General features: G+C 42.9%; 4 protein-coding genes and 3 long non-coding RNA genes across 16 annotated transcripts; 3 read left to right on the top strand and 4 right to left on the bottom strand.

Moving 5' to 3' along the window:
- Positions 1 to 17,902: 17,902 nt before the first annotated feature.
- Positions 17,903 to 32,263, top strand: LOC110530965 (peroxiredoxin-like 2A). 4 transcript variants are annotated; one of them, XM_021614251.2, is made up of 7 exons: positions 17,911 to 18,049; positions 25,845 to 26,069; positions 26,390 to 26,569; positions 27,044 to 27,135; positions 27,335 to 27,475; positions 30,343 to 30,507; positions 31,353 to 32,263. In XM_021614251.2, the coding sequence occupies exons 2-7, from the start codon at positions 25,850 to 25,852 to the stop codon at positions 31,446 to 31,448; spliced, it is 894 nt and encodes a 297-aa protein (XP_021469926.2). In that variant the 5' UTR covers positions 17,911 to 18,049; positions 25,845 to 25,849; the 3' UTR covers positions 31,449 to 32,263. The 4 variants fall into 4 exon arrangements, with proteins under 4 accessions (XP_021469951.2, XP_021469926.2, XP_021469939.2 ...); XM_021614264.2 differs by lacking the exon at positions 31,353 to 32,263 and adding an exon at positions 31,015 to 31,346; XM_021614271.2 differs by lacking the exon at positions 31,353 to 32,263 and adding an exon at positions 31,018 to 31,346.
- A 276-nt stretch (positions 32,264 to 32,539) lies between these two features.
- Positions 32,540 to 45,584, bottom strand: LOC110530947 (sideroflexin-1). 2 transcript variants are annotated; one of them, XR_002474617.2, is made up of 12 exons: positions 45,224 to 45,584; positions 41,576 to 41,762; positions 40,592 to 40,762; positions 39,211 to 39,309; positions 37,983 to 38,058; positions 37,793 to 37,878; positions 37,452 to 37,579; positions 37,099 to 37,148; positions 36,663 to 36,712; positions 36,387 to 36,434; positions 32,887 to 36,238; positions 32,540 to 32,839 (listed from the first exon to the last, which is right to left on the bottom strand). XR_002474617.2 is itself a non-coding variant. In XM_021614242.2 (11 exons), exons 2-11 carry the CDS (start codon positions 41,737 to 41,739, stop codon positions 36,142 to 36,144), a joined length of 969 nt encoding a protein of 322 aa, XP_021469917.1. In that variant the 5' UTR covers positions 41,740 to 41,762; positions 45,224 to 45,584; the 3' UTR covers positions 32,542 to 36,141. The 2 variants fall into 2 exon arrangements, 1 of the variants encoding a protein (XP_021469917.1); XM_021614242.2 differs by having other exon boundaries at positions 32,542 to 36,238.
- LOC110531002 lies at positions 43,321 to 46,998 on the top strand. Its single transcript, XR_005053181.1, has 4 exons — positions 43,321 to 43,433; positions 45,866 to 45,939; positions 46,026 to 46,116; positions 46,947 to 46,998. It is a non-coding gene; the product is annotated as an uncharacterized LOC110531002 (long non-coding RNA).
- A 10,605-nt stretch (positions 46,999 to 57,603) lies between these two features.
- On the bottom strand, positions 57,604 to 61,745 carry LOC110531009. The gene is made up of 4 exons (XR_005053182.1): positions 61,676 to 61,745; positions 60,974 to 61,070; positions 58,010 to 58,170; positions 57,604 to 57,796 (listed from the first exon to the last, which is right to left on the bottom strand). It is a non-coding gene; the product is annotated as an uncharacterized LOC110531009 (long non-coding RNA).
- A 6,822-nt stretch (positions 61,746 to 68,567) lies between these two features.
- LOC110531025 lies at positions 68,568 to 87,040 on the top strand. 3 transcript variants are annotated; one of them, XR_005053186.1, is made up of 6 exons: positions 68,568 to 71,357; positions 71,706 to 71,799; positions 74,353 to 74,490; positions 79,607 to 79,781; positions 80,102 to 80,253; positions 86,231 to 87,040. It is a non-coding gene; the product is annotated as an uncharacterized LOC110531025 (long non-coding RNA). The 3 variants fall into 3 exon arrangements; XR_005053183.1 differs by lacking the exon at positions 80,102 to 80,253; XR_005053185.1 differs by lacking the exons at positions 74,353 to 74,490; positions 80,102 to 80,253.
- Positions 87,041 to 92,441: 5,401 nt separating this feature from the next.
- Positions 92,442 to 191,862, bottom strand: LOC110531033 (leucine zipper putative tumor suppressor 2 homolog). 4 transcript variants are annotated; one of them, XM_036987419.1, is made up of 10 exons: positions 191,454 to 191,862; positions 146,981 to 147,107; positions 105,369 to 105,608; positions 104,579 to 104,993; positions 98,387 to 99,133; positions 97,299 to 97,421; positions 96,270 to 96,416; positions 95,620 to 96,150; positions 94,972 to 95,295; positions 92,442 to 94,851 (listed from the first exon to the last, which is right to left on the bottom strand). In XM_036987419.1, the coding sequence occupies exons 3-9, from the start codon at positions 105,569 to 105,571 to the stop codon at positions 95,008 to 95,010; spliced, it is 2,454 nt and encodes an 817-aa protein (XP_036843314.1). In that variant the 5' UTR covers positions 105,572 to 105,608; positions 146,981 to 147,107; positions 191,454 to 191,862; the 3' UTR covers positions 92,442 to 94,851; positions 94,972 to 95,007. The 4 variants fall into 4 exon arrangements, with proteins under 4 accessions (XP_036843314.1, XP_036843309.1, XP_021469992.2 ...); XM_036987414.1 differs by adding an exon at positions 152,542 to 152,592 and having other exon boundaries at positions 92,442 to 95,295; positions 191,454 to 191,861; XM_021614317.2 differs by having other exon boundaries at positions 92,442 to 95,295; positions 191,454 to 191,861.
- A 35,343-nt stretch (positions 191,863 to 227,205) lies between these two features.
- LOC110532813 (semaphorin-4G) lies at positions 227,206 to 266,613 on the bottom strand. Its single transcript, XM_036989962.1, has 16 exons — positions 266,453 to 266,613; positions 264,725 to 265,227; positions 252,901 to 253,049; positions 251,387 to 251,449; positions 250,773 to 250,871; positions 250,450 to 250,543; positions 250,102 to 250,215; positions 249,670 to 249,824; positions 248,464 to 248,639; positions 242,740 to 242,884; positions 239,957 to 240,179; positions 239,665 to 239,780; positions 239,339 to 239,493; positions 238,848 to 238,897; positions 234,654 to 237,096; positions 227,206 to 228,377 (listed from the first exon to the last, which is right to left on the bottom strand). The coding sequence occupies exons 2-15, from the start codon at positions 264,852 to 264,854 to the stop codon at positions 235,961 to 235,963; spliced, it is 2,805 nt and encodes a 934-aa protein (XP_036845857.1). The 5' UTR covers positions 264,855 to 265,227; positions 266,453 to 266,613; the 3' UTR covers positions 227,206 to 228,377; positions 234,654 to 235,960.
- Positions 266,614 to 288,358: the final 21,745 nt, after the last annotated feature.

The following is a 288,358-nucleotide window of genomic DNA, read 5'->3' on the forward strand; positions in this document are numbered from 1 at the left end:
GTAGGATAGATATAGGTCTGTAGCAGTTTGGGTCAAGAGTGCCCCCCCTTTGAAGAGGGGGATGACCGCAGCTGCTTTCCAATCTTTGGGAATCTCAGACGACACGAAAGAGAGGTTGAACAGGCTAGTAATAGGGGTGGCAACAATTTCGGCAGATAATTTTAGAAAGAAAGGGTCCAGATTGTCTAGCCCGGCTGATTTATAGGGGTCCAGATTTTGCAGCTCTTTCAGAACATCAGCTGAATGGATTTGGGAGAAGGAGAAATGGGGAAGGCTTGGGCGAGTTGCTGTTGGGGGTGCAGTGCTGTTGACAGGGGTAGGAGTAGCCAGGTGGAAAGCATGGCCAGCAGTAGAAAAATGCTTATTGAAATGTTCAATTATGGTGGAATTATCAGTGGTGACAGTGTTTCCTATCTTCAGTGCAGTGGGCAGCTGGGAGGAGGTGTTCTTATTCTCCATGGACTTTACAGTGTCCCAGAACTTTTTTGAGTTAGTGTTGCAAGAAGCAAATTTCTGCTTGAAAAAGCTAGCCTTGGCTTTTCTAACTGCCTGTGTGTAATGGTTTCTAGCTTCCCTGAACAACTGCATATCACGGGGGCTGTTCGATGCTAATGCGGAACGCCATAGGATGTTTTTGTGTTGGTTAAGGGCAGTCAGGTCTGGGGAGAACCAAGGGCTATATCTGTTCCTGGTTCTAAATTTCTTGAATGGGGCATGTTTATTTAAGATGGTTAGGAAGGCATTTAAAAAAAATATCCAGGCATCCTCTACTGACGGGATGAGGTCAATATCCTTCCAGGATACCCCGGCCAGGTCGATTAGAAAGGTCTGCTCACTGAAGTGTTTCAGGGAGCGTTTTACAGTGATGAGAGGAGGTCGTTTGACCGCTGACCCATTACGGATGCAGGCAATGAGGCAGTGATCGCTGAGATCTTGGTTGAAGACAGCAGAGGTGTATTTAGAGGGGAAGTTGGTTAGGATGATATCTATGAGGGTGCCCGTGTTTAAGGCTTTGGGGAGGTACCTGGTAGGTTCATTGATAATTTGTGTGAGATTGAGGGCATCAAGTTTAGATTGTAGGATGGCTGGGGTGTTAAGCATGTTCCAGTTTAGGTCGCCTAGCAGCACGAGCTCTGAAGATAGATGGGGGGCAATCAGTTCACATATGGTGTCCAGAGCACAGCTGGGGGCAGAGGGTGGTCTATAGCAGGCGGCAACGGTGAGAGACTTGTTTTTAGAGAGGTGGATTTTTAAAAGTAGAAGTTCAAATTGTTTGGGTACAGACCTGGATAGTAGGACAGAACTCTGCAGGCTATCTTTGCAGTAGATTGCAACACCGCCCCCTTTGGCAGTTCTATCTTGTCTGAAAATGTTGTAGTTTGGAATTAAAATGTCAGAATTTTTGGTGGTCTTCCTAAGCCAGGATTCAGACACAGCTAGAACATCCGGGTTGGCAGAGTGTGCTAAAGCAGTGAATAGAACAAACTTAGGGAGGAGGCTTCTAATGTTAACATGCATGAAACCAAGGCTATTACGGTTACAGAAGTCGTCAAAAGAGAGCGCCTGGGGAATAGGAGTGGAGCTAGGCACTGCAGGGCCGGGATTCACCTCTACATCGCCAGAGGAACATAGGAGGAGTAGAATAAGGGTGCGGCTAAAAGCAATAAGAATTGGTCGTCTAGAACGTCTGGAACAGAGAGTAAAAGGAGGTTTCTGGGGGCGATAAAATAGCATCAAGGTATAATGTACAGACAAAGGTAAGGTAGGATGTGAATACAGTGGAGGTAAACCTAGGTATTGAGTGATGAAGAGAGAGATACTGTCTCTAGAAACATCATTGAAACCAGGAGATGTCATTGCATGTGTGGGTGGTGGAACTAATAGGTTGGATAAGGTATAGTGAGCAGGACTAGAGGCTCTACAGTGAAATAAGCCAATAAACACTAACCAGAACAGCAATGGACAAGACATATTGACATTAAGGAGAGGCATGCTTAGTCAAGTGATCAAAAGGGTCCAGTGAGTGGAGAGGTTGGTTGAGGGTCACGGCGATTTAGACAGCTAGCCAGGCCATCGGTAGCAAGCTAGCATAGGATGGAGGTATGTTGTTAGCCACCTCTTGCGTTCGGTCAGTAGATTAGTGGGGTTCCGTGTGGTAGAGGGGATTAATCCAAATCACACAACAACAACAAAAATAAGAACAATAGATATAGTTATAGAGGCCCGAGAAGAAAACATAATAATAATAAAAATAAATAAATTGTCCGATTGTCTATTCAGATAGCAGCCGGTAAGACAGCTAACGGTTAGCGGGCCGCAGATGGGCGTTCAGGTAACGTCGCGACGGAGGAGCCAGCCGGATCTCCTTCAGGTAGATAACGTCGGCAGTCCAGTTGTGAAGGCCCGGTGGGGCTCCGCGTAGGCAGTAAAACGGGTCCGGATAGGTGACTGCAGCCCAGGAGTGAATGATGGAACTCAGGAGTGATTGACGGAGCTGGCTAGCACCGGAATAATTGATGTTTGCTCCGGAATCGACGAAAGCCGATTGTCACACGGATAGCAGCTAGCTAGCTGTGAGATCCGGGTATGAATGTCCAGAGAGCAGTTGAAATCCAGGGACATGGAGAGAAAAATTGGTCCGGTATGTTCCGTTCCGAGCCGCGCTGCGCCGTACAAAACTGCCGATAGATTTTCGATAGATTTTCGAGCTAAAGGATAGCTGATGACCACAAACCGTGGTTAGCCGAATACTAACGATTTGCCAGTAAAGAAGCTAACTAGCTTCTGATTAGCTTCTGGATTAGCTTCTGGGCTAGCTCCTGGCTAGCTTCTGGCTAGTTTCTGGCTAGCTTCTTGGAGTTTCTGGCTAGCTTCTTGGAGGATTACAGATCTGAGGTAAATAATACTTTTTCACATTTTGTGATAGCTTGCCTATCAGTATAAACAATTTTTCTAGTTTTACACAGTAATTATACGTTTGTAAAAGCTATGTCAGTGTATTTGTCTAACTTGGGAGATTCCCAGATACAGACTAAGGAGAACGCTTTTTCATTCCTCTGGAGTCATGAAAGCTGTAGAGAGTTGAAAACGTCTTTAAACTGCAAAATGGTCGATTGCCTCTAGGAGTCCGTGACTTCTTGCCAATAAATAGGGCTTTATGACTGATCAGTGGCCAAGCAAGCAGACCCCCTCAAGACATTGAGCGGATTGAGGATTTTTGAATTTGTTGTATATCCTCTATAAATGGGATATGCTGCAATTAGTTTAGCTACATTAGCTACATCCTCTCAGGAGGAGTCAAAGGTGAGGTTAGAGTTGTGTGTGTACAGTTACAGTAACAACTATCACCATAATTAATTTGTTTAATATTTAGGGGGGTGCCCATGTCAATACACAACATACAGCACATACAGGGGTGACCCAAATCTCTATAGGAATGCCCAGGTCCCTCTGAGAACTCCTGTGACTTGACCCCTGACCTCTGTCCTATTTGAAAAGCCTGCTGAGCCAGTCACAGAGGTTAAGACCCTGACATAAATGTTATTAATTTGCTTTTCAGGAAGAAGATTTCTGAATATTCCAAATAAAGGCAGTTCAATTGACAATCTCTACACCCATGCAACACCACTATAATGTCAGTGTCTATCCAAAGGCAATAGAAAACAGCACATCCTAATGTAATGTCATTGAATAGAAGATAATTTCAGATCCTCACATAAAAACAGAGAGGAATTAGCCTGGGCCCTGATCTGTTGTCTTGGTGTGACAATGGCCATAAGAGTTGGCAAGACAGCACAAACTGGGACCAGGCTAGCGAGGAATGGGATGAGTCAACAACAATGGCGGCATCCTGATTGGCATTTAGGCAACTGTGGGCGGTGAAGCATGTGTCGCTCCAGTAAGTGTCCAATATTTTAGTCTCTGGGTCGTACTCAGTTGTCATCAAACTGAAGAAACGGATTGAAATACCTGTAGGGAGGTACTATCTGAACTTATCCTATAAGAAATGCTCAATTTCATTTTCCATAGCACAACATTTTGAAAAAGGTTGCTACAGTGTACCCTAATGAATACAACCCTGTAGTACCCCATAACAAGGGGCCAAATCAAATCACATGTTATGTGTCACATGCGCCGAAACAACAGGTGTAGTAGACCTTATTGTGAAATGCCTACTTACAAGCCATTAACCAACAATGCAGTTAAGAAAAATAAGAGTTAAGAAAATATTTACTAAACGAAGTAAAGTTTTTTTTTTTTAAAGTAACACGATAAAATAACAATAACTAGGCTATATTCAGGGGGTACCGGTACTGAGTCAATGTGCGGGGGTGTCGGATCTTGATCTTTCACCTGTCTTGTGCTTGTCTCTACACCCCACCAGGTGTCTCCCATTTGTCCCAATTATCTCCTGGTTTGTTTATACCTGCGTTATCTGTTTGTCTTGTCCCACCGGCTTGGTTTTCTCATTTTCGAGTTTCTATAGTTGCTGTTTTCTAGTCCTCCCGGTTTTGACCATTTTGCATGACCTGACCCTGACTGCCGTTCTTTACCTTTCTGACACTGCCCTGGATTACTGACCTCTGCCTGCCATGACCCTGAGCCTGCCTGCCGTTCTTTACCTTACTGACACTGCCCTGGATTACTGACCTCTGCCTGCCGTTCTTTACCTTACTGACACTGCCCTGGATTACTGACCTCTGCCTGCCGTTCTTTACCTTACTGACACTGCCCTGGATTACTGACCTCTGCCTGCCCTTGACTTGTCGTTTTCTTTTCCCCTATTTTGTACATAGACATCTGAGATTCAAAATGTCTGCATCTGGGTCTTATCCTGAGTCCTGATAGCGGGTACACGTTAGTCTAGGTAATTGAGGTAATTTGTACATGTAGGTAGGGGTAAAGTGACTATGCATATATAATAAACAGTGAGTATCAGTAGCTTAAAAAAAAGGGGGGGGGGGGGGGGGGGGGGGTCAATGCAAATAGTCCAGGTAGCCATTTGATTAACTGTTCAGTAGTCTTATGGCTTGGGGGTAGAAGCTGTTTAGAAGCCTCTTGGACCTAGACGTGGCGCTCCGGTACAGCTTGCCATGCGGTAGCAGAGAGTACAGTCTATGACTAGGGTGGCTGGAGTCTTTGACAATTTTTAGGGCCTTCCTCTGACACCGCCTGGTATGGAGGTCCTGGATGGCAGGAAGCTTGATCCCAGTGATGTACTGGGCCGTATGCACTACCAACCGTTGTGTTGTCGGCAAACTTAATAATGGTGTTGGAGTCATGCTTGACCACGCAGTCGTGGGTAAACAGAAACTAGGTACGCACACCTGAGGGGCCCCCGTGTAGAGGATCAGCGTGTCAGACGTGTTGTTCGCTACCCTTACCACCTGGGGGCAGCCCATCAGGAAGTCCAGGATCAAGTTGCAGAGGGACGGAGGTGTTTAGTCCCAGGGTCCTTAGCTTAGTGATGAGCTTTGAGGGCACTATGGTGTTGAGCGCTGAGCTGTAGTTAAGGGTGTGAAAGGAAGCCCCGGAAAATTGTTAAAGACTCCAGCCACCCAAACCATAGACTGTTCGCTCTGCTTCTGCACGACAAGCTGTACATGTGCATCAAGTCTGACATCAACAGGCTCCTGAACAGCTTCTATCCCCAAGTCACAAGACTGCTAAATAGCTAACAAAATGTCCACAGGGACTATCTGAGTAGTAAAATAGTAAGAATAGTAAAAATAAAGAAAAACCCTTGAATGAGTAGGTGTGTCCAAAATGTTGACAGGTACTGCATATAAAACACAACAAATTACATTTTTGACTGCACTGGGCCTTTAATAAATTAATTGGTTGTGTTTTCACTTCATCCTTTTGATGAGAGTTATGTCTAATTCTATGGGCCATGATCTAGTTCTCCAGAGGGTATATATATAAAAACACTGCTTGAAAACCAAAGGGCACTGGGCAGACAAAACACCTTAGAATCAACATGGGTAGTAGAAAAGTTAGTCTACACCAGAACCATAGACACACAATGTTCTAGAGAGGGACAATATTCCACTTGTTGCAACAAAGTCATATCGACTGAAGCTGATAGGAAAAGGCCTACCACAGCGGAGAGAGTGTTTGTTTTTAAACCAGCACTAGAGCCAGACCGGTCTAGTTTGGTCATTGGGTTCAATGTTCACCTGAGGCTATGGGCTGTGTGGTGAGGAAGGTTAGTAGGCTAAATTCTAGAAATGTCGAATTATCAAGCTTTCTACCAATAACAGATTTTTTTTTACATGTATTTTAAAACTATAGTAGACATTATGCTCCATGTCTCAAATATAATAAAAACGTACTATTTATTCACTGGCCACGTTTTAGGGCTTAGGATAATGGTGTAACATCGTTTCTATGGAGATGGATGACGAGGCCACATTCAGTCATTTTTGACAAATTATTTTGTAAACCCCATGCATGGATTCAGATTTTTTTTTTTTAATCCGTGGGAGGGAATGCTGTCGGTCGAGCAACCTGTTAACCTCATCGATTACTTAGCCCGCAAATGTTTTGCTACCTAGATAAGTTAATAACGTCGTTAGCTGTTGTTGTTGTAACGTTATTGACATGGGCTGTTGATTTTATTTATTTTATTTTACCTTTATTTAACCAGGTAGGCAAGTTGAGAACAAGTTCTCATTTACAATTGCGACCTGGCCAAGATAAAGCAAAGCAGTTCGACAGATACAACGACACAGAGTTACACATGGAGTAAAACAAACATACAGTCAATAATACAGTATAAACAAGTCTATATACAATGTGAGCAAATGAGGTGAGAAGGGAGGTAAAGGCAAAAAAGGCCATGGTGGCAAGGTAAATACAATATAGCAAGTAAAACACTGGAATGGTAGTTTTGCAATGGAAGAATGTGCAAAGTAGAAATAAAAATAATGGGGTGCAAAGGAGCAAAATAAATAAATAAATTAAATACAGTTGGGAAAGAGGTAGTTGTTTGGGCTAAATTATAGGTGGGCTATGTACAGGTGCAGTAATCTGTGAGCTGCTCTGACAGTTGGTGCTTAAAGTTAGTGAGGGAGATAAGTGTTTCCAGTTTCAGAGATTTTTGTAGTTCGTTCCAGTCATTGGCAGCAGAGAACTGGAAAGAGAGGCGGCCAAAGAAAGAATTGGTTTTGGGGGTGACTAGAGAGATATACCTGCTGGAGCGTGTGCTACAGGTGGGAGATGCTATGGTGACCAGCGAGCTGAGATAAGGGGGGACTTTACCTAGCAGGGTCTTGTAGATGACATGGAGCCAGTGGGTTTGGCGACGAGTATGAAGCGAGGGCCAGCCAACGAGAGCGTACAGGTCGCAATGGTGGGTAGTATATGGGGCTTTGGTGACAAAACGTATTGCACTGTGATAGACTGCATCCAATTTGTTGAGTAGGGTATTGGAGGCTATTTTGTAAATGACATCGCCAAAGTCGAGGATTGGTAGGATGGTCAGTTTTACAAGGGTATGTTTGGCAGCATGAGTGAAGGATGCTTTGTTGCGAAATAGGAAGCCAATTCTAGATTTAACTTTGGATTGGAGATGTTTGATAAGGGTCTGGAAGGAGAGTTTACAGTCTAACCAGACACCTAAGTATTTGCAGTTGTCCACGTATTCTAAGTCAGAGCCGTCCAGAGTAGTGATGTTGGACAGGCGGGTAGGTGCAGGTAGCGATCGGTTGAAGAGCATGCATTTAGTTTTACTTGTATTTAAGAGCAATTGGAGGCCACGGAAGGAGAGTTGTATGGCATTGAAGCTTGCCTGGAGGGTTGTTAACACAGTGTCCAAAGAAGGGCCGGAAGTATACAGAATGGTGTCGTCTGCGTAGAGGTGGATCAGAGAATCACCAGCAGCAAGAGCGACCTCATTGATGTATACAGAGAAGAGAGTCGGTCCAAGAATTGAACCCTGTGGCACCCCCATAGAGACTGCCAGAGGTCCGGACAACAGACCCTCCGATTTGACACACTGAACTCTATCAGAGAAGTAGTTGGTGAACCAGGCGAGGCAATCATTTGAGAAACCAAGGCTGTTGAGTCTGCCGATGAGGATGTGGTGATTGACAGAGTCGAAAGCCTTGGCCAGATCAATGAATACGGCTGCACAGTAATGTTTCTTATCGATGGCGGTTAAGATATCGTTTAGGACCTTGAGCGTGGCTGAGGTGCACCCATGACCAGCTCTGAAACCAGATTGCATAGCAGAGAAGGTATGGTGAGATTCGAAATGGTCGGTAATCTGTTTGTTGACTTGGCTTTCGAAGACCTTAGAAAGGCATGGTAGGATAGATATAGGTCTGTAGCAGTTTGGGTCAAGAGTGTCCCCCCTTTGAAGAGGGGGATGACCGCAGCTGCTTTCCAATCTTTGGGAATCTCAGACGACACGAAAGAGAGGTTGAACAGGCTAGTAATAGGGGTGGCAACAATTTCGGCAGATAATTTTAGAAAGAAAGGGTCCAGATTGTCTAGCCCGGCTGATTTATAGGGGTCCAGATTTTGCAGCTCTTTCAGAACATCAGCTGAATGGATTTGGGAGAAGGAGAAATGGGGAAGGCTTGGGCGAGTTGCTGTTGGGGGTGCAGTGCTGTTGACAGGGGTAGGAGTAGCCAGGTGGAAAGCATGGCCAGCAGTAGAAAAATGCTTATTGAAATGTTCAATTATGGTGGAATTATCAGTGGTGACAGTGTTTCCTATCTTCAGTGCAGTGGGCAGCTGGGAGGAGGTGTTCTTATTCTCCATGGACTTTACAGTGTCCCAGAACTTTTTTGAGTTAGTGTTGCAAGAAGCAAATTTCTGCTTGAAAAAGCTAGCCTTGGCTTTTCTAACTGCCTGTGTGTAATGGTTTCTAGCTTCCCTGAACAACTGCATATCACGGGGGCTGTTCGATGCTAATGCGGAACGCCATAGGATGTTTTTGTGTTGGTTAAGGGCAGTCAGGTCTGGGGAGAACCAAGGACTATATCTGTTCCTGGTTCTAAATTTCTTGAATGGGGCATGTTTATTTAAGATGGTTAGGAAGGCATTTAAAAAAAATATCCAGGCATCCTCTACTGACGGGATGAGGTCAATATCCTTCCAGGATACCCCGGCCAGGTCGATTAGAAAGGTCTGCTCGCTGAAGTGTTTCAGGGAGCGTTTTACAGTGATGAGAGGAGGTCGTTTGACCGCTGACCCATTACGGATGCAGGCAATGAGGCAGTGATCGCTGAGATCTTGGTTGAAGACAGCAGAGGTGTATTTAGAGGGGAAGTTGGTTAGGATGATATCTATGAGGGTGCCCGTGTTTAAGGCTTTGGGGAGGTACCTGGTAGGTTCATTGATAATTTGTGTGAGATTGAGGGCATCAAGTTTAGATTGTAGGATGGCTGGGGTGTTAAGCATGTTCCAGTTTAGGTCGCCTAGCAGCACGAGCTCTGAAGATAGATGGGGGGCAATCAGTTCACATATGGTGTCCAGAGCACAGCTGGGGGCAGAGGGTGGTCTATAGCAGGCGGCAACGGTGAGAGACTTGTTTTTAGAGAGGTGGATTTTTAAAAGTAGAAGTTCAAATTGTTTGGGTACAGACCTGGATAGTAGGACAGAACTCTGCAGGCTATCTTTGCAGTAGATTGCAACACCGCCCCCTTTGGCAGTTCTATCTTGTCTGAAAATGTTGTAGTTTGGAATTAAAATGTCAGAATTTTTGGTGGTCTTCCTAAGCCAGGATTCAGACACAGCTAGAACATCCGGGTTGGCAGAGTGTGCTAAAGCAGTGAATAGAACAAACTTAGGGAGGAGGCTTCTAATGTTAACATGCATGAAACCAAGGCTATTACGGTTACAGAAGTCGTCAAAAGAGAGCGCCTGGGGAATAGGAGTGGAGCTAGGCACTGCAGGGCCGGGATTCACCTCTACATCGCCAGAGGAACATAGGAGGAGTAGAATAAGGGTGCGGCTAAAAGCAATAAGAATTGGTCGTCTAGAACGTCTGGAACAGAGAGTAAAAGGAGGTTTCTGGGGGCGATAAAATAGCATCAAGGTATAATGTACAGACAAAGGTAAGGTAGGATGTGAATACAGTGGAGGTAAACCTAGGTATTGAGTGATGAAGAGAGAGATACTGTCTCTAGAAACATCATTGAAACCAGGAGATGTCATTGCATGTGTGGGTGGTGGAACTAATAGGTTGGATAAGGTATAGTGAGCAGGACTAGAGGCTCTACAGTGAAATAAGCCAATAAACACTAACCAGAACAGCAATGGACAAGACATATTGACATTAAGGAGAGGCATGCTTAGTCAAGTGATCAAAAGGGTCCAGTGAGTGGAGAGGTTGGTTGAGGGTCACGGCGATTTAGACAGCTAGCCAGGCCATCGGTAGCAAGCTAGCATAGGATGGAGGTATGTTGTTAGCCACCTCTTGCGTTCGGTCAGTAGATTAGTGGGGTTCCGTGTGGTAGAGGGGATTAATCCAAATCACACAATAACAACAAAAATAAGAACAATAGATATAGTTATAGAGGCCCGAGAAGAAAACATAATAATAATAAAAATAAATAAATTGTCCGATTGTCTATTCAGATAGCAGCCGGTAAGACAGCTAACGGTTAGCGGGCCGCAGATGGGCGTTCAGGTAACGTCGCGACGGAGGAGCCAGCCGGATCTCCTTCAGGTAGATAACGTCGGCAGTCCAGTTGTGAAGGCCCGGTGGGGCTCCGCGTAGGCAGTAAAACGGGTCCGGATAGGTGACTGCAGCCCAGGAGTGAATGATGGAACTCAGGAGTGATTGACGGAGCTGGCTAGCACCGGAATAATTGATGTTTGCTCCGGAATCGACGAAAGCCGATTGTCACACGGATAGCAGCTAGCTAGCTGTGAGATCCGGGTATGAATGTCCAGAGAGCAGTTGAAATCCAGGGACATGGAGAGAAAAATTGGTCCGGTATGTTCCGTTCCGAGCCGCGCTGCGCCGTACAAAACTGCCGATAGATTTTCGATAGATTTTCGAGCTAAAGGATAGCTGATGACCACAAACCGTGGTTAGCCGAATACTAACGATTTGCCAGTAAAGAAGCTAACTAGCTTCTGATTAGCTTCTGGATTAGCTTCTGGGCTAGCTCCTGGCTAGCTTCTGGCTAGTTTCTGGCTAGCTTCTTGGAGTTTCTGGCTAGCTTCTTGGAGGATTACAGATCTGAGGTAAATAATACTTTTTCACATTTTGTGATAGCTTGCCTATCAGTATAAACAATTTTTCTAGTTTTACACAGTAATTATACGTTTGTAAAAGCTATGTCAGTGTATTTGTCTAACTTGGGAGATTCCCAGATACAGACTAAGGAGAACGCTTTTTCATTCCTCTGGAGTCATGAAAGCTGTAGAGAGTTGAAAACGTCTTTAAACTGCAAAATGGTCGATTGCCTCTAGGAGTCCGTGACTTCTTGCCAATAAATAGGGCTTTATGACTGATCAGTGGCCAAGCAAGCAGACCCCCTCAAGACATTGAGCGGATTGAGGATTTTTGAATTTGTTGTATATCCTCTATAAATGGGATATGCTGCAATTAGTTTAGCTACATTAGCTACATCCTCTCAGGAGGAGTCAAAGGTGAGGTTAGAGTTGTGTGTGTACAGTTACAGTAACAACTATCACCATAATTAATTTGTTTAATATTTAGGGGGGTGCCCATGTCAATACACAACATACAGCACATACAGGGGTGACCCAAATCTCTATAGGAATGCCCAGGTCCCTCTGAGAACTCCTGTGACTTGACCCCTGACCTCTGTCCTATTTGAAAAGCCTGCTGAGCCAGTCACAGAGGTTAAGACCCTGACATAAATGTTATTAATTTGCTTTTCAGGAAGAAGATTTCTGAATATTCCAAATAAAGGCAGTTCAATTGACAATCTCTACACCCATGCAACACCACTATAATGTCAGTGTCTATCCAAAGGCAATAGAAAACAGCACATCCTAATGTAATGTCATTGAATAGAAGATAATTTCAGATCCTCACATAAAAACAGAGAGGAATTAGCCTGGGCCCTGATCTGTTGTCTTGGTGTGACAATGGCCATAAGAGTTGGCAAGACAGCACAAACTGGGACCAGGCTAGCGAGGAATGGGATGAGTCAACAACAATGGCGGCATCCTGATTGGCATTTAGGCAACTGTGGGCGGTGAAGCATGTGTCGCTCCAGTAAGTGTCCAATATTTTAGTCTCTGGGTCGTACTCAGTTGTCATCAAACTGAAGAAACGGATTGAAATACCTGTAGGGAGGTACTATCTGAACTTATCCTATAAGAAATGCTCAATTTCATTTTCCATAGCACAACATTTTGAAAAAGGTTGCTACAGTGTACCCTAATGAATACAACCCTGTAGTACCCCATAACAAGGGGCCAAATCAAATCACATGTTATGTGTCACATGCGCCGAAACAACAGGTGTAGTAGACCTTATTGTGAAATGCCTACTTACAAGCCATTAACCAACAATGCAGTTAAGAAAAATAAGAGTTAAGAAAATATTTACTAAACGAAGTAAAGTTTTTTTTTTTTAAAGTAACACGATAAAATAACAATAACTAGGCTATATTCAGGGGGTACCGGTACTGAGTCAATGTGCGGGGGTGTCGGATCTTGATCTTTCACCTGTCTTGTGCTTGTCTCTACACCCCACCAGGTGTCTCCCATTTGTCCCAATTATCTCCTGGTTTGTTTATACCTGCGTTATCTGTTTGTCTTGTCCCACCGGCTTGGTTTTCTCATTTTCGAGTTTCTATAGTTGCTGTTTTCTAGTCCTCCCGGTTTTGACCATTTTGCATGACCTGACCCTGACTGCCGTTCTTTACCTTTCTGACACTGCCCTGGATTACTGACCTCTGCCTGCCATGACCCTGAGCCTGCCTGCCGTTCTTTACCTTACTGACACTGCCCTGGATTACTGACCTCTGCCTGCCGTTCTTTACCTTACTGACACTGCCCTGGATTACTGACCTCTGCCTGCCGTTCTTTACCTTACTGACACTGCCCTGGATTACTGACCTCTGCCTGCCCTTGACTTGTCGTTTTCTTTTCCCCTATTTTGTACATAGACATCTGAGATTCAAAATGTCTGCATCTGGGTCTTATCCTGAGTCCTGATAGCGGGTACACGTTAGTCTAGGTAATTGAGGTAATTTGTACATGTAGGTAGGGGTAAAGTGACTATGCATATATAATAAACAGTGAGTATCAGTAGCTTAAAAAAAAGGGGGGGGGGGGGGGGGGGGGGGTCAATGCAAATAGTCCAGGTAGCCATTTGATTAACTGTTCAGTAGTCTTATGGCTTGGGGGTAGAAGCTGTTTAGAAGCCTCTTGGACCTAGACGTGGCGCTCCGGTACAGCTTGCCATGCGGTAGCAGAGAGTACAGTCTATGACTAGGGTGGCTGGAGTCTTTGACAATTTTTAGGGCCTTCCTCTGACACCGCCTGGTATGGAGGTCCTGGATGGCAGGAAGCTTGATCCCAGTGATGTACTGGGCCGTATGCACTACCAACCGTTGTGTTGTCGGCAAACTTAATAATGGTGTTGGAGTCATGCTTGACCACGCAGTCGTGGGTAAACAGAAACTAGGTACGCACACCTGAGGGGCCCCCGTGTAGAGGATCAGCGTGTCAGACGTGTTGTTCGCTACCCTTACCACCTGGGGGCAGCCCATCAGGAAGTCCAGGATCAAGTTGCAGAGGGACGGAGGTGTTTAGTCCCAGGGTCCTTAGCTTAGTGATGAGCTTTGAGGGCACTATGGTGTTGAGCGCTGAGCTGTAGTTAAGGGTGTGAAAGGAAGCCCCGGAAAATTGTTAAAGACTCCAGCCACCCAAACCATAGACTGTTCGCTCTGCTTCTGCACGACAAGCTGTACATGTGCATCAAGTCTGACATCAACAGGCTCCTGAACAGCTTCTATCCCCAAGTCACAAGACTGCTAAATAGCTAACAAAATGTCCACAGGGACTATCTGAGTTGACCCTTGAATTTGTATTTTTGCACTGTCTCTATGCACACTCACAGGGCCCTACTTCATCCCCATATTATTACTTACCCTTTTGCTCTTTTGCACCCCAGTATCTCTACTTGCACATCATCATCTGCACATCTATCACTCCAGTATTAATGCTAAATTGTAATTATTTTCACCTCTAGGGCCTATTTATTGCCTACCTCCCTACTCTTCTACATTTGCACACACTGTACATAGATCTTTATTTTTTTCTTTAGTTTTGTGTTATTGACTGTACGTTTGTTTATGTGTAACTCTGTGTTGTTGTTTTTGTCGCACTGCTTTGCTTTATCTTGGCCAGGTCGCAGTTGTAAATGAGAACTTGTTCTCTCAACTGGCCTACCTGGTTAAATAAAGGTGAAATAAAAATAAATAAAACTCACAGGGCCCTACGCACACGGACACTCCAATACCAGAGTATGTGACCTGGAGCTGGAGCGGAGCTGGAGCGGAGCGCGCCCAATTTGACTGGAGCTCTGAGCAAGATTCCCAAAGGCTGGAGTGTTGGCAAGTGTGTTGGTGTAGTGTCCACAACTAAAGAATCATTGTGAAATCTGAAAAGACACATCCCGAAAGCATGATGGTGTACTTACTAGATGGAATTGCTAAAAGAAAGGAACGAGGTGGGTAGATAACTAAGTGTGTCATTGTAGCGAAGTATTTATAAACAAAAAATCTGATCTCTTAAAAAAGTTTTGTTCATTTTTGTTCTATTTATACAATAGGCCATAATTGATTTTGGCTCAATAGGCCTGGCATAGTCCCACTTTCTAGGAGCTTTCCATTTTGATTGGGTTATCTTGTCTAAAAACCTTTAGGCCTACCTATAATAATGGCTAGATGGCGCATGTAGCTGGAAGTACACACATGACCAAAAGTATGTGGACACCTGCTCATTCCAAAATCATGAGCATTAATATGGAGTTGGTCCCTCCTTTGCTGCTATAACAACCTCCACTCTTCTGGGAAGGCTTTCCACTAGATGTTGGAACATTGCTGCGGGGACTTGCTTCCATTCAGCCACAAGAGCATTAGTGAGGTCGGCACCGATATTGGCCGATTAGACCTGGCTCGCAGTCGGAGTTCCAATTCATCCCAGTACATCACTGGGGCCAGTCAATCTCTCTTCTGAGCCTAATTATCTACTCCCATCACTAGAGTAACTCATCAACACCAAAAATAACATTAGCATGTAACCAAGCTCAGGTGTAGGCCTACCTTGGTAGTAAGATTTGTTATCAGACTTATTGAGAAGTGTGTGTCTGTGTTAGGCTATGTGTGTGTATGGGCCATGTGGTGTGTATGCAGAGGGCACAGGGTTGGGTGTTTATCTGTCACTCTAGGCCTAATCGGTTAGTCTACTGAAAACATAACTGTGATATATTGTTAGGGTTGCGTCAATTCGAATCTGGAATCAGGATAAATATGACATTAAGTCACCGATTGTATACTATGTATTTTTTATTAGCTAAGCAATGGTGGTAAATGGTAAATGCCATTTTCGTATATACGGGCTCTCTGTCCCACCTCGCAGGGCAAAACAGAGAACTGACTTGTTCCTGACAAAGAAATTATAATATACTCTTGACAGAATTAATTCCTGCTTCCGAGCCGGCCTGTCAGAGTAAAGACTGGGCGTGGTTTAGACTCACCCAGCCTATCGTTGATTGTTGGCGCAGAGCTGGTCCCAGCCCCCGGGCGCTCCAGTGGTCAGTCGTTGTAGTTGTGTCGAATATACAGTTATCAGGCACCTGGCTCCTGTTATCTAACAAAATACAGTGCCTTGCGAAAGTATTCGTCCCCCTTGAACTTTGCAACCTATTTCCACATTTCAGGCTTCAAACATAAAGATATAAAACTGTATTTTTTTGTGAAGAATCAACAACAAGTGGGACACAATCATGAAGTGGAACGACATTTATTGGATATTTCAAACTTTTTTAACAGATCAAAAACTGACAAATTGGGCGTGCAAAATTATTCAGCCCCCTTAAGTTAATACTTTGTAGCGCCACCTTTTGCTGCGATTACAGCTGTAAGTCGCTTGGGGTATGTCTCTATCAGTTTTGCACATCGAAAGACTGAAATTTTTCCCCATTCCTCCTTGCAAAACAGCTCGAGCTCAGTGAGGTTGGATGGAGAGCATTTGTGAACAGCAGTTTTCAGTTCTTTCCACAGATTCTCGATTGGATTCAGGTCTGGACTTTGACTTGGCCATTCTAACACCTGGATATGTTTATTTTTGAACCATTCCATTGTAGATTTTGCTTTATGTTTTGGATCATTGTCTTGTTGGAAGACAAATCTCCGTCCCAGTCTCAGGTCTTTTGCAGACTCCATCAGGTTTTCTTCCAGAATGGTCCTGTATTTGGCTCCATCCATCTTCTCATCAATTTTAACCATCTTCCCTGTCCTTGCTGAAGAAAAGCAGGCCCAAACCATGATGCTGCCACCACCATGTTTGACAGTGGGGATGGTGTGTTCAGCTGTGTTGCTTTTACGCCAAACATAACGTTTTGCATTGTTGCCAAAAAGTTCAATTTTGGTTTCATCTGACCAGAGCACCTTCTTCCACATGTTTGGTGTGTCTCCCAGGTGGCTTGTGGCAAACTTTAAACAACACTTTTTATAGATATCTTTAAGAAATGGCTTTCTTCTTGCCACTCTTCCATAAAGGCCAGATTTGTGCAATATACGACTGATTGTTGTCCTATGGACAGAGTCTCCCACCTCAGCTGTAGATCTCTGCAGTTCATCCAGAGTGATCATGGGCCTCTTGGCTGCATCTCTGATCAGTCTTCTCCTTGTATGAGCTGAAAGTTTAGAGGGACGGCCAGGTCTTGGTAGATTTGCAGTGGTCTGATACTCCTTCCATTTCAATATTATCGCTTGCACAGTGCTCCTTGGGATGTTTAAAGCTTGGGAAATCTTTTTGTATCCAAATCCGGCTTTAAACTTCTTCACAACAGTATCTCGGACCTGCCTGGTGTGTTACTTGTTCTTCATGATGCTCTCTGCGCTTTTGACGGACCTCTGAGACTATCACAGTGCAGGTGCATTTATACGGAGACTTGATTACACACAGGTGGATTGTATTTATCATCATTAGTCATTTAGGTCAACATTGGATCATTCAGAGATCCTCACTGAACTTCTGGAGAGAGTTTGCTGCACTGAAAGTAAAGGGGCTGAATAATTTTGCACGCCCAATTTTTCAGTTTTTGATTTGTTAAAACAGTTTGAAATATCCAATAAATGTCGTTCCACTTCATGATTGTGTCCCACTTGTTGTTGATTCTTCACAAAAAAAATACAGTTTTATATCTTTATGTTTGAAGCCTGAAATGTGGCAAAAGGTCGCAAAGTTCAAGGGGGCCGAATACTTTCGCAAGGCACTGTACCATTTGTTCTCGCAACACTACGTTCTGAATGTGCCCCCCCCAACTCATTGCACAGTTCCTGTCTTCATGTTATTCTGTATTTTTCCATCATGAATGAGAAAGGCCCATGTCCCTGAAACTATTAACAATGTCTCAAGTCAGCTATGTTGCATAACACAAACATCCACACAAGCCAACAGCAGATAATATTCAATCACATATGTGGTAATGAGCTATAGTGCATAACACAGAATCCTCACAATATACAGCCAAACTGTTACTAATTGGTAAATAGTAACCCTGCTTTTTGTCCATGAACATGTCATTCTAATTACTCTGTTACCAGAATTTACTACCTCTGGTGTGTGTGTGTGTCGACACACATTCTCGGTACATTACTCCTCAGTGTATAATTTTTTTCCTCAACAATTAATCTGTCAATCTGTTTTTATTGTACAAAAATAAACTTCATTTGTGTCCAAGGTCCGTGTTATCTTGTGCGATTAGTTTCCCTGCAATGACTAATCCATTTATCTTGATCAACTGATACACCTACGCCAAATTTAGATATTTTGAACGGAGACGTCAACTGCACTCTTCTCCTTCAACACAATATTTGTGAGTATCATTCCTTTATACATTATTTTAAATATTGTTAAACATTTTGTTGCGAGCATTATTTCAATCAGCAAGCTAACGTCATCATGCAGTTAGCTACCGTTAACCTAGATAGCCAGCTAGCCCAAATGTGAAGTCTACAAAGTGAACAAGCTAACGTTGTGTCATTGTTACTACTAATTTATACTTGGCCTATTTAATGCATTAATCAAAGAATGCCAACATAGATTTAGCTAGCTAGTAAAGTTGACTTTATAATGCCACTTACCAGTCAACATGATTGTCTGTCTTTTAGTGGGTCTTAAGGTTAAGGTTACTTATCAAATAGTTGTAGCTAGCTAGTTAGCGGGGTGCGCGTCACTCGCTCTGAGTAGTAGTTGTTCCCCTTGCTCTGTCGCGATGGGTAACGATGCTTCGTGGGTGTCTGTTGTCGATGTGTGCTGAGGTTTCCTGGTTCGAGCCCAGGTTGGGGCGAGGAGAGGGACGGAAGCTATACTGTTACATAGGCAAGCTATCTATGTCAAATTGCATGGCAGTTGAACGCTGCAAAATTGTCTTGATAGGGTTTGCATGGGAAGCCACATGTAATAATTTGTGTCACTCAATTTGAAATAAGCGCTCTAAGATAAGGAATAAGAAGTTGCAGAATTCAGTTAATATTCAGATCTGTAACTAGCATACTCTCCATTTAATCTTTGTCACGATAATCGATCCTATGTTCTCACATTTTCGTTGTCAATAATAACAGTCCGTTCCTCAACTCATTGTCAATGTGTAAATCAGTATAGCTAAGCTTACAATGTAAACATTCCTTTCCACTATCTATCTATATGGAATCTAGTCAATCAGTTCATGTGCGGCTGCCAGGTAGTCTATTGGTTGTTGTTCTCATTAGGGTTCAGGCCTTTGTCCTCACTCTTGGAAGGGAAAGTCACACTGCAGTAGTTAGTCAAGACTTGTCAAGTCACAGTGAAGTGCAGAACAGAGTATTTGGGACTGAATGAGCTGAACTTGAGGGAAATGAGTGCACACCTTCAGTGGGTGATTGTTTGATAAATGAATCGATGTTTGAAAATGGAATTTTAGTATTTTTTAGAATGACCATACGTGTAGGTTTGTGTTCAGTTTGGTTTCACATATATTTCATGCATGTAGGCCTAAGCATTTGGTGGACCATTCAGACTGTCTTGTTCAGAGAAAATGGAAAATACCCGAATGATTCATATCTTGAAAAATCCACATCTAAGTAAGCCCTGACAATACAGTAACAGTATTTTGTTCATGTTCATATAGACTAATAATAATTATCCTCAATTGACTATACTGATGATTCACTGTGTACTGTCTAACATTGTATGTTAAGGCCCCTCTTGCTTATACAAGGGGAAGAAGGATTAGCCATGTAAGCTATCGTCTGAGACATTAGGGTGTGTGCGCTCAAGCTTGTGTGTGTGTGTGTGCTCAAGTGTGTGTCACACCCATAACTTTATAACCACAGTACAGTTTGACGGTCGAAAGATAAGTTACAACAAACAGAGCAGTTCATATGTTTGTTACTTAGTCACACCCATCAGTTTCCTGAGGAAATGTAATGTAGACAAACAGGTTTGCTGTAATTCATTAAACAATGCCTAAGGTCATTTCCAAAAGGACCCATGAGCACCAACATGTGAAGTTCATATGAGAATGTTAAATCTGTTGACAAATGAAAGCTAAGAGATTATATATTTGATAAATAAAAAAATTCTACCATTTTCTATCCTAAATATAAAGAATAAGCAACGGCTTTCATTTCTGGCCAAACGGATAGAAAATAAGTTAGAAAACATATACCAGAAAAAGTCTTAAAATGTTTTGGAAATAGACAGGTTGGTTGTTTAGCAACAAAACCCAACACGTGCGCAACTATGGGGCAAAACAGACTGGGTTGGTTAGATTTTTTGCAACATGTAAATTATATTTAGTCTACAATGTTTTTTGAAAACAAATACATTTGCACAATGATCCACTTGTTGTCACTCAAATACATTGTTAGTTGTTGGTAGCTAGATTCTTTTGTTGTTGCCATATTAGCATTGACATAAAATCGTTCAAAACACCTAAAAACAAGACATGGTATCAAGAACAAGCTGAAAGGAGTTACTATTCCCCACATGGGGGAATAGTAATGTAAGTAAACAACAGCTTAAATGACAGGCATGGCATTTTGTCATTGTTGCTAGCTGTCTGACCGTCCAGAACCACAACAACGCACAGACTTCTGCCCCATTGAAGCGTGATGTTGTCAGCTTACCCATCTCTGTACATCAATATGTTGAAGTAAAGACCCCTGCCAACTAATATCAACACTTATATTTCGTTTGGATAAATTATTTGCATTGTGTAAGTTTAAGAAACATTGCCCTGTGCCTTGATATTCCGTTACCAAAAACCCACTCATATTTGATATTTTCTCATTTCTCTCCCTCATGAGGGTCAATAATGAAGGTTAACAGAAATAACAAGTGAAGGTAGACCTATCAATTAGTGTTTTTACTGATATCTATTTGGTTTAACCAAATTTTTAACAGAATTAAAAAAAACAACTAATGGAATTACTGCAATTGAATTGCTACAATGAGAAATCATAGTTGTCACATAGTTGGGTCACCTGCTTACAGCCCTTCCTTCCACTGGCATACTGTTACAGTGGGGCAAAACAAGTATTTAGTCAGTCACCAATTGTGCAAGTTCTCCCACTTAAAAATATGAAAGAGGCCTGTAATTTTCATCATAGGTACACTTCAACTATGACAGACAAAATGAGAAAAAAAATCTAGAAAATCACATTGTAGGATTTTTTATGAATTTATTTGCAAATTATGGTGGAAAATAAGTATATGGTCACCTACAAGCAAGCAAGATTTCTGGCTCTCACAGACCTGTAACTTCTTCTTTAAGAGGCTCCTCTGTCCTCCACTTGTTACCTGTATTAATGGCACCTGTTTGAACTTGTTATCAGTATAAAAGACACCTGTCCACAACCTCAAACAGTCACACTCCAAACTCCACTATGGCCAAGACCAAAGAGCTGTCAAAGGACACCAGAAACAAAATTGTAGACCTGCACCAGGCTGGGAAGACTGAATCTGCAATAGGTAAGCAGCTTGGTTTGAAGAAATCAACTGTGGGAGCAATTATTAGGAAATGGAAGACATACAAGACCACTGATAATCTCCCTCGATCTGGGGCTCCACACAAGATCTCACCCCGTGGGGTCAAAATGATCACAAGAACGGTGAGCAAAATCCCAGAACCACACGGGGGGACCTAGTGAATGACCTGAGAGCTGGGACCAAAGTAACAAAGCCTACCATCAGTAACACACTACGCCGCCAGGGACTCAAATCCTGCAGTGCCAGACGTGTCCCCCTGCTTAAGCCAGTACATGTCCAGGCCCGTCTGAAGTTTGCTAGAGAGTATTTGGATGATCCAGAAGAAGATTGGGAGAATATCAGATGAAACCAAAATATAACTATTTGGTAAAAACTCAACTCGGACAAAGAATGCTGAGTTGCATCCAAAGAACACCATACCTACTGTGAAGCATGGGGGTGGCTGGGTCTTTCAGCATGACAATGATCCCAAACACACCGCCCGGGCAACGAAGGAGTGGCTTCGTAAGAAGCATTTCAAGGTCCTGGAGTGGCCTAGCCAGTTTCCAGATCTCAACCCCATAGAAAATCTTTGGAGGGAGTTGAAAGTACGTGTTGCCCAGCAACAGCCCCAAAACATCACTGCTCTAGAGGAGATCTGCATGGAGGAATGGGCCAAAATACCAGCAACAGTGTGTGAAAATGTTTGACCTCTGTCATTGCCAATAAAGGGTATATAACAAAGTATTGAGAAACTTTTGTTATTGACCAAATACTTATTTTCCACCATAATTTGCAAATACATTAATTAAAAATCCTACAATGAGATTTTCTGGATTTTTCTTCTTCTCATTTTGTCTGTCATAGTTGAAGTGTACCAATGATGAAAATTACAGGCCTCTCATCTTTTTAAGTGGGAGAACTTGCACAATTGGTGGCTGACTAAATACTTTTTTGCCCCACTGTATATTCAACTCATAACTGTGTTTTTTTTTTTCTCAATCTTTCTGTTGTGTGGTGGTCAAAGTAAGATTGAAAACAGCCTGGACAACCCAGCCCTCTCTCTCTGCCTCTCTAGTTAATGTCACCTCTCTCATCTCTTACTGACATCTACCCAAGAGCCCCCTCTCTTTCCATTTACTGTAACCAGCATCCGTACCGACCGACATCCATGGACGTTGAAATATGGTCAGTCTGCCCTGGCCTTGGCTTCAACGTCCACATAAGTTGTTTTTGGTCCAGACCGGACCAAATTTGAAGCAATCGTAGACGTCTATGTTTCACAAGTGTGGATGGCACAGTACAGTAAAAAAGTTGAGTACAGTCCTGAACTGTGCAGAAGAATAGAGTAGAGTTTAGTACAATACACAGTACAGCACACTAGAGTTGAGTAACATATAATGTATTGAACTATAATATACTTTACTGTACTGAACTGACCCACCCAGACAATACTGACCAGAGTGAAAGTTTTACACACAGTGAAAGTGTAGTTCTTTCTTTTCTTAGTCAACAGCCCACTGTACACATTTAAACTACATGCCCCAGGCTTAGGACTGTGACAGTCATTGAATTTTGGATGACGGTAAAAGATGAGGTAAAGAGGTTAATGGAATTCGACCAGAACATCGGAAATGCCATGGAAACGCGTGTGGGAAAGATCCCGACTCCTCATTTAAGCTATTGTTTATATGTGTATTTCACACTATGTTGAGGTAAAAATCAGAGGATAATGCTTGTATGGATGTCAACTAGAGGTCGACCGATTAATCGGAATGGCCGATTAATTAGGGCTGATTTCAAGTTTTCATAACAATCGGAAATCTGTATTTTTGGACACTGATTTGGCCGATTTAAAAAAAAATGTTTTTTTGTTATTTATAATTTTTTACACCTTTAGTTACCTAGGCAAGTCAGTTAATTAAGAACACATTCTTATTTTCAATGACTGCCTAGGAACGGTGGGCCTTGTTCAGGGGCAGAATGACAGATTTTTACCTTGTCAGCTCAGGGATTCAATCTTGCAACCTTACAGTGAACTAGTCCAACGCTCTAACCACCTGCCTCTCATTGCACTCCACGAGGAGCCTGCCTGTTACACGAATGCATTAAGAAGCCAAGGTAAGTTGCTAGCTAGCAATAAACTTATCTTATAAAAAAAACAATCAATCAATCAATCATAATCACTAGTTGGTTGATGATATTACTGGTTTATCTAGCGTGTCCTTAGTTGCATATAATCGATGCAGTGCGCATTTGCGAAAAAGGACTGTCGTTGCTCCAACGTGTACCTAACCATAAACATCAATGCCTTTTCTTAAAATCAATACACAGAAGTATATATTTTTAAACCTGCATATTTAGCTAAAAGAAATCCAGGTTAGCAGGCAATATTAAGCAGATGAAATTGTGTCACGTCTCTTGTGTTCATTGCACGCAGAGTCAGGGTATATGCAACAGTTTGGGCAGCCTGGCTCGTTGCGAACTAATTTGCCAGAATTTTACGTAATTATGACATAACATTGAAGGTTGTACAATGTAACAGCAATATTTAGACTGATGGATGCCACCCGTTAGATAAAATACAGAACAGTTCCTTATTTCACTGAAAGAATAAACATTTGTTTTCAAAATTATAGTTTCCGGGTTCGACCATATTAATGACCAAAGGCTCTGTGTGTTATTATGTTATAGTTATATGTGCTTCAAGCATTGCGCTGTTTATGACTTCAAGCCTATCAACTCCCGAGATTAGGCTGGTGTAACGAATGTGAAATGGCTAGCTAGTTAGCGGGGTGTGCGATAATAGTGTTTCAAACGTCACTCGCTCTGAGACCTGGAGTAGTTGTTCCCCTTGCTCTGCAAGGGCTGCGGCTTTTGTGGAGGGATGGGTAACGATGCTTTGAGGGTGGCTGTTGTCGATGTGTTCCTGGTTCGAGCCCAGGTAGGGGTGAGGAGAGGGACGGAAGCTATGTTGTTACACTGGCAATACTAAAGTGCCTATAAGAACATCCAATAGTCAAAGGTTAATGAAATACAAATGGTATAGAGAGAAATAGTCCTATAAATACTATATTAACTACAACCTAAAACCTCTTACCTTGAAATATTAGTCTCATGTTTAAAGGAACCACCAACTTTCATATGTTCTCATGTTCTGAGCAAGGAACTTAAACGTTAGCTTTCTTACATGGCACATATTGCACTTTTACTTTCTTCTCCAACGCTTTGTTTTTGCATTATTTAAACCAAATTGAACATGTTTCATTATTGATTTTATTGATGTATTAAATTAAAATAAGTGTTCATTCAGTATTGTTGTAATTGTCATTATTACAAATACATTTTAAAATTCTTTTTAAATTGTCCGATTTAATCAGTATCGACTTTTTTTTGGTCCTCCAATAATCGGTCAATCTCTAATGTCAACCCCAATACACGTTCATGTCACCGTCACCAATTACCTGCATTACAGTTTAAAAAAAACGAATATCCACTTTGCTAGATCAGAATTGTTGAATGTGCGCCAATCCAGCATCCTTCTATCCCCGAGGCCTGCGGTCCATTGACCTCTTTACAGCATAACCGTTCAATTAGCAAAATAAAAAAGGATGCATGTTTTTCTCTGCTCCTGTCTGCACGTGCAGCCATAGAAATATAATGGGCAACCCCATTCAAGTCGTTGGCTGTGTTGGAGAGGATCAAAATCAGAATGTATCATGGTTAAATTGTGACTGACTGACTGATCTACAAATAATAATGAGTAGTTCATTATGATGCAAGGTTCTTTGTAGATCCGTAAGGCAGCAGTTATCTGTACCTTCGGCTGCAATGTCGAACAAGCCAAATGATGGCATAATGGGTGGACTGGTGGCCATTGCGAGGCGCAAAGCAGGAAGTAGAAGTTGGAATTTGTGCTGTGATTTGTTGATTCAACTTAACTGGCATTACCATAAATAAATTCCATTGCACGAGCCACATCAGTTAAAGGTGAACTCAGCAATATGATGTAGATCCAGAAAGTAAACAGCATAGTGGGTCAATTTCCGCTACAACTAAGAGGGTTGAAGCGCGAGGCTCAACTTCTCCCCCGTTTTGGTGCCCTGGCGTTCACGCTGTGACAGCGTGACGCGAACATGTGCACATGCGCAGAAACTGTGTGTGACTGTGAGAGAGCGAAGTCTTGCATCTCACTCATCTCAATATCTGCAGTGCTGCTCATGGCAATATCATTTCGCAGAGTCAACCTTTAACATTCTATATTAACATGTCAATTATTGCATCACAATACCACACAGCCATTAAGTGTACCCATCAGTTTACCATTCAACATGTCACACTTTTCAGTCAGCTGTTTGTATTTTTATAGATTTTTTGGGGGGTTAGGAAGGTTAATTTATTTTCACGATGGTCTTCATCCATAACTCACGGTTATATGGTAATTGTGCCAGCCCTACCTAGGCTGTCTCTGAAAAGATAAACAAAAACATTGTTTTTAGCCTACTGTTTGAACATCGGTCACTACTTCCTAACAGTAGTTGCATGTGCCCATGCCATCTTTCAAACGCCAGTGATTTCACGCTCACGATAAAGGCTTTTGTTTTTCTTGTCTCTTCAGAGAAAGTCTGTTTTATAAGTTCTGATGGGTTGTGTTTATACAGTCACCATGGCCCTGGCACTGGTCCAGTCCCTCTCCAGACACTCCGCTAAAGCCCTAAGGGCCAGATGGAGGCTATCTCAGACTCTGCACATCTCTTACCTGCCTCTGGGGGGTGCCATTCACAACAGCCAGCCCTCTACCAACCCTACAGCCAGACTTCCTTGTCTAAAAGCCTTTCACCTCAGCACAGCGTCATCCAGCCCTGACCCTAACAAGCCCAAATCAGGCAAGGAGCATTACATTATCTCGCTCTAGTGACACATTGCATGGAGTTTGTTATAGGCTAGTTCACTTTACTTATCTTATGGCCTATATCAGTGACCCTGACCTTTCCACCCCCTAACCCATGCCTAAGAATGTTGCCTCTCGCTAACAGTAAGGTTCCGTTATCTAACAGTACCAGAAATCATTAGACATGTACGTGTGGCATGACCGAGTAAGAAGATCGGCCCTCTTCTCTAGGCTCTGGTTCCTCTTAAAGTTTCTCCTTCCCTAAGAACAATAAATCACTCTGATAATCATGTTTGTCTATTTTTTTGGCTGCAGTGTTGTCCTCCAGCCTCGAGGTGGAGCTGTTTGAGATGGGGATGTGGTCTCTGGGTCTGGGGACCTTAGGAGTTGCCATTGTTGGAATCTTCCTGGCCAACACTGACTTGTGTCTGACCAAGGCTGCCCAGGCCTCGCTGGAGTACCTGGAGGACGCAGACCTCCGCTCCACTGGAGACGGTACGAGGGCCCTGGTTCACCTACTGGGCATGGCCGGAAAGTGCAGAAAACTGTCTATCATATTGGCACCAAACGTTCTACAGTATGACAATGACATTCTGTTTTACATTCATACTAGAATGTAGCAAGGTTAGAGCCTTTGGTGCCAACATGGCAGCTATTAAGATTTGAAATCTCAAACAGAGTTTACAGAACTCTATCTTTTGCATAGCTCTGAGCAAGGCATTTTGTGATCCATAATATGCTAATGAATATCTGCTTGCTTTTTTTCTGCGACACTCTGAAACAACGGTAGAGCGAAGCCTAATTATTATCTGGGTGATAAAAAAAAATGGTCTAGGCACACTGGTGCTCCAAGAATAGTTTTTATCCAAGTCGAACAGCAAAATATTTAGGCGCATATGCAACCAAAATTGTCACACTGCAGAGCCCAGGTACCAATGCATGACCTGTGTATATGTGTGTGTCCTGCAGATGAGAACACCATAAAGGCCAAAGCTCTGTGGGAGAAGACGGGAGCAGTAGTCATGGCTGTACGACGGCCCGGATGATTTTTGTGCAGAGAGGTGAAGTGATGTCACTGATACTATACAGTATAGTCAGCTTTTTTACTTACAGGGAAAGTTAATCCGAAATGGTCTTAATTCAAGTCTATATTCCACACCATATATTGTTGTTGTGTAGATTCCGCTGTATGCATCAGGAGAATAAACAAGACCCCACCCATCCTATTAATGAAATTGTACTAATTGTGTGTGTGTGTAGGAAGCTTCCGAGCTGTCCTCTCTGAAGACCCAGCTTGAGGATCTCGGGGTCCCTCTAGTTGCCGTGGTGAAGGAGAACATCGGCACGGAGATCCAGGACTTCCGATCACACTTCGCTGGGGACATCTATGTAGACGAGAAGGTGAGGCCCTGGGTGTTTCTCAGTATGCATACTACCGTGCTCCACACTATCATGCTACAAGTGCACCATGTTCTCTTGAGTATGTTCTTGTGAGGACGAGAATGTGGAGAATGCATAAAACGATACATTTGAGAAGCACTGGTACATTCCTACTGTATTATCTCACGCTGAATCTCCTCATTCACTGGGACCTTCTTCCAGGTCAGGACAATGGCAACAATAGGCAAAACAAGATCCACACAAAGAAAATGTTTTCCTTCACAACTATCAGCTAGGTATAAGTGAATCTGAATAATCTAGCTATCCAGCTAGTTAAACAGACAAAAATGACCGAAAACTAATGTTATGCAAGGTAGATGTAAATTTTTTTGTGGGTAGCTACCAATTCTTTGTGGCTAGCTAGCCAGTTAGCCCTATGGACTTACCCATTCAATGTACCATCTTCCAGCCAGGACAACAATGGCAAAAGTGACCAAACAAGATATACACAAAGCAACCGTTTACCTCATAAATATCAGCTATCTATATGTGCTTCGTAATAATGTAGCTAACCAGATAATGACCTAAAACAAATATTATGTTAATTCTTCGTGATTAGCTTGCCAGTTAGCCCTATGACTTATTATGGGCTTGTGATCTCTGGTACGTAGGCAGGTAAACATGCCAAAATTTAACACCGCATGTATTTATTAACGTATTAAGATAAAGTATGTTGCCTGACTACAATACTTTATGAGATGTGAATAGGCAACATTTCATTCCAAAGTCGAAGTGTATTTTCTCTCGCTTCAGCTCAAATAATGGCCACCATTGATTTCAACAAATGTTGTGTAATTTTGTTGTTGCGTCATATTTCTTTGCATACTTTCCGTTGAAGCATCGATGCACGCTTTAAAATATGTACAGTTGAAGTCGGAAGTTTACATACACTTAGGTTGGAGTCATTAAATCTCATTTTTCAACCACTCCACAAATTTCTTGTTAACAAACTGTAGTTTTGGCAAGTTGGTTAGGACATCTACTTTGTGCATGACACAATTAATTTTTCCAACAATTGTTTCCAGACAAGATTATTTCACTTATAATTCAATGTATCACAGTTCCAGTTGTGCCTTTAAACAACTTGGAAAATTCCAGAAAATGATGTCATGGCTTTAGAAGCTTCTGATAGGCTAATTGACATCATTTGAGTCAATTGGAGGTGTACCTGTGGATGAAGTTCAAGGCCTACCTTCAAATTCAGTGCCTCTTTGCTTGACATCATTGGAAAATCAAAAGAAATCAGCCAAAATTGTGGACCTCCACAAGTCTGGGTCATCCTTGGGAGCCATTTCCAAATGCCTGAAGGTACCACGTTCATCTGTACAAACAATAGTACGCAAGTATAAACACCATGGGACCACGCAGCCGTCATACCGCTCAGGAAGGAGACGTGTTCTGTCTCCTAGAGATGAACGTACTTTGGTGTGAAAAGTGCAAATCGATCCCAGAACAACAGCAAAGGACCTTGTGAAGATGCTGGAGGAAACAGGTACAAAAGTATCTATATCCACATTAAAACAAGTCCTATATCGACATAACCTGAAAGGCCACTCAGCAAGGAAGAAGCCACTGCTCCAAAAACGCCATAAAAAAGCCAGACTACGGTTTGCAACTGCACATGGAGAAATGTCCTCTGGATTGATGAAACAAACAGAACTGTTTGGCCATAATGACCATCGTTATGTTTGGAGGAAAAAGGTGGGGCTTGCAAGCCAAAGAACACCACCCCAACCGTGAAGCACAGGGGTGGCAGCATCATGTTGTGGGGGTGCTTTGCTGCAGGAGGGATTGGTGCACTAAACAAAATAAATGGCATCATGAGGAAGGGACATTATGTGGATATATTGAAGCAACATGTCAAGACATCAGTCAGGAAGTTAAAGCTTGGTCACAAATGGGTCTTCCAAATGGACAATAACCCCAAGCATACTTCCAAAGTTGTGGCAAAATGGCTTAAGGACAAGTCAAGGTATTGGAGTGGCCATCACAAAGCCCTGACTTCAATCCTGTTGAAATTTTGTGGGAAGAACTGAAAAAGTGTGTGTGAGCAAGGAGGCCCACAAACCTGACTCAGTTACACCAGCTCTGTCAGGAGGAATGGGCCAAAATTCACCCAACTTATTGTGGGAAGCTTGTGGAAGGCTACCCAAAATATTTGACCCAAGTTAAACAATTTAAAGGCAATGCTACCAAATACTAATTGAGTGTATGTAAACTTCTGACCCACTGGGAATGTGATGACAGAAATACAAGCTGAAATAAATCACTCTACTATTATTTTGACATTTCACATTCTTAAAATAAAGTGGTGATCCTAATTGACCTAATACAGGGAATCTTTACTAGGATTAAATGTCAGGAATTGTGAAAAACTGAGACATTTAAATGTATTTGGCTAATGTGTATGTAAACATCCGACTTCAACTGTACAAATGGAGTACGCATTAGAGAAGTGTCCGCCATGTTCCGTTTCGCATACTTTGATTTTGACTCCGACCTTCCATACTCCTATATGCGTGCTCGGAGCATGGTAGTATGCATTTTGAGAAACACCCCCTGACTCTCTATGGGTGCATCTCAATAGTCTATAGAAGGTGAGACGGACTTGACTATGGGTACATCTCAATAGTTTAACAAAGGCTCTCCTCTCCTAGTCTCCGTTCCTTCAACTGCACTGGCTTAAATGAACTGTGAACATGTTTGAATCGATTTCTACACAGGCCTGCTATGAAGGAGAGGAGCTGAACCATGTGTAGATATAGTATGCCTGTTGTCTGTGCCTGAGTTTTATTTTCTCTTGATTGATTGGTTTGTGTTCTTTGCAGCACCACTTCTATGGCCCACTACAGAGGAAGATGGGGGGGCTGGGCTTCATCCGTCTGGGGGTGTGGCAGAACTTTATGCGGGCCTGGAAGGCCGGTTACCATGGCAACATGTTGGGGGAGGGCTTCGTCCTGGGAGGCGTGTTTGTCATCGGCGCGGGGAACCAGGTACCCCACACACAGGGCTGTGCATCAATGGATTACGCTCAGCCACAGCTGGGAATCATTAACTGGAGCTGTTAAGGTGTCCGCATGCTTCTCAGCCGAAACAGTAACTGTTTGTGCATATACTGTGACGTTTTTGTTAATTTTTGACTTCAGCAAGGGTTTTTTCGGCTGTTCGGGCACACAATTTTTTGAGGCAAGCCAAAGCCTACTCCCCTTCGTCTGTGATTGGTCAACAGTAGGGATTCTTCAATAAAGTCTTTGTCATTCAACGAGAGACGACTCGTTTTCATTCATTTTTTTGTTGAAATACTGCACCTAAGATGTTAGGTGCGCAATTTTACATTTAACTAAGATCTCCTCTGCAATTTAAAAAAAAAATGAATGACAAGAAATCTGAGTTATCTTAGATTAATTCTGACTATTTTGAGGAACTGTAATGTATACTGGCTACGGCGTCTCAAAATTGATAAATAGTACTATTGCTGCTTTTTTTTCTCGTTTTTCAAGCAGAGGTCTATTAAAGGAGTATGCGAGCACTCTGCTGGGTGCCAGCCGAACTGAAGCATGCTGACACCTTTAGACTCCAACCGCCGACACATGTATGAGGGGAGAGACTCAACCATGATGGATCCAGTGCTGCAGATGAGACACACACACTATCTGTTATCAACTCAGTAATCAGTGGCCATGAGCAGAGACGAGGGAAGGAAGTCCTCTAGGACAATATTGATACAAACACGGTTTAACCGAAATGTATAGACCAAGAGCAGCAGCATTGTTACATTGTGTTGTGAGGTTGTCTGGTATTACGTAGGTCCCTTTTTTAAATTGTATTTTTTCCTCAGGGAATTCTTCTGGAGCACAGGGAGGAGGAGTTTGGCAACAAAGTGGAGAACCAAGATGTTTTGCAGGCTGTCAAGAGAATTGTTCCAGTGCAATAATGGTTAGTTTTGTGTTCACGAACTTAGTAGCATTAGACCAACGCTGATAGAGGCCTCTGTTTCATTCACAACATAACTTTATCCCAACAAGTGTTTGTGAGTTGTGTATGACATTTTAAACTTGAAAGGGGCATTTTTCATATCTGTAGTTCTCCTGCACCAACCTTATATGATTTATATTATTGCTAGCTCCGCCCATCAGAACAATGTGAATGCTCAGGTAAATGAGCTCCACTGCTTATAATATCCTGACCTCTTAACTCCCTGCACTCATAAGCCCATTGGAAGACGAGGTGGACCTATTTTTTTCTCTAGATGTGGAAACTCCCAAGTTGTACCAACTAGACAGTGTTCTGTAGGCTTAAGGTCTTGGTCAGGTTGTTATTGTAAAATGTGTTCTCATGACTTACCTGGTTAAATGAAGGTATTGTCAACCAGGGACCTTACTGCTTGCACTTGAACTGAGAACACTTGAACATTACTCATCTCTTGGGAGAGCGGTATATCTACAACTAGTGTGTTTACACTTTTATTGAAGTCAAACTCAACTCGAGGAATGCACGGTTCTCTGCATCTGGATTTTGTACGTAAAGTCAGTCTTGTAACGTTGCTATGTGTTATATTATATTATACCTGTGAATGAGTGTGTGTGGTCGATGTGTGTTTATTAATGAAGACCTGACTGTAAACTCGGTGACGAGGGGAGCAGGTTTGATATCCAAACACACACTGCCTCATACTCACCATGGCCAGGTTGGCAGGAAGCAGGTGTGTGAGAGACAGGGTGCAAAGCACAATAAACCCATCACACCATCCTCCTCTCTTTTCTCTGGACTTGACATTCTAGAATACATTCTGAACATTTGAACCCTTTCATAAGATGTTTGTTTCCATTACATAGTCACAACTTCAGCTACGTAGCTGTGCACCGCAATCTGCTACTTATTGTATTTGTAAACATTGAGCAATGCGGCATGAGTGACACACCCTCAAATGGGTACGTTCAGCAGCGCACAATGGTGTGGAACGTTCACTTTGTCTTGATTTTGTTCCTGAACAGTACAGTAGGTCTGTGGCCTGAGAAAGAAAACTCACATTTCAATCACTTTATTCTATAGCTTAGTAAATGTCTTACATAGTCCAGGTGTGACAGAACATATTCCAACTCAAAATGGAGGGGAAAAACAAGTAGTGAGCACCAATACTGACAACTACATGGGTACTGGACATGGACACACATTAACATGAAAACATTCATGGAGTGTAGCGACATCATAGATTGTCTTCAGTGTTGTGCCTTTAATGTGCTGCCAAGACCAAATTCAATGACATGCCTAAGCTAACCTAGAGATATTTAATATATATAAACACAATGACATGCCTAAGCTAACCTAGAGATATTTAATATATATAAACACAATGACATGCCTAAACTAACCTAGAGATATTTCATATGAAAGTTATTGCATGAAAATATCTTGATAGAGGATCGTCATATAAAGCTGAAGCCGATGACAAACGCTAAAGACCACTGCTTTTTCTACTTCTTCAATTCCAAGCCTTGCATGTTTCTGTCAGCACATAAAAAGGCTGGGCTATAGGTTCATTTGTTCTAGTCACATTTCCTTGCCCTCCCCACCAAAAGGATCAGAAAACAACTAAATGACGATGATAAAATAAAGCTAGCTACTGCTGGATAACTTTAAGATCATAGTAAATTGTGACTTGGTTTATATCATACACATTATAGAAACAGTACAAACATTTCCAATACATGTTTTTTTTTTTTAAAGAAAGGTGGTACCCCCACCCTTTACATTGGTTATTACACAGCACCCAATTCCAGGCCAGACTCCAAGATGCGCAATGGTGCCAACTTGCTCATGAAATATGGTATTTTATTCAATTATGGACACACAAATATTGTGACTAGTGGAATAACCATTTACTATGTGTGCGTAGGTACAGTACAGATGAACCAGTATCTACTGGAATTGGGGTTAAGTCCATTTCAATTCAGTCGATTGAGAAGGAACTGACTCCAACCCTGGTATTTACAGTTGAAAGCCATGGTATAATGTAATAGTGTTTACTGTATGGCCATAACACTGTGCTGCAGTGCATCTGATCGTCTATAGACATACATTTGCAATAAAATGTATGAGGAGCCCAGCCTGGTTCCATATCTGTGATATCCAAATCCTATGGCCAGTCACCCTAAACAAGACCACAGAACTGGGACCAGGCTATGTGGATACATTACAAAAAAAACAAAAGTTTCATATCAGTCTGAGGAGGAGATTCATGTCTTCATTGCATAAATATCCACTGATTTCATTCAGAGGGAACTACCAACTAGAGTGGTTTGGTAGACATGCAATACTGACTGAGGAAAAGGTGACCTATAGCCTGGCAAGACCGCACAAACAGATCTGGGACCAACATGGCGAAGCCATATTAAAGTCAGCCGGGACAATATTGAATGGTGGTTTTGACAACTATATTCACTCTCTGACACAAACACACTGAAAATGTGTAATAGTTGTTCTAACTTCTAGCTGAATAAATGTTGCCACCTGGTGGAGAAATGGAACAGTGCACCCTGAAGTTAAATCTAATACCTCACCACCATTTATTTGTTAAATATATCCTCTGTTACGTCATCTTAATCCCGCAAAAATATACCCGTTGTACATACTATATTTCCACCAAATTTACTCAGTTGATACGGTACTATGAAATTGTCTAGACTACTAAACAACCATATTACTACACTTGACATCTAGCTGGATATTCAACAACATTAATATACTGTATTATAGCCCAGGTTTGATCAGGAATGCTCTAACTAAGCCCAGATTTTCCACACAGGAATTAAAGATCCAAGCATTTCTTCCAACTGTCCTACAATCTAATCAATGATTTCCTTTTACACAAGGTTAAAGGGATACTGACAGATTCTAGCAATGCTAGCGTACATGTAGACTACCAATCATTGTGCTAACACTAGTTAGCCTTGGCCCGCAGAAATATCTAACTTCCTTCACACTGCATGTAGAGACATACCACGAGTTAATCAGAATCTGGGCAAGTGGAAAATGCCAGAATCTCACTGTATCCCTTCATGACCATGGGCTGCATTTACTAAAGACAACCACAGGCCACATTAAATCAGCTTGGGAGACACATTTGGTCAGCGGGCCTGTAGTTTAAGACCCCTGGTTCTCACAACTTTGTTTTATGACAATAAAACTATATTTGGTACACATCACCACAACACAATTCATCTAAAGCTAACAGACTGGGATTCATATTTATGCCCTTGCCTCTTATTGCAGAAGTTGGCCCCACCACACATCTAGGTCACCACTGCAAGTTAACTCTTCTCTGTAACAGACAAATGACTAAAGAGACAATAAGTGTCACAAACTGACAGGAGGCCTGTGGCAGGGTGGTTAGGACAAAACATAGATACAATTCCTTTAACATTTAGACAATACAGTACATTCCCCTTCAATGGCAATAGTGATACACGGCACAAATTTCACCAGCAATCATTCATGAGTTCCGTTGAAACTGCACAGACACGATCCACATTCATCCATAGTGTTTCCAAATCAAGAGAGGCCTTGATGAGGCTTAAACATTAAGCCTTTGATCCTGTCCTATAGAAACCTTTATTCTGCCTTATCATTGTCATCAGTGCTATTGGGGATGTGCTTACTGAAATCTAATTTAGGAATGCTCATGCAGTGTCATTGCACCTCTAAAGGTTTTCTTGATAACACAAACACACAGGGTTCCCAGTGCACTAGGCTGAGAGCGGTTGAGGTGGGACAGGGTGTGTGCAAGTACACTAGGCTGAGAGCGATTGAGGTGGGACAGGGTGTGTGCAAGTACACTTCCAAGGGAGATAGAAACTGTGCTCGTCCTGTTCATTGGGGCACACTCACTGGAGCAAAACATTTTGCAACAGAAAACAAAACCCTGGTAGACCCAAAAAGCAATTCATTAGCATGTCAGTCTAATGTGCTCATAAACCAACTGTTATCCTTCACTACCTGTACTAGACTACAGTTAAGGCAATTTGAGGGAGTGGATTTCTAGCAGATTACATTTGACTATTTTCTCATTTTAAGTCATGAATGGGTTTCAGTGCACACAGCTCAAAAGGGTACGATCTCAAACACAAGGGCAATAAATAACAAAACACACTTTGGGGAGGAAAAAATAACAAAAAAAACTCTGGGGTCAAATACAAGAGGTGACATGTATGTAGTTAGTGGTGATGGAAGTAAATTTTGTCATTCTGTGACATTCACAGCAGCCAGTAACTAAACATCCACAACCCCAGGAAGGATAAATACACCAGACTAAACCCAAATTAAACCATAGTCTGTTTGGCTGTCACGCTACTCTCACCTCAGGTGCATCTCATTACTCTGAAGTGGCTTCCTCGTCTCCTTTCCTTCATCTACAATGATGACAAAAGCCTGACAGGTAGGCTCCCCCTTATTCAATCCTTTCAGACACACCCCTCACCATTATCAAATCCTAAAGCCTTTAACAAACATTATAGTAAACAAACAGGTAAATACAAAAATAAGCATAAATATAATATTCTCTTTGCCCGCTGAGCTGTACTAGCAGGGTTCAGCCAGCAGAGGGGGCTGGTCGGTGTGTGTGTGTGGTCCTACAGGCCTTTGTTGAAAAAGACGGTAGTAGTGTGGGGACTGTTCTGTCGTATCCTCTCCTGCAGATCTGGCTCCAGGCTGCTCACAGTCATAGAACTATATAGGGAGGGAGAGTTAGAGAGAGAAAGAGGGGATGAGAGAGTGAAAGGGAGGGAGAAAGAGAAAATGATTGATTAGACAGTTGTGTAGGAAAAGCAGGTCCACGGTCTATATCTAAGGTATGTACCAGATGGCCATAACGTACCTCTTCTGTGGGAACAGGGCGCAGCACAGAGGAGTAGCAAACACCAGACTGAAAGAGAGATGGGAGGTTTTGTCAAACCAGAGTTTAAGTAAACCGTGCAATACACATGGTTTGCAATGGCGACGTTCAGTATTCAGAGCTCCAGTCCATTTAAAATGTTATAGTTAGTTTGCGTACAGTGCATGCCATTGCGAGAGGATTTATAACTGATAACATGGATGAAACGTGTACCAAACAAACAGTTTACAGTAACATTAACTATAGATAGATACTTACCACAGACCCACCAGTCCCACCTGTACTGGAGCATTTAGGACTGGGAACCGCTGAGGAGAGAACACAGTGAGAGAGAGAAAGTGAGACTCCAACCAGAAGCAGTTTTTCATAAAATCAAACGGTATACAGACATTACACTGACAGTATTGTGGAGATTTACAGGCGTGGTCCAGATCTGTTTGTGCCATCTGGCTTATTCATACAGTCATTGGCAAAACAGCACAAACAGATCTGGGACCAGGCTAGAGTTTTACTGGATATCAGACAGACAGAGCACAGATTTCCAACAAAAATTGCATTGCATGTTTAACACGGCTGAACCATCCAGATTGGTTTGAACTCCAAATAGAGGGTAGACCTAGTGCAACAGTGGCTACATGCCACACTCTCCCTACTGACTGTAGAACCAGCATGCCCATGGCTGTTGTAACATTACCTTCATAAAGGCTTTCTTCTCCAGGGCGTTCATGATCACAGGGGGGATAGCTGTAGACAGAAAACAATGAGTATTTTCAATAGCAACATTTGTTATTTCACAACACGTTGCTGATTCTGATCGTCATCTACAGTTAAGGGGGCTTTGCTAAATCATCTTTCCCAGAAGTACTGGTGTGAGGACAGTGAGTTTCAGACCAAATTACACATGACCAATTGATCTGGATTGAAACTACATGGTAACTCCTTACCCAGTGGTTCCCAAACTGTTTTGCGTTGTGAAATATTGTGTCGCACCAGATAAAAAAAAACGAAACAATGTTCAATCCATCATGTGTGAAACACAGTGCTTACCCATAGCTGGCACGGCCATGCCAATCCTGGACACCACCACCTGAATGATGCCCGACTTGGCAGCGGTGACTGACTCCCCTAACCGGTTTCCATTTTCATCGGTCACTGGGATGCCGTACTTCAACTCCCTAAGGAGAGGGACATAAGGAGAGGATGGAATTCAACCAAACCTGTCATAGTCATGTTAATCAATTTGTATAACTTTTAATTTTTACAAATACATTTGAAACAAAGTGTTTGACAGCAACTCAGTCCTAACCCCTCACAGAGCTGACCAAAAAGACAGCGCTAAGGAAAACCTTTGTCCCTAGTTAGGAGGTGTGGTCTAAACTCTAGCTCACCTCTGCCTCATGAAGGGGATGTTGATACAGTTGGCAGCAGCTACAGCAAAGAAGGGGACGAACCGGCTCATGACGGCTGGAAGGCGCTGGGGAGGGAGTTTGTTTCAATGTAGAGTTTTCACAGCGCAAAAAAAAAAAAGCAAAGCAAATGCGCAAATCCACTAGAACTAAGATGATCCAGAGACAGTACCTTGGCTAGAGACTTGAGTCCCAGGGCTGTGACTACGGCTCCGGTGGTCGCACTGACGTACGCTGCAGCCAGCTGACTGAGAGAACATCACACAAAGACATTTACACCTCAATTTACTGAGCCTCAATACGGTTCCTGTTCCATTTACCAGAGTCGATCTGATACACAGACAGAATGATCCTAAATACAGAGGTCTCAGGTCACAACACATACGGAATGTAGTTAAGGCGGTCAAGTCAAAAGCCACATTCATTGAACACCGAAACATGACAAGCCAGGCAGACAAGATGCACCAATAATGATTGAAATGGCCCCCCAGTCTACATGCTCGTTCCATGATAGTTTCAATCTGCATATGAACTGAGGAGCACCAGCATTGCTGGCTCCTATTCCTCGTGTGTCCTGGTTAGAGTGGGTGCATCGCAATAGTCTAAAGTGGAATCCTTTCCTTGTATCCTTCCCTTCATCTGCACTGATTTGAAGGAACTGGACAGGTGACATCTGATAGCAACAGTGTAAACCTTTCACCGGTCATGTGTTTTCAATTTGGTACAGACGTAAGAGGACGCCCCTTTAAACTGTTGAGATACATCCCTGGTTTGTACAGCCTCTCCACCAGGAGCTGTATGTATCAAAAGCCTCAAGAGTAGGAGTGCTAATCTACGATCAGTTCTCCCTTTTAGATCACGATGCATGAGATTACATGCATGGGGGGGGGGGGGTGACATGATCCTAGATCAGCACTCTTACTCTGAAACATATGGTCCCAGACCAGAAAGATATACACAAATGCCTTGCTTCCTCTACCAGCTGCAGACATGGAGGAAGGGCTAAAGCTACAACCGTTCAGTTGGAATGGAGGAGCATGCTGGACTAAACAGTGGGGTGTAATACCGCTGTAAGGGGAGGAGTGTAGTGGACTGGGGTTCCACTGGCTAGCCTCTGCAGGCCTCCATACAGAGCTAGGGGTGCATCGCAATAGTCTACTATGGTCTTCTCTCCTTGCCTCTTTTCCTTTGTCTGCACCGATAAGAAAATAGAAGACAGGTGAAAGCAACATAGGGGAAGTGTTATGGGGATTTGCTCCCACCTAGCCATGTCCTTTCAGATCAGTACTGATGAAGGAAAGCAAGTGAGGAGAGGAAGCTAGCTAAGGCTATGAGATGCACCCTAGTACAGGTACAGCAGGGCTGGTTTAGTATGTGGCATTAGTGTTCCCAGTCCCTACTTGGTGGTGAGGGCAGCGTCTCCACTGCGGTTGGTGTAGTTGACCACAGCGTTGAAGGACTGGTTCACCCACTGCCAGAACACCACCGCTGGAGTCGTCCTGGAGGAGATGATGAAAACCAGGGAGAGAAGGGTGGGGAAAGGATAGAAAGGGAGACAAAGTGTGTGAACAAGCATTAATAATTTCAGATATTTAATTCAGAGACAGAATGCTTGAATTAATCATTCAAACAAAGGCAAATCATGACTTGTAAAAAGGTACAAATGTCACTTTCCACGTTTGTGCACAGTTTACATGACTTTGTGTTTTTATTTAATTTAACTAGGCAAGTCAGTTAAGAACAAATTCTTATTTAGAATGACGGCCTACCCCAGGCCAAACCCTAACCTGGACAACGCTGGGCCAATTGCCCTATGGGACACCCAGTCATGGGCGGTTGTGATAAAGCCTGAATTCGAACCAGGGTCTGTAGTGAAGCTTCTAGCACTGAGATGCAGTGCCTCAGACCGCTGCGCCACTCTGGAGCCCAGTGTGACTGATTGTATGCCCTTTACTCTTCAGACACACAACAATAGCTGCAGTGTGCTACTCTGGTCTTGCCCTCTGAGCAGCAATGTAAAAGGCACAGTGGAAGGTATGCAGAGAGAACATGAAAACCATCCAAGGCATCCACACGCTGCAAGGCCAATAGCGGTGTCCTGACCCTCATTAAACAGCTTAGGAATCTTCCTTTTCGATGCCCACAAAATAAAACATTTGTTTTACATTGTAGCAGACGCTCTTATCCAGAGCAATTAGGGTTAAGTGCCTTGCTTAAGGGCCCAGCAGATTATTCACATAGTTGGCTTTGAGATTCTAAAACAGCAACCTTTCGATTACTGGCCCAACGCTCTTAGCCACTATGCTACCTGCTTCCCGAATACACAGAACACTGCCATCGAACCCAGTCTTCAGTTGAAAGAGAAGAGACTACACCGATTGGGAAAGTCAACTGCATAGGTTGTTTATGCCATTAGGTGACAAGTTCTAACATGCTGCATTTATTCTACACACTTTTTGTCCTGGCATAACTTACTAATAAGCAAGAGAGAAGAGCATGAGCGGCCCATATGGTGTATGTGTTAAGCCAGCCAGCAACAGCGCGCACCAGCCACAGCGTGGGTGGAGATTTAGTCCTCGTGAAGAATGTTGAAATATCCCTGCTGTGCGGTTAGTTGCCGCATCTGACATGTGCCTCTACATTTCAATCTGCAACATTCACCTCATCAGATCTTCCTCTTCCAGTACGAAGCTCTGTGTGTTTTTAATGTAGGTGTTTTATGCCACACACAAATTGCATTTAACATGTATTGAATTGAAAAGTCATCCACCCCAGTGGTACCTGTAGAATGTGAGCATACAGCCGGTGATGGTCATGTTCATGGGGACCTGGGCAGACATGCGTCCCACCACCACCATCTTCTCTCCGGTGTCAGGGTGGAAGGCAGAGTCATAGATGTACTTGGCTCTCCACAGCTCATCTTCTGTCAGACCTGGCCTCACCACTCCTAACCTGGACACAAGCACATCCTCTAAACAATGAGTAGAGGCACATCAATTCTTAGCATCGGGGCAACTTATTGCAATGTTTAATTTACAGAAACACGGGCTAAAATAAATATAGGCTAAAGCTTCACCTACTTACAATGTTTTAACAAATCAAATTGTATATCGGACATGTTTTGCAGATGTTAGCACAGGTGCAGCAAAATGCTTATGTTTCTAGCGCCAACAGTGTAGTAATACCTAACAATACACACAAATCCCGCAAATATTTCTGCAGTTCTTTATAACAAAGACAATCTTAGACATTTATTTAGGTGTTTTCAGTTCACCTCTGATGTAAGAGACAAACCGGTATGACAGATGTTCCAACCTACAAGCCTAATTAGTGGCCTGTGTCTAAAGATGTTTGTTTGTTTCTCTTATTACACAGTGGGGGGCAAGAGAGATATCAGGTTAAGGTAACTGCTAGCTAGCTCCTTGAACTCCTCAGTTTAGACTAGAGACAATGTTGAGAGTCCATGCTCATTCATAAATGCATTAATGGAAATTGATTCCTACCCAGGGGCCAGGGTAACTTCCAAATTACCATTCACATTTTAGGCCACAGTAAACCACCCCTCTAACATAACCCAATGTCAACTCCACTACCACCCCTACATTCCTCTTATCCCATTAATCTCTCACTCTACCCCCTTTCAATACCTGTAGATCTCTACAGAGGCCGGTGTGTTCTCCAGCATCTCAGAGGACTTTAGGATGTTCCTGGGATCAACCACCCTCCTCCTCCTTCCCTAGGTGTCCTCCCCCCTCCCCTCCGTACCTGTAGTTCTCCACAGTGACCCGTGCGTCCTCCAGTGTCTTAGAGGACTTGAGGATGTTCCTGGGGTCGGTGACGAAAAAGAAGTGCTGGGCGCGGCCCATGAATGTGCTCTGGTCCCATCGCGGCTCCTTGATGTTAATGTCCAGGGACAGATCTCCAGACATCCTTGAGTTTACTATGAGACCACCTGACAACAGAAACAAGTTAGTTAGAAATGTGATTATTCTCTGCACATAGGGAGGATATCCTCCCCAAATCATAATAAAAAGGACAAGGAGGCTATCATCAGGGCTGTTTCTATTTGAGCCAACTGGTCATTGTAGGAAGGTAACGGTGTTGTTAAATACAGAAAGTCTGGTCTTAACCAAATTCTCTGACTATGGAGCTTGCGCCAAACTGCATCAGCATTATTGAAGTGAATTACATTGCAATCCTGAATCTTCTTCCAGCATTTTACGCCCAAATTCAACCTGAATGACGAGCAGTCCAGCACCCAGTTTGAGAATAGGCCTACTGGCTGTCTTTTACATGCATATCTAGGCTATGAATCATCTGACCAAAGCTATATCAGAGCCTGGCAGTACAACAATAAACAAACTGAGGCATGAAAAGTCTAGCTTCCAACCACTGGAGTTATCATGATGTTTGGTTTCCTAGGTAATGAGGTGATAAACAGTTCTTTCAAGCTGAAGGTTACCAAAGTAAGTTCATTGCATTGTGGCTCAAAACATGATTACCGCTACTTCAATTTAATGTGGTTTCTAGCTGCCTGAAACATATCAAGGAACATGTTTAGGCTATGTGCAATGAGAGGATCAGCGGTGACACGTCATTTTAGCAAAAAACTATATGTCACATATCAGTTTGCAATCAATGTAAAAAATATATATAATTGAGTTAAGAAAGCCGCACACAAACACGGTCTCTTTTTTTGTTTTCTTGAGTAAGGCAGCTAGCTCCAAAATGCAGGTTAGCGCAGTGCCTTCTCTAAAATGCAGCCTAGCTCAGTGCTTTCTGTGGTCGTAGGGCAAGCCAGCAGAAAATACGTAGCACCGTTATTGGCTAAGTGTTTGGTCACTCATGGGGACACTACATCACAGCCAAGTCTAAAGGCAGAGCTAGAAAATTCAAGCCCCTTGGGTGCTGCCATAGAGTTACATTAGAAGTGCCAATCTAAGAATGCTCAAGGTCATTGGCCACAGATAAAATGACATCAAACCACACTAGATCTACAGTAGTTTTCAAAATCTTAGCTAGTAGTCATTGTCATGAATCAAGTCAACAATGTACTGGCAAATCCTTTAATCCTTGTCATATGAAGAGAAATTATAGATAAAATGTATCGGTGCTAATTGGACACAAACATTACACAACAAGCCGGAAATTGTAAATTCAACAATGAGGGGTTTGGAAGGAATCAGTGGCTAACAGCAAGCATTGCAAAGCAATCATTAGCCTGGCTGTATGGTCCCAAGTCTAAGATTAAGGGTCTCTTTACCTAGTTTAAAATGATAAACATTCAATATTAGCCATGCTGTCAATAAAGCATGATTTGTGCCCCGCTCAAAACAACTTAATTCAGGAACTGCCAAATCTGACTTTAGTGAGTTCAAGACAACTGGTATCTCGGGAAAAACAAGCTGTGGCTGGGAAAATACATTTTGAACTTTCATCCAACTCGGAATTGTAAATCGGGAATCTTTCTAGAGCTACAACCTCATGATTCAACCTTTTTGTTTTGTTCCCAGTTGTCTTGAAAATAACCATAAATCAAGAGAATGACAGACCTTGATGACAAAATTTGCCCACGAAGGACAGCCGTGCTACCTTCCTGTTCAAGTGAGCACAGCACAACAAGGTAAGTCCAAAAAATGTATTGTATGCTGCTGCATAAATTATGTAATATGCCAGGGAGACATGTATACTGTAGCTAAGAAACTAATACTAAGAGTATGTTGTGTAGTAAGCTGTTAGTAGGCCATGTGCTTCACCCTAATAATTTGGTCCATTCCCCCCTCATATCTTAGCCTACTGTTCTAACTTGGTGGTGCACATGTAGCCTATAACCTGTTTTTGAGAAATGTAATTGAATATTGTAAGAGCTTTAATTGTCTGCATATATGCCCCCTTTATCCTACGGTTCTGACTTAGTGTACATGGAGAACACTAAGAAAGGCCCATGATTAAAGGATTTGCCTTATATATATATATATATATATATATGTTATTTTTACTGCTGCTCTTTAATTACTTGTTACTTTTATCTTCTCTTATTTCTAATCCTTTTTTTAACTGCACTGTTGGTTAGGGGCTCGTAAGTAAGCATTTCACTGTTGTATTTGGCGCATGTGACAAATACAATTTGATGGTCTGAATTCAGTTGCTGTACATTTCAAAAGTGCTGAACAAATAGTTATATTGACTACATCCGTCCTAGCTCACTCATTAATGTCTTAATCAAAATTACAGATTGCCTCTTATCCGCTTGTCTTCCCCTTATGCCTTAGCTTGTACATCTCAAGTGTCAGAAGAATCCACATTTGTTTAAGTCAGCCATGTAAATGAGGCTGAATGAAGTGCTTCGCTGCCAGACAAGGCACCGCTGATAGCCAGGTGTAGCAGTGGTATAGTGCAATTACTGTATTGTTTAGTGTTGTGGCATGCATCCCATCCCCAATTATTTATTTTTTGCCCCACTAAGATTTACATGCAAAAATCGCCACTGGAGAGGATAGTGGATATGCATTGACCTATATTTTGTTATGCAAATCAAGGTGTAAGCCTAAACACATCCAAAATAATTTGCAGTTGTTTTCACATGATAGTAAACCAATTGCTATGTCTATACAATAACCACTTGTGTAGACGTCATTGCGACATGGTATGAATTGACAAATTCTGTACTTAAACCACCTGGACAACAAAGCTGACCATCAAATACATTGTAACATCTTCCTTCTCTTTGTCAACATATTGCAGTAAGACAACGTGGGAAAATAAGTAATGTTAGCTATTGTAATCAACAAAGTGAACCTTAATGAACCCAAGCTGTATAGCAATAAGGTACGTGACCGGTGCAGAAGATGACAGATGGGCCGTCACACTACATTTCTGGCATTACTATAGGCAGTATCGCTCAATGCGTGACACTCACGAAAAGTAAAGGAGAAAACAAGCCCAAAACAGAAATTGTGCCTAGGTACAAATTGTTAATATTACTTGAATATAACGTTAGGTGACTAGAAATCAACCTGCACTTTGCATCACGCTATTGACAAGTCATTGATTCAGCGATGTGACATTTAGTGAGTGCAGTTGACATTAGCTAGCTAGCTAACGTTACTTAGCTAGCTAAAGTTAGCATGCTCACTTTTAGTTAACCAGCTACTTTTCTCAGTTTGCTTGTCAAATATTGAAGCAGTAGAATGGGAGTCTGACAGACACGGTCTTGGTATGAATTACTATATTGTGAACGAACATGGTAACTTTTTAGTTAGCTAGTTATATGGCTAACCTATAGCTAGTACGTCACCACGTTGTAAAAAAGGAGGAAACGACCGAACGTGAGCATCTTCGTGTTAGCTCGCGCTAGCTATACATTTACTAAATGCACAAACCCTGCCAACAAAAGCACCAAAACATACATACCTTGGTTCAATGTCCACCAGCTGTGTTCACTATATAATTGCAGAGAGCTGTAAAACTGTGACCTCTCAGTGATATCACCGAATTGCTTGATGTACACGGTGCCAGTCTCTCTACCTTGAAAGCTGAGGCGAAAAGACGGGTTCGTCCTTTGTTACCACAACCACAAAGTCATAACTATGACTAAACCCCGCCTATTTCTACAATTGATCTTCTTAAAATCTTAAACCTTAACCTTAAACTTTACAACTTAGCTAACCGTATGCATAGCCCTAGCATTAAATTAAGACCAAAAAGCAAATGTTTGTTTTCATGAATGTTTATGATATAGCCCATTTTGACTTTGTGGCTGTGATTACTAGCTAGTGACAACCGGAAAAGGGCGGTGTAGAACTACAGCATGTTTGTAATTTGTTCCATAGCGATGGGAAGTTGGCTAGAATCACTGGGCGTTGGTTGCAAACGTAAAATGATTGGTTTATTGTATCTGCCCAGCTAAAAACTTTCAAAAACAAACTTCTAAAATAGTAAAATATATGTATTTCAATAAGATTGACCTGGATAAATCAAGATTATATAAGAGATACATCGTTTTTTTCCCCGGACATAAATACATATTTTAAATAATGTTTTTCTATTTCTCAGTCTATCAACGTTGCTACATTTTGGTGCAAGACCTTCCTCAAGCCTTCAAATGTTCCTGTGTCCCTCAACTGAAGGTGAACAAAACAGTGTTTTCCAATCCCACCAGAGCCCAACTATGCATGCACATCCCAGTGGAAACTAACTGTGTGACTCACCACAGTGATCCCGTGACTCACCAGAGGTTCTTTCCCACCCACCATTTGAGAAACAGTTTGAACTGAGCAAAGTCTTGAGAGAGGGAAGTATAAGAAGTATGTTTTGCATCACAATGTGTGTGTGTGTGTGTGTGTATGCAGCAACATATGATTCATCATATGATTAATGATTGATTCACTGACAATCTATATTTAATAATAAACTGAAGATATTTTCAGTCATAACTGAGTTTATAAACTACAGTAGACTACTGGCCTACATTTCCTTCATTATCAGGGATTTTATACTACTACCATGATATGGCATTACTCAGACAGAAGATTGTAGCATAACATCTCTCACTGTCACCCAGGAACACTAGCCATGTATTCTTGTCAATTACAATAAGTACTAGCTTTAATACCTCAAATATTTGTAATTGTGCTCCTAAATTTCCCAACTTTGGCGCTCTGCCCTTTGCCTACTTTGTGAACCATGTAATGTAATTACAGAGGGATAGACACAAGCTATAGTATGGGAGTAGTTAAGACACTAGCTATAGTATGGGAGTAGTTAAGACACTAGCTATAGTATGGGAGTAGTTAAGACACTAGCTATAGTATGGGAGTAGTTAAGACACTAGCTATAGTATGGGAGTAGTTAAGACACTAGCTATAGTATGGGAGTAGTTAAGACACTAGCTATATATATATTATATTATATCCTTCCTGTTTGGCCCTGTCCGGGGGTGTCCTCGGAGTGGGCCACAGTGTCTCCTGACCCCTCCTGTCTCAGCCTCCAGTATTTATGCTGCAGTAGTTTATGTGTCGGGGGGCTAGGGTCAGTTTGTTATATCTGGAGTACTTCTCCTGTCCTATTCGGTGTCCTGTGTGAATCTAAGTGTGCGTTCTCTAATTCTCTCCTTCTCTCTTTCTCTCTCTCGGAGGACCTGAGCCCTAGGACCATGCCCCAGGACTACCTGACATGATGACTCCTTGCTGTCCCCAGTCCACCTGACTGTGCTGCTGCTCCAGTTTCAACTATTCTGCCTTATTATTATTCGACCATGCTGGTCATTTATGAACATTTGAACATCTTGACCATGTTTTGTTATAATCTCCACCCGGCACAGCCAGAAGAGGACTGGCCACCCCACATAGCCTGGTTCCTCTCTAGGTTTCTTCCTAGGTTTTGGCCTTTCTAGGGAGTTTTTCCTAGCCACCGTGCTTCTTCACCTGCATTGCTTGCTGTTTGGGGTTTTAGGCTGGGTTTCTGTACAGCACTTTGAGATATCAGCTGATGTACGAAGGGCTATATAAAATAAATTTGATTGATTGATTGAGCTATAGTATGGGAGTAGTTAAGTAGTATTCTTATACCTCCCAAGACAATTGTCACTGTCCAGAGCAAATGAGATGGTGCTAATGTGTCCTAAGCCATCCACAGGTGTCCAATGGTAGGGCAGATGGGCGTGCTGTGTATCTCTGTGGGCGGAGTTGATTATGCTGAGCAGTGGGGCACCGGTCTATGGCCTGTAACATGAACGGGCAAAGCGGTGAGGGAGGAGCACTCTTCCCAAATGGAACAGTAATCTGCACCGTTTGGTGATGTTGTCAACAAGGCAGCATGGTGCATTGTCCAGAAACATACAAGATCTCTTTTCCATAAAATATGCACTACCGTTCCAAAGTTTGAGGTCACTTAGAAATGTCCTTGCCTAGAATGCCAGCATCCCGGAGTCACCTCTTCACGCTGATGTTGAGACTGGTGTTTTGTGGGTACTACTAATGAAGCTGCCAGTTGAGGACTTGTGGGGCATCTGTTTCTCAAACTAGACACACTAATGTACGTTTCCCTTGCTCAGTTGTGCACCGGGGCCTCCCACTCATCTTTCTTTTCTGGTTAGAGCCAGTTTGCGCTGTTCTGTGAAAGGAGTAGTACACAGCCTTGTACGAGATCTTCAGTTTCTTGGCAATTTCTCGCATGGAATAGCCTTCATTTCTCAGAACAAGAATAGATTGACGAGTTTCAGAAGAAAGGTCTTTGTTTCTGGCCATTTTGAGCCTGTAATCGAACCTACAAATGCTGACGTTCCAAATACTCAACTAATCTAAAGAAGGCCAGTTTTATTGCTTCTTTAATCAGAACTACAGTTTTCAGCTGTGTTATCATAATTGCAAAAGGGTTTTCTAATGATCAATTATCTTTTTAAATGTATAAACTTGGATTAGCTAACAGAACGTGCCATTGGAACACAGGAGTGATGGTTGCTGATAATGGGCCTCTGTATGCCTATGTAGATATTCCATAAAAAAATCAGACGTTTCCAGTTACAATAGTCATTTACAACATTAACAATGTCTACACTGTGTATTTCTGATCGATTTGATGTTATTTTAATGGACAAAAAACATGCTTAAAAAAAAAAAAAAAAGGAAATTTCTAAGTGACCCCAAACATTTGAACGGTTTCCCCTCATGTCTTTGTCAGAGATTGTTTTATGTCAGTGTTGTTTATGTTTGTACAGGTGCGCGACGGGTCCTCGTACCCATGTTTATTATGTATGTACATTTAGTGTTTGGAGCATGTTTTGTGGACATATATTAAAAGGACTCCATTACACTCGTTTTACACTCCTGCGCCTGACTTCCCTGCCACCGATACACACGACTGACACATTAACTTTTTCCAGATTTTGTTGTGCTACAAAGTGGGATAAAAATGTATTGAATTGTCTTTTTTTTTTGTCAACGATCTACACAAACTCCTCTATTTTATAAATTAAACACTAATATATCTTCATTAGATAAACCCCATGAGTCAATACATGTTAGATTCACCTTTGGCAGCGATTACAGCTGTGAGTCTTTCTGGGTAAGTCTTTAAGAGCTTTCCACACCTGGATTGTGCAACATTTTCCTATTATTTTCAAAATTCTTCAAGCTCTGTCAAATTGGCTGTTTATCATTGCTAGACAACCATTTTCGGGTCTTGCTATAGATTTTCAAACAGATTTAAGTCAAAACTGTAACTCGGCCACTGACTTCTTGGTCAGAAACTAAAACCGTAAACGCCCGTGCTCAGGTCTATTCAACGCTGGTCTGACAAATCGGATTCCACACTTCAAGATTGCTTCGATCACGTGGACTGGGATATGTTCCGGATAGCCTCAGACAACAACATTGATGTATATGCTGATTCAGTGTGCGAGTTTATTACCAAGTGTATCGGTGATGTTGTACCCACGGTGACTAAAACCTTCCCCAACCAGAAACTGTGGATTGATGGCAGCATTCGTGCAAAACTGAAAGTGCAAACCACTGCTTTTAATCATGGCAAGGCGACCGAAAACATGACCGACTACAGTGTAGCTATTCCCTCCGTGAGGGAATCAAACAAGCTAAGCATCAGTACAGATACAAAGTAAAGTCTCAATTCAACGGCTCAGACACGAGACGTATGTGGCAGAGTATACAGACAATCACGGATTACAAAAGGAAAACCAGACCCGTCGCGGACACCGACGTCTTGCTCCCAGACAAATTAAACAACTTATTTGCTTTGCTTTGAGAACAATACAGTGCCACTGACACGGCCCACTACCAAAACCTGCAGGCTCTCACCGCGGCCAACGCGAGTAAAACATTTAAACGTGTTAACCCTCGCAAGGCTGCCTGCCCAGACGGCGTCCTCAGATCATGCGCAGACCAGCTGGCTGGTGTGTTTACCGAGATATTCAATCAATCCCTATCCCAGTCTGCTGTTCCCACATGCTTCAAGAGGGCCACCATTGTTCCCTTTCCCAAGAAAGCTAAGGTAACTGAACTAAATGACTATCGCCCCGTAGCACTCACTTCCGTCATCATGAAGTGCTTTGAGAGACTAGTCAAAGATCATATCAACTCCACCCTACCTGACACCCTAGACCCACTCCAATTTGCATACCTCCCCAATAGGTCCACAGACCATGCAATCGCTATCACACTGCCCTAACCCATCTGGACAAGAGGAATATCTATGTAAGAATTCTGTTCATCAATTAAAGCTCAGCATTTAATACCATAGTACCCTTCAAACTCGTCATTAAGCTCGAGACCCCGCCCTGGTCTGGACTTTCTGACGGGCTGCCCCCAGGTGGTGAGGGTAGGAAACATCTCCACCCCGCTGATCCTCAACATTGGGGCCCCACAAGGGTGCGTTCTCAGCCCTGTTCACCCACGACTGCATGGCCATGCACGCCTCCAATTCAATCATCAAGTTTGCAGACGACACTACAGTGGTAGGCTTGATTACCAACAACGACGAGACAGCCTACAGGGAGGAGGTGAGGGCCCTCGGAGTGTGGTGTCAGGAAAATAACCTCACACTCAATGTCAACAAAACAAAGGAGATGATCGTGGACTTCAGGCAACAGCAGAGGGAGCAGCCCCCTATCCACATCGACGGGACAGTAGTGGAGAAGCTGGAAAGTTTTAAGTTCCTCGACATACACATCACGGACAAACTGAAATGGTCCACCCACACAGACAGCGTGATGAAGAAGGCGCAGCAGCGCCTCTTCAACCTCAGGAGCCTGAAGAAATGCGGCTTATCACCGAAAACACTCACAAACTTTTACAGATGCACAATCGAGAGCATCCTGTTGGGGTGAATCACGCCTAGTACGGCAACTGCTCCACCCACAACCGTAAGGCTATCCAGAGGGTAGTGAGGTCTGCACAACGCATCACCGGGAGCGAACTACCTGCCCTCCAGGACACCTACACCACCCGATGTCACAGGAAGGCCAAAAAGATCATCAAGGACAACATCCACCCGAGCCACTGCCTGTTCACCCCGCTATCATCCAGAAGGTGAGGTCAGTACAGGTGCATCAAAGCAGGGACCGAGAGACTGAAAAACAGCTTCTATCTCAAGGCCATCAGACTGTTAAACAGCCACCACTAACATTGAGTGGCTGCTGCCAACACACTGACTCAACTCCAGCCACTTTAATAATAAAAAAATGGGACTAGTCACTTTAATCAATGCCACTTTATTTCATGTTTACTTACCCTACATTACTCATCTCATATGTATATACTCTATTCTATACCATCTGCTCTTTGCTCTTCTTGCATATGCGACACGACCATCGCTCATCCATATATTTATATGTACATATTCTTATTCATTCCTTTACACTTGTGTGTATAAGGTAGTTGTTGTGAAATTGTTAGATTACTTAGATATTACTGCATTGTCGGAACTAGAAGCACAAGCATTTCGCTACACTCGCATTAACATGTGCTAACCATGTGTATTTGACCAATACAATTGGATTTGATTTGACGTTATTTGAAGCAACTCCAGTGTTGTTTTTTAGGTTATTGTTCTGCTAAAATGTGAATTAATCTCCCAATGTTTGGTGGGAAGCAGACTGAACCAGGTTTTCCTCTAGGATTTTGCCTGTGCTTAGCTCCATTCCTTTTCTTTTTTATCCTGAAAACCTCTGCATTCCTTAACGATTACAAGCAGACCCATAACACGATGCAGCCACCACTATGCTTTAAAATATGGAGAGTGGTACTCAGTAATGTGTTGTATTGGATTTGCCCCAAACATAACACACGTTTAAAGTAACGCGCCGGCCACATCACTTCAACTAAATCCTCTGCTGTGTTCATTACAGTCCCCATATCTTATCCTCTGCTTTTTGCTTAATATGAGTGGGTCTGGAAATAGCCCCAGAGTAGTGCTGTGTGCCCAGATACAGAGCAGCAGTCTGGGTCACGGCTTGTTACGGCAGATGGGTGACTGGATGGGTCTGAGTCCCAAATGGCATCATATTCCCTACTCAGTGCACTTTTGACCAGGGTTCATAGGGCTCTGGTCAAAAGTAGTGCACTATATAGGGAATAGGGTGCCATTTGGGATATACTGTGGGTGTATTTAGGTTACTGGGATCTGAGAATACTGAGCCATTTATGGGATTTATATGATTGTTCCTGATGATTCATGTAGTTGAATTGATCCTCTGTCCCTCTGTACTGTAGTTAAAGCCAGTGGGATAAGCTGAGACTGAGTTCAGCCAGATGTCTGTCTGTACCAACTACCAAGACTAATGTGAGAAATGTGATTCGTGTTATGCATACTGAATGAAAATATAAACGCAACATGTAAAATGTTGGTCCCATGTTTCATGAGCTGAAATAAAAGATCCCATAAGTTTTCCATACACACAAAATGCTTATTTATCTCAAGTTTTGTTTACAAATGTGTTTACGTCCCTGTTAGTGAGCATTTCTCCTTTGCCAAGATAATCCTGACAGGTGTGGCATATCAAGAAGCTGATTAATCAGCATGATCATAACAAAGGTGCACCTTGTGCTGGGGACAATAAAAGGCCACTCTAAAATGTGCAGTTTTGTCACCCAACATAACAAAACCTCACGGAAGGCTGGTTGCAACAGAAACCAGCTGGAAATTAAAGTCCACAGCCTCTGATCTGTAAGGTATCCATAGGCATAAGAAAACAGAGGCCACAAAGCTACAGATTTCAAAGTATCAGAAATGGGAAATGCATCCCTCCCTCCTGTTTTTTGATACATTAATTAATTTCTATATCTAATCCTAACCCAGAGCGGCTATTCCCTTCACCACACTAGAGTTTACTCAGAGTTCAGTTTAGTGCCTCTGGCTGTGGGTGCCTCTGGATAACGAGATATGCCCTCGGAGCTTTAGGGAGATCCCCTGAGCTGTAGTCTGTTGATCTGCACACGACCCCACTGGTCCTCCCTCTCACTAAGAAATAAACAAAAACAACAACACTTTACTGTTTTCACCCGCTTCCTCTCCATCATCTGCACTGAACTGAAAAGAAAGAATAGGTGAAAACAATATGGTGGGGATACCTGAAGTTACACGTATTTGATTTCACTCAATTGCAGTTTTCACAGATAAGGGAAAGGAGACCAAGAAAGACACTTCAGACTATTGAGATGCACCCCATGAATCACACTTTATTTATGTTAGTCTGAGGACTGAGGCAGATCTCTCAATACACCAGAGAATGTAACCATCTGTCTACAACACATCAATATTAGAGTGTTGTCTAGTAATGATTACTGGAGAGAACAGAGAATGTGACTGGATGAGGGATGACCAGTCTTTAACCGTGTAGTGAAGAATGAGTTTCATCCACTTTTATTGGCCAGCATGAGCATGGAGCCAAATTAACTATGTGTGGTATCCCAGTAGGCCTACCCCGGGGGATGGTAATAGAGGGGAGGGACCTGATGAGACGTTGGCTCCCTCTGCTGGGAATACGTGAGCTTGGCACCCCGACCCGGATAGCTCAAGGTGGAGGTAATTAGGGGAAAGTGCCAACCAGCCATGGAGGCCAAATAAAAGGAGAACGGGGAGAAACCGACACAGAGCAAAAGCAGAGAAGAAGGACCGAGTGAAACCTACGTGATGGTCTTTGTTATGTTTATTTTCTGTCCTAGTAAAGTTGTTTTTGTGGACTAAAACCTCCTTGTCTCTGTGTTGATCTCTGCATGCTCAACCCAACACCCCACAGTTTACCACATATGCTTTGAAATAACACACACATACAATTATTTTTGTCATTTTTCTCTGTAAACCTCAATCTGGCAAAGCTACATACACAAGCAAGGCATTTCTAACAAAGACCCGAAAGTTACAAATCAAATTTAAATGACTTGTTAGTCATCACGTAAGGATAGAAAAACAGTAGCAGCAGCTTATGTGATTAATCAAAGTTTGTGCAAAAAGGATCAACGCAGATAGTCTGGGTAGCTATTTGGTTAACTATTTAGCAGTATTCAGGTTCAGGTTCTTGTTGGTTCCAGACATGGTACTGCTTGCTGTGCGGTAGCAGAGAGAACAGTCTATGACTTGGGTGGCTGGAGACAATTTTTAGGGCCTTCCTCTGACACTGCCTGGTATAGAGGTCATAGATGGCAGGGAGCTCTATCCCCTTAGCGCCTTGCGGTTTAATGCAAAGCCCTTCAATACCAAGCAGTTATACAGCCAGTAAAGATGTTCTCAATTGTGCAGCTGTATAACTTTTTGAGGCTCTGAGGACCCATGCCAAATCTTTTCAGCCTCCTGAGGGGGAAGAGGTGTTGTGCCCTTTTCACAACTGTAGATATGTGTGGACCATGACAGTTCTTTAGTGATGTGGACACCGAGGAACTTGAATCTCTCGACCTGCTCTACAAGAGCCCTGTTGATGTGGAAGGTGGCGAGCTCGGCCCTCCATTTCTTGTAGTCCACAACCAGCTCCTTTATCTTGTTGACATTGAGGAAGAGGTTATTGCCCTGGCACCGCACTGCCAGGTCTCTGACCTCCTCCCTGTTGGCCGTCTCATTGGCATCGGTGATCAGGCATACCACCGTTGTGTCATCAGCAAACGTAATGATGATATTGGAGTTGTGCACTACCACACAGTCATGGGTGAACAGGGAGTACAAGATGGGACTAAGCCTGCACCCGATGGGCCCCTGTGTTGATGGTCAGTGTGGCGGATGTGTTGTTGCCTACCCTTGGTCCAGGATCCAGTTGCAGAGGGAGGTGTTCAGTCCCAGGGTCCTTAGCTTAGAGATGAGCTTGGAGGGCACTATGGTGTTGAACTCTGAGCTTTTCAATGAACAGCATTCTGACATAGGTGGTCCTCTTGTCCAGGTGGGAGAAGGCAGTGTGGCCTGCAGTAGAGATTGCTGTCATGCAGAGCAGTGGAATGACTCTTCGGCTGTGAAAAGCTGCCTTGTCTCATTAAGGCTCTCTACTCCCTCTGAAAGCTGTTGACCCTCACCTGCACATCTTTGGAGTTCCATTCATGAAGTGTTTAGTGTCTTTGGCTATCCCGGATTAAGTGATATGACATGCTATTCTATAAAATCCTTTCTCTGTAATTAATATTAAGTGATTGAGCTAATCATGTAAATGTAATTAACTAGAAAGTCGGGTCACCACGAAATAATATTTATAGAGCAGTTATCTTCCGAATGAACTAGTAATATTTTCCATCAACAGCAGTCAATATTGATCGTCACCTTATTTCAGTCTCATCTGAAAGTTGTAAATTCTTGGTTATCTTCATGAACTCTGGCTAACAAGTTGAATCAGCAATACAAAAATTGGGTTTAATTATTTATTTACTAAATACCTAACTGATCACACAGAATTACATATACACAGAATTAATCATACCTTGATTACAAATGATGTCATAAAGGAAAACGTCCCTAGCGGACGGAATAGATATGACAGCTGGTTACACAAAGAAAAGGGGGGTTGGGTTTTGAATGAAAGAGCAGGAAGACTGAAGAACAAAGGGAGAAGCAATGTCTCTATTGGGCCGTAGGCAGCTACTCTATTGTAAATACAGAATCTTATCCATTCTAAATTACCGCCCATTTGGAAAAGGAAAATGCAATAAATATTTACTCTGAGCTGCGCTTCGGTAGGTTGGTGGTAGATGGAAGGCTGTGTTGCCCAACAGAGTCCTTCGTCCTTTGAAGAATGTCTCTGCTGGTAAATTGGATGCATTGTAGTAACTTCTTTGTGTGGCAGACGGGATACTCTGTCTGTTCTTTCCTAGCCCGCGTTCACTTCTGTAGTGAATAAGAGTTCAAAGTTCATACCATTTGCAACCAAAGCTCACGCTGAGGTTGGCTTCTTTCTGTAGTTATTATCTGAACCATTCTGACATGTCTCAGATGACAACCGAACTGACATCATATTCATTAAGTACCACCGCATATGTTCAATTGTTCGGATTCCCAGAATGTGGTTCATTTCCCCCCACCTTCTGATGTTCCCAGAATCTCTATGTTAATGAAAGGATTTTCAAATGTCACATCAGTAGGGTAGAGAGAGGAAAAAGGGGGAGAGGTATTTATGACTGTCATAAACCTACCCCCAGGCCAACGTCATGACAAGTGCTTTGCAGTTGAACCTGCAGGAGAGCTCAGAATCAGGGAAATTTTTCACAAACATGCGAACCACTTGTTGAATTATATTTTCCATCCTCCCACCCTGTCTACGTAAACCCTTATCGGCTTGATCTGCTGCTTTGTTGAGCCTGATCCAGTAGTTGATTAGGTTCTTCTTTAGCTTGGGTCTGGGACTGTAGAAGTCTTCAAGAGGCAGACAGGATGACATGTCACTGAAGTACTGCAGGAGAATGTGATAGTATGACATCCACTCACTCGCCAATCTTCACGACATCCCTTGCTTTTCCCATCAACCTGTTCATGATCTCTTCCGCCTAATCAGTCACATCACATCTTTGTTTTTCCAGATAAGCTTTTGTGATGTCGACCCACTCTTGAACTGTGGATCTGTCAGAGCTGTCACCTCTGAACGCTTTGGGTTCTCTCTCGGACTTGACATGGACTGTCACTTCTGGAACTTCCGGTCTCACTGAATCAGCGGCTGCTGTGACTCTTGGCGGTGTACTGTGGTGCTCGCCACTCACATCAATGGCTCCAGCTGACATTAGTTACTATGGAGCAGTGGTGGGAAAACTACCAAATCGTCATACTTAATTAAAAGTAAAGATACCTTAATAGAAAATGACTGAAGAAGTAGTAAGTCACCCAGTAAAATACTACTTGAGTGAAAGTCTAAAAGTATTTGGTTTAAAATATACTTAAGTATCAAAAGTAAATGGAATAGCTAAAATATATGTAAGTATCAAACGTAAAAGTATAAATAATTTCAAATTCCTTATAATAAGCAAAGCAAACGACACCATTTTCTTGTTTCAAAAAATTACGGATAGCCAGGGGCACACTCCAACACTCAGACATTATTTACAAACAATGCATTTGTGTTTAGTGAGTCCACCAGACCATAGGCAGTAGGGATAACCATGTGTTCTGTTGATAAGTGTGTGAATTTCACAATTTTCCTGTCCTGCTAATGATTCAAAATGTAACGAGTACTTTAGGTTGTCAGGGAAAATGTATGGAGTAAAAAGTACAATATTTTCTTTAGGAATGTAGTGAAATAAAAGTAAAAGTTGTCAAAAATATAAATAGTAAAGTACAGATACCCCCCAAAACAACTTAAGTAGAACTTTAAAGTATGTTTACTTACAGTGGGAAGACAAAGTATGTGAACCCTTTAGAATTACCAGGATTTCTGCATAAATTGGTCAGAAAATTGTATCTGATCTTCATCTAAGTCACAACACCAGACAAACAGTCTGCTTAAACTAATAACACACAAACAATGATCATTTTTCATGTCTTTATTGAACACACTGTGTAAACGTTCACAGTGCAGGTTGGGAAAAGTATGTGAACCCTTGGATTTAATAACAAGTTGACCCTCCTTTGGCAGCAATAACCTCAACCAATATATAATATTTTGCCAGATGTGCTGTGGAACATCCAGGTGATCTTTTGCGAACTTCAGATGTGCAGCAATGTTTTTGTTGGACAGCAGTGGCTTCTTCCGTGCTGTCCTCCCATGAACACCATTCTTGTTTAGTATTTTACGAATTGTAGACTCGTCAACAGAGATGTTAGCATCTTACAGAGATTTCTGTAAGTCTTTAGCTGAGGAAAAAGGAAACCGCACACTGCTCTTGATAGTATCACCGATATTTAATAAGCTTACGTATCGGCCACATGGCCTTCGTCAGAGCTTTTGTGATTTTTTAAAATGTGCACCCTTATGTAGACCTGGCCCCACCCACATCCGTTCTACGCATCGAAGGGGGTTGGAGGCAAAATACAGAGACCCTTTTTCCTTCATCTTGTTCAATTGTTGCCATGCACCTGCAAATAAGATTGCTCAGATGTGCGAGTGCCTTTTGAATTTTGTATAACTATTTTTCAATCCACACTCTGGAATCTTGAAAGTATACACAAAAGTAAAAGACGTACCAAGTACACAATGGATCCACTACGAGAGTTAAACTCACTTACCACACATTGTGCGAGTACCCTTTCATTCACACAAGAAGACGCCAATAAGATTATTTTTCCTACCTCCAACATAGGCAACCCAGTTCCACGCTCGACTGTCAAACTCAAAATCCAACTCCAGAGACTCCGAGAGAAAGAAACACATTTGTTCCTGCATGGCACCACTCTTAGCGAGTTTTGGCGCAACAAGCGCATTCCAAGAGGACTGAGAATACAGAAGGAGCCTAGAATAGGGAAAAACGACAAAACTTTTGTTCAGCAATGGGGTGAAATACTCAACAAATGCTCATTAGATTTAATGCTATTAATCGTTGAACATGTGTCGAAGGAAGTGAAAGAAGTTAAAGTTAAGATTAGCGAACATGAGGCTATAATGAAGGAGGTTCTAGGCCCTAATTTTACAGCCATAGACGACACGATCAAGCAGTCCATTGGGAAACACAGAGACTCTCTACAAGCAACAAAGATCAAGAAATACCAGCGAGACACAGAGGACTACCAGCTCAACGGAGAGGCTGACGAAGGGGACGCACCGCTGATCGGAGGATACAGATACGCAGCACCGGGAGGACATGGAAACTTGGACACAGAGGCATCCACTAATCTGGAGCCCTATTAAACAACCTTATCTCAAAACCTGAATATGAATATCTTTGCTGCAAATGTGCCATACGTCCATGCTTATACATTTTACAGAAATTACACAAACCTAAAACACAACAAGGCAACTATCCAGGCAGACCAGTGGTTGCAGGAATAGGCTCAATGCTAGACCCATTGTCGAACTTTGTAGATTATTTTATTAAATCTCATGTGCAATCATTGCCATCATATGTAAAAATACTCTATAGACTTCATAAACAAGATATCACCAATAACGGGTTTAAAAGAAGACTGTATTTTGGTCACATTAGATGTCGACAGTCAATATATCAGCATTCCCCATGTGGGGGGAGGGGGGCTGGCAGCACTAGCACACTATTTGAGAGACAGAGATACTAACGAATAGCCACCAACAAACTTTATTCTAGAGCTGAATATGTTTTGACGTACAGCTATTTCAGGTTTGATGATGAATACCACCTACAAACGAATGGAACGTCGATGGGCTTCACATTCGCTCCGAGACATGCTAACCTTTATGTGGGTCTTTTTGAAGAACGTTTTGTTAATAATGAAAACAAAAATCAATTTTTGAATAAAGTCCTGAAGTGGTATCGATATATTGACAGCATGTTTTTGCATATGAGGAGGAATGGAAAAAGAGCTGTCAGACTTTATGGCATTACTCAATGATATTGACCCCAATCTCAAATTCACTATTGAATGTGACACTAAACGTGTTCATTACCTCGATATGTGGATTGAGAAATGAAATGGAACCCTGTTTACCACTCTGTATAGAACAGAAACGGACAGAAATGATATAGTACAGGGGGACAGTTTCCAACCTGAGCCATTAAAAAGAGGACTTCCAAGAAGCCAGTTTTTCAGACTGTGCAGTAAACACCACTCCACAGAGGATTATCTAGAAAAAGCAGCAGAGATGCGTGATAGGTTTCCAAGAAGAGGCTACTCTCCACAATGTGTGGATGAAGCTCTTCATTTGGCATTGGGGAAAACACGAGATGAACTGCTACAAAAAGACCCACTAGAGCTAAATAACATTCTGGAATGTTCACCAACACATACACTTTGAACTCGTAAAAAATGGTTGATGCTGTCAAGAAATGTTTTATCATCGGACCCAGCTTTTCCAGCTGAATTTAAGAATCCACCACTTATTGTATATTGGAGAGGTCGCAATTTACGAGATAAATTGGTCCATGCCAACTACCAGCCACAAAGAAAATTCGCCAGGCTCTTTTTCGCCCTCTACCGAATGGTTGCTATAAATGCAGAGGTTGCGCACAGTGCAACAATATGTTGAAGTGTGAATATTTCTGTCACCACCATATAGAACTGAAGAAGAACTGTCAGATTTTATGGCACTACTCAATGACATTGACCCTAATCTCAAATTCACTATTGAATTTGACACTCAACGTGTTCATTATCTCGATTTGTGGATTGAGAAATCAAATGGAAGCCTGTTTACAACTCTGTATAGAAAAGAAACGGACAGAAATACTCTATTACAGGGTGACAGCTTCTACCCTTAGCCATTAAAAAGAGGACTTCCAAGAATACATTTTTTTAGACTGCGCCGTATATGCCACTCCACAGAGGATTATCTAGAAAAAGCAGCGGAGATGCGCATGAGGTTTCTAAGAGGCTACTCGTCACAATGTGTGGATGAGGCTCTTAATTTGGCATTGGAAAAAACACGAGATGAACTGCTACAAAAAAGACCAGCTAAAGCCAAAGAACACTCCGTAATGTTCAAAAGAACATATACTTTGAATTCGCGAGAAGTGTGAGGTGTGGTCAAGAAACACTGGCATATTTTATCATCGGACCCAGTTTTGCCGGCTGAATTTAAATATCCACCACGTATTGTGTATAGGAGAGGTCGCAATTTACGCGATAAATTGGTTCATGCCAACTGCCAGCCACAAAAGAAAACTAGCCAAGCTCTTTTACGCCCTCTGCCAAATGGTAGCTATGCAGATGATGCGCACAGTGCAACAATATGATGAAGTGTAAATATTTCTGCCACCCACACACAGGAAAACGGAAATGGGGGAAGGTATCATGAGGGGATATGATGGAGGAAATATTACTATGATGGGTGATTCATCAATAAACACAGATGTTTATAATCTGAATAAAAATAAAACTCCTGGGAAGGAGGGGTCTAAACTGGCAACCCAGAGTAACCATACCTACAATCTAAGTCAGTCATGACAAAAAACGTAACTCTTGACAGACACTGATAGCCTTTGAGTATAGAGACAATGTCCGGTTTCAAAAGGAAACGCCTTACTGATGAGTAGGTACAATAGATATTTTGTCATTCTGAAGAACCTGTGTATGAGAGTGACAATGGTGCCCTGCCAAACATTGCAGGCAATGATCATCCCTCACCTTCCCAAGATGCTGGTGCTACTGCCAATCTTGTAGGCTGTAAGGGAGAAGAGGTCGAAGTTGAGGAGGTCGCGCCCTGCTGCTGGAGATCCTGTCACTTCAAACAATCAGAGATAGACTTCAATGACACCCTGTCTGGCATACAAAGCACCCTGCCTACCTCCTCAGAGGCAGAGTGTTTTAAACTGTTCCTTGAGGAATTGGTGGAGAGTGTGGTGCAGGAAACCAACAGGTATGCCCATAATCATATTACAGAAAACCCCAAGGCTCTTTTCAAATGTATCAACATTCATAATGTCTTTAGCCTACTGAATGTGCATAATTTGTTTGCAAGTATTCTCATGAACTGAAAGAAAATACTGTCTCTGGCATAAAAAGAGCCTCACATGGCTTGGAAAGGGAGGCTTACATTCTGCCAATTACATCCCATCAAAGCGTCACAGATTTGGAGTCAAGTTCTCTTTACGTGGCTCTCTGACAGGATATGTACAGGACCTGATCATCTACACCGATGCCACCACAGGTATAAGGCATTTTGAGGGTCTTGGCATATCTGGGTCAGTGGTGATCACCGTACTGCAGCCTTAATTATTAAAATATATATATATATATTTAACTAGGCAAGTCAGTTAAGAACACATGTTTATTTACAATGACAGCCTATGAACGGCCTTGTTCGGGAGAAGAACGACAGATGTTTACCTTGTCAGCTTGGGGATTCTATCTTGCAACCTTTCGGGCCCTAGTCACTATAGTATCTGGTCAATATAACGGATCATCTGTGAAATAGTCAAAACCGAATTGCACGACGGGAGAATAACGTCACGTTCGTCTGTAGCTGTACCCCAACTAGCCACAACCACCTGACGAGGTTGCTACTTAAAAATTCCACTCCGGCGCATGCTGCTGTTAGCTAGCAGGCGGTTTTAAGAAATAACGCTGAACAGATCTGTGAAGTCATCTTTTTGTGTCTCGATTTTCTTTAAACACAATGCAGGCCAAGGGATTTGCTGTAGTCCGCCACCAGTAAAGGTAACCTTACGTTATTTTAGGTAGGTAGCCTAGTAGCAAACTTAACGCTAGCTAGCTATGTTATGGACAACTAGCTAGCTTGCTAACGATTGGTTAGCAGTTGCTAACCGCATTAACCTAGTTAGCAAAACACAATAAAAAGTTACATCTAAATAGCTAACGTTAGATACATCGCCAAATACGATTTAGGCGTTTGTTGTCATTTAGCTAGCTATCTAGCTAGCTCGTTAGCTAGCTATGAAGTTGGCTGGCTAGCTTGGTCAGATCAGTTGAATGGTAATTTGTATAGCCCATGTATGTATTGGAAAGACACGGGTAGTCGCAAATTGGTGAATTATATTTTTTTTAGCAGCGAGTCTGATTCCCGGGTGGGTTTGAAATAGAACTTACAGTATTTATCAATATTAAATAAATGACTAATTGCTGCTGGTGACTGGTTGTACCGTAAAGTGACGTTGGCTTTCCTTTTTTAAATAAGTTGTTCTGTCAGATATCTAACAATCGACTTTTTTCAGTTTAGAGATTGTCATCAGGGCTTTTTGATGAGTTTGTTTTTGTAGTTTATTGGTGCAAAATGGATGTTAAGATAGAGGACGATGAAGCAGAGAGATCCCAAGTAACCATTTGGTCTGATTCAATTAATGCCTGTATAGATTACCCACATTCTCCAGTGTCAGGAAACACAGAAACAAGTTATCTGGAAACCAAAACCGATTCAACATATGAACATGACTATACAGTGATCCAAACTACCAACAATTTATCAGACAGTTATTTTCTTTCTGAGATTGATGTAAAGCTAGAGGAGAATGACATGGGAATATCCCCAACTGTCCCATGGTCTTCGTGTTCCTATGTGGGTTTACCAAAAGAGCATTCACATGTACCTTCCATCAGTTCCCAAACAACAAGTCAAGGGCAGATTTTACGTCTTTTCCCTGAAAAGACAGGCCCAAGTGATGGGGAGAATAATGCTGTCAAAGTGGTTTATTTCTGTAATGCCCAAGATCCCGTTAGCACATCTGAAGGGCATTTTCTCAAAGAGGAGTCATGGCATGGATCACCGTCCAGTGATATTCCCATAGCAAATGCATTCACCCTCTGTGGTTCATTTGAAGCTCAAATCAACCCATCTTCACAGGTGTTTAGCGTAAACCAAACCCAGACCAATAATGAATTGCCATTGCCTGCTGACAATGTTCATCTAGCAAGATATAGTTCTGACACTCCTTCTGTGCTAACCTCGCCTGCTACAGAAAGCGGCTGCAATTTAGCTGTATCTACTAGATTGAGGCCTATTCTTTCCGATTGTGAGCCATTCAACTTTCCTTCAGATGAAGACGAAGACTACAATGGCGATGAAAGACGAAGACTGCAATGCCAAAAAACGATAGAGGATGAGTATATACGGCAGTGTCGTGACCATTACTCAAGAAAAACCCCAAGACAGTTTGGAAGGTTTTGGAAAGCTCCATACCCGAAGTGCAAAGAACTGGGTGTAGATTTCAGTGTTGGATCTGGAGCGAAACAGAAACTTGATCGTCATTTACTGACAAATGGTGTAATGGTTGAGGTGTCTCAATATGCTAAAGAGATTAATAGAGCTCACCAGCATGTTATCTATGATATTCTAGAATACAACTTTGATCTTGGTGTTGGTAATGTACGATATGAATTTTCCGCCCGGACTTTGTTCAAACTAAAAGAAATGAAAAAGAATCACAGGAGGACACAACCTGAGTGGTTAGCAGAAGTGTTTGAACTTCCTGATCCAAAGACACTCAAAGCAAGCAAGTCCTCTCTTAAACGGGCAAGATCCAATTTGCATAGCAGCATCTCAGAAAATCGAACACCCTTTGACGTCTGTATAAAGGAGGAGTCTGTTGTGGACTTGATATCTCCTCCGCATGTGAAGACTGAAAGCCTCTTTACTGAGACAGTTTTAACACGGTGTGCGGATGAGACTGCACTCCTTGGCCCTGAAAAGGGACCTAATGAAATATGCACAAAGGATGGGGCTGATCTGGATGTGATCTATCCTCAACATGTCCAGACAGAAACCATCTTCACTCAGACAGACATAACAATGAAGCAATCCTTAATGATGCCCACGCTAGAAGAAGCATTGGAGTACCTCTACCCTCTCTGTAAGGAAAAAGGACTTGACCTGGATGTGAAGTCTAAATGTGTGAAAATTGATAAACTTGACTTGCATCTATTGACCAGAGATGTCATGTTAGAATTGGCTGATTTTGCCTCAGATGTGTGTGGAACTTACAGGCAGGTTGTCTGTGATGTTCTAGAACAAAATTTTGATCTGGATTTACGAAGTGGGAAAACTCAGCTCGCTCAAGATATTATGTATACGCTACACACTTTGTTGAGTATGACAGATATACAAAAGCGAAGGAGATGTGGATATGACAAGGATACTTTCATGAAAAAACGACCCAAACATAAGAATCCCGAGATTTTCCGTAGACTGAATTTCACTACAGCATCACTTGTGCCGAAATACCGAAGACTGAAAGAAATAACAAAAAGGAGGAGGTTGGATTTAATGAGAAAAAAAAGAGAAATGGACATGTTAATAGCCAGGGTGTCGAAGGGAGGCAATTTGCTAGAAGTCAGACAAGTAGAACCTCATTGGGTCAAGCTAGAGAGCATCTCTGATAAGATTGACCTTGCTCTTTGTGCTGATGAAACAAAGCAAAATGTTACCAACTTAGAACATTCAAATGTGACGTTTAACACTAAAGAACTGGTGAAAGACTGCTACCCACTCTGTCATGAAATAGGTCTGGGCCTTGATGTTGCATCCAAACCTGCATTCACTCACTGTGGTTCATTTGAAGCTCAAATCAACCCATCTTCACAGGTGTTTAGCGTAAACCAAACCCAGACTAATAATGAATTGCCATTGCCTGCTGACAATGTTTATCTAGCAAGATATAGTACTGACACTCCTTCTGTGCTAACCTCACTTGCTACAGAAAGCAGATGTAATTTAGCTGTATCTACTAGACCGAGGCCTATTCTTTCCGATTATTGTGAGCCATTCAACTTTCCTTCTGATGAAGACGAAGACTACAATGGCGATGAAAGACGAAGACTGCAATGCCAAAAAACGATAGATGAGTATATACGGCAGTGTCGTGACCATTACTCAAGAAAAACCCCAAGACAGTTTGGAAGGTTTTGGAAAGCTCCATACCCGAAGTGCAAAGAACTGGGTGTAGATTTCAATGTTGGATCTGGAGCGAAACAGAAACTTGATCGTCATTTACTGACAAATGGTGTAATGGTTGAGGTGTCTCAATATGCTAAAGAGATTAATAGAGCTCACCAGCATGTTATCTCTGATATTCTAGAATACAACTTTGATCTTGGTATTGGTGATGAAGTACGATATGATTTTTCCGCCCGGACTTTGTTAAAACTAAAAGACATGAAAAAGAATCACAGGAGGACACAACCTGAGTGGTTAGCAGAAGTGTTTGAACTTCCTGATCCAAAGACAATCAAAGCAAGAGACTCCTCTCTTAAATGGGCAAGGTCCAATTTGCATAGCAACGTCTCAGAAAATCGAAAACCCTTTGACGTCTGTATAAAGGAGGAGTCTGTTGTGGACTTGATATCTCCTCCGCATGTGAAGACTGAAAGCCTCTTTACTGAGACAGTTTTAACACGGTATGCGGATGAGACTGCACTCCTTGGCCCTGAAAAGGGACCTAATGAAATATGCACAAAGGATGAGGCTGATCTGGATGTGATCTATCCTCAACATGTCCAGACAGAAACCACAATAGAAGAAGCATTGGAGTACCTCTACCCTCTCTGTAAAGAAAAAGGACTTGACCTGGATGTGAAATCTAAATTTGTGAAAAAGGATAAACTTGACTTGCATCTATTGACCAGAGATGTCATGTTAGAATTGGCTGATTTTGCCTCAGATGTGTGTGGAACTTACAGGCAGGTTGTCTGTGATGTTCTAGAACAAAATTTTTATCTGGATTTACAAAGTGGGAGAACTGAGCTGGCTCATGAGATTATGGATGTGTTAGGATCAGTTTTGAGGAGAAGGACACAGTTACAAGGTCAAAGGAGATGTGAATTTTACAAGGATACTTTCATGAAAAAACGTCGCAAACAAAGGAATTCTGCAGAGATTTCCAATAACCAGAAGGCCACTACAGCAACACTTGAGCCGAAATACCAAAGGCTGAAAGAAGTAACAAAAAGGAGGAGGTTGGCTTTAATGAAGAAAAAAAAAGAAATGGACCTGTTAATAGCCAGGGCGTCGAAGGGAGGCAATTTGCTGGAAGTCAAGCTAGAGCGCATCTCTGATTAAGATTGACCTTGCTCTTTGTGCTGATGAAACGAAGCAAAATGTTACCAACTTAGACCAATCATATGTGACGTTTAACACTAAAGAACTGGTGAAAGACTGCTACCCACTCTGTCATGAAATAGGTCTGGGCCTTGATGTTGCATCCAAACCTGCACAAACGAAACTGGAATTGAATTTACTGACTAACAGTGTTGTTATCGAGGTTCATACATACTTGCGTAAGAATCGTTGAGGTAAGATTGGATTGGAAAAGATGGGTGTGTATTTTGTTTGCTCTCTGATATTCTAGAATACAATTTTGATCATAGTTTGCAAAACGTTATCAATTTCTATTATGGATTTCGAGTAAAGTGACGGTTCGGAAACACAAACCTGAGCTCTTGGGAAAGGGTGAAATGTCGAAAGAAGTGTTCATAATACCAAGTGTGATTTCAAAGCAGTGCAACAAAAAACAAACCCAGTGCTTTCAGATCATTTTCCTAAAAGAATGTCAAAGAAATCTCAGGGGGAAATAAAATGGAACAAGATGCAAGACTGGTATATCCCAATCATGGCCAACACTATCGCCACGAAGAGCATTTAATCAAAGATTGTTCATGGAATGGCTCAACGCCCATTGATATTCTGACAGGAAATGTATTCAGCCTCCCAGAATTGTCACTACGCATTGCAGAAAAGGGTTATTTTGAAAGTCAAGTCAACCCAACTTCAGATATTTAGCTAAACACCAACTGAACGACAACATCAGGCCAACAATCTCCCATAACATGGTACTGCCATACCTTTTGTGCTATCCTCATCTGCTACAGCAATCGGCTGTAATGTAGAACTACCTACTAGTCCTCCTCTTCCAGCCAATTGTAAATCATTTGAACTTTCCCTCTGAAGTCTACAATGTCAAAAATTCAGAGGATGAGTATGAACTCAGCAGAAAAAGAAACGTCCTCTCAATGTCGACTGCATTTATTTTCAGCAAACTTAACATGTGTAAATATTTGTATGAACATAACAAGATTCAACAACTGAGACATAAACTGAACAAGTTCCACAGACATCTGACTAACCGTAATGGAATAATGTGTCCCTGAACAAGGGGGTCAAAAGTAAGTCAGTATCTGGTGTGGCCACCAGCTGCATTAAGTACTGCAGTAAATCTCATCATGGACTGCACCAGATTTGCCAGTTCTTGCTGTAAGATACCCCACTCTTCCACCAAGGCACCTGCAAGTTTACAGACATTTCTGAGGGGATTGGCCCTAACCCTTATCCTCTGATCCTTCAGGTCCCAGACATGCTCAATGGGATTGAGATCCGGGCTCTTTGCTGGCCATGGCAAAACACTTACATCCATGTGTTGCAGGAAATCACGCACAGAACGAGCAGTATGGCTGGTGGCATTGTCATGCTGGAGGGTCATGTCAGGATGAGCCCGCAGGAAGGGTACCACATGAGGGAGGAGGATGTCTTCCATGTAACGCACAACTTTGAGATGGCCTGCAATGACAACAAACTCAGTCCGATGATGCTGTGACACACTGCCCCAGACCATGACGAACCCTCCACCTCCAAATCGATCCCGCACTAGGGTACAGGCCTCGGTGTAATGCTCATTCCTTCGACGATAAATGCGAATCTGGGGTTTGTGCCCAACATTGTTGCACAAACCCCAAACCCAACAACTGGGTTTGTGCCCAACATTGTTGCTGGTGATGTCTGTTTAGGACCTGCCTTACAACAGGCAAAGTCCTCAGTCCAGTCTCTCTGTCTATTGCGGATAGTTTGAGCTCTGATGGAGGGATTGTGCGTTCCTGGTGTAACTCGGGCAGTTGTTGTTGCCATCCTGTACCTGTCCCGCAGGTGTAATGTTCGGATGTACCGATCCTGTGCAGGTGTTGTTACACGTGGTCTGCCACTGTGAGGACGATCAGCTGTCCGTCCTGTCTCCCTGTAGCGCTGTCTTAGGCATCTCACAGTACGGACATTACAATTTATTGCCCTGGCCACATCTCCAGTCCTCATGCCTCCTTGCAGCATGCCTAAGGTACGTCCACGCAGATGAGCAGGGACCATGGGCATTTTCTTTTGGTGATTTTCAGAGTCAGTAGAACGGTGTCTTTAGTGTCCTAAGTTTTTATAACTGTGACCTTAATTGTCTACAGTCTTTACGCTGTTAGTGTCTTAATTACCGTTCCACAGCTGCATGTTCATTAATTGTTTATGGTTCATTGTGCAAGCATGGGAAACTGTGTTTAAACCCTTTACAATGAAGATCTGTGAAGTTATTTGGATTTTTACGATTTATCTTTGAAAGACGGGGTCCTGAAAAGGGGACATTTTCTTTCTTTTCTGAGTTTATTTGTCAGTGTTGTCAGTTGCTCAACCTTTCCCAAAATGGGCTGGAAGATATTTGAAAGTGCCAAGAAATAGGCTTAGAATTAATTGAATGTTGGAACTGGAGCAAAATATAATCTTGATTTGCATTTTTACTGACTAATGCCGTAATGGTTGAGGTTTCGGATTTAAGTAAGTGGATTAGTAGAGCTTGCCAACATGTCTGAGATATTGTAGAGTACAACTTTGATCTTCTTTTGCAAAATGCGTAACGATATTACTTTAAAAATGGACAGAAGCAAGATGCATTACAAGAGAAGAACCTGGGTGGTTAACATAATTGTTTGAACTTCCTGATCCAAAGACAATGAAAGCAGGACAATACTCTCTTACATGGGCAAAAAGCTATTTGCACACAGTGCCTTTGGAAAGTTTTCAGACCCCTTGACTTTTTCCACATTTTGTTAAGTTACAGCCTTTTTGTCAAATTGATTAAATTAAACAATGTCCTTAGCAATCGGCGTGCAAAAGTGCTACCCACGCTGCAAGGAAATAGGCCTGGACCTCGACGTTGCATCCAAACCTGAAAAAAACAAAACGCAAATTTCAGTTACTGGTAATGGTGTAAATATTTAATAATAGAATGTAAAAAGGCTAAAGGATATGCGTCTTTTCTCTATGATAGTCTAGAATACATTTTTTGATCTTAAAGTGGAACTGATAGCGTTTTAGCAATATGCAATCTTAGATCTGTTCATATACATCCCAGGAAGATTATATATATATATATTTTTTTAACGGTTTCTGACACGTGATCACTTTTAGATATGGTAATTTTTATAAATTCATTGAATGTTTGAGATTGAAGTATAGTTAGGCATTTGTGAAAATTCTATAAGAATATTGTCAGAGGACAGACCCAGTTTTTGAAATTATTTTTATTGACTGTTCAACTCAATCTGATCTTAGACAGTTTTTTAGTTTACCAGTGATTTTGTGTGGCCTACCACTTCGCGGCTGAGCCGTTGTTGCTCCTAGACGTTTCCACTTCAAAATACCACTTACAGTTGACCGGAGCAGAAATTTGACAAACTGACTTATTGGAAAGGTGTCATCCTATGACGGTGCCATGTTGAAAGTCACTGAGCTCTACAGTAAAGCCATTCTACTGCCAATGATTGTCTATGAAGATTTTATACACCTGTTAGCAACGGGTGTGACTGAAATAGCCAAACCCACTTATTTGAAGGTGTCCAAATACTTTTGTGTTAACGGTTAAGTCTTTGAATAGTGGATTTTACAGATTCCCTTGGCCTCCTGTTGGTTCACTTTTGTTCTTGCTGTGGTTTATTTCTAGACTTCTTTTTACTTTCAACGACATGTTCATTGACGAGCCTAACTTTTCTACCTTAGAAAGCCCATGTTGATTAACCTTCTGATCTTTCTTTTTTGATGTAAATAAGGCGAACAATGATATTTTTTCTAATTTAAGAGTTGGCCTAGGCATTGGTAAAAAACCTATGGATCATGTTTTTATTTTTTAAGTTTGTTTTTCAGCCATTTTTGGAGTGACTTATCTGTGGGCTAGTTCTTTTTTTTCTTTTTTTGAGGAGGAGAGATTAAGAAAACACTGCTTCAAGACTTGCTTTGCAGTTACCCATACTTTTCTCTTATAAGGTCAACTATGAAGTGAAAGTATTTTTAAGGACACTTTCATTGACATTCTTAGGTGTACCTCTGACACCTGTTGCATCACAAGGTATGCAAGTAAATGTGTGACAGATGCGCATTGCAACTTTTTCTACTGCTTGCCATTCAAACTTTAAAACATGCAAACCGGTCTGGAATGGTGTGCTTGTATACAGTGTTTTGATACCAGTTACTCTAGAGCCCGACGGATATGGGATTTTTGTATCCGATTTTAGAGGGGAAATATTCACAGATAATCGATATTGGGCCTATATTTTTATGATTTTAGCTGGAATGAAACATTTAAATGTTTTCTGTATGGATTGTGATTAAAAAGATACTCAAAGAACGTTTAATGTAAGCACCACAGAACATTTAGGAGCACCAGAAAGATGCAGGAAAAAAAGTTAATAAAAAATGTACTGTAGTGAAAGGAAGATATACCACCCCGATTCCAGGAAACAACATGAGCCTCTGAAGACTGAGCGGCCCCGTGCCAGAATGAGGCTAGCATTCCATTTGTAGGGCTGTAGCCACTGGTAGTTGTCACTTGCAAGATACAATATAATTCACAACATTTTACGCTGGCACTGTGCTGCCTCTCGCCCCTAAGTGTTGCTTCAGTGAATGGTCCTTGCTATCCGGAGAGACATCGCTACCTCATAGTTTTGAAACACCATGTAAACACTGAGAATGTAAAGCAACTTTTTTTTTTTGTCTACCTGGCATTTTCTTTGTTGGACTTTTTGTCACCTTTTTTAGACAAATGATTTAATTGTCTTTGTTTATATTTTAATGTTTTATTATTTTTTTTTGTCATTTTGACTCTTATCCAAGTGTTTACAGTTTCGTGGATGTTTTTGTGATATTTTTCTGGGGATTAACACATTTTTTTGAAGAAGTCTTCATACTTCTCCCATTTGTGGACTGCCTCAAAGGAGTTTCTTTCTGGCATACTTTGGAGTGTCTTTGGAACAAAGGGTATGTAGCTTTTATGCTTCCTTTCTGTTAATGTTAACTGTTAATTAGCCTAACCAAGACTTTGCTATTTCAGGTTTCATCTTGTGTTATCATGTAGTGTTGTAAATATATATTTCTTAATTTCCACTCTTGAATGTATTTTGTAATCACTTGGGCCCTCCCTTGAAGAGACCACTAGCCCCCAACCCCTAGAATTAGAATGTATTTGACATGTGGTAATAGCTCCAGCATGCCTTCTGATGGACTTTCAGCATTTTAGCCATATTCTTTTCATATCTAAGTGTAAGGGTTAGTAGTGTTTGCTGGATCCTGCCCTGTTCTGGTAACTGCATACACATTTCTTCCCAGGTGCTGCGTCTCTGTGTCAACCGGCTGAGCATGCGTCCCAAAAGCAGAATGGTCTTTCTGTCCTTTCTACCATGTTTGACGGAACTCTACAGAAGTGAGTAGCCTACCTCAAAGCCCTGAAGGGGTGTTAGTCAGAGATTCAACTGGCAGCTTTATTTACTTTATTTTTTTAAAGTATTTTATTTCACCTTTTATTTAACCAGGGAGGCCAGTTGAGAACAAGTTCTCATTTACAACTGTGACCTGGCCAAGATAAAGCATAGCAGTGTGAACAGACAACACAGAGTTGTTTTAAGAATGTAAAATGTCAGAATAATAGTAGAGTGATTTATTTCAGCTTTTATTTCTTTCATCACATTCCCAGTTGGTTAGAAGTTTACATACACTCAATTCGTATTTGGTAGCATTGTCTTTAAATTGTTTAACTTTGGTCAAAAGTTTTGGGTAGCCTTCCACTAGCTTCCCACAATAAGTTTGGCCCATTCCTCCTGACAGAGCTGGTGTAACTGAGTCATGTCTTTAGGCCTCCTTGCTCGCCCACGCTTTTTCAGTTCTGCCCACAAATGTTCTATAGGGTTGAGGTCAGGGTTTTGTGATGGCCACTCCAATAGCTTGACTTTGTTGTCCTTAAGCCATTTTGCCACAACTTTTGAAGTATGCTTGGGGTCATTGTCCATTTGGAAGACCCATTTGTGACCAAGCTTTAACTTCCTGACTGATGTCTTGAGATGTTGTTTCAATATATCCACATAATTTTCCAACCTCATGATGCCATCTATTTTGTGAAGTGCACCAGTCCCCCATGCAGCAATGCACCCTCACAACATGCTTCACGGGTTGGGATGGTGTTCTTAGGCTTGCAGGCCTCCCCCCTTTTCCTCCAAACTTAATGATGGTCATTATGGCCAAACTATTTTTGTTTCATCAGACCAGAGGACATTTCTCCAAAAAGTACGATGTTTGTCCCCGTGGGAAGTTACAAACTGTAGTCTGGCTTTTTTATGGCGGTTTTGGAGCAGTGGCTTCTTTCTTGCTGAGCGGCCTTTTAGGTTATGTTGATGTAGGACTCGTTTTACTGTGGATATAGATACTTTTGTACCTGTTTCCTCCAGCGAGGTCACAAAGTTAAATCTAGAATTGGCTTCCTATTTTGCAACAAAGCATCCTTCACTCATGCTGCCAAACATACCCTTGTAAAACTGACCATCCTACCAATCCTCGACTTCGGCGATGTCATTTACAAAATAGCCTCCAATACCCTACTCAACAAATTGGATGCAGTCTATCACAGTGCAATCCGTTTTGTCACCAAAGCCCCATATACTACCCACCATTGCGACCTGTACGCTCTCGTTGGCTGGCCTTCGCTTCATACTCGTCGCCAAACCCACTGGCTCCATGTCATCTACAAGACCCTGCTAGGTAAAGTCCCCCCTTATCTCAGCTCGCTGGTCACCATAGCATCACCCACCTGTAGCACGCGCTCCAGCAGGTATATCTCTCTGGTCACCCCCAAAACGAATTCTTTCTTTGGCCGCCTCTCCTTCCAGTTCTCTGCTGCTGGAAACACTTATCTCCCTCACTAGCTTTAAGCACCAACTGTCAGAGCAGCTCACAGATTACTGCACCTGTACATAGCCCACCTATAATTTTGCCCAAACAACTACCTCTTTCCCTACTGTATTTATTTTATGTATTTATTTATTTTGCTCCTTTGCACCCCATTATTTTTATTTCTACTTTGCACATTCTTCCAATGCAAATCTACCATTCCAGTGTTTTACTTGCTATATTGTATTTACTTTGCCACCATGGCCTTTTTTTTGCCTTTACCTCCCATCTCACCTCATTTGCTCACATCGTATATAGACTTTTTTTATACTGTATTATTGACTGTATTGTTTGTTTTACTCCATGTGTAACTCTGTGTCGTTGTGTGTCGAACTGCTTTGCTTTATCTTGGCCAGGTCGCAATTGCAAATGAGAACTTGTTCTCAACTAGCCTACCTGGTTAAATAAAGGTGAAATAAAAATATAATAAAATAAAAAGTTCCTTTAGATTTAACTTCCTGACTGATGTCTTGAGATGTTGCTTCAATATAACCACATCATTTTCATACCTCATGATGCCATCTATTTTGTGAAGTGCACCAGTCCCTTCTGCAGCAAAGCACCCACACAACATGATGCTTCCACCACCATGCTTCACGGTTGGGATGGTGTTCTTCAGCTTGCAAGCATCCCCCTTTTTCCACCAAACATAACGATGGTCGTTATGGCCAAAGAGTTCTATTTTTGTTTCATAAGACCAGAGGACATTTCTCCAAAAAGTACGATCTTTGTCCCCATGTGCAGTTGCCAACCATAGTCTGGCTTTTTTGTGGCAATTTAGGAGCAGAGGCTTCTACCTTGCTGAGTGGCCTTTCAGGTTATGTCGATATAGGACTTGTTTTACTGTGGAAATAGATACTTTTGTACCTGTTTCCTCCATCTTCACAAGGTCCTTTGCTGTTGTTCTGGGATTGATTTGCACTTTTCGCACCATTTGTATGTTCATCTCTAGGAGACAGAACGCGTCTCCTTCCTGAGCGGTATGATGGCTGCGTGGTCCCATGGTGTTTATACTTGTGTACTATTGTTTGTACAGATGAACGTGGTACCTGCAGGCGTTTGGAAATTGCTCCCAAGGATGAACCAGACTTGTGGAGGTCTACACTTTTTTTTTTCTTGGCTGATTTCTTTTGATTTTCCCATGATGTCAAGCGAAGAGGCACTGAGTTTGAAGGTAGGCCTTGAAATACATCCACAGGTACACCTCCAATTGACTAAAATTATGTCAGTTAACCTATCAGAAGCTTCTAAAGCCATGCCATCATTTTCTGGATTTTTCCAAGCTGTTTAAAGGCACAGTGAACTTAGTGTATGTAAACTTCTGACCCACTGGAATTGTGATACAGATAAGTGAAATAATCTCTCTGTAAACAATTGTTGGAAAAATGACTTGTGTCATGTACAAAGATGTCCTAACCGACTTGCCAAAACTATAGTTTGATAACAAGAAATTTGTGGATTGGTTGAAAAACGAGTTTTAATGACTCCAACCTAAGTGTATGTAAACTTCCGACTTCAACTATATACAGTCGGGCAAAAAAGTATTTAGTCAGCCACCAATTGTGCAAGTTCTCCCACTTAAAAGATGACAGAGGCCTGTAATTTTCATCATAGGTACACTTTGATAGGTATCACATTGTAGGATTTGTGTTTTGTGTTCATGTTTTGGGGCTGTTGCTGGGCAACACGGACTTTCAACTCCCTCCAAAGATTTTCTATGGGGTTGAGATCTGGAGACTGGCTAGGCCACTCCAGGACCTTGAAATGCTTCTTACGAAGCCACTCCTTCGTTGCCCGGGCGGTGTGTTTGGGATCATTGTCATGCTGAAAGACCCAGCCACGTTTCATCTTCAATGCCCTTGCTGATGGAAGGAGGTTTTCACTCTCAATCTCACGATACATGGCCCCATTCATTCTTTCCTTTACACGGATCAGTCGTCCTGTTTCCTTTGCAGAAAAACAGCCCCAAAGCATGATGTTTCCACCCCCATGCTTCACAGTAGGTATGGTGTTCTTTGGATGCAACTCAGCATTCTTTGTCCTCCAAACACGACGAGTTGAGTTTTTACCAAAAAGTTATATTTTGGTTTCATCTGACCATATGACATTCTCCCAATCTTCTTCTGGATCATCCAAATGCTCTCTAGCAAACTTCAGACGGGCCTGGACATGTACTGGCTTAAGCAGGGGGACACGTCTGGCACTGCAGGATTTGAGTCCCTGGTGGCGTAGTGTGTTACTCTGCAGGTCATTCACTAGGTCCCCCCGTGTGGTTCTGGGATTTTTCTCACCGTTCTTGTGATCATTTTGACCCCACGGGGTGAGATCTTGCGTGGAGCCTCAGTGGTCTTGTATGTCTTCCATTTCCTAATAATTGCTCCCACAGTTGATTTCTTCAAACCAAGCTGCTTACCTATTGCAGATTCAGTCTTCCCAGCCTGGTGCAGGTCTACAATTTTGTTTCTGGTGTCCTTTGACAGCTCTTTGGTCTTGGCCATAGTGGAGTTTGGAGTGTGACTGTTTGAGGTTGTGGACAGGTGTCTTTTATACTGATAACAAGTTCAAACAGGTGCCATTAATACAGGTAACGAGTGGAGGACAGAGGAGACTCTTAAAGAAGAATTTACAGGTCTGTGAGAGCCAGAAATCTTGCTTGTTTGTAGGTGACCAAATACTTATTTTCCACCATAATTTGCAAATAAATTCATAAAAAATCCTACAATGTGATTTTCTGGATTTTTTTTTCTCATTTTGTCTGTCATAGTTGAAGTGTACCTATGATGAAAATTACAGGCCTCATCTTTTTAAGTGGGAGAGCTTGCACAATTGTTGGCTGACTAAATACTGTTTTGCCCCACTGTGTATATATATACACAGTGGGGAGAACGAGTATTTGATACACTGCTGATTTTGCATGTCTTCCTACTTACAAAGCATGTAGAGGTCTATAATTTATCATCGGTACACTTCAGCTGTGAGAAGTTATCTAAAACAAAAATCCAGAAAAATCACATTGTATGATTTTTATATAATTAATTTGCATTTTATTGCATGACATATGCTTTTCTGATGTATCAAATACTTAACTTAATATTTGGTACAGAAACCTTTTTTTGCAATTACAGAGATCATACGTTTCATGTAGTTCTTGACCAGGTTTGCACACACTGCAGCAGGGATTTTGGCCCACTCCTCCATACAGACCTTCTCCAGATCCTTCAGGTTTCAAGGCTGTCGCTGGGCAATATGGACTTTCAGCTCCCTCGCAAGATTTTCTATTGGGTTCAGGTCTGGAGACTGGCTAGGCCACTCCAGGACCTTGAGATGCTTCTTACGGAGCCACTCCTTAGTTGTCATGCTGGAAGACCCAGCCACGACCCATCTTCAATGCTCTTACTGAGGGAAGGAGGTTGTTGGCCAAGATCTTGCGATACATGGCCACATCCAACCTTCCCTCAATTCGGTGCAGTTGTCCTGTCCCCTTTGCAGAAAAGCATCCCCAAAGAATGTTTCCATCTCCATGCTTCACGGTTGGGATGGTGTTCTTGGGGTTGTACTCATCCTTCTTCTTCCTCCAAACACGGCGAGTGCAGTTTAAACCAAAAAGCTCTATTTTTGTCTCATCAGACCACATGACCGTCTCCCATTCCTCCTCTGGATCATCCAGATGGTCATTTGCAAACTTCAGACGGGCCTGGACATGCGCTGGCTTGAGCAGGGGGACCTTGCGTGGTCTGCAGGATTTTAATCCATGACGGCGTAGTGGGTTACTAATGGTTTTCTTTGAGACTGTGGTCCCAGCTCTCTTCAGGTCATTGACCAGGTCCTGCCGTGTAGTTCTGGGCTGATCCCTCCCCTTCCTCATGATCATTGATGCCCCATGAGGTGAGAACTTGCATGGAGCCCCAGACCGAGGGTGAGTGTCCGTCATCTTGAACTTCTTCGACTTTCTAATAATTGCGCCAACAGTTGTTGCCTTCTCACCAGGCTGCTTGCCTATTGTCCTGTAGCCCATCCCAGCCTTGTGCAGGTCTACAATTTTATCCCTGATGTCCTTACACAGCTCTCTGGTCTTGGCCGTTGTAGAGAGGTTGGTGTCGGTTTGATTGTGTGTGGACAGGTGTCTTTTATACAGGTAACGAGTGGAGAACAGGAGGGCTTCTTAAATAAAAACTAACAGGTCTGTGAGAGCCGGAATTCTTACTGGTTGGTAGGTTATCAAATACTTATGTCATGCAATAAAATGCAAATTAATTACTTAAATCCAGAAAATCACATTGTATGATTTGTTTTAGATTCTGTCTCTCACAGTTGAAGTGTACCTATGATAAAAATTACAAACCTCTACATGCTTTGTAAGTAGGAAAACCTGCAAAATCAGCAGTGTATCAAATACAGTGCCTTGCGAAAGTATTCGGCCCCCTTGAACTTTGCGTCCTTTTGCCACATTTCAGGCTTCAAACATAAAGATATAAAACTGTATTTTTTTGTAAAGAATCAACAACAAGTGGGACACAATCATGAAGTGGAACGACATTTATTGGATATTTCAAACCTTTTTAACAAATCAAAAACTGAAAAATTGGGCGTGCAAAATTATTCAGCCCCCTTAAGTTAATACTTTGTAGCGCCACCTTTTGCTGCGATTACAGCTGTAATTTGCTTGGGGTATGTCTCTATCAGTTTTGCACATCGAGAGACTGAAATTTTTTCCCATTCCTCCTTGCAAAACAGCTCGAGCTCAGTGAGGTTGGATGGAGAGCATTTGTGAACAGCAGTTTTCAGTTCTTTCCACATATTCTCGATTGGATTCAGGTCTGGACTTTGACTTGGCCATTCTAACACCTGGATATGTTTATTTTTGAACCATTCCATTGTAGATTTTGCTTAATGTTTTGGATCATTGTCTTGTTGTAAGACAAATCTCCGTCCCAGTCTCAGGTCTTTTGCAGACTCCATCAGGTTCTCTTCCAGAATGGTCCTGTATTTGGCTCCATCCATCTTCCCATCAATTTTAACCATCTTCCCTGTCCCTGCTGAAGAAAAGCAGGCCCAAACCATGATGCTGCCACCACCATGTTTGACAGTGGGGATGGTGTGTTGCTTTTACGCCAAACATAACGTTTTGCATTGTTGCCAAAAAGTTCAATTTTAGTTTCATCTGACCAGAGCACCTTCTTCCACATGTTTGGTGTGTCTCCCAGGTGGCTTGTGGCAAACTTTAAACGACACTTTTTATGGATATCTTTAAGAAATGGCATTCTTCTTGCCACTCTTCCATAAAGGCCAGATTTGTGCAATATACGACTGATTGTTGTCCTATGGACAGAGTCTCCCACCTCAGCTGTAGATCTCTGCAGTTCATCCAGAGTGATCATGGGCCTCTTGGCTGCATCTCTGATCAGTCTTCTCCTTGTATGAGCTGAAAGTTTAGAGGGACGGCCAGGTCTTGGTAGATTTGCAGTGGTCTGATACTCCTTCCATTTCAATATTATCGCTTGCACAGTGCTCCTTGGGATGTTTAAAGCTTAGGAAATCTTTTTGTATCCAAATCCGGCTTTAAACTTCTTCACAACAGTATCTCGGACCTGCCTGGTGTGTTCCTTGTTCTTCATGATGCTCTCTGCGCTTTTGACGGACCTCTGAGACTATCACAGTGCAGGTGCATTTATACGGAGACTTGATTACACACAGGTGGATTGTATTTATCATCATTAGTCATTTAGGTCAACATTGGATCATTCAGAGATCCTCACTGAACTTCTGGAGAGAGTTTGCTGCACTGAAAGTAAAGGGGCTGAATACTTTTGCACGCCCAATTTTTCAGTTTTTGATTTGTTAAAAAAGTTTGAAATATCCAATAAATGTCGTTCCACTTCATGATTGTGTCCCACTTGTTGTTGATTCTTCACAAAAAAAATACAGTTTTATATCTTTATGTTTGAAGCCTGAAATGTGGCAAAAAGTAAAATAATGTTTATTTTCATGTTTATTTTTCTTTTGTCAGAATGATTCAAATCAAAATATTACTTATGTTACTGAGCAGGTGGGTGTGATGAATTCCGATATACATGCTGATGGTTCCTGGGGTGAATGGACTCCATTTTTTGTTTACTGACGCAAGTGAACTCTCACGCATTGTCACTGTCAAACACAGGGTTGACCAGGGATGGGAGGGTGTAAAACTATAGTACAATACTGTTGGTCTACCGGGGTTAAAGGACTGAGTCTGTGTCTGTCTTTGCATGTGTCTGCTAATATGTATGATGTCATGTATATCTTCTCTCCAGACTACCATGGTGGTTTCCATCTTCAGCCAGACTGGGACAGACGGGGAGGGGGAAACAAGTGAACAGATATTCACTAGGACAATCGCAGAATGGTCACCATGGAAACATACCACCTGTACCAGTTCAGGACATGAGATCGCCACGTTGACCATCTTTAAGACGAAACAGTCTCTGGGTGAGTATGCCCATCAGTCAGCCGCCCACTAATCAGTAGCCTAGTACCCCGACCCACCAGTAGAGGTCAGTGCATCACCTGCTTATTGTTATTAATGGCCCAGTCTGAAAAAGACCCTTAGTAAGGCTATTTACCGTGTCTCTTTAGTCTACAGCAACAGTTGGTCATCTTCCCATGTAGATGCAGGATTTCAATCTTGCCAAAGATCAGTATCACAACTGATTCAACTAAGTCTTGTACTAAATACTATGGTTTTTAGTTGATTGGCAAAAGCCAACACCTACACTGGCACTCTGTGGAGAAATTCCCTGTCTCTACAGGTATCAGTATCTCAGGTGGGATGGAGAATGAGATGATGTTTCCAGGAGGAGCTGCCTCTACCAGTGACGTTCTGATGGTTAGCTTCTTTAGGAGCTCACTGTAATATTCCGGCAGCTCATGCTTTAATCCACGCTGAGCCATATAATACAAGGTGATGTGTTTAGCGGAATGTATTGTTCTGTGACGTTTGTAAACAACACTCAACTTTGGCCTGGGCTCAGAACTCTGAGTCTACAATACCTGAATGAAAAGACTTTGCTGGTGTGTGTGCCTGTGTTGGTGTGTCTGGCTTTTGTCTGACTGACAGTCTTATGAGTGGTAGAATGAGAGCGAAGGGGTGGAGAGAGGAAACCATTTTAAGACGCCTGTATGCTTCCCATCCAGAACAGTTTGCGTATACGCTACATGACCAAAAGTATGTGGACACCAGCTTGTCAAACATCTCTATCCAAAATCCTGGGCATTAATATGGCGTTGGTTCCCCCTATTGCTGCTAAAACAGCCTCTGTTCTTCTGGGAAGAATTTCCACTTGGTGTTGGAACACTGCTGCGGGTACTTTATTTAAATATTTTTCAACCTTTTATTTAACTAGGCAAGTCCGTTAAGAACACATTCTTATTGACAATGACGGTCTACCCTGGCCAAACCCTAACCGCCCTATGGGACTCCCAATCACGGCCGGTTGTGATACAGCCTGGAATCGAACCAGGGTCTGTAGTGACGCCTCAGGCACTGATATGTAGTGCCTTAGACCGCTGCTCCGCTCGGGATTGTTCAATAACTTGCTTCCATTCAGCCACAAGCATTCGTGAGGTTGGGCACTAATGATTGCAGTCGGCGTTCCAATTCATCCCAAAGGTGTTCAATGGGGTTGAGGTCAGGGCCCTGTGCAGGCCAGTCAAGTTCTTCCACACCAATCTCGACAAACCATTTCTGTATGGACCTCGCTTTGTGCACAGGGGCATTGTCATGCTGAAACAGGAATGGGCCTTCCCCAAATTGTTGCCACAAAGTTGGAAGCACAGAATTGTCTAGAATGTCATTAACATTCTTTAACATTTTCCTTCACTGGAACTAAGGGGCTCAAACCATGAACAGCCCCAGACCATTATTCCTTCTCCACCAAACTTTACAGTTGACGCTATGTATTGGGGCAGGTAGCGTTCTCTTGGCATTCGTCAGTCGGACTTCCAGATAGTGACGTTTGATTCATCACTCCAGAGAATGTGTTTCATCTGAGTCCAATTGCGGCGAGCAGCCGATGCTTTGGATTGCGCATGGTGATCTTAGGCGTGTGAGCGGCTGCTCGACCATGGAAAGCCATTTATTTATTTTTATATATTTATTTAGATTTTACCCCCTTTTTCTCCCCAATTTCGTGGTATCCAATTGTTACTAGTTACTATCTTGTCTCATCGCTACAACTCCCGTACGGGATCAGGAGAGACGAAGGTCGAAAGTCATGCGTCCTCCGAAACACAACCCAACCAAGCCGCACTGCTTCTTAACACAGCGCACATCCAACCCGGAAGCCAGCCGCACCAATGTGTCGGAGGAAACACAGTGTACCTGGCAACCTTGGTTAGCGCGCACTGCGCCCTGCCCGCCACGGGAGTCGCTGGAGCGCGATGAGACAAGGATATCCCTACCGGCCAAACCCTCCCTAACCCAGACAACACTAGGCCAAATTGTGCGTTGGTCGGCCCACGGACCTCCCGGTCGCGGCCGGTTACGACAGAGCCTGGGCGTGAACCCAGAGTCTCTGGTGGCACAGCTAGACCACTGCGCCACCCATTTCATGAAGCTCCCGACAAACAGCTCTTATGCTGGCGTTGCTTCTAGAGGCCGTTTGGAACTAGTGAGTGTTGTAACCGAGGACAGACGATTCTACTGCAAATGTTTGTCTATGGAGATTGCAATGCTTTGTGCTCGAAGGAACAGGTGTGGCAGAAAAATCTGAATCCACTAATTTGAAGGGGTGTCCACATACTTTTGTATTTATGTTTTGTGATGTTTTTGTTCGTTTTGGTCATCAAAGGGTTTTTTCAGCTGTTCTTGCACACTTGTGTTTCTCTCTCCTTGAGGTGCATGGACTAAGTTCAGTGCCGAAGTCTTCGCCCCTTAGTTGGTTATTGGTCAACAGTAGGGTTTGTCATTCAATGATAGCCGACTTGTTTTCATGCACATTTTTTCACTTGAAAAATACTGCACCAAGCATCTTAGTTAGATATAAAGTTGAGGGACAAAGATATCCTTGGCAAAAACAGCAAAATTAATTACAGGTTTCTTGAGTTACTTTACATAAATGTGGACTATTTTGAGGAAGTGTATATTGACAACGGTGTCTGAAGATAGACAAACAGTACTATTTTCAAGGGAGTATGTGAGTACAATCGTTCCGTTCGCCTCGTCGAGTTCGGATGGGCACCAGCTGACCTAAAAATGCGGAAGTCACCTTGCTCACAGCTCTGTGAGAATAGGAGAATAGTTAACAATAGCTGAGTGTGAGTGTGCGTCTCCTGTAATATGTAGGGTGTCCACCCACTCTACCCAGAGTTTTCCCACACTCTACCCAGAGTTTTCCCACACTCTACCCAGAGTTTTCCCACACCTCTACCCAGAGTTTTCCCACACCTCTACCCAGAGTTTTCCCACACCTCTACCCAGAGTTTTCCCACACCTCTACCCAGAGTTTTCCCACACCTCTACCCAGAGTTTTCCCACACCTCTACCCAGAGTTTTCCCACACCTCTACCCAGAGTTTTCCCACACCTCTACCCAGAGTTTTCCCACACCTCTACCCAGAGTGGGGGAAAACATGCTTTGGTGATGACGTTTCACTTTCTTATGTTATCAAATACATTTGACCAAGACAAATATGATTCTTAATGTTCTGAATCGTTCAGTGGGGTCGTTCTCTGACATCATTAATATTATATCCTAGAAGTCATATTTCATAACCTAATACATCTGATAAAAAGCACTGAGCTCTGTTGACAGAGTGGTGCAGACTCATCGGATTTCACGTCTTCAAAGTTGTTTCCGTGGGTCGCAAATAGCTAAATTAGCATGACACGAGCTGAATGAAATGTAAAAGGCTTTGAAAATAAAAAGCTTGTGGTACGCTCAGTGGTCCGTTAACATTTCACAGAGATACGCCTGTTTTTGTTCATATTAAAATGAACAGCATAGAATTAAATATGAAAATACAAAAAGTAATGTCTCAACATTTGATATCTAATTTTGACCGTCCTACAAGGGTAAAAACTCCAATTACCTTTCAACGGATTACGATGGAGACCATGGGGTTTCTTACAGGAGTATCTACACAACATATTATTTTACACATTGGTCAAAATGTTTTTGATTGTACACCCTATAATATCTTAGCCAGAGTGTATTACCATAAAGAAAGATCCTGGATGATGCAGGGGGATCAGGGGGATCAGGTCAGAGGTTACAGTGAGGTGAGAGGGGGGTGAAGAGATACTAGGTCACAGCTTCATTTATTGGTCACGTAGAGTTTTGCAGATGTTATCGCAGGTGCAGCGAAATGCTTATGTTTCTAGCTCCAGTAGTGCAGTAATATCGTGTGTGTGTGTGTTGCTGCCGTGAACCTGGTGACGTCACTTCCCAGGTCCGATTAGTGTCATACACTCTGGGGATCCGGTGTCGGCTAAGCCATTCAGTTTCTAAGAACTTCCCCTTCCACCTTTTCTCACACTCATTACATTATTATTATTATTTTTTAAATCAGTTATTTTACCAGGTAAATTAACTGAGAACACGTTCTCATTTGCAGCAACGACCTGGGGAATAGTTACAGGGGAGAGGAGGGAGGATGAATGAGCCAGTTGTAAACTGGGGATTATTAGGTGACCGTGATGATATGAGGGCCAGATCGAGAATTTAGCCAGGATACCGGGGTTAACACCCTTACTCTTATGAGTGCCATGGGATCTTTAATGACCTCAGAGAGTCAGGACACCCGTTTAACTTCCCATCCGAAAGACGGCACCCTACACAGGGCAGTGCCCCCAATAACTTGGGCATTGGGATATTTTTTTTAGACCAGTGGAAAGAGTGCCTCCTACTGGCCCTCCAACACCACTTCCAGCAGCATCTGGTCTCCCATCCAGGAACTGACCTGGACCAACCCTGCTTAGCTTCAGAAGCAAGCCAGCAGTGGTATGCATACGCATGCGTCGGAGACCTTTGAGAAGGAGGGAAAGGACACGGAGGGCGAGAAATGGTTGGGAGAGAGGGAAACAGAGAGACATGGTTGGAAGAGAGAGGGAAACAGAGACATGGTTGGAAGAGAGAGGGAAACAGAGAGACATGGTTGGAAGAGAGAGGGAAACAGAGAGACATGGTTGGAAGAGAGAGGGAAACAGAGAGACATGGTTGGAAGAGAGAGGGAAACAGAGACATGGTTGGAAGAGAGAGGGAAACAGAGAGACATGGTTGGAAGAGAGAGGGAAACAGACATGGTTGGAAGAGAGAGGGAAACAGAGACATGGTTGGAAGAGAGAGGGAAACAGAGACATGGTTGGAAGAGAGAGGGAAACAGAGACATGGTTGGAAGAGAGAGGGAAACAGAGACATGGTTGGGAGAGAGAGGGAAACAGAGAGACATGGTTGGTTGATTTACTCTGACCCCCCCCCCCCATCTCCTGTTTCTTAACTCAGCCTCACCTCTCTGGCATGGCCTGATAGCTGGTCCTTATCTGGTGTGTCTGCTGGCTGTCTCCCACACACTGAGACCAAATAGTCCCTGTCTGGTGTCTCTCTGCTGGCTGTCTCCCACACACTGAGACCAAATAGACAACTACAGCAGGCTTTCCTGTCCCCCTGTTCCTGTCTGAAAACACCATATCTTTTAGCTAGCCACCAGGTGTGTGTGTCTGTCTCTTTCTGTGTGTGTGTGTGTTTCTCTCTTGTGTCTCTCTCTTTCTCTGTGTGTGGGTGTCTGTCTCTCTCCTTTTCATCTGTGCTGTTAGCTGAGTAAGGTCACTGTGTAGTCAACAGCACCAGGATTATACTATTTACCCTGTCCTAGAGTTTTGGTGTTGCTGTCTCCAGACATATGACCTGAAGTCTGGACAGTGATCCACTACCTACTAGGAGCAATGCCCATCTAACTAATGTTAAACACACTTACATGTGGATGATGCCTATTGGCTAGACATGGACAGGGTGAGAGAGAAAGGCCCAAAAAGAGCATCCATAAATGTTTACCTAAGAGGATGAATGAGATTGTCTAATATTCAAAATGACTTTGCACTTTAATCTGCTTTTTAGTTAAATGGATTGAAGTATTTTGGTGCTGGTGTCAAATCAAATGTATTTATAAAGCCCTTCGTACATCAGCTGATATCTCAAAGTGCTGTACAGAAACCCAGCCTAAAACCCCAAACAGCAAGCAATACAGGTGTAGAAGCACGGTGGCTAGGAAAAACTCCCTAGAAAGGCCAAAACCTAGGAAGAAACCTAGAGAGGAACCAGGCTCTGAGGGGTGGCAGGTCTTCTTCTGGCTGTGCCGGGTGGAGATTATAACAGAACATGGCCAAGATGTTCAAATGTTCACAAATGACCAGCATGGTCGAAGAATAATAATAATAATAATAAGGCAGAACAGTTGAAACTGGAGCAGCAGCACGGCCAGGTGGACTGTGGACAGCAAGGAGTCACGGAAGGGAAGGCAGCAATGTTTTGGGTTAACCAATGCTAGGGGAGATGTATTTTCAGTTCAAACAGGGCCCTGGTTTGGGGAAAATCGAGAAGAGACCTTGTAATGTCACATACCTCTGGCCTTGTGATTTTGTGTGTGACCCTTCATTGGGGCTGTCAGCCAGGTGCATCCTCAGTGAGCCCTGATGACATCACAGGAAGTTCCTCTCCTCAGGGTTCTAGAACTCTTCCTGCATTAAACAATGCATTGTGTGTTTTGTGTTTTCAACATAACCTTCTGCTGAGGCTGAGTGTGTGTGTGTGTGTGTGAGCGAGTGAGAGAATATGGTAATGAATGTACTGGGATGGAGAGCAGTAGATGCTGAGTGGGAGCCCAGGTCACTGCACAGTGTTGGCGTCTGCATCACCTTTAACCTGTCTTTGTGTGTGTCTCCAGGCGTGGTATGAGCTGGTTTCAGTGGACGGTGAGTCTCTGCAGCGTGTGACCCATCAGCATGCAGTGTTCAGCAACAAGGCCAAAGACCCCGTGGTGTTTGTCAAGATCCTCAAGGGACCAGCTGACTTGCATCAGAGGAGTCCACTGTCAGGCTTACACAAGTACTACACACAGTATTTTTATTGAATCTTTATTGAACTAGGCAAGTCCATTTTAAGAACAAATTCTTATTTACAATGACGGCCTACACCGGCCAAACCCGGACGACGCTGGGCCAATTGTGCGCCGTCCTATGGGGACTCAATATCACAACCATATGTGATGCATTCTGGATTCGAACCAGAGACTGTAGTGACGCCTCTTGCACTGAGATGTAGTGCCTTAGACTGCTGCGCCACTCGAGAGCTCAGTACTGCTGGCCTGTCTACAAGAATGCTCTGAGGTGCAGTTCACCCATCCACTGGAAATGGAAATGATTTGAAATGGTGGTGTTCAAACCAGAACGCATGTCGACTTAAAGAGGAGGAGGATTCCCCTGACGCAGATGGTTCCCTCCAGCTAGGCTGCAATGGAAGGGAATGGTCTATTCTCAGAGGAGAGGAACATGGGTACCTCGGGACCAATAAGCATGGGTACCTTACCTGGGACCAATAAGCTTGCTTCTCCTCTAGGGCAAAAAGGATAATGGTTGTTTGCATAGCAAACAGGAACTACTGCAAAATTAAAATGTTTTTTTTTACACATGTGGGACTACTGTGCTTGCTTTGTGTATAACAATAATGTGATAAATACTATTTATCAAAGATGAACTTGATTATATGTATCCTTTTTCTTATATGAACTTAACATTTTGGAGAAAACACCCCTAAGAATAAAAAGGTTATCTAGCATTGTCAGGAGTCAGCAGCTAGCTATCCATATTAGCATATGTATCATCAAGGGACGGGAACTTTGTGAAAGCAGAGAACAAAAAACACACACACTTAACCACACACACACACACCGTTCCAGGAAGCATCTCAGTCCATGGACGTCCTGCCAGAGAGGGCCTTATGAGAGGTATAGTCCAGATTAAGCCTCTGTTTTATGTCAAAGGTCATCGTTGTAGTTTAATAGATGTCTAGGGCATCTGTTTTAAAGTAGTATTTCTGGCCTGTTTTAAAACTGTTTCTGGACAACAGAGTCCATGTTTCTGGGTCAGGTGTGATGACAGCTTTGTGGACTGAGCCTGTGAAGACGTAGGTTCTCCAACTCCTACATGTTAAATGCAGGATATGAGGACCAGTGGCATGGCTTAAACTAAGGCTGGGGTGAGAGAAGTTGGGGGTAGAGGGAAGATAGGAGAAAGGGGCAAGGACTGGTGAGAGAGGGACTAAATGGATCTGGGGCAGGGAGAGGGGCTAAGGCTGGGAAAGATTGGCTAGAGCTGGGATATAGGGTGGGAGACCGAGACTGCATGGGTATGGGAAGGGTTGATGCCAGGTCAAAGGCTAAGTTTAGGTTCCTAACTCAAAAGAATCACCAGTGTAGTACATTATGCATAGTGCCTTTTACATTTATGAGACAAAGGGCCTGAGTGATGCTTACATACGACTTGCTGGAGTGTCTGGCTGGTGACAAATGCTGCTGTGTAATCAATGGCAGTATGGTCAGATAAGCTTATATTATATACATTTAGTTGATGCATAATACGCACGTAACTTGCATTTAATAAGTTGCATCCATAATGCCCTTTGATCATCATACAAATTGATCACAAATGTTCATTTTATTTCCACTTCACACAGTCTTCCTGTCTCTGGATTGTGTAATGTCGTTAATGGAAGTAGTTCAGTTATCGACTGATAAATGTGAATCCTAACTTCCACTTAAGTCACATTTTTACTAAGGCCAGGATTCGTTCAAAGGCGCATTGTGCACTGCACAGCGCTCCATCTCGCCTTTTATATAAATCCCAGCTCTAGTCGTGCATTAATATCAATGGCAGAGAGTGAAAATGTGTTCGGATTCGCCCCGAAAAGCCTTCTTCACTTCAGCCAGTTGCAACAAAAATATACAGTGGGGAGAACAAGTATTTGATACACTACTGATTTTGCAGGTTTTCCTACTTACAAAGCATCTTCTTCAAAGTTCTTTCTTTAAGAAGCTCTCCTGTTCATGAGCTCCACTCATTACCTGTATTAACTGCACTTGTTTGAACTCGTCACCTGTATAAAAGACACCTGTCCACACACTCAATCAAACAGACTCCAACCTCTCTACAACGGCCAAGACCAGAGAGCTGTGTAAGGAAATCAGGGATAAAATTGTAGACCTGCACAAGGCTGGGATGGGCTACAGGACAATAGGCAAGCAGCTTGGTGAGAAGGCAACAACTGTTGGCGCAATTATTAGAAAATGGAAGAAGTTCAAGATGACTGTGTGTGTGTGTATATACAAAAAAGTATTTAGTCAGCCACCAATTGTGCAAGTTCTCCAACTTAAAAAAATGAGACAAACAAAATGAGAAGAAAAATCCAGAAAATCACATTGTAGGATTTTTAATGAATTTATTTGCAAATTATGGTGGAAAATAAGTATTTGGTCAATAACAAAAGTTTATCTCAATACTTTGCTATATACCCTTTGTTGGCAATGACAGAGGTCAAGCGTTTTCTGTAAGTCTTCACAAGGTTTTCACACACTGTTGCTGGTATTTTGGCCCATTCCTCCATGCAGATATCCTCTAGAGCAGTGATGTTTTAGGGCTGTTGCTGGGCAACACGGACTCTCAACTCCCTCCAAAGATTTTCTATGGGGTTGAGATCTGGAGACTGGCTAGGCCACTCCAGGACCTTGAAATGCTTTTTACGAAGCCACTCCTTCGTTGCCCGGGCGGTGTGTTTGGGATCATTGTCATGCTGAAAGACCCAGCCACGTATCATCTCCAATGCCCTTGCTGATGGTAGGCTTTGTTACTTTGGTCCCAGCTCTCTGCAGGTCATTCACTAGGTCCCCCCGTGTGGTTCTGAGATTTTTGCTCACCGTTCTTGTGATCATTTTGACCCCACAGGGTGAGATCTTGCGTGGAGCCCCAGATCGAGGGAGATTATCAGTGGTCTTGTATGTCTTCCATATCCTAATAATTGCGCTCACAGTTGATTTCTTCAAACCAAGCTGCTTACCTATTGCAGATTCAGTCTTCCCAGCCTGGTGCAGGTCTACAATTTTGTTTCTGGTGTCCTTTGACAGCTCTTTGGTCTTGGCCATAGTGGAGTTTGGAGTGTGACTGTTTGAGGTTGTGGACAGGTGTCTTTTATCCTGATAACAAGTTCAAACATTTGCCATTAATACAGGTAACAAGTGGAGGACAGAGGAGCCTCTTAAAGAAGAAGTCTGTGAGAGCCAGAAATCTTGCTTGTTTGTAGGTGACCAAATACTTATTTTCCACCATAGTTTGCATATGAATTCATTTAAAATCCTACAATGTGACAATTTTGTCTGTCATAGTTGAAGTGTGCCTATGATGAAAATTACAGGCCTATCTCGTCTTTTTAAGTGGAAGAACTTGCACAATTGGTGGCTGACTAAATACTTTTTTGCCCCACTGTATGTGTGTGTATATATGTATATGTGTACCAATGTACCACAGAGGGAATTCCAATAACCATGGGGACATTGTGTATCTTTTAATAAAAAGTAATTTTGACGAAGAAATTTACAGCATGAAAATATACATGAATGACTAACACCACAGATTAATAAACACAACACTATAAATACACAAATATATAATTGTATATTTATGCACACTACGGAAGAAAACAAACAAGACTAATAAACAAACGCGTTGCTTTGGTCTAGACGCAGTGGCTACATTTGAAATATATATTTTGTCTGCGTAAAGGACTAGAATGTCGTTCGTTGTTAGACATTTACACAGAAAATGGTTATTATGGGATTCTGAAAAACAGTGAGATGTGAAAAGGGGTTCACTACACCTGTGCTACTTATTCCACTTTAATGTGTTAAAAATCATGCTACAGAGGATATGATGGAGGTATCTGTTTCTATGTGATGAACACATATGAAATATTATTTGGATTAAATGCTTTGTGTTAATACATGTAGTCTGAAGATGCCAAACACAACAAATGATATGTGACATGAATGATGATGATGACAGCTAAATGAAAGATCAATCGCATTGAACAATGATGATCATTAAACCTGTTGCGACTCTAGGGGCAGTGTTTTTCATTTTTTGAAAAAAAAACGTTCCCGTTTTAAACGGGATATTTTGTCAGGACAAGATGCTAGAATATGCATATAATTGACAGCTTTGGATAGAAAACACTCTAAAGTTTCCAAAACTGTAAAGATATTGTCTGTGAGTATAACAGAACTGATGTTGCAGGCGAAATCCTGAGAAAAATCCAATCCGGAAGTGCCCCATATTTTGAAAGCGCTGGGTTCCAATGAGTCCCTATTGAGCTGTGAATGTGCTATCAACCAACTTACGCTTTCTACGTATTCCCCAAGGTGTCTACAGCATTGTGACGTAGTTTTACGCATTTATGTTGAAGAATAGCCGTAGGCGGCTACATTGCGTAAGTGGTCACCTGATGGCTCCCAGGGTGACTCTCGCGTAAAATACAGAGGTAGCCATTACTCCAATCGGTCCTACTGAAAAACGAATTGTCCCGACGGATATATTATCGAATAGATATGTGAAAAACACCTTGAGGATTGATTATAAACAACTTTTGCCATGTTTCTGTTGATATTATTGAGCTAATTTGGAATATTCTTCGCCGTTTTCGTGACTGCAATTTCCGGTCGATTTCTCAGCCAAACGTGAAGAACAAACGGGAGCTATTTCGCCTACAAAAATAATATTTTGGGAAAAAAGGAACATTTGCTATCTAACTGGGAGTCTCCTGAGTGGAAACATCCAAAGTTCTTCAAAGGTAAAGGATTTAATTTGATTGCTTTTCTGATTTCTGTGACAAGGTTGCCTGCTGCTAACAAGGCATAATGCTATGCTAGGCTATCGATAAACTTACACAAATGCTTGTCTAGCGTTGGCTGTAATGCATATTTTGAAAATCTGAGATGACAGTGTGATTAACAAAAGGCTAAGCTGTGTCTCAATATATTTCATTTGTGATTTTCAAGAATAGGAATATTTTCAAGGGATATATTATGTCCGTTGCGTTATGCTAATTAGTGTCAGGCGATGATTACGCTCCCGCATGCGGGATGGGGAGTCAGTAGAGGTTCGTGCTGACCAATGTAAACCTTGGCTAAAAGCTGGATATTTCCCAAATGTTAGTATATACACTGAACAAAAATATAAATGGAACATGTAAAGTGTTGGTCCCCCCCCAAAATCACAAATTTTCCATATGCACAAAAAGCTTATTTCTCAAATTTGTTTACATCCCTGTTAGTGAGCATTTCTCCTTTGCTAAAATAATCCAACCACTTTACAGGTATGGCATAAAAAGAAGCTGATTAAACATGATTATTACACAGGTGCACCTTGTGCTGGGGACAATAAAAGGCTACTTTAAAATGTGAAGTTTTGTCACACAACACAATGCCACAGATGTGTCAGGTTTTGAGGGAGAGTGCAATTGGCAGCTGACTGCAGGAATATCCACCAGAGCTGTTGCCAGAAAATTAAATGTTAATTCGTCTACCATAAGCCACCTCCCACATCGTTTTAGAGAATTTGGCAGTACGTCCAACTGGTCTCAGAACCGCAGACCACGTGTAACCACGCCAGCCCAGGACCTCCACAGCCGGCTTCTTCACCTGAAATTGTCTGGGGGGTATTTATGTCATTAAGAAAGCTCTTTTGCAGGGAAAACATTGTCTGGGCCTGGCTCCCCAGTGGGTGGGCCTATGCCCTCCAAGGCCCACCCATGGCTGCACCTGTGCCCAATCATGTGAAGTCCATAGATTAAGCCTAATGAATTTATTTCAATTGACTGATTTCCTTGTATGAACAGTAACTCAGTAAAATCTTTGAAATTATTGCATGTTGCGTTAATATTTTTGTCTGTTTGCATGTTGCGTTTATATTACAGTATGTTTAATCAAAATGCAGCTTGTTCAACAAAAAATTATGGAGTATGTAAATTAATTATTTTAATGCATGCAATAGATCACTCCACTCTTTCTAGACCTTTTCCAATTCTGATTGATCATCTCATTGGGATATGTGTGGTGCTGCAAAGATATATATAAATCTTTATTATACTTTGTATATTAAACCCACAATGGTACCGGTGTTACCACAAAATATCTTCAGGCGCTATATAAAAAATATACACATCATCATCATAGATCATATTGATTTTTATTTATCTGTTTAAGAATCTTTTTTATATACTTTGTTTTACTCTGTAATACAAAAGATCACACCTCTAGTTGAATCCATTCTTATGAGAAAGCACAGCTGAAGACTGCCTTATTTATTCAGGAACCAGCATAGACATAGAATTACATTATAGTAATTATATTTCTATGGTTCCTAGTGGCTGCCAATATGTTGACCAGAGATTTCAGTCCAATCCCCCTTGGATCTCCCAAGGCAACAATATAACCAGTGTAACAGTTCCATAATGACCGGGGTGTCATGCTTTAGGCTAATCTATCATGCAATGTCCAGCACAAACCCCTACATTATCTGGACCGACTCTGACAGACAGGGAAAGACATGCAATCATGCCATCCACATTATCTACATGTCAGTGAGGGAGTCTCACAGTCAGGGACAGGAAGACTAGGAAGTGTTATTTGGCTTTTTTGAGTGACGGAGGGAGAGGGGGGTGGGTCTAGTAATACTCGGAAGAGTATTCACAGTCCAGAGTGTGTGAGAGAGGACAAGGGAGGGAGGCCTACAGTACAGTTTGACAATGATGTTTTGTTGCTTTCACTGTGATACCATCAGGGAAAGTGCCACCAAAGGCTTCCTGATCCACGACCCCTGACCTCATGGATCCAAGAAGGCTCCATAACAGTCCCAGCAGCCGATGCAGCATCAATATCTTTGACGGGCAGCTTTAGGTTTAACCAATAAATGTTTGTTTCTTCTTTTGATATGAAAGTCTGTGCTAGTTAACAGGAAAGAGACAGAGATTTGTTTCTTCCTTTCATATGAGAGTGAGATCTCCCAAGCTGCACTCCCTCTTATTGCTACATGCTTCTATCTCTTCTGTGTCCATACAAAGGGGTCAACTACATGAGAAAGACAGAACAGTCACGTCCAGAACTGAAAAGAGCATTATGAGTTTTTGTGCAAAATTATCCCATGTATTCTCTTGGTGTAGCCTAGTTTGTGTCTTAGCCGGTGTTGATAACTGAATGGTTGCACTTGCTATGTGCCAAGAATCGTTATACACTCCATTAAAATACTCCAGTGTTTCTGTAACTCAAAAAAGACCAGGCTGTCGCTTAAAATTGCTACTTCTAGATGAGTTGATGATCCATTGAATACTGTATATATAACATGAGAACACATTGTAAAAGTGGAACATTTGCTCTGAGTCCTGTGGACAAATGTAAACACAGTCGAGGGGTGATGCCATCTTTATTGTGATGTCATAATTATGTGCTGGTCGTCAGGTAGTCACCCCTGTGTGCTATATACAGAGATGATTTCACTTGACTTGATCTGAGATTTGTGCCCTTTATCTGAGACTCCCATTGCTTTCAATGCCCTGATTTGAGCAAGGTTTGAGTGATGCCTGCTTGTTTCTCAAGTCAAAAGTCATAGTATACATCCCATAGAGTGCTGGTACTATAGCTGGGCAATCAAACCCATGTGAGAAGGCAAGGAGGATGTGTTGGTCTGAGGGTGAATCTCAATCTGGAAAGGAAACCACTTTAAACTGTTGAGATACACCCTAAACTTCTTTCAAGTCCGAATGGCGAAGTGATGGAGTCCTTTCTGACTGCAGGTAGTCAGTCAGCTGTTCCTGTGAGGCCCTAGAGGAGGGTGCATCCCAGTGTCTAGTGGAGTAACTCAACCCTGAGACAGAGATGCTCCCTGTCCATGACAGCATACACACTTAGAGAAAAGGGTTCCAAAACTATACTTTGGCTGTCCCCATGGGGGAACCCTTTTTGGTTTGAGCTTCTGCATGGAACCTAAAGGGTTCTATCTGGAACCAAAACTAGTTATTCAAAGGGTTATCCTATGGGAACAGATGAGAACCCTTTTAGGTTCTAGATAGCACATCTTTTCCTAAGAGTGTAGAGAAGTAAAGAGTGCTGGTACTGTGGTTAGGGGAGTAAGTCCAGGTACACCCTCTGTAGTCTGGATGCAAATTTAAAACGGTAACCTGTTCTCTAGCCAAAATAAGTGCACTACATAGCGAATAGGGTTCCATTTGGATGCAGACCTCTCAGTAGCAGTGATGGGGAAATCAGATCAAATCAGGGTGCTGGTACTAATTGTCATGGGAGCGAGTGGACACTGGGGTTATACAACTCCCTATCTGGTCTCTAAATTTCACTGGGGTATGACAAATCCCTGTCTGGTCTCTAAATCTCACTGGGGTTAGGCAACGCCCCTGTCTGGTCTCTAAATCTCACTGGGGTTAGACAACGCCCCTGTCTGGTCTCTAAATCTCACTGGGGTTAGGCAACGCCCCTGTCTGGTCTCTAAATCTCACTGGGGTTAGGCAACGCCCCTGTCTGGTCTCTAAATCTCACTGGGGTTAGACAACGCCCCTGTCTGGTCTCTAAATCTCACTGGGGCGAGAGGACACCCTTGTATGGTCCCTTTAGATCTCAGTAGCGGCGATCTCCTCGAAGTGGATGTCGTTGCTGCCGCTGTGGACGTCGTAGTCCTCTACATCTCTGTTCTCCAGCTCTAGACTGAGCTCTCTCATCACCCTCTCCAGATCTCTGTTCCTCCTGTACATCTGGATGTAGTTCTGCTGCAGCTGCTTCTGGTAGCGGATCACCTTTTCCTTCTCCTCCTGCCAGACCCTCCTCTCCTCCTCAAATCCTCCCAGCTGCTCCTCACTGCTCCTCCTCTCATACATCAGCTCTGCCCTCAGCCTCTCCACCTGACACACAACACATGGATTGATTGGTTGATTAACTGATTAGTGGAATTTATTTGATCATTTCAAAATCCACAATGTTAAAACAATACACAACAGAGCAGTATAAAAAATAAGTATTATTCAAGCACTATTCTCCAATGAAAATGGTTAAAAATGGATTGGTCGGTCATTGTTTTTCCAAGTGTGTGGTTTTAACATGCATTACAGTGCAGGTTTTACTGTCTGAACACCAATAGAGAAACCACAGAAACTAGTGCAATGGTGTGAGGGATGGGGGTTCATATGAAACTGAAAGAAAGTATAAACATCGTTGTTGGAGCTCACCTGTTGCCTGAGTCCCAGCACAGCTTCAGCACTCTGCCTCTGAGCCTTGGTCTCATCACTCTCCCCTCCCCAACCCAGCCTCCCCTCCTCCGCCTCTCGGTACCCCACAGAGGGGCAGAGGCCCCCCCTTCCACCCCTCACACCCCCACGCCCCTGGGGGAGGGGCAGGCTCATACATTGGCCCTTAGTGGCTGGTGCCTGGCCTCCAGGAATATAACCTCCTCCCTGATTGGCCAGGGCATCTCGGAGGTGCGCCAACTCTTCCTCCAAGCGTCCAACTTTCTCGCGGAGCAGCTCGGCTTCGCTCTTCCTGCGCTGGAGCTCATTCTCGCAGACCTCCAGCTCCAGGGAGCGTGTTCGTAGTGCCGACCCAGCCTCCTGGGTCGTAGCCTGGCAGTTCTGGAGATCGGACCTGACCTCTCTCAACTGGGACTTCAGGACCACCAGCTCCCCGCCCTTCTGGCTCAGCTCTGACTGGCTCTCCTTCAGTTGCTGTTTCAAAAGGGAGATCTCACCTGATTTCTGACACACCTGGGGAGGGAGGGAGGGAAGGAAGGAGGAAATGAGGGAGAATAAATATTTTGTGAATATTGAGATCACTTACCTTGAAATGGTGTACATGAATCAACCTTAACGCCTGACCCACCCACCTCCCACTTGGTCTCTTCTAGGCGTGGTCCCAGCTGGGTCTGCTCTCTCTGTATAGAGGCACACCTCCTCTCCAACTCTTCCCTGTCCTGCAGCAGAGAGGAGAAGTCCTCCTGGAGCTTCTTCTTCTCCTGCTGCAGTTGGAACACCTGACATAAAGACACAGTTACATGCTGACCACACCGCTCGTGTCACATGTGTGAGCATTGCAAAATAAATTGTAACATACATGTTATTCAATTATTGCACCCCCACTGCTCGCGTGCGCCATTGAGCGTCTGTGTTGCCAAGCACTAATATAGAAGTCAGTTCTCTTTGTGACGCTGAACGGAGTGCAAGTCCTGCCTCTCCCATCTTCTCATTGGTGCAGATACCCACGTGCCATCTCCTCATTGGTTATGCCCACATGGGTGATTGAAAAAATAACTGAGTTCGGTCTGTCGCCATGGTAACTATGGAAGTTAGATGCCAATCGCCATATAAAGTCCAAAGAAGAAAAAGCCTGGAAGGAGGAGAGATGACTAGAAACGATTCGGTTGACCATTTTAAGTGTGGATTAATTGTCGGGAGTAGAGGACCTTGTGCATTTCAGGTAAAATAACAACTCAACGTTTATATCCCAGGACAAATTAGCTAGCAACAGCAAGCTAGCTAAATAGGACAAATTAACTAGCAACTGCAAGCTAGCTAGCTAAATTGCCATAAATGTTTAATGCTTTTCAACCTGTCCCCAAATTAATATAATTGGTTCAGAGTTTTTTTTATATTTTAACCTGCGTGTCAGGATCGTGTTTGGTGTGGGGGGACAAAATCAATATGCGCACGTGCACAGACGGTTTGGGTACTGTGTTAGGGTGACATTTTGACAGAAAATTAAGAAATGAAGAAACGCTACCAAAACAGAAGCAACATATAATACAGTAATAAACAATAATAATAATAGCTTTTTATGTAACTTGCAACAATACCTGTCACACAAAGAAGGGCCCTGCTTCCCAAACTAAGTTGACTGAAGTATCTCTGTCTGTTACCTGTAGCTGTAAGGCCTGTTGTACTCTCTGGGCCTTCTGTGAAGCCTGTTTCATCTCAGAGGAACAGCTCTGTCTCAGCTCTTCCAGCTCTCTCTCACAGCGAAGCTGCTTCTCCTCGTATACCTACAGGACAGGAGGTCAGGGGTTAGACGTCACAGTTTAGAGGTTACATACAGATACCACATCCAGAGGTCAAACTGTAAACCAGCACTAGTACGGCACAAAAGTTTACACTGAACAAAAATATAAATGTAACATGTTGGTGCCATGTTTCATGAGCTGGAATAAAAATGTCCATCTGCACAAAAAGATTATTTTTCGCAAATCCTGTGCACAAATTTGTTTACATCCCTGTGATTGAGCATTTCTCCTTTGCCAAGTTAATCCATCCATTTGACAGGTGTGGCATATCAAGAAGCTGAATAAATAACATGATCATTACACAGGTTACACATTCCTTGTGCTGGGGACAATAAAAAGCCACTCTGAAATTTTGTCACACAACACAATGCCACAGAGTCTCAAGTTTTGAGGGAGCGTGTAATTGGCATGCTGATTGCAGAAATGTCCACCAGAGCTGTTGCCAAAGAATTGAATGTTCATAAGCTACCTCTCACGTCGTTTTAGAGAATTTGGCAGTACGTCCAACATGCCTCACAACCGCAGACCATGTGTAACCACGCCAGCCCAGGACCTCCACATACAACTTCTTCACCTGCGGGATCATCTGAAACCAGCCACCCAGACAGCTAATGAAACTGAGGAGTATTTCTGTCTGTAATAAAGCCCTTTTGTGGGAAAAACAAATTCTGATTGGCTGGGCCTGGCTCCCAGGTGGGTGGGCCTAGGCCCTCCCAGGCCCATCCATGGCTGCGCCCCTGCCCAGTCATGTGAAATCCATAGATTAATTAATTAATTTAAATATCAACTTCATCATTGAAATTGTAGCATGTTTAATTTATATTTTTGTTCAGTATATATGGAATAATTGAGCTTAGTAATAGAACCAGCAGAAATGACAGAAACAAACATTTTAATCATATTGCTCCTCGAGGCAACACTTCAGTTCTGCTTAAATCCCCTTTCACCTGACAGATGGCGGCCTCGTTCTCGTCCAGGTTCTCTCTGAGTTGCTGCAGCTCCAGGTCTCTCTCCCTCAACTTCTCCTCCAGCTCCCTCACCACCCCCTCATAACCCTCCAGGGTCGGGGGCGAGCGCCCACATGACCCGCTGTCCGACAGGGGCTGGCCTCGCCCACTCAGCGACCCTGTGCTCTTACTGGTCGACGACCGCCCGCTGTCCGAGTTTGAGTGACCGTGGGAGGTAGAGTGGGCGTGACCTCCGTTGATCCCCGACCCTCCATTTGTGGTGGTGGTTCTCCCAGGATCCGGGCCCACCCTGGACCCCCCAGACCCTGAACCCGACCCGGAGGCCTCGCTATTGGCCAGGCTGTAGCCATTGCTGCTGTGGGTGGGCAGGCTGGACAGGGAGTTACGGCCAGAGTCTGACATGGAGCAGGAATGGCTGTTGCGAGCATTGCGTCCTCCGCTGTATGAGTTCCTCTTGCTATCTGAGGAAGAAGACGAGCCGACCAGAGGTACAACGTTCCCGTAGCTCCCAGTGCCATTGACCACGTTATTGAACACGGTATTCACGTTATTGACCACTGTATTTCCATTATTCCCATTGATCGACAGGGGCAAGAGGAGGTTGAGGCTGCCTTGGCTCTCAGAGAGGTTGCCCCCTGGTCTCGGGGAGAGGTATTGTACTGAGTGGCGGTTCTTCGGGACCACCGGTTTGAACGCGGTGGGACGGATCAGAATCTTCTCCATGTTCTGCAATGGAAGACAGTATTTGTTAATGAAGACAGTATTTGTTAATGAAGACAGTATTTGTTAATGAAGACAGTATTTGTTAATGAAGACAGTATTTGTTAATGAAGACAGTATGTGTTAATGAAGACAGTATTTGTTAATGAAGACAGTATTTGTTAATGAAGACAGTATTTGTTAATGAAGACAGTATTTGTTAATGAAGACAGTATTTGTTAATGAAGACAGTATTTGTTAATGAAGACAGTATTTGTTAATGGAAGACAGTATTTGTTAATGGAAGACAGTATGTGTTAATGAAGACAGTATTTGTTAATGGAAGACAGTATGTGTTAATGAAGACAGTATTTGTTAATGGAAGACAGTATTTGTTAATGAAGACAGTATTTGTTAATGAAGACAGTATTTGTTAATGAAGACAGTATTTGTTAATGAAGACAGTATGTGTTAATGAAGACAGTATTTGTTAATGGAAGACAGTATTTGTTAATGAAGACAGTATTTGTTAATGAAGACAGTATTTGTTAATGAAGACAGTATTTGTTAATGAAGACAGTATGTGTTAATGAAGACAGTATTTGTTAATGAAGACAGTATTTGTTAATGAAGACAGTATTTGTTAATGAAGACAGTATGTGTTAATGAAGACAGTATTTGTTAATGAAGACAGTATTTGTTAATGAAGACAGTATTTGTTAATGAAGACAGTATTTGTTAATGAAGACAGTATGTGTTAATGAAGACAGTATTTGTTAATGGAAGACAGTATTTGTTAATGGAAGACAGTATGTGTTAATGAAGACAGTATTTGTTAATGGAAGACAGTATTTGTTAATGAAGACAGTATTTGTTATTGAAGACAGTATTTGTTAATGAAGACAGTATTTGTTAATGAAGACAGTATGTGTTAATGAAGACAGTATTTGTTAATGGAAGACAGTATTTGTTAATGAAGACAGTATTTGTTAATGAAGACAGTATTTGTTAATGAAGACAGTATTTGTTAATGAAGACAGTATGTGTTAATGAAGACAGTATTTGTTAATGAAGATAGTATTTGTTAATGAAGACAGTATTTGTTAATGAAGACAGTATTTGTTAATGGAAGACAGTATTTGTTAATGGAAGACAGTATGTGTTAATGAAGACATTATTTGTTAACCTCTCTAGCAGGTGTGGGATGGTAGCGTCCCACACCTGGCCAACATCCACCTGGCCAACATCCAGTGAAATTGCAGAGCGCCAAATTCAAAAACAGAAATACTCATTATAAAAATTCATAAAACATACAAGTGTTATACATCGGTTTAAAGATAAACTTCTTGTTAATCCAACCACAGTGTCAGATTTCAAAAATACTTTACCGCGAAAGCATACCATGCAATTATCTGAGAACAGCACCCAGCAGAGAAATCATTAAACAGTTACCAGCCAAGTAGAGAAGTTACAAAAGTCAGAAATAGCAATAAAATGAATCACTTACCTTTGATGATCTTCATATGGTTGCACTCACAGTATTTGTTAATGAAGACAGTATTTGTTAATGAAGACAGTATTTGTTAATGAAGACAGTATTTGTTAATGGAAGACAGTATTTGTTAATGGAAGACAGTATGTGTTAATGAAGACAGTATTTGTTAATGGAAGACAGTATGTGTTAATGAAGACAGTATTTGTTAATGGAAGACAGTATTTGTTAATGAAGACAGTATTTGTTAATGAAGACAGTATTTGTTAATGAAGACAGTATTTGTTAATGAAGACAGTATGTGTTAATGAAGACAGTATTTGTTAATGGAAGACAGTATTTGTTAATGAAGACAGTATTTGTTAATGAAGACAGTATTTGTTAATGAAGACAGTATTTGTTAATGAAGACAGTATGTGTTAATGAAGACAGTATTTGTTAATGAAGACAGTATTTGTTAATGAAGACAGTATTTGTTAATGAAGACAGTATGTGTTAATGAAGACAGTATTTGTTAATGAAGACAGTATTTGTTAATGAAGACAGTATTTGTTAATGAAGACAGTATTTGTTAATGAAGACAGTATGTGTTAATGAAGACAGTATTTGTTAATGGAAGACAGTATTTGTTAATGGAAGACAGTATGTGTTAATGAAGACAGTATTTGTTAATGGAAGACAGTATTTGTTAATGAAGACAGTATTTGTTAATGAAGACAGTATTTGTTAATGAAGACAGTATTTGTTAATGAAGACAGTATGTGTTAATGAAGACAGTATTTGTTAATGGAAGACAGTATTTGTTAATGAAGACAGTATTTGTTAATGAAGACAGTATTTGTTAATGAAGACAGTATTTGTTAATGAAGACAGTATGTGTTAATGAAGACAGTATTTGTTAATGAAGATAGTATTTGTTAATGAAGACAGTATTTGTTAATGAAGACAGTATTTGTTAATGGAAGACAGTATTTGTTAATGGAAGACAGTATGTGTTAATGAAGACATTATTTGTTAACCTCTCTAGCAGGTGTGGGATGGTAGCGTCCCACACCTGGCCAACATCCACCTGGCCAACATCCAGTGAAATTGCAGAGCGCCAAATTCAAAAACAGAAATACTCATTATAAAAATTCATAAAACATACAAGTGTTATACATCGGTTTAAAGATAAACTTCTTGTTAATCCAACCACAGTGTCAGATTTCAAAAATACTTTACCGCGAAAGCATACCATGCAATTATCTGAGAACAGCACCCAGCAGAGAAATCATTAAACAGTTACCAGCCAAGTAGAGAAGTTACAAAAGTCAGAAATAGCAATAAAATGAATCACTTACCTTTGATGATCTTCATATGGTTGCACTCACAAGACTCCCATTTACTCAATAAATGTTTGTTTTGTTCGATAAAGTCCCTCTTTATATCCAAAAACCTCAGTTTTGTTTGCGCGTTTTGTTCAGTAATCCGCGGTCACAACAGGCAGACAAAAAATCTGAAAAGTATCAGTAAAGTTTGTAGAAACATATCAAACGATGTTTATAATCAATCCTTAGGTTGTTTTTAGTCATAATAATCAATAATATTTCAACCGGACAAAAGCTTCGTCAATGAAAAACCTCTGGGACACTGCAGTGTCCACTCATTCAGAGTGGTCTTACTCCCTAATTTTTCAGAATACAAGCCTGAAACAATTTCTAAAGACTGTTGACATCTATTGGAAGCCATAGGAAGTGCAATTTGAGTCCTAAGTCAATGGATACTGTAACGGCATTCAATAGAAAATTACAAACATAAAAAAATCCCATTTCCTGGATGGATTTTTCTCAGGTTTTTGCCTGCCATATCAGTTCTGTTATACTCACATACATTATTTTACCAGTTTTGGAAACGTTAGAGTGTTTTCTATCCAAATCTACCAATTATATGCATATCCTAGCTTCTGGGCCTGAGTAGCAGGCAGTTTACTTTGGGCACGCTATTCATCCGGAGGTGAAAATAGTGCCCCCTACCCTAGTGAAGTTAATGAAGACAGTATTTTTTTAACGGAAGATAATATTTGTTAATTGTTCCTGTTGTTCATACAGTGGGGCAAAAAAGTATTTAGTCAGCCATTTAGTCAGCCACCAAAGTTTTTAGTCAGCCACCAATTGTGCAAGTTCTCCCACTTAAAAAGATGAGAGAGGCCTGTAATTTTCATCATAGGTACACTTCAACTATGACAGACAAAATGAGAATAAAACATCCAGGATTTTTAATGAATTTATTTGCAAATTATGGTGGAAAATAAGTATTTGGTCAATAACAAAAGTGTATCTCAATACTTTGTTATATACCCTTTGTTGGCAATGACAGAGGTCAAACGTTTTCTGTAAGTCTTCACAAGGTTTTCACACACTGTTGCTGGTATTTTGGCCCATTCCTCCCTGCAGATCTCCTCTAGAGCAGTGATGTTTTAGGGCTGTTGCTGGGCAACACGGACTTTCAACTCCCTCCAAAGATTTTCTATGGGGTTGAGATCTGGAGACTGGCTAGGCCACTCCAGGACTGCTTCTTCTTACGAAGCCACTCCTTCGTTGCCCGAGCAGTGTGTTTGGGATCATTGTCATGCTGAAAGACCCAGCCACGTTTCATCTTCAATGCCCTTGCTGATGTTTTTTTTTTTGTTATTGACCAAATACTTATTTTCCACCATAATTTGCAAATAAATTCATTAAAAATCCTACAATGTGATTTTCTGGATTTTTTTTTCTCATTTTGTCTGTCATAGTTGAAGTGTACCTATGATGAAAATTACTCTCATCTTTTTAAGTGGGAGAACTTGCACAATTGGTGGCTGACTAAATACTTTTTTGCCCCACTGTATCAAGTGCATTTCCAGACAACTCACTTTACTACATCTTAACATTGTTGTATTTAATGATAAATAATGAATTATTATCATGTTCATGATTTTCCTTATTCCCTGATATCAAAATCAATTGAATCAAGACAAGGCCCTCTCAATCCTATAGTATCATAGCTCCGACCAACACTTTACTGGCATTTCCTTGTTAAATAAAGGGAAAGAAATATAAAAGAAACTGACATTGGTGATTTATACCAGCAGTGTTAATTAGAAATGCCTGGTCTCCTCCCGTTGAAGACAGGCACACTGATAGGACGGAAGGTCATTCTGAATGCTCTGATTGGCTTCATTAATATTCATAGGTTTCCAGTAAGCAGCTTTTCTAATGATTTTGAGTATGTCACGACATAAGAGAGAGGGGGAGAGAGAGAGAGAGACAGGGGGGAGGAGAGGGTGGAGAGAGGAAGAGAAAGTTGTAGGGATGGAGAGAGAGAGATAGGGACGGATCAAGAGAAGGAGGAGAGAGAGAGACAGAGAAAGACAGCTCTCTACACTGGTTCGGTAAGCGGTTTTCTTAATGGTTTCCCTCAGCCCTCATTAAGTGCGTCAGAGAATATGAGATAGCTCTGACATTGATTATATAGACGCGAGGTGACTGACTGTTAAAAGATCTATAGCTAGCATTGTCTGAGCTGTGATCATGGTTCCCGCTCTATAAATAGAAATGAATAGCCAATCAGAGAGCAGAGAGGATCTAAGGTAAAACATGTCGCATAGTAGCACCTCAACACCGGTGCTGTTAATTAGCTGGGAGTAGTTGGTTAATAGTGAGGTGATGAAATGTTCACTTCACCATTATATAGAAGTATTATTAGTTAGCTAGACTCTATGTTCTGTATATGAGCTTAGTGAGGATTTTACAAGTGAAACTTACAATTGAGAAAAAATAAAGAAAAAAAAGTATACTAATGATAGGCTTAATAAACACAATGACAATGCATGGGCATTACCACCAGGAAGCTGGGATGGTCTTTTCTTGACTATATAGTTAATATAGGACTTATTAGGGGTACCCAGATACCACAAGCTCGGAAACCACTTGACATTTTGGGAATCCCCCTCCGAAACTCACCTTCTCCAGTTTTCCCGACACAGGGATGAGTTTGGGCGGCGGCCCGCTGATATTCCCGTTGAGACCTCGGTTATTCCTCTGCTCCTCCGAGTCGCTACACGGACTCCCCACCGTCACCACATGGTTATCATTCTGGTCTCCTACAGTCACTACCTCCTCCCTCACAAACCCATAGTTCCCATTCCCTCCACTACCACCACCACCTCCAGCCACACACCCAGCCCCCCCAGCAGAGTTACCCGCCCGAGGCTGCTTCTTTGTGGGCAGTGGCGGCGGCTGGAGCTTGGTGGGCTGGAGCTGGGTCTGGTTGTTGATGATCAGTAGTTGTTCCAGGGAGCTCCCGCTGGGCAGGGTGTTGCTATCACCCTGGAGCTTGAAACAATTGGTAGTTGGGTTGTTACGGCGTGGCTTAGTGCTGAAATAAAAATAATTATCATTTAGAATAATCATTGATAAGAATTACAGTATACAACACTTTTCCAGTAGCTCTTTTCCATAGTAAGGGAAGAATCACTAGCCTGGCCCCAGGTCTGTTTGTGCTCTTATTTGGTATGATAATCCCATAAGGAGTTGTCAATAGAGCAGAAACAAGGCAAAAGACTGGCATCCAGGCTAGAAAATCACCTTGTCCACAACCAATTTGGTCTGAGTGCCAGATCTGTTTGTGCTACCATGCCAACTACTTGTCACTTATTCTCAAGCCGTGTTTGTCTTGACCAGGACAGCAATAGAGTGGGCAAGGGCATGAACAGACTGGCACCCGGGCTACGACCGATGAGTAGCACCCTACCTGAACTCTCTGGCAGCCCGGCAGTGTCGCTGCTCCTGATGGGTCCGGCCAGAGATGAGGCTGCTGACGGAGCCCATGGTGGCTCCGGGGACAAAGGGGTCACAGGGCCCTCCGACGACAGGGGAGAGGGTGACGATATGGAGGCTTGTGGGAGGCTTGGGGTGGTCAGTCACAGACACAGGCAGGGTCTGAACCAGAGCCATGTTACCTGGACAACACCAGACATACACCCAACACACTCTGCAGAGAGAGAGAGAGAGAGAGAGAGAGAGAGAGAGAGAGAGAGAGAGAGAGAGAGAGAGAGAGAGAGAGAGAGAGAGAGAGAGAGAGAGAGAGAGAGAGAGAGAGAGAGAGAGAGAGAGAGAGAGAGAGAGAGAGAGAGAGAGAGAGAGAGAGAGAGAGAGAGAGAGAGAGAGAGAGAGAGAGAGAGAGAGAGAGAGAGAGAGAGAGAGAGAGAGAGAGAGAGAGAGAGAGAGAGAGAGAGAGAGAGAGAGAGAGAGAGAGAGAGAGAGAGAGAGAGAGAGAGAGAGAGAGAGAGAGAGAGAGAGAGAGACGCAGTAACACAATTAGACCCAACCCAATTAGACCCAACCCAATTAAGAGAAAATAAGAATATATTTACACATTGCAAAGAATGAACACAGAAACTGAGCTCAGTAAGCATAGCCTTGCTATTGAGAAAGGCCACTGTAGACAGACCTGGCTCTCAAGAGAAGACAGGCTATGTGCACACTGCCCACAAAATGAGGTGGAAACTGAGCTGCACTTCCTAACCTCCTGCCTAATGTATGACCATTTTAGAAACATGTATTTCCCTCAGATTACACAGATCCACAAAGAATTCAGATAAACTCCCATATCGACTGGGTGAAATACCACGGTGTGTCATCACGACATGAAGAATTGTGACCTGTTGCCACAAGAACAAACACCATTGTAAATACAATCCATATTTACGTTTATTTATTTTCTCTTTTGTACTTTTTGCACATCGTTACAACACTGTAAATAGACATAAAACAACATGTGAAATGTCTCTATTCCTTTGGAACCTTTGTGGGTGTAATATTTACTGTTTACTGTTCATTTTATATTGTTTATTTCACTTTTGTTTATAATCTATTTCACTTGCTTCCGCAATGTAAACATGTTTCCCATGCAAATGAAGCCATTTTAATTTAATTGAGTTAGAAAGAGAGATAGAGAGAAAAGTTTAATTTCAATGGAATTTTGTCAGGTCATCATGACGGCTACTGTTGGCTTCTTCACTGATACAGTTAAAATGTCACACTCAAACCATCAGTATAGGAAACAGAGATAGAGTGTGTGCAGAGGGTAGAGAGAGTTCAATATCTTGTGTGTGTGTGTGTGTGTGTGTGTGTGTGTGTGTGTGTGTGTGTGTGTGTGTGTGTGTGTGTGTGTGTGTGTGTGTGTGTGTGTGTGTGTGTGTGTGTGTGTGTGTGTGTGTGTGTGTGTGTGTGTGTGTGTGTGTGTGTGTGTGTGTGTGTGTGTGTGCTTGGTGTTTAAGTGTTTCATTTCCAGCCAATATTATGCTAGTGTGAGTTGCCTCGGGGACAGATAGGGGACATTTTATATTTAGCCTGTTGTGCATCGCTCAAAGCTGTCTGGCCAAGAGGAATAATACAACCCAACTATGATGGCACACTGCATGTCAGAGCCATCAATCACAAACACACACACACACACACACACACACACACACACACACACACATGTGTTTAGCAGATGTTATTGCGAGTGTAGCGAAATGCTTGTGCTTCTAGTTCTGACAGTGCAGCAATATCTAAGAAGTAATATCTAACAAGTAATATCTAACAATTTCACAACAAATACCTATTACACATAAATCAAAGTAAAGGAATAGAATTAAGAATATATAAATATATGGACGAGTAATGTCAGAGCGGCATAGACTAAGATACAGTAGGATAGAATACAGTATATACATATGAGATGAGTAATGCAAGATATGTAAACATTATTAAAGTCACATTATTAAAAGTGACTAGTGTTCCATTTATTAAAGTGGCCAATGATTTCAAGTCTGTATATGTAGGCTGCAGCCTCTCTGTGCTTGTCAGAGCCGTGTGTATAGGTGCAGGGAAGTCAGGCGCAGGAGAGTCAAACGGAGTGTAAATGTCTTTTAATATATGTCCACTTAACATGCTTCAAACACTAAATATGTACATACATAAACGAACATGGGTACGAGGACCCGTCGCGCACCTATACAACATAAAACAACACTTGACATAAAACAATCTCTGACAAAGACATGAGGGGAAACCGATGGTTAAATACCCAACATGTAATGAATGGGATTGAAAACAGGTGTGTGGGAAGACAAGACAAAACCAATGGAAAATGAAAAATGGATCAATGATGGCTAGGAGGCCGGTGACGTCGACCGCCGAGCACCGCCTGAACAAGGAGAGGCAACGACTTCGGCAGAAGTCGTGACAGTGCTAGTGATGGCTGTTTAACAATCTGATGATAGAAGGTTTGAGATAGAAGCTGTTTTTCAGTCTCTCGGTCCCAGCTTTGATGCACCTGTACTGACCTCTCCTTCTGGATGATAGCGGGCTGAACAGGTCGTTGGCATGGGTGGTTAAAATCAAATCAAACTGTATTTGTCACATGCGCCGAATACAAGTGTAGACCTTACCGTGAAATGCCTTCTTACACTCCCTTAACCAATAATGTAGTTCAAGAAGAGTTAAGAAAATACTTACCAAATAAACTAAAGTAAAAAATTATAAAAACTAACATAATAACCTAACAATAACAAGGCTATATACAGGGGGTACCGGTACCGAGTCAGTGTGCGGTGGTACAGGTTAGAGGTCATTTGTACATGTAGGTAGGGGTGAAGGGACTATGCAATCATAATAAACAGTGAGTAGCAGCAGTGTAAAAACAAATGTAGGGGGGGGATCAATGTAAGTAGTCCAGTGGTCATCTGATTAGTTGTTCAGCAGTCTTATGGCTTGGGGGTAGAAACTGTTAACTTCACTAGGGTAGGGGGCAGCATTCGGAATTTTGGATGAAAAGCGTGCCCAAATTAAACTGCCTGCTACTCAGGCCCAGAAGATAGGATATGCATATAATTAGTAGATTTGGATAGAAACCACTCTAAAGTTTCCAAAACTGTTAAAATAATGTATGTGAGTATAACAGAACTGATATGGTAGGCGAAAACCTGAGGAAAATCCATCCAGGAAGTACTATTATTTTGAAAGGCTGTTTTCCCATTGAAAGCCTATCCCCCATACAAAGACTTAGGACCCAGTTCACGATCTCTATGGCTTCTTCTACATGTGGCCAGTCTTTAGGCATTGTTTCAGGCTTTTACTCTGAAAAATGAGGGAGATACAGCACTTTCAATGAGTGGACAGTGGAAATTTCCAGACATGAGTCCAGCGTGTAATCGGGAGTGTGCCTTTCTTGTTTCTCCTTTTCTATTGACAAAGCTTTTGTCCGGTTGAAATATTATTGATTATTTATGACAAAAACAACCTGAGGATTGATTTTAAACATTGTTTGACATGTTTCTACAAACTTTTTTTGTACTTTTTTGACTTTTCGTCTGGATGTTGAGAGCGCGCATTGTGCCTTTGGAATACTGAACTAAACTAACCAATAGAACAGAGGTTTTTGGACATAAGGGACATTATCGAAACAAACAAATTTAACAAAACAAACATTATTGTCTAACATGGAGACCTGGGAGTGCCACCAGATGAAGATCATCAAAGGTAAGTGATTAATTTTAACGCTATTTCTGACTTTTGTGACACCTCTCCTTGGTTGAAAAATGGCTGTATGGTTTTCTGTTGCTAGGCACTGACCTAACATAATCGTGTGGTGTGCTTTCACGGTAAAGCCTTTTTGAAATCTGACACAGCGGCTGGATTAACAAGATGTTTATCTTTAATCCTATGTATAAAACTTGTATTTCTCATCAATGTTTATGATGAGTATTTCTGTAATTTGACGTGGCTCTCTGAAATTTCACCGGATGTTTGTTTGAGACAATGATTACTGTACATAATGCGCCAATTTCAACTGAGGTTTTTGGACATAAAGATTAACTTTATCGAACAAAACACACATTTATTGTGTAACATGAAGTCCTGTGAGTGCCATCTGATGAAGATCATCAAAGGTTAGTGATTCATTTAATCGCTATTCTGACTATTGTGAGCCCTCTCCTTGGCTGGAAAATGGCTGTATGGTTTTTTGTGACTAGGCGCTGAACTAACATAACTGCATGGTGTGCTTTCGCAGTAAAGCCTTTTTGAAATCGGACACTGTGGTTGGATTTACAAGAAGTTTATCTTAAAATGGTGTATAATACTTGTATGTTTGAGGAATTTTAATTATGGGATTTCTGTTGTTTTGAATTTGACGCCCTGCAATTTCACTTGCTGTTGTCAAGGTGTGACGCTACCGTCCCACTGGTTCCAGAGAGGTTAAGGAACCTTTTGGTCCTAGACTTGGCACTCCGGTACCATGCGGAAGCAGAGAAAACTGTCTATGACTTGGGTGACTGGAGCCTGACAATTTTATGGGCTTTCTTCTGACACTGGCAATTATATAGGTCCTGGACTGCAGGAAGCTTGGCCCCAGTGATGTACTGGGCCGTATGCACTACCCTCTGCAGCGCCATACGGTCTAATGCCGAGTAGTTGCCATACCAAGAGGTGATGCAAGTGGTCAGGATGCTCTTGAGGGTGCAGCTGTAGAAATTTTTGAGGATCTGGGGACCCATGCCAAATCTTTTCAGTCTCCTGAGGGGGAAAAGGTTTTGTCGTGCCCTCTTGGTGTGTTTGGACCATGAAAGATCGTTGGGGATGTGGACACCAAGGAGTGGAGCTCAGACCGCCATTTCCTGTAGTCCACGATCAACTCTTTTGTCTTGCTCACATCGAGGGAGAGGTTGTTGTCCTGGCACCACACTGCCAGTTCTCTGACCTCCTCCCTATAGTCTGTCTCATCGTTGTTGTGTCGTCAGCAAACTTAATGATGGTGTTGGAGTCGTGTTTGGCCACGCAGTCGTAGGTGAACAGGGAGTACAGGAGGGGACTAAGTACACACCCTTAAGGGGCCCCAGTGTTGAGGATCTGCGTGGCAAACGTGTTGTTGCCTACCCTTACCAGCTGGGGGTGGCCCGTCAGGAAGGCCAGGATATCGTTGCAGAGGGAGGTGTTTAGACCTAGGGTCCTTAGCTTAGTGATGAGCTTTGTGGGTACTATGGTTTTGAACGCTGAGCTGTAGTCAATGAACAGCATTCTCACATAGGTGTTCCTTTTGTCCAGGTGGGAAAGGTCAGTATGGAGTGCAATTGAGATTGTGTCATCTGTGGATCTGTTGGTTGTGGTATGCGAATTGGAGTGGGTCTAGGGTGTCCGGGATGATGCTGTTGATGTGAGCCATGACCAGTCTTTCAAGGCACTTCATGGCTACTGACGTGAGTGCTATGGGGCGGTAATCATTTAGGCAGGTTACCTTCGCTTCCTTGGGCACAGGGACTATGGTGGTCTGCTTGAAACATGTAGGTATTACAGATTCAGTCAGGGAGAGGTTGAAAATGTCAGTGAAGACACTAGCCAGTTGGTCAGCGCATGCTTTGAGTACACATCCTGGTAATCCATCTGGCCCTGCGGCTTTGTGAATGTTGACCTGTTTAAAGGTCTCGAGTCACTGGGCAGCTTGCGTCTGGGTTTCCCTTCGTAGTCCGAAATAGTTTTCAAGCTCTGCCACATCCGACGCGTGTCAGAGCAGGTGTAGTAGGATTCAATCTTAATCCTGTATTGACACTTTGCTTGTTTGATGGTTCGTCTGAGGGCAAAGCGGGATTTCTTGTAGGCATCCAAATTAGTGTCCTGCTCTTTGAAAGCGGCAGCTTTGGCTTCTAGTTGGGATATGTACGAACGGTCACTGTGGGGATGACATTGTCGATGCACTTATTGACGAAGCTGATGACTGAGGTGGTGTACTCCTCAATGCCATTGGTTGAATCCCAGAACATATTCCAGTCTGTACTAGCAAAACAGTCCTGTAGCGTAGCATCCACGTCATCTGACCACTACTGTATTGAGTGAGTCACTTGTACTTCCTGCTTGAGTTTTTGCTTGTAAGCAGGATTCAGGAGGATATAATTATTGTCAGATTTGCCAAATGCAGGGCGAGGGAGAGCTTTGTATGCATCTCTTTGTGTGGAGTAAAGGTACTCTAGAGTTTTTTTCCCCTCTGGTTGCACATGTAACGTGCTGGTAAAAATGTGTCATTTTTCTTGTTTGCTTCGACCTTATAGAGTTGGTTGAGTGTGATCTTAGTGCCAGCATCGGTCTGTGGTGGTAAATAGACAGCTACGAATAATATAGATGAGAACTCTCTTGGTCTACAGCTTATCATAAGGTACTCTACCTCAGGCGGGCAATACCTCAAGACTTCTTTAATACTAGACATCGTGCACCAGCTGTTATTGACAAAAAGACACACAACCCCACTCCTCGTCTTACCAGACGTAGCTTCTCTGTTCTGCCGGTGCATTGAAAATCCCTCCAGCCCTATATTATCCGTGTCGTCGTTCAGCTCGGTGAAACATAAGATATTACAGTTCTTAAATGTCCTGTTGGTAGGATAATCGTAATCGTAGATCATCAATTTGATTTTCCAATGATTGCATGTTAGCAAGTAGAATTGATGGCAGTGGGAGTTTACTCTGATCGCCTACGGATTCTCAGAAGACGACCCGATCTGCATCCTCTTTTCCTCTGTCTTTTCTTCATGCAAATGACATGGATCTGGGCCTGTTCCCGGGAGAGCAGTGTATCTTTCTCGTCAGACTCGATGAAGGAAAAAGCTTCTTCCAATTCGTGGTGAGTAATCCCAGTTCTGATGTCCAGAAGTTATTTTCGGTCATAAGAGACGGTACCAGCAACATTATGTACAAAATAAGTTAAAAAATAAGTTACAAACAACACCAAAAAACTAACAAAATAGCACAATTGGTTACAGGCATGTAAAACGTCAGCGATCCTCTTCGGCGCCATCTTACACCTAACACTCAGGTTGTTGCCCTTGATGATGTTTTTGGCCTTCCTGTGACATCAGGAGCTGTAGGTGTTCTGGAGGGCAGGTAGTTTGGCCCCGGTGATGCGTTGTGCACGTATGAGGGTGACTGTGTGCTGAGTGAGTGTGTGTGTGTGTGTGTGTGTGTGTGTGTGTGTGTGTGTGTGTGTGTGTGTGTGTGTGTGTGTGTGTGTGTGTGTGTGTGTGTGTGTGTGTGTGGTATGCGAGAATTTGACCACTTCCCAGGCCAGAATCATCATGGATCACATCCTCCTTTCACCTTCAGCCCCCCACCCCTCTCCTCACCCCCAGTCCAGCCAAGGTCTACTCTGCCTGGAATAATGGCATTAGAGGACCCTCCAGGACGGTAGGTGCCCCCCCCCACCCTAATCCTGTGACCCCAGCAGGAGTGGGCCGTAACTGGGCAGACTCCCTCCTCTCCCCCTTGACCTCCAGGGGCCCGGTTTTGTTCCTGCTACTCTGGGATACAAATCCCCAGAGCCAATTTCTCTCTGATGTTGTTCACCGATTATTTCTAAAGTTATTGAAGTAACTACTCCTCCTCCCTCACACACACATTCCCCGCTCCATTCTCCTTCATTAGTTAGACCGAGCTAAAATACACTTCACCTTCTCCTCTCCAAAACTTGCTGAGAAAGTGTGTTTGTTGTCTGAGCTCTACTTTGCCTCAGATGCAGTGAGGGTAATTAGCAGAGGATGATTTGGAAGAATGCCACAAAAACACTGCAGAAGTATCTTGTTCTTTGGAAGCTTATGTAAATACGTTTTGAAAAACTTTAAAGTATGACAATGCCTTAATAGAAAATGCTTTAAACTGTAACAAAGTGCCTAACGAGCTTGTCTGGTGATGCAACTCTATTCCCCATCTTTGAATAGCATCTGACGAATGACTGAAGAGATGTAAAAGAGGAATGAGGCTCCAGATACCTCTCTCTTTCTGATATCTAGTAGATGAGACTGAAGGGTAGTGGTGTGACCGAGGATCTTTATCTCTACCTCTACCCAGATAGGATCCGTCACTGGGAAGTATATGATAAATCTGATAATAACTTCAGGGTTGCCACAGGGAGGAAAGGATTATTACGGATATCTGAGTCATCTCTGGGATTTTACAGAATCTCTACAGACTTCCGGAATGTCTATGGTGCTCCAGAGAGAAAGAAAGGATGGAAAAGCCAGGTATTCCAATCAAGAGGCACAGCAAAGATCCCAAATCTCTTGGGAATGAGGACACTTGAGACTTAATCCTGTTTGGTTAGTGTTTGGTGTGCATATAGATACTGAGCATCATGGGTAAGAGGGGTTTTCAAGGAATGGCCCTCTCCTGTCTCTGTACGCACATACACTGAGTCTACAAAACATTCTGAACACCTTCATAATATTGAGTTGCACCCCCTTTTCCCTCAGAACAGCCTCAATTTGTTGGGGCATGTACGCTACAAAATGTCAAAAGTATTCTACAGGGACGCTGGCCCATGTTGACTTTAATCCTTCCCACAGTTGTGTCAAGTTGGCTGGATGTCCTTTGATTGGTGGACCATTCTTGATACACACAGGAAACTGTTCAGAGTAAAAAAAACAGCAGCGTTGCAGTTCTTGACACACTCAAACCAGTGCGCCTGGCACCTACTATCATAACCAGTTCAAAGGTTATTTTGGCAGTTATTTGTAAGTTTGATCAATCATGCTAATAAAGATCTTTAACAATGCAAGAAAAGTGTGTACACATATAATACTGTATATTATTTCTGTACCTGCTGACGGGAGGACGGCTCATAATAATGGCCGGAACGGAGCGAATGGAATGACATCAAACCATCTGTTTGATGTATTCGATACCATTCCACTGATTCTGCTCCAGCCATTACAACCAGTCTGTCCTCCCCAATTAAGGTACCACCAACCTCATGTGCTCTGTACTGCCTTAGTAATCATGATTCATGACATGTCATATCAAAAGTCTCCTCAAGAACCAAGTTCTCACTAGTTGCTGTAGGGTGTCTGGCCATTTGGCTGAAGAATGCTCTCCTTCCCTCCCTGATCTTCTGTCTAGCAACAAGGATAGATAGAGTTGCAGAGAGCAGTAAATGTCAAGTAACTTACTTCAGCATGGAGCCAATACAATGTTTCCGTGTTTTACCTCTTCTCCTCCCTCCACTCATCCCACTTTCCTGTCCATGCTTATTTTCTGCCACATCCTCTTCCTCCCTTCCTCCCTTCCTTTTTTTCCTGTTCTGGATTATCACTCCACCGCACTCCTGTCTTTCCTCCTGTCCCTTTCCTCTCCAACCCCATTTCCACACCGCTCTATTTCGATGTATCCTTTCCCTTACTAAGCCACCATAGCGTGACGGAACCATGGCAAAGCAACCGTGAGCAACAGGTGTAGGATATCAATCTGATTTACAGTAGGAATCCAGTAGGGCTACAAAGGGCATTGAGCAAGTTCATATGCTTTTTGTCCTTACAGCAGCTGAGGGTTAGGGTAACAGTTAGGGTTTGTGGTGAAAATCACAGCTGTGGAACGGCAGGTAGCCTAGTGGTTAAGAGCGTTGGGCCAGTAACTGAAAAGTTGCTGGTTCGAATCCCTGAGCTGACAAGGTGCAAAATCTGTCGATGTGCTCTCAAACAAAGCACTTAACCCCAATTGCTATGGAAAAGAGTGTCTGATAAATGAGTAAAATCTACAAAAAATGCTTGCCCATATGGTGACTGTCATACTTCCCTCCTCTCTAGCATGGCTAAAGTGATGACAGTTGGATCTAGGTCACAACAACAGCAAAATGGCCACACATGCACTTCAAATCCAATTTTATTGGACACATACACATATTTAACAGATGTTATTGAGGGTATAGCGAAATGCTTGTGTTCCTAGCTCCAAGTATGCAGTAACACACACAGCTGCAGAAGCATTGTCTCCGTTTATCAGATAAGATTGTGTTATCTGGAGGCAGAAATGCACACACGCACACAAGTGTTACGACCTGGATGTATAATTAATGTAAGGAGGGATTTACGTTTCATGAATACAGCTTAATTATGGGTCTCTCTGTTGATTAACGCAAAGACACACACACACTTGAACACTTAAAGCTGCAATATGTAACATTTTGGGATGTAAGTTATTGATCTGTCATTCTCATTGAAGCGGTAAGAAGCGCTAGAAGCGGTAGATCTGTTCTATGTGCGCTATTTCTATGGTTCCTTGTCTTTAGTTTTGGTTTTGCGTCTTCTACTTTTGGTTTTGTACACCAGCGTCAAACAGCAGAAAATACAATATTTTTGGTTATTGAAAATATATTTCACAGCGGTTGATTATCTACACTATAGTTGCTGGTTTTGTCACATAAACTGAAATTAGGCGAACTATTAGAATTTTAACCAGGAAATGGCGGAGCGATTACTGCATATTGCACCTTTAAAATAGATCAATTCTAAACTGACTATAGAGATCGCAATAATACACTGTCACAGTTAACGATATCAGACAGACAGATACATGAGCAGAGAGGTGGAACACAGAGAAGAGAGAAGGGATAAGAGAGATAGAGAAGAGAGAGAAAGAGAGCGAGAGAAGCGAGATAGTGAGTAACTCACTGACTGACTGAGTGACTAGCTGACTCCCTGACTGGCTAAGAGAAACAGAGGTATAGGGAAAGAATGAGTGAGTCATGTTAAAGTTTAAACCATACCTAATAAGGAGCCATGTCCATTGGTCACGCATCCGCTGAAACTTTACATTCAAATCTCAGACGGGTTGAAACAGATACTGTTACTTTAACTCTTTAACAAAGAGAGATCTCCTTTCATGCCTGTCCAAAAGCTTGGAGGTTATTGCCCTTACATTCCTCCACAGAGACTGTCTGTCTGATGTCTCTGTCACCTTGCCTCACATGGCTTTTAGACCTGTAGCGCGTGTGTGTGTCCACTCCTTACTAGCTTATGGCTCCTGAGCGGCACAGTGGTCCAAGGCACTCTGGTTCGATCCCGGGCTGTATCACAACCCGCCGTGATCGGGAGTCCCATAGGGCGGTGCAAAATTGGGCCTGCATCGTCCGGGTTAGGGGAGGGTTTGGCTGGAGTAGGCCGTCATTGTAAATTAAAATATGTTCTTAAATGACTTGCCTAGTTAAATAGAAAAATGAAATAAAAAATAGCCTCTATGGCTGCCAGTTGGTTTCTGTGTTTGCCAGTTGTTCCTAGTTTGGGAGGTACGTAGCTTTGCTGAATGAATCAGTCTGCCACCAGGTTACTAACCCACTACATTAAAGTCTGCTACCAGGTTACTAACCCACTACATTAAAGTCTGCTACCAGGTTACTAACCCACTACATTAAAGTCTGCTACCAGGTTACTAACCCACTACATTAAAGTATGCTACCAGGTTACTGACCCACTACATTAAAGTCTGCTACCAGGTTACTAACCCACTACATTAAAGTCTGCTACCAGGTTACTGACCCACTACATTAAAGTCCGCTACCAGGTTACTAACCCACTACATTAAAGTCTGCTACCAGGTTACTGACCCACTACATTAAAGTCTGCCACCAGGTTACTAACCCCACTACATTAAAGTCTGCTACCAGGTTACTAACCCACTACATTAAAGTCTGCCACCAGGTTACTAACCCACTACATTAAAGTCTGCTACCAGGTTACTAACCCACTACATTAAAGTCTGCTACCAGGTTACTGACCCACTACATTAAAGTCTGCTACCAGGTTACTGACCCACTACATTAAAGTCTGCTACCAGGTTACTAACCCACTACATTAAAGTCTGCCACCAGGTTACTAACCCACTACATTAAAGTCTGCCACCAGGTTACTAACCCACTACATTAAAGTCTGCTACCAGGTTACTGACCCACTACATTAAAGCCTGCTACCAGGTTAATGACCCACTACATTAAAGTCTGCTACCAGGTTACTAACCCACTACATTAAAGTCTGCTACCAGGTTACTGACCCACTACATTAAAGTCTGCTACCGGGTTACTAACCCACTACATTAAAGTCTGCTACCGGGTTACTAATCCACTACATTAAAGTCTGCCACCAGGTTTCTAACCCACTACATTAAAGTCTGCTACCAGGTTACTAACCCACTACATTAAAGTCTGCTACCAGGTTACTGACCCACTACATTAAAGTCTGCTACCAGGTTACTGACCCACTACATTAAAGTCTGCTACCAGGTTACTAACCCAATACATTAAAGTCTGCTACCAGGTTACTGACCCACTACATTAAAGTATGCCACCAGGTTTCTAACCCACTACATTAAAGTCTGCTACCAGGTTACTGACCCACTACATTAAAGTCTGCTACCAGGTTACTAACCCACTACATTAAAGTCTGCCACCAGGTTTCTAACCCACTACATTAAAGTCTGCTACCAGGTTACTGACCCACTACATTAAAGTCTGCTACCAGGTTACTGACCCACTACATTAAAGTCTGCTACCAGGTTACTGACCCGCTACATTAAAGTCTGCCACCAGGTTACTGACCCACTACATTAAAGTCTGCTACCAGGTTACTGACCCACTACATTAAAGTCTGCTACCAGGTTACTGACCCGCTACATTAAAGTCTGCTACCAGGTTACTAACCCACTACATTAAAGTCTGCCACCAGGTTACTAACCCACTACATTAAAGTCTGCTACCAGGTTACTAACCCACTACATTAAAGTCTGCTACAAGGTTACTGACCCACTACATTAAAGTCTGCTACCAGGTTACTAACCCACTACATTAAAGTCTGCTACCAGGTTACTAACCCACTACATTAAAGTCTGCTACCAGGTTACTAACCCACTACATTAAAGTCTGCTACCAGGTTACTAACCCACTACATTAAAGTCTGCTACCGGGTTACTAATCCACTACATTAAAGTCTGCCACCAGGTTTCTAACCCACTACATTAAAGTCTGCTACCAGGTTACTAACCCACTACATTAAAGTCTGCTACCAGGTTACTGACCCACTACATTAAAGTCTGCTACCAGGTTACTAACCCACTACATTAAAGTCTGCTACCAGGTTACTAACCCACTACATTAAAGTCTGCTACCAGGTTACTAACCCACTACATTAAAGTCTGCTACCAGGTTACTGACCCACTACATTAAAGTCTGCCACCAGGTTTCTAACCCACTACATTAAAGTCTGCTACCAGGTTACTGACCCACTACATTAAAGTCTGCCACCAGGTTACTAACCCACTACATTAAAGTCTGCCACCAGGTTTCTAACCCACTACATTAAAGTCTGCTACCAGGTTACTGACCCACTACATTAAAGTCTGCTACCAGGTTACTGACCCGCTACATTAAAGTCTGCTACCAGGTTACTGACCCACTACATTAAAGTCTGCCACCAGGTTACTAACCCACTACATTAAAGTCTGCTACCAGGTTACTAACCCACTACATTAAAGTCTGCTACCAGGTTACTAACCCACTACATTAAAGTCTGCTACCAGGTTACTGACCCACTACATTAAAGTCTGCTACCAGGTTACTAACCCACTACATTAAAGTCTGCTACCAGGTTACTAACCCACTACATTAAAGTCTGCTACCAGGTTTCTAACCCACTACATGAAAACTTCTTAAGGCTGCAGGGGCAGTATTGAGTAGCTTGGATGAAAGGTGCCCATATCAAACAGCCTGCTCCTCAGTCATAGTTGCTAATATTTGCATATTATTATTAGTATTGGATAGAAAACACTCTGAAGTTTCTAAAACTGTTTGAAAGATGTCTGTGAGTATAACAGAACTCATATTGGCAGGAAAAATCCTGAGTTGAAATCAAAACAGGAAGTCGGAAATCTGAGCTTGAATGTATTCACCAGAGTCCCCAATGAAATCCCCTTGAGATATGAATGATGTTGCACTGCCTAGGGGTTCCACTAGATGTCAACCATCAATAGAAATTATAATGGGGCTTCTATGTTGTTGTGGGAGTGAATGAGAGCAGAATATATCAGCTGTCCATCAAGCAGCCATTTTGTGATCCCACTTTTTCCTCATGGAAAGAATACTCAGGTTGGAACTTTATTGAAGCTATATGTTAAAAACATCCTAATGATTGATTCTGTACTTAGTTTTAAATGTTTCTTCGACCGGTAATATCACTTTTTGAAGTTTTTGCCGATATAACGCTGACCAGAATTAGCGTTTGGATATGTATACCAAACGCACTAACAAAAGAAGGTATTTGGACATAAATGACGGACATTTTCGAACAAAACAAACATTTATTGTGGACCTGGGATTCCTGGAGTGCTTTCTGATGTAGATCATCAAAGGGAATATTTATCATGTAATTTCTTGTTTATGTTGACGCCATCTTTACGGCTGTGTTGTTTTTACTTTTGAGCGCCTGTCACGTTCTGACCTTGATTTCCGTTGTTTTGTATTTATTTAGTATGGTCAGGGTGTGAGTTGGGTGGGCAGTCTATGTTTGTTTTTCTATGTTTTGGGGCATTTCTATGTTTTCGGCCGAGTATGGTTCTCAATCAGAGGCAGGTGTCATTAGTTGTCTCTGATTGAGAATCATACTTAGGTAGCCTGGGTTTCACTGTGTGTTTGTGGGTGATTGTTCCTGTCTCTGTGTTTGTTGTCACAGGATAGGCTGTATAGGTTTTCACGTTCCGTTTGTTGTTTTGTAGATTTAAGTTATTTCATGTATCGTCATTTTTCCATTAAAAAACATGAGTAACCACCACGCTGCTTTTTGGTCCGCTTCTCCTTCTACAGACGAACGTCGTTACAGAATCACCCACCAACCAAGGACCAAGCGGCGTGGTAAACAGAGGCAGCAGCAACAGCAGCAGCAGGAGGAGCAACAGCAGCAGCAGCAAAAGCAGCAGTGGGAGAGGCTGCACTACTTGGAGAGATGGACTTGGGAGGAGATTCTAGACGGGAAAGGACCCTGGGCAGAGCCAGGAGAATATTGCCGCCCCAAGGCCGAGCTGGAGGCAGCAAAAGCAGAGAGGCGGCATTATGACGAACTAGCACGGCAGAGCGGATGGAAGCCCGAGAGTCAGCCCCAAAAATTTATTGGGGGGGGGGGCTCACAGGGAGTATGGATACGCCAGGTAGGAGACCTGAGCCAACTTCCTGTGGTTACCGGGGGGCTAGAGAGACCGGGCAGGCACCGCGTTATGCGGTGGAGCGCACGGTGTCCCCAGTGCGGGTGCACAGCCCGGTGCGGTACATACCAGCTCCGCGTATCGGCCGGGCTAGAGTGGGCATCGAGCCAAGTGCCATGAAGCCGGCTCTACGCATCTGGTCTCCAGTGCGTCTCCTTGGGCCGGCTTACATGGCACCAGCCTTGCGCACGGTGTCCCCGGTTCGCCTGCATAGCCCAGTGCGGGCTATTCCACCTCGCCGCACTGGCAGGGCGACCGGGACCATTCAACCGGGTAAGGTTGGGCAGGCTCGGTGCTCAAGAGCTCCAGTGCGCCTGCACGGCCCGGTCTATCCGTCACCACCTCCACGCACCAGCCCTCCGGTGGCAGCCCCCCGTACCAGGCTGTCTCTCCGGCCCATCCTTACAGGGGCTTCCTCCTCTCCAGCGCTGCTGGAGTCTCGCGCCTGTTCGGCACTACGAGAGCTACTCAGTCCGGCGCTTCCAGAGCCTTCCTCCTCTCCAGCGCCGCCAGTGCCGCTCGTCAGCCCAGCGCCGCCAGTGCCGCCCGTCTGCCCAGCGCCGCCAGTGCCGCCCGTCTGCCCAGCGCCGCCAGTGCCGTCCGTCTGCCAGGAGCCGCCAGTGCCGCCCGTCTGCCCAGTGCCGCCCGTCTGCCCAGCGCCGCCAGTTCTGCCCAGCGCCGCCAGTGCCGCCCGTCTGCCAGGAGCCGCCAGTGCCGCCCGTCTGCCAGGGGCCGCCAGTGCCGCCAGTCAGCCAGGGGCCGCCAGTGCCGCCAGTCAGCCAGGGGCCGCCAGTGCCGCCAGTCAGCCAGGGGCCGCCAGTGCCGCCAGTCAGCCAGGGGCCGCCAGTGCCGCCAGTCAGCCAGGGGCCGCCAGTGCCGCCAGTCAGCCAGGGGCCGCCAGTCAGCCAGGGGCCGCCAGTCAGCCAGGGGCCGCCAGTCAGCCAGGGGCCGCCAGTGCCGCCAGTCAGCCAGGGGCCGCCAGTAAGCCAGGGTCCGCCAGTGCCGCCAGTCAGCCAGGGGCCGCCCGAGCAGCTGCCCCTCTGTCCAGAGCAGCTGCCGCCCCTCTGTCCCGAGCTGCTATCGCCACTCTGTCCCAAGCTGCTGCCGCCCCTCTGTCCCGAGCAGCTGCCCCTCTGTCCCGAGCAGCTGCCGCCCCTCTGTCCTGAGCAGCTGCCGCCCCTCTGTCCCGAGCAGCTGCCGCCCCTCTGTCCCGAGCTGCTATCGCCCCTCTGTCCCAAGCTGCTGCCGCCCCTCTGTCCCGAGCAGCTGCCCCTCTGTCCCAAGCAGCCCCTCTGTCCAGTGGGGTCATTGAGAGGGGTGGCCATGGTGAGAAAGCCACGGAGGCGGACAATGAGGCGGACTAAGACAATGATGAAGTGGAGTCCGCGTCCCGCGCCAGAGCCGCCACCGCGGACAGACGCCCACCCAGACCCTCCCCTATAGGTCAAGGTTTTGCGGCCGGAGTCCGCACCTTTGGGGGGGGGGGGGGGGGTACTGTCACGTTCTGACCTTGATTTCCGTTGTTTTGTATTTATTTAGTATGGTCAGGGCGTGAGTTGGGTGCGCAGTCTATGTTTGTTTTTCTATGTTTTGGGGCATTTCTATGTTTTCGGCCTAGTATGGTTCTCAATCAGAGGCAGGTGTCATTAGAACTTTGTCAAACAAAACATGCATGTATTGTGTAACATGAAGTCCTATGAGTGTCATCTGATGAAGATAATTCAAGGTTAGTGATTCATTTTATCTTTATTTCAGCTTTTTGTGAATGCTATATTTTGCTGGAAAATGGCTGTGCTTATTGTGGTTTGGTGGAGACCTAACAGAATCGTTTGTAGTGCTTTCGCTGAAAAGCCTATTTGAAATCGGACACTTTGGTGGGATTAACAACGAGAAAAGCTTAAAAATGATATAAGACACGTATGTTTTAGGAATTGTAATTATGAGATTTCTGTGGTTTGAATTTGGCACCCTCTATTTTTACTGGTAGTTGTCATATCGATCCCGGTAGTGGGATTGCAGCCATAAATGGTTAAATTCTGCCACCAGGATACTAACCCACTACATTAAAGCAGGATGTCTATGATGAAACACAGACTATACACACAAATGAAACCAGCTAGTGAACGCTGCCTGTGGTCAGATGAAACCAGCTAGTAGTGAATGCTGCCTGTGGTCAGATGAAACCAGCTAGTGAACGCTGCCTATGGTCAGATGAAACCAGCTAGTGAACGCTGCCTATGGTCAGATGAAACCAGCTAGTGAACGCTGCCTGTAGTCAGATGAAACCAGCTAGTGAACGCTGCCTGTAGTCAGATGAAACCAGCTAGTGAACGCTGCCTGTAGTCAGATGAAACCAGCTAGTGAACGCTGCCTGTAGTCAGATGAAACCAGCTAGTGAACGCTGCCTGTGGTCAGATGAAACCAGCTAGTGAACGCTGCCTGTAGTCAGATGAAACCAGCTAGTGAACGCTGCCTGTAGTCAGATGAAACCAGCTAGTGAACGCTGCCTGTAGTCAGATGAAACCAGCTAGTGAACGCTGCCTGTAGTACACCAGCAACAAAAGCCTTTTTTAAGGTCAACTTGTTGCTATTGCAAACTTCTGCTACTCTCTCTGTTTGGATCAGTTGCCATGGCACTAGAGAGGCCCACATGTTTATGCCCAGGGTGAAATGCAATAGAGAGAGGGAGGGTGGGAGGTAGGGAGGGTGGGAGGGAGGGCTGGAATGAGAGAAAGAAAGAAAGGAAAAGAGGGGAAAAGAAAGACAGAACGAAAGAAAAGAAAGCATGAAATAGGACACTGGGAATAGGTGAAAGAAAAAAAAGAGAGAAAGAAAGAGTGAATGAGTGTGTGTGTGTGTGTGTGTGTGTGTGTGTGTGTGTGTCAGTCTGACAGGGGGCAGGTTGGCTCCTTAGCATCTCAAAGCATCTGGGCTCCATTATGGCCTGACTATAGAGTATAGAAACACATGCACGCACGCGCACACACACACACACACACACACACACACACACACACACACACACACAGTGAGTCCCACACACACACACACACACACACAGTGAGTCCCTATGGGGGTTGAGAGAGCGAGAGGAGCAGGCAGTAATCCATTGTAAGTGGATGTAGTCAGAGACCTCAAGAAGACATAAGGAGAAACACAAACACGGGGACATCTGGGGTACAGTAGCTGTCAATCACACGAGGAGCGTCTCCAGTGGCACCACCCGGGAATATACTGGTAGAGTGTACACAAACACACAAACAAATGCACGCAGGCAGGCACAGCAGGTGGGGTTCACTGTATGGGCATGGGAGGAGTGCTGTGATGTTGCCAAAGTGTGACAGTGGTATTGGTCTGCAGCATTAATCATTATAATTGCAACAGGGATTGATTAATCAGGCCTTGACTGGTCATCATAGTCGTTACAGGGATTGATTAAACAGGCCTTGACTGGTCATCATAGTCGTTACAGGGATTGATTAAACAGGCCTTGACTGGTCATCATAGCCGTTACAGGAATTGATTAATCAGGCCTTGGTTGGTCATCATAGTCGTTACAGGGATTGATTAAACAGGCCTTGGTTGGTCATCATAGTCGTTACAGGGATTGATTAATCAGGCCTTGACTGGTCATCATAGTCGTTACAGGGATTGATTTAAACAGGCCTTGGCTGGTCATCATAGTCGTTACAGGGATTGATTAATCAGGCCTTGGTTGGTCATCATAGTCGTTACAGGGATTGATTAATCAGGCCTTGGTTGGTCATCATAGTCGTTACAGGGATTGATTAATCAGGTCTTGGCTGGTCATCATAGCCGTTACAGGAATTGATTAATCAGGCCTTGGTTGGTCATCATAGTCGTTACAGGGATTGATTAAACAGGCCTTGGCTGGTCATCATAGTCGTTACAGGGATTGATTAATCAGGTCTTGGCTGGTCATCATAGCCGTTACAGGAATTGATTAATCAGGCCTTGACTGGTCATCATAGTCGTTACAGGGATTGATTAATCAGGCCTTGGTTGGTCATCATAGTCGTTACAGGGATTGATTAATCAGTTCTTGGCTGGTCATCATAGCCGTTACAGGAACTGATTAATCAGGCCTTGACTGGTCATCATAGTCGTTACAGGGATTGAATAATCAGGTCAGTGACTTTAAAAGTGGCCAGCTTTCCAACAAGTCAGTTTGTCAAATTTCTGCTCTGCTAGAGCTGCCCCGGTCGACTGTAAGTGCTGTTATTGTGAAGTGGAAACGTCTAGGAGCAACAACGGCTCAGCCGCGAAGTGGTAGGCCACAAGCTCACAGAACGGGACCGCCGACTGCTGAAGCGCGTAACAATCGTCTGTCCTCCGTTGTAACACTACCGAGTTCCAAACTGCTTCTGGAAGCAACGTCAGCACAATAACTGTTTGTCGGGAGCTTCATTAAATGGTTTTCCATGGCTGAGCAGCCACTCACAAGCCTAAGATCACCATGTGCAATGCCAAGCATCGGCTGGAGTGGTGTAAAGCTCGCCACCATTGGAGCAGTGGAAACGCGTCCTCTAGAGTGATGAATCACGCTTCACCATCTGGCAGCCCGACAGACAAATCTGGGTTTGGCAGATGCCAGAAGAATGCATAGTGCCAACTGTAAAATTTGGTGGAGGAGGAATAATGGTCTGGGGCTGTTTTCCATGGTTAGGGCAAGGCCCCTTCATACCAGTGAAGGGAAATCTTAACACTACAGCATACAATGACTTAGTCAGCTGGTCTGGTCTGCTTGGTCTGTCTGTCTGGTCTGTCTGCTCTGACTGGTCTGTCTGGCCTGTCTGTTTGATCTGTCTGGTCTGTCTGGCCTGTCTGTCTGGTATGTCTGTGTGGTCCATCTGTCTGGCCTGTCTGTCTGGCCTGTCTGTCTGGTTTGTCTGTTTGGTCCATCTGTCTGTTTGGTCTGGTCTGTTTGGTCTGGTCTGTTTGGTCCAGTCTGTCTGGTCTGTCTGTCTGGTCTGTTTGGTCTGGTCTGTCTATCTGGTCTGGACTGTCTGGCCTGTATTGTCTTGCCTGTCTGTCTGGTCTGGTCTGTCTATCCTTTCTGTCTGGTCTTGTCTGGTCTAGCCTGTCTGGTCTGGTCTGGTCTTGTCTGATCTGGTCTGTTTGGTCTGTCTGATTTGGTCTGTCTATCTGGTCTGTTCTGTCTGATCTGGTCTGTCTGATCTGGTCTAGTCTGTCTGGCATGTATTGTCTGGTCTGTCTGTCTGGTCTAGTCTGTCTGGTCTGGCCTGTCTGGTCTGTCTGTCTGGTCTGGTCTATAATTTCTGTTTATTTAGTCTGGTCTAGTCTGGTCTATCTATCTGGTCTGGTCTTGTCTGGTCTGTTCTGTCTGGTGTGTCTTGTCTGGTCTGTATAATTTCTGTCTGGTCTGTCTATCTGGTCTGGTCTTGTCTGGTCTGTCTGTCTGTCTGTCTGTCTGTCTGTCTGTCTGGTCTGGTCTTGTCTGTATGGTCTGTCTGGTCTGTTATGTCTGGTGTGTCTGGTCTGGCCCGTCTGGTCTGGTCTGTCTGGTCTGTCTATCATTTCTGTCTTGTCTTGTCTGTCTGGTCTGTCTGTCTGGTCTGGTTTTGTCTGTATGTCTGTCTGGTCTGCTTGGGTTGTCTGTCTGTCTAGTCTGGTTTGTTTGGTTTGTCTGATCTGGTCTGTCTGTCTGGTCTGTCTATCATTTCTGTCTCTGGTCTGGTCTTGTCTGTATGGTCTGTCTAGTCTGTTCTGCCGGTCTGTTCTGTCTATCTGGTCTGTCTATCATTTCTGTCTGGTCTGTCTGGTGTGTCTGGTGTGTTCTGTCTGGTGTGTCTGGTCTGGCCTGTCTGGCCTGTCTGGTCTTGTCTGTCTGGTCTGTTTGGGTTGTCTGATCTGGTCTGTCTGTTTGGTTTGTCTGATCTGGTCTGTCTGGTCTGTCTATCATTTCTGTCTCTGGTTTGGTCTTGTCTGATTGGTCTGTCTGTCTGGTCTGTATCATTTCTGGCCTGGTCTGTCTGGTCTGTCTGGGCTGATCTGGTCTGTTAGTCTGTCTGATCTGGTCTGTCTATCATTTCTGTCTCTGGTCTGGTTTTGTCTGTCTGGTCTGTCTATCATTTCTGTCTGGCTGGCCTGTCTGGTCTTGTCTGATCTGATTTAGTCTGGTCTGTCTATCTGGTCTGTCTATCATTTCTGTCTGGTCTGGCCTGTCTGTCTGGTCTGCCTGGTCTGGCCTGTCTGGTCTGTCTGGTCTGTCTATCTGGTCTGTCTATCATTTCTGTCTGATCTGGTCTGTCTGGTCTGGTCTGTCTATCTGGTCTGTCTATCATTTCTGTCTGTCTGGTCTGTCTGTCTGGTCTGGGAATGAGGAGGGAAGGCATTGTGAGGGGAAATTGCTGAGTTTCCTCTTGCCAGTTGTCTTTTCGTAAATTTCGGAATTCCAGTGTGAATTTCCAACCACTAATCGTTTTTTATCAGGGACATCAGGGATACTATGAATACTGTTAGTGGTGTGTGTGTGTGTGTGTGTGTGTGTGTATGTGTGTGTGTGTGTGTGTGTGTGTGTGTGTGGAGAGACTCTGCCAGCCTGCTACTGTCCATCAGACGCCACTCCCTAATCAACCCCTTGACACTGCCCCTAGATGCCTATCACTCCTCGTTGCCCCCCTGTACAATGGAGAGAATGAGATAGATATGACAGGTCCAGCTAACTAATGATATCACAGTCCAGAACATCTGATTCAACTCATCATCAACATCTGGATTAGTTGAATCCAGTGTGTTGGTACCTCCTCATCAACATCTGGATTAGTTGAATCCAGTGTGTTGGTACCTCCTCATCAACATCTGGATTAGTTGAATCCAGTGTGTTGGTACCGCCTCATCATCATCTGGATTAGTTGAATCCAGTGTGTTGGTACCTCCTCATCAACATCTGGATTAGTTGAATCCAGTGTGTTGTTACTGGTCTGGAACAAAAGCATCAGCTACATTGACTGTGTTGTTCTGTTGCTGTAAGCCAATGGGAAAAGTTGCTCACACTGTTGTATACTAGTTGAGGTGATCCCCTATTGTTTGGTTTGTTCACTTTTACAGCCAACCCTGATTAGTCTGACAGCGATTGACGAGGAGCTCAAAGAACGAGAGACAAAAGGAACAAAAAGTGAGGGGATAAACAAAACTTCCCTCCAAAACTCTCCTTCCTTCCTGAGGAGTTGTTTCTATAGTAAGTGGACAGCTATTGTTTAAGAGTTAAAGATGACAAAGACAATGGTGTTTTTTTGTTTGTTATCTCACTCTAAATCCAATCTCACTCTTTCATGAACAAGAGGAGGGGGGAGAAAAATAATAGGGAAGCCCAGTAACAGAGCCCTGCATCTGGGAAGAGGATAACTACCATATCCAGGCTTCAGCAGGAGAAACTAGGCCACACTATGACAGAGACTCAAAAAGTCAAGGTTTTCAATAAAGGACTTAAGTTATGTTACCGAGTGTTACGTTCCCCAGTTTCTGTGTTGTGGTTTGTTAGGTGTGTGTTTCAGGATGGCTTCCTGAAATCCCCCCCAAGCAGCTAATTGGCTAATTGGAGAGCTGACCCCGCCCCCTCGTCAGGACGCAGCTGTCTCCAATTACCCATTCCTTCTGAAGCTATATAAAAGCCAGTGTTCTGTTCAGAAGGAAGTTCATTTGCTGGGAGAGGAGGCTGATGGCCGGGAGAGGAGGCTGATGGCCGGGAGAGGAGGCTGATGGCCGGGAGAGGAGGCTGATGGCCGGGGGTTATAGCATATGTTGGTTGTTTCTCAGGCAGTTCGTATGTACTATGTTTGATGTAGATTGGAGCAGCTTTGGTATGTTCTGTGTGAGTTTGTTGCTCAGTCAGAGCCGATTTGATGTCCTGTGTTTCTGTGTGTTTGTGAAATTGTTTATAATATTCTGTTTCATTTTTTTCCCAGGGGGTAACGGGAAGTCACCTATGGAGTGCTTAGGCAAGAGGCCCGCGGGCATACATATACCTGTAGTATATTCCCTGTCTAGGCACACTAGGTAAGACCTGGGCGGACCACCACCTGTATTTTGGTTAGGGCACCGAGTGGTGCTAAATTAGGTAAGTAGTGGTTAGGCAGGTAAGGTAGGAGAGGGGGCTTTGAGGTTTACTTTGGTTCCGTCCTGCCCCTTTTCCCCAAATTTAAGGCGTGATGGAATAAATTCCTTGTAAACGTTACAATTCTCTGCCTTTTGTCATCCTTACTTGCACCTACAGTCCATACCTTTCACTTCACGGAGAGTGAGTTGTAGCAGGTTGTTACGCACGCTTCTGACGCGGGAACGCAACACCGAGACAGTAAAACAATCATTCAATTAATCATTAGCAGTTTCCTCGCTGCTGACTTCAAGCAGAATGCATAGTTGGTAAGATCAGACACATTCGCACACCCACAAACAGGAAAATGTATTCCATACCAGCGTTTACAAGCTGTGCTGCCTCAGTCAAACTGTGCCAGGTAGTGTATAATTCAGGCTATCCCATCAGAGTCTGAGAGTAGGGGGAAAATGATTAAATACACACACGAAAAGACAGACAGTACTGTCACTTTAACTCTAATTGCCTGAGAGGTGGCTGGTAGAGGATGGTGGGTAGGGTGGATGGAGGGCAGGGTGGAAGGATTGGGGGTAGGAGGGATGAGGGTGGATAGAGTGGTATGGAAAACACAGCGTGTAGATGGTTGTGAAATCAAATCGTTTCAATCCATGTTGAATTCAGGCTGTATCACAACATGTGGAATGCGTATTCAAACCTTTCTGAATGCACTGTGAAGGCCTGGCACAGGGGTCAACAGAACAAATGGAAAATAACAGAGAAAATGAGAGAGTCAGAAGGGAGAGGAGGAGGGACAATGGGGAATAGGTCATGAGGGATTTGGAGGTTTCGGGAGGGGAGAAAAAACTAAATGGAGCTGATCTCACATCTCCCCGTGGTTAGAGTCAAACACGTGTGATGACGTGTGAACGAACTTTAACCGACCCTGTCATCCAACAAGCCTCTCTCTCTCTCTCACACACACACACACACACTGAGCGCATGAGTCAACATTGGGTCAATATGGAAAGGGTTTTGAGACCTGCAACATGTGACACACATTTACCTCATCTGTTTTGATCTGAAAGTCTATGAGGTAACCATCCTGTCCATCTCTTTCTCTGTCCTGTCTCCCTAACCCGGTCTCTCGCTTTGTCTATCAATTCCTTTCAATTTAAGGGGCTTTATTGGCATGGGAAACATGTTTACATTGCCAAAGCAAGTGAAATGGATAATGAACAAAATTGAAATAAACAATAACAGTAAATATTACACTCACACAAGTTCCAAAAGAATAAAGACATTTCAAATGTCATATGTATTTATACAGTGTTGTAATGATGTACAAATAGTTAAAGTACAAAAGGGAAAATAAATAAATATGGGTTGTATTTACAATGGTGTTTGTTCTGGTTGCCCTTTTCTTGTGGCAACAGGTCACACATATTGCTGCTGTGATGGCACACTGTGGTATTTCACCCAGTAGATATGGGAGTTAATCAAAATTAGGTTTGTTTTCTAATTTTTTGTGTCTCTAATATGGTCAGTCACACAGTACATTTGGTAGGAGCTGAGGAAGTTCAGTTTCCACCTCATTTTGTGGCCAGTGTGCACATAGCCTGTCTTCTCTTGAGAGCCAGGTCTGCCTACGGCGACCTTTCTCAATAGCAAGGCCATGCTCTATCTCCTTCCTCTCTCTGACACTCTCACCTTATCTCTGCCTGTCTCTCTTTAATCCCTTGTTTCTTTCCATCCTGACATCTTGTCTCACAGAAATATGCCATCACCCTAATCACAGTTGAACCGGTCTATACAATTACAGTATATTACATTCACCCACTCTATAATTGTGTAGAATGTCTCAGATCATCAACCTCTATGTGGCCAAACAAAAAGCTAGAATATGAGGTTGAGCTGTACTTATATAGCCTAGAATCTGAAACAGATTCTCTGTTGTTGAAATGAATCAATGGTGAGCTCAGTATTTACATTGGTTTAACCAGGCTACACAAGATAGCTGCAGTGAAAACTCTGCCAAATGTGCTGACAATGACACAGTGACACATCATTCATAACAACACAAAGGAGAAATGACAATGTTCCTATGATGAAGAAACTGCTAATTATAGAGAAGACTAAACAACAAGGACTAGTTCTGTGATCTAGTCTCTCACCCAGACACAGTGTGTGTGTGTGGACAGACTGAATTTTTCCCAGCCAGCTGTCAGACAGAGGGGTAATAGATGTTATCCAGTTAAAACCTCAGTAACACAGACCACAGATGAATAACCTACAGCCAATAAACAGATTGCTGAATATCAATAATCCAATATAATCCCCAGTCTCCCGAAATCTGTCTTCTCTCCCAAAAACACACCTCACCTCCCCCTACTCTAAACCGTTACCCCAAAATCCTGAGCCCCATCTCCCCAAAATCCCCCTTCGCCCCACCTAAACTTTACCCCAAACCCCCCAGTTTAGCCCTTAAACCATCCCCAAACACCCACCCTTCACTTAAGACCCACCCACACACACATCAGAGTTACTATAGAACTGGACCCCAGAATAACACCCAACAACTGACTGGAAGTCTGTTCAGAGTTGTAGTAATTGTGGATCTGTCCCCATACAAACTCCAGTATCAAGTGATCTAGACTCAGCCCGTACTGCCAGCCAGGCTGCAATTGCTGCATTTGGCTGAAACAGCCTGGCTTACTGTGCCATTTCCACAGTAGTTTCCTGTGTTTCTGTTTGAGCAGGTTACACACACACACACACACACACACACACACACACACACACACACACACACACACACACACACACACACACACACACACACACACACACACACACACACACACACACACACACACACACACACACACACACACACACACACACACCTTCCATTGATAGAACTTCAACAGCAGCTTTTCCACACCACCTTGAGTGCCTAAAGTTTCCATGAGGAACTTAGATTCTCTAAACAGAGAAAATATCAAAGATTTTCTAAGCACGCACAAAATGAAATACACACACACACACACACACACACACACACACACACACACACACACACACAGACACACACACACACACACACACACACACACACACACACACACACACACACACACACACACACACACACTTCAGAGTAACTTTGATCATGTGCCATGCTTTGGCTTGCACACACACACAAACACACACACTCACCCCCGTGAAATCGCTGCATCGCTGCCTCCGCTTGTCTCCGTCTCTCCTTAAGAAAATCACTACAGTCCCAGTTCGCTGATTCAAATCCTCCTCTGCTCCTCTCTCTTTCTCCTCCCTTGTTCTCCTCTCCTCTAACTTTCCTTTCTTTCACAGACCACTGTGAGGAGTCTTGAAGGGAAGCCCGCTTTCCTTCTCCTCTTCAGTCTTCTCTTTTCCTCTGCTTTGCTCTCCTTCCTTCCCTGCTGTCTTTCTTAGCACCGCCTCCTTCCCCTCCACCCCTCCTCCATTCCCCTCCTCCATTCCCCTCCTCCACTCCCCTCCTCTCTCTGCTCTCTCACTTTGTTTGTTGGCCCCCCTGCCTCTCTCTCTCACACTCAGCTTTCCTCTGTTTCTTTCTTCGCTCTTCTTTCTCTCAATTACATTTTCAATGTAATGTTTCCCATGCTTTATTGGCATGGGAAACATATGTTTACGTTGCCAAAGCAAGTGAAATAGATAATAAACTAAAGTGATTTAAACAATAAAACAATGTACAGTAAACAAACTCACAAAAATTCCAAAAGAATAAAGACATTTCAAATGTCATGTTATGTATTTATACAGTGTTGTAACGATGTGCAAATAGGTAAAGTACAAAAGCGAAAATAAATAAATGGTGTTTGTTCTTCACTGGTTGCCCTTTTCTTGTGGCAACAGGTCACACATCTTGCTGCTGTGATTGCACAATGTGGTATTTCACCCAATATATATGGGAGTTTATCAAGTTGGATTTGTTTTCGAATTCTTTGTGTCTCTAACACGGTCACACATTTGGCAGGAGGTTAGGAAGTGCAGCTCAGTTTCCACCTCATATTGTGGGTAGTGAGCACATAGCCTGTCTTCTCTTGAGAGCCAGGTCTGCCTACGGCAACCTTTCTCAATAGCAAGGCTATGCTCACTGAGTCAAAGTGTTCCTTAATTGTGGGTCAGTCACAGTAGTCAGCTATTCTGCCACTGTGTGCTCTCTGTTTAGGGCCAAATTGCATTCTAGTCTGCTCTGTTTTATGTAATTTTTTTCCCAATGTGTCAAGTAAATACATTTTTGTTTTCTCATGATTTGATTGGGTCTAATTGTGTTGCTGTCCTGGGGCTCTGTGGGGTCTAATTGTGTTGCTGTCCTGGGGGTCTGTTTGTGTTCGTGAACAGAGCCCCATGACCAGCTTGCTTAGAGGAATCTTCCCCAGGTTCATCTCTCTATAGGTGATGGCTTTGTAATGGAAGGTTTTGAAATTGCTTCCTTTTAGGTGGTTGTAGAATTTAACTGCTATTTTCAGGATGAAAATAATTGATAATTAGTGGGTATCGGCCTAATTCTGCTCTGCATTATTTGATGTTTTACGTTGTACCCGGAGGGTATTTTAGCAGAATTCTGCATGCAGAGTCTCAATTTGGTGATTGTCCCATTTTTTGGATTCTTGGTTGGTGAGCGGACCCCAAACCTCACAACTATAAAGGGCAATGGGTTCTATAACTGATTCAAGTATTTTTAGCCAGATCCTAATTGGTATGTCACATTTTGTGTTCCTTTTGATGGCAAAGAAGGCCCGTGTCTCTAAGATCGTTCACAGCTTTGAGGAAGTTACTGTGGTGTTGATGTTTAGGCCGAGGTATGTATACTTTTTTTGTGTGCTCTTGGTCAAAGATGTCTAGATGAAATTTGTATTTGTGGTCCTGGCGACTGGAACTTTTCAGAACACCATTATTTTTGTCTTACTGAGATTTACCAAACGGCCATGTGGAAAGAAGTGTGTTTTTTGGCAATTTCCATAAATTTGTATAGCAGACACTCATGTCAAATGGAGTCAAAAGCTTTACCTTTGTTTTGGTTTGTTTGTCAATTAGGGTGTGCAGGGTGAATACGTGGTATGTTGTACGGTAATTTGTTAAAAAGACAATTCGACATTTGCTCAGTACATTGTTTTTCCTGAGGAAATGCACGAGTCTGCTGTTAATGATAATGCAGAGGACTTTCCCAAGGTGGCTGTTGGCGCATATCCCACGGTAGTTATTGGGGTCAAATTTGTCACGTTTTTGGTGGATTGGGGTTATCAGTCCTTGGTTCTAAATATTGGGGAAGATGCCAGAGCTGAGGATGATGTTAAAGAGTTTTAGTATAGCCAATTGGAATTTGTTGTCCATCAACACCAAAGACCTTTTTAAGTTGGAGGGTTTTTATTTTGTCATGTAGTTCATTCAAGGTAATTGGAGAATCCAGTGTGTTCTGGTAGTCTTTAATAGTTGATTATAAGATTTGTATTTGATCATGTTTTTGCTGTTTGTTCTTTGTTATAGAGCCACAAAGATTGGAGAAGTGGTTTATCCACACATCTCTGTTTCGGATAGGTAACTCTTAATTTTGTTGCTTGTTTAGTGTTTTCCAGTTTTTCCAGAAGTAGATATATTCTATGGACAAAGGACATTTAATGACATTGAGCTGATTTCTGATGTGATGTTCCTTCTTTTTCCGTAGTGTATTGTTTTAGTGATTCACCATAGTGAAGGCGTAGACTCAGGTTTTCTAGGTCTCTATGTTTTTGGTTGGACAGGTTTCTCAATTTCTTTCTTAGGTTTTTGCATTCTTCATCAAACCATTTGTCATTGTTGTTCATTTTTTTCTCTCTCTTTCTATGTCTCTTGTTCTACCTCTGACTGTCTCAAACCTTTATTTTGGGGGTGAACTACCCTACCCTATCCGTTTAACCAGCTTTAATAACCCCTTCAGTCACTGATGAGAAACCCTGTCCCAGTCAAAGGCTGTGTTGGTAACTGGATTATCACAGTAAACTCTCTATCCACTCATCCTCATATGATGGTCCTGCAGATCTGGGGGACTAGATTGAATTGATGTTAATATTCATGAATGTACCATCGGCCTACTGAAATAAATCATAAACCTTCATTCAGATATCAAAATCACTTCTCCCTTCTCATGTCATTTTCCATTTGATCCTCTCTCTCTGTGTGCATGTGCAGCATGTGCATGTGTTTGTGAGATGTGTGTATGTGTGTGGGACTACCTATGGGACTACCTCTCCAGCAGCTGCCCTGCATAGTAAATAATAACACAGACTGTTTTCATTATCAAACAGGCTCTAAATTTAGGAATTACAGTGGCAACAGGGGAACAATGGAGAAAAAGAGAGAAAGAAAAGGAGGAGAGAGAGGGAGGGAAAAGGACAGAGAGAGAGATAGAGAGGGAGGGAAAAGGACAGAGAGAGAGGGAGGGAAAAGGACAGAGAGAGAGAGGGAGGGAAAAGGACAGAGAGAGAGGGAGGGAAAAGGACAGAGAGGGGGAGGGAAAAGGACAGAGAGAGAGATAGAGAGGGAGGGAAAAGGACAGAGAGAGAGGGAGGGAAAAGGACAGAGAGAGAGAGGGAGGGAAAAGGACAGAGAGAGAGGGAGGGAAAAGGACAGAGAGAGGGAGGGAAAAGGACAGAGAGAGAGGGAGGGAAAAGGACAGAGAGAGGGAGGGAAAAGGACAGAGAGAGAGGGAGGGAAAAGGACAGAGAGAGGGAGGGAAAAGGACAGACTGAAAGAGAGGTAAAAGGAGGAGAGAGGGAGGTAAAAGAAGGAGAGAGAGGGAGGGAAAAGGACAGAGAGAGAGGGAGGGAAAAGGAGGAGAGAGAGGAGGGGAAAGGACAGAGAGAAAGGGAGGGAAAAGGAGGAGAGAGAGGGAGGGAAAATGATAGAGAGAGAGAGGGACGGAAAAGGACAGAGAGAGAGGGAGGGAAAAGGACAGAGAGAGAGGGAGGGAAAAGGACAGAGAGAGAGGGAGGGAAAAGGACAGAGAGAGAGGGAGGGAAAAGGAGGAGAGATAGGGAGGGAAAAGGAGGAGAGAGAGGGAGGGAAAAGGACAGAGAGAGAGGGAAAAGGAGGAGAGAGAGGGAGGGAAAAGGACAGTGAGAGAGGGAGTGAAAAGGACAGAGAGAGAGAGAGAGAGGGAAAAGGAGGAGAGAGAGGGAGGGAAAAGGACAGAGAGAGAGGGAGGGAAAAGGACAGAGAGAGAGGGAGGGAAAAGGACAGAGAGAGAGAGAGGGAAAAGGAGGAGCGAGAGGGAGGGAAAAGGACAGAGAGAGGGAGGGAAAAGGACAGAGAGACAGAGGGAAAAGGACAGAGAGAGAGAGGGAAAAGGAGGAGAGAGAGGGAGGGAAAATGACAGAGAGAGAGAGAGGGAAAAGGAGGAGAGAGAGGGAGGGAAAAGGACAGAGAGAGGGAGGGAAAAGGACAGAGAGAGAGGCAAAAGGAGGAGAAAGAGGGAGGGAAAAGGACAGAGAGAGAGAGCGAGGGAAAAGGACAGAGAGAGAAGGAGGGAAAAGGAGGAGAGAGAGGGAGGGAAAAGGACAGAGAGAGAGGGAGGGAAAAGGACAGAGAGAGGGAGGGGAAAGGACAGAGAGAGAGGGAGGGAAAAGGAGGAGAGAGAGGGAGGGAAAAGGAGGAGAGAGAGGGAGGGGAAAGGACAGAGATAGAGGGAGGGAAAAGGTGGAGAGAGAGGAGGGGAAAGGACAGAGAGAGAGGGAGGGAAAAGGGGTAGAGAGAGGGAGGGAAAGGGAGGAGAGAGAGGGAGGGACAATGAGGAGAGAGAGGGAGGGAAAAGGACAGAGAGAGAGGGAGGGAAAGGGAGGAGAGAGAGGAGGGGAAAGGACAGAGAGAAAGGGAGGGAAAAGGACAGAGAGAGAGGGAGGGAAAGGAGGAGAGAGAGGGAGGGAAAAGGACAGAGAGAGAGGGAGGGAAAATGAGGAGAGAGAGGAGGGGAAAGGACAGAGAGAAAGGGAGGGAAAAGGAGGAGAGAGAGGAGGGGAAAGGACAGAGAGAAATAGGGAAAAGGAGGAGAGAGAGGGAGGGAAAAGGAGGAGAGAGAGGAGGGGAAAGGACAGAGAGAGAGGGAGGGAAAAGGAGGAGAGAGAGGGAGGGAAAAGGACAGAAAGAAAGGGAGGGGAAAGGAGGAGAGAGAGGAGGGGAAAGGACAGAGAGAGAGGGAGAGAAAAGGAGGAGAGAGAGGGAGGGAAAATGAGGAGAGAGAGGGAGGGAAAAGGACAGAGAGAGAGGGAGGGAAAAGGAGGAGAGAGAGGAGGGGAAAGGACAGAGAGAAAGGGAGGGAAAAGGAGGAGAGAGAGGAGGGGAAAGGACAGAGAGAGAGGGAGGGAAAAGGAGGAGAGAAAGGAGGGGAAAGGACAGAGAGAGAGGAGGGAAAAGGAGGAGAGAGAGGGAGGGAAAAGGAGGAGAGAGAGGAGGGGAAAGGACAGAGAGAGAGGGAGGGAAAAGGAGGAGAGAGAGGGAGGGAAAAGGAGGAGAGAGGGAGGGAAAAGGACAGAGAGAGAGAGGGAAAAGGACAGAGAGAAAGAGAGGGAAAAGGAGGAGAGAGAAAGGGAGGGAAAAGGACAGGGAGAGGGGGAGAGAAAAGGAGGAGAGGGAGGGAGGGAAAAGGAGGAGAGAGAGGGAGGGAAAAGGAGGAGAGAGACGGAGGGAAAAGGAGGAGAGAGAGATAGAGAGATGTGACCTTGATTAACTCTGAGGGAGGGGAGCAGAGTTACATCACACACACACACACACACACACACACACACACACACACACACACACACACACACACACACACACACACACACACACACACACACACACACACACACACACACACACACACACACACACACACACACACACACACACACAGCTGTGTATAATTGTCCATCTGCACAGAATTAGAGCACACTGACTACATGAGTGGACATTTTAGTATAGTGTGCGTCTGTGTGTTCAGCACTGGCCTCTATAAACCAAACCAGTCTAGTGTTATTGCTTTGTGAGCTGCCATGGAAAAGAAATACGAGAATTGAGTGAACGCTGTAGAGAGAGTGATGGACACAGAGAGGAAAAGAGTGGGAGAGAGACGTATACTGACTAGAATGTGCCTGTCTAATGAAGTTCCTCCATCCCACCATTACTTATCTTGTTGTATCCCTTTGTCTCTTCATCCCATTTTCTCTCTCCTGCTCTGACCTTCTCCTTCCGGCCAGCAACCGTTCCTTTCCCTTTCTACCTGGTAAAGGTATTGGTAACAGGAAGCGGATGAGGTATTGGTAACAGGGAGGGAGTGAGGTGGGTGTGAGTGCTGAACTAACCTCAACGCTGTGACTTGGCACATTCCTACTGCTAGCATAAGCAACCCCTCAGCGCTAAAAATAGGACACAAGATGGAAAGTTGTGGTCAATGTATCTGGCGTGTATGTGTATATGTGTGTGTATATGTGTCACAGGGAGTTTCCATCTTAGCAGGTAATAATCACATCAATAAGAAAAGAAAGGAAGAGAGAAGAGAGGGGAGCAAAGAGGGATGAGAGGATGGAGGTGAAGGGGTGAGAAAGAGAGAGATGTAGCAAGAGAGAAAGAGAGAGATGTAGCAAGAGAGAGATGTAGCAAGAGAGAAAGAGAGAGATGTAGCAAGAGAGAGATGTAGCAAGAGAGAAAGAGAGAGAGATGTAGCAAGAGAGAAAGAGAGAGATGTAGCAAGAGAGAAAGAGAGAGATGTAGCAAGAGAGAGATGTAGCAAGAGAGAAAGAGAGAGAGATGTAGCAAGAGAGAAAGAGAGAGATGTAGCAAGAGAGATATGTAGCAAGAGAGATATGTAGCAAGAGAGAAAGAGAGAGATGTAGCAAGAGAGAAACAGAGATGTAGCAAGAGAGAAAGAGAGATGTAGCAAGAGAGAAAGAGAGAGAGATGTAGCAAGAGAGAAAGAGAGAGAGATGTAGCAAGAGAGAAAGAGAGATGTAGCAAGAGAGAAAGAGAGATGTAGCAAGAGAGAAAGAGAGATGTAGCAAGAGAGAAAGAGAGAGAGATGTAGCAAGAGAGAGATGTAGCAAGAGAGAGAGATGTAGCAAGAGAGAAAGAGAGAGATGTAGCAAGAGAGAAAGAGAGATGTAGCAAGAGAGAAAGAGAGATGTAATGTAGCAAGAGAGATGGAGAGAAAAAGGTGTGAGAGAGAAAGAGAGAGATGTAGTAAGAGAGAAGGGGAGAGATGTAGCAAGAGAGATGTAGCAAGAGAAAGAGAGAGATGTAGCAAGAGAGAAAGAGATGTAGCAAGAGAGAAAGAGATGTAGCAAGAGAGAAAGATATGTAGCAAGAGAGAAAGAGAGATGTAGCAAGAGAAAGAGAGAGATGTAGCAAGAGAGAGAGATGGAGAGAAAAAAGTGTGAGAGAGAAAGAGAGAGATGTAGCAAGAGAGAAGGAGAGAGATGTAGCAAGAGAGGAGAGAGATGTAGCAAGAGAGAAGGAGAGAGATGTAGCAAGAGGGAAGGAGAGAGATGTAGCAAGAGAGAAAGAGAGAGATGTAGCAAGAAAGAAAGAGAGATGGAGAGAAAGAGGTGTGAGAGAGAGGGTGAGACATGGAGAGAGAAAGAGAGACATGGAGAGAGAAAGAGAGAGAGATGTAGAAAGTGAGAAAGAGAGAGCTGGAGAGAGAAAGAGGGTGTGAGAGAGAAAGAGGGTGAGAAAGAGGGTGAGAGAGAGAAAGAGGGTAAGAGAGAGAAAGAGGGTGAGAGAGAGAAAGAGGGTGAGAGAGAGAAAGAGAGAGGGAGAGAAAAAGGTGTGAAAGAGAGAGGGAGAGAAAGAGAAAAGAGGGAAAAAGAGGCCCAGTGTTGGCCAGAACAATAGAAGGAAGCAGGTTGCAAATCACTCAGACACACAACTCTACATTATAACTGGATGTAAGAGACAGAGCTAAGACCTAACACGTGTCCATACACGCACACACACATGCACACAAATCAATCTGTCCAGTAAATCTCTTTTGGTGAATGGTGTTCTTACTCTACCAATGAACTCCATTAAGTCCCAGCAGGGCACTCCCCTCTCCATCACTCATTCTCCTTTTCCCTCTCTGTGTATCTCTCTTCTTCTTTTGTCTTTTTCCACAAGAGAAAGAGAGAAAAAGATGGATCAGAGAGATGAGGAAATAGATGGTGAAAGAGAAGAGAGACAAGATAGACAGAAAGGAGGGATGGGTAGAGATGTATAGAGAGAGAAATAGCGAAAGATATAGAGAGATGGAGATATAGTGCGATGGATATATAGAGAGAGCTAGAGATAGACAGAGATATAGAGATATTTATATCTAGCGAGATATATATACAGTGCCTTGCGAAAGTATTCGGCCCCCTTGAACTTTGCGACCTTTTGCCACATTTCAGGCTTCAAACATAAAGATATAAAACTGTATTTTTTTGTGAAGAATCAACAACAAGTGGGACACAATCATGAAGTGGAACGACATTTATTGGATATTTCAAACTTTTTTAACCAATCAAAAACTGAAAAATTGGACGTGCAAAATTATTCAGCCCCTTTACTTTCAGTGCAGCAAACTCTCTCCAGAAGTTCAGTGAGGATCTCTGAATGATCCAATGTTGACCTAAATGACTAATGATGATAAATACAATCCACTTGTGTGTAATCAAGTCTCCGTATAAATGCACCTGCACTGTGATAGTCTCAGAGGTCCGTTAAAAGCGCAGAGAGCATCATGAAGAACAAGGAACACACCAGGCAGGTCCGAGATACTGTTGTGAAGAAGTTTAAAGCCGGATTTGGATACAAAAAGATTTCCCAAGCTTTAAACATCCCAAGGAGCACTGTGCAAGCGATAATATTGAAATGGAAGGAGTATCAGACCACTGCAAATCTACCAAGACCTGGCCGTCCCTCTAAACTTTCAGCTCATACAAGAAGAAGACTGGTCAGCGATGCAGCCAAGAGGCCCATGAGCACTCTGGATGAACTGCAGAGATCTACAGCTGAGGTGGGAGACTCTGTCCATAGGACAACAATCAGTCGTATATTGCACAAATCTGGCCTTTATGGAAGAGTGGCAAGAAGAAAGCCATTTCTTAAAGATATCCAAAAAAAGTGTTGTTTAAAGTTTGCCACAAGCCACCTGGGAGACACACCAAACCGGGGGAAGAAGGTGCTCTGGTCAGATGAAACCAAAATTGAACTTTTTGGCAACAATGCAAAACGTTATGTTTGGCGTAAAAGCAACACACCATCCCCACTGTCAAACATGGTGGTGGCAGCCTCATGGTTTGGGCCTGCTTTTATTCAGCAGGGACAGGGAAGATGGTTAAAATTGATGGGAAGATGGATGGAGCCAAATACAGGACCATTCTGGAAGAAAACCTGATGGAGTCTGCAAAAGACCTGAGACTGGGACGGAGATTTGTCTTCCAACAAGACAATGATCCAAAACAGAAAGCAAAATCTACAATGGAATGGTTCAAAAATAAACATATCCAGGTGTTAGAATCGCCAAGTCAAAGTCCAGACCTGAATCCAATCGAGAATCTGTGGAAAGAACTGAAAATTGCTGTTCACAAATGCTCTCCATCCAACCTCACTGAGCTCGAGCTGTTTTGCAAGGAGGAATGGGAAAAAAGTTCAGTCTCTCGATGTGCAAAACTAATAGAGACATACCCCAAGCGACTTACAGCTGTAATCGCAGCAAAAGGTGGCGCTACAAAGTATTAACTTAAGGGGGCTGAATAATTTTGCATGCCCAATTTTTCAGTTTTTGATTTGTTAAAAAAGTTTGAAATATCCAATAAATGTCGTTCCACTTCATGATTGTGTCCCACTTGTTGTTGATTCTTCACAAAAAATACAGTTTTATATCTTTATGTTTGAAGCCTGAAATGTGGCAAAAGGTCGCAAAGTTCAAGGGGGCCGAATACTTTCGCAAGGCACTGTAGATAGAGAGCTATATATATATATATATATATATATATATATATATATAGAGAGAGAGAGAGAGAGGAATATAGAGAGATATATATAAAGATAGAGAGATATATATAGATAGATTTAGAGCGAGATGGATGTAGAGAGAAATATATTTCTCTCTCTCTATATATATATATATAGAGAGAGAGAGATATACATTGAGAGAGATATATAAAGAGATATATAGATATATAGAGCGATATAGGGAGATATATAGAGAGAGATATATAGAGAGATATATAAAGTCATGTAGAGATGAATGTCACGGTCTAGAAGGATCAGGCTAGAAGGATCAGAGGACCAAAACGCGGCGTGGTATGTGTTCATAGTGAATATTTAATAAAGAAAGTACTGAACACTGCATACAAAACAATAAACAAATAACGACCGTGAAGCTAAATGAGACCTGTGCTGACACAAGCCACTAACATAGACAATCACCCACAAACAAACAGTGCAAACCAGGCTACCTAAGTATGATTCTCAATCAGAGACAACCAATGACACCTGCCTCTGATTGAGAACCATACTAGGCCGAAACATAGAAATGCCCCAAAACATAGAAAAACAAACATAGACTGCCCACCCAACTCATGCCCTGACCATACTAAATAAATACAAAACCAAGGAAATAAAAGGTCAGAACGTGACAGTGAATTTATTTAATGAATTTATGAAAACCTTGTGAAGACTTACAGAAAATGTTTGACCTCTGTCATTGCCAACAAAGGGTATGTAACAAATTATTGAGAAACTTTTGTTATTGACCAAATACTTATTTTCCACCATAATTTGCAAACAAATTCATTAAAAATCCTACAATGTGATTTTCTGGATTTTTTAGTAGTTGAAGTGTACCTATGATGAAAATTACAGGCCTCTCTCATCTTTTTAAGTGGGAGAACTTGCACAATTGGTGGCTGACTAAATACTTTCTTGCCCCCATACTTATGTTATTGCATGACATAAGTATTTGATCTCCTACCAACCAGTAAGAATTCCGTCTCTCACAGACCTGTTAGTTTTTCTTTAAGAAGCCCTCCTGTTCTCCACTCATTACCTGTATTAACTGCACCTGTTTGAACTCGTTACCTGTATAAAAGACAGCCACAATCTCAATCAAACAGACTCCAACCTCTCCACAATGGCCAAGACCAGGGAGCTGTGTAAGGACATCAGGGATAAAATTGGAGACCTGCACAAGGCTGGGATGGGCTACAGGACAATAGCCAAGCAGCTTGGTGGGAAGGCAACAACTGTTGGCGCAATTATTAGAAAATGGAAGAAGTTCAAGATGACGGTCAATCACCCTCGGTCTGGGGCTCCATGCAAGATCTCACCCCGTGGGCATCAATGATCATAAGGAAGATGAGGGATCAGCCCAGAACTACCCGGCAGGACCTGGTCAATGACCTGAACAGAGCTGGGACCACAGTCTCAAAAAAAACCATTAGTAACCCACTACGCCGTCATGGATTAAAATCCTGCAGCGCACGCAAGGTCCCCCTGCTCAAGCCAGCGCATGTCCAGGCCCGTCTGAAGTTTGCCAATGACCATCTGGATGATCCAGAGGAGAAATAGGAGAAGGGCATGTGGTCTGATGAGACAAAAATAGAGCTTTTTGGTCTAAAGGATGAGTACAACCCCAAGAACACCATCTCAACCGTGAAGCATGGAGGTGGAAACATCATTCTTTGGGGATGCTTTTCTGCAAAGGGGACAGGACAACTGCACCGTATTGAGGGGAGGATGGATGGGGCCATGTATCGCGAGATCTTGGCTAACAACCTCCCTCAGTAAGAGCATTGAAGATGGGTCGTGGCTGGGTCTTCCAGCATGACAACGACCCGAAACACACAGACAGCGCAACTAAGGAGTGGCTCCGTAAGAAGCATCTCAAGGTCCTGGAGTGGCCTAGCCAGTCTCCAGACCTGAACGCAATACAAAATCTTGCGAGGGAGCTGAAAGTCCGTATTGCCCAGCGACAGCCCCAAAACCTGAAGGATCTGGAGAAGGTTTGTACGGAGGAGTGGGCCAAAATCCCTGCTGCAGTGTGTGCAAACCTGGTCTAGAACTACAGGAAACGTATGATCTCTGTAATTGCAAACAAAGGTTTCTGTACCAAATATTAAGTTCTGCTTTTCTGATGTATCAAATACTTATGTCATGCAATAAAATGCAAATTAATTACTTAAAATTCATACAATGTGATTTTCTGGATTTTTGTTTTAGATACCTATGATAAAAATTACAGACCTCTACATGCTTTTTAAGTAGGAAACACTGCCGATTTTGCAGGTTATCAAATACTTGCTCTCCCCACTGTATATATAAGAGAGAGAGATATGACCAGCTCTACAATGCCTGGGCAAAGTGGGGGAAGGGATCAGCTGGGCTGGGGAGATGTGATGGAAGGGAGGTACGGAGGGGAGAGAGAGGCTAAACCTGGTAATGTAGACAGAGGGAAGAGGAAAGGACAGCAGCTGTGTAGACCACACACCACTATCACCATACAATTTGGAGCAGCAGAGTTGAAAGTGCAACAAGCAGAAAGTGCAACATGGGAGCTGGCAATAAGACACAGGTTTTGTGTTCTCTTTTTAAAATGCTGAGTACACATTCATCGATGTGCACTAACTTGAATTGTCAGAGTCGATCTAAAAGATAGCGAAGGAGTCAGGTGCAGGACACAGATAAAAGTAACAATCACTGACTTACTCAATCCAAAACGTAACAAAATCCCGTTCCAAACAAGGACAAAACAGGACTCAAAATACAACACACCGGAATACACGAAAGACAATCACGCACAAAACAGAAAGGGAAACCAGAGGGTTAAATAAGGAACATAATTATGAGATGGGAACCAGGTGTGTAAACAGACAAAACAAAAGGAACAATGAAACATGGACGGGTGGCGGCTAGAAAGCCGGTGACGTCGACCGCCGAACGCCGCACGAACAAGGAGAGGGAACAACTTCGGTGGAAGTCGTGACATGAATGTAAACCCTTATCCTTCATCCCTGGGTCCTTCCGCTGTCAGTTTCAGCCCAGCGGCCGACACACACACTCAGAACATTCATCAATGTCCCGGGCCTCCCAGAGACAGAGAGAGAGAGAGAGAGATGGAGAGCGAGAGAGAGATCTTCTGCGCAGATTTTGTCGGACTTGGGTTATGTTCAAAAATACAAACAGACCGCACAGAGCCCCAGGACAGCAACACAATTAGACCCAACTAAGTCATGAGAAAACAAAAAGGCACAATGGAAAGAAACAACTACAAAACTGAGCAAACTGGTATGCTATTTGGCCCTAACAGAGAGTACACAGTGGCAGAATACCTGTCCACTGTGACTGACCTAAAATTAAGAAAATCCTTGACTATGTACAGACTCAGTGAGCATAGCCTTGCTATTGAGAGAGGCTGCCGTGGGCAGACCTGGCTCTCAAGAGAAGACAGGCTATGTGTATACTTCACACATAATGAGGTGTAAACTGAGCTGCACTTCCTAACCTCCTGCCAAATGTATGACCATATTAGAGACACGTTTCCTCTCAGATTACACAGAATTTTGAAAATAAATCAAACATCGATAAACTCCAGTGGTGTAAAGTACTTAATTAAGTAAAAATACTTTAAAATACTACTTAACTCATTTTTTGGGTATCTGTACTTTACTTCACTATTTATATTTTTTGACAACTTTTACTTTTACTTCACTACATTCCTAAAGAAAATATTGTACTTTTTACTCCCTACATTTTCCTTGACACCCATTTTGCTTAGCAGGAAAGGAAATGGTCCAATTCACACACTTATCAAGAGAACATCCTTGGTCATCCTTACTGCCTCTGATCTGGTTGACTCACTAAACACAAATGCTTAGTTTGTAAATGATGTGTAAGTGTTGGAGTGCACCCCTACCTATCTGTAAATTAAAAAAAAAAAAAAAAAAAATGGTGCCATCTGGTTTGAAATTATTTATACTTTTACTTTTGATACTTAAGTATATTTAAAACCAAATACTTTTAGACTTTTACTCAAGTAATATTTTACTGGGTGACTTTCACTTTTACTTGAATCATTTTCTATTAAGGTATCTATATTTTACTCAAGTATTACAATTGGATACTATTTCGCCAAAGATAAACTCCCATTTGTTAGGCGAAATACCACAATGTGCAATCACAGCAGTAAGATTTGTGGCCTGTTGCCATGACAAAATAGCAACCACTGGAGCGCAAACAAAATCGTACATACCACCCGTATTTACCTTTTTATCTATCTTTCCCTACTATTCTTACTACAACTATTTTAGGGCTAACCCAAAACATCTTGGTCGACAGAAAGTTGTCTGTTTCGATTGGTCAAAAATGTTTCAGGGTGTATTTCTTCATCTATAGACACACCCTATGCGTTTTAATAAAATCAACTACATGTACTGAGCTTGTCTGATGCTTTAAGGGCACTGTGATTAAATAATTAAGACGCACAAATTACTCAAGACGGAGGTCAACATAACCAGAAGAAAAAACCTGTGCCCGACCTGACCATCCTCTCTTGCCAGTAACTGGCTACACCAGGGGTCGGCGACCTTTTCATGTCAAGTGCCAATTTATCTTACCATTTCTACCAATCTGCGTGCCTGTTATGGTTTTCATATGCACATTTTCATGGAACAGTTTCATTTTCATTTATAATGTCTTCATATCTCAAAATCACTGTCTATCTAAATCTAAATGAAAATGATACAAATCTAAAAGTAACTTCTATTGCCATTGCCAACTATGTAAAAATAGCCTACATGAAGCCAACCAATAAAAACATTGCACCCTGAAGGTAGAAAATATTCTGATAAAAATACATATCCTATCAATCACATTGGCTACCCATGGTCTGTCTGCAAGGAACTTGAAACATCGTATGAACTATCAACCTAGTTGGTCCTGAAGTTGCTCTAGCAAACTTGCAACATTAAAAAAATATTCTGGGCCCTCAGAGTTTCCCAAGCCAGTGATCTCCGGACAAACACAGCTGTAGGCTATTTGCGCAAGGGAAGCAAAAGGTAGGCCTACATTGCTAAAACATGTACATAGCTGATAATATAACACATGGTGTTTTCATTTGTGTGAGAAGATGGTAGACCAACACCATATACTCATGCTCGCTAGATCCATAGGGATATTGAAAGAGAATAGAATTTTAAGCCCTGGTCATACCTGTTAGTGAGTCCCAGTGTTCTCCTGATTCTCTGCGGGAGACAGGGAGGGAGGAGGTACCTCTCATCCCCAGAATCTCACTCCTCCCTGGGATGCCTCTACTCCACTACACCCACTGACCTGGAGCCTGGAAACACAGAGAGCAAAGAGAGACAGAGAGGAACTTAATACTTAATACAGATACAGAAACAAAACAGCAAATACATGTTAGTAGCCATTTCTATGACTTTTCTTCATGTGAAACTGTAACTCTATAGTATATCTTAAAGGTAACAGTTTTTAGTACAATACACTGGTCATTCAGTTAAATGCACTACCCAAAATGTTGTCTTCTGTGAAATGAGAGAAGAGGAGTCCACTGCCCCCTTCTGGTTACTCAGGAAAACTGCCAACTTGATATTCCCAGTACAATACCCCAACAAAAAAAGTACACACACACACACACACACACACACACACACACACACACACACACACACACACACACACACACACACACACACACACACACACACACACACACACACACACACACACACACACACACACACACACACACCGATACACACGCGCACACACACACACACCGATACACACGCGCACACAAACACACACATCTGAGGGGAGAGCAGAGTGATATCACACTCTTTGTTTGTTTATCTCTACCATCTCTAGCTTTGACTGCAGTCTCATCGTGCGTGTATGTGTGTGTGTGTGTGTGTGCGTGCTCTCTCACACATTCTGAAATAGGTCACTTCAACAAGAAACAACAACATTCTCTGATCCACATCCAATAGGAGAGAGGGATGGTATGAGGAGAGAGGGATGGTATGAGGAGAGAGGGATGAGAGGAGGAGAGAGGGATGATATGAGGAGAGAGGAGGAGAGATGAAGAGAGGAGAGAGGGATGATAGGTGGAGAGAGGGATGATATGAGGAGAGAGGGATGAGAGGAGGAGAAAGGGATGATGAGAGGGATGAGAGGAGGAGAGAGGGATGATAAGAGGAGAAAGGGATGATAGGAGGAGAGTGGGATGAGAGGAGGAGAAGGGGATGAGAGGAGGAGAGAGGGCGAGGAGTGAGGGATGAGAGGAGGAGAGAGGGATGATAGAAGGAGAGAGGGATGATAGGAGGAGAGAGGGATGAGAGAGGGATGAGAGAGGGATGAGAGAGGGATGATAGGAGGAGAAAGGGATGATAGGAGGAGAGTGGGATGAGAGGAGGAGAGAGGGAGGAGAGAGGGATGAGAGGAGGAGAGAGGGAAGAGAGGAGGGAAGAGAGGAGGAGAGAGGGAAGAAAGGAGGAGAGAGGGAAGAGAGGGAAGAGAGGAGGAGAGCGGGAAGAGAGGAGGAGAGCGGGAAGAGAGGAGGAGAGCGGGAAGAGAGGAGGAGAGCGGGAAGAGAGGAGGAGAGAGGGAAGAGTGGGAAGAGTGGGAAGAGAGGGAGGAGATGAGAGGGAAGAGAGGGAAGAGAGGGAAGAGAAGGAAGAGAGGAGGAGAGAGGGAAGAGTGGGAAGAGGGAAGAGAGGTATGAGAGGAGGAGAGTGGAGGACAACATTTAACTCTATCCCTATCTCTCTCTCTCTCTCCCCTCTCTAATGAATGATAGAATTCAGCTGATTAATTTCGGCCTACTTGCAGTGTCATGCTGTATCTTTAACCTCTCTTCCTGTAGTTGCCGTAAAGTGACATTCAGGTGGTTCTGGAAGTATTCTCAGGATGATGATTATTTTGTTCTGTCAGTGTGTTTCTGATATAGCGTAACAGTGTGAAACGCTGTATCGGGGGTGTGTCTGTCAAGTTAATATTTTTAGGCTAATGGGGGTCCCCCTGATTTCATTGGGATGAGCAAGATAAATGAAAACTGTTCTATACTCAGCTATTATAACGATGAACAGATGAGATCAAGAATAACAAAAAATGATGCCCCACTCCCTACCCCCTTTCAGTCTGTGTACTCAACATACAGTGCCTTGCGAAAGTATTCGGCCCCCTTGAACTTTTTGACCTTTTGCCACATTTCAGGCTTCAAACATAAAGATATAAAACTGTATTTTTTTGTGAAGAATCAACAACAAGTGGGACACAATCATGAAGTGGAACGACATTTATTGGATATTTCAAACTTTTTTAACAAATCAAAAACTGAAAAATTGAGCGTGCAAAATTATTCAGCCCCTTTACTTTCAGTGCAGCAAACTCTCTCCAGAAGTTCAGTGAGGATCTCTGAATGATCCAATGTTGACCTAAATGACTAATTATGATAAATACAATCCACCTGTGTGCAATCAAGTCTCCGTATAAATGCACCTGCACTGTGATAGTCTCAGAGGTGTGCCGCAAAACCTAAACCTATAGGGGAGGGTCTGGGTGGGTGTCTGTCCGTGGTGGCGGCTCTGGCGCGGGACGTGGACCCCACTCCACCATAGTCCTTCTCCGCCTCTCTACCCGCCTCCGTGGCCTCTTTAACGCGGCGACCCTCGCCGCCGACCTCGGACTGGGGACCCAAGCCACGGGTCCCGAATGGACGGGAGATTCCGGCAGCACCGGACAGACGGGAGACTCCGGCAGCCCCCCCCCTACCCCCTTCCATTCTGTGTACTCAACATATATAATATGATTTATTTAATACTACCCCCTTTCAGTCTATGTACTCAACATATATAATAGGATTTATTTAATACTACCCCCCTTTCAGTCTGTGTACTCAACATATATCATTTGATTTATTTAATACTACCCCCCTTTCAGTCTGTGTACTCAACATATATCATATGATTTATTTAATACTACCCCCTTTCAGTCTATGTACTCAACATATATAATATGATTTATTTAATACTACCCCCCCTTGACCCATAATCAGCTGAACACAAGTATAGAGCAGAACAGTATCATCCTCCTGGAGGAAGGAGGAGACACCAGGGCTTGTCCTCCTGTCTTGTCCCAGCAGGAAGTCAGTCTACTGATGGACAGATGGTCAAGCCCTGTCCTGAGGGACACTGAGAGGGAGGGAGGAAGAGACACCAGGGCTTGTCCTCCTGTCTTGTCCCAGCAGGAAGTCAGTCTACTGATGGACAGATGGTCAAGCCCTGTCCTGAGGGACACTGAGGGGGAGGGGCATGTCCATTTGTCACCCTGTTTTTGTCCATCCCCCACGTTGGTGACCAGCTAGGTAATTACCACTACCCACCTTGTGATGGAGGTGAGAGAAGGAGGTACAGAAGAGAGAAGAGAAGATAGAGAGGAGGGAAGAGGGGATAGAGATATTAGGAGAGGATGGAAGAGGGGATAGAGATATTAGGAGAGGGAAGAGGGGATAGAGATATTAGGAGAGGTAGGGAAGAGGGGATAGAGATATTAGGAGAGGAGGGAAGAGGGGATAGAGATATTAGGAGAGGTATGGAAGAAAGAGGACGGAAGAGGGGATAGAGATATTAGGAGAGGTAGGGAAGAGGGGATAGAGATATTAGGAGAGGTAGGGAAGAGAGAGGAGGGAAGAGGGGATAAGAGGGAAAAACTGGTTGGCCTCTAGATTACAGAGAGCTGGTAGTCCCATCCACTAAACTACCAGGTGTGAAACAGGGAAGAGACCCCAGACCCCATCCCCCATACTAATGGGGGTATAGAGCAAACCTAACCCACTCTATTAAATTAGTCAAAACATTAACATTTTAAATCTGGTTGGAAACTAATAATGAAATGATCTCAACAGAGAAGAATGTCCTCATGTGTGCTACCTATATCCCCCCAATAGAATCCCCACGCTTTAACGATGACAGCTTCTCCATCCTAGAGGGGGAGATCAACAATTTCCAATCTCAGGGATGTGTACTAGTCTGAAGCGGACTAAATGCCAGAACTCGACAAGAACCTGACACCCTCAGAACACAGGGGGACAAACACCTACCTGGAGGTGACCATGTTCCCTCCCCCATATGCCTCCTTAGACACAACTATGACAACATAACCAACAAAAATGCGTCATAACTCCTGCAGGTCTGTCAGACGCTGGGTATGCACATAGTCAGTGGTAGGCTTCGAGGAGACTTTTAAGGTAGGTACATCTATAGGTCATCTCTTGGCAGTGGTACCGTAGACCACTGACCTCAACCCAGAGTCTCTTAGAGCGTTCGCAGTCAGTCCACTGAGACCCCTATCAGATCACAGCAAAATCACACTCCGCATGAACAGAGCTATGCTCAAATCATGATGCATCAAAGCCAAAGTAACTAAATAATATTAAGAAATACTATAGATAGAAGGAAAATAGTGTGGAAACCTACCAAAAAACAATTAGGCAACAACAAATTAAATCCCTTCTAAACAATTTCCTGTACAAAATGTTTTACTGTAATAGTGAAGGTGTAAACTTTACAGTAGAAAACCTAAACAGTATATTTGACCTCTCAGCTTCCCTATCAAATCGAAAAATGTAAAGCAGAAAACCTAAGAAAATGAACAACAATGACAAATGGCTCGATGAAGAATGCAAAAACCTAAGAAAGAAATTTAGAAACCTGTCCAACCAAAAACATAGAGACCCCGAAAACCAACGGCTTCACTATGGTGAATCACTAAAACAATACAGCAACCACTGAGGGAAAAGAAGGAACAGCACGTCAGAAATCAGCTCAATGTCATTGAAGAATCCATAGACTCTAACCACTTCTGGGAACATTGGAAAACACTAAACAAACAAGATGTATGGGTAAACCACTTCTCCAATCTGTGTGGTTCTATAACAAAGAACAAACAGCAAAAACATATACATGATCAAATACAAATCTTAGAATCAACTGTTAAATACTAGCAGAACCCACTGGATTCTCCAATTAAATTAAATGATCTACAGGAGAAATACAAACCCTCCAACCCAAAAAGGCCTGTGGGGTTGGTGGTATCCTAAATTAAATGATAAAATATACAGACCACAAATTCCAATTGGCTGTACTTAAACTCAATAGATTCATACATTTCCTCAGTGAAAACAATGTACTGAGCAAATGTCAAATTGGCTTTTTATCAAATGACCATACGACAGACCACGTATTCACCCTAATTGACAAACAAACCAAAACAAAGGCAAAGTCTTCTTATGCTTTGTTGATTTAAAAAAAGATTTCCACTCAGTTTGGCACGAGTGTCTGCTATACAAATGGATGGAAAGTGGTGTATGGGAAAAACACAATAATATAAAATCCATGTACACAAACAACAAGCGTCCCGTTAAAATTGCCAAAAAATACACACATTTATTTCCACAGGGCCGGGGGTTGAGACAGGGATGCAGCTTAAGCCCCACCCTCTTCAACATATATATCAACGAAATGGTGAGGGCACTAGAACAGTCTGCAGCACCCGGACTCACCCTACTAGAATCTGAAGTCAAATGTCTACTGTTTGCTGATGATCTGATGCTTCCCCAACCAAGGAGGGCCTACAGCAGCACCTAGATCTTCTGCACAGATTCTGTCAAAATAATGGTGTTCCAAAAAAGGTCCAGTGAATACAAATTCCATCCAGACACTGTTGCCCTAGAAACACAAAAAAAGTATACATACCTTGGCCTTAACATCAACGCCACAGGTAACTTCCACAAAGCTGTGAACGATCTGAAAGACAAGGCAAGAAGAGCATTCTATGAAATCAAATGGAACATAAAATTCAACATACCAATTAGGATCTGGCTAAAAATACTTTAATCAGTTATAGAACACATTGCCCTTTATGGTTGTGAGGTCTGGGGTCCGCTCACCAACCAAGAATTCCAAATTGGGACTCTGCTTGCAGAATTCTGCAAAAATATCCTCAGTGTACAATGTAAAACACCAAATAATGCATGCAGAGCAGAATTAGGCTAAACACGATTTTTAAAATATATATTTTTTAATGGCTATATATAATACAAATCGAGGTGAGGGCGATGTAAATGCATTTGGTGGTTGATAGCTTCTGTTCTGTGGGTGGCTGTTCTCTGTATGCTCTTTTCGAAAGATGGGTCCCGGTCTCAACCCAACTCGACATGAGAAGGGGCTTTAGCTGGTGGAATAGTGGGGACCAATTGGAGGTTTACTTAGTAGCAATGCAAATATCATGGTACAGCTATATAGACACCCAATCTTCATGCTACTTTTTAATGGTACATTTACAAACATATATTATGATAAATAGAATTGAAAGTTGTGTCTCATTATGATAGGTGGTGAAATAAGTATAGCCAGTTATAATTGTAATGGCCTAGCAGATAATAAGAAAAGAAGATCAGTATTTATCTGGCTAAAAGGGAAGGAATTTTATATTTATTGTTTACAGGAAACTCATTCAACAATTTTAGAGAACTTTTGTGGAAAAAGGACTGAGGGGCGAAATACGTTTCTCCCATGGGCAAAGAAATTCAAAAGGGGTGATGATATTAATTAACAGAAATTTTGATCCAAATGTGCAAATTGTCCAAACAGATCCTCAAGGTAGATGGATTGTTTTAAATATGTTATTGGACCATAAACAGATATGGCTTATTAACCTATACGGTCCAAATAATGATGATCCAAGCTTCTTTAAAAATATATATTAGAACTTATTTCTGGGAGAATTTATTTCTGGGAGACTTTAATACAGTTTTAAATACCTCTATGGACCGTAAAGGAAATCACACTACAAACTATCACCCTCAGGCAAATCATGAATGTCATGGATATATTGGAATTACTGGATGTATGGAGGATTAAATACCCTGACCTAGTGAGAGATACATGGCGGAGGCTTAATCAAGCTAGTCGTCTTCTTATGTCATTCTCTCTGGCACCAAACGTTTAAAAAGTGTTGATAAGGGACAGAATGCGGTCGGACCATCACATAATTGGCTTATATATTACAGAATTTCCATGTGGGTGAGGATATTGGAAATTGAATCAAAGCCTGCTGGATGATAACTTGTTTTTAACCAGGCCAGAAGAATGTATAACTGTCTTTTTCAGACATAACATAGGTACAGCAGATCCCCTTATTGTATGGCACACTTTAAAATGTGCCTTTAGAGGCAATGCAATTCAGTTCTCATCTCTAAAACAAAAGACATTTAGGTCAAAAGAGTCCATATTAACAAAGGAAATTGAAGGATTAACAGAACAGTTAGATAGCAATACAAACTGTACCATAGAGGCTCAGAGTAAGTTGAAGGAAAAACAAAAAGAAACGAAGGAACTTATTCAAGAAAGACCCAGTGTAATATATTATAAAATAAAGTGAACTGGATGTAATGTGGGGAAAACGCACCAAATACTTTTTAAATCTTAAACAGAATGCTACCAATGTATTTTATTGAAACTTGTTACAAATGATGGAGTCACGCATGATTCACCTAATGATATTTTGAAAGAGGGAGTAAAGTACTTTAAGTACTTTAAGAATATATTTTTGTTTCAGTCTCCCCCATCTCAACTAACTGAAGCTAATTGTATGATTTTTTTTTCCTATTAACAATGTAAAATTAAACATCAGTACAGAAAGACTCGTAAATTACAGAGGAGGAACTTCTTGGTGCAGTTAAAGCCTTTAAGGCTGTGAAAACTCCAGGCTGGATGGCATACCAGTGGAAGTATACAAAGGAAACTCCAGGGCTGGATGACATACCAGTGGAAGTATACAAAGGAAACTCCAGGGCTGGATGACATACCAGTGGAAGTATACAAAGGAAACTCCAGGGCTGGATGACATACCAGTGGAAGTATACAACGGAAACTCCAGGGCTGGATGACATACCAGTGGAAGTATACAAAGGAAACTCCAGGGCTGGATGACATACCAGTGGAAGTATACAAAGGAAACTCCAGGGCTGGATGACATACCAGTGGAAGTATACAAAGGAAACTCCAGGCTGGATGGCATACCAGTGGAAGTATACAAAGGAAACTCCAGGGCTGGATGACATACCAGTGGAAGTATACAAAGGAAACTCCAGGGCTGGATGACATACCAGTGGAAGTATACAAAGGAAACTCCAGGGCTGGATGACATACCAGTGGAAGTATACAAAGGAAACTCCAGGGCTGGATGACATACCAGTGGAAGTATACAAAGGAAACTCCAGGGCTGGATGGCATACCAGTGGAAGTATACAAAGGAAACTCCAGGGCTGGATGGCATACCAGTGGAAGTATACAAAACTTTTTTAAATATACTCAGAGGACCATTTTTGGCTTGTTTTAACCATCCTATATAAACGGTAGATTATCAGACACGCTACAAGAAGGTCTGATATCATTATTACTGAAACAGGATCCAAATGGTAAAAATAATGATCCAGTCCATTAATAAATTGGAGGCCTCTTACACTTCAGTGTTGTGATGCACAAATTCTAGCTAAATGCTTGGCGCATAGAATTAAAAAGGTTTTGTCAGATATTATAAATCCTAATCAGACAGGTTTTATACATGGACGATACATTGGAGATAATATAAGATAAGTACTGGAAACAATAGAATACTATGAAATATTGAGGACACCAGGCCTGGTTTTCATGCAGTTGAAGTCGAAAGTTTACATACACCTTAGCCAAGTTAGTTTTTCACAATTCTTGACATTTAATCCTAGTAAAAATTCCCTGACTTAGGTCAGATAGGATCACCACTTTATTTTAAGAATGTGAAATGTCAGAATAGTAGTAGAGAGAATGATTTATTTCAGGTTTTAATTCTTTCATCACATTCCCAGTGGCTCAGAAGTTTACATACACTCAATTAGTATTTGGTAGCATTGCATTTAAATTGTTTAACTTGGGTCAAATATTTCAGGTAGCCTTCCACAAGCTTCCCACAATAAGATGGGTGAATTTTGGGCCCATTCCTCCTGACAGAGCTGACATAACTGAGTCAGGTTCTTCAGGTTCTTCAGTTCTGCCCACACATTTACTATAGGATTGAGGTCAGGGCTTTGTGATGGCCACTCCAATACCTTGACTTTGTTGTCCTTAAGCCATTTTGCCACAACTTTGGAAGTATGCTTGGGGTCATTGTCCATTTGGAAGACCCATTTGCGACCAAGCTTTAATGTCCCGACGGATGTCTTCAGATGTTGCTTCAATATATCCACACTATTTTCTATCCTCATGATGCCATCTATTTTGTGAAGTGCACCAGTCCCTCCTGCAGCAAAGCACCCTCACAACATGCCACCTCCGTGCTTCACGGTTGAGATGGTGTTCTTCGGCCTCCCCCTTTTTCCTCCAAACATAACAATGGTCATTACGACCAAACATTTCTATTTTTGTTTCCTCAGACCAGAGGACATTTCCCCAAAAAGTACGATGTTTGTCCGCATGGGCAGTTGCAAACCATAGTCTGGCTTTTTCATGGCGGTTTTAGAGCAGTGGCTTCTTCCTTGCTGAGCGGCCTTTCAGGTTATGTCGATATAGGACTCGTTTTACTGTGGATATACAGTGGGTAGAATAAGTATTTGATACACTGACGATTTTGCAGGTTTTCCTACTTACAAAGCACGTAGAGGTCTGTAATTTTTATCATAGGTACACTTCAACTGTGAGAGACGGAATCTAAAACAAAAATCCATAAAATCACATTGTATGATTTTTAAGTAATTAATTTGCATTTTATTAGATTTTTTTTGCCGTTGTCGTGACCACTATTTCTGGTGGATTTCTCAACATAACGTGACCAACAAACTGAGGTATTTTGGCTATAAAAATAATCTTTATGGAACAAAAGGAACATTTGCTGTCTAACTGGGAGTCTCGTGAGTGAAAACATCCAAAGATCATCAAAGGTAAACGGTTAATTTGATTGCTTTTCTGATTTTCGTGACCAAGCTTCCTGCTGCTAGCTGGACATAATGCTATGCTAGGCTATCGATGAACTTACACACGCTTGTCTTGCTTTGGCTGTAAAGCATAATTTCAAAATCTGAGATGACAGGGTGATTAACAAAAGGCTAAGCTGTGTTTCACTATATTTCACTTGTGATTTCATGAATATTAATATTTTCTAGTAATATATTTTGACCGTTGCGCTATGCTAATTAGTGTACTTGATGACAATTCTCCCGGATCCGGGATGGGTAGTTCCAAGAGGTTTAACAAGACATTTGTGGAGTGGTTGAAAAACGAGTTTTAATGACTGCAACCTAAGTGTATATAAACTTCCGACTTCAACTTTATAAAGTGTAATATTGGGATGCAAACTCAAAATCTTTTTTTAAGCCCATAACGTTGTGTGAGGTGGATACCTTTGTTTCAAAGTAGATTTGTTTAAGACTACCATGAATCACTCTGTGTGACGATGATTTAGCCCACTGCAGTAGTACACTAGTTTCCATCTGAACCCAGCCAGTCTCACTGTCGCCTACAACTCAATCAAACCCAGGAGTTAGTGGCACAGATAGAACACGTACAGTAGCAAGCTAATGCTATTTTTATGTAGTGTTCCTTCAGCTTTGCTAGTCATTAGCTAAAGTCCCCTCTCTCTCTCTCTGCTGCTGTCGTTTTCTAAGAAACGTGGGAAAGCAGCTTTGTTGCTATAATACGCCAAGCTTGCCCCACTTTCCCTCTGCTTTCATTGTGTAAGCACACATACATAAAACATGATTTGCCCGCTTCAATTTCTGACTTTTATTCAAAGGGGGATTTGGTGGCAGACTACACTAGAGCTAAACAGTCGTCTTCTGATCTGAGAGAGAGAGAGAGAGAGAGAGAGAATACAGGTGATGACCTCCAGATAATGTACACGACAAATAACTGTGATGATTAATGAACACCATTTATCGTCCAGTTAAGATGAAGTAAAAAGAGACTGTGTTTGTCTGTACTGCCCTGACGATAGATCTATACTGTTCATTAAACTCAGTGAATGGATCCCCTAAGGCCAGTGGACACTACTCTACATTAACCCTGGTGGAGTAGTACTTTGACAATCTAAAGACTTCCTTCCTTTCCTTTATTTATTTTCCTTCCTTCCTTCCTTGCCTTTGTTTCAGATCTATTGTCTACTACATTGTTTTCACCATTACAGTCATATATTATCATAACAGAGTTGTAGAGGGCATCAGGCTGGATCAAGCTTGCTGTGATATCAGTGGCTCTGAAGTGACAGTGTTGTACTACAACCCACCAGCAGAGGGTAGACTCAACTCAACTCAATTCAATTCAGTTCAAGGGCCTTTATTGGCATGGGAACATAAACTCAGCAAAAAAAAGAAACAGGACCCTGTCTTTCAAAGATAATTTGTAAAAATTCAAATAACTTCACAGATCTTCATTGTAAAGGGTTTAAACACTGTGTCCCATGCTTGTTCAATGAAGCATAAACAATTCATGAACATGCACCTGTGGAACGGTCGTTAAGACAAAAACAGCCTTCAAACTGTAGGCAATTAAGGTTACAGTTCTGAAAACTTAGGACACTAAAGAGGTCTTTCCACTGACTCTGAAAAACACAAAAAGAAATATGCCCATGGTCCCTGCTCATCTGCGTGAATGTGCCTTAGGCATGCTGCAAGGAGGCATGAGGACTGCAGATGTGGCCAGGGCAATACATTGCAATATCCGTACTGTGAGATGCCTAAGACAGCACTACAGGGAGACAGGACGGAGTGGCAGACTACGTGTAACAACACCTGCACAACATCACACCTGCGGGACAAGTACAGGATGGCAACAACAACTGCCCAAGTTACACCAGGAACGCACAATCCCTACATCAGTGCGCATACTGTCCGCAATAAGTTGAGAGAGGCTGGACTGAGGGTTTGTAGGCCTGTTGTAAGGCAGGTCCTCACCAGACATCACAGGCAACAACTTCGCCTATGGGCACAAACCCACTGTCGCTGGATCAGACAGGACTGGCAAAAAGTGCTCTTCACTGACGAGTCGCGGTTTTGTCTCACCAGGGGTGATGGTCGGATTCACGTTTATCGTCGAAGGAATGAGCGTTACTCTGAGGCCTGTACTCTGAAGTGGGATCGATTTGGAGGTGGAGGGTCCATCAAGGTCTGGGGCGGTGTGTCACAGCATCATCGGACTGAGCATGTTGTCATTGCAGGCAATCTCAACGCTGTGTGTTACAGGGAAGACATCCTCCTCCCTCATGTGGTACCCTTCCTGCAGGCTCATCCTGACATGACCCTCCAGCATGACAATGCCACCAGCCATACTGCTCATTCAGTGCATGATTTCCTGCAAGACAGGAATGTCAGTGTTCTGCCATGGCCAGTGAAGAGCCCAGATCTCAATCCCATTGAGCACGTCTGGGACCTGTTGGATCAGAGGGTGAGGGCTAGGGCCATTCCCCACAGAAATGTCCGGGAACTTGCAGGTGCCTTGGTGGAAGAGTGGGGTAACATCTCACAGCAAGAACTGGGAAATCTGGTGCAGTCCATAAGGAGGAGATGCACTGCAGTACTCAAAGCAGCTGGTGGCTGTTACTTCTGATTTTGACCCCCCCCCTTGTTCAGGGACACGTTATTCCATTTATTTTAGTCACATGTCTGTGGAACTTGTTCAGTTCATGTCTCAGTTGTTGAATCTTGTTATGTTCATACAAATATTTAGACATGTCAAGTTTGCTGAAAATAAACGCAGTCAACAGTGAGAGAATGTTTATTTTTTTGCTGAGTTTATGTTTACATTGACAAAACATGTGAAATTAATAAACAAAAGTGAAATAAACAATAAACAGTAAATATTACACTTACACAAGTTTCAAAACAATAATGATATGTGATATTTCAAATGTCATATTATGTATTTATACAGTGTTGTAACGATGTGCAAATAGTTAAAGTACAAAAGGGAAAATAAATACACAAAAATATGGGTTGTATTTACAATGGTGTTTGTTCTTCACTGAACTTGTGGCAACAGGTCACAATTATTGCTGCTGTGATGGCACACTCTGGTATTTCACCCAGTAGATATGGGAATTTATCAAAATTGGATTTGTTTTTAAATTCTTTGTGGGTCTGTGTAATCTGAGGGAAATGTGTGTCTCCAATATGGTCATACATTGGGCAGGAGGTTAGGAAGTGTAGCTCAGTTTCCACCTCATTTTGTGGGCAGTGTGCACATAGCCTGTCTTTTGAGAGCCATGTCTGCCTACGGCGGCCTTTCTCAATGGCAAGGCTATGCTCACTGAGTCTTTACATAGTCAAAGCTTTCTTTAAGTTTGGGTCAGTCACAGTGGTCAGGTATTCTGCCACTGTGTACTCTCTGTTTAGAGCCAAATAGCATTCTAGTTTGTTCTGGGGTTTTTTGTAAATACTTTCCAATGTGTCAAGTAATTATCTTTTTGTTTTCTCATGATTTGGTTGAGTTTAATTGTGTTGCTGTCCTGGGGTCTGCTTGTGTTTGTGAACAGAGCCCCGGGACCAGTTTGATTAGGTTCATCTCTCTGTGGGTGATGGCTTTGTTATGGAAGGTTTGGGAATCGCCTCCTTTCATATGGGTGTATAATTCAACGGCTCTTTCCTAGATTTGGATAATTAGCGGGTATCGGCTTAATTCTGCTCTGCTTGCATTATTTGGTGTTTTACGTTGTACACGGAGGATATTTTTGCAGAATTCTGCATGCAGAGTCTCTATTTGGTGTTTGTCCCATTTTGTGAATTCTTGGTTAGTGAGCGGACCCCAGACCTCACCACCACAAAGGGCAATGAGTTATATAACTGATTCAAATGTTTTTAGCCAAATCCTAATTGGTATGTCAAATTTTATGTTCCTTTTGATGGCATAGAAGGCCCTTCTTGCCTTGTCTCTCAGATCATTCAGAGCTTTCTGGAAGACTCTCAGACTCTGCCTAATGAAACAACACACTCAAACACACGTTCCTCATAATCTAGAATCGTTCTACAGTGGAATGACATCTGATATTGTGATGAACGACTCAAAAAGACCAAAGAAAAGTCTACTCCGGATAATAAATAAATCTCAAAATGACATTTCAACAACATTTGAAACCCCATTTCAGTTGTGCTTCCAGGCCTTAGGCTTTCCACACACCATCACAGCCTGGTAGCTGTTGATTTACTAATTCAATTCACAAATGTTTTACCTCTCCTTTATTTAACCCGGAGGTCCCTTGAGAAAGTATCTAATTTCCACGGTAACCTGGACATCATCCCCATAGTGATCTAATGGTCTGCTGTTAACAACTTTTCTATTTTCTTTTCTTTTCTTCTCTTCTCTTCTCTTTTTCTTCTCATCTCCTCCTCCTCCTTCACCTCCTCCTCTCAAAACTACACTGCATCCACGTCCAGTACCCCAAGGCCTTTCTCAGAGTTTCTCAAACTTCCTGGTACAGTCCATGTCTCAGGGAATTCAGTCTGGAGGGTGGGAATCATTTCCTTTCTGTTATAAATACTTTTCTTCTTCTTCTCTCTCTCTGAGGGTATAGTGTGCTGTGTGGAGGGATGTTTGAGATGCTATGAGACCAGCTAACTCTCTCTCTCTCCCTGAGGGTATAGTGTGCTGTGTGGAGGGATGTTTGAGATGCTATGAGACCAGCTAACTCTCTTTCTCTCTCTCTCCCTGAGGGTATAGTGTGCTGTGTGGAGGGATGTTTGAGATGCTATGAGACCAGCTAACTCTCTTTCTCTCTCTCTCCCCGAGGGTATACTGTAGGAATGTTTGAGATGCTATGAGACCAGCAAATTCTCTCTCTCTCTCTCTCTTTCTCTCTCTCTCTCTTTCTCTCTCTCTTTCTCTCTCTCTGAGGGTATACTGTAGGAATGTTTGAGACGCTATGAGACCAGCTAACTATCTCTCTCTCTCTCTCTCTCTCTCTCTCTCACTCTCTCTCTCTCTCTCTCTCTCTCACTCTCTCTCTCTCTCTCTCTCTCCCTCTCTGAGGGTATACTGTAGGAATGTTTGAGACGCTATGAGACCAGCTAACTCTCTCTCTCTCCCTGAGGGTATACTGTAGGAATGTTTGAGACACTATGAGACCATCAAACTCTCTCTCTCTCTTTCTTTCTCTCTCTCTCTCTCTCTCTCTCTCTCTCTCTCTCTCTCTCTCTCTCTCTCTCTCTCTCCCTGAGGGTATACTGTAGGAATGTTTGAGACGCTATGAGACCAGCTAACTCTCTCTCTCTCCCTGTGGGTATACTGTGGGAATGTTTGAGACGCTATGAGACCAGCTAACTCTCTCTCTCTCTCTCTCTCTCTCTCTCTCTCTCTCTCTCTGAGGGTATACTGTATGAATGTTTGAGACGTTATGAGACCAGCTAACTCTCTCTCTCTCTCTCTCTCTCTCTCTCTCTCTCTCTCTCTCTCTCTCTCTCTCTCTCTCTCTCTCTCTCTCTCTCTCTCTCTCTCTCTCTCTCTCTCTCTCTCTCTCTCTCTCTCTCTCTCTCTCTCTCTCAATTGACTTTATTGACATGGCAAGTTCATTATTACTTACATTGTCAAAGTATACATATCGAAAAATATAAATAAAATGAAAATATATAGTTATATATAAAATATATTTTAAAATAAATAAATGGTGGGACCAACAGCAATAATAATAGTAGTAGTGGACATGGGATTACCATTAACAACAACTACAACAACAATATCAATCAGAACAACAATACATTAAAGCAATGGTAGTGGACCAGTGACAACATGACTGAGAAGACAGTCTCTCTCTCATGACTGAGAAGACACATGACATGGTATGAAAGATAAAACAAAACAAGATGGGAAATATTATCGACATTACTTTGCACTTTTCACTGGCTATCCCTCAGATTGTGGCAGGAGGACACATATTTGGCTGCCAAAATTGCACATTTGGGCTTTTCACCCAATAAATATTAGATTTTTTTTCTTCATCTTTTATAGTTTCAAATTCTTTGTATGGAGTTATAATTCTGGGAAAGGAATATTCTCTTAGGTCTGAGTATTTGTCACAGTGTAATAGGACATGCAGCTCTGTCTCTACCTCTCCCCTGGAGCAGAGTGAGCACAGCCTGTCCTCTCTGGGCAGCCAGGCTTGTCTGTGACGACCGGTCTCTATAGCCAGACTGTGCTCACTGAGTCTGTACCTAGTCAATGTTTTCCTCAGTTTTCTATCAGTCACAGTGGTCAGATAGTCTGCCACCATGTACTGTCTGTTTAGAGCCAAATAGCATTGAAGTTTACTTAGATTTTTTTGTGGTGTCTTTCCAATAGGTGATATATTTTTATTTTTGTTTTGTGACGATTTGGTTGGGCCAGATTTTCTCAGTGCTGTCCTGAGGCTCTATGTGGTTGGTGAATTGAGCCTCAGAACCAGCTGGCTAAGGGGACTCTTTTCTCTCTCTCTCTCTCTCTCTCTCTCTCTCTCTCAGGGTATACTGTAGGAATGTTTGAGATGATATGAGACCAGCTAACACTCAATTTCAATTCAATTCAAGGGCTTTATTGGCATGGGAAACGTGTTAACATTGCCAAAGCAAGTGAGGTAGATAATATATAAAGTGAATATATAAAGTGAAATAAACAATAAAAATGAACAGTAAACATTACACATACAGAAGTTTAAAAACAATTACAAATGTCATAGTATATATACAGTATATACAGTATATATACAGTATACAGTGTTTTAACAATGTACAAATGGCAAAGGACACAAGATAAAATAAATAAGCATAAATATGGGTTGTATTTACAATGGTGTGTGTTCTTCACTGGTTGCTGCTGTGATGGCACACTGTGGAATTTCACCCAGTAGATATGGGAGTTTTTCAAAATTGGATTTGTTTTCGAATTCTTTGTGGATCTGTGTAATCTGAGGGAAATATGTCTCTCTAATATGGTCATACATTGGGCAGGAGGTTAGGAAGTGCAGCTCAGTTTCCACCTCATTTTTTGGGCAGTGAGCACATAGCCTGTCTTCTCTTGAGAGCCATGTCTGCCTACGGTGGCCTTTCTCAATAGCAAGGCTATGCTCACTGAGTCTGTACATAGTCAAAGCTTTCCTTAATTTTGGGTCAGTCACAATGGTCAGGTATTCTGCCTCTATGTACTCTCTGTGTAGGGCCAAATAGCATTCTAGTTTGCTCTGTTTTTTTGTTAATTCTTTCCAATGTGTCAAGTAATTATCTTTTTGTTTTCTCATGATTTGGTTGGGTCTAATTGTGCTGCTGTCCTGGGGCTCTGTAGGGTGTGTTTGTGTTTGTGAACAGAGCCCCAGGACCAGCTTGCTTAGGGGACTCTTCTCCAGGTTCATCTCTCTGTAGGTGATGGCTTTGTTGTGCAAGGTTTGGGAATTGCTTCCTTTTAGGTGGTTATAGAATTTAACGGCTCTTTTCTGGATTTTGATAATTAGTGGGTATCGGCCTAATTCTGCTCTGCATGCATTATTTGGCGTTCTACGTTGTACACGGAGGATATTCTGCGTGCAGAGTCTCAATTTGGTGTTTGTCCCATTTTGTGAAGTCTTGGTTGGTGAGTGGACCCCAGACCTCACAACCATAAAGGGCAATGGGCTCTATGACTGATTCAAGTATTTTTAGCCAAATCCTAATTGGTATGTTGAAATTTATGTTCCTTTTGATGGCATAGAATGCCCTTCTTGCCTTGTCTCTCAGATCGTTCACAGCTTTGTGGAAGTTACCTGTGGCGCTGATGTTTAGGCCAAGGTATGTTTAGTTTTTTGTGTGCTCTAGGGCAACAGTGTCTAGATGGAATTTGTATTTGTGGTCCTGGTGACTGGACCTTTTTTGGAACACCATTATTTTGGTCTTACTGAGATTTACTGTCAGGGCCCAGGTCTGACAGAATCTGTGCATAAGATCTAGGTGCTGCTGTAGGCCCTCCTTGGTTGGTGAAGCACCAGATCATCAGCAAACAGCAGACATTTGACTTCGGACTTTTCTAGTGCCCGCGCCAATTCGTTGATATATATTTTGAAGAGGGTGGGGCTTAACCTGCATCCCTGTCTAACCCCACGACCCTGTGTGAAGAAATGTGTGTGTTTTTTGCCAATTTTAACCGCACACTTGTTGTTTGTGTACACTTTCCATCAGTTTGTATAGCAGACCCTCATGCCAAATTGAGTCGAAGGCTTTTTTAAAAATCAACAAAGCAGGAGAAGACTTTGCCTTTGTTTTGGTTTGTTTGGTTGTCAATTAGGGTGTGCAGGGTGAATACATGGTCTGTTGTACGGTAATTTGGTAAAAAGCCAATTTGACATTTGCTCAGTACATTGTTTTCATTGAGGAAATGTACGAGTCTGCTGTTAATGATAATGCAGAGGATTTTCCCAAGGTTACTGTTGACGCATATTCCACAGTAGTTATTGGGGTCAAATTTGTCTCCACTTTTGTGGATTGGGGTGATCAGTCCTTGGTTCCAAATATTGGGGAAGATGCCAGAGTTAAGGATGATGTTAAAGAGTTTTAGTATAGCCAATTGGAATTTGTTGTCTGTATATTTGATCATTTCATTGAGGATACCATCAACACCACAGGCCACTCTCTCTCTCTCTGTCTCTCTCTCCCCATCTCTCTCTCTCTCTGTCTCTCTCCCTGAGGGTATACTGTAGGAATGTTTGAGACGCTATGAGACCAGCTAACTCTCTCTCTCTCTCTCTCTCTCTCCCTGAGGGTATACTGTAGGAATGTTTGAGACGCTATGAGACCAGCTAACTCCTCTCTCTCTCTCTCTCTCTCTCTCTCTCTCTCTCTCTCTCTGTCTCTCTCTCTGTCTCTCTCTCTCTCTCTGTCTCTCTCCCTGAGGGTATACTGTAGGAGTGTTTGAGACGCTATGAGACCAGCCAACTCTCTGTCTCTCTCTCTCTGTCTCTCTCCCTGAGGGTATACTGTAGGAATGTTTGAGACGCTATGAGACCAGCTAACTCTCTCTCTCTCTCTCTCTCTCCCTGAGGGTATACTGTAGGAATGTTTGAGACGCTATGAGACCAGCTAACTCCTCTCTCTCTCTCTCTCTCTCTCTCTCTCTCTCTGTCTCTCTCTCTCTGTCTCTCTCTCTGTCTCTCTCTCTCTCTGTTTCTCTCCCTGAGGGTATACTGTAGGAGTGTTTGAGACGCTATGAGACCAGCTAACTCTCTGTCTCTCTCTCTCTGTCTCTCTCCCTGAGGGTATACTGTATGTTACTCTCTTTTTTTCCTGTCTCGCTTACTCCTCTGTATCACACTAGCCTCCTATTTTCATAATTTCGTCATCAGTGAGACCTGCTGTGGCGTCTGGCTCTCTCTCTGCCGTCACTGACTCAATTCAACCCTACAACCCTACCTCTCTGACTTCCTCTGCCTTCACTGACTCAATTCAACCCTATAACCCTAGAACCCTACCTCGCTGACTTCCTCTGCCTTCACTGACTCAATTCAACCCTACAACCCTACATCCCTACCCCTCTGACTTCCTCTACCTTCACTCTGATTCACTTCAACCCTACAACCCTACCTCCCTGACTTCCTCTGCCTTCACTGATTCATTTCAACCCTACATTCCTCTCTCTCACAGATAATAGGACACTTTCTACTCCATCTCTATTGCTCAAAACAGAGAGCAGAGCTTGCCTGTTGGTGTTGCCATGGGTGCAAACCTGTCAGCATATTCTGCACAGATCTACTGTAGAACACAACTGAACAGGCATCACCGTAGAGCACAGATCTAGTGAGCAGGCATCACTAGAGAACACAGAAAACTATCATCTGTCATCCACTGCATCGCTGCTTTGACTTGACTTTGATCTGTGATAGTGAGGAAAATAGATTCTACAGCTTGTCAAAATTAAAAACTGCTGAACTAAGACTTCAGTATTGCATCATATCGCTGATATAAGCCTCATATTGTGCTCTTCTTGGACATACACTTTGTGTTGTTGTGCAGCGGGTCCTTGGTTCAAGCCCAGTTCAGGGAGGAATCAACTGTGTTTTTGATATTAATAAATAATGTCTCAGTTTTGTTGCAGTCAATCTTGGAGGGAAAGTTATTATTCTATAGTAGTGTCTCAGGTAGGGTCGGGATGATAACAGTATCACGATAAAATGAAAACAAAGCAGACCAAACTCGTTGGTCTTCTGACGAAGAGGAGTAGTATGAAGGCTCGGAGGACCAAAACGCAGCGTGGTAAGTGTCCATAATGTTTTTTAATAAAGACAATAGAACACTCGAACAAAACAACAAACGATGACGTGAATATACAAAACCAAAACAAGACCGTGTGGACCAAACACTCACAACCCAAAAGTGAAACCCAGGCTACCTAAGTATGATTCTCAATCAGGGACAACAATTGACAGCTGCCTCTGATTGAGAACCATACTAGGCTGAACTCAAAACCCAACATAGAAAAACAAACATAGACTGCCCACCCCAACTCACACTCTGACCATACTAAAACAAAGATATAATAACAGAACTAAGGTCGAACGTGACACTGGATGACAACATCATGATGTCTGTTTCCAACATTAGGGCTGTTTTCCTGAAGAAGTTAAATCCACTTTCTGTTTTGTTTCCTTGCCACGATACTAACGAGTATCGCGATACTGGTATCGTCCCAGCCCTGGTTTCAGGTCAGGTCATTAAAACCCTAGACCTCTGTGATACGTCTCAGAGGAGGAGTGCTGATCTGTCCATTAGTTTCAGGTCAGGTCATTAGAACCCTAGAAGACCTCTGATCAGTTCCCCCTGTCCATTAGTTTTATTCATTATGATATAAAAGGCTAAATTGATCCAAGATCAGCACTCCTACAATGTAACGTTTCTTGGATACCAAATTTCTTGGTTATTTCTTGGATACCGTTTCTTGGATATCAAATTTAGTCTGAAATAAGACTGAGACGAGACTAAAGGTCACAAGAGGAGAGATGACAAAGAGAACAATTAAACCTGGGAGTACTTACACTGAACCAGATCCTTATCTAAACAACTAGAGAAGGGAGGGGAGGAAAGTGGAAGAAAGAAGAGAAAGAGAGAGAGGGGGAAACAGTGAGAGGAGAGAGACAGAAAGAGAGCAAGAAGCGAGAGAGTGAGACTGACAGAGACTATATATATGAGAGAGAGAGAGAGAGAGAGAGAGAGAGAGACATTAATATTTGCCAGGGAAATGAGGCCTTGGGGAGAGAGAGAGATGGGGATGGGGAGAGAGAGAGAGATGGAGAGAGAGATCGGGGGAGAGAGAGAGAGAGGGAGAGAGGGATGGGGAGAGAGTGAGAAACATTAATATTTGCCAGGGAAATGAGGCCTTGGAGAGAGAGAAATAAACAAGGGATGATTTCCATGTTGTGTTAAGGCTCTTTGCTGGGTTTACAGCCCTCTCCATCAACCCTGTGTGCTGCGGCCAGGGTGTGTGTGTGTGTGTGTGTGTGTGTGCGCTGTCGCTACAGTACAGTTTGTTATTTCAGTATGGCGAGACAGGAGCAGGAACAAACAGGGTCCTGTAGAACTTCAGGTCCTGTTCCATTACTAGACAATTGAGATAGTTACAGACCTCTAGCTGGATATAACGTGTTTTAGCACAGACATTGCCATTGAGGGCTTCCACCATTTTAAAGTAGTCGACTGGGTGGGTATTCCTATGGGTTGGTAGGGATCAACCAATGATCAGAGCGTTGTCTTCTTCTTTTTCAAATTGGGTTACGTGTTTTGTAAATGGCATTAAGCTATATGACCGCCATCTAGTGACAAAATATATATTTTTATTTACATTTTTTATTGAATATCCGAAACATGCAATATACTTGCAGTGAAGCCGCTCAACAACTACATCAGACAAGTCATCCAACAGATCTCATTCAGAGCGACACACAGACGCATCCAGGGTCAATGCCCTGCTCAAGGGCTCGTTGACAGTTCTCCCACCAGGCCAAAAAACGTGAACCCCAACCCTCCAAGATCCCCCCCACAGTTCCCCAATAGCTGTCCCTCAACCATTCGAGATCACTCCCGCAGTCCCCCAAAGAATAAAAATACAAATATCTTATCTCCTAACAGTACTAGGGTATATTTTAGATCAATGCTATGCATTTTCAGCCATTCCTGAACCTGAGACAAGAAACAGGCTACCTGAGGGCAATACCAAAATAAATGGTCTATTGATTCTGTATCCTCACAACAAACTCTGCAGAGCTTAAATGATTTGATGCCCCAAATATTCAACATTTTGTTGGTGGCAAGAATTCTATATAATAATTTTAGCTGAAAAGCACAAAGTCTTGAATTTTGGATTGTTTTATATATCAACTCATACACCACCCTGTACCATCAAATCTCTTCCCAACTATTTTGCAATCTGTATGGCATAATTGTCAACATTCTGGTCCTCAAATGAAACTGGTATACTTTCCTATGTATGCTATTTTTATTCCTCCACAAGTTATGATCCTTTATATTGGGCAGACAGACCAGTTCCCTACCTCCTCCCGCTGCCACCTGCCTCCTCCATTTTTGGGGTAATGCTGTAATCAATTGGTTGTACTCTTGGATTGAGCAGACCTTCCCATTCAATTCTGATAACTCTATGAAGGACATAACTCTCCCATTCCAATTTACAATATCAGTTAAGAACAAAATACCCTTTTCAAACATCTTTACCATAAATATAGGTATTTTATCAACCAGTACTTTTGAGTTCAGCCATAATATTTGTTGTAATATTTGTTCTATCTTTTCAGGGGGATGAATTTGAAATTGTAGCCAGCTCTGTAATGCTTGTTTGAAAAAGACAGATACTTTGAAAAAAGTATCATGACCAATTAATCGAAAATGAGACATGGCAATCTGCACAAAGGCAAAAAGGCAATTTTTAAACAATGGATGAGCTTTTCTTAGTAATCTACTTGAGAACCATTTAGGGTTCAAATAAAACTTTTGAATGAGTGAAGCTTTTAGAAGGAGGTTTAGTGCTTTTATATTTAATCATCTCAACCCACCCAATTCATATTTGTTATATAGATAGGCACGTTTTATTTTGTCTGGTTTAGCGTCCCAGATAAAGCAACATTTTCTTTGCTCATATGATTTGAAAACGAATCATCATGAGTAGGCAGCGCCATAAGTAAGTGAGTAAACTGAGATATGACTAAGGAGTTAATCAGGGCAATTTTTCCATAAATAGACAGGTTCCTTAACGAATTCCTTAACGTAATCTTCATTCAGTGGGAGACGAAAAAGAGAACATCTGCCTAAAATATTTATCTTCCTCTTTTAAAATATCATTCTGAGAATCATAGATGACTCAGTCTTTAGTAATGAGTTTCTGCAAATTATTTTTGTTAGTGGGGATTCAGGAAGAATTTTGTGCATTTTTCTCCATATTTGCTGTATTTTTGTAATAGATTACATTAGATCGTGAATAAGTTCCTTAAGTACTTAATGTTTTTCCTCTAACTTATTTTGCGTCTTAGTGTTGTTTTTATTGCTATCTACCTGTACTATTAGTTCATGGATTTCCCTTGTTAGTCTTGTTTCTTTAGCCAGAAACTGCTTTTTTTATTATTGATGAATATTGAATTGAATGACCTCTGAAGGTACATTTAAAGGTATCCCAAACAATAAGGGGATTTGCTTCAGGACTCCTGCACTGCAGGTGGCGGTAAATCACCAATATAAGCTGAATGCATTATGCAAACAAAAGAAGAAGACAATTGACTTCTTCAAAATGGAGTTGGCCTCAATGGCCCGTGCTGTCACAGATGATGGTACAGATAGAAACATGAGTCATCTACTCACCTCAGTACTTACAGCTGGCCAGGTTACTGCCTGACAGACAGGTCAGTACTTACAGCTGGCCAGGTTACTGCCTGACAGACAGGTCAGTACTTACAGCTGGCCAGGTTACTGCCTGACAGACAGGTCAGTACTTACAGCTGGCCAGGTTACTGCCTGACAGACAGGTCAGTACTTACAGCTGGCCAGGTTACTGCCTGACAGACAGGTCAGTACTTACAGCTGGCCAGGTTACTGCCTGACAAACAGGTCAGTACTTACAGCTGACCAGGTTATTGCCTGACAGACAGGTCAGTACTTACTGTACACACTGATCTAAGAGAGATGATCAATGTAGTAATGTGTGTGTGTGTGTGTGTGTGTGTGTGTGTGGTCAGTTGCAGTCACTCCGCCTAAAGCAGGGACAACGAACAAAGGTATTGATGTCATTAGAGCGAACCCTCTGGGAGCCCCTTTAGTTACACCTACAGAATGGAGAGACAGAGAGACACAGAGAGACCCAGATAGAAAAACAGAGAGATAAGAGTTGATTGAAGACCTAAGCTGAATGGCTAGCTGTTTGCTTGAGACAAAAAGGCAGAAGACAGGCACAGTCTGTATTATACACAGACACACACACACACACACACACACACACACACACACACACACACACACACACACACACACACACACACACACACACACACACACACAATCTCAGATAAGGCTCTCTCTGACAGGATGTCATCATTCCCAGGTTTGCGTGACAACCTGTATTTACTGCCCCAGGGAGGGAGTGTGTGTGTGTGTGTGTAGCTGATGAGGACTGACATGGATGCTAGGCCATGCACTCCAGACCAACAGCAGGCTGAACTATAAATATGTCCCCCTCTCCTCCTCTTCTCTCCTCCAATTCCATCATTCTCTCTCTTTCATCTACCTCTGTCTCTCTCTCTCTCTCTCTCTCTCTGTCTTCCTCTCCCTTCATTCTGATTCTCTCTCTTTCTCTGTCTTCCTCTCCCTTCATTCTGATTCTCTCTCTCTGTCTTCCTCTCCCTTCATTCTGATTATCTCTCTCTCTCTCTCTCTGTCTTCCTCTCCCTTCATTCTGATTCTCTCTCTCTCTCTCTCTGTCTTCCTCTCCCTTCATTCAGACTCTCTCTCTCTCTCTCTCTCTCTCTCTCTCTCTCTCTCTGTCTCACTCTCTCATCCCAAATAGAGTATGAACAAACAAACAAATACAGCATAAAATATGTCTGAATAGCAATCTATCCTCTCTCTAGAAGAGGGAGAGAATTTGTTGGGAAATAGGAAGGAGGGAAAGAGAGGGGGAAGGAGAGAGGGGGGTAAGGGGTTATGTAATTGAAACAAATCTCTTTACAGCGCTGCAGTGAGAAAATAAGAGATGACATGCTACTTCCATCTCCCCCTCTCTTTCTTCCTCTTTCTCTCTTTCTCTCTTTCTCTCCAAGTGTCTCTTGTGATTCTCTCTCTCTCTCTTTGTCTCTTTTCTCAAGTCAAATAACTGAATCATCAAGATCTTACCACAATTAGTTGTGATTTCCCATTGCCTCTTTATATAAGAGGAACAAACTAGGCCAAAAAATGTAACAAGTTCCAGTCAAGTACATTTTTGCTAACAAACAAGATAATATTAGCTTGCGTTATATCCCCCAAACAGGCCCCCACACCCGTTGCCAAAACTCCCAGACAGCCTAATTCTTCTCCTCCAAACACCCTCTAACCCCCTCTCCAGGTCCCCAGCCCGACACAGACAGGACGCTCCAGTGTCCTTTGACCTAATTCACTGTGGTCCCTGTCTGGGAGTGATGCCACCAGGGTTACCAGGGTTACTCAACCAGAAGCACACAACAGGACGGGCCAGGGGTAGGATGGCGAATGTGTGAGAATTCCCAATCCCCAATTATAGATCCTGGGAGCCAGAGGACAACATTTTTTACATCTGTGAGCACTTTGTAATACTCTTACATGATCTTACAAGGTTTGTGCATGGAGTTGAGCCATAGTAAAGGAAGCCAAAGAGAGATGGCTGTTTGACTGTAAATCCTAAATCCAATAAAGCTGACCTTGAGTGAGAGACTTGAGAACTCTCAGACGACTCTTGGTCGACCAAGGTTTTTTTTTAGCCGGGGACAGCCCTACAAACTCTTCACTCTTATTGTTCTGAGAGTTCTCAAGTCTCTCACTCATTTTTTCCCCATATATTGACACATTCTCTGTGTTTTAATCAAATCAACTATATTCACTGAACTTGTCTGATGCTTTAAGCACACGGTTGATTAAATAATTAAGACACACAAATGACTAGAGGGTGTCCGACCAGCAATTGATTTGATTGTGCCGGGCCAGGCTCAGACTTGCAGCGCTGTGTTAAAGAAAAAGACAGTGAGTGACTGACTAGCACCCAATGTCGCTCTCTCCTCCCTGCTGCAGCGACCACCACAGAACATCAAAGTTTTAATCGCACTTTCCATGTTTGTTGAAGCTGCAATAAATTTACAGCCATTTCTGACTGAAAAGTTCAGTTACAGAAATCCCTCATTTGTTTAGGTAAACATTCCCTATTCCCTTAAACCTTGCTCTCTTTACGTGACACATGCATCACATATCCAAGATGGCGTCGCAGTCGGACGTGTGCTTGTCTTGTCCCGTGTTAATTAGTTTCTAAATAGTCTGTTTTTCGTTTTTTTTTCATATATATTTTAATCTCACTTTCCATCTAGGAACTAAACATACTTTCCTGCAACCCGCCTCACCCAATGAGGTACGGATCTGCATTTTTTTTATACCTTATAACTGGAACCTCCATCAGCAGCTAGCCAGCATACTAGCTACTAGCTACCCGTCATTGTTTGCCACTGCTAGCAGTCTTCACCTTTAGCTCGGACAATTACCTGCCAGATTGCACTGCGCGTAATCAACCCAGAGCATTTAGGACCTCTTTTCTCCACCACATCACCGGATTCCTGCCACAAGCTTTGGACCATTACAGTGGATCATCGCAGCTAGCTAGCTGCAACCGAGTGGCTACTGTTGGCTAACGTCTCTGTCCCAAAGCGAGAACCAGTTAGCCTTGAGCTAGCCTCAACCTAGGCCCATCTCCCGGCCAGCAGACGGCGTATACCAGATCATTCTTGGGCTAGAATACCTCTTTTGCCAAGTGGCCTGGACCCTTTATTGTCGACATGGAGCCACGCCGATCCATCACGACTGGTCTGCCGACGTAATCGTCCGATGTGGTTTCAACAAGCTTTTCCGTTGCCATGTCGCCGAAGACCCATCTGCTAGCCCCGGCCTGCTAGCTTTATGAACTCTGTGTTTCCCGCTCGCCTAGCGTAGTAGCGACTACACAGCTGATGCCTGCTGGTCTGTTCATTAACACTGTACCTAATTTTGTTTATCTGTCGGACCCAGCCTCGAACTCAGGTCCTGACCCTCTCTGGCCATTCATCGCCATTTACCCGTTATTGTCTTAGCTCTCCTGACCAACACCTGTGATTGCTTTATGCCTCTCTCTAATGTCAATATGCCTAGTCTACTGCTGTTTCACTTAGTTATTATTGTTTTATTTCACTGTAGAGCCCCCAGTACCGCTCAACATGTGTTAGATAGCTCTTTTGTACCACCCCCCATGCATGCAGAGACCTCACCTCCAGAGATGCAACCTCCCTCATTGTCACTCAATGCCTATGTTTACCTCCATTGTACTCACATCCTACCATACCCTTGTCTGTACATTATGCCCTGAATCTATTCTACCATGCCAAGAAATCTGCTCCTTTAAATCTCACGCAATAGACAACCAGTTTTTATAGCCTTTAGGCGTACCCTTATCCTACTCCTCCTCTGCTCCTCTGGTGATGTAGAGGTTAACCCAGGCCCTGTATCTCCCAGTACTACACCTATTCCCCAGGCGCTTTCATTTGTTGACTTCTGTAACCTTAAGAGCCTTGGTTTCATGCATGTTAACATCAGAAGCCTCCTCCCTAAGTTTGTTTATTCACTGCTTCAGCACACCCCTCCAACCCTGATGTCCTAGCCTTGTCTGAATCCTGGCTTAGGAAGGCCACCAAAAATTCAGAAATTTCCATCCCCAACTACAACATTTTCCGTCAATATAGAACTGCCAAATGAGACGGAGTTGCAATCTACTGCAGAGATAGCTTGCAGAGTTCTGTCTTACTATCCAGGTCTGTGCCCAAACAGTTCAACCTTCTACTTTTAAAAATCCACCTTTCCAGAAATAAGTCCCTCACTGTTGCCGCTTGTTATAAACTCCCCTCAGCCAACAGCTGTGCCCTGGACACCATATGTGAATTGATTGCCCTCCATCTATCTTCAGAGTTCGTACTGTTAGGTGACCTAAACTGGGATATGCTTAACACCCCGGCCGTCCTACAATCTAAGCTAGATGCCCTCAATCTCACACAAATTATTAAGGAACCTACCAGGTACAACCCTAAATCCATAAACATGGGCACCCTCATAGATATCATCCTGACCAACATGCCCTCCAAATACACCTCTGCTGTCTTCAACCGGGATCTCAGCGATCACTGCCTCATTGCCTGTGTCCGTAATGGGTCCGCGGTCAAACGACCACACCTCATCACAGTCTAAAATACTTCAGCGAGCAGGCCTTTCTAATCGACCTGGCCCGGGAATCCTGGAAAGATATTGACCTCATCCTATCAGTAGAGGATGCCTGGTTGTTCTTTAATAGTGCTTTGCTCACCATCTTAAATAAGCATGCCCCATTCAAAAAATGTAGAACTAAGAACAGATATAGCCTTGGTTCACTCCTGACTTGACTGACCTTGACCAGCACAAAAACATCCTGTGGCGTACTGCATTAGCATTGAATAGCCCCTGCGACATGCAACTTTTCAGGGAAGTCAGGAACCAATATACCCAGTCAGTTAGGAAAGCAAAGGCTAGCTTTTTCAAACAGAAATTTGCATCCTGTAGCACTAATTCCAAAAAGTTTTGGGACACTGTAAAGTCCATGGAGAATAATAGCACCTCCAGCCAGCTGCTCACCTAGGAAACAATGTCACCACCGAGAATAAGCATTTTTCTATGGCTGGCCATGCTTTCCACCCGGCCATGCACCCCCCGCAGCAACCTGTACGAGCCCCCCCACCGCTTCTCCTTCACCCAAATCCAGATAGCTGATGTTCTGAAAGAGCTGCAAAATCTGGACCCTACAAATCAGCTGGGCTAGACAATCTGGACCCTCTCTTTCTAAAATTATCCCCCACAATTGTTGCAACCCCTATTACTAGCCTGTTCAACCTCTCTTTCGTATCATCTGAGATCCCTAAAGATTGGAAATCTGCCGCGGTCATCCCCCTCTTCAAAGGGGGAGACACTCTAGACCCAAACTGTTACAGACCAATATCCATCCTGCCCTGCCTTTCTAAAGTCTTCGAAAGCCAAGTTAACAAACAAATCACCGACAATTTCGAATCCCACCGTACCTTCTCCGCTATGCAATCTGGTTTCCGAGCTGGTCATGGGTGCACCTCAGCCACGCTCAAGGTCCTAAACGATATCATAACTGACATAAAGACAGTACTGTGCAGCCATCTTCATCAACCTGGCCAAGACAACACCATTCTGTATACATCTGGTCTCTCTTTGGACACTGTGTTAACAAACCTCCAGACGAGCTTCAATGCCATACAATACTCCTTCCGCGGCCTCCAACTGCTCTTAAATGCTAGTAAAACGAAATGCATGCTCTTCAACCGATCGCTGCTCGCACCCGCCCGCCCAACTAGCATCACTACTCTGGACGGTTCTGACTTAGAATATGTGGACAACTAAAAAATACCTAGGTGTCTGGTTAGACTGTAAACTCTCCTTCCAGACTCACATTAAGCATCTCCAATCCAAAATTAAATCTAGAATTGGCTTCCTAATCCACAACAAAGCCTCCTTCACACATGCTGCCAAACATACCCTCGTAAAACTGACTATCTTACCGATCCTTGACTTCGGCGATGTTATTTACAAAATAGCCTCCAACACTCTACTCAGAAAACTGGATGTAGTCTAACACAGTGCAATCAATTTTGTCACTAAAGCCCCATATACTACCCACCACTGTGACCTGTATGCTCTCGTTGGCTGGTCCTCGCTTCATATCCGTCGCCAAACCCACTGCCTCCAGGTCATCTATAAGTCTATGCTAGGTAAAGCCCAGCCTTTTCTCAGCTCACTGGTCACCATAGCAACACCCACCCGTTGCACGCGCTCCAGCAGGTATATTTCACTGGTCATCCCCAAAGCCAACACCTGCTTTGGCTGCCTTTCCTTCCAGTTCTCTGCTGCCAATGACTGGAACGAATTGCAAAAGTCACTGAAGCTGGAGACTTATATCTCCCTCACTAACTATAAGCATCAGCTGTCAGAGCAGCTTAACGATCACTGCACCTGTACACAGCCCATCTGTAAATAGCCCACCCAACTACCTCATCCCCATATTTTTTTTTTTTGCTCTTTTGCACCCCAGTATCTCAACTTGCACATCATCATCTGCACATCTATCACTCCAGTGTTAATGCTAAATTGTAATTATTTCGCCACTATGTCCTATTTATTGCCTTACCTCCCTAATCTTACTAAATGTGTACACACTGTATATATATTTTTCTATTGTGTTACTGACTGTACGTTTGCTTATCCCATGTGTAACTCGGTGTTGTTGTTTTTTATTCTAGGCGTGAAGATACAGTATTTCAACATGTCCAGGTGATAGGGCCACAACTCAAACTTGGTTATCAAGTTTCTAAACCCTACCAAACCATATTTCCAATAGTGTGGCCAAAGTGATTGAATTGAGGAAGTGTGATCATAATCAGTAGGATATTTTAGCGATCCGCAGCACGTCCTAAATGCCCCCACCCCTCTAGCCTTCAGATGTGAGCTAAACAGTGCAATTGCACTTGAGATGCCTTTTAAGGCTATGGGTGAGAATGTGAGCTTGTAATATCCAAACGTGTAGGTCAGCTGTATGCATCTATTAACAGCATGGGTTGCATTAAATAGGCTCAATATTTTTTACTGATGCATTTGGCAATATTCAATTAATTCGCACAAAACATATAAACAAAAGCATTCACTGTGAAAGTTGATAGGCTACATGTAGGCCATTCATATATAGCTAATGTGTAACAATCTTGTGCGTAGTGGGTGAGGAGTCAGGTGCAGGAGGCAGAAAGTTCTGAATAGCTCTTTATTCAGCACCGGACTAGTCTATACAACGAAACTGAGCATCATAAAACAAATGCCCAAAACAGGAACCAAACCAAGATCGCACTACCACACATACAAAGTGGGAATAAACAAGCCCGCACAAAGAGCAGGCGGCCTACCGACTTAAATAGCCAAACTTAAAGTCTAAACAAGAAACAGGTGAAACAAATCAGACCAAACCAACAGAAAAGAGAAAAAGGGATCGGTGGCAGCTAGTAGGCCGGTGACGACGACCGCCGAGCACCACCCGAACAGAAAGGGGAGCCACGTTCGGTAGGAGTCGTGACATAATGCTCAATTTATCGAATCAGTTATTGTTTTCTTGCGCAAACAGCGAGCAACACCTGCCAATCTCAGACATTTCTCTCAAAACACAGGTATGTTGATTCGCACGGGACTATTGCTATCAGACCTTGGAGTTCACCAAAAAACAGTAGGTTATTCCGGCTGGAATTTTTACTCTCCTGCCATATAAAAATACAAATAAACATCAACTAGATTACTTCTTTAGACAATGTGAAAATTACCTTGGAGAGGGGGATGAATGGAGAGAGAGACATAGAGAGAGAGGACAAGAGTGCCAGAGAGAGAGAGAGAGATGGAGGGAGAAAGAGAGAGACAGAGAGAGAGAGAGACAGACAGAGACTGAGAGACAGAAAGAGACAGAGAGAGAGAGAGAGAGAGATGAGGGACAGTGTCTGACAGACCAATCAACCTGCACATGTACTCTACAGCATGCGTATTGTTATTGTTCAATGTATGGTTATTTTGACCCTTGGTTATTGTTGTTACTGTTGTCCCGTTGACAATTTTGATTCTTATTATTTTCGTATTGTAAATATCCAAAGTAAGCTTTGGCAATTTGTACATTGTTATGTCATGCCAATAAAGCACATTTAATTTAATTTAGAGTTGATTTTTATTGTTTATTTCACTTTATTATCTACTTCACTTGCTTTGTCAATGATAGCATATGTTTCCCATGCCAATAAAGCCCCTTGAATTGAATTGAACTGAGAAGAGAGAGAAAGATTCCATTACTTTATCTCTCTGTGTGAGGATTATTTATGGTTCAATCAGACCAGCAGCGTTACCAACTCTGATCCATACACTGGATTAAAACAATTAAACAGGCCTTGAGACTTTAGAACATAAAACAAATATATTTTTACAGTGTCACAACTTAACCCTATCTCGTCCCTCTCACTCCCCAATCAACTTAACCCTATCTCGTCCCTCTCACTCCCCCATCAACTTAACCCTATCTCGTCCCTCTCACTCCCCCATGAACTTAACCCTATCTCGTCCCTCTCACTCCCCCATCAACTTAACCCTATCTCGTCCCTCTCACTCCCCCATCAACTTAACCCTATCTCGTCCCTCTCACTCCCCCATCAACTTAACCCTATCTCGTCCCTCTCACTCCCCCGTCAACTTAACCCTATCTCGTCCCTCTCACTCCCCCATCAACTTAACCCTATCTCGTCCCTCTCACTCCCCCATCAACTTAACCCTATCTCGTCCCTCTCACTCCCCCATCAACTCTCTTTCTTTCTCTCATCCTGTGTCATCTCTCTCACTTGCTCTCTCTGCCAGCAGCTTTCACTGATGTACTGTATCCTCTGTCACTTTCCATGCCTCCTCTTCTCTCTGCCCGTCTCTCTCTCTTTCTCTCTGCCCCTTCTCCCTCATTCGCTCTCTCTTTCGCTCTGCCTCTTCTCCCCCCCCTCTCTCTCTTCCTCTCCCTCTGTGTGTGTTAGACATGATTTTTCCTTGGACGGTGAGACACTAAAACAACTGGGGATGGCATGAGAAACAGACCGAGAGTTTCCTGCCAAGACTCTGGGTATGAGCGGGAATGAGTAGGGTGTCGAATCAAAACGCATCTTTTGGCCAATGTGTAAAATAATCTGTTAATTGTGTAGACACTCCTCTAAAAAAACCCATGGTCTACAGCTCATGTCTCTATCACCATCCGTTCCAAACTTATTGGAGTTTTTACCTTTGTAGGATTATCAAAATTAGGGCGACTAAATCAATGAAGGCCTGAAAAAACAAGTGGTGATTTTACGTTGAATTTACATTCGTTGACAACTCAACTAAATGCAAATCAAAACTAGAAGTTGAACTGTACCCAGTGGGTTATCATTGAACTCGTCATCTTTCTTCTCAAATCCAGAGGACATAAAACAATATAGAGGTAAGATAGATATCGATTTTGAGACATGACATTTAGTATTTTCATATTTTATTCTATGCTGTCCAAATTGATGCGAAGTTCCTGTTTTTCCCCCACGAATATTTCTCACAAACAGGCGTATCTCTGTGAAATGTAAACGGAGCGTACCACAAGCTTTTTCTTTTCAAAGCCTTTTACATTTAATTCAGCTCGTGTCGTGCTAACTTATCTATTTGCAACCCATGGAAACAACTTGGAAGACGACGACCACAAAATGTAAAATCCCCAAAAGTTTAGACGAGGAAGCTACACCGCTCTGTCAACAGAGCTCAGTTCTTTTTATCAGATGTATTAGGTTATGAAATATGACTTCTAGGATATAATATTAATGATGTCAGAGAACGACCCCACTGAACGATTCAGAACAGATATTTGTCTTGGTAAAATGTATTCTATAACAGAAAGTGAAACGTCATCACCAAAGCACGTTTTCATCAACTGTGGGCAGAGTGGGTGGACACCCTAGAATGAGTGTGTGTGTGTGTGCTCGTGCATTCCTATTCATGTGTGCGTGAGTGAGTGTGTGTGTGTGTGTTTCCAAACAGTGTGATGCCAGTGGGGTTGGTTGGGGGATTCAGAAACTCCACACTGAAACAGCTGTGTAGTCAGAGGCAGACAGCAGCTCAACACACTATTACCCAGCATTCCCGCTCCAGAGACTCACAGCAGTCTGAGGGAAGACAGCATTCCCGCTCCAGAGACTCATAGCAGTCTGAGGGAAGACAGCATTCCCGCTCCAGAGACTCACAGCAGTCTGAGGGAAGACAGCATTCCCGCTCCAGAGACTCACAGCAGTCTGAGGGAAGACAGCATTCCCGCTCCAGAGACTCATAGCAGTCTGAGGGAAGACAGCATTCCCGCTCCAGAGACTCATAGCAGTCTGAGGGAAGACAGCATTCCCGCTCCAGAGACTCACAGCAGTCTGAGGGAAGACAGCATTCCCGCTCCAGAGACTCATAGCAGTCTGAGGGAAGACAGCATTCCCGCTCCAGAGACTCACAGCAGTCTGAGGGAAGACAGCTGAAATGGCGACATAATCCTGGAAATATGATGAGAAATATGGGAGACTTGTCCATATCTTTTTGTCAATGATTAAAGACAATAATCATCTTATTCTCACTGGGCACAGACGTCAATTCAATCTCTATTCCACGTTGGTTCAACAACGTTGATTAAACCAGTGGGTGCCCAATGGGTAGACAGACACTTTCCCACTGATATAAACAGAACAGACTTGACTGAGTAGGCCATGAAATTGACATTATTTCCTAAGAGATGAAAGCCTTTGAAACAGGGTAAAAATAGCCTCAGGTTCTGCATGTTTCCAGTATGGATGATTTGTCAACAACAGGGTTTAGATATGGCTGAAACGTAACATATTATACTAAATTAAGTGTCTCGGATTTATATACATACAGAAAAGAAAATGCTCTTAGACCAGGTTGATGAGTCATGTGAGCTGAGCTTCGGATGTGGGACTGTAGTTGGAGACAATTTTTCTCTCCCACTAGCTTTGGTTTGTAGCAGAGTGACAGGGAGGCTCCAAGATGGCAGCTTGAGCCCATGCTAATCCCAGCTCTGCATACCAACTTTTGAAAGATAGTGAAAAGTGTATTATTTTGAACTACCAAATGAATGGATGATTTAAGATGATATTTTTCAAAAATGTCACAGTGCACTGACAGATAGATAATTCTTATCGCTACCTCCTCAGCTAGAAATGCTCAGGCGTCATCCAATGTCCTTATACTATACTGGCTGACAGACTCTATGACACTTAGGGTGTCAGACAAGAATTTTCCTTCTTTGCCTGTAACCCCAAGCAAACCTCAACGCATGTTTGAACTGGGCCCTGAAGCCGCTGCCAATAACAATGTTATCGCCACTCTTTCCACCCTCATCAATACCAGGTCTGATGTCATAGAGTAAATGGTCGGCGACAACGCAATGAAAATTGAGGGCTTAAAAAAACAGTTGACTTTGCATGTATGAAAATCGACAATGTTAAGAAGGTTGCCCACAATGAAAATTGTGTCGGAATAGAGGAGGGAAACATGGACTTGTGTCAAAGAAGAATTGCCAAACTTGAAAACTACTCCAAACGGTGGAATCTGAGACTGTATGTCGCTCCCGAGGCAGATGGGGAGAACGTGCGGCAAGAGACCCTCAAAGTCTACCAAGCTGTCCTACCTGAGGAGAAGGCTAAGATAGCAGATGTTGTCGACACTGTACATCGCCTCGGTACGAGAAGGCAGGATGACTCCAATCCCAGAGGTGTCATTCTCTAGTTCACATCACGGATTTCCAGGCATGCCACATGGAAAGCAGCACAGAAATCTACCTTCCTACACGACAACAACCTGTGGTTTGCTGAAGACCTCTCGAAAGCAGACAGAGAAAGGAGAGAGAAACTGTGGCCAGTTGTGGAAAAAGCAGGAAAAGAGGGGAAAGCGGCTTACTTCATCGGCTTTCATCAACGCATCCGAAATCAGCCTTCCCCCTTGAGGACTATCATAGACTGTGCCTGATGGTCACAAAGGCTACTTAGATAAACTACCTCTGATGTGAGCAGATCTCACTCCCGGCTCTAAGGTGATTTAACTTTCATTCTAACTGCACCGGACTACTGTAGTAATGGATATTTATTATTATATTTTTCTCTCACCTTTCACCTGCAGTACAGGCAGTGAGCTCTTTGTTGTTTCTTGGTCTGGAAGTTACCTTTGTTATGCTTTAACTATTCTCACTCGTTTAAATCGATACGGTGTGCAAGGCTGGTTTCTTTTCAATTTTTACTCAATTTGTTTAGCTCGTAGTACTTTCTGGAGATCTCAATGGGGAAATGATTCATGGCTCTCTCATGGTTTTGAATGCTCTGCTGGAGATATCACTCTAAGAATCATTTCAACGGAAGTATTTTGCACTCCGACTGGGTCACTTTCTTTGTCTTGTTATCAACATCTTTATTATTATTACCAACATTTATGGGTTTAATTCCTAACTTTACTTGATTATGTCATGAATACCACTGAAGGTGGCTCCCTTTCCTGTTCGGGTGGTGCTCGGCGGTCGTCGTCGCCGGTCTACTAGCTGCCACCGATCCCTTTTTCCTTTTCGTTTGTTTTTGTCTAATTGTTTTCACCTGTTCCTTGTTGGGGTTTTGGGATGGGTATTATTTAAGTTTGTTTTGCCCGCTGGTGTTTGAGCGGGCTTGTGGTTATTTTACGTTAGTGGTGTATTGTTGACTTTTGGGTTTTCGCTGTCCGGTATTTTGGTAACAGTGGTTTTGCGGTTGTTGCGCCTGTGTTTTGGGCTTCACCCATGTTTGTACCTGTTACTGTGATTGAGGACATTAAAGGGTTTGTCCCGTCTACCATCTGCTCTCTGCGTCTGACTCCACACCCATCACTCTCCCAACGTTACAATATAGCTTTGGGAACAAAGCTATAAATTACAATTCATACAGTAATAACCGGGATCTATATGTCCATGCAATATGAGGTTGGAAAATATTTTTAAATATATGGGAGTATTTTTGGCAGTTATTACGATTATAATTCTCTTAGGAGGTAAAACGGAGCTGAAGAAGAAAGTGTAATTACAAAGATCACCTCCCTTGTTCAAAAGCCTGCTGAAAGTCTCTCAGAAGAGGACAAATCTTTTCTGTTTGAGCTACAACACAAGTTGTATATATGTATAAACTGAAAGCAGAGGGAGCCTTTGGCAGATATAGGAAGAAGTGGCTAGAGGGGGGTGAACAAAATGTATCTTATTTTTTAGTTAGAAAAATACCACTCTAAAAATAATACAATTCAACAATTAAATATTAATGGTCTCATCACAGATGGGAGGTGTCCTCAACACTTTTTTTGACTCTGGGGGATATGAAATCAGTTGGGGACGCTGAGAGGGAACTGTGTGATGACCCTATTATAGTTGAAGAGGTAATTGATTTTATTCAACACCTTAAACATAATGTGTCTCCTGGGACTGATGGTATATCTGCTGAGGTTGACAAAACTCTTTCTCAACAGTTAACCCCATGTCTGTTGGATGTCTTTTCTGAAGCATCGCAAATAATGCTCTCCCTCTCAGTTTGACTCAAGGTCTCAAGAAAGACTTGTTCTCCTCGATAATTGCCGTCCAATCTATCTGCTCAATAATAACTACAAAATATTAGCCTCAATATTTGCAAAAAGATTGAAGGCAGTATTGGACTGAACTATAGAAGAGACCCAATCTGGCTTCATGTTCATGAGGAATAGACATATCAAATCAAATCAAATTTTATTGGTCACATACAGTTGAAGTGGGAAGTTTACATACACTTACAGTGCCTTGCGAAAGTATTCGGCCCCCTTGAACTTTGCGACCTTTTGCCACATTTCAGGCTTCAAACATAAAGATATAAAACTGTATTTTTTTGTGAAGAATCAACAACAAGTGGGACACAATCATGAAGTGGAACGACATTTATTGGATATTTCAAACTTTTTTAACAAATAAAAAACTGAAAAATTGGGCGTGCAAAATTATTCAGCCCCCTTAAGTTAATACTTTGTAGCGCCACCTTTTGCTGCGATTACAGCTGTAAGTCGCTTGGGGTATGTCTCTATCAGTTTTGCACATCGAGAGACTGACATTTTTTCCCATTCCTCCTTGCAAAACAGCTCGAGCTCAGTGAGGTTGGATGGAGAGCATTTGTGAACAGCAGTTTTCAGTTCTTTCCACAGATTCTCGAATGGATTCAGGTCTGGACTTTGACTTGGCCATTCTAACACCTGGATATGTTTATTTTTGAACCATTCCATTGTAGATTTTGCTTTCTGTTTTGGATCATTGTCTTGTTGGAAGACAAATCTCCGTCCCAGTCTCAGGTCTTTTGCAGACTCCATCAGGTTTTCTTCCAGAATGGTCCTGTATTTGGCTCCATCCATCTTCCCATCAATTTTAACCATCTTCCCTGTCCCTGCTGAAGAAAAGCAGGCCCAAACCATGATGCTGCCACCACCATGTTTGACAGTGGGGATGGCGTGTTCAGCTGTGTTGCTTTTACGCCAAACATAACGTTTTGCATTGTTGCCAAAAAGTTCAATTTTGGTTTCATCTGACCAGAGCACCTTCTTCCACATGTTTGGTGTGTCTCCCAGGTGGCTTGTGGCAAACTTTAAACTACACTTCTTATGTATATCTTTAAGAAATGGCTTTCTTCTTGCCACTCTTCCTTAAAGGCCAGATTTGTGCAATATACGACTGATTGTTGTCCTATGGACAGAGTCTCCCACCTCAGCTGTAGATCTCTGCAGTTCATCCAGAGTGATCATGGGCCTCTTGGCTGCATCTCTGATCAGTCTTCTCCTTGTATGACCTGAAAGTTTAGAGGGACGGCCAGGTCTTGGTAGATTTGCAGTGGTCTGATACTCCTTCCATTTCAATATTATCGCTTGCACAGTGCTCCTTGGGATGTTTAAAGCTTGGGAAATCTTTTTGTATCCAAATCCGGCTTTAAACTTCTTCACAACAGTATCTCGGACCTGCCTGGTGTGTTCCTTGTTCTTCATGATGCTCTCTGTGTTTTTAACGGACCTCTGAGACTATCACAGTGCAGGTGCATTTATACGGAGACTTGATTACACACAGGTGGATTGTATTTATCATCATTAGTCATTTAGGTCAACATTGGATCATTCAGAGATCCTCACTGAACTTCTGGAGAGAGTTTGCTGCACTGAAAGTAAAGGGGCTGAATAATTTTGCACGCCCAATTTTTCAGTTTTTGATTTGTTAAAAAAGTTTGAAATATCCAATAAATGTTGTTCCACTTCATGATTGTGTCCCACTTGTTGTTGATTCGTCACAAAAAAAATACAGTTTTATATATTTATGTTTGAAGCCTGAAATGTGGCAAAAGGTCGCAAAGTTCAAGGGGGCCGAATACTTTCGCAAGGCACTGTAGGTTGTAGTCATTAAAACTCATTTTTCAACCACTCCACAAATGTCTTGTTAACAAGCTATAGTTTTGGCAAGTCGGTTAGGACATCTACTTTGTGCATGATACAAGTAATTTTTCCAACAATTGTTTACAGAGAGATTATTTCACTTATAATTCACTGTATCACAATTCCAGTGGGTCAGACATTTACATCCACTAAGTTTACTGTGCCTTTAAACAGCTTGGAAAATTCCAGAAAATTATATCATGGCTTTAGAAGCTTCATATAGGCTAACTGACATCATTTGAATCAATTGGAGGTGTACCTGTGGATGTATTTCAAGGCCTACCTTCAAACTCATTGCCTCTTTGCTTGACATCATGGGAAAATCAAAAGAAATCAGCCAAGACCACATAAAATAATTGTAGAACTCCATAAGTCTGGTTCATCCTTGGGAGCAATTTCAAAACGCCTGAAGGTACCACATTCATCTGTACAAACAATAGTACGCAAGTATAAACACCATGGGACCACGCAGCCGTCAATCCGCTCTATGAAGGAGATGCATTCTGTCTACCAGACATGAATGTATTTTAGTGCGAAAAGTGCAAATCAATCCCAGAACAACAGCAAAGGACCTGATGCTGGAGGAAACATGTACACAATTATCTATATCCACAGTACAATGAGTCCTATATCAACATAACCTGAAAGGCCTCTCAGCAAGGAAGAAGCCACTGCTCAAAACCGCCATAAAAAAGCCACTGCACATGGGGACAAAGATCATACTTTTTGAGAAATGTCCTCTGGTCTGATGAAACAAAAACACTATTGTTTGGCCATAATTACCATTGTTATGTTTGGAGGAAAAAGGGGGATGCTTGCAAGCCGAAGAACACCATCCCAACCATGAAGCACGGGGGTGGCAGCATCATGATGTGGGTGTGCTTTGCAGCAGCAGGAAATGGTTCACTTCACAAAATAGATGTCATCATGAGGATAGAAAATTATGTGGATAAATTGAAGCAAAATCTCAAGACATCAGTCAGGAAGTTAAAGCTTGGTCGCAAATGGGTCTTCCAAATGAACAATGACCCCAAGCATACTTCCAAAGTTGTGGCAAAATGGCTTAAGGACAACAAATTCAAGGTATTGTAGTGGCCATCACAACGCCCTGACCTCAATCCCATAGAAAATGTGTGGGCAGAACTGAAAAAATGTGTGCGAGCAAGGAAGCTTACAAACCTGACTCAGTTACACCAGCTCTGGCAGGAGGAATGGGCCAAAATTCACCCAACTTATTGTGGGAAGCTTGTGGAAGGCTACCCAAAATGTTTGACCCAAGTTAAATGCTATCAAATACTAATTGAGTGTATGTAAACTTCTGATCCACTGGGCATGTGATGAAAGAAATCAAATCTGAAATTAATCATTCTCTACTATTATTCTGACATTTTGCATTCTTAAAATAAAGCAGTGATCCTAACTGACCTCGACAGGGAATTTTTACTAGGATTAAATGTCAGGAATTGTGAAAAACTGAGTTTAAATGTATTTGGCTAAGGTGTATGTAAACTTCTGACTTCAACTGTTCACACGGTTAGCAGATGTTAATGCGAGTGTAGCGAAATGCTTGTGCTTCTAGTTCTGACAGTGCAGTAAATATCTAACAAGTAATCTAACAATTCCCCAACAACTACCTAATACACACAAATCTAAAGGGATGGAATAAGAATATGTACATATAAATATATGGATGAGAGATGGCCGAGTGGCATTGGCTTGGTGCAATAGATGGTATACGGTAAAGTATATACATACGAGACGAGTAATATAAGATATGTTAACATTATTATAGTGCCATTGTTTAAAGTGACTAGTGATCCATTTATTAAAGTGGACAGTGATACTCTATGTAGGCAGCAGCCTCTCTGAGTTAGTGATAGCTGTTTAGCAGTCTGATGGCCTTTAGATAGAAGCTGTTTTCAGTCTCTCGGTCCCAGCTTTGATGCACCTGTACTGACCTCGCCTTCTGGATGGTAGCGGGGTGAACAGGCAGTGGCTCGGGTGGTTCTTGTCCTTTATGATCTTTTTGGCCTTCCTGTAACATCGGGTGGTGTAGGTGTCCAGGAGGGCAGGTAGTATGCCCCTGGTGATGGTTTGTGCAGACGCACCACCCTCTAGAGAGCCTTGTGGTTGAGGGCGGTGCTGTGGCCGTACAAGGCGGTGATACAGCTCGACAGGATGCTGTCAATTGTGCATCTGTAAAAGTTTGTCAGAGTTTTAGGTGACAAGCCAAATTTCTTCAGCCTCCTGAGGTTGAAGAGGTGCAGTTGCACCTTCTTCACCACACTGTCCGTGTGGATGGACCTTTTCAGTTTGTCTGTGATGTGTACGCCGAGGAACTTAAAACTTTCCACCTTCTCCACTACTGTCCCTTCGATGTGGATAGGGGGGTGCTCCTTCTGTTGTTTCCTGAAGTCCACGATCATGTCCTTTGTTTTGTTGACATTGAGTGAGAGGTTGTTTTCCTGACAGCACACTCCAAGTGACCTCACATTTTTCCTGTAGGCTGTCTCGTGGTTGTTGGTAATCAAGCCTACTATTGTTGTGTTGTCTGCAAACTTGATGATTGAGTTGGAGGTGTGCATGTCCAAGCAGTCATGGGTAAACAGGGAGTACAGGAGGAGGCTGAGCACGCACCCTTGTGGGGCCCCAGTGTTGATGGTCAGCGAAGTGGAGATGTTGTTTCCTACTTTCACCATCTGGGGGCGGCCCGTCAGAAAGTCCAGGAGCCAATTGCACAGGGTGGGGTTGAGACCCAGGGCCTCCAGCTTAATGACGAGTTTGGAGGGTACTATGGTGTTGAATGCTGAGCTGTAGTCAATGAACAGCGTTCTTACATAGGTATTCCTCTTGTTCAGATGGGACAGGGTAGTGGGCAGTGTGATGGCGATTGCATCGTCTGTGGACCTGTTGGGGCGGTATGCAAACTGAAGTCGGTCTAGTGTGGCAGGTAAGGTGGAGGTGATATGATACTTGACTAGTATCTCTAAGCACTTCATGATGACAGAAGTGAGTGCTATGGGGCAGTAGTAATTTAGCTCAGTTATCTTTCCTTCTTGGGTACAGCAACAATGGTGGGCATCTTAAAGCATGTGGGGACAGCAGACTGGGATAGGGGGCGATTGAATATGTCCATAAACACACCAGCTAGCTGGTCTGCGCATGCTCTGAGGAATTGCCTATGTGTAACGGCTGTCGTCGGTGGAAGAAGGAGAGGACCAAAGCGCAGCGTGGTAAGTGTTCATCGTATTTAATGGAAAAAAACTGAACACTGAATAACAAACAACAAAGAAACAACCGAAACAGTTCTGTCTGGTGCAGACACACAAAGACTAAAACACAATAGAAAACAGGCTACCTAAATATGGTTCTCAATCAGGGACAGCTGCCTCTGATTGAGAACCATATCAGGCCAAACACAAAAATAGAAAATCATAGAAAAACTAACATAGACTGCCCACCCCAACTCACTCCCTGACCATACTAAACAAAGACAAAAACAAAGGAACTAAGGTCAGAACGTGACACTATGGATGCTGTCTGGGCCAGCAGCCTTGCAAGGGTTAACATGTTTAAATGTCTTACTCACGTCGGCCACGTCGGCATTTGATTGTGAGGTATTCTAGGTCACCACCCATATGTATATACTGTATTCTATCCTATTCCACTGTATCTTAGTCTATGCCGCTCTGATATTGCTCACCCAAATATTGATATATTCTTCATTCCATTGCTTTACTTTAGATGTGTGTATTGTTGTGAAATTATTAGATATTACTTGTTTGATATTACTGCACTGTTGGAGTTAGAAACACAAGAATTTCGCGACACCCGCAGTAACATTGGCTAAACACATGTATGTGACAAATAACATTTGATTTGATTTGACTCTCCAATAGGAAAATGTGTTCATCCTTGCTCCCTCAGAACATGAGATCTGCCCTCTTCCACTCAGCCCACAGGTTTTCCATTGGATTGAGGTCCGGTGACTGAGATGGCCATGGCAGAACATTGATTTTGTTGTCACAGAACCATTTCTGTGTGGATCTTGAGGTATGTTTTGGGTCATTGTCTTGTTGGAAAGTCCACATACGGCCCAGCCTTCTGGCAGAGGCAACCAGACTGTGAGCCAAAATTGCCTGATACTTGGTAGAATTCATTATGCCATCAATCTTAACCAGTGCCCCTGGACCTCTGGAATTAAAACAGCCCCAAAACATCACTGACCCCCCTCCATATTTTACCGTGGGTATGAGGTGCCTCTCCTTGTATGCATCTCTGTTTCGACGCCAAACATGCCGATGCTGTATGTGACTATAACGTTACATTTTTGTCTCATCTGACCAAAGCACCTTTTTCCAATCATAATTTAAATGACGTTTGGCAAACTCCAAGCGCTTGCGTCTGTGTCTTGGGGTCATTAAGGGCTTTCTTCTGGCAACCCTTCCAAAGAGCCTGTGGTTGTGGAGGTGGCGTCTGATGGTACTTTTTGAAACCTGGTGACCCCAAGACGCCACCAAGGCCTGCAATTCTATCACAGTGATTCTTGGGGATTTTGTTGCTTCTCTCACGATCCTCCTCCCCATCCTGGGGGGCAAAATGCATTTGCGTTCTCTACCCGTGAGGTTTTCAACTGTTCCATATCTTTTAAATGTTTTAATAATTGACCTGGCAGTGCTCAGCGGTATATTCAATCGTTTGTGGATCTTCTTGTAGCCATTACCATATTTATGAAGGTCTACGAACATCTGTCTCTTTTAAACTGCCAGTTCTTTTCTTTTCTTCATGGTGTTGGATGACAAAGGGATATTGCATGCGTGTTACCTCATTTTTATACCCTAGTGAAAAAGGAAGTGATGTAATGGCTCAATATAGTTCCTTAACACTTAGATGAACTTATATAAGTGGAATTTAATTCCTGGTTTAATTTTGGTAGATTTTAACAATAATATTTAAGGGTTCAATTAATTGTGAAGCCTTGATTTGGAGGACATAGATTTTTAATTAAATCAATAAATGATTTTGTAGGGATCCATTGAAACATTAATAAAGTACAGTATTTTTCACATGTTGGTATTTTGAGTTTATCTCTATAATTATATTGTTTAAATTTTTTAAATATTGTTTGTGCAGTGCCAGTAATTTTGGAGCCCACTGTATAGAGGACTTATATGTAGGACTCTATAAGCCTATTTAGAAACTTCATGGATAAACAACATTTTATGCAGAACAGGATCAATCGATTCCATGAACACAATTTGAAAACCTTGTTGACAGTTTAGTTCCATTCAAGAAACTCACCTCTCAATCTAATTCTGTCAGAGAACGTCCGAGGAACGACTATTTCCAGATGTGTCTTGGTTGAAATAAGTAAGTTATTTCCTTGATATAGCTTAGAATCGTACAAATCCAGTCTCTGTTCGTTGACAGGCCTATTTCCTATACATTTTTCATTCTTTCACGAAAAGAAACTCAGGCTTCCCCCCCTCATCCTTCTCACTCTTCCTCTTGTGTCTGTCGCAAACACGTGGAAATTTCCGCTTGGAAAATAAACAGGCTAGTCAAGTCCTGTTCTCTCTTTATGTTCTCTCACACGTACCGTATCCCAGCCCCCACCGCCCGGTCCGCGTGCGTGCAAACGTTCAGCACCACCCGCAGACAGAGGGAAACGAACGGAGCATCGCCGGTGAACTTTCTCCTCTTGTCGGGGCTCGACCGCTTATCTGAAGCGACAAGGTTTATGACCGGTGTGGGGAAGAGGGGACCAGAGAGCGTTCGTAGGGGGTATTCCGACGGCCGGTATCCCGTTTTTACATAATTTTACTGTCGAGCGCTTTGCTTCAAAGTTCATGTGTCCTTTGTCATATAAATAGTGTTTAATCTAGCGCTTGTGTTAACCTACAATGCAACATAGATCAAATGGTGGTGTGTAAAATGTCCCACTTGGCTGGTCTCTCACTGTCTGAGATCTCTTTAGTCAGACACTTGAGTCAGAGGATCCTAACTGGGGGAGAAACCCTTTGAGTCACACAGGATATTCCAAGGGACATCCTATCCCCTCACGAACTAACCTGTAGAAACTCAAATTGTCATTCCTCTAAGCACTACCTGTCTGACAGCTTTGAAACGGGACCTGTTATTGTGTTTGAATGGGTTCATTGTCAGGGATGTGTCAAGAATATAACATGACTGATACCTGAGACCCTGGTCACTGTTGAACTCTAACTCTGACTCACTTCAATTTCAATTCAATTTAAGGGGCTTCATTGGCATGTTAAATGTCATATTATGTCTATACAGAGTGTAATGAAATAGTTCAAATACAAAATAAAAAATAAATAAACTCTCTCTCAATTCATGTCAATTCAAAGGGCTTTATTTGCATGGGAAACATATGTTGACATTGCCAAAGCAAGTGAAATAGATAATAAACAAAAGTGACATAATCTATCAGAAATGAACAGTAAACATTACACTCACAAGTTTCAAAGGAATAGACATGTAATATTATGGCTATGTACAGTGTTATACTGATGTGCAAATAGTTCAAAAAGGGAACACAAGGGGAAATAAATAAGCATAAATATGGGTTGTATTTACAATGGTGTTTGTTCTTCACTGGTTGCCCTTTTCTTGTGGCAACAGGTCACAAATCTTGCTGCTGTGATGGCACACTGTGTATTTCACCCAATAGATATGGGAGTTAATCAAAATTGGATATGTTTTCTAATTCTTTGTGGGTCTGTGTAATCTGAGGGAAATATGTGTCTCTAATATGGTCACACATTGGGCAGGAGGTTAGGAAGTGCAGCTATGTTTCCACCTCATTTTGTGGGCAGTGTGCATATAGCCTGTTTTGTCTTGAGAGCCAAGTCTGCCTCTCTCAATAGCAAGGCCATGCTCACTGAGTCTGTACGTAGTCAAAGCGTTTCTTAATTTTGGGTCAATCACAATGGTCAGGTATTCTGCCTCTATGTACTCTCTGTTTAGGGCCAAATAGCATTCCAGCTTGCTCAGTTTTTTTGTAATTCTTTCCAATGTGTCAAGTAATTCTCTTTTTGTTTTCTCATAATTTGGTTGGGTCTAATTGTGTTGCTGTCCTGGGGCTCTGTGGGGTCTGTTGTGTTTGTGAAAAGAGCCCCAGGACCAGCTTGCTTAGGGGACTATTCTCTCTGTTGGTGATGGCTTTGCTATGGAAGGTTTGGGAATCACTTTCTTTTAGGTGGTTGTAGAATTTAACGGCTCTTTTCTGGATTTTGATAATTAGCAGGTATTGGGCAAATTCTGCTCTGCATGCATTATTTGGTGTTTTACATTGTACACTGAGGATATTTTTGCTGAATTCTGCATGCAGAGTCTCAATTTGGTGTTTGTCCCATTTTGTGATTTATTGGTTGGTGAGCGGACCCCAGACCTCACAACCATAAATGGCAATGGTTTCTTTAGCTGATTCAAGTATTTTTAGCCAGATCCTAATTGGTATGTCAAAGTTTATGTTCCATTTGATGCCATAGAAGGCCCTTCTTCCCTTGTCTCTCAGATAGTTCACATATTTGTGGAAGTTACCTGTGGTGCTGATGTTTAGGCCAAGATATGTATAGTTTGTGTGCTCTAGGGCAATGGTGTCTAGATAAAATATGTATTTGTGGTCCTGGCGACTGGAACTTTTGGAAAAACATTATTTTGGTCTTACTGAGATTTACTGTCAGGGCCCAGGTCTGGCAGAATCTGTGCAGAAGATCTAGGTGCTGCTGTAGGCCCTCCTTGGTTGGTGACCGAAGCATCAGATCATCAGCAAACAGTAGACATTTGACTTCAGATTCTAGTAGGGTGAGGCTGGGTGCTGCAGACGTTTCTTGTTTCCTTGCCAATTTGTTGATATATATGTTGAAAAGGGTGGGTGGAGCTTAAGCTGCATCCCTGTCTCACCCCACGGCCCTGTGGGAAGAAATGTGTCTGTTTTTTTGCCTATTTCAACCGCACACTTGTTGTTTGTGTACATGGATTTTTATAATGTTGTATGTTTGTCCCCCGACACCACTTTCCATCAATTTGTATAGCAGACCCTCATGCCAAATAGAGTCAAAGGATTTTTTGAAATTAACAAAGCCTAAGCCTTTGTTTTGGTTTGTTTGTTTGTCAATGTCAGGGTCGTGTGTATAGGTGGCATGGAAGTCAGGCGCATGAGAATCAAACTGAATGTAATTGAGTTATTTAATAACAATAAACGAAACATAACTCCAACACTAAATGTAACAATAAAACAAAGTGGGTACGAGGACCCGTCGTGCACCAATACAAACAACACAACACTAAATAACAAACAATCTCTGACGAATACATGAGGGGAAACAGAGGGTTAAATACACAACATGTAATGAATGGGATTGAAAACAGGTGTGTGGGAAGACAAGACAAAACCAATGGAAAATGAAAAATGGATCAATGATGGCTAGAAGGCCGGTGACGTCGACCGCCGAGCACCGCCCGAACAAGGAGAGGCTTCGACTTCGACAGAAGTCGTGACAGACAATTTGGGTGTGCAGGCTGAATATGTGGTCTGTCATATAATAATTTGGTAAAAAGCCAATTTGACTTTTGCTCAGTACATTGTTTTCACTGAGACTGCTGTTAATGATAATGCATAAGATTTTCCCAAGGTTGCTGTTGACCTTTATCCCACAGTAATTATTGGGCTCAAATTTGTCTCCTCTTTTGTGGATTGGGGAATTCAGTTATTTGTTCCAAATATTGGGGAAGATGCCTGAGCTAAGGATGATGTTAAAGAGTTTTAGTATAGCCAATTGGAATTTGTTGTCTGTATATTTTATCATTTCATTGAGGATACCATCAACACCAAAGGCCTTTTTAAGTTGGAGGGTTTTTATTTTGTCCTGTAGTTCATTCAAGGTAATTGGAGAATCCAGTGTGTTCTGGTAGTCTTTAATAGTTGATTATAAGATTTGTATTTGATCATGTATATGTTTTTGCTATATTTTCATTGTTATAGAGCCACACAGATTGGAGAAGTGGTTTACCCATACCTCTCCATTTTGGATAGATAATTATTTGTGTTGTTGTTTGTTTAGTGTTTTCCAATTTTCCCAGAAGTGGTTAGAGTCTATGGATTCTTCAATTACATTGAGCTGATTTCTGACACTCTGTTCCTTCTTTTTCCATAGTATATTTCTCTCTCTCATGTATACACCTCTCTGATCACCCTCACCCCTCCTCCTCTTCTTCCCTTCCTCACCCCTCCTCCTCTTCTCCCCTGTCCTCTGCTCCCCTTCCTCACCCACCACCTCATTATAATCCTCACCTCTCTCTATCTCCCCCTTTCCCCTCTCCTCTCCATGCACCTCTCTTACCCTCTCATCTCCCACCTGTCTCGTTTCTCTCCTCCTCCACCCTCCACTCTTCCATCATTCCCATGGGTCATTTCATCCAGGGTTTTAATCACAGTACTGCTCATAGAATTCACAGCAGATGGAGTGCAGCCGCTGCATTCTCCCCAATGGCGTCTCTGTGCATTCTACTTCATTAGGCTAGGGTGATGAGGCCAGGGCAGACAGACTGAGATCCTGTCTGAGTCCAAATTACACCCTATTCCTTATGTAGTGCACTACATTTGACCAGGGCCCATATGACTTTGTTCAAAAGTAGTGCACTAAATAGGGACTAGGTTGTCATTTGGGAAGCAGTCTAAGTGCATATTCACAGGACTGACGATGAGAGTTGTGAGCAGGACTCTCGTTCCGTTTTGAACCTCAGCAGTTATGGTTTTAAAACTGTTCATTTATTCATCTGTGATTCTGCCAATGCGCATAGCATATATTTTCTGTTGCATTTGCAGTTACAGAGAGTGTGTGTGTGTGTGTGTGTGTGTGTGTGTGTGTGTGTGTGTGTGTGTGCATGTCCATCCGTGTGCATGTGTGTTTGTGCGTGTGTGTGTGTGTGTGTGTGTGTGTGTGTTTGTGTGTTTGTGTGTGTGTGTGTGTGTGTGTGTGTGTGTGTGTGTGTGTGTGTGTGTGTGTGCATGTCCATCCGTGTGCATGTGTGTTTGTGCGTGTGCACCAACTAAAAAAAGTTCTTGCTTTGGGCAGTCACTTGGACTTGTGTAAGAGTGCGTATATTTGATCATATAGCTTGGGGCTCAGTTCCATACAACACTTAGTGGGGCAGCGTCTCATTTTGACCTATACTCAATCCTCTGCTGCTGAGGCTGTATGTTGTTCAGTGGTTGTAATGGGACTGTGACAATACACTGAATAGATTCTGTTGAACGAAATATAAATGTGGTATGCACAATTAGCATATTTTCTCCAGTGACTGGAGACGTACTCTATCCCAATGACTGCCTGGCCGGCGGCTGTAGCTGCTGTACCGTATGGACTGGCTGTGTGTGTGTGTGTGTGTGTGCATCTACAGTATGTGCTGTGTATTCCCCTGTGGCAGTTTTGTGAACAGGCATGGGGGTTTGTGTGTGTGTGTGTGTGTGTGTGTGTGTGTGTGTGTGTGTGTGTGTGTGTGTGTGTGTGTGTGTGTGTGTGTGTGTGTGCAGTATGTGATGTGTATGGAGAACAGGCGTGGGGGTCTGCATAGGGGGTACACTGAGGGACAAACTAAAAGTCACAGCTGAGAGACTCTTTTAATAGTGACTAAAACAAGAGAGAGATTGGACATATTTAAAGACCAAACAAATCCTGTTAATGAACGATAGATAATATTGTGAGAATATTGTTCCATTTTCATATAATATGGTGATACCTGTAGCTAAACCTCCAGTATGTTCCGGACCTTCATTTATCCACTTCTTTCAGATCTGTGAACACACATGGCATATATCCTCTAGTGGAAGGAACATGGGACCGAGCCAGATGAAATGGGCCTCTCATATCGTATGATCCACACGTTCTCTGCCTTAATGCAGGGCATACACTACACATTATTGCCATCCCAAACGCATTTTCATGATCTGGGGGAAATCCTATGAACTTGGGCTAGGATTAGTAAGCCGGGACTCGCGTAGTTTGACCGGCTCAAGGTCACACCGATGATGGCTGTTCTGTTGTCCAGACCCCTTGTCGGATGTCCCTTTAATTCTCTGACATGTCAGACATTTTGGTTGTCCATCTTGTAGTATGAGCAGTGCTACGAAGTGATTTGGTAAGGAATGCTGATTGGTGGAGTTCATTTTACATGGCCTGGTGCCGCGGATGGGCGTAGTTTTCTCATTATAAACCATTCCATTGATCCTTAAGCATCATCGCCACCCACCCGGGGCACCTGGCCATGCAAAATGAACTCCACTGCATCCTACCATGACAGAAACCAAAAATATAATTTCCTATAATCCACATTCTATGCCTCAGTGTAAGGGAACCTGTCCTCCTCTTCTGAGGAGGAGAAGCGAGAAGGATCGGAGGACCAAAACGCAGTGTGGTAAGTGTCCATAATGTTTATTTTAAAACATAAACTGAACACTACGAAATACAAAACAATAAACGTGAAATGAACGGAACAGTCCCGTGTGGCGACAAACACTGACACGGAAGACAAACACCCACAACCCAAAACTGAAACCCAGGCTACCTAAGTATGATTCTCAATCAGGGACAACAATTGACAGCTGCCTCTGATTGAGAACCATACTAGGCCGAACTCAAAAACCAACATAGAAAAACAAACATAGACTGCCCACCCAACTCACGCCCTGACCATACTAAAACAAAGATATAATAACAGAACTAAGGTCAGAACGTGACACTCAGTCTCTTTTGTGAGGTTTCTGAACATAATAACTAATGCGACAACTGAGAAACGCAGAGCAGGATAAACTAGAGAATAACAGTGTAATGTGAGCACCCATGTTCTGAGGTTGAGGATGGACAAGGAAATCGGGAAATGTTGTTAACATTTTATAAGTCGTGTAGTGTATGCCCAGCATAAGGCTCTTCATCCATTTGACCTGGGTCTAGATCTGCTCGTCACCTGACCTTTGACCCTGTTACTGTAGCTCTTCTGTCCACAACGGTAAACAAGTTCCTGAATTACAGAGAGATTCTGAAATTCCCAAGACTTTTCAGTCCAACATTCACAAGATGAACTCAAATGAACCACTGAAAACATGTAGTAGATGTGCAAATGCCTTCTTCCCAAGTCAAGTGTTATTTTATTCAAGTATAAGTCACAAGCTACAATGTTACATAACTTGAGTATACAGTACTTCATGCTGTTCAATGTATGTTTAATTCACCATGGGAAAATGACATTATTGCATAACCTAAACAACGATGACTGGAATGTGGTCGCTACACATCAAAACATCCCCAAAAACATAACAAAGAAAAAATAAACGATGTTATCGTCCTATAGGCTTATTAACCCGGACAGACGTCATCGTCATGTATCCAATTAGACGGTCAGTTCTTCTCTTGACAGTTCCTGGTCGGAGTGGTGTGTGTGTGTGTGTCCATACAAGTGTGTAAATATGTGTGTGTGTTTGTGTGTGTGTGCATGCGTAGTGTGCGTGTTCAGACCCTTTGCTATGAGGCCCAAAATTGAGCTCAGGTGCATCCTGTTTCCATTGATCATTCTTGAGATGTTCCTACAACTTGATTGGAGTCCACCTGTGGTAAAGTCAATTGATTGAAATGCAGAAAGGCACACACCTGTCTATATAAGGTCACATCAGAGAACAGTTCATATCAGAGAAAAAAACAACACATGAGGTTCGAAGGAATTGTCCTTAGAGCTCAGAGTCAGGATTTTGTTGAGGCACAGATCTGGGGAAGGGTACCAAAACATTCCTGCAGCATTGAAGGTCCCCAAAAACACAGTGGCCTCCATCGTTCTTAAATGGAAGAAGATTGGAACCACCAAGACTCTCCCTAGAGCTGGCCTTCCGGCCAAATGGAGCAATCGTGGGAGGAGCGCCTTGGTCAGGGAGGTGACCAAGAATCCAATGGTCACTCTGACAGAGCTCCAGAGTTCCACTGTGGAGATGGGAGAACCTTCCATGTGTGTGTCGGGCAGTTATTTGCATATTTCAGATAATTGGGGAGCATCACAGCGTGAAACAAGCATTCTCAGCCTCATGCAGCACTGGGCTCATACAATATTGAATCTTTTGTCCACTGCAGACTCTCTGCATGGCTGGGAATAGAATAGAAGGGAGAGAACTGGGGCAGAAAACTCTTAACTCCATTCCGGAGTTCTATTCTAGAACACTGCTGTTCTGTTTTCCTGTTTGTTCATAGATGTTCACTACTCTTTAATTTGGATAATGACGTCTGTTTTGTAAAGAGCCAGTGTGTGTGGATCATACTGTACAGTATGTCCTAATCCTGTGAAATATACTGTTATTGTTCTCTGAAAGAGAATCATCAAGGACAACTGACGGCCGGGTCGCGGATCAATTTCCAAAAATGCAAATATATATATATATACATTTTTTAGGAAGTCAGTCAGGGTCTCAACTTAATTTAAATGTTTTATTGTGCATCAGCAGTTTGTTTTGCCAGTCACTGACTGTTAACCATTTTTTTCCCCTAGGGCCCTCAAAAGCCTGACTGTATGTGTGGGTATTGCTCTCCCTCTCTGGCGCTAAAGGGTGCCAGGCTACCCTTCTTACGCACACCTGTCACCATCATTATGCGCAGCAGAGCTCATTGGACTCACCTGAACTCCTTCCCAATTTATGTTCCACAAGCTTCCCACAATAAGTTGGGTGAATTTTGTCCCATTCTTCCTGGCAGAGCTGGATGTTGCTTCAATATAGCCACATCATTTTCTATCCTCATGATGCCATCTATTTTGTGAAGTGCACCAGTCCCTCCTACAGCAAAGCACCCCCACAACATGATGTTGCCACCCCAGTGCTTCACGGTTGGGATGGTGTTCTTCGGCTGCTTGCAAGCCTCCCCCTTTTTCCTCCAGACATAACGATGGTCATTATGGCCAAACAGTTATATTTTTGTTTCATCAGACCAGAGGACATTTCTCCAAAAGTACGATCTTTATCCCCATGTGCAGTTACAAACCGTAGTCTGTCTTTTTAATGGCGGGTTTGGAGCAGTGGCTTCTTCCTTGCTGAGCGGCCTTTCAGGTTATGTCGATATAGGACTTGTTTTACTGTGGATATCGATACTTTTGTACCTGTTTCCTCCAGCATCTTCACAAGGTCCTTTGCTGTTGTTCTGGGATTGATTTGCACTTTTCGCACCAAAGTACGTTCATCTCTCGTAGACAGAACGCGTCTCCTTCCTGAGCGGTATGTTGACTGCGTGGTCCCATGGTGTTTATATTTGCGTACTATTTTTTGTACAGATGAACGTGGTACCTTCAGGCGTTTGGAAATTGCTCCCAAGGATGAACCAGACTTGTGAAAGTGAAACTATCTTTCTGTAAATAATTGTTGGAAAAACTTATTGTGTCATGCACAAAGTAGATGTCCTAAGCGACTTGCCAAAACTATAGTTTGTTAACAAGAAATTTGTGGAGTGGTTGAATAACTCGTTTTAATGACTCCAACCTAAGTGTATGTAAACTTCCGACTTCAACTGAATATGCGCCACTGCACTTGATCATGAATATACTATTTTGATGGAGTTTTGGATCTAGAGAAGTGTTTTACAATGTGCAGACAGCATCCTTGTCCTGGCTCCACACACCTGCAGTACATTGATTTAAGAAATGGAGTGCATCAATCACCTGCCTTCACTCTTAGTTTAAGATGCTGCAACCTGGACTCAGGGGTAGACATAACACAGGGAATGTAAGTACGGGCACTCCAATTACTATGATATGTTACGTTTCATATGGTATGTATTCATTCTGTATGATATATTACGAATTATAATTCGTACGATATGTTACAAATTGCAATTCATACAATATGTTATGAATCTGCTAAACATATGATATGCTACGAATTCCAATTTGTTGTGGCTAACGTTAGCTAGGCTAGGGGTTAGGGGTTTCTCTTTAAAAAAAAATAGTTTTTCTTATGAAGACCTAAACAGCATTTAATGTGTGAACAATGTGGTTTGTTGTGAATTTCAAAAACACAAAACCATAATTATAATCATAAAGGGAGGTGCCCCATCAGCTTTGCTGCACTTTTGTTCACATAAATTCTCTCTCTCTCTCTCTCTCTCTCTCTCTCTCTCTCTCTCTCTCTCTCTCTCTCTCTCTCTCTCTCTCTCTCTCTCTCTCTCTCTCTCTCTCTCTCTCTCTGCTAAAGTAAAGTGCAATTAAAACAGAAGTCATTCTACTGTATGTATCTTTACATTTCTCAGAATCTGAATCACTTCATAACCAATAAGCACTTACTAAACTGTCACAAGTGATTAGCACCAAACAACTCTCAACCTGTAATTTGTAGAATCTTAATTTTTTTTGCACCTTCATTTTCCGCTCCCAGAGCTTAAAACGAAGCACAGAGGATTACTGAAACCACAACTTCAAAAGCTCCTCATTATAATCCTTTATTATTGATACGGGAAAGTAGGGTGAGTAAATGTGGCAGTAATTAGTAAGAAAGGAGCGCGATAAGGGACTATGGCAACGTCACAAAGGATTTAACAAACTCTGTATGCTAAACCGACACTAACAGTAATTTTTTTTTGCTATGTTAGTTAAATAACATTTTTAAAACATTAGGCTATAAAGAGGATCTTATGGCTCCCACCACTTCTGTGTATTGAATAACACTCTTCTAGTGACAGTATCCTGTGTACTAAATAGGCTTAGATTGATAGTGTCTTAGTATTGAACACACCACATGCGTGAGCGCACGCATGGACACACACACACTTATTAAAACTAGTAGTGGGGCCACAGTGAGTGTTAAGTCATATATAATATACCGAATGCCATTCAGCAGACACTTTTATCCAAAGTGACATACAGTCATGTGGGCAGCCCCTGGGATTTGAATCCACAATCCTGGCATTGCAAGCGCCATGCTCTACCAACTGAGCCAGTAGATTAGTCTTGGTTGGGCTCTTTGTGGAATGAGAGGGGCATTGTGGGCATAATTTAGGTACTTGGCTGCTTAATACTGTCCTCAGTCTGGTCTGGGCTTAACATTCACTGTACCACAAAGCACCTGTCCTACCATTCTGGGTCTGTGGGTGTGTGTGGGTGTGTATTTGCATCTATGCGTTCATGTGTGTGTGTGTGTGTAACTGTGTGTATGTAACTGTGTGTGTGTGTAACTGTGTGTATGTAACTGTGTGTGTGTGTGTGTGTGTGTGTGTGTGCGTCTGCATCTGGGTGTGTGACAAAAGTCCTCTCATCCACAGGATTAAGAGAGTTGTTAGACTGGAGCCTCATTAAGTCTTCTTTTGATCTCTTTATTCACACACACGCACACACATACGCACGCACACACACGCACGCACGCACGCACGCACGCACGCACACACACACACACTCTCAAACCTTGAAGTAGTGGTTCCCCTTGCTCTGCAAGGGTAGCGGCTTTTGTGGAGCGATGGGTAACGATGCTTCGAGGGTGACTGTTGGCGTGTGCAGAGCATCCCTGGTTCGCGGTCGGGGCGAGGGGACGGACGTAAAGTCTATACTGTTACATTAGCATGGTGCTTACTGTGCGTGCGCATGCGTGCACATGTGTTTATGTGTGTGTGCATGTTCAGTAATGAGTGTGTGTATTAGAGGGCGAGAGAGGTCATGTGATTTAAAAGATGTGGCTTACAGGGCTTTCTCCTATAGAGCTCAATTTTTATGGAACGGTCTGCCTACCCATGTCAGAGACGCAAACTCGGTCTCAACCTTTAAGTCTTTACTGAAGACTCATCTCTTCAGTGGGTCATATGATTGAGTGTAGTCTGGCCCAGGAGTGGGAAGGTGAACGGAAAGGCTCTGGAGCAACGAACCGCCCTTGCTGTCTCTGCCTGGCCGGTTCCCATCTTTACACTTGGATTCTCTGCCTCTAACCCTATTACAGGGGCTTAGTCACTGGCTTACTGGGGCTCTCTCATGCCGTCCCTGGAAGGGGTGCGTCACCTGAGTGGGTTGATTCACTGATGTGGTCATCCTGTCTGGGTTGGCGCCCCCCCTTGGGTTGTGCCATGGGGGAGATCTTTGTGGGCTATACTCAGCCTTGTCTCAGGATGGTAAGTTGGTGGTTGAAGATATCCCTCTAGTGGTGTGGGGGCTGTGCTTTGGCAAAGTGGGTGGGGTTATATCCTTCCTGTTTGGCCCTGTCCGGGGGTGTCCTCGGATGGGGCCACAGTGTCTCCTGACCCCTCATGTCTCAGCCTCCAGTATTTATGCTGCAGTAGTTTATGTGTCGGGGGGCTAGGGTCAGTTTGTTATATCTGGAGTACTTCTCCTGTCCTATTCGGTGTCCTGTGAGAATCTAAGTGTGCTTTCTCTAATTCTCTCCTTCTCTCTTTCTTTCTCTCTCTCGGAGGACCTGAGCCCTAGGACCATGCCCCAGGACTACCTGACATGATGACTCCTTGCTGTCCCCAGTCCACCTGGCCGTGCTGCTGCTCCAGTTTCAACTATTCTGCCTTATTAATTTTCGACCATGCTGGTCATTTATGAACATTTGAACATCTTGGCCATGTTCTGTTATAATCTCCACCCGGCACAGCCAGAAGAGGACTGGCCACCCCACATAGCCTGGTTCCTCTCTAGGTTTCTTCCTAGGTTTTGGCCTTTCTAAGGAGTTTTTCCTAGCCACCGTGCTTCTACACCTGCATTGCTTGCTGTTTGGGGTTTTAGGCTGGGTTTCTGTACAGCACTTTGAGATATCAGCTGATGTACGAAGGGCTATATAAATAAATTTGATTTGATTTGATTTGTAGTATTACTGTACTGTAGCTAACTCCAGAACACCTCAAAGGAGCCCATGAGGTACCGTACACTCAACTCTCCTAAATCAGCTCACTGTCCTCTACATACAAACATCAACCACAACATCAATCAATCAACATTGTATTTCTATATCCCAAAATGCACTCATGTCATGGTGTTTCAGGTTACAGTACAAGTCACTGGTTTGAGACATGGGTCAAGGTTCAATCCAAGGTCCTGTCAACAACCACATTCCACTGTTAAAGGTCATTTACATTTGAGCCAACATACACTACATAGCCAAATATCTCCTTGCAAAATCATGTAGTTGATCCCCCCTTTGCTGCTATAACATCCTCCAATAGACGTTGGAACATTGCTGTGTGGACTTGCTTCCATTCAGCCATAAGAGCATTAGTGAGGTCAGGCACTGGCTCTCAGTCTGCGTTCCAATTCATCATCATTGACTATAAACATCTGGGATATCGACTTTAGTTAAAAGGTGCCTTGTCAACAATGCAGTGAGCTTGTTGACAACCCACATTGGATTGAATCCTAGTCATGGCTTTAGATAAATTACATGAGTGGACACATGTAATTAGATGATGCAATATAAGAAACGGTGATAAACACAACTTTTTGGCCCACTAAGAGTCCACATGTTACATACGGAAAGACACCCCCACACACTGAATCGTTTGGTCTGAGTTAAAACAGCAGCTGTGGAAATGTTATGGTTGGCTGAGACTATGGTACCACTGAAAACCCTCAAGACATTGAACAGATGTATGAACACACACACACATAGAATAATACAATGTGAAAGTACACATGCACATGCCTACGCGTGCTCACGCACACAGGCACCACTAAAGCAACTAACTTGATAGTTTGGATGATAGTTTCCTCCTCTTTCCCCCTCCTCCTCCTCTTTCCTCCTCCATCCTCCCGCCTCCTCCTCTCTCCCCCTCCTCCTCTCTCCTCCTCCTCCTCATCCCGCATCCTCCTCTCTCCTCCTCCTCTCTCCTCCTCCTCCTCTCTCCCCCTCCTCTCTCCTCCTCCTCTCCTCCTCTTCCTCCCTCCTCTACCTCTCCTCCTCTCTCCACCTCATCCTCCCATCTCCTCCTCTCCCCCTCTCCTCCTCTCTCCTCCTCTCTCCTCCTCCTCTCCTCCTCTTTCCTCCTCTTCCTCTTCCTCATCCTCCTCTCTCCTCCTCCTCCTCCTCTTTCCTCCTCTTTCCTCTTCCTCCTCCTCCTCCTCCTCCTGCTCTCCTCCTCCTCCTCTTTCCTCTTCCTCCTCCTCTTCTTTCCTCCTCCTCCTCCTCCTCCTCCTCCTCCTCTTTCCTCTCTCCTCCTCCTCCTTTCTCCTCCTCCCCCTCCTGCCTCCTCCTCTCTCCTCCCGCCTCCTCCTCTCTCCTCCTCCACCTCTCCTCCTCCTCTCTCCTCCTCCCCCTCCATGTAAAAAGAGGGAGTGTGTTGTCCCTGTGGCAAGGATCCTGAAACTGAGATCCAGCTCCTTACATTAGAAACTCAGAGATCCAGCTCCTTACATTATAAAACTCAGTAAAGGGTAGCGAATGGAAGGAGGAAGGAGAGAGAGAGGAAACAAGGGGCTCGAGAGGAGGAAAGTGGGGGAGGACAAGCAAGCACGCATGCATGCACAGTGTACATTCCTTTGTACTGATCTTCGTCCAATCATCATAAAAGGAAAATCTGAAGGTGATTTGCAGAGCTCAAACTCAATCAAAGTGGGTTGTTGACTAATTACCCACAATCAGAAATGTGCACGTCAAGGTTATTATAGTAAATGAAAAAAATTAAAAAACAAAAATTGGAAAAACAACTTAGTAAACGTAATTAAAATAATAAAGACAAATATTTGAAAAACTAAAACTATACTGAAACTGTTCTTTGACTGCTGTAACGCTTGTCGTCTGGGGAAGGAGAGGAGGACCAAGGTGCAGCATGGTTATTTAATGAAATATGCAACACTAGACAAAACAACAAACCCTACAAACAAACAGTCCTGAAAGGTGAAACAAAAACACTAAACAGGAAACAACCACCCACAAAACACAATGGAAAACAGGCTACCTAAATATGGTTCTCAATCAGGGACAGCGATTGACAGCTGCCTCTGATTGAGAACCGTACCAGGCCAAACACAGAAATAGAAAATCATAGACAAACTAACACAGACAACCCACCCAACTCACGCCCTGACCATACTAAAACAAAAGACAAAACAAAGGAACTAAGGTCAGAACGTGACAACTGCAAAACTAACACATATCAAATTCATCATAAATATGTTTATTTTTTATTTGAACTTTGGGCAAGAAACAAATGGCGTTTTCAATCTTGCTTTCAATGGGTTTTTCAAGCTTCTAAATCTAGCCGGTAAGTGCTGCCACTAGAAGGAAAACTTTCAAATGGGCCTAGCTTGTGCATCACTCTGACTAGCTATCAGCAGCTAACATGGAAGACATTCTATGGCGAGCACAGAGCATGAGCGTGAACCATAGGCGTGAACAATGGCGGCAGCAACACCAGCAGTGGTCAGAGAGGTAAAAGGGAAAAACACAACCAACCAAACAGCACCACAAGCAATTTCAGGATAAGGTGACACAGATATTATTTTATTTTTGGAATTCGGTCAGGATTCAAGTCCTGGTCAAATATGAACACATGTAAGATGTGGAAAATGTGTAGAATTGTAGGAAATTAGAATCAAAAGAGCAAAATTCTCTTCACTCGATGGAATAATGTATAGAATTGGAGAAATTAGCTTTAAAATGGCAAATGTTTCTCTATGCCTACAAGAAGGATGTGAACAGTTTGAACAGTTTGGTATCACATGGGTTGCAAGGTGGGTATTTGTTATTAAAAACGTCTTTTGGATAGGGGACGACATTTTGACGTCCGGATGAAAATCGTGCCCAAAGTGAACTGCCTGCTACTCAGGCCCAGAAGCTAGGATATGCATAATTTAGTAGATTTGGATAGAAAACACTCCGAAGTTTCTAAAACTGTTTGAATAATGTCTGTGCGTATAACAGAACTGATTTGGCAGGGCAAACCCCGAGCACAATCCATCCATGGAAAAAATGTTTTGAGCTCAATCTGTTTTCCATTAGTTTTCTATGGCAATCCCTTTTAATAGAAATATGCTTGCATTTCCTATGGCTTCCACTAGATGTCAACAGTCTTTAGAAATTGATTGATGTTTTTCCTTTGAGAAATGAGGGAAGTACTGCTATTCAGAATGAGTGTCAAGCCAAGTGTACTCTTTTGTTTGGGGCGCGGGACCTGGAGCTCGCTCCACTTTGATTTAATCCGCTATTGAACACAGTATATTCCGTCTTAAATTGTATCGATTATTTACGTTTTAGGATACCTAAGGATGGATTAGGAAAGTTGTTTGAAATGTTTTTCTGAATCAAACGCGCCAAATAAATGCACAGTTTATTGAACAAAAGGAACATTTGTGATGTTTCTGGGACATATTGGAGTGCCAACAGAAGAAGATCTTCAAAGGTAAGGCATGTATTATATCGTTATTTCTGACGTTCGTGTCGCACCTCCCTGATTGAAAAATGTTTGTCATGCATTTGTATGCGGGGTGCTGTCTTCAGATAATAGCATGGTTAGCGTTCGCCGTAAAGCCTTTTTGAAATCTGACAAGGTGGCTGGATTAACAAGAAGTTAAGCTTTATTCTTATGTATTACACTTGTGATTTCATGAAAGTTAAATATTTATAGTAATTTAATTTGAATTTGGCGCTCTACCATTTCACAGGATGTTGTCAAATCGATCCCGTAACAGGATTTGACCCCTAAGAAGTTTAAGCCGATAAATGACAATATGCATCCGGACCTTTGCCACCAAGGAAATGTGTGTGACCGGATCATCTCGAATAGTAGTTGAGCACCCCTGCTATTGTCCAACAGCACACAAATGGCTCCTAGCTTAACATGCATAAGGCTACTTACTCTCTGTCCCTAACACTAAAACTACAACTGAAAAACATAAAAACAAAACGTTTTTTGTTTTTTAAACCCTTAACTGAAAAAACCTACAGTATCATGTGTAACCTCTGTGTAGAAGTTATCCATAATCCAACCCCCAACTGATAACTATTTCAACCTTGTCTTACCACTGCCCTGAGAAACATAAGCAGACTTCAGGTGTACCCTGGAGCAATTAGGGTTACGTGCCTTGCTCAAGAGCACATATACAGATGTTTCACCTAGTTGGGGCGGGGATTCAAACCAGCGACTTTTCGATTACTGGCCCACCGCTCTTACCCGCTAGGCTACCTCCTTCCCATATTTGGCGTTGCGTCATGTATTTGGACACACTCCAGAATTCTTCTGTTCACAGTATGAGTGGCATGTTTGCTAAAGGGGAGTCTTACTTTATGCTAGTACCAGGGCCGGCTACAGGCATAAGCGACATAAGCAGTCCCCAACCCCCACACACAAAAAAAGCTATCTGAACTTGTAGTAATCATGGCCGAATACCGACCAGGCACGCAGGGCAAGAGTGTCACAGTTCTTGTTTTATTTTGAGTGTGTTTCTTTGGGTTGCTACTGGAGGGCACCCTTGCCTTGTTTTCTAGTTCCCAGGTTACCCTGATTGTTCTCATTGGTTTCACCTGTATTTGATTGCCCTCTCTGTTCACCTGGTTGCCTGGATATTTAGGTTCCTCTGTTGGCCTGCATCTGTGCTTAGGTCTTATGTTTTGTTTAGTGCACTCTGTTGCTGATGCCTTGTTGTCTATCAAGACTTTAGTAAATATCTGGATTTACCCTTACCTCTGCTTGATATGTCTCTATGCGAGTGAGTTCGAGTTCGTACAAGCCTCAGTGCAATAAAGAGGAACACAGGGCACATTCCCAGGAGCCCTGACCTCCAGGGGGCCCCATTGATTTTGTTAGTCATTCTCACTCAGAAATGATTAACATGGCATAAGTCATGGCAAACAAATCTCGCTTAGGGCCCCCAAAAGGCTAGTTACCGCCCTTCACATCAGTGAGAAAATTATGATCACAATTTCTTTATTTTGCGTCTCTTTGCTGCTTTGTAATATACAGTGGCTTGCAAAAGAATTCACTTTGTAATATACAGTGGCATTTTTTCCTATTTGTTGCCTTACAACCTGGAATTAAAATTGATTTTTGGGGGTTTGTATCATTTGATTTACACCACAAGAGATGGCGCCGACAGAGATGGTCGCCTCACTTTGAGTTCTTAAGATTAAGAGACTATGCAGTATTTAATGTTTTTAAATGTATTATTTCTTACATTGTTACCCCAGGAAATATGAAGTCTTATTAAATACAGCCGGGAAGAACTATTGGATATAAGAGAAACGTCAACTTACCAACTCTGTTTGGACCATCACCCATGATAATGGATCGGATCCCAGTAGGCGACCCAAAACAACGGCGCCACAGAAGGGGCAGATGGAGCGGTCTTCTGGTCAGGCTCCGTAGATGGGCACATCGCTTACTGCTCTTGGGTATACTACTCGCCAATGTCCAGTTTCTTGACAACAAGGTAGACAAAATTCGAGCAAGGGTTGCCTTCCAGAGATACATCAGATATTGTAACATTCTCTGTTTCATGGAAACATGGCTCACTCGGGATACGTTATCAGAGTCAGTACAGCCACCCGGTTTCTTCACACATCGCTCCGACAGAAACAAACATCTCTGGTAAGAAGAAGGGCGGGGGTGTATGCCTTATGATACACCATAATTTGCAAATAAATTCATAAAAAATCTTACAATGTGATTTTCTGGATTTTTTTTCCTCATGTCATAGTTTAAGTGTACCTATGATGAAAATTACAGGCCTCTCATCTTTTTAAGTGGGAGAACTTGCACAATTGGTGGCTGACTAAATACTTTTTTGTACATATATCTCACTGGGCCACTCATCGTTGAGTCTACAGCAAAGGTAACAAATGGACACAAAAACTCTGTCCCTCAGGACACACACACGCACACACACGTGTGTGTGTGTGTGTGTGTGTGTGTATAACTGGGTTAAACCTCTGTGGAGCCTCAGAGTCCAGTGGGATATAAACACTCAGAGAGATCGTCTCTAATCCTGGATTGAAACAGGATCCTCTTACTCAGTTAAACTTCTCCACTCTCACATACACATGCACGCACTCACAAACACGAAAACACACACACAAAACACCTCCCCCAAACACACTACTCAGAGAAAAACATGCAAAAAATATGCCTGTCATCTGTCACTCTTTGTTTCTGTATTGTATTTTATGTGATGATACACAATGTTGTCTGTTTCCAGTCTGGGACTCAGGGTTGAATGGACAGAAAACACAGTGAAAACACACATGCGAACGCATGCACCCACGCATACTACACACACAGTTAAAAACAGACAAAATTCTCTCCACTGGAGTCTGAAATTGACTTCCCTTCTCGCTGCTGGTTGTGTTTCACACCCAGAGAAACAAGCAACCTGATTCAATCTGTGGTCCTTATGTATGTGAGGGCGTGTGTGTGTGTGCGTATGTGTGTACACTTTTTGTCAATCAATTTGTTTTCCTGATCATTTCTCCCTCTCCCTCTGGGTTTATCCATGGGTTGCATGTTTCGTCAGAATATTGCCCGAATGAGCATTCTACTCAATGCGTTGTCAATGAGCGCTGATGAAGATTTAATCAAAAGTGTATTACAGTGGCTTGGAAATACAGTGAGAGGCAAATAATTAGTAGGAAAACCTTTTTGTCATTATTTTGTTTTCGCCAGAATGTCTTTAGATGCATTATAACGTCAGCTAGCTAGCTAAAATATAGACACCACCAGATTGACTTTAGATGCAGTATAACGTCAGCTAGCTAGCTTAAATATAGACACCACCAGATTGACTTTAGATGCAGTATAAAGTCAGATAGCTAGCTAAAATATAGACACCACCAGATTGACTTTAGATGCAGTATAACGTCAGCTAGCTAGCTAAAATATAGACACCACCAGATTGACTTTAGATGCAGTATAACGTCAGCTAGCTAGCTAAAATATAGACACCACCAGATTGACTTTAGATGCAGTATAACGTCAGCTAGCTAGCTTAAATATAGACACCACCAGATTGACTTTAGATGCAGTATAACGTCAGCTAGCTAGCTAAAATATAGACACCACCAGATTGACTTTAGATGCAGTATAACGTCAGCTAGCTAGCTAAAATATAGACACCACCAGATTGACTTTAGATGCAGTATAACGTCAGCTAGCTAGCTAAAATATAGACACCACCAGATTGACTTTAGATGCAGTATAACGTCAGCTAGCTAGCTTAAATATAGACACCACCAGATTGACTTTAGATGCAGTATAACGTCAGCTAGCTAGCTAAAATATAGACACCACCAGATTGACTTTAGATGCAGTATAACGTCAGCTAGCTAGCTAAAATATAGACACCACCAGATTGACTTTAGATGCAGTATAACGTCAACTAGCTAGCTAAAATATAGACACCACCAGATTGACTTTAGATGCAGTATAAAGTCAGCTAGCTAGCTAAAATATAGACACCACCAGATTGACTTTAGATGCAGTATAACGTCAGCTAGCTAGCTTAAATATAGACACCACCAGATTGACTTTAGATGCAGTATAAAGTCAGATAGCTAGCTAAAATATAGACACCACCAGATTGACTTTAGATGCAGTATAACGTCAGCTAGCTAGCTAAAATATAGACACCACCAGATTGACTTTAGATGCAGTATAACGTCAGCTAGCTAGCTAAAATATAGACACCACCAGATTGACTTTAGATGCAGTATAACGTCAGCTAGCTAGCTTAAATATAGACACCACCAGATTGACTTTAGATGCAGTATAACGTCAGCTAGCTAGCTAAAATATAGACACCACCAGATTGACTTTAGATGCAGTATAACGTCAGCTAGCTAGCTAAAATATAGACACCACCAGATTGACTTTAGATGCAGTATAACGTCAACTAGCTAGCTAAAATATAGACACCACCAGATTGACTTTAGATGCAGTATAAAGTCAGCTAGCTAGCTAAAATATAGACACCACCAGATTGACTTTAGATGCAGTATAACGTCAGCTAGCTAGCTAAAATATAGACACCACCAGATTGACTTTAGATGCAGTATAAAGTCAGATAGCTAGCTAAAATATAGACACCACCAGATTGACTTTAGATGCAGTAAAAAGTCAGCTAGCTATCTTAAATATAGACACCACCAGATTGACTTTAGATGCAGTATAAAGTCAGCTAGCTAGCTAAAATATAGACACCACCAGATTGACTTTAGATGCAGTATAACGTCAGCTAGCTAGCTAAAATATAGACACCACCAGATTGACTTTAGATGCAGTATAACGTCAGCTAGCTAGCTTAAATATAGACACCAACAGATTGACTTTAGATGCAGTATAACGTCAGCTAGCTAGCTAAAATATAGACACCACCAGATTGACTTTAGATGCAGTATAATGTTAACCTTACTTTGAGGATTACTTTTAATCGTAGCGAGGTCAGGCTGATTGAGGTAGTATGTACATGTAGATATGGTTAAAGTGACCATACATATATGATGAACAGAGAGTAGCAGTAGTGTAAAAGAGGGGTTGGCGGGTGGTGGGTTGGGGGACACAATGGAGATAGCCCTGTGCGGGAGCACTGGTTGGTCAGGCCAATTGAGGTAGTATGTACATGAATGTATAGTTAAAGTGACTATGCATATATGATAAACAGAGAGTAGCAGCAGCATAAAAGAGAGGTTGTGGGGGTTGTGGGGGGGAACACAATGCAAATAGTCCAGGTAGCCATTTGATTACCTGTTCAGGAGTCTTATGGCTTGGGGGTAAAAACTGTTGAGAAGCCTTTTTGTCCTAGACTTGGCACTCCGGTACCGCTTGCGGGGTGGCTGGGGTCTTTGACAATTCTTAGGGCCTTTCTCTGACACCGCCTGGTGTAGAGGTCCTGGATGGCAGGCAGCTTAGCCCCAGTGATGTACTGGGCCATATGCACTACCCTCTGTAGTGCCTTGTGGTCAGAGGCAGAGCAATTGCCGTACCAGTCAGTGATGCAACCAGTCAGGATGCTCTCGATGTTGCAGCTGTATAACCTTTTGAGGATCTTGGGACTATTGACAAATCTTTTTTGTTTCCTGAGGGGGAATAGGCTTTATCGTGCCCTCTGCATGACTGCCTTGGTGTGTTTGGACTATTCTAGCTCTCAACCTGCTCCACTACAGCCCTGATGATGAGAATGGGGCGTGCTCTGTACTCCTTTTCCTGTAGTCCACAATCATCTCCGTAGTCTTGGTTACGTTGAGGGAGAGGTTGTTATTCTGGCACCACCCGGGCAGGTCTCTGACCTCCTCTCTATAGGCTGTCTCGTCATTGTCGGTGATCAGGCCTACCACTGTTGTGTCGTCTGCAAACTTAATGATGGTGTTGGAGTCGTGCCTGGCCATGCAGTCATGGGTGAACAGGGAGTACAGGAGGGGACTGCACACGCACCCCTGGGGAGCTCCAGTGTTGAGGATCAGCGTGGCAGATGTGTTGCTACCTACCCTCACCACCTGGGGGCGGCCCGTCAGGAAGTTTAGGATCCAGTTGCAGAGGGAGGTGTTTAATCCCAGGATGCTTAGTTTAGTGATGAGCTTTGAGGGTACTATGTTGTTGAACCCTGAGCTGTAGCCAATTAATAGCATTCTCACATAAGTGTTATTTTTGTCCAAGTGTGAAAGGGCAGTGTGGAGTGCAATAGAGATTGCCTCATCTGTGGATCTGTTTGGGCGATATGCAAATTGAAGTAGGTCTAGGGTTTCTGGGATAATGGTGTTGATGTGAGCCATTACCAACCTTTCAAAGCACTTCATGGCTACGGACATGAGTGCTACGGGTCTGTAGTCATTTAGGCAGGTTTCCTTTGTGTTCTTGGGCACAGGTACTATGGTGGTCTGCTTGAAACATGTTGGTATTACAGACTCATTCAGGGACATGTTGAAAATATCAGTGAAGACACCTGCCAGTTGGTCAGCACATGCCCGGAGCACACGTCCTCGTAATCCGTCTGGACCTGCAGTCTTGTGTATATTGACCTGTTTAAAGGTCTTACTCACGTCGGCTACCGAGAGCATGATCACACAGTCGTCCAGAACAGCAAGTACTCTCATGTATGCCTCAGTGTTGCTTGCCTCGAAGCGAGCATAGAAGTGATATAGTTCGTCGGGTTGGCTCGTGTCACTGGGCAGCTCGCGGCTGTGCTTCCCTTTGTAGTCTGTAATAGTTTGTAAGCCCTGCAACATAAGACGAGCGTTGGAGCCGGTGTAGTATGATTCCATCTTAGCCCTGTATTGACGCTTTGCCCGTTTGATGGTTCGTCGCTGGGCATAGCAGGATTTCTTGTAAGCTTCCAGGTTAGAGTCCCGCACCTTGAAAGTGGCAGCTCTACCCTTTAGCTCAGTGCGAATGTTGCCTGTAATCCGTGGCTTCTGGTTGGGGTATGTACGTACAGGTACTGTGGGGACGACGTCCTAGATGCACTTATTGATAAAGCCAGTGACTGATGTGGTGTACTCCTCAATGCTATTGGAAGAATCATGTTCCAGTCTGTGATAGCAAAACAGTCTTGTAGTTTAGCACCTGCTTCATCTGACCACTTTTTTTATAGACCACTGGTGCTCACTGGGTCACTGGTGCTTCCTGCTTTAATTTTTGCTTGTAAGCAGGAATCAGGAGGATAAAGTTGTGTTCGGATTTACCAAATGGAGGGTGAGGGAGAGCTTTGTACGCGTCTCTGTGTGTGGAGTACAGGTGATCTAGAATTTTTTTCCCTCTGGTTGCACATTTAACATGATGATAGAAATTTGGTAGAACTGATTTAAGTTTTCCTGCATTAAAGACTCTGGCCAGTAGGAGCGCCACCTCTGGGTGAGTGGTTTCCTGTTTGCTTATTTCCTTATACAGCTGACTAAGTGAGGTCTTAGTGCCAGCATCTGTCTGTGGTGGTAAATAAACAGCCACGAAAAGTATAGCTGAAAACTCTCTAGGCAACCCTGGTTGGGCTGAGGTTGATGTTGTTTTGTTCTGACCAGACGGCTAGTTGGTTGAGGTCCTGCTGTATGGTGGAAGTGTCACATATGTTTCTAGGTTCAGGCCATCCACTAAGGCCCTGGAGTTGGATAGGGTAGCCTCTAATGCGCCATTGACGTGAGACCAAGCTGTGTGCCCTGGGAGAGGCCACAGGAGAATTGTTGGCCCTGGGATAGTCTCATTGGTATCTTATCACCAGGCTATGATGGCAAAGTCGCATTTCCAGGACACTTTAGCTAGTGTAATTTACACTAAACAGTCGTTAGAATCCTACCAGAATGACTGGGCTTATCACGACTTTTGGGCACCACAATGGCGCCAACGGCAGAGGGAGTCTTGAGAACATTCATAACAATGGCATGACGGGACCAAGTGACGTAGGTGCAAACTAAGTGACGTAGTAGGATATACAGGTGCATTTAAACAGGGCTAAAAAGTGACTGGTAGCAGGAATACATACATACTCAAAAATAAAATACCCTCCCTCCTCCCTCCCTCTCTCTCTCTCTCTTTCTTTCCCTTCCCCCCTCCCATAACTAAATGAATCACAGCGAGTAGTAGGGCTGGTCCGTTAGTCCTAGCTGGCTCTATGTGAAATCCCTCCCATCATAATTATAGTCATGTAATCCTGCAGCAGTTCGGCCACACAGATGTCATCCAGCCAGGAAGTGAGGGCTTTACTACAGACCACTACAGACCACTCAAAACGTTACCAGGGTTAATACAACACAGAGACTGGGAGAATAGACAGTATACAGGCTACTGTTCTACATACTATGGTCTAGGGCTATTGATTTTTATTTTATTTTTTATTTCACCTTTATTTCACCAGGGAGGCCAGTTGAGAACAAGTTCTCATTTACAACTGCGACCTGGCCGACATTAACAGCACAGAGTTACACATGGGATAAACAAACATACAGTCAATAACACAATAGAAAAATCTATATACAGTGTGTGCAAATGGAGTAAGGAGGTAAGGCTATAAATAGGCTATAGTGGCAAAGTAATTACAATTTAGTAAATTAACACTAAATGATAGAGGTGCAGATGATGATGTGCAAGTTGAAATACTGGTGTGCAAAAATCCCAGTGGCTAGGTAATTTACAAAGGAGACCTGAGTGTAAGTTACAACCTGGCGTCTCAATGGTAGACAGAAATGGCTTCTCTCCATTTTTTCGCCCCCATCTGGAAGACTTTATACTGGTGCTTGACTGCTCTCTTCAATAGCCAAAACACACATGACCTCTAGTGAAGAAATTGCAGAACTGCAGCCAAGTGTGATCCTAATGGTGATTCGATAGATGGCGCCATAAAGAAACAAATATGTTGAGTAGACAAAGTTTATGGGGCTGGACTGTGACCACACACACACACACACACACACACACACACACACACACACACACACACACACACACACACACACACACACCAGTCAATTGCCGGTGTACAGGTTGTTGGGTCACAGCCGGCAGGTTGTTGGGTCAGAGGTGGCAGGTTGTTGAGTCAGAGGTGGCAGGTTGTTGGGTCAGAGGTGGCAGGTTGTTGAGTCAGAGGTGGCAGGTTGTTGGGTCAGAGGTGGCAGGTTGTTGGGTCAGAGGTGGCAGGTTGTTGGGTCAGAGGTGGCAGGTTGTTGAGTCAGAGGTGGCAGGTTGTTGGGTCAGAGGTTGCAGGCTGTTGGGTCAGAGTTGGTAGGTTGTTGGGTCAGAGGTGGAAGGTTGTTGGGTTAGAGGTGGCAGGTTGTTGAGTCAGAGGTGGCAGGTTGTTGGGTCAGAGGTGGCAGGTTGTTGGGTCAGAGGTGGCAGGTGGCTGGGTCAGCGGTGGCAGGTTGTTGAGTCAGAGGTGGCAAGTTGTTGGGTCAGAGGAGGCAGGTTGTTGGGTCAGAGGAGGCAGGTTGTTGGGTCAGAAGTGACAGTCATCAGAGGTAGACTCTGATGTTGGGTTGGAGGGTTATTGACTCACGGTCAGTATTTCAAGATCAAAGGTCCCTCTATCTGTCTCTGACACCTTGTCTGTGGGCACCCTGTTTCTTATTCAGTGCACTTCTTTTGACCAGGGCCCATAGGGCTCTTGTCAAAGTAGTGCAGCATTTAGGAACTAGTATGGGGGAATGACAGGGGCAGATTCAGACTTAGACAATTTTTGCCTTTTTTATGCGTTTTGAATTAAGCACTTCTCAGTATTTAGTATTCTAACTTATGCAGGTGTGTAACGAGGTTTGCTGGTGTGGCTCCCAGCACGCACTGAATTAATGTCATACAATCCCAGAAAACACACCCACTGGGTGGCCTAACAATTGGATCAGGGAATTGTTCTTCCAGTGGTTTTTCTGTTCATATATCTAAAGCAAGCCTTTTAAATACTGTGTACCATTAATTTGATCGGCACAACATTAGAATGTAGTCTATAGAGAATGTATTCAGAATGGGGATCAATAGCATACCGTGACCTATTGCCCTCACTGACCATGGAGCTGTGTGATGACACTGATAATATAAGACACTATGAAATATCTGGGAAACCAGGCTTGGTATTCATAGCTGCCTTTGAAAAGGCCTTTGATAAAGTACGACTGGAATTTAAAAACTATTTTGATTTTGGCGAATCTCTTATACAATGGGTTAAACTTATGTATAGTAACTCCAGGTGTAAAATAGTAAATAATGGCTACTTTCCAGAAAGTCTTACATTGTCAAGAGGAGTAAAACAAGGTTTTCCACTATCAGCATATCTATTTATTATGGCCGTCAATATGTTAGCTATTAAAATCAGATCTAATAATAACATCAAGGGATTAGAAATCCAGGGTTTAAAAGAGGTGTCATTGTACGCTGACGATTCATGTTTTCTTTTAAAACCACAATTAGAATCCCTCCACAGCCTCAGAGGATCTAGATACTTTTTCAACCGGATTATGATAAGTGCACCATATTACTTATTCAAATGCTAAAAAATACTTTTACATTATCCTTGTAGTTTACCAATAAAATGGTCTGACGGTGAAATGGGCATACTCGGTATTCATATCCCAAAATAAATAAATGATCTCAAACAATACATTTTAATAGAAAGCTAGCCAAAATAGATAAGATCTTGCTACTATGGAAAGGACAACACCTGTCTATTTGTGGAAAAATCACTGTGGTAAATTGTTATTAAATATTAAAGCATTGGACCTCTCACTTGAGGCTTCAGTCACACAAAAACTATACTTAAATCCAAACGGGTTCTCTGGCAGATTATTAAGAATGGCTCACCCCGTGTTCAAGAATGGCCCTTTCCCCTTCATTCAGATCTCTCAATTTCAGGTATTAGAAAATGAAATCATGTCCAAAATATTGCTGTTGTTAAAACAAGACATAGAAAGCTGGTTGCAATTTCAGTTTAATCCACCAGAAAAGACAGAACAAATATTACAACCAATATTGTGGTTAAACTCAAATATACACATTTATTAGAAAAACATTATTTTATGTTTAAAAAAAGTTGTATAATCTTTGTGAATTATATCATATACAGGACTAGTGGAGTTATGTCACACATGCAGCTAACACAAATATATGGACATGTCTGCTCTATCCAACATTACAACCAACTGATTGCAGCATTACCTGAAAAATGGAGGAAGCAAGTGGAAGGGTGAGAAGGTAAGAAACTTGTCTGTCCACCCTGCAAACTGGTGTACATTAAAAGTACACCCGTTTCATTTAAGGACCATGAAAATTGACAGCTGTACAATACAGGTTGAAAGCTGTGCCATACAGGTTGAAAGCTGTACCACAAAGGTTGAAACTGTACCATAAAGGTTGAAACTGTACCATAAAGGTTGAAAGCTGTGCCGTACAGGTTGACAGCTGTACCGTACAGGTTGACAGCTGTACCATAAAGGTTGAAAGCTGTGCCATACAGGTTGAAAGCTGTGCCGTAAAGGTTGAAAGCTGTGCCGTAAAGGTTGAAAGCTGTGCCGTAAAGGTTGAAAGCTGTACCGTACAGGTTGACAGCTGTACCATACAGTTTGACAGCTGTACCATACAGGTTGACAGCTGCACCCTACAGGTTGACAGCTGCACCCTACAGGTTGACAGCTGCACCCTACAGGTTGACAGCTGTACCATACAGGTTGACAGCTGTACCATACAGGTTGACAGCTGCACCCTACAGTTTGAAAGCTGTGCCATACAGGTTGACAGCTGTGGCGTACAGGTTGACTTTGGCATGCGAGGGTATTTCCCTTCTTATTATAATATATATAAACTGTCACGTTCGTCATAACGAGGAGACCAAGGCGCAGTGTGAGATGAATACATTCTTCTTTATTTAAATGAAGACCACTGAAGAACAAAATGACTGTGACGCTATAAACACAAGTGCTGACATGCAACTACACATAGACAATAACCCACAAAGCCAAATTGGAAAATGGCAACCTAAATAGGATCCCCAATCAGAGACAACGATAAACAGCTGCCTCTGATTGGGAACCAATTCAGGCCACCATAGACCTACATTTACCTAGACAAACCAAAACCCCATAAATGTAAAAAAAAAAAATTGACAATTAAAAACACACATACCACCCTCGTCACACCCTGACCTAATCAAAATAAAGAAAACAAAGATAACTAAGGACAGGGCGTGACATAAACCGTGTATATATACATTTGAAGTCAGAAGTTTACATACACCTTAGCCAAATACATTTAAACTCAGTTTTCACAATTCCTTACATTTAATACCAGTAAATATTCCCTGTCGTAGGTCAGTTTGGATCACCACTTTATTTTAACAATGTAAAATGTCATAATAATAGCAGAGATAATGATTTATTTCAGCTTTTATTTCTTTCATCACATTCCCAGTGGGTCAGAAGTTTACATACACTCAATTAGTATTTGGTAGCATTGCCTTTAAATTGTTTAACTTGGGTCAAACGTTTCAGGTAGCCTTCCACAAGCTTCCCACAAGAAGTTAGGTGAATTTTGGCCCATTCCTCCTGGCAGAGCTGGTGTAACTGAGTCACGTTGATAGGCCTCCTTGCTCGCACACGCTTTTTCAATTCTGCCAAGAAATTTCTGTTAGGATCGAGGTCATGGCTTTGTGATGGCCATTCCAATACCTTGACTTTGTTGTCCATAAGCCATTTTTCATCTTCATCAGATGACACTCATAGGACTTCATGTTACACAATACATGTATGTTTTGTTTGATATTCACTGACCAATCATATGTATCTCATTGACACTGACCCATCACATGAATCTCATTGACACTGACCCATCACATGAACCTCTAATAGTCACTCCACTTCTGGCAGATTGGAAACAACACACACATCTGTGCTGTGCTTGCTAATGACAATATGAGGCATACACAGACTTAGGCAGAACCTGAATGACAAGCAGTGTTTGTGTTTTCAATGGAATAACTGGAAGACAACGATATATCCTGTATGTGTATTGTCAGAATAATGAGTGTGTATTATGATCATTAAACCAGTGAGCGTGTTCTCGTCTCGGTTGAGCTAATTCACAACGTCATCTTGACTTTGTTTCCTGACCCTGTCTTTGTGGCAGAGCCGTCAGGCTAAACTGCCTGAAGATGCTGGAAATGTCTGTGTGTGACTGTGTGTAAATGATATCTGTTTGTTTGTGTGTGTGTGTGTGTGTTTGTGTTCACGTGTGTGTGTGCATCTCTGTGTATGTGTGTAACAAGTGAAGCGTGTGTGTTTTGTTGTTTACCCAGTCTCCAGAGACAGCGATGCAGCCGCCCAAGGCCTCAGCATAGAGAACAGAGAATAATTTGAGATGTGAAGAATAGAATAGATGGAATATTATAGGAAAGATTCAGAATCACCTTCATGACAATTGAACTCCCTGTAACCAACAAAGTAATACAACCTGTTCCACCTCCTCTCCCACACCTCAGACTCTAGGAGAGGGTTCTAAATCTATAGTCTTTCTCAATCCATTCCTTACAAATCCCCAGGTGGTGCACATTCCTTAGGGTTCCCCAGGTGGTGCACATTCCCTACAAATCCCCAGGTGGTGCACATTACTGAGGGATCCCCAGGTGGTGCACATTCCTTAGGGTTCCCCAGGTGGTGCACATTCCCTACAAATCCCCAGGTGGTGCACATTCCTGATGGATCCCCAGGTGGTGCACATTCCTTACAAATCCCCAGGTGGTGCACATTCCTGAGGGATCCCCAGGTGGTGTACATTCCCTACAAATTCCCAGGAGGTGCACATTCCTTATGAATCCTGTTAAGGGTATTTTTATCAATAATGACTAATTATGTATACATTTCAATCAGGACTGACTAATCAGAATACTATTATGTTACTGTATATACGTACTAATCAGAATACTATTATGTTACTGTATATGTATGAATTTTCTTTTAATCCTAGTACTGAATATAATGTGTGTGAATATAATCAAGAATTAGAACAATGACTGTCTGTTCCTTGGTAGAAATGAATGAACTATATCGCCAGACTGGCTAGAATGCTTATCTACACAGGCTGGCCTTGGCTCTAGACTGATGTGGGAAGGCTTGAGAACTATACAGCCTTTCTACCAGTGTCAAGAAGAGACGGAACATTTAGAAAACGCTGACGTCATTTTCTGTTTATAACCTGTGGTAAAATGTATCATGAGCAGTACTCTCGTGAATAAACGCTGCTGGTTGACTTTAAGACTGGGCTCTGTCCATTTTATACAAATAAGGGTCATACAAATTCTTATGAATTGACAGAGTGTTTGATTTTAATTGGGTATTAAAACAGAGGAATTTATCCTTACGAATCCCCAGGTGGTGCACATTCCTTATGAATCCCCGGGTGGTGCACATTCCTTATGAATCCCCGGGTGGTGCACATTCCTTATGAATCCCCGGGTGGTGCACATTCCTTATGAATCCCCGGGTGGTGCACATTCCTTATGAATCCCCGGGTGGTGCACATTCCTTATGAATCCCCGGGTGGTGCACATTCCTTATGAATCCCCAGGTGGTGCACATTCCTTATGAATCCCCGGGTGGTGCACATTCCTTATGAATCCCCAGGTGGTGCACATTCCTTATGAATCCCCAGGTGGTGCACATTCCTTATGAATCCCCGGGTGGTGCACATTCCTTATGAATCCCCGGGTGGTGCACATTCCTTATGAACATTCCTTATATTTCCCCACTTCTCTGAAACATGGACTGTGCTTCTGGTAATGATCTTATCAAACCTGCAGGTGGAATGTTGTCCTTGAAACCTGTGTCGTGGCAAATCGGTTCAAATACGACGCTTTCAAGAACTTTGTGAAATCAATAGGCTTTTAATAAAAAGGTATCGCAAGCCGGAGTGGTCCGCGGAACACACACTTTTTCAGAGTTTCTGGCTCTGATTTATACACATACAACATATGAGTCCATCCTACATGCAAATGAAGTTACATCCCAATCCGTGCATCCTGCTTGTTCAGCCCAATAACGCCCACATCTGCTTTCCATTAGATCCTAATGATGACAAGACCCTTGCTTTGACCTGAGATAATATACGTCCCTCTATCCTATATGCTTTGACCCTGTAATTAGCTCCATCTGTTCCTTTGTATGTGTGTCTTTATTTCGGATCAGCAGACTGTGTGTCTCCTCTAGTTTTAGTGTGTCCAGCTGTCCTGGCGCCTATGTGTCGCCTTCTCTTCATGTGGTTGTCTAATATCAGCAGACTATGTGTCTCCATTTTTAGTGTTTCCAGCTGTCCTGGCAAAATAAATGTATCTCTCTCTTGTGTTACAGTATATTGTTCCTCAATATATGTACATAATTTCTCCCATACCTGGAGGTGAAGAAACCCTGATTAGAAGGTAACTATGCATTATCTGTCCCTCACCATCTTTCAGTTTCACTCCTTCTTTGTCTGAAAGCCTCAAGGCCCTCAAAGTCCTGAGTCATGTTCAGAAAGCATGAAACAGAAGAAAATGGTCTGAAACGAGAAGGTACCGTCTGAACATGTCCAGCAGGAAATGTTAGTTTTAGTTGTTTTTGCTAAATATTTTTCTATGGTGTGCCATAACAAACACAACCCTCGTGTCTCAGAGTTTTGGGCAACATCAGGGTGAGCTAAGTGTCTAACCAACAGGGGCTGCTGGCTCTCTCTCTGGGGAGCCACCTGATACGGTGAGTTTTACTAGGTACATTAAGAGTTGAACTTCTTGATTTTCCACATGAGTTAAAGTCAGGTCCAACACTGTGAATGCATTTAACTTAAAACCTGTTTGGGATAGGGGACGGTATTTTCACGTCAGGATGAAAAGCGTGCCCAAAGTAAACTGCCTGCTACTCAGGCCCAGAAGCTAGGACATGCATATAATTGGTAGATTTGTATAGAAAACACGCTAAAGTTTCCAAAACAGTTAAAATATTTTCTGTGAGTATAACATAACTTATTTGGCAGGCGAAATCCAGAGGACAAACCATCCAGGAAAATTGTTTTTTGAGGTGACCATGTTTTCAATTAGGTTTCTATGGGAATCTAGATTTCTTAGGCATCTGATTGCAGTTCATAGGGCTTCTACTAGATGTCAACAGTCTTTAGAAATTGGTTGATGTTTTTCTTTTGAGTAATGAAGAGTATGGCTATTCAGAATGAATGTCGAGTCTAGTGTACTGTTGGGTTTGGAGAGCGCTCCACTTTAATTTTATCCGTTATTGAACGCGGTTTATTCCGTCTTAAATTGTATTGATTATTTACGGTGTAACATACCTAAAGTTGTATTAGGAAAGTTGTTTGAAATGTTTGGACCAAGATTACAGGAAACTTATTAGATAATGTGTAGTCATGTTGGGCTAGTTGGAACCGGTGTTTTCCTGAATCAAATGCGCCAAATAAATTTACATTTTGGGTATATAACGACGGAATTAATTGAACAAAGGGACCATTAGTGATGTTTATGGGACATATTGGAGTGCCAACAGAAGAAGGTCTTCAAAGGTAAGGCATGAATTATATCGTTATTTCTGAGTTTTGTGTCGTGCCTGGTGGGTTGAAATATGATTGTCATGTGTTTGTTTGATGGAGTGTTGTCCTCAGATAATAGCATGGTTTGCTTTTGCCGTAAAGCCTTTTTGAAATCTGACACAGTGGCTTGATTAACAAGAAGTGAAGCTGTATTTTGGTGTATTGCAGCTGTGATTGTATGAAAGTTAAATATTTCTAATAATTTATTTTGAATTTCACGCTCTGCAATTTCACTGGATGTTGCCGAAACGTTCCGCTAGCGGAACCCCTAGCCGTAAATGTCACGCCCTGACCTTAGAGAGCCGTTTTATTGATCTATTTGGTTAGGTCAGGGTGTGATGTGGGGTGGGCATTCTATGTTTTGTTTTCTATGTTTCTTTATTTCTATGTTTTGGCCGGGTATGGTTCTTAATCAGGGACAGCTGTCTATCGTTGTCTCTGATTGGGAATCATACTTACGTAGCCCTTTTTCCACTCCTTCAGTGTGGGTAGTTAACGTTGTTTGTGGCACTTAGCCCTGTAAGCTTCACGGTTGTTGCTTTCGTTTGTTGTTTTGTTGGCGACATTTTAAAAGAAAAGAAATGTTTCTGCTCACTACGCTGCACTTTGGTCTACTTCCAACGACACCCGTGACAGTCAAATTTAATGAGCATGTGTGACCTTGAGTGCATGCCTGCATCCCCAGAATGTGAAGAAATCACAGAATTCATACCGTCTTACTTCGATCTAGGCCTTCTCCAGACCATTCAGTGTCTCTCTCTATCAGACGTGATCCATCTAAAGTCGTATCCCCCAACAAGCAGAACAAACCAATCCTGTACAGATGTAGGATCTTCATTTGATGACCCTGTTGCAGGAGAACTTGTAGAGTATTTAAGGTTAAAAAAAGGATGTCTTTCAAATTTCAGACTTGATTTTCCCTGATGAAAAACGTATCAACCCTTATATAAATGTCCAGCTGTTTTACTACTAATGAACTATCCGATTTGAAGTCCACCAGGGTGAAACATTGGTACAGTACTTTAGAACTCCACTGACCTGGGGAATCTATTCTAGATCTACAAATGTAGTCTGTTTCAATCACTGTGCTTTCTCTTAGTTGCTGCCTTTGGCAATGTCTCTAGAACAGTAATCTGTGACAGAAACACAATGTCTCTAGAACAGTAATCTGTGACAGAAACACAATGTCTCTAGAACACTGAACTGTGACAGAAACACAATGTCTCTAGAACACTAAACTGTGACAGAAACACAATGTCTCTAGAACACTAAACCGTGACAGAAACACAATGTCTCTAGAACAGTAATCTGTGACAGAAACACAATGTCTCTAGAACACTAAACTGTGACAGAAACACAATGTCTCTAGAACACTAAACCGTGACAGAAACACAATGTCTCTAGAACACTAAACCGTGACCTACAAATGTAGTCTGTTTCAATCACTGTGCTTTATCTTAGCTGCTGCCTTTGGCAATGTCTCTAGAACAGTAATCTGTGACAGAAACACAATGTCTCTAGAACAGTAATCTGTGACAGAAACACAATGTCTCTAGAACAGTAATCTGTGACAGAAACACAATGTCTCTAGAACAGTAATCTGTGACAGAAACACAATGTCTCTAGAACAGTAATCTGTGACAGAAACACAATGTCTCTAGAACAGTAATCTGTGACAGAAACACAATGTCTCTAGAACAGTAATCTGTGACAGAAACACAATGTCTCTAGAACACTGAACTGTGACAGAAACACAATGTCTCTAAAACACTAAACTGTGACAGAAACACAATGTCTCTAGAACACTAAACCGTGACAGAAACACAATGTCTCTAGAACACTAAACCGTGACAGAAACACAATGTCTCTAGAACAGTAATCTGTGACAGAAACACAATGTCTCTAGAACACTAAACCGTGACAGAAACACAATGTCTCTAGAACACTAAACCGTGACAGAAACACAATGTCTCTAGAACAGTAATCTGTGACAGAAACACGCTGTTTACTGAGTCCCCAAACGTCCACTAAACAAGACACACAGTTTTTTTAATGCTTTATACCGTGATGTTTATGTTTCCCAGAACACAAACAGAACCACCTTGAGACAGCAGCCCTGCAAGCTAGACTATGTGTGTGTGTGTCACTGTGTGATTTGTGGGAGTAGAGGCTGGATGCTAACCAAGAGGTTTCCTAGGAAACGGGCCCAGATGACTGCCTCTTCAGTATCACTCTCTATACAGCTGTCAGTGTCTGTCTACCCCAGGCAGGCAACTCTCTAGAGACCTGGGCCTCCAATACTTTACTCATGTAATCCTCCCTCATACGGAGTGTTTGTCAATGTTAACTGGCTGGCTTGTTGAGCCTAGCAGATGTAAAACCTAGGGCCATGTTCCAATACTGAAAATGCACCGTTCCTTCCTTAATGCTTCACTACCTCGAGGTTCACTGATTAACTGATGCACTGCAAGACAGGTCTTAAGACAGATGGATATGGGTTGACCAGAGCACAGTGTTAGTTATAAGCAATGTTAAACCACAGAGTTTGAAACACATTGTTTATTAGAATTTCAACTCAGATAAATGACATTTAAATGAACCAGAAGTCAGTGAGCTGCACAGGAGGTTGCTGGCACCTTAATTGGAGAGGACGGGCTTGTGGTAATGGCTGGAGCGGAATCAGTGGTTTCCATGTTTTTGATGCCATTCCATTCGCTCTGTTCCAGACATTATTATGAGCTGTCCTCCCCTCAGCAACCTCCACTGGTGAACTGCTACTCAATGTTTTACTGTTAGTAAAGCAGGATGACATCTTGTGTCTGCATTGTACTTAATATTCATAATATTACAGAGAGAGACATAGAGACGGAGATAGAGACGGAGATAGAGATAGAGACAGAGACGGAGACAGAGACGGAGATAGAGACAGAGATAGAGACGGAGATAGAGACGGAGATAGAGACGAAGATAGAGACAGAGATAGAGACAGAGATAGAGACGGAGATAGAGACAGAGATAGAGACGGAGATAGAGACGGAGATAGAGACAGAGATAGAGATAGAGACGGAGATAGAGATAGAGACAGAGATAGAGATAGAGACAGAGATAGAGATAGAGACGGAGATAGAGACGGAGATAGAGACGAAGATAGAGACAGAGCGAGCAATAGGGAGAGCGAGAACAAAAGACAGAATGATGAATGCTGTGGAAGTTGCTTAACGAGCTGTGGGGAACTTTATCTAAGCCAACCCAGATGAATGGGCCAGACTGAAGAGTCTTATCCTCTGTCACATTATGGTTGTGGTGGTGTATTCCGTTCATCATGTTGTTAGCGAAGATACCATGCTTCAACAACAGGTTCTCCAACTCCGGCCCTGTAGAGTGACTGCATGTGCAGGGTTTTGCTCCAACCAATCACTAACGTACCTACTAAACACACTCAATTCATCACAGTCTTCAGTCTGACTCTGAACCATGATAAGTTGGATCAGCTGTGGTAGTGCCGGGTAGGAAGAATTCCTGCATCGCCCGTAGGTCTCCAGGACCAGAGTTGGAGACCCCTGTTGTTCTACCGTGCTATTAGATTACTAGTGCAACACTAATGGACAAGACACTCACATCAATGCCTCTTACAAATTGCACCAAAACAACAACACTGGCAATAGAATAGCAACCTAGAACAAAATTACAATACATGTATTTTTTTTTTACTTAAAAAGAACATAGTGTCACTAATAGTGTATTCATTTTAAAACCTGGCAACAGTTGGGATGGGGATCATGATTAGTAAGCATCCATTTTGTCATAGTTTGTTATCCTTACAGAGAGGACTACAGAGAGGGCAGTGTGATTTGATGTGAAGACCAGAACCATTAAATGCCCCTTTCCCCAGTTTGCTCTTGTGATGAACCGCACAGTTACAGAGTAGCTGTACTGTACCCTGGCCTATATTACTATCCAGTTCTCAGGTTAACATGGGATAGAGCATGCTGTTTGTTGTAGAATGGATGATTAGACTGTTTCCTCAGTCCCTCTGGATTATAATTGGTCTTCCAATGGTACTGGAACTGTGTTTGATTCCAAACAGTGACTATTCAAAGTTATTCAGACATTTTGAAGCTATTCCCGGTGGGCAAGATATTAGTGTCACGGTACCAGACATCACACCATATCTGAGAATGTCTGGAGTTGAAGTTAGCAAGATCTGTTTCAAACAGACAGGCCCAAAACTAGACAGCATCTCTCAGGCCTGTGGAAGAACAAGACAGCAGTGAATCAGAAACAGAGATCTGCACTGTGTTCACTTCCTGGTGATGTTTTGATGTGTCAACAGTAGGTATGGGAAACAGAAATAACTTGGGAAAAAAGAGATACAAAAGAAAATGGAAGAACTAAAATAGATGAAAGCTAGCACAGTGCTATAGATAGCATCAGAGCTGTCCCTGTGTGTGTGTGTGTGTGTGTGTGTGTGTGTGTGTGTGTGTGTGTGTGTGTGTGTGTGTGTGTGTGTGTGTGTGTGTGTGTGTGTGTGTGTGTGTAAAGCTGGCAGTAGCTCTTCAAACATATCCTCCAATCATTTGTAGATCCCAAACCCTCATTTAACATGTTCCCCTTGGGAGTATAGCCTACCTACCTAAGTAAATAACTAACTGTCATCTTGTTTCGTCACTCACTATATTTAGAGACTAGCTGGATAGGGCTTAATGAAGGCTTCTCTAATGGCTTGTGCCATGGTCCCACAGACATCAGTCCAACGTCTACTTTTGATTTACATTTGGTTGAGTTGTCAATTAATGGGAATTTTATGTAAAATCAACAAAAAACTGAACACGTGGTTGAATTTAAGTTAAAAGTTGGTTAAAGAAAGAAATATGAAATTCCCTTTTTGCAAATCCAAACTGTTTTCCATGTTGATTCAACGCCATCACATGAAATGATGTGGAAACAACATTGATTCAACCAGTTTTTGCCCAATGGGGTGAGCGTTGGTCTCCAGCCATCTATAGCCTTTTAGAATTTACTGCAACATTCAATTCACTGCTTCTCCAGCCCACATCACAGACCTAAATCACAGACCTAAATCACAGACCTAAATCACAGTCCAGGGCCTGGTTTACCAAAAGCATCTTAAGGCTAAGTTCAACGTTAGAACATTCGTAGGAGCATTGTTAAATAGTTGAGCGGTTTTCTCTGTGAGGCTGACAACTTCAGAACAAAAGTTGTCTACAAATATGAATTTGTCTTTGCAAGCGACGTATAAAAATATGCTTCAAATGAAAACTGAATTCATAAAAAAAGGCTACAGGTGTTTTCAATCATATTGAGTTCTATTTTGCTGCTTGTAGGCTACTGTCTATAATTTATCTCCATGTCTGCCATGATGTGTAGCCTTACATGTGCGCAATAATGTGCCAAATTGATAATTTTGTGCATTTTTATTGGGTAAGCATTAGAATAAGCCGCCTCAATATTTGCAACCGTAGGTGGTAATATCTCTCCAGGAGCTGATCCGTCGTCAGTATTGTTGAATAACTATAATGTAAAGGAAAGATTTAAATGGAGAAAGCTGATCGCAGCGCTGCCTTTCTTTCGATCCTATCAGTATCGACACCTGCTCCAACAACACATTTAGCGACCGTTCTTTAGTATGTTAAGAATGGCGCTGGAGGGGTGGGCTGCCTTCTTACAGGCTCCTAAAAAACTGTGCTATTTTGTTAGTTTTTTTGCATTGTTTGTAAATAATGGAGCTGCTACAGTCTCTTATGACCGAGAGGAGCTTCTGGACATCAGAACAGCGATTACTCACCTTGAACTAGACAAAGAACTTTTCTTTAATGAGTCCGACGCAAAGGATATACTGCATTCTCAAGACCAGGCCCAAATCCCCATCATTCGTGTGAAGAAACGATTAGGTTGGGGCGCCTTGTGAGAATTTGGAGGCGAGTGGGTAAACCACCACTATCATCAGTACTATTGGCCAACGTGCAATCATTGGAAAATAAACTGGATGATATACGATTAAGAATATCCTGCCAACGGGACATTAAAAACTGTAATATCTTATGTTTCACTGAGTCGTGGCTGAACGACAACACCGACAATATAGAGCTGGCTGGGTTTTCCGTACATAGGCAGGACAGGGCAGCTACGTCTGGTAAGGCGAGGGGCAGGGGTGTGTGTCTATTTGTCAATAACAGCTGGTGCGCGATGTCTAATATTAAAGAAATCTCGAGGTATTGCTCACCTGAGGTAGAGTACCTTATGATAAGCTGTAGACCACACTATCTACCAAGAGAATTCTCATCTATATTATTCGTAGCCGTCTATTTACCACCACAGACCGATGCTGGCACTAAGACCACACTCAATGAGCTGTATAAGGCCATAAGCAAACAAGAAAATGCTCATCCAGAGGAGGCGCTCCTAGTTGCCAGGGACTTTAATGTAGGGAAACTTAAATCAGTTTTAACTCATTTCTACCAGCATGCCACATGTGCAAACAGAGGAAAAAAATAGACTGCCTTTACTCCACACACAGAGACGCATACAAAGCTCTCCCTCGCCCTCCATTTGGCAAATCTGACCATAATTATATCCTCCTGATTCCTGCTTACAAGCTAAAACTAAAACAGGAATTACCAGTGACTCACTCAATACGGAAGTGGTCAGATGACGCGGATGCTACTCTACTGGACTGTTTTGCTAGCACAGACTGGAATATGTTACGGGATTCATCCAATGCCATTGAGGAGTATAACACCTCCGTCACTGGCTTCATCAATGAGCGCATCAACGACGTCGGCCCCACTGTGACTGAATGTACAGTACCAGTCAAAAGCTTGGACACACCTATTCATTCAAGGGTTTTTCTTCATTTTGACTATTTTCTATGTTGTAGAATAATAGTGAAGAGGTCTAAACTATGAAATAACACATATGAAATCATGTAGTAACCAAAAAAGTGTTAAAACAAATGTAATGATATTTTATATTTGAGATTCTTCAAAGTAGCCACCCTTTGCAGATGAAGAGTTATTGTGCTGACATTGCTTCCAGAGACAGTTCGGAATTTGGTAGGGAGTGTTGCAACCGAGGATTCGGTAAGGAGTGTTGCAACCGAGGATTCGGTAAGGAGTGTTGCAACCGAGGATTCGGTAAGGAGTGTTGCAACCGAGGATTCGGTAAGGAGTGTTGCAACCGAGGATTCGGTAAGGAGTGTTGCAACCGAGGATTCGGTAAGGAGTGTTGCAACCGAGGATTCGGTAAGGAGTGTTGCAACCGAGGATTCGGTAAGGAGTGTTGCAACCGAGGATTCAGATTCTTCCTGGTGGTATTATACAAAATGTATAAAGGTACAGAATGTATAATACCCCCATCCGTCTTTCGGATGGGACGTTAAATGGGTGTCCTGAGTCTCTGAGGTCATTAAAAGATCCCATGGCACTCATCATAAGAGTAGGGGTGTTAACCCCGGTGTCCTGGTTAAATTCCCAATCTGGCCCTCAAACCATCACGGTCACTTAATAATCCCCAGTTTACAATTGGCTCATTCATCCCCCTCCTCTCCCCTGTAACTATTCCCCAAGTCGTTGCTGTAAATGAGAACGTGTTCTCAGTCAACTTACCTGGTAAAATAACAGATAAATAAATAAAAACTAAAATAAACAACAATATTACAATGTACAATGTGTGTGTAGAGTGTGTGTGTGTAGAGTACGTGTGCTAGCGCTTGTGTGCATATGCGTGTGTCTGTACCTTTGTGTGTGTCTCTTCACAGTCCCCGCTGTTCCATAATCAGGTGTATTTTTACCTGTTTTTTAAATCTGATTTTACTGCTTGTACCAGTTACCTGATGTGGCATAAAGTTCCATGTAGTCATGGCTCTATGTAGGGCTGTATGCCTCCCATAGTCTGTTCTGGACTTGGGATTGTGAAGAGACCTCTGGTGGCATGTCTTGTGGGGTATGCATGGGTGTCCAATCTGTGTACTAGTAGTTTAAACAGTCAATGTCAACACTTCTTACAAAAACAAGTAGTGAGGAAGTCAATCTCTCTTCCACTTTGAGCCATGAGAGATTGACATGCATATCCTTAATGTTAGCTCTCCGTGTACTTTTAAGGTCCAGCAGTAGTGCCGTGTTCTGAGCCAATTGTAATTTTCCTAAGTCCCTCTTTGTGGCACCTGACCACACGACTGAACAATGGTCCAGGTGCGACAAAACTAGGACCTGTAGGACCTGCCTTGTTGATAGTGTTGTTAAGAAGGTAGAAACTAGAGCCTGTAGGACCTGCCTTGTTGATAGTGTTGTTAAAAAGGCAGAGCAGCGCTTTATTATGGACAGACTTCTCCCCATCCTAGCTACTGTTGTATCAATATGTTTTGACCATGACAGTTTACAATTCAGGGTTACTCCAAGCAGTTTAGTCGTTTTGGGAGCATGCGTGGCCTACCACTTTGCAGCTGAGCTGTTATTGCTCCTAGACTTTTCCACTTCACAATAACAGCACTTACTTGGCCGCGGCAGCTTTAGCAGGGTAGAAATTTGACAAACGGACTTGTTGGAAAGGTGGCATCCTATGACTGTGCCACGTTGGAAGTCACTGAGCTCTACAGTAAGGCCATTATACTGCCACTGTTTGTCTATGGAGATTGCATGGCTGTGTACTCAACTTTATACACCTGTCAGCAACAGATGTGGCTGACATAGCTGAATCCACTATTTTGAAGGGGTGTCCACATACTTTTGTATATATAGTGAAGGTGGGAGGGCATACAGGCTGTGGCCAATGTATTAATGCACAATTTGTCTAAATGGGTGATGGAAACACTTCAACCACTGCATTTGTATTCAACACTAGTTGTTTTAGGTGTGACGTCATTATGTCCAGCTGTTTTTATCCACACAAAATAGTTCAATGGAAATTCACCCTAGCAGGCAAGAGAACAGGGAGGCAGCACGAGGTGAGGGAGGAGAGAGCAGGGAGGCAGGAGACGAGGGAGAGGGAGGCAGGAGACGAGGGAGAGGGAGGCAGGGGACGAGGGAGAGGGAGGCAGGAGACGAGGGAGAGGGAGGAGGAAGAAAAGATGCAGAAAAATGAAATGTGTCATTATGAGTAAAGAAGGCAAGAGAGTGAGAAAGAGAGAGAAATGGAGAAAGAGCATCAGATTCAAAGAGTGGTGTACATTAGTCTCATCTCCTCTCCGTTCCCTGTACCTGCAGCCTTTGATGTTTTTACTCTGCTTCACTGAAATCTACCCCCTCTACCCTATCCTCTTTACTCTATCCTCTCTTCTCTACCCTACCCTACCCTACCCTACCCTATCCTCTCTTCTCTACCCTCTCTACTCTATCCTCTCTACTCTATCCTCTCTTCTCTACCCTACCCTACCCTACCCTATCCTCTCTACTCGATCCTCTCTTCTCTACCCTACCCTACCCTACCCTATCCTCTCTACTCTATCCTCTCTTCTCTACCCTACCCTACCCTACCCTACCCTATCCTCTCTACTCTATCCTCTCTTCTCTACCCTACCCTACCCTACCCTATCCTCTCTACTCTATCCTCTCTTCTCTACCCTCTCTTCTCTACCCTACCCTACCCTACCCTACCCTATCCTCTCTACTCTACCCTCTCTTCTCTACCCTACCCTACCCTACCCTATCCTCTCTACTCTACCCTCTCTACTCTACCCTCTCTACTCTATCCTCTCTACTCTACCCTCTCTACTCTACCCCCTCTACTCTATCCTACCCTCTCTACTCTATCCTCTCTACTCTACCCTCTCTTCTCTATCCTACCCTACCCTACCCTATCCTCTCTACTCTATCCTCTCTACTCTACCCTCTCTTCTCTACCCTACTCTATCCTCTCTACTCTACCCTCTCTTCTCTACCCTACTCTATCCTCTCTACTCTACCCTCTCTTCTCTACCCTACTCTATCCTCTCTACTCTACCCTCTCTTCTCTACCCTACTCTATCCTCTCTACCCTACCCTCTCTTCTCTACCCTACTCTATCCTCTCTACTCTACCCTCTCTACTCTACCCTCTCTTCTCTACCCTCTCTACTCTATCCTCTCTACTCTACCCTCTCTACCCTATCCTCTCTACTCTACCCTCTCTACTCTACCCTCTCTACTCTATCCTCTCTACTCTACCCTCTCTACTCTATCCTCTCTACTCTACCCTCTCTACCCTGCCCTACTCTACCCTCTCTATCTTACCCTCTCTACTCTACCCTCTCTACTCTACCCTCTCTTCTCTACTCTACCCTCTCTACTCTACCCTCTCTTCTCTATCCTACCCTACCCTACCCTACCCTCTCTTTGGCACAACCAACACTCAAAGAAAAGAGGAAAACATACTAGACAGAGTTCCCCTGGATGTCACTATCTGGCCACGATATCTGTCTGTCTGCCTGTCTGTCTGCCTGTCTGTCTGCCTGTCTGTCTGCCTGTCTGTCTGCCTGGCTGCCTGTCTGTAGAACCAACCAACTGCCAGAAAACAAAACTTAGCCTGGTTACCTCAGGTGTACATGATGTCTGGTCCTCTGTGGCCGAGCTGTGATGTCGTGGTAGAGCTCAGACCTATTTTCCAACCATAGTTCAGACCCATTAGGTTGGGGTTGGATAGGAGACAGCAGTGTATGGATTCTGGTAATCCATTGGCTCCTACTCAGATGGGGTTGAATCTCTCATATTCCTGATGTGTTTGTATTGAGTTGAGTAGATAATAACCAGGGAATGTCTGAAGGAAACGGCATTTACATTTCACTATAACGGTTAATAGTGTCCAATTTCCTATTACACAAAAATTATGTACAAAGGGTATTTTCATTGGATTACTCTCTCTGTCTGGGGTTAAGAGTTGATATGTGTTAATAATATTACTTAAATTTGGTTATTACATTTTGTGTTACCATTGTAATCAATGTTCACATAATTTACAAACTTCTAAGAATAAAAACACATTTTGCCCTCAATGTCCAATATGAAACCAGCTACAAAGGTGTAGAGCACAACATCTTAAAACACGTCTGGTCTCTCCTTTGGACAGCTGCCTCCATTTAAAAACCAAAAAAGTCAAGTCATTGTCACACTTCACAAGAACTCATATTCCCGTGAGCCTCTTCTTCTTCCTCCTCTTCTTCCTTGTTATCATGGGCTGTGTTGAGACTTCCAGGGTCCCTGTCCCTCGTGTCCTGCCCAGCGAGGAGCCTTAATCTGGGGCTGAGATTTGAGGCCTGCCCCTTGAATCACCCCCCCAGGGCTCATCTTTTATTGATCCAGACTGAGGTGTATTGACTGGAGCTGGGTTAGGTCTAGCCTGTTGATCTCTGCTGAGCTGGGGTAGGTCTAGCCTGCTGAGCTCTGCTGAGCTGGGGTAGGTCTAGCCTGCTGAGCTCTGCTGAGCTGGGGTAGGTTCTCTCTGTCTCTCTTATGTGTGTACTCACTGTAACCCATGGCTTTGGGTGTCAAACAGGGGATAGCGATAGGGGGGCCGAATAGTTTGCAGAAATAGTTTATTTTGAAACACAGTTGATACTTCAACCAGATGTGTGTCCCTTTATTACGTCCAAAAAACGTAAGCAGGACATCTCCTTCTCTCATAATTCAGTCCAGGCTAGTTTAAAAACATTTTACTCTGTGAGCAGCATGGGTCATCTTCAAAGGATCTCTACTGCACTCTGTTTTGGGCCACCAATGGCCACTCACTGATGTACGTTGCTTTGGATAAAAGCGTCTGCTAAATGGACAATATTAGTGGGTCCAGTTCAGTCCTCCCACCACAGGGGGAGCTACCTCCCGGACACAGAGAGGTGTTCCCTCTACTACAGAGAGCTCTCGTTCGGTTTTGGCAGCAGCTGCGTGTGCTTCCTCTTCTCCAGAATCGTGTTGAGTTCCTCAGTGAAGGAGCGGCAGAGAGGGGAGCTGCTCTCCGCCTCACTCTGTCTTAACAACATGTAGCTGTTACCGTGCATCCTCCGCAAGACGCTGGGTAACGTCGCCGATAGGCCGTTGGGGCTGGGGAAGTCTTGCAAGTCACACTCTGATTGGTTGAGGGGGGTGTGGGGGGTCTGAGTGGGCGGGGGGAGAGGGGGGGCAGGGGGAGGTGGGTCCTTGTTGGGGGACGGCTGGCCCTCTCTCGGGACGATCTGGAGGAAGCCCCCTTTGTGCGTGTCACCGTTCCCCGGTTGTTGGGAGACGCCGTTACCATTACAGATCCCTTTCCCATTACAGTGGCTGGAGATGGTCTTGAGATCCAGGTGGGCGGAGCTACTGTGGCGTTTCTGCTGCTGCTTCCTGTGTTTCCTCTTCCTGTCCGTGTGATTGGCAGAGGCGGCGGCGGCGGCGGCAGCGCGGAGAGAGTACTTCCCCCTGTGGCTGCCCCGCAGACAGAAGCCAAGGTAGAGGAGGACCACGGTGAGAACCAGACACAGACCTCCTAGGATGGTGATCAAGGACAGGTACATAGCCTCCATGCTCCTGGGGGAGAGCAGCTCCGAGGTGGGGGGGGGAGGGGCTGGGGCAGAGGGTGGCAGCTCTGAGGTGGGGGGGAGAGGGGCCGGGGCAGAGGGTGGCAGGGGTCTCTCAGAGGAGGGGGGCGAAGGGTGGAAGAGCGGGGTGAGGGGTGGAGGAGGAGGGTAGTAGGGATGGTCTTGGGATTGGTCGACGGGTGGGGGAGGGGTGTGTGGCATATCTAGACGTACCGTCACAGAGTACTTAACCACAGCAACTCGGACACCGTTCTCGAGGGCGTGGCAGGTGTACTCGCCGCTCTGCTCCGGTTGGGACTCGATGACCAGGAGGCCGTCGGTGCCCACCCTGAAGCCAGACTCCAGGCCATAGCCCTGCAGCTCTGACCCGTCCAGAGTCCACACTGGGGTTGCCAGATTGGAGCTAATTTCACACTGGAGCAGCACGTCATCTCCCACCATTATAGACCGGCTCCGGTGCTGGACCAGCTCTGAAAGAATGGCAACCCACATACAAAATTAATATCTTGTCACAATAAGACTGTGATATACTGTAATGGACCTCAGAACAGTTATTAAGACTCATATACTGTTATAGACCTCAGAACAGTTAATAAGACTGATACACTGTTATAGACCTCAGAACAGTTATTAAGACTCATATACTGTTATAGACCTCAGAACAGTTAATAAGACTGATACACTGTTATAGACCTCAGAACAGTTAATAAGACTGATACACTGTTATAGACCTCAGAACAGTTAATAAGACTGATACACTGTTATAGACCTCAGAACAGTTAATAAGACTGATACACTGTTATAGACCTCAGAACAGTTAATAAGACTGATACACTGTTATAGACCTCAGAACAGTTAATAAGACTGATACACTGTTATAGACCTCAGAAGGGTTAATAAGACTGATACACTGTTATAGAGCTCAGAACAGTTAATAAGACTGATACACTGTTATAGACCTCAGAACAGACACTAAAGGCCCCTAAGACCAGCGATTCTCAACTGGTGGGTCGTGACGTGCGGTTTTGTGTGGGTCGCGGGTGTCTGAGTAAAAAAATAAAAAATACGATTGTTTTAATATATAAAACAATACTCCAGTCTGAACGTCAACGACTTATTACAGGTAGACAGTGTGTAGAAATTATTTTTATTTATTTATTTTTATTTAACCTTTATTTAACTAGGTCAGTAAAGAACAAATTCTTATTTACAACCTACCCTGGCCAAACCCGGACGACGCTGGGCCAATTGTGCGCTGCCCTATGATGATAATGAAATGAGATTTTTTCATATAATTTCAATTCTGAAAGGTTTTTCTTCAATCACAGTATCTTCAATTTAAAGCTATTAGCAGCACTTTGTTGATTGATTTTATGGTCTCAAACAAGTGAGTTTATTAACATTATTAATCAAGACTATGGGCAAAATGTAATTACTGACAATGAAAGAGGTGGAAATGTTGATACCTTGTCATATACTGTAATTGCTACATTTACATTTATAGCATAAAACATTTTTCCTGATTGTATTTTGGTGATATTTTTCGCGATGCAAATATTGGGTCCCAAACTGCATATATGACTCTAAAATCATTGGTGCATGAAAAAAACATTATGTTATATTCTCTCATATGAACATAAATGCTAAAAAGTATTTTCTAACTTCTTAGTATGTGAAGTATAATGTAAAGTAAATTTGACTATAGATGCTATGAAAATGAGGATGCTGCTTAATCAACCTCTAAATATTTATTCTAACAATTTGATGGTATTTCTGCATATTCTAACTATAGATTTCCTTTCATCATTCAGTGTGCAGAATCACCTTGAAACCATCCTACTTTATCTTCAAGGTGGGAAGGATTTGACTAAACTATAAACAATGTAATCTTTGCTAGCCATATAAAATCCATGTATTATTACTACTATAGTGAGACCAGTGTCTAGTCCTAACCCTACTAATATCATTGCTGTCTGTCTGTCTGTCTGTCTGTCTGTCTGTCTGTCTGTCTGTCTGTCTGTCTGTCTGTCTGTCTGTCTGTCTGTCTGTCTGTCTGTCTGTCTGTCTGTCTGTCTGTCTGTCTGTCTGTCTCTGTCTGTCTGTCTGTCTGTCTGTCTGTCTGTCTGTCTGTCTGTCTGTCTGTCTGTCTGTCTGTCTGTCTGTCTGGTCTGGTCTGGTCTGGTCTGGTCTGGTCTGGTCTGGTCTGTCTGTATGTATGTACCGTTATCACATCCTCTGTTCCCATACAGGACGTCCTGGGTCAGGTTAGACCTGAGGAGAGGAGTAGACGCTGTTAGCCTGTCATCAATTACACACACACACACACACACACACACACACACTGCATTACCCCCCCCCCCCCCCCACACTGGATTACCCCCCCACACATTGCATTATCCCACACCGATGATGCATTACCCCCACACACAAACACACTGCATTATCCCCACACACAAACACACTGCATTATCCCCACAAATGTTGCATTATCCCCCACCCATGCTGTATTACACCCCCCCCCCACACACACAGCATCACCCCCACAGCATTACCCCTTCCCCACCCACTGCATTATCCCCCACACACCCACTGCATTACCCCCACATACATACTGCATTACCCCCCACACGCAACACACTGCATTACCCCTTCCCCCCACCACACACAGTGCATTAACCCCCCCCCCACCCCCCCACCCAGCCACACTCTCACCTGTCAGTCTGTGCTGTGATATCCAAACAGTCCTGTCCATCCCAGCCACAGTAAGGGTCCCGGGAGAAGATACAGTCGTAACAAGAATTGTACCTATTGCAGGTGGAGAGGGGAAGCTGGACCACACCAGAAGGAGAACCTACATACACACTCATCTAGAGGATGGAGGGAGGGAGGGTATGTTGAGGCTTGTGTTATTGAAAATATCCTTGAATTAGAAGATCACTAAACAAAACAAACCTTGATATTATTGTTTGTGAGAGACAGAGAGACAGAGAGAGAGAGAGTCCGTGCATGTGCCTGCCTGTCCGTTTGTGAGTGTGTACCTGTGTATGTGAAATAACCAGGCTATCCACACGCTGTGGTTGGTCAAACAGCTGTAGCTCCTCTATAATGTGTAGATGACCCCTGACCTCTACAGCTCTGTGCAGCCAGCCATCGTCTGGAACAGGAGACAGTTACAGGGTCACAACACACACACACAAACACATACAATGGGATGTACTGTACATGTGGTTTGAAGTCTGTTCCATGACTTTACTGGGATGACAAAAACACACAGCTTAAAGCTTGTACAGCCACCCCCCGAGACACCCCCTCATAACCCCCCACACAAACCTGTGCCCATGAAGAGTAAATGGTAGTTCTGCCCGTCCAGCCCCTCCACCCTGTGAGCCACCAGCTGGGTGTAGTCTGTTGTCCTCCTGAACAAAAGGGGGCGCTGCTCTGTAGACATGACCTGCTGGGACATCAGAGGGTGTCTCCTCACAAAGTTCAGCATGTCGTCTGGCAGGGAGGTGGAGGAGTTTATACCTCTGGATCTCAACTGGTCTGTAATACACTGGAGGCATGAGGGAAGAGGGGGTGAGAAGGATTCATCCTGTTTGAAATAAGGCACTAAAGTAGAAATTAACTTAATGTCCTGAATATAACGAGTTATGTTTGGTGCAAATCCAACACAACACATCACTGAGTACCACTCTTCATATTTTCAAGCATGGTGGTGGCTGCATCATGTTATGAGTATGCTTGTTATTGGCAAGGACTAGGGAGATTTGTATGATAAAAAAAAAACAGAATAGAGCTAAGCACAGTCAAATCCTAGAGGAAAACATGGTTCAGTCTGCTTTCCAACAGACACTGGGAGACAAATTCACCTTTCAGCAGGACAATAACCTAAAACACAGGGCCAAATCTACACTGGAGTTGCTTACTAAGACAACATTGAATGTTCCTGAGTAGCTTAGTTACAGTTTTGACTTAAATCGGCGTGAAAATCTATGGCAAGACTTGGAAATGTCTGTCTAGCAATGATCAACAGGGTATTATTGTACAATCCAGGTAAGAAAAGCTCTTAGAGACTTACCTAGAGACTTACTTAGAGACTTACCTAGAAAGACTCACTGTAACCACTGCCAAAGGTGATTCTAACATATATTGACTCAGGGGTGTGAATACTTACGTAAATTAATTAAATTAGATATTTATTTGTTTTCTTTTCAAAAGAATCTGCAAAAATGTCTGAAAACATGTGTTGACTTTGTAATAGATGGGTGACAAAAAACATACATTTAATCCATGTTGAATTCAGGCTGTAAAACAACAACATAATATATATTTTTTATTTATTTAACCTTTATTTAACTAGGCAAGTCAGATAAGAACAAATTCTTATTTACAATGTCAGCCTACCAAAAGTCAAAAGGCCTCCTGCGGGGACGGGGGCTGGGATTAAAAATAAATCAAATATAAATATAGAACAAAACACACATCACGACAAGAGAGACAACACTACATAGACAACAACATAGCATGGCAGCAACACAACATGACAACAACATGGTAGCAACACAACATGGCAGCAGCACAACATGGTAGCAGCACTAAACAGGGTATAAAGATTATTGGGCACGGACAACAGCACAAAGGGTAAGAAGGTAGAGACAACAATACATCACACAAAACAGCCACAACTGTCAGTAAGAGTGTCCATGATTCAGTCTTTGAATGAAGAGATTGAGATAAAACTGTCCAGTTTGAGTGTTTGTTGCAGCTCGTTCCAGTCGCTAGCTGCAGCGAACTGAAAAGAGGAGCGACCCAGGGATGTGTGTGCTTTGGGGACCTTTAACAGAATGTGACTGGCAGAACGGGTGTTGTATGTGGAGGATGAGAGTTGCAGTAGATATCTCAGATAGGGGGGAGTGAGGCCTAAGAGGGTTTTATAAATAAGCATCAACCAGTGGGCCTTGCGATGGGTTTACAGAGAGGACCAGTTTACAGAGGAGTATAGAGTGCAGTGATGTGTCCTATAAGGAGCATTGGTGGCAAATCTGATGTCCGAATGGTAAAGAACATGTAAAGGGGGGTGAATACTTTCTGAAGGCTCAGTATATATTTGATCATTATATTATATATTATGGGTGGGTGGGAGGGTGGATAGATAGATGGATAGAGAGAGATGAGTGGGCGATATAGCCCTCCCTTATAGTATAGCAGGTGGGTTCAGAGTTTACAGTATACAAGACAAACCCTCATTGAGTTTATAGTTCATAGTTTATAGTAGGCCACTATGAGTTGAATTTGGTGTGTGTATCCGTGTAGACTGCTTATCTCTCTCCACCTGACTAAGGCTACAACTTCTTTAACTTTGTCCTCTGTGAGATTACTTTCCCAACTCTGATAAGAGGCATTGACACTGTCACTACAGTTAAGACCCGGAACCGTCCTCTCTACCTCATTTTACAGCTAGACCCGGAGAGTGGGAATAAAGCTTTTCAATGTTGAAACAACACTACTGTAGATCACGACTCCTCTCCTTAATGAAGTCATGACTTTGTAGCCCATAATAAGCCATCACAACCGTTGTCAAGACTTGGCCCGGTGATAATCGCCATGGAAATGGCTTTCAATGACATAAGCTCGTTCTGTTTGATCCTCATCGAAGTAGCTGCCACGTAGTTCTATAATCTCTTTCCATCTCTCCTTCCCAGTTTACCCTCTGTTTTTTACTCTGCTTTTATAAATCTCTCTCTCTCTCTCTCTCTCTCTCTCTCTCTCTCTCTGTCTCTCTCTCTCTCTCTTTCTCTCTTTCTCTCTTTCTCTCTTTCTCTCTCTCTCTCTCTCTCTCTCTCTCTCTCTCTCTCTCTCTCTCTGTCTCTCTCTCTCGCTCTCTTTCTCTCTTTCTCTCTCTCTCTCTCTGTCTCTGTCTCTTTCTGTCTGTCTCTCTCTCTCTCTCGCTCTCTTTCTCTCTTTCTTTCTTTCTTTCTCTCTCTCAATATATTGGATGTTGGGATGCTGAGGATAAAGGGGATAGAGAGCAACTCAGAAGAACTGACAGGGCCTGTTATACAGGAGTCCGCTTGGACAGCAAAAGATCAAGTGTTTGTGTGTGTGATACTCACTGATCCAGGTCGTGGGTCAGGGACCTTTCCAGTGTACTCGCTCCCCTCGGCTCCAGAGTCCTGATTCTCCATGTAGGGCCCGTCAAAGACCCTTTGGACCTCAGACAGAGAGAACCGGCACACTGCTGATATCTTCACGTTCTTCCTATAGTACACACACACACACACCAAGATGTTGATATGACCTCATGAAACTCTGGGGGCAGTATTTCATTTTTGGATGAAAAACGTTCCCGTTTTAAACAAGATATTTTGTCACAAAAAGATGCTCGACTATGCATATAATTGACAGCTTTGGAAAGAAAACACTCTGACGTTTCCAAAACTGCAAAGATATTGTCTGTGAGTGCCACAGAACTAATGCTACAGGCGAAACCAAGATGAAATTTCATACAGGAAGTGAGCCAGATTTTTGAGGCGCTGTGTACCAATGTCTCCTTATATGGCTGTGAATGCGCAAGGAGAGAGCCTACACTTTCTGTCGTTTCCCCAAGGTGTTTGCAGCATTGTGACGTATTTGTAGGCATATCATTGGAAAATTGACCATAAGAGACTACATTTACCAGGTGTCCGCTGGGTGTCCTCCGTCGAAACTATTGCGCAATCTCCAGGTGCGCGCATTTTTTCCATTTTGAAGAGAGGAGAAACCAAACTGCCAGGAGTGACTTATCATCGCATAGATATGTGAAAAACACCTTGAGGATTGATTCTAAACAACGTTTGCCATGTTTCTGTCGATATTATGGAGTTAATTTGGAAAAAAGTTCGGTGTTGTAATGACTGAATTTTCGTTTTTTTTTCTCAGCCAAACATGAAGAACAAAACGGACCGATTTCTCCTACACACATAATCTTTTTGGGAAAACTGAACATTTGCTATCTAACTGAGAGTCTCCTCATTGAAAACATCTGAAGTTCTTCAAAGGTAAATGATTTTATTTGAATGCTTTTCTTGTTTTTGTGAAAATGTTGCATGCTGAATGCCAGGCTTAATGCTATGCTAGCTATCAATACCCTTACACAAATGCTTGTTTAGCTATGGTTCAAAAGCATATTTAGAAAATCTGAGATGACAGTGTTGTTAACAAAAGGCTAAGCTTGAGAGCAAATATATTTATTTCATTTCATTTGCGATTTTCATGAATAGTTAACGTTGCGTTATGGTAATGAGCTTGAGTCTATTAATAGGATCCCGGATCCGGGTTTGCTCGTCGCAACTGGTTAAACGGTTTAGGATACCCCACATAAAAACAATGGGCTTTCACTTTTTGGTCTAAGTCACTAAATGAAGAAAACCTAAAATATTGGAGAGAAGGTTACTCTGCCTGCAGCCTCTGAAGGGAAGTAAGATATGTGCAGTTAGAGGAAACATAATGTGACCTTTTTCCCTTCAGCATATCAAATGTTTGTCTGGTCACAGAGGTCTTTGGACTTTGGGAGGTCATGAATAGACTGAACAACGACCACTTCTCTACATCTTTACATGTAACTTATTTAGTGGGTGCACTTACGCAGAGAGACTTAGTCAGTGCAGTCCAGTTTAAGGTAGACAACCACATGACAACCACATATCAAAGTGAAAATGTACTCTTCTCCTGAGTTGGTAGAAAGTCATGATAATGAAGCTTCATTTGAAACTCTTACTTTTGTGGTTATTTTGTCGTGATGCATGCAGAGGTTAAGCGGAGTGTACCATGTGTACACCACCGTACCCTTAGGGGGTTGACCGTAATGTACCTTTCTAATGGACAATGCAGACTGAGGCTATGCAGATACTTTGCCCTTTCCTGACATTGTAGATAATGTACACTGTGTCACACCTCCAGATCACTATGTTTAAGAAACTAATGCTATTTGAACCCAGGTCTGGTGAAGAGGTAACAGTGACTGTTCCCATCCACAAGAATTCCTAGGTTTCTCCGGGACATGGTCTGTAAACACTACAGAACTCAAGAGGAGAGAACAACACGTCACACTGATACAATAGTAAACACCTCTCTGTCCATCTGGATTTATTCATTGACTCACTCACTCACTCACTCACTCACTCACTCACTCACTCACTCACACACTCACACACACACACACACACACACACACACACACACACACACACACACACACACACACACACACACACACACACACACACACACACACGTCAGCCAGAACAGCAGCAGTAAACCTTAAATGTTACCATAGCGACAGCTAAAATAGATCAGAGACTCATGTAGCAGAGTTGAAAGGAATGATAGAGAGAGGAGAGAGAGAGAAAGAGGGAGAGAGAGAGGAGGAGACAGAGAGGAGAGAGAATGAGCGAGTGAAGAGAGAGAGAAGAGAAAGAGAGACAGGAGAGGGTGAGAGGAGAGAGGGAAAGAGAGCAAGGAGAGAGAGAGAGAGAGAGAGAGAGAGAGCAGGGGGTGTGGGTGACAAAGAGAAATGTTCAAAGCTAATCAAGAGAAGTTGTATGTATCCTCTGACAATTAAAAAGGGAGGGAGAGAGAGAGAGAGAGAGGTGGTGAGAGAGAGAGAGAGGTGGAGAGAGAGGGAGAGAGAGAGGTGGAGAGAGAGGGAGAGAAAATGAGAAGAGTGTGGGTGTGAAGGACAAGAGAAGGTATAGGTGGGAGAGAAGAGCAGGAGAGTTAAACAAAATAAGGAATGGGGCCCCCAAATAGAGAGGGGGAGGTTGGTGACCAGAGCTGAGCTACTACAGGTAACTACCAAAATAAAGGAAACACTTGAGTAAATGAGGGATACAAAGTATATTGAAAGCAGGTGCTCCCATACAGGTGTGGTTCCTGAGTTAATTAAAAACCTCTTCAGTCTACCCCCTCCTTTTTTGAACATTCTGTTAAAAATCGCGCAACATTTCAGCGTCCTGCTACTCATGCCAGGAATATAGTTTATGCATATGATTAGTATGTGTGGATAGAAAACACTCTGAAGTTTCTAAAACTGGTTACATAACGTCTGTGACTATAACAGAACGTGAACAGCAAGCGAAATCCCAAGAAAAACCTGGTCACAAAAACCACAGAAAAGTATTAATCCGCCAGTCTCTGAATTGTTTATTGCAAGCAAAAATATATAGCAGGGAGCTTGCAGTTCCTACAACTTCCACACGATGTCGTGTGGAACGTCATTTTCATTGACAAAAATACTTTGTGTAATGACAAATAGATCCTTCATTCCGTCAGGCATACAGCAATCGATTTTGGAAGAGAGACAAAGGACATCGTTTTCTTGAGTAGCTGCTATTGAATACAGATCGCCCAGTGATCAATTTGATCGCTTATTAACGTTTACAAATACCTAAAGTTGGGTTACAAAAGTAGGTTGAAGTGTTTTGTCAAAGAATATAGGCAACTTATATAATTTTAAAAAATGACGTTGCGTGTTGGAAGGGAGCTTTTTTCCTGAACCAGACAGGCTATACAAATGGATATTTTGGGCATACATGGACGGATTTAATCGGGAAGAAGACCCAATTGTGATGTTTATGGAACATATAGGAGTGCCAACATAGAATATCATCAAAGGTAATGAATGTTATATATTTTATTTCTGCGTTTTGTGTAGCGCCGGCTACGCTAACTCTTTTGTTTACGTCCCCTTCAGGTATATTGGGGTGTTGCATGCTATCAGATAATAGCTTCTCATGCTTTCGCCGAAAAGCATTTTAAAAATCTGACTTGTTGGCTAGATTCACAACGAGTGTAGCTTTAATTCAATACCCTACATGTGTGTTTTAATGAACGTTTGAGTTTTAACGAGTACATTTAGCATTTAGCGTAGTGCATTTGCATTTCCAGGTGTCTAGATGAGACATCTGCGTCTCAGGTAGGAGCAAGAGGTTTAAGCAATTAAAATCCCATGATGCTTAAGATCAGGTATAGAAATGACCAGTTGCCCATTATTTTGGCTATCAAGTCTAGAAGGAGAGATCTCAGTGACTTTGAAAGAGGAGTCTCAACCCAACTAAACATTTATGGAAGATTCAGGAGCGGCACCTGACACAGCGTTTTCCACCACCATCAACAAAACACCAAATGTGACTCAGGAAGCTCGCATGTAACTATTTCACAGGAGAGTCATTTGAACGTTTATTGTTTATACATTTTTATATTAAAATGTGTTTTTGGGCAGAAATGCCTTCTGGGCCTCCCGGGTCAGCCAGTGGTCTAGGGCACTGCATCGCAGCGCTAGCTGTGCCACCAGAGACTCTGGGTTCGCGCCCAGGCTCTGTCGCAGCCAGCCGCGACCGGGAGGTCCGTGGGGCGATGCGCAATTGGCCTAGCGTCGTCCCTACCGGGTTAGGCCAGGATGGATATCCTTGTCTCACCAGCGACTCCTGTGGCGGGCCGGGCGCATTGCACGCTAACCAAGGTCGCCAGGTGCACAGTGTTTCCTCCGACACATTGGTGCGGCTGGCTTCCGGGTTGGATGCGTGCTGTGTTAAGAAGCAGTGCAGCTTGGTTGGGTTGTGTTTCGGAGGACGCATGGCTTTCGACCTTCATCTCTCCCGAGCCCGTAAGGGAGTTGTAGCGATGAGACAAGATAGTAATTACTAACAATTGGATACCACGAAATTGGGGAGAAAAAGGGGTAAAATAATAAAAAATAAATAAAAACAACAAAGAAATGTCTTCTGGAACATGTGAACTTTCATGTGCCTTAATAACAAACTTTTATGCCATCTGCAAATATGAATAAAAAAAGACAGGAACCTTCCCGCTAGACATGAATGGCTGAGATAATGAGTGGGAGGGACATGCTGAGAGATGACTTTGGATTGGTCTGCCATTTAGCACGCTTCTGTCTGTAACATGAGCTGCTCAGTATGTGAAGGTAATCCTTTCTAGCGTTGCTTTTTTGAAAGATATCACGAATAACTGCAAAAACACCTGTCTCCAGATTATATCTTCAAACTAAGGGCAACCATGGCATCCGTGACAGAGAGGGAGAAGCGTCTATCCATGTATACGGGTAAGAGAGTCTAGCAAGATATTAAACGTTTCTAATTTGGTCAGAAAGTCATTTTCATTGCAATGCAAGTTAAAGCGTACTGTTATTTAGCTCACGTTAGCTGTCTGGTTTGCTAGCTAACGTTACGTGTATGATCTGTCAAGTAATATATTTTAAAAACATTTTTTAATCCATTTTAGTATAAGGCTGTAACGTAACAAAATGTGGAAAAAGTCTGTGGATCTGAATACTTTGCACTGTAACTACAGATCTGGGCAGATTCTCCCTCCCTCTCTGTCTTGATCTCTCTCCAGCCCCCACTTCCTCCCTTTTCCTGATACCCCTCTCTTCCCTTGCAGATTGTTTCTCCTTCTATCTCTCTCCATCAATCTCTGCATTTGTCACACCTTTCCCTTGGACCCAGCTAACACATCCTATCTCTTCTCTCTCGCATCTCTCGCCCCTTCTGTCGGTTTCTACCACTATTTTTCCCTTCAGATATTTTATTGAGCAGACACTTTTATCCAAAGGGTCTTACAGTCATACATTTTTCATATGGATGGCCCCAGCAGGAATCAAACTCAAAATCCTTGGTGTTGCAAGTGCCATGAGCCACACACACACACACACACACACACACACACAAACACTAGATTCATTAAAATACTCCTCTCCTCTCCTCTCCTCTCCTCTCCTCTCCTCTCCTCTCCTCTCCTCTCCTCTCCTCTCCTCTCCTCGCTAATGTTCTACTATTACTCACCACTCGGGACTGAAGACACCGTAGAAGAGTGTGTCGTGAGGTGTGTGTCCCGGCAGCGTGTAAATACTCCTCAACACGTTGAAGTGTAAGTTGTATTCTGGCAGCGAACACACCAGTGTGGCCTTTAGGAATGATGTCCACCTCTTCTGGAGGGTCAACAGACCTCCTCTATCTCCCTATGAGAGAGGGGGAAGAGGGGAGGACGATGGGAGGGGAGTTGGACAACAAACTGAGTCTGGAAAACATGCCTTTCTTGGGCACAATTTAAAGGAGGTCAAGGGAGATGATCATGTCTCCAAGGTTGTTTCATTTCTTAAACTGCAGCTCTGTGAAGACGTGAGACGAGAGCATTGCTATGGGAATGTGCCATTGCCACACCATTGCCCTGTGACAGCTCATTAGCAACCCTGTTGAGAGTGGTGATAGGCACTAGTCACTGAGGAGCACACACACACACACACACGCACACACACACACACACGCAAAGCACCTCATTAGAATCAGATATGCTATCAGACCCTTTGATACTTGTCCTCAACAGATATCTCACTTTTTGTTCTGTTTTAAAAGTTCTCCCTGCTTCAGTAAGTCAGTTCCCACTGCCCACAGCCTCTCACCCCCATAGAGCCTCACCCCTCTCTTCCTTCACCTCTCTCTTTCCCTCCTCACCCCTCTCTTCCTTCACCTCTCTCTCCCTCCTCACCCCTCTCTTCCTTCACCTCTCTCTCCCTCCTCACCCCTCTCTTCCTTCACCTCTCTCTCCCTCCTCACCCCTCTCTCCCTCCTCACCCTCTCTCCCTCCTCACTCCTCTCTCTTTCCTCACCCCTCTCTCCCTCCTCACCCCTCTCTCCCTCCTCACCCCTCTCTCTCTCCTCACCCCTCTCTCCCTCCTCACCCCTTTATCCCTCCTCACACCTCTCTCCCTCCTCACCCCTCTCTCCCTCTCTTCAGCTCTCTCTCCCTTCACCTGTCTCCCTCCCTCCTCACCCATCTCTCCCTCCTCACCCATCTCTCTCCCTTCAGCTCTCTCTCCCTCCTCACCCCCCTCTCTCCCTCACCCCTCTCTCCCTCCTCACCCCTCTCTCTCTCCCTCACCCCTCACCCCTCTCTCCCTCCTCACCCCTCTCTCTCTCCCTCACCCCTCTCTCCCTCACCACTCTCCCCTTTCTCCTACACATCTCTCTCTCTTCTCTCCCTCTCCTCACCTTACAGACTCGTCCAACACGTGCCACTCTAATGTGGCTGTAGTATGGGGTCTGCTCCTGGCTCTTCTCGGTAAAGAAGTAGTAGATTTTATCGTCATCTCCGGTAGTACTGCCCTCACTCTCCCTCACCAGGGCACTGCCCACAAAGTCAGCCTCTGAGGAAACAGAAACACACTGAGAGTCAGGAATTATCCATTCTAAAACATTGCTTTTCCCGGAAATAGAACATATCCATTTGTAATAAGAGACAGAACAGAAGGCGCTGCTATAGTCAAGGCAGGGTGACTTGAAGACCAGGTGACTCGAAGACCAGGTGACTTGAGCATGAAAATGAACATTGGTTCTTTGGCCAGTATGGTCCTTCCAATCAGAGGGAAGAGGCTATGGGTATAGGTTCTTTGAGAGGAGCCGTTCTAGCCCCGGGGAACTCACCATGAAACCAGCGAGTGGGTGCCTCCTCTGTCCTCACCATGGGATAGGGGTCGTTACGTCGGATGTCCGGAGAGCACTGGAACTCATACTGAGACGCCGTGTACATCTGCTGGTCTGGAACAATACAGGAACAGCAATGGTTATTGGTAAGTTTACATTGCAGAATAAGTATGACACATTAGCATTGAGCATAAACTTAAATTGTGAATAATATGCCCCCTCTTTTTTTGTTGTTGTACTTTTTTGCATCTACACCAGAAACATTGGTCCCATGTTTGGTGACAGAACACATTTCCATAAAGGATATACAGTAGTCGTGTATACAGGGTCTAAGAATGGTTGTTTTACCCACGATGAGGCCAGTGTAGCCTGTTGCAGGTCCATACGGACACTTCTCTCTACCCTCCTCAAACTCAGACGACACTTTAAAACTCTCCTCATCCTACACAGGAGAACAGGAGGTTACGGAGGCTAGTAACACAGTGGTTGAGCATAATATGGTTCATATTGTGTCAATTACTGTGGAAAGAGGGAGACAGTCGACCCACACAATACCATGAAGGAGTTAGTTAGCTAGAACATGAAATTGCCTTTAAAAAATATGTACATATTTTATGCATGTTCATTCTATGAGTGTGTGTAGGTTGTGTACTGTACTGCAGGTTACTTACTATGTACGCACAAAGAGGTTTGAAGGCGTGAGTCCCACACATGTAGAGATGAGTGGAATTAAATCTCTGGAGAAACCTGATGTGGTTATAACACTCTGTCTGTTGAGAGAGAGATAATATATCAACAAGAGGGAGAGAGAGAGAGAGAGAGCGAGGGAGAGAGAGAGAGATAGAGAGTGAGGGAGAGAGAGATCGAGGGAGAGAGGCAGAGAGAGGGAGAGCTAGAGAGAGTGAGTGAGAAAGCAAGAGAGAAGGGGAGAGAGATAGAGGGGTAGAGATAGAGAGGCAGTGAGAGCGAGAGAGAGGGAGAGAGAGAGATGGAGAGAGAGGGGGAAGATAGAGGGAGAGATGGATAGAGAGAGAGAGGGAGAGATAGAGACTGAGGGAGAGATGGAGAGAGGGTGGGAGAGAGAAAGAGAGAGAGAGAATAAGGTTGTTTATGATGAATGAGACATGAGATAGAAATCCCACACATATTGAGATGAGTAGATTTAAACGTCCCTAGGAGAGAGGATGAGAGAAAGATGGAGGGAGAGAGGTAGGGAGACATAAAGAGAGAGTAAACCTCGAGGTGATTACCTCACAGAGAAAAAGAAAGAGAGAGAAAGACATACCTTATCGTCTTTCCCTTTGCTCAGACACTGCTGCTTCTGCTCCTCAGAGGCTTCCCATTCAATCTGATACAATATATATATAAAGAGAGAGAGAGACAGAGAGAGATGGATGGAGACAGAAAGACAGACAGACAGACAGACAGACAGACAGACAGACAGACAGACAGACAGACAGACAGACAGACAGACAAATGAACAGACAGAGAGGGAGAGGGAGAGGGAGAGGGAGAGATGGAGACAGATACAGAGATGAAGACAGAGAAAGACACAGAGAGAGAGAGGCAGACAGAGGGAGAGACAAAGATAGAAAGAAAGAGAGAAAGAGAGAGAGACCAGAACATTAACAAGGGTTCTTGGCTAACTAGATTTCCAACATTTTTATGGCAGGGTGTCAGGTGAAACAGGGTGTTGAGTTTCTGTCCTAGTGTGGCTAGATACAGTGACAGATCTTCATTATCATGTTCCATAAAGCACAATTAGACAGTAGGCTAATGCTCCTGGAGAAACAGTCACTGCGTCCCAATCTCCTTTCTCTTGAGGTGTACACTCGTTCACTACAAGAAGGAGTTCGACCACATTTTTCATATCAGTCATATCTTTCAAATCATTGAAGAGAAGTGAGCCAAGTTATCATTACTCAGTACTGGTAACCCATGTTTATAGACAAGTTATCATTACCCAGTACTGGTAGCCCTTGTATATAACCAAGTTATCATTACCCAGTACTGGTAGCCCTTGTATATAACCAAGTTATCATTACCCAGTACTGGTAGCCCTTGTATATAAACAAGTTATCATTACCCAGTACTGGTAGCCCTTGTATATAACCAAGTTATCATTACCCAGTACTGGTAGCCCTTGTATATAACCAAGTTATCATTACCCAGTACTGGTAGCCCTTGTATATAACCAAGTTATCATTACCCAGTACTGGTAGCCCTTGTATATAACCAAGTTATCATTACCCAGTACTGGTAGCCCTTGTATATAACCAAGTTATCATTACCCAGTACTGGTAGCCCTTGTATATAACCAAGTTATTGTTACTCATTTCACTGTTACATCTGTTGTTTATGAAGCATGTGCCAAATAAAATTAGATTTGAATTTATTTGAAGAATTATCCTCCGCTCCTGACTGCATGTGCTGCGGCTCCAGTGAAGGAGCCTAGGCAAACATTTGACTCGTTTGCTACAACACCTTGCCTGTTTCAGCAAGGAGCAACATAGTCTCATCACATTGTAAAGAGTCCATGTCACCGCGGAAATGAACTCGACAGTCAGCTGTAAGATCCACCAAAAATATAAAGGTCATGACGGTTATTTCATTTTCATGACGGTCTTCATCCATACTGGTAGGTTAAACGATGATCCGGTAATCGTGCCAGCCCTAGATGGTACAGGGTGGGTTTGTTAACCTAGCAATAGAGGTGTTCAGTGTAAAAGACCTGGGAGGGGTAGGATCCTAAATTATCTACTGTCAGCTCCCTGATATCACACTCTCTCTCTCTCTTACAGTGCGAGCTGTGTTGTCTGAGATGTCTGTGGCGTTGAGAGCGAACACGGCCCCTCGGGCCCCCACGTAGAGAAGACCCATGTCCTCCTCTAGTAGCAGAGTACTGTAGTTCACTACTGAGGACTGGAAACGCCTGCAGCCCAACAGACCTGGGGGGAGATAGAGGGATGAGAGAAGGGGAGAAGAGAGGGAGGGTGAGAGAGGGTGTGAGAGAGAGAGAGAAGGTGAGAGGAGAGGGAGAGAGAAGGAGAGAGACAGAATGGGAGAGGGAGAGAAGATGAGAGAATGGGAGAATGGGAGAGAGGGAGAGAGGGAGAGAGAGTGTGTGAAGGTGTGAGAGAGTGTGTGTGTGTGAAGGTGTGAGAGAGTGTGTGTGTGTGAAGGTGTCAGAGAGTGTGTGTGTGTGAAGATGTGAGAGAGTGTGTGTGAAGGTGTGAGAGTGTGTGTGTGTGTGAAGGTGTGAGAGAGAGAGCGATTGAAGGTGAGAGAGTGTGTGAGAGAGAAGAGGAGAGGAAAGGGAGATAGAAGGGGAGAGGAGAGGAAGGGAGAGTGTGTGTGAAGGTGTGTGAGAGAGAGAGAGACAGAGAGAGAGAGAGAGAGAGAGAGAGAGAGAGAGAGATGGAGGAAAGAACAATTTATTAAAGTGACCTCTAACATGTACACCCTGACCCCATTGACACTGCTACTCTCTCTCTCTCTCTCTGTGTGTGTGTGAACCTGACTCAGCAGCCTAGTATCTGCTCTAATTAGTTCTCCAGTTGAGAGGCTGTGAGATAGTAATGACCAAACACAGAGGGGGGCACTAGTGTGTATGTGAACTTTACACTACATGTACTTACAGCCTAGTGCTGGCCTCTATTGCTAACCTAGTGTAGAGCTAAACTGCAGAAAGACAGCTGTACAAGACGAGTGCAACAATGACTCAACCATCACAGGTACAGTACAACAGACACACCCACATACAGAAGGAGTGTCCTAGGGCAACAGCAATGTAATTAGCCTTTTGGATTTGTTATAACACTTTTTTGGGTTACTACATGATTCCATACATGTTATTTCCTAGTTTTGATGTCTTTGATTATTCTACAATGTGGAAAACAGTCAAAATAAAGAAAAATCCTGAAATGAGTAGGTGTTCTAATATCTTTGACTGGTAGAGTACATCCATAAGTTCAAAGCCTGTTTCATAGAGAATGTAACAATCTGGACTATACAGCTCTGGAAGAAATGAAGAAACCACTGCAAAATGATCCGTTTCTCTGGTTTGACTATTTATAGGTATGTGTTTGGGTAAAATGAACATTTCTGTTTTATTCTATAAACTACTGACAACGTTTCTCCCAAATTCAAAATAAAAATATTATAATTTAGAGCATTTTTTTGCAGAAAATGCAACTGGTCAAAATAATAAAAAAGATGCATTGTCAGACCTCGAATAATGCGAAGAAAATAAGTTCATATTCATTTTTAAACGAGGTCAGAAATCAATATTTGTTGGAATAACCCTGATTTTCAATCACAGCTTTCATGTGTCTTGGCCTGTTCTCCACCAGTCTTTCACATTGATGTTGGGTGACTTTATGCCCCTTCTGGAGCAAATATTCAAGGCTTGTGACCAGGCTTGTGACCATCCATCTTCCTCTTGATCACATTCCAGAGGTTTTCAATGGGGTTCAGGTCTGGAGATTGGGCTGGCCATGACAGGGTCTTGATCTGGTGAGATGAGTCATCTCGCAGTGTTTGTCATTACATCCTGATGAAGACAGCTTGTCTGTGGAAACGTTGGACATAAATATTATTGCATCTGAGCTCCTAGAGTGTACAGCTCTCCTTTATTGTTTTAAGTGTTCTACTCCGCTAGCCAGCACCTTGCCTAAATAGGTGTTTCGTTCTCCTCTAGGTCCTCCATCCACACCTTGATTGACCTGGCTGTGTGGCATGGAGCATTGTCCTGCTGGAAAAACCAATCCTCAGAGTTGGGGAACATTGTCTTCCAGGACAACCTTGTACGTGGCTTGATTCATGCGTCCTTCACAAAGACAAATCTGTCTGATTCCTGCCTTACTGAAGCACCCCCAGATCATCACTGATCCTCCGCCAAATTTCTCAGTGGGTGCAAGACCTGGAGAGGCCTACAAGCCACAGTGTCTCGCACAACACTTTTGTTATTTTGACCAGTTGTCATTTTCTGCAAATAAATGCTCTAAATGACACATTTTTTATTTGTAATTTGGGAGAAATGTTGTCAGGAGTTTATAGAATAAAACCGAAATTGTAATTTTACCCAAACACATACTTCTAGTAAAACCAGAGAAACGGATACTTTGCAGTGGTCTAAATGTTTTCCAGAGCTGTATGCAGTAACTTACTTCGAAGAGATGATGGTGATCAAGTCTAAATAGGGTTTGGTGTTTGGTGTGTGGTAGTCTAAATTCAGTGTACTTGTCTTCAAATGCCATTTCCCCAAAGTTAGACTTTTGCCAACTCATTTTCTTCAATTTATGTGCGGTGATCCTTAGATTCTCAAAACTTGCCCAGAGGGAATTGTTGAAATGTTGTACATTTTTTATTCTAAATAACATTTCCTTTGAGAAATGTGCCCAAAATGTACTTTACGTACATGTCTTTAGTATTTTAGAGATAGAAATATGAAACAAATATTTTGAGATTTGTAGGAGGATAAATACCCATTGAACAAAGGACAGGCTGCCAGAAATCGTTTCCATTCAAGCTGGCCAGTGTGGCAGCCATCTCGGCGCCAAGGCTATGTATAATACAATGAGATGAAAATCCTTCCTGTTATACTTCTAATTCAACCTCAAAACTCAGTCAACTCCACAGAATATTATGTGGGTGCCTCAGACATTCATCTGGATTGTGATCAGTGTACACTACAATACATTCTCATGTCAGTCTATCTGTGTCTCTAATACAGGAGTCAACGTTCTCCGTCAATCTCTGTGACCATCCCTAGAGTATTTACATTACTGTATTGATACAATGTTTAGGGCCGGAACTGTGATCAAAGTCATCATGTTGTATTAGGGAACCCTTTTTGTTTCCTCAGTAGAAACCTTTTTGGTTCCAGGTAGAACTCTTTTTAGTTCCAGTTAGAATCCTATGTGGAAAGGGTTCTAGATGAAACCCAAAGGGCTCTACCTGGAACTAATAGGGGCTATTCGAAGGGGTCTCCTATGGGGACAGCCGAAGAACCATTTTATAGGTTCTAGATAGCACTTTTTTTCTGAGGGTGTAGGCTACAGCAGTGACTAGGGTCTGGGAATCATGATGGACTGTCTTGGTAACTTTGAAAAGGGGAGAAAAAAAATCAGTGAAGGTCCTCTTTCAGACAGACAACTCTCCCAACAAATCACCAGTGTGACTATGTGGAGATGAAAATGCAGGCAGGAATTGTGCTCATGAAAAACTCTTACCATAGCCTGTAGGCAGACATGACAGAAGGTCATGATTCTAAACCAAAGTTAGCAGGCAAGACCTTTGCAGTGGTTTTAGTGAAGGCAGTTGAAGCAAACGAGTCACTTGTGAAATGGACTCATTAAAAATAACCTCAGTGATCTCCATCTAGCTAGCTACTGTTTTGTGTCCGGGGGATGTTTACGCTAGGGCAGCCAGTGGATAAGGCAGTGCCCTCTCCTTTATGCCAAACTGACGTCTAAGTACAGACGTGTATGTTAGAATATTGGTACATTGTGGGAGTCAAGCCGTCTGTCTGAAGGGACTATACACAGCCTGCCCCGGCCCCCACTCCCATAAAACAAAGTCACATTGAAACAGAACAAGATCTGGGGACGTATGTATCAAGTGTCTCAGAGAAGTGCTGATACCAGGCTGTGATACCAGGCTGTGATACCAGGCTGTGATACCAGGCTGTGATACCAGGCTATGATACTAGGCTGTGATACCAGGCTGTGATACCAGGCTGTGATACCAGGCTGTGATACCAGGCTGTGATACCAGGCTGTGATACCAGGCTGTGATAGCAGGCTGTGATACCAGGCTGTGTCAGACAAAGGCCCTAACAAATGTAAAAGCCAGCCACCTAAGACATAGACTGTTCTCTGCTACGGCACGGCAAGCGCTACCGATGCACCAAGTCTGGAACCAACAGGACCCTGAACAGCTTCTACCCCCAAGCCATAATACTGCTAAATAGATAGTTAAATCGTTAACCAGTAGCTACCCAGACGATCTGGATTGAACATTTTTGGAATAGCTCTTTAGACTCTTCACATTCGCTGCTGCTACTGTTTATTATCTATCCTTGTTGTCTAGTCACTTTATCCCTACCTATATGTAGATATCTACCTCAATTACCTATCGACTCGATACTGGTACCCCTTGTATATAGCCAAGTAATCGTTACTCATTGTGTATTTATTCCTCATGTTATTATTTTTCTATTCTTTCAATTTCTTTCTCTCTGCATTGTTGGTAAGAGCCCGTAGGTAAGCATTTCACTGATGGTCTACACCTATTGTTCACAATTTGGATTTGATTTGATCTAGGATTAGTTTTGCCTTTTACAACATGGACAGGAGGAGCTGATCCAAGATCAATATTCCTATTCCGAGACGCTTTACAAATACGAATCTTGATTCCTGGAGAGAAGAATCGTGGACAAGAAATGTCTGATTCCTCCACCTCTGTGAAGGTACTAGTAGCTAGTAGCTTCTTAGTTGTTGTTAAAACTTCTTATGGATCGGTGTCCCGTCCACGGGACAGTTGTTGCTCAATATGCATAATGTGACTAAAACGATGTTTTAAACAACAACAACAAAATATGTGGTATTCACAAATTCACATATAAGTGTCTTATATGGGCAGAAAGCTTACATTCTTGTTAATGTAACTGCACTGTCCAATTTACAGTAGCTATTACAGCGAAAACATACCATGCTCATGTTTGAGGATAGTGCACAACCACAAAACACTTTTATCACCACGACAGGTTTGAGACATTCACATCTGAAGGTAAATACTTTACTTACATTCTGAAATCTTGCTCTGATTTGTCATCCTAAGGGTCCCAGAGATAAAATGTAGTGCAGTTTTGTTTGATAAAATCATTTTCATATCCTTAAAAGGTCCATATAGTATGCATGATCAATTTTGTATTTCCACTCGTTCATCTTGCAAAGAAAGAAATCTGTGAAAATCGTCCAGGTTAGGGAGGGTTTGGCCGGCGGGGATATCCTTGTCTCATCGCTCACTAGCGACTCCTGTGGCGGGCCGGGCGCAGTGCACGCTGACACGGTTGCCAGGTGTACGGTGTTCCCTCCGACACATTGGTGCGGCTGGCTTCCGGGTTGGATGTGCATTGTGTCAAGAAGCAGTGCGGCTTGGTTGGGTTGTGTTTCGGAGGATGCGTGGCTCTCGACCTTTGCCTCTCCCGAGTCTGTACGGGAGTTGCAGTGATGAGACAAGACTGTAACTACTACCAATTGGATACTACGAAATTGGGGAGAAAAAAGGGGTGAATTTTTTTGTTTTCATATATAAAAAAATTACATTTGTATGTATTCCTCAGACACTCTAAAAAGTAGCCAGCCTTTGCTATATCATTCTGCATTCATTATATCCACTGGAAAGTCCATTTTAGCCAGGAAGGCATGACATCATTGTGCGCCGATGACACGGGCAGTGTTCACCTGATTGACTGTATCTTTATCCATGCTCATAGAATTCCTCCCACCTTATTCACCATTCCTTAACCCAATTGAGAAGTTACTTTCAGCATGGAGGTGGAAGGTGTACGATCGTCAGCCACACACACAGATGACCGTGCTGGCTGCAATGGATGCAGCATGTGAGGACATCACAGTAGACGCCTGCAGAGGATGGATAAGGCATTCCAAAATATTATTTCCATGTTGCATTGGAAGGGAAAATATCCGGTGTGATGTGAATGAGAATATGTGGGCCGACAGACAGGAACGTCTGGATGTGTAGAGACAGCACAACAGTGCTGCGGGCAAAGTTGTGCCTTAGGGGTGGTTTCCTGTGTTTCTTTCTAATTTTGTTTTTTCTCCTTTGTGCCCCTTGGGTTGTCCAGTCTCTTTCAATCAATAACCCACATACAGTAATATGTAAATAGTACTGTTGAAATTGATATATGCCATAGAAGTGCAGCCTTGTGCATTTTCAATACAGTAACTGTCATCCAAACTGTAGCCTAAGTTTACATCAGGTAATACTGTCAAAGTACACAGTTACATTGACAACATGCCTAAACATGTTGACGACCTTGTTCGTGAACAATGACTCAATGACTCATTGACTCATTCTGATGAAACTGACATGATCATTGGCATGAATATTTACTTTTGAGATATGTACTAAGGATTTTTAGTGACTGACTAGCTTTAGAAACATGTCTATTGTATATTGCAGTTTGTACAAATTGTTCTGAGAAATGCACTTATTATTTTGCACATGTTAGGGATGATGTGAAAAATGCACCAAAGCGACTGTGAAAAACTATAATCAGACACAAAGGACAGCGGCCATATTACATTCCTTCTGGGTGATTGTATAACCAGCCTTTTCTATTCTCTCCCCTGGAATCATGTGAGATGTCCTCTGCAAGCACAACTGTGAAAGACAAGGCCATTCACACACACTGATGCATGTGCATCCACGCACAACCCACACTCACACACCCACACACAGTATACACAATGTGCCTGTCATTGGGAGCAGAGACAATGAGTGTGTTGCAGAGACAATGAGTGTGTTGCAGAGACAATGAGTGTGTTGCAGAGACAATGAGTGTGTTGCAGAGACAATGAGTGTGTTGCAGAGACAATGAGTGTGTTGCAGAGACAATGAGTGTGTTGCAGAGACAAAGCCTGTAATCCCAGCATTGTATCTCACTACGACACACCCAACACACAAATAGGCGAACACATGAACGCAAACACACCTAAGAGGAACGACAACATCACCCTTCCTTTCTCCCTCACACATACAATCCAAGCGTGGTAGAGGGAGAGTGAGGATCCAGAGGTCACTGGGGGGTCAGGGGATACTAACGGTCAGGATTCAACTCCGCCTCAGGCTGGGGTTTAATCCCATTAGGGTTGACCTGAAAGTCTGACAGTACATGGTGAGAATTATTCATTGACCTTAGTTTGACCAGCTACGGCTAAACTTGACTGGGAATACACATACTGGATTCTCACATACCGTCTCTGCTATTCAACTCATTAATGAGCGATTCTGTTTGTCACCTTTAATTACAGTGTGTTTGTGTTTATGAGAGAGGGAGAGATCCTGTGTACTTTATTTACTGAGTAAATATTTTGAAGGGGCCTCAGCTGATCAGGTCAGAAATTCAAAACACAGTTTTCAGAAACAGTTGAAGTCAGAAGTTTACATACACCTTAGCCAAATACATTTAAAATCAGTTTTTCACAATTCCTGACATTTAATCCTAGTAAAAATGCCCTGTCTTAGGTCAGTTAGGATCACTACTTTATTTTAAGAATGTGAAATGATTTATTTCAGCCTTTGTTTCTTTCATCACATTCCCAGTTGGTTAGAAGTTTACATACCCTCAATTAGTATTTGGTAGCATTGCCTTTAAATTGTTTAACTTGGGTCAAACGTTTCGGTTAGCCTTCCACAAGCTTCCCACAATAAGTTGGATGAATTTTGGCCCATTCCTCCTGATAGAGCTGGTGTAACTGAGTCAGGTTTGTAGGCTTCCTTGCTCGCCCACGCTTTTTCAGTTCTGCCCACAAATTTCTGATAGGATTGAAGTCAGGGCTTTGTGATGGCCACTCCAATAGCTTGACTTTGTTGTACTTAAGCCATTTTGCCACAACTTAGGAAGTATGCTTGGGATCTTTGTCCATTTGGAAAACCCATTTGCGACCAAGCTTTTACTTCCTGACTGATGTCTTGAGATGTTGCTTCAATATATCCACATAATTTCCTCACTCGTGATGCCATCTATTTTGTGAAGTGCACCAGTCCCTCCTGCAGCAAAGCACCCCCACAACATGATGCTGCCACCTCTGTGCTTCATGGTTAGGATGGTGTTCTTCGGCTTGCAAGCCTCCCCCTTTTTCCTCCAAACATAACGATGGTCATTACAGCCAAACAGTTATATTTTTGTTTCATCAGACCAGAGGACACTTCTCCAAAAAGTACGATCTTTGTCCCCATTGCAATTTGCAATTGCAAACCGTAGTCTGGCTTTTTTATGGCGGTTTTGGAGCAGTGGCTTCTTCCTTGCTGAGCGGCCTTTCAGGTTATGTCGATATAGGACTCGTTTTACTCTGGATATAGATGCTTTTGCACCTGTTTCCTCCAGCATCTTCACAAGGTCCTTTGCTGTTGTTCTGGGATTGATTTGCATCTTTCGCACCAAAGTACGTTCATCTCTAGGAGACAGAACGGGTCTCCTTCCTGAGCGGTATGACGGCTGCATGGTCCCATGGTGTTTATGCTTGCGTACTATTGTTTGTACAGATGAACGTGGTACCTTCAGGCATTTGGAAATTGCTCCCAAGGATGAATGAGACTTGTGGAGGTCTACAATTTTTTTATGAGGTATTGGCTGATTTCTTTTGATTTTCCCATGATTTCAAGCAAACAGTCACTGAGTTTGAGGTTGGCTTTGAAATACATCCACAGGTATACCTCCTATTGACTCAAATTATATCAATTAGCCTACCAGAAGCTTCTAAAGGCATTACATAATTTTCTGGAATTTTCTAAGCTGTTTAATGGCACAGTCAACTTAGTGTATGTAAACTTCTGACCCACTGGAATTGTGATACAGTGAATTTTAAGTGAAATTATCTGTCTGTAAACAATTGTTGGAAAAATTACTTGAGTCATGCACAGAGTAGATGTCCTAACCGACTTGCCAAAAGTCATTAAAAAGAGTTTTGTGTCACAGTACAACATCTTCATTTTGGAGATCCAGGAATGTAACTAAAACTTCACACACGTTAATGTCTACTTACCCCTCTCCACTCTTCTTTCTGTGTATCTTTCATGTGACATTTATTCATTTATCAGTAGTGAGGGCATGTATTTTCTTACTGGCCACCCGTGGGGGTTGAACCCACAACACTGGCATTGCAAGCACCATGTTCTACCAACTGAGCCACACAGGATCTTTCAAACTACGTAATGTTTACAGTGGAAGTCACCATCTCCCAAAGCATCAATCAGACTCAGCGATAGGCTATGATGTAGATCCAGATAGTAAACAGCATAGTGGGTCAATTTCCGCTACAACTAAGAGGGTTGAAGCGCGAGGCTCAACTTCTCCCCCGTTTTGGTGCCCTGGCTTCCACGCTGTGAACAAAGTGAAGGGAACCCGTGCACATGTGCAGATACTGTGTGTGACTGTGTGAGAGCAAAGTCTTGCATCTCACTCATCTCAATATCTGCAGTGCTGCTCGTGGCAACATAATTTCGCTGTGTCTACCTTTCAGGTTAGGTGTGTATTTTAACCACCCTGTGGTGGGCTTGGAGTGTTGCCATGGTAACGTTTAGATGAAAGAGATTAGTCAAAGTGTGCAGATAAAAGCCACAGTGACGGCAGGACAAAAATACAGACTTAAGAAAGAGAAGGAGGAGAGAATAAAGACTTGAAGGAAGAAAGAGAGAGGGAGCCAAGTGTAATAGGGAGGAGGGATTGGTGCGGCAAGCAAGTAATGGAGGAAAAGGAGAGGAATGAGAAAAGACATGAGAAAGGACATGGAAAAGAACATGGAAAGAAGGAGGAGAGATAAATGGTTGATTTAGAATAAGTGAGATAAGAGAAGAGGAGTAGAGAAGGGAGGAGAAGAGGAGAGAAGGGAGGAGAAGAGGAGAGAAGGGAGGAGAAGAGGAGAGAAGGGGGGAGAAGAGGAGAACCATTGACCAAATAGGCTCTTCCAGATGTGATTGCATAAAACCACAGGCAGATTTGTATTCACTCTGGGACATTCCAAAGAGAGAGAGAGGCCCCCCCCCCCCCCCCCCCACACACACACACACACACTCAGGTGTGAGAGTACACCTGTCCTTTTTCTCTGTCTCCCTCTCTCCTGCTCTGTTTTTAAGCTCAAACATTATGGCCTCCCAGAGTTAGTCGTTTGCACAGCAGATTATCGAGTCAGAGAGACAGAAAGAGAGAGAGAGAGAAATAGGGAGAGGGATGGGGAGGAGAGGGTTTCCAAAACAATACTTTTCTCCTGGCCTTGTCGTGTCTTTGGCTATGCCGGCTTAAGTGATATGACATGCTATTCCATAAAACCCTTTCTCTGTAATTAATATTACCTGATTACGCTAATCATGTAAATGTAATTAACTAGAAAGTTGGGGCACCACGAAAGAGTGTTTATAGAGCTGTTATCTTCCGACTAAACTCTTAAAGACCTAGTAGTCTTTTACATCAGTAGCAGTCAATATTTAATCGTCACTTTATTCAGTCTCATCTGAAAGTTGTAAATTCTTGGTTATCTTCACGAACCCTGGCTAACAAGTTGAATCAGCAATACAAAATTGGGTTTAATTATTTATTTACTAAATACCCAAATAATCACACAGAATTACATTTACACAGAATGGGAGATACATTGATTACAAATGATGTCATAAAGGAAAACGTCCCTAGCGGACGGAATAGATATGACGGCTGGTTACACAAAGAAAAGGGGGGTTGGGTTTTGAATGAAAGAGCGGGAAGACTGAGTAACAAAGGAAGAAGCTGTGCTATTGTAAATACAGAGTCTTATGCATTCTGAATGACCACCCATTTGGAAAAGGAAATTGCAAGGAATATTTACTCTGAGCTGCGCTTCAATAGGTTGGTCGTGGATGGAAGGCCGGGTTGCCCAGCAGGGATCTCTTGTCCTCTAAAGAATGTCTCTGGTGGTAAACTGGATACATTGTAGTATCATTGTGTGTCTTAGATGGGATACGTCGTCCGTCCTTTCCTCGCTCAAATTTACAGCGGCTGCTTCTAACTCAACGGTTAGGAGGTATCACTTCTGGAGTGAATAAGAGTTCAAAGTTCATACCAAGTTGCCATACTTTTAAGCTCGTGCTATATTCTGGCTGGTATAGTTGAAATTCATCCTTTCTGCGTGTCGATCGTCACCTTCACATTGAACACGATGCTAATTTCGTTAGGTTATTATTTGAGCCCTTTTAACGTAGGACCGTCGTCCTCACGTCCTCGGAACAGAAAGTTGAATTTTCGTCAACTGGTTTATATAGTGGTGAAAGAAGGGCGTGTTTCATAGTTACAACCAATGTCTGTTCACTTGGGCGGGGTCTCTGAGTGAGCAGAGTTTCTCTATGACAAACCGTTCTCTCATTTAAGAAGCTAAAATTACATTTAATCTTTTCACAAATAGTTTCATATTTAAACATTTAAATTGCACAACAATTCCATGTGAATCTGATAACTAGAATGTGTCAACTTTCCAAGATACAGTTTATGTCATCCTGCCATTAGTGGTAATGTCTCAGACAGCAACTGATCTGAGATCATATTCATTAAGTGCCAACGCATATTTTCAACTGGTTGGATTACCGAAATATGGTTCCGTTTCCCACCTTTCGATGTTACCAGACTCTCTATGTTACAAAGGCTTTACAAGAGTCAACTCTATAAAGTAGAGAGAGAGAAAAGGGGAAAGGTATTTATGGGGGTCATAAACCTCCCCCAACAGGCCAACGTCATGACACCCTCTACATATCTATTGTGTGTGTGTGTGTGTGTGTGTGTGTGTGTGTGTGTGTGTGTGTGTGTGTGTGTGTGTGTGTGTGTGTGTGTGTGTGTGTGTGTGCTTACCGCTGGTAGTCATAGTGATCCTGGGGGTGACATCCAGGTCTATGGGGGCTCTGAAGGGGTATCCTCCCGCTACACCACAGCTCAGGAGCAGGAGAAGGGAGGACAGGGCAAAACACACACACACTGCCATCTACACACACACCCGCCAGGGGGAGAGAGTTGCCCTCCGACTACTACTCAGAGAGGAGGACACACACACACACACTGTGGAAAAACACACTCTCCTTCGCATCCGCTCATGCATCCATTCACATGAACACACACTAGTGAGCTGCCGTTCTCCTACTATTCAGAGCAAGAAACTCGCACACTCACTCTCCCGCTCAAGCAAAGAAACATTGTCACTTCGACACACATACACTGGAAGGCAGTCCTCTCTTCTCTCAGCAGACACACACACATATACACATATACAGCACACCGACGCAAACAAGCACTGGATTCTCTCTCCCTCTGGGCTGTTGGCTGAACCGGCTGGTTCATCTACTTGCTGCAGGTTCCATCTAGAGAGAAAACATGTCAGACTTTATCCAGTGTCATCTACACATGTCCAATCTACGTATTGCTGCCAGGAACTGTTGTCAAACTCCAAACTCCAAAGCAATCATTACTGAAACATCACAACCACATTAATCATTACGGTAACATCACAACCACATTAATCATTACGGTAACATCACAAGCACATTAATCATTACAGTAACATCACAACCACATTAATCATTACGGTAACATCACAAGCACATGAATCATTACGGTAACATCACAAGCACATTAATCATTATGGTAACATCACAACCACATTAATCATTACAGTAACATCACAAGCACATTAATCATTACGGTAACATCACAACCACAGTTAACACCACAACCACATGAATTATTACGGTAACATTACAACCACAGCAATCATTAACATCACAACCACATTAATTATTACAGTAACATTACAACCACAGCAATCATTAACATCAAAACCACAGCAATCATTACTGTAACATCATAACCACAGCAATCATTAACATCATAACCACAGCATCATTATCATCATAACTACAGCAATCATTAACATCATAACCACAGCAATCATTATTATCATAACCACAGCAATCATTATCATCATAACCACAGCAATCATTATCATCATAACCACAGCAAACATTATCATCATAACCACAGCAAACATTATCATCATAACCACAGCAATCATTATCATCATAACCACAGCAAACATTATCATCATAACCACAGCAATCATTACTGTAACATCATAACCACAGCAATCATTAACATCATAACCACAGCAATCATTAACATCATAACCACAGCAATCATTAATAAAATAACCACAGCAATCATTAATAAAATAACCACAGCAATCATTAATAAAATAACCACAGCAATCATTAATAAAATAACCACAGCAATCATTAATAAAATAACCACAGCAATCATTAATAAAATAACCACAGCAATCATTGACATCATAACCACAGCAATCATTAATAAAATAACCACAGCAATCATTACTGTAACATCCTAACTGCACAAATAGCATGTGTATTAATCAACCAACTACTGTGTAATATGTATAATAAACCAAGTAAAGACTTTGAGATAAGATAGTGATGGAATGTAATGAAAATTCAAAAGTATGAAAATAATGTGAAAGTTAAGGCAGTAAGGGAAGATAAATCCCCAGAGAAAAGGAGAGAATAACATTACCTTTCGGTTGAAGAGATGGAGGAACGACATCTAGCTAGGAGGGTTACTACAGGCTGCAGACGAATGAGAGAGAGTCTGTTGTCCGTTGTGTGGAGAGAAAGAACTTAGAGAGAAGGGTAAAAAACATGTCGCTGGGAGAGAGAGAGAGAGGGAGAGATATAGATAGCGAGAGAGAGAGAGAGAGGGAGAGATATAGATAGAGAGAGAGGGATATATATATATATATAGAGAGGGATATATATATATAGAGAGAGAGAGAGAAAGGGAGAGATATAGATAGAGAGAGAGGTGGATATATAGATAGAGGGCGAGAGATATAGATAGAGGGCGAGAGGGAGAGATATAGATAGAGGGAGAGAGGGAGAGATATAGATATAAAGAGAGAGGGAGAGATGTAGATATATAGAGAGAGGGAGAGATAACAATATATATAGAGAGAGGGAGAGATAAAGATATATATATAGAGAGGGAGAGATAAAGATAGAGGGAGAGAGAGAGATATATAGCTAGAGGGAGAGAGAGAGAGAGAGAGAGAGAGAGAGAGAGAGAGGGAGAGAGAGATATATAGATATATACAGTATATGGAGAGGGAGAGATATAGATATATATAGAGAGATTGAGAGATATAGATAGAGGGAGAGAGAGGGAGATATATAGAGAGGGAGAGATATAGATATATATAGAGAGAGGGAGAGATATAGATAGAGGGAGAGAGAGGGAGATATATAGAGAGAGGGAGAGATATAGATATACAGTGCCTTGCGAAAGTATTCGGCCCCCTTGAACAGCGACCTTTTGCCACATTTCAGGCTTCAAACATAAAGATATAAAACTGTATTTTTTTTGTGAAGAATCAACAACAAATGGGACACAATCATGAAGTGGAACGACATTTATTGGATATTTAAAACTTTTTTAACAAAGCAAAAACTGAAAACTGGGCGTGCAAAATTATTCAGCCCCTTTACTTTCAGTGTAGCAAACTCTCTCCAGAAGTTCAGTGAGGATCTCTGAATGATCCAATGTTGACCTAATGACTAATGATGATAAATACAATCCACCTGTGTGTAATCAAGTCTCCGTATAAATGCACCTGCACTGTGATAGTCTCAGAGGTCCGTTAAAAGCGCAGAGAGCATCATGAAGAACAAGGAACACACCAGGCAGGTCCGAGATACTGTTGTGAAGAAGTTTAAAGCCGGATTTGGATACAAAAAGATTTCCCAAGCTTTAAACATCCCAAGGAGCACTGTGCAAGCGATAATATTGAAATGGAAGGAGTATCAGACCACTGCAAATCTACCAAGACCTGGCCGTCCCTCTAAACATTCAGCTCATACAAGGAGAAGACTGATCAGAGATGCAGCCAAGAGGCCCATGATCACTCTGGATGACCTGCAGAGATCTACAGCTGAGGTGGGAGACTCTGTCCATAGGACAACAATCAGTCGTATATTGCACAAATCTGGCCTTTATGGAAGAGTGGCAAGAAGAAAGCCATTTCTTAATGATATCCATAAAAAGTGTTGTTTAAAGTTTGCCACAACCACCTGGGAGACACACCAAACATGTGGAAGAAGGTGCTCTGGTCAGATGAAACCAAAATTGAACTTTTTGGCAACAATGCAAAACGTTATGTTTGGCGTAAAAGCAACACAGCTGAACACACCATCCCCACTGTCAAACATGGTGGTGGCAGCATCATGGTTTGGGCATGCTTTTCTTCAGCAGGGACAGGGAAGATGGTTAAAATTGATGGGAAGATGGATGGAGCCAAATACAGGACCATTCTGGAAGAAAACCTGATGGAGTCTGCAAAAGACCTGAGACTGGGACGGAGATTTGTCTTCCAACAAGACAATGATCCAAAACATAAAGCAAAATCTACAATGGAATGGTTCAAAAATAAACATATCCAGGTGTTAGAATGGCCAAGTCAAAGTCCAGACCTGAATCCAATCGAGAATCTGTGGAAAGAACTGAAAACTGCTGTTCACAAATGCTTTCCATCCAACCTCACTGAGCTCGAGCTGTTTTGCAAGGAGGAATGGGAAAAAATGTCAGTCTCTCGATGTGGCAAAAGGTCGCAAAGTTCAAGGGGGCCGAATACTTTCGCAAGGCACTGTATATATATATATATAGAGAGAGAGAGAGGGAGAGATAGAGAGAGAGACAGAGATATAGATAGAGAGAGATGTAGATAGAGAGGGAGAGAGATATATATATAGATAGATAGAGAGAGGAAGAGAGATATAGATAGATATATCTGTTCACAAACTCAAACAAACCCCACAGAGCCCCAGGACAGCAACACAATTAGACCCAGTAGCACAATTAGACCCAACCAAATCATGAGAATACAAAAAGATAATTACTTGACACATTGGAAAGAATTAGCAAAAAACTGAGCAAACTAGAATGCTACTTGGCCCTAAACAGAGAGTACATGGTGGCAGAATACCTGACCACTGTGACTGACCCAAACTTAAGGAAAGCTTTGACTATGTACAGACTCAGTGAGCATAGCCTTGCTATTGAGAAAGGCCGCCGTAGGCAGACATGGCTCTCAAGAGAAGACAGGCTATGTATGTGCTCACTGCCCACAAAATGAGGTGGAAACTGAGCTGCACTTTCTAACGTCCTGCCCAATGAATGACCATATTAGAGAGACATATTTCCCTCAGATTACACAGATCTAAACACATCCAATTTTGATAAACTCCCATATCTACTGGGTGAAATTCCACAGTGTGCCATCACAGCAGCAAGATTTGTGACCTGTTGCCACAAGAAAAGGGCAAACAGTGAAGAACAAACACCATTGTAAATACAACCCATATTTATGCTTATTTATTATCCCTTGTGTACTTAACCATTTGTACATTGTTACAACACCGTATATGTGCATTATATATACATAATATGACATTTGTAATGTCTTTATTGAAATGTCTTTATTGTAATGTATTTTTTAATTGATTTAATTAACTTTTGTATATTATCTACCTCACTTGCTTTGGCAATGATAACACATGTTTCCCATGCCAATGAAGCCCCTTGAATTGAATTTAATTGAATTGAGAGAGAGAGAGTAATATAATGATCCTGTTGCCCACTATAGTAGAAGGGGAGCTAGGTAACTGATCAATTTTATGAGAGAAGAGAGGAAAGACAGAAAAGGAGTTTGATGATTGCAGCATGACATAGTGTCTCTAGCTTCCCTTCCATTCCCTCTCTGTTGCAGCATGACAGTGTCTCTAGCTTCCCTTCAGTTTCCTCTCTGTTGCAGCATGATATAGTGCATGTCTCTAGCTTCCCTTCAGTTCTCTCTCTGTTGCAGCATGACATAGTGCATGTCTCTAGCTTCCCTTCAGTTTCCTCTCTGTTGCAGCATGATATAGTGCATGTCTCTAGCTTCCCTTCAGTTCTCTCTCTGTTGCAGCATGACATAGTGTCTCTAGCTTCCCTTCAGTTCCCCCTCTGTTGCAGCATGACAGTGTCTCTAGCTTCCCTTCAGTTCCCTCTCTGTTGCAGAATGACATAGTGCATGTCTCTAGCTTCCCTTCAGTTCCCTCTCTGTTGCAGAATGACATAGTGCATGTCTCTAGCTTCCCTTCAGTTCCCTCTCTGTTGCAGCATGACATAGTGCATGTCTCTAGCTTCCCTTCAGTTTCCCCTCTGTTGCAGCATGACATAGTATCTCTAGCCTCCCTTCAGTTTCCTCTCTGTTGCAGCATGACATAGTGCATGTCTCTAGCTTCCCTTCAGTTTGCCCTCTGTTGTAGCATGACATAGTATCTCTAGCTTCCCTTCAGTTTCGTCTCTGTTGCATCATGACATAGTATCTCTAGCTTCCCTTCAGTTTCCTCTCTGTTGCAGCATGACATAGTATCTCTAGCTTCCTTTCAGTTTCGTCTCTGTTGCATCATGACATAGTATCTCTAGCTTCCCTTCAGTTTCCTCTCTGTTGCAGCATGACATAGTATCTCTAGCCTCCCTTCAGTTTCCTCTCTGTTGCAGCATGACATAGTATCTCTAGCTTCCCTTCAGTTTCCTCTCTGTTGCAGCATGACATAGTATCTCTAGCCTCCCTTCAGTTTCCTCTCTGTTGCAGCATGACATAGTATCTCTAGCTTCCCTTCAGTTTCCTCTCTGTTGCAGCATGACATAGTATCTCTAGCTTCCCTTCAGTTTCCTCTCTGTTGCAGCATGACATAGTATCTCTAGCCTCCCTTCAGTTTCGTCTCTGTTGCATCATGACATAGTATCTCTAGCTTCCCTTCAGTTTCCTCTCTGTTGCAGCATGACATAGTATCTCTAGCTTCCTTTCAGTTTCGTCTCTGTTGCATCATGACATAGTATCTCTAGCTTCCCTTCAGTTTCCTCTCTGTTGCAGCATGACATAGTATCTCTAGCTTCCTTTCAGTTTCGTCTCTGTTGCATCATGACATAGTATCTCTAGCTTCCCTTCAGTTCCCTCTCTGTTGCAGCATGACATAGTGCATGTCTCTAGCTTCCCTTCAGTTTCCCCTCCGTTGCAGCATGACACAGTGCATGTCTCTAGCTTCCCTTCAGTTTCACCTCTGTTGCAGCATGACATAGTATCTCCAGCTTCCCCTCAGTTCCCTAAATATGTCTCTCTTACCATCACACACACTACCCCAAAGTTGCCATGACAACATGTTGCGTTGCCATAGCTAGCTACCTCTGTACCTCTGGAACGCAGCGGCAGCACACAGGTGCAGAACATACAAATAGAATAACACAGATCAAATGAGCAGGATCACACAGGTGCAGTACGTAGAAGTGGGACAACATAGATCAGGTAGGCAGGAGCACACAGAATACAAATTGAACAGATACGTAGTTCCATTTAGAGAAAGCTAAATGCTCTAGTTCTTAAATATTGCTCAAGGATTATAATTAAATACCACAGGGAGTGTCTGATTATGATCATTTCTCAAAAGTTTCCCGTCCGTCAGCTTATCAGAGATGAGCTCTCATCCTATCAGAGCTCGTCAGAAACGAGCTCTCATCCTAACAGAGCTTGTCAGAAACGAGCTCTCATCCTAACAGAGCTGGTCAGAGACGAGCTCTCGTCCTATCAGAGCTTGTCAGAGATGATAATCTCTCATCCTATCAGAGCTTGTCAGAAACGAGCTTTCATCCTAACAGAGCTTGTCAGAAACGAGCTCTCATCCTAACAGAGCTTGCCAGAGATGAGCTCTCATCCGAACAGAGCTTGTCAGAGATGAGGAGCTCCCATCCTAACAGAGCTTGTCAGAGAGGAGGAGCTCCCATCCTAACAGAGCTTGTCAGAGATGAGGAGCTCTCATCCTAACAAGGCTTGTCAGAGATGAGGAGCTCTCATCCTAACAGAGCTTGTCAGAGATGAGGAGCTCCCATCCTAACAGAACTTGTCAGAGATGAGGAGCTCTCATCCTATCAGAGCTTGCCAGAGATGAGCTCTCATCCTAACAGAGCTTATCAGAGATGAGGAGCTCTCATCCTATCAGAGCTTGTCAGAGATGAGGAGCTCTCATCCTATCAGAGCTTGTCAGAGATGAGGAGCTCTCATCCTAAGAGTGTAAGGTCTGAGTCAATCACAAAGTGCTGCTGCATTCAGACGTCCTGCCAAAACCCTCTTAAAGACGTGACAGGGGAGGAGAAAAGCTCTTTATCAGTTTTTCACTGTAGAGGGAGCTGTCAGTGCCAGGGTCATTAGACGGACAGACAAGGTAGTGTAAACAAGTGTCCACACAGCACACACTGTCTTAGTTTTGACTTTATAGATTACCCACACACACACTTGTCTTGCACGCGCACACAGCAGGATGATAATGTTAAGCTACCTGTAAACTGCTTCAAATACATTAGAAGGTGATACACCTCAGACAAAATCACTCGCAACCTCAGAGAGAGAGAGAGAGAGAGAGAGAGAGAGAGAGAGAGAGAGAGAAATCCACACTTTTCTATAGAAGATAATGCCACCATCCCTTTTGCCCTCTCTCCAATTCAGTGGTTGTCAGAGTGGATCCTATGTCGTCACCAAGTCCTAATCCACAGGGTAATAGCAACTAGCGCTCAGTCCTAATCCAAGTTTCCGGGACACATCATCTAGGTCCCGACTCCGACCCACTGTGAGTTCCTTAGGGGCGGCAGGGTAGCCTAGTGGTTAGAGCGTTGGACTACTAACCGGAATGTTGCAAGTTCAACCCCCCGAGCTGACAAGGTACAAATCTGTCATTCTGCCCCTGAACAGGCAGTTAACCCACTGTTCATAGGCCGTCATTGAAAATAAGAATTTGTTCTTAATTGACTTGCCCGGTTAAATAAAAGGTAAAATAAACATCTACTGAAATTGATATACAGTATTAGGCCATTACTGTGTGTCAATGAGCTCTCTCTAATAAGGAAATGGTAGACAGCCAAGATTCCTCCATTCACATCTCAATATAAAGCCTTTTTTTCTACAAATGTATGAACTCTTTATAGAGACTAACGATGTAAAGATAACTCATAATGACAGATATCTCCAGAGCCCTGTCACAGCTTGACATCAATAATCAGTCTTTGTGTGTTTGTGTGTGTTTGTGTGTGTGTGTGTGTGTGTGAGAGACACTCAGTGAAAAAGATGACAGTTGATGCCATTGAACTTACATAGAGAGAGAGAGACAGTGTTTTTGTGTTTTTGGTAACAGGAAAACAAATGGGAACAATTTTATGAATATAAACTGTTCTTTCTCACACAATACAATCCCCAGCTGGAATATGCAAATCTACAACACCATTGACTAATAATTCTTTCCCTTTATTAAATGGAACAGAGTAGGAACAAATGTGTGTGACTCTGGCCTCTACAGGACAACATAAAGAAGAGACAACACAACAGAGGAAGGATGAATGATCAATGGAAGTGATTGGAAGGATGAATGATCAATGGAATTGATTGGAAGGATGAATGATCAGTGGAAGTGATTAAAAGGATGAATGATCAATGGAAGTGATTGGAATGATGAATGACCAATGGAAGTGATTGAAAGGATGAATGACCAATGGAGTGATTGGAAGGATGAATGATCTATGGACGTGATTAAAAGGATGAATGATCAATGGAAGTGATTGGAAGGATGAATGATCAATGGAAGTGATTGGAAGAATGAATGATCAATAGAAGTGATTAAAAGGATGAATGATCAATGGAAGTGATTGGAAGGACGAATGATCATTGGAAGTGTTTGGAAGAACGAATGATCAATGGAAGTGATTGGAAGGATGAATGATCAGTGGAAGTGATTAAAAGGATGAATGATCAATGGAGTGATTGAAATGATCAATGATCAATGGAAGTGATTAAAAGGATGAATGATCAGTGGAAGTGAAAGGATGAATGATCAATGGAAGTGATTGGAAGAATGAATGATCAATGGAAGTGATTAAAAGGATGAATGAACAATGGAAGTGATTAAAAGGATGAATGATCAATGGAAGTGATTGGAATGATGACTGATCGATGGAAGTGATTGGAGGGATGAATGATCAATGGAAGTGATTGGAAGAATGAATGATCAATGGAAGTGATTAAAAGGATGAATGATCAATGGAAGTGATTAAAAGGATGAATGATCAGTGGAAGTGATTGGAATGATGAATTTTCAATGGAAGTGATTGGAAGAATGAATGATCAATGGAAGTGATTAAAAGGATGAATGATCAGTGGAAGTGATTAAAAGGATGAATGATCAATGGAAGTGATTGGCAGGATGAATGATCAATGGAAGTCATTGGAAGGATGAATGATCAGTGGAAGTGATGGGAAGGATGAATGATCACTGGAAGTGATTGGAAGGATGAATGATCAATGGAAGTGATGGGAAGGATGAATGATCAGTGGAAGTGATGGGAAGGATGAATGATCAGTGGAAGTGATGGGAAGGATGAATGATCAATGGGAGTGATTGAAAGGATGAATGATCAGTGGAAGTGACGGGAAGGATGAATGATCAGTGGAAGTGATGGGAAGGATGAATGATCAGTGGAAGTGATGGGAAGGATGAATGATCAATGGAAGTGATTGGAAGGATGAATGATCAGTGTAAGTGATGGGAAGGATGAATGATCAATGTAAGTGATGGGAAGGATGAATGATCAGTGGAAGTAATGGGAAGGATGAATGATCAATGGAAGAGATGGGAAGCATGAATGATCAATGGAAGTGATTAAAAGGATGAATGATCAGTGGAAGTGATGGGAAGGATGAATGATCAATGGAAGTGATGGGAAGGATGAATGATCAGTGGAAGTGATGGGAAGGATGAATGATCAATGGAAGTGATTGGAAGGATGAATGATCAGTGTAAGTGATGGGAAGGATGAATGATCAATGTAAGTGATGGGAAGGATGAATGATCAGTGGAAGTAATGGGAAGGATGAATGATCAATGGAAGAGATGGGAAGCATGAATGATCAATGGAAGTGATTAAAAGGATGAATGATCAGTGGAAGTGATGGGAAAGATGAATGATCAATGGAAGTGATGGGAAGGATGAATGATCAGTGGAAGTGATGGGAAGGATGAATGATCAATGGAAGTGATTGGAAGGATGAATGATCAGTGGAAGTGATGGGAAGGATGAATGATCAGTGGAAGTGATTAAAAGGATGAATGAACAATGGAAGTGATTAAAAGGATGAATGATCAATGGAAGTGATTGGAATGATGAATGATCGATGGAAGTGATTGGAGGGATGAATGATCAATGGAAGTGATTGGAAGAATGAATGATCAATGGAAGTGATTAAAATGATGAATGATCAATGGAAGTGATAGGAAGGATGAATGATCAGTGGAAGTGATTGGAATGATGAATTTTCAATGGAAGTGATTGGAAGAATGAATGATCAATGGAAGTGATTAAAAGGATGAATGATCAGTGGAAGTGATTAAAAGGATGAATGATCAATGGAAGTGATTGGCAGGATGAATGATCAATGGAAGTCATTGGAAGGATGAATGATCAGTGGAAGTGATGGGAAGGATGAATTGTCACTGGAAGTGATTGGAAGGATGAATGATCAATGGAAGTGATGGGAAGGATGAATGATCAGTGGAAGTGATGGGAAGGATGAATGATCAGTGGAAGTGATGGGAAGGATGAATGATCAATGGAAGTGATTGGAAGGATGAATGATCAGTGGAAGTGATGGGAAGGATGAATGATCACTGGAAGCGATTGGAAGGATGAATGATCAATGGAAGTGATTGGAAGGATGAATGATCAGTGGAAGTGATGGGAAGGATGAATGATCAATGGAAGTGATGGGAAGGATGAATGATCAATGGAAGTGATTGGAAGGATGAATGATCAGTGGAAGTGATGGGAAAGATGAATGATCAATGGAAGTGATGGGAAGGATGAATGATCAGTGGAAGTGATGGGAAAGATGAATGATCAATTGAAGTGATGGGAAGGATGAATGATCAATTGAAGTGATGGGAAGGATGAATGATCAGTGGAAGTGATGGGAAGGATGAATGATCAGTGGAAGTGATGTGAAGGATGAATGATCAGTGGAAGTGATGGGAAGGATGAATGATCAGTCGAAGTGATGGGAAGGATGAAAGATCAATGGAAGTGATAGGAAGGATGAATGATCAGTGGAAGTGATGGGAAAGATGAATGATTACTGGAAGTGATTGGAAGGATGAATGATCAATGGAAGTGATGGGAAGGATGAATGATCAATGGAAGTGATGGGAAGGATGAATGATCAGTGGAAGTGATGGGAAGGATGAATGATCAATGGAAGTGATCGAAAGGATGAATGATCAGTGGAAGTGATTGGAAGGATGAATGATCAGTGGAAGTGATTGGAAGGATGAATGTTCAATGGAAGTGATGGGAAGGATGAATGATCAATGGAAGTGATTGGAAGGATGAATGATCAGTGGAAGTGATGGGAAGGATGAATGATCAATGGAAGTGATGGGAAGGATGAATGATCAATGGAAGTGATTGGAAGGATGAATGATCAGTGGAAGTGATGGGAAAGATGAATGATCAATGGAAGTGATGGGAAGGATGAATGATCAGTGGAAGTGATGGGAAAGATGAATGATCAATTGAAGTGATGGGAAGGATGAATGATCAGTGGAAGTGATGGGAAGGATGAATTATCAGTGGAAGTGATGTGAAGGATGAATGATCAGTGGAAGTGATGGGAAGGATGAATGATCAGTGGAAGTGATGGGAAGGATGAAAGATCAATGGAAGTGATAGGAAGGATGAATGATCAGTGGAAGTGATGGGAAAGATGAATGATTACTGGAAGTGATTGGAAGGATGAATGATCAATGGAAGTGATGGGAAAGATGAATGATTACTGGAAGTGATTGGAAGGATGAATGATCAGTGGAAGTGATGGGAAGGATGAATGATCAGTGGAAGTGATGGGAAGGATGAATGATCAGTGGAAGTGATGGGAAGGATGAATGATCAATGGAAGTGATTGGAAGGATGAATGATCAGTGGAAGTGATGGGAAGGATGAATGATCAGTGGAAGTGATGGGAAGGATGAATGATCAGTGGAAGTGATGGGAAGGATGAATGATCAGTGGAAGTAATGGGAAGGATGAATGATCAATGGAAGAGATGGGAAGCATGAATGATCAATGGAAGTGATTAAAAGGATGAATGATCAGTGGAAGTGATTAAAAGGATGAATGATCAATGGAAGTGATTGGCAGGATGAATGATCAATGGAAGTCATTGGAAGGATGAATGATCAGTGGAAGTGATGGGAAGGATGAATGATCAGTGGAAGTGATGGGAAGGATGAATGATCAGTGGAAGTGATGGGAAGGATGAATGATCAGTGGAAGTGATGGGAAGGATGAATGATCAATGGAAGTGATTGAAAGGATGAATGATCAGTGGAAGTGATGGGAAGGATGAATGATCAATGGAAGTGATTGGCAGGATGAATGATCAATGGAAGTCATTGGAAGGATGAATGATCAGTGGAAGTGATGGGAAGGATGAATGATCAATGGAAGTGATGGGAAGGATGAATGATCAGTGGAAGTGATGGGAAGGATGAATTATCAGTGGAAGTGATGGGAAGGATGAATGATCAATGGAAGTGATGGGAAGGATGAAAGATCAATGGAAGTGATAGGAAGGATGAATGATCAGTGGAAGTGATGGGAAAGATGAATGATCAGTGGAAGTGATGGGAAGGATGAAAGATCAATGGAAGTGATAGGAAGGATGAATGATCAGTGGAAGTGATGGGAAAGATGAATGATCAGTGGAAGTGATGTGAAGGATGAATGATCAGTGGAAGTGATGGGAAGGATGAATGATCAGTGGAAGTGATGGGAAGGATGAAAGATCAATGGAAGTGATGGGAAGGATGAATGATCAGTGTAAGTGATGGGAAGGATGAATGATTACTGGAAGTGATTGGAAGGATGAATGATCAATGGAAGTGATGGGAAGGATGAATGATCAATGGAAGTGATTGGAAGGATGAATGATCAGTGGAAGTGATGGGAAGGATGAATGATCAATGTAAGTAATGGGAAGGATGAATGATCAGTGGAAGTAATGGGAAGGATGAATGATCAATGGAAGAGATGGGAAGCATGAATGATCAATGTAAGTGATGTGAAGGATGAATGATCAGTGGAAGTGATGTGAAGGATGAATGATCAGTGGAAGTGATGGGAAGGATGAATGATCAGTGGAAGTGATGGGAAGGATGAAAGATCAATGGAAGTGATGGGAAGGATGAATGATCAGTGTAAGTGATGGGAAGGATGAATGATTACTGGAAGTGATTGGAAGGATGAATGATCAATGGAAGTGATGGGAAGGATGAATGATCAGTGGAAGTGATGGGAAGGATGAATGATCAGTGGAAGTGATGGGAAGGATGAATGATCAATGGAAGTGATGGGAAGGATGAATGATCAATGGAAGTGATTGGAAGGATGAATGATCAGTGGAAGTGATTGGAAGGATGAATGATCAATGGAAGTGATGGGAAGGATGAATGATCAATGGAAGTGATTGGAAGGATGAATGATCAGTGGAAGTGATGGGAAGGATGAATGATCAATGGAAGTGATGGGAAGGATGAATGATCAATGGAAGTGATTGGAAGGATGAATGATCAGTGGAAGTGATGGGAAAGATGAATGATCAATGGAAGTGATGGGAAGGATGAATGATCAGTGGAAGTGATGGGAAAGATGAATGATCAATTGAAGTGATGGGAAGGATGAATGATCAGTGGAAGTGATGGGAAGGATGAATTATCAGTGGAAGTGATGTGAAGGATGAATGATCAGTGGAAGTGATGGGAAGGATGAATGATCAGTGGAAGTGATGGGAAGGATGAAAGATCAATGGAAGTGATAGGAAGGATGAATGATCAGTGGAAGTGATGGGAAGGATGAATGATCAGTGGAAGTGATTGGAAGGATGAATGATCAATGGAAGTGATGGGAAGGATGAATGATCAGTGGAAGTGATGGGAAGGATGAATGATCAGTGGAAGTGATGGGAAGGATGAATGATCAGTGGAAGTGATGGGAAGGATGAATGATCAATGGAAGTGATTGGAAGGATGAATGATCAGTGGAAGTGATTGGAAGGATGAATGATCAATGGAAGTGATGGGAAGGATGAATGATCAGTGGAAGTGATGGGAAGGATGAATGATCAGTGGAAGTGATGGGAAAGATGAATGATCAATGGAAGTGATGGGAAGGATGAATGATCACTGGAAGTGATTGGAAGGATGAATGATCAATGGAGGTGATGGGAAGGATGAATGATCAATGGAAGTGATGGGAAGGATGAATGATCAATGGAAGTGATTGGAAGGATGAATGATCAGTGGAAGTGATGGGAAGGATGAATGACCAATGTAAGTGATGGGAAGGATGAATGATCAGTGGAAGTAATGGGAAGGATGAATGATCAATGGAAGAGATGGGAAGGATGAATGATCAGTGGAAGTGATGGGAAGGATGAATGATTACTGGAAGTGATTGGAAGGATGAATGATCAATGGAAGTGATGGGAAGGATGAATGATCAGTGGAAGTGATGGGAAGGATGAATGATCAGTGGAAGTGATGGGAAGGATGAATGATCAGTGGAAGTGATTGGAAGGATGAATGATCAATGGAAGTGATGGGAAGGATGAATGATCAATGGAAGTGATTGGAAGGATGAATGATCAGTGGAAGTGATTGGAAGGATGAATGATCAATGGAAGTGATGGGAAGGATGAATGATCAGTGGAAGTGATGGGAAGGATGAATGATCAGTGGAAGTGATGGGACGGATGAATGATCAATGGAAGTGATTGGAAAGATGAATGATCAATGGAAGTGATGGGAAGGATGAATGATCAGTGGAAGTGATGGGAAGGATGAATGATCAGTGGAAGTGATGTGAAGGATGAATGATCAGTGGAAGTGATGGGAAGGATGAATGATCAGTGGAAGTGATGGGAAGGATGAAAGATCAATGGAAGTGATGGGAAGGATGAATGATCAGTGGAAGTGATGGGAAGGATGAATGATTACTGGAAGTGATGGGAAGGATGAATGATCAATGGAAGTGATGGGAAGGATGAATGATCAGTGGAAGTGATGGGAAGGATGAATGATCAGTGGAAGTGATGGGAAGGATGAATGATCAGTGAAAGTGATGGGAAGGATGAATGATCAATGGAAGTGATTGGAAGGATGAATGATCAGTGGAAGTGATTGGAAGGATGAATGATCAATGGAAGTGATGGGAAGGATGAATGATCAGTGGAAGCGATGGGAAGGATGAATGATCAGTGGAAGTGATGGGAAGGATGAATGATCAGTGGAAGTGATGGGAATGTTGAATGATCAATGGAAGTGATTGGAAGGATGAATGATCAGGGGAAGTGATGGGAAAGATGAATGATCAATGGAAGTGATGGGAAGGATGAATGATCAGTGGAAGTGATGGGAAGGATGAATGATCAGTGGAAGTCATTGGAAGGATGAATGATCAATGGAAGTGATGGGAAGGATGAATGATCAATGGAAGTGATTGGAATGCAACAGAGAGAGAGAACGAGAAATAAAGAAGACATGTATTCTTCCATTAGAATATAATAATCACTTTAATCACTTTAAGGCCACATATGAACTGATTATAATTAATAAATGATCAGTTAACCCTTCATTGAGTCAGGAGACAACATCGTTATCTTCACATTCTCCAATCAAGTTGGAAATTGTAGCATTATTTCCTCTTGATGAAATTGATCTCTTCAGTATAGAAGAGGGTAGTGATCCTCTCTTCAGTATAGAAGAGGGTAGTGATCCTCTCTTCAGTAAAGAAGAGGGTAGTGATCCTCTCTTCAGTAAAGAAGAGGGTAGTGATCCTCTCTTCAGTATAGAAGAGGGTAGTGATCCTCTCTTCAGTATAGAAGAGGGTAGTGATCCTCTCTTCAGTATAGAAGAGGGTAGTGATCCTCTCTTCAGTAAAGAAGAGGGTAGTGATCCTCTCTTCAGTATAGAAGAGGGTAGTGATCCTCTCTTCAGTAAAGAAGAGGGTAGTGATCCTCTCTTCAGTATAGAAGAGGGTAGTGATCCTCTCTTCAGTATAGAAGAGGGTAGTGATCCTCTCTTCAGTATAGAAGAGGGTAGTGATCCTCTCTTCAGTAAAGAAGAGGGTAGTGATCCTCTCTTCAGTAAAGAAGAGGTTAGTGATCCTCTCTTCAGTAAAGAAGAGGGTAGTGATCCTCTCTTCAGTATAGAAGAGGGTAGTGATCCTCTCTTCAGTAAAGAAGAGGGTAGTGATCCTCTCTTCAGTATAGAAGAGATCATGATCCCTGATCATTACCAATCTCCTCACTGATCTAAATCTAAAGAGATGATATGGTGGCCCATGTTCCAATAATAACATTATAACATGAACCCTTTTCTTCCTCCCTTCCTTCAGATGAGCGTCTCAAGCGTCTCAGAATAGCAGTGCTGATCTGTGCATTTAATCTGATTCAATGTGATCTAAATAGGCAACATGTGTCCTAAATCAGCACTCTTAACCGATACGTACTTACCGCCCCCCAGGTGCTCTGATGTGATTGCCATGCTACCTGGTACCTACCTATAATACAGCCAAACCCATTATGCTGGTGATGACTCACAAGCAGGGCCATAACCAGGGAGTTTCAGACAGGTCCTGAAAGGGGTGGGGGGATATTATTATTTTTCAAGCTCATTTACTGCTTTTCTATACAATTAAACTTTAAAATGCTATTTGGAGAACATCAAAAATAAGTAAAAATGAGCCCAGCCATTATCACCTTGGCTGCTGTAGGTTCATTCACCTAGTACATCTACAGACACATACAGTGCATTTGAAAAGTGTTCAGATCCCTTGACTTTTTCCACATTTTGTTACGTTAAAGCCCTGTTCGAAAATGTATTTAAAACAAATTCTCATTCATCTACAGACAATACCCCATAATGACAAAGCGAAAAAAGGTTTTTAGAAATGTTTGCAAATGTATATAAAGTGTAAAACAGAAATACCTTATTTACATCCAGTCAAAAGTTTGGACACACCAACTCATTCCAGGGTTTTGCTTTATTTTTTACTATTGTCTACATTGTAGAATAATAGTGAATACATCAAACGTATGAAATAACACTTATGGAATCATGCAGTAACCAAAAAAGTGTTTAACAAATCAAAATATATTTATATTTGAGATTCTTCAAAGTAGCTACCCTTTGCCTTAATGACAGCTTTGCACACTCTTGGTATTCTCTCAACCAGCTTCATGAGGTAGTCAAATTAACAGGCGTGCCTCGTTAAAAGTTAGTGCAATTTCTTTAATTCTTAATGTGTTTGAGCCAATCAGGTGTGTTGTGACGAGGTAGGGTTGGTACACAGAAGATAGCCCTATTTGGTAAAAGACCAAGTCCAAGAACAGCTCAAATAAACAAAGAGAAATGACAGTCCGTCATTACTCTAAGACATAAAGGTCAGTCAATACAGAAAATGTAAAGAACTTTGAAAGTTTCTTCAGTCGCAAAACCCATCATCATGAAACTCACTCTCATGAGGACCGCCACAGGAGAGGAAGACCCAGAGTTACCTTTACTACAGAGGAAAAGTTTGTTCGGATTAACTGCACCTCAAATAAATGCTTCACAGAGTAACCTTTTTTTTATTTATTTAGTCAGTTAAGAACAAATTCTTATTTTCAATGACAGCCTAGGAACAGTGGGTTAACTGCTTGTTCAGGGGCAGAACGACAAAGTTGTACCTTGTCAGCTCGGGGATTTGAACTTGCAACCTTCCAGTTACTAGTCCAACACTCTAACCACTAGGCTACCCTGCCTCCCCAACATCAAAATCAACTTTTCAGAAGAGACTGCATGAATCAGGCCTTCAAGGTGTTAATATTTAGAATTCAAGGCACACTTAACCATTACGGCTACCACAGCATTCTGCAGCGCTATGCCATCCCATCTGGTTTACGCTTAGTGGGATAATCATTTGTTTTTCAACAGGACAATGACTAAACACACCTCCAAGCTGTGTAAGGGCTATTTGACCAAGAAGGAGAGTGATGAAGTGGTGCATCAGATGTGCTGGCCTCCACAATCACCCAACCTCAACCCAATTGAGATGGTTTTGGATGAGTTGGACTGCAGAGTGAAGGAAAAGCAGCCAACAAGTGCTCAGCATATGTGGGAACTCCTTCAAGACTGTTGGATAAACATTCCTCATGAAGCTGGTTGAGAGAATGCCAAGTGTGTGCAAAGCTGCCATCAAGTTAAAGGATAGCTACTTTGAAGAATCTAAAATCAAAAATATATTTAGATTGTATTAAATTTGTTTGGTTTCATGATTCCATATGTGTGATTTCATAGTTTTGATTACTTCACTATTATTCTACAATGTAGAAAATAGTACAAATAAAGAAAAACCCTTGAATGAGTTGGTGTGTCCAAACTTTTGACTGGTACTGTAAGTATTTAGACACTTTGCTATGAGACTCGAAATTGAGCTCAGGTGCATCTTGTTTCCATTGATCATCCTTGAGATGTTTCTACAACTGGATTGGAGTACACCTGTAGTAAATTCAATTAATTGGACATGATTTGGAAAGGCACACACCTGTCTATATAAGGACCCACAGTTGACAATGCATGTCAGAGCAGAAAGCCATGAGGTCAAAGGAATCGTCCGTAGAACTCCAAGACAGGATTGTGGCGAAGCACAGATCTGGGGAAAGGTTCCAAAACATATATGCAGCATTGAAGGTCCCCAACAACACAGTGGCCTCCATCATTCTTAAATTGAAAAAGTTTGGAAACTCCAAGACTCTTCCTAGAGCTGGCCGCTCGTCCAAACTGAGCAATCGGGGGAGGTGACCAAGATCCCGATGGTCACTCTGACAGAGCTCTAGAGTTCCTATGTGGAGATGTTTGTCCTTCTGGAAGGTTGTCTCGTCTCTGCAGCACTCCACCAATCAGGCCTTTATGGTAGAGTGGTCAGACAGAAGTCACTGCTCAGTAAAAGGCACGACAACCCACTTAGCTTTCCAAAATGCACCGAAAGGACTCTCAGGCCATGAGAAACAAGAATCTCTTGTCTGATGAAAATAAGATTAAATTCTTTGGCCTGAATGCCAAGTGTCATGTCTGGAGGAAACCTGCACCATCCCTACGGTGAAGCATGGTGATGTCAACATAGTGCTGTGGGGATGATTTTCAGCGGCAAGGACTGAGAGACAATTCAGGATCGAGGGAAAGATGAACAGAGCAAAGTACAGAGAGATCCTTGACGTAAATTTGCTCCAGAATGCTCATGACCTCGGGCGATGGTTCATCTTCCAACAGGACAATGACCCTAAGCACACAGCCAAGACAACACAGGAGTGATTTCGGAACAGGACTCTGAATGTTCTTGAGTTGTCCAGCCAGATCCCGGACCTGCTCAAACATCTCTGTAGAGACCTGAGAAATAGTTGTGCAGCGACGCTCCCCATCCAACCTGACAGAGCTTGAGAGACTCTACAGAGAAGAAGGGGACAAACTCCCCAAATACAGGTGTAACAACCTTGTAGCATCATACCCACGAAGACTCAAGAATGTGATCACTGCCAAAGTTGCTTCAGCAAAGTACTGAGTAAAATATCTGAATACTTATGTGAATGTGATATTTTCTTCCGTTTTATAAATTTGCCAAAAATTCTAATCCTGATTTTTGATTTGGCATCATGGGGTATTTGTGTGTGTTTAATCAATTTTAGAATAAGGCTGCAACGTAACAAAATGTGGAGAAAGTCAAGGGGCCTAAAAACTTTCCGTACTGGTACCCCATGTATATAGCCAAGCTATCATTGACTTGGTACTGGTACCCCAAGCTATCATTGACTTGGTACTGGTACCCCATGTATATAGCCAAGCTATCATTGACTTGGTACTGGTACCCCAAGCTATCATTGACTTGGTACTGGTACCCCATGTATATAGCCAAGCTATCATTGACTTGGTACTGGTACCCCAAGCTATCATTGACTTGGTACTGGTACCCCATGTATATAGCCAAGCTATCATTGACTTGGTACTGGTACCCCAAGCTATCATTGACTTGGTACTGGTACCCCATGTATATAGCCAAGCTATCATTGACTTGGTACTGGTACCCCAAGCTATCATTGACTTGGTACTGGTACCCCATGTATATAGCCAAGCTATCATTGACTTGGTACTGGTACCCCATGTATATAGCCAAGCTATCATTGACTTGGTACTGGTACCCCAAGCTATCATTGACTTGGTACTGGTACCCCATGTATATAGCCAAGCTATCATTGACTTGGTACTGGTACCCCATGTATATAGCCAAGCTATCATTGACTTGGTACTGGTACCCCATGTATATAGCCAAGCTGTCATTGACTTGGTACTGGTACCCCAAGCTATCATTGACTTGGTACTGGTACCCCATGTATATAGCCAAGCTATCATTGACTTGGTACTGGTACCCCATGTATATAGCCAAGCTATCATTGACTTGGTACTGGTACCCCATGTATATAGCCAAGCTGTCATTGACTTGGTACTGGTACCCCAAGCTATCATTGACTTGGTACTGGTACCCCATGTATATAGCCAAGCTATCATTGACTTGGTACTGGTACCCCATGTATATAGCCAAGCTATCATTGACTTGGTACTGGTACCCTATGTATATAGCCAAGCTATCATTGACTTGGTACTGGTACCCCAAGCTATCATTGACTTGGTACTGGTACCCCATGTATATAGCCAAGCTATCATTGACTTGGTACTGGTACCCCATGTATATAGCCAAGCTATCATTGACTTGGTACTGGTACCCTATGTATATAGCCAAGCTATCATTGACTTGGTACTGGTACCCCAAGCTATCATTGACTTGGTACTGGTACCCCATGTATATAGTCAAGCTATCATTGACTTGGTACTGGTACCCCATGTATATAGCCAAGCTATCATTTACTTGGTACTGGTACCCCATGTATATAGCCAAGCTATCATTGACTTGGTACTGGTACCCCATGTATATAGCCAAGCTATCATTTACTTGGTACTGGTACCCCATGTATATAGCCAAGCTATCATTGACTTGGTACTGGTACCCCAAGCTATCATTGACTTGGTACTGGTACCCCATGTATATAGCCAAGCTATCATTGACTTGGTACTGGTACCCCATGTATATAGCCAAGCTGTCATTGACTTGGTACTGGTACCCCAAGCTATCATTGACTTGGTACTGGTACCCCATGTATTATAGCCAAGCTATCATTGACTTGGTACTGGTACCCCATGTATATAGCCAAGCTATCATTGACTTGGTACTGGTACCCCATGTATATAGCCAAGCTATCATTGACTTGGTACTGGTACCCTATGTATATAGCCAAGCTATCATTGACTTGGTACTGGTACCCCAAGCTATCATTGACTTGGTACTGGTACCCCATGTATATAGCCAAGCTATCATTGACTTGGTACTGGTACCCTATGTATATAGCCAAGCTATCATTGACTTGGTACTGGTACCCCAAGCTATCATTGACTTGGTACTGGTACCCCATGTATATAGCCAAGCTATCATTGACTTGGTACTGGTACCCCATGTATATAGCCAAGCTGTCATTGACTTGGTACTGGTACCCCAAGCTATCATTGACTTGGTACTGGTACCCCATGTATATAGCCAAGCTATCATTGACTTGGTACTGGTACCCCATGTATATAGCCAAGCTATCATTGACTTGGTACTGGTACCCCATGTATATAGCCAAGCTGTCATTGACTTGGTACTGGTACCCCAAGCTATCATTGACTTGGTACTGGTACCCCATGTATATAGCCAAGCTATCATTGACTTGGTACTGGTACCCCATGTATATAGCCAAGCTATCATTGACTTGGTACTGGTACCCTATGTATATAGCCAAGCTATCATTGACTTGGTACTGGTACCCCAAGCTATCATTGACTTGGTACTGGTACCCCATGTATATAGCCAAGCTATCATTGACTTGGTACTGGTACCCCATGTATATAGCCAAGCTATCATTGACTTGGTACTGGTACCCTATGTATATAGCCAAGCTATCATTGACTTGGTACTGGTACCCCAAGCTATCATTGACTTGGTACTGGTACCCCATGTATATAGTCAAGCTATCATTGACTTGGTACTGGTACCCCATGTATATAGCCAAGCTATCATTGACTTGGTACTGGTACCCCATGTATATAGCCAAGCTATCATTGACTTGGTACTGGTACCCCATGTATATAGCCAAGCTATCATTTACTTGGTACTGGTACCCCATGTATATAGCCAAGCTATCATTGACTTGGTACTGGTACCCCAAGCTATCATTGACTTGGTACTGGTACCCCATGTATATAGCCAAGCTATCATTGACTTGGTACTGGTACCCCATGTATATAGCCAAGCTATCATTTACTTGGTACTGGTACCCCATGTATATAGCCAAGCTATCATTGACTTGGTACTGGTACCCCAAGCTATCATTGACTTGGTACTGGTACCCCATGTATATAGCCAAGCTATCATTGACTTGGTACTGGTACCCCATGTATATAGCCAAGCTGTCATTGACTTGGTACTGGTACCCCAAGCTATCATTGACTTGGTACTGGTACCCCATGTATTATAGCCAAGCTATCATTGACTTGGTACTGGTACCCCATGTATATAGCCAAGCTATCATTGACTTGGTACTGGTACCCCATGTATATAGCCAAGCTATCATTTACTTGGTACTGGTACCCCATGTATATAGCCAAGCTATCATTGACTTGGTACTGGTACCCCAAGCTATCATTGACTTGGTACTGGTACCCCATGTATATAGCCAAGCTATCATTGACTTGGTACTGGCACTCCATGTATATAGCCAAGCTGTCATTGACTTGGTACTGGTACCCCAAGCTATCATTGACTTGGTACTGGTACCCCATGTATTATAGCCAAGCTATCATTGACTTGGTACTGGTACCCCATGTATATAGCCAAGCTATCATTGACTTGGTACTGGTACCCCATGTATATAGCCAAGCTATCATTGACTTGGTACTGGTACCCTATGTATATAGCCAAGCTATCATTGACTTGGTACTGGTACCCCAAGCTATCATTGACTTGGTACTGGTACCCCATGTATATAGCCAAGCTATCATTTACTTGGTACTGGTACCCCATGTATATAGCCAAGCTATCATTGACTTGGTACTGGTACCCCAAGCTATCATTGACTTGGTACTGGTACCCCATGTATATAGCCAAGCTATCATT

This window comes from Oncorhynchus mykiss, chromosome 1, assembly GCF_013265735.2.
Source record: "Oncorhynchus mykiss isolate Arlee chromosome 1, USDA_OmykA_1.1, whole genome shotgun sequence".
Lineage (NCBI taxonomy): Eukaryota > Metazoa > Chordata > Actinopteri > Salmoniformes > Salmonidae > Oncorhynchus > Oncorhynchus mykiss.

Excerpts from the sequence above, each read along its gene's own strand:
- LOC110530947 (XM_021614242.2), bottom strand. The coding sequence starts at position 41,739 with ATGTCTGGAGATCTGTCCCTGGACATTAACATCAAGGAGCCGCGATGG. Across the intron at positions 39,310-40,591 it reads TGTATGCTCACATTCTACAG|GACGACTCCAGCGGTGGTGT; the intron begins GTACCACTGGGG and ends CATCTCCTCCAG. Across the intron at positions 36,713-37,098 it reads AGAAGAAAGCCTTTATGAAG|CGGTTCCCAGTCCTAAATGC; the intron begins GTAATGTTACAA and ends TTCTCTCCTCAG.
- LOC110532813 (XM_036989962.1), bottom strand. The coding sequence starts at position 264,854 with ATGGCAGTGTGTGTGTGTTTTGCCCTGTCCTCCCTTCTCCTGCTCCTG. Across the intron at positions 250,544-250,772 it reads AACCTCTTTGTGCGTACATA|GATGAGGAGAGTTTTAAAGT; the intron begins GTAAGTAACCTG and ends TCTCCTGTGTAG. Across the intron at positions 239,494-239,664 it reads TGGTTATTTCACATACACAG|ATGAGTGTGTATGTAGGTTC; the intron begins GTACACACTCAC and ends TCCATCCTCTAG.
- LOC110531033 (XM_036987419.1), bottom strand. The coding sequence starts at position 105,571 with ATGGCTCTGGTTCAGACCCTGCCTGTGTCTGTGACTGACCACCCCAAG. Across the intron at positions 96,151-96,269 it reads TAGAAGAGACCAAGTGGGAG|GTGTGTCAGAAATCAGGTGA; the intron begins GTGGGTGGGTCA and ends CTCCCTCCCCAG. Across the intron at positions 95,296-95,619 it reads TGCTGGGACTCAGGCAACAG|GTGGAGAGGCTGAGGGCAGA; the intron begins GTGAGCTCCAAC and ends GTTGTGTGTCAG.